The 288,358-nt window shown below is 39.3% G+C and overlaps 3 protein-coding genes across 6 annotated transcripts; all 3 read right to left on the reverse strand.

The window, feature by feature from the left end:
* Positions 1-70,344: 70,344 nt before the first annotated feature.
* Positions 70,345-74,624, reverse strand: Nct (Nicastrin). Of its 2 annotated transcripts, none has more exons than XM_090156158.1 (14): positions 74,473-74,624; positions 73,925-74,023; positions 73,724-73,847; positions 73,524-73,651; positions 73,306-73,466; positions 72,993-73,244; positions 72,764-72,925; positions 72,458-72,685; positions 72,226-72,392; positions 72,006-72,156; positions 71,842-71,935; positions 71,622-71,776; positions 71,455-71,563; positions 70,345-71,398 (listed from the first exon to the last, which is right to left on the reverse strand). In XM_090156158.1, exons 1-14 carry the CDS (start codon positions 74,531-74,533, stop codon positions 71,193-71,195), a joined length of 2,097 nt encoding a protein of 698 aa, XP_090012284.1. In that variant the 5' UTR covers positions 74,534-74,624; the 3' UTR covers positions 70,345-71,192. The 2 variants fall into 2 exon arrangements, with proteins under 2 accessions (XP_090012284.1, XP_090012285.1); XM_090156159.1 differs by lacking the exon at positions 74,473-74,624 and adding an exon at positions 74,133-74,175.
* Positions 74,625-75,619: 995 nt separating this feature from the next.
* Positions 75,620-77,288, reverse strand: LOC149932263 (mite group 2 allergen Gly d 2.02-like). Its single transcript, XM_090155386.1, has 4 exons — positions 77,023-77,288; positions 76,119-76,220; positions 75,874-76,049; positions 75,620-75,810 (listed from the first exon to the last, which is right to left on the reverse strand). The coding sequence occupies exons 1-4, from the start codon at positions 77,117-77,119 to the stop codon at positions 75,730-75,732; spliced, it is 456 nt and encodes a 151-aa protein (XP_090011512.1). The 5' UTR covers positions 77,120-77,288; the 3' UTR covers positions 75,620-75,729.
* Positions 77,289-83,514: 6,226 nt separating this feature from the next.
* On the reverse strand, positions 83,515-240,075 carry LOC149932264 (roundabout homolog 2-like). Of its 3 annotated transcripts, XM_090156894.1 has the most exons (26): positions 239,651-240,075; positions 158,527-158,826; positions 105,767-106,048; positions 101,978-102,116; positions 101,703-101,830; positions 100,204-100,328; positions 99,974-100,133; positions 98,826-99,023; positions 97,118-97,207; positions 93,363-93,524; positions 92,997-93,301; positions 92,064-92,289; positions 91,690-91,805; positions 91,432-91,603; positions 90,667-90,834; positions 90,563-90,593; positions 89,638-89,772; positions 87,977-88,133; positions 87,789-87,879; positions 87,520-87,576; positions 87,226-87,425; positions 86,771-87,149; positions 86,568-86,708; positions 85,975-86,499; positions 85,697-85,905; positions 83,515-84,934 (listed from the first exon to the last, which is right to left on the reverse strand). In XM_090156894.1, exons 1-26 carry the CDS (start codon positions 239,712-239,714, stop codon positions 84,920-84,922), a joined length of 4,575 nt encoding a protein of 1,524 aa, XP_090013020.1. In that variant the 5' UTR covers positions 239,715-240,075; the 3' UTR covers positions 83,515-84,919. The 3 variants fall into 3 exon arrangements, with proteins under 3 accessions (XP_090013020.1, XP_090013021.1, XP_090013022.1); XM_090156895.1 differs by lacking the exon at positions 89,638-89,772; XM_090156896.1 differs by lacking the exons at positions 86,771-87,149; positions 87,226-87,425; positions 87,520-87,576 and having other exon boundaries at positions 86,568-86,735.
* Positions 240,076-288,358: the final 48,283 nt, after the last annotated feature.

Genomic DNA, 288,358 nt, shown 5'->3' on the forward strand with positions numbered 1-288,358 from the left:
TGAATCTTCTTTTCACTTTTTGTTTATTCATTTATTTACACGTGTTTCAAGTATTACGCAATAATACTATGTTGCTGGCAGCATCTAGAGGAAGTTCTTGGTTTCTGTTTAACTCTTTTATAATTTATAAACACCATTAAAAATATAATCTTTAAAAAAATATTATACTATTATTTAAATATTAACCTACTTTCGGTTCAATTAAATGTTTTTTAAAATTCATTTAAAAAAGTAGATTTTTCCTATCTGACTAACGTTAAATTTTGGTCGTAGCTGATCCCTGGCGGGAAAATATATGCACGGTAAATACAGGCGATTGGCGGGTCCGCGATCGAAGTTGGCCGTGCCCGTACCGTAAACCATGGAACTAATCAACGCTGATTAGTACCATGCCGTAAACAGTAGTAAGGGATGAGTTTCCTTTTCGGAAACTTCCTATTTCGCAATCACTCCACGACAGACTATCTTTATCCGAATTCGTTCTGTGCCATACTTACGTTTGTTATGTTACTTATGTTATAACTAACGACGTTACAATGTTTTTGGAAAATAAACCGTCTTCGGCAATTACCTAAATGTTCCCTGACATAGGTAACCGGTGATAGTGTGTTTTTCTCGACGGACCTTGGGTAACCGGTTCCTAGTACGTGATATTAATTAATTTTTATTACGCCTTTTATTAATCTGTCTTATCAATTTGCAATTTCGAAAGATTTCAAAAGTTGGGAGGCTGGCAATTACAACAGGTTTCCCTCCTAGTGTAATTTTGGGAGCCGAAATGCCCCTTACCTCCCCGTATTCCTATGCGTGAGCAGTCCACTGCATTTATAGTGAAATTCTTCACCAATTATTGCATGGCGGTCGTTATCCAACGTTATGATAATTATATCAAAAGTTAAAATTTCAGCGAGAGATTACAACGGTAGACCGGTTAACAAATAGCACAACAGATTTAAAAAAAAACACACACACACACACACACATTTATAATGCCACCTCTAGAACTTTCAAAAACCCCGCGTGTTAGGAATATCAAGATAAATCATAAATCGATTATAAGCCCAACATCTGGCCCCGAGTGCCCGACTTTATATAGCGATTAGGATGGCTCAATATCCCCTATCGACTGATGCATACTTTTCATTTCTATCCCGACCGGTACAAGAGACAGCCAATGCCCAATTACTGGGCCCCATTGTGCCCGAATTTGAGAACCCTACTGCTGACAGTCGCACCGTCTACGCAAGCCATCCAACCCACCGAAAGGTGGCGTAATTAGAAGAGCACACAGCTTGAGAAAAAAGGATGGTGGTTCATGTAGCACCACCAACCAGTGGCGTTTCCGGGTCCAGACCCCCCTTTGGGCCTACCTTTTACTGTACTAAATTTCCACCCCCTTCTCGACCCCCCTCTTAACATTCACATACTTCGACCCCCCCCCCCTTGACGAATTACTTGCTACGCCACTGCCATCGACCGTCATCCAGACCACAAGAGCTAGACGGAAGCTGTGACGAATATATGAGTACACTCATGTATATTACAAATCATTCGCGTTAGGGACTAGGCCAACTTGTTTGAGTGAAAGGAAGTCGAAAACCAGCCTAGTAGGCTCCATGAGGTTTTTACAGTTTTTAATCCCCTTTGTGAAAATATCTCAAGAATAGCTAGAAGATCTCGAGCGTTAGGATATTGTTAAGGTGGATATTTCTGGTCGAGTATTTTCCATAAAAACTTCCACGATTATTGTCAAATGGAAAAACCTGCGTGGCTGTCCATCTAAAAATAAAATACTCGGAGCTAAGCTACGCGACCAGTCGGAAAGGTAAGGACGTGTGTTACGCGACTGCAGCGCGAGTCATGCCGTGAATCAGGACGCCTTTCACCAAGGTATCCCGCCAGCAACGAGATAAGTACTTAACCCAAGCCCACTAGCAGGAGAGCAACGGATTCATTCCAATAGGTTGTGTAAGGTCTCGCTGAGTGCTGTGGGCCGGTCGGTATTTCGTCTACCATAATCAGGATTCGGGCAAGTCGAATAAGAACAATTATAATTAGTACAAACTCTAGCTCGTAACCTTCTGTAAGTCATAAGTCTACAGTAACTTATGGGACATGTGATTACAGACAAAGGCATTAGACCGGATCCCGCCAAAGTAAGAGCGATCATACAGATGCCACTGCCAACGGATAGAAAGGGAGTACAACGTTTCCTTGTAAACGTAAACTACTTGGCCCGTTTTTTACCGGCAATGTCAAGCCTTAGTGAACCACTACGCGTACTACTGGAAAAGGACACTGTCTTCACATGGCAGCAAGCACAGATTACGGCCTTTGAGCACCTGAAGACACTCATTTCACAAGCACATATCCTGGCATATTATGATGTCGCAAAGGAAACCGCGATTCAGTGTGATGCATCTGAATCCGGTCTAGGAGCGGTGTTATATCAGGAGGGTCATCCAATCCCTTTTGCATCAAGAGCACTAACCCCCACCGAACGTAACTACGCACAGATCGAAAATTAATGCCTAGCCATACTCTTTAGCTGTCTCCGGTTCGACCACTACATTGGCGCACGATCGTTGGTAACTGTCCAGACGGATCACAAGCCACTTATCCCAATATTCGCTAAACCAATACGATCCGCTCCGAAGAGGCTTCAGCGAATGATCCTAAAACTGCAAAACTACAATTAAGAGCTCCAATACCAACCTGGATGCACTCTGCTAGTAGCGGATATGCTCAGTCGCGCATATCTACCAGAGATACAAGCAGAAATACCACACCAAGAAGTAGTATATGCAATGGAGTCCATCTTTCAAGAAATAGCTACCACGAAGCTGTACCTTCCCATCAGTACTGAGACCCTAATATTCATTCGAGAATCGACACTCAAAGATGACGTTCTTCAACAGCTGAAGAAGACCGCAGTAACCCGTTGGCTAATAAACAAAGCTCAAGTGCCACCTGTAGAAAGCAGATGTTACTGGGACTGTTGTGGAGAAATAGTGGTACAAGAGGAGATTATACATAAAGGTCAGATAATAATAATAATCAAGCAGGTATGGCATCGGAAATAACTCAGTATGTTAGTCTTTGTAGTGCCTGCAACACCTTTATAGCCAAACAGCGCCGAGAACCATTGAAGCCGTTCGAGATACGACCTTGGCAGATGGTGGGTCAAGACATTTTATCTAGAATGGTCAGAATTAATTAGTAACAGTGGATTACTATAGTTTCTACTGGGAGATGGCTGTTTTGAAGTCCACCACATCCACTGCATTAGTACAGGCATCAAAACAACACTTCGCCCGTCATGGCGTGCCTCAAATTCTGGTCACAGACAACGGAACAAATTTTATAAGTCAAGAGTTTGATTTTTTTTCCCGCCAATGGGGGTTCAACCATATCACCACCTCACCGTATCATAGCCAGTCCAATGGGAAAGCAGAATCAGCGGTGAAGGTTGCTAAACGTCTGAAAAAAAAAGCCATTTACACGAAACAGGACATTAGCCTCGCCATCTTGGAATGGAGGAATACCCCACAGGAGGACGGCATAAGACCTTCCCAAAAAAATTTTTCCAGGTGCACACGGCCTTCTCCCAATGCCAAACTCATTGCTAATACCACAGGTCATACAGGGTATCCCTGAGGCCATTGCACAGAAACAGCTCAAGATGAAACAATCATATGATAGAGGAACGTATGAGCTACCACTTTTGGTATGCGAGCAGCAAGTCAGAGTCGATCCCCACAAAGCACATGCTCCCTGGACAGCGGCAACAGTAATTAAACAAGTGGGTCCCCGATCATATCTGGTAAATACAAGCAAAGGCTCGATGTTCAGAAGGAACAGAATGCCAGTCGCTAGACCAGCACATCAATCTATACCAAATCTCGAAGACAGCATGGGACACGGATGAGAAAACATAGGCACCCCCGTTACATACATTGTACAGCCACAGAGATCAGAGCACACAGCAGGCAACATGCTGGACTCGGATACCAACTGAAAAAGGACGTGCACGGCGGGAAGACATCCAACAACGGAATGATGAAAGGAGCGAGATAGAGATCCAGCAGGAACAACCGTCTACAATCCAAGCAACGAACACACCAGATTCAGGGGATGGAAATATGGAAATAACCCAAATAGAGCAAGCAGAGAACAGCCAGCGAAGGAACCAAAGACTAGACAGTCAAGAGACAGAACTGGATGTGCGGGTACGACTCAAAACGCTCTTCGAAGAACGATTACCAAGGCGGCGACCAAGTAAACACAGAACAACCCCAGCCTGGGTGAAAGACTACAAAATGTAAGAAATAAAGAGATCTATAAAACGTAAGATGTTAAGGGACTCGACAGAGGGCGCGGTATGCGTACTCGCCACTATCTGCTTCTTATATATAGACTGGGTATCAGCCCCTGAGCTCACTCCTCATCTGACGACCGACTATGTAACATAGTGCATGATGTATCTAAATGTGATTATCTTTTTAGAACAAATCTCTTTATTGTATACACTACTAAACAGTATTAAAGGCGGTAAAGACCAGGTTCACAGTGAAGACGACGTCATGGATGGTTCAAAAATGAGACGACGTTTGAAGAAGGAAGATTCGTGGTGAACTTCCTGTGGATCTCGCCAAAAGAGATATTACCAGAAATACATGAACCGAAATTATCAGCGAGCATATTTTTTTCGGACGGCAATTTCCCCGTGCGAAAGGGGAGGCCTTGTTAATTTTCCGCCTCCCGCGACTACAGGGAAAATTTCGAATGCACCACGGGTAACTAGACCGCCATCTAGTGAGGCTAAGATAAATTATTTCATCGAAGAAGATCGTGAGAAACGTGGTCTGTAAACCTAGGCTTAGCCGTGTTTTGTTTTTGATGGAGGTAAGGTCAGTGGAAGGCGGTAGCTGCAGCAGCTGTTAAATATGGAAAAAGTAGATGAATTAAAAACATTTTCAACTAAACTTACCAGACCATTTATGTATGAAAGTACAGAGAAATACTTAGTTTTATTAGAATAAGAAATAAACCAATTACTTAATGGAGATACTTCAGATATATGAAACCCAGAGAAAAATATTTAGGCCTGCAGTAGCAAAGAATATGGGAAGACCAAAGAAACAGAAGGCTACGGAAGAAGAAGAAACTGAAATAAACCACAATAAAAGAACTAGTAGAAATAAGCAATAGAAATGATTTCGTTTACGAGTAAGGCTACCTTTATGTTGCTATTCAGATTTATATTTCAAATAAAACAAGTACAATTATTTTAACAAAATAATACAAATATTTATTGTTTATAATTCTTAACGTAGTCAAATTAGACTAGTTTTTATTAGTCGTTAACTGGGCTTCATTAATTAATAACAATTAACTGATTACGATGATATTTGTTTGAGCTATTCTTTCCTTGGACGTTTCTTCTAATAGTGACAGCCTTTCTTCCACAGACACATGATGAACTTGTAATTTTTCCCCAGCAACATATTTTATTTATTTATTTGTTTTTCGAGAAAGTTTCGCTCGGCCGTCACCAAGTAGCGTATTCAAACCTTCGCCGCGGAGGTGGGGAGGTTCTCTTTTCGAGGAGGGGAAGATGACACGTGGCCACTAAGGTGGGGCAAAACGGGGAACTTGCCTCCCGTGTTAGAGGAATAGGACCCTGATAATTTCGGTTCATGTATTTCTGATATTACCGTATAACAAAATCGTAGCTACCAGATGAAAGAGGAATTTGATGGAAAGGTTTAAGAGATATCCTATTTTCTTTCAAGATTACGAAAAGGTTATCGAGGAACAAATTCAGCTAGGCAGCGTTGAAGAAGCTGAACCACGTGAATGTAACCCAGTCGTTACTTAATACTACATGGTTCATCACGGTGTCAAACGAGAGTCTAGTACGACCACGAAGCTAAGGGTGCACCGTCATTGAATAACCACGAATCCAGACGACCAAATCTAAATCCAAATATATTGAACCTTATAATTCGTTTTCGAAGTCATCGAGTAGCCGTAACAGCAGACATTGAAAAAGCCTTTGACCAGGTCAGCCAGGGCATAGAAGATAGGAGCTCCGTAACCAACAGCAGGAGAATCCAACTGCTGACAGTCGCACCGTCTACGAAAGCCATCCAACCCACGGTAAACTAAAGCAAAAGCTCTTGAGTACTCACGGTCCAGGTACAGTGACTCCGACAACGGCACAACGACCGTCCGTCGCAATACCGTTTGGATTTGAGTTTTTAGGCACATTTTCGCACGATAAGGAAGAGAGAGTTGAAAAACAGTAAAACACGAATATGACGGTAAATTTTCCTGTAATTAAAAACGTATTTATCATTTTCGTAATTTACCAGAGCAAATTGTAAATTACAATTACCCTAGTAATTTACCTCTTAAATTACTGGAGTAAATTACTGATTTTGAACTCTAGGTATAGTGCTCGGAATCGATAATACAATATCCTAAAATATTTATAGTTTTTTGGAGAATTTCTTTAAGGATAGAGTTGTAGAAATGAATACATTGCAATTATTCATAAGACGAACTAAACAAAACATCGACATTTCGTTAAATAGATAAAGATAATTTTTATTTTAAAATATTATTCATTTGGATAAAACTTGAATTCGCTTATCTAAAATATATGCAAGATTTTTTATTCTTATAACTTTTGTTCATGACCAAACATTTTTTCCTAAACATATCCTTTGAAATAGTGAAGTTGGAAACGAGTATTTTTATATATTTATAAACAATGTCTATTTTTTATTCATATAAACAATGGATATATTACGTTGAATGTGTTGTGTAACTAAGGTAATTTTACTGACTTATGTTTTTGGATAAATATTGTTCCAATAAAAAAATTCGCCATTTGGAGCGAGCCGCTAACCTTTTCTGTTTATCCATGTCGACAATGGCTTAAAGTAGTGCTCCGCATGGCTCCGGCTCCAATACGGCTCCGGCTCCGACTTAAACCCTATCGGCTCCAGTCGGCTCCGGCTCCAGTTCCGGTGAACGTCGGAGCCGGATCTGGAGCCGCGGCTCCGGCTCCGGCTCCGGCTCCAAGTGTTTTTAACCGGCTCCAATACTTTTATGGTAATTTTTTATGTCTAAGCTTTGGGAGCGTCCATAAATTACGTGACGCGTTTAGGGGAGGGAGGGGATCGAGCTGAATCTCACCCAATCTCACGTGGAGGAGAGGGGGGTTTCTTCAAATATCACGTAATTTTTTCCGCAAGAAACAGTGTAAAATTGGGATAAAACTAGGTTAAATTAAGTAAATCTACCCTTGCATCTATTGCCGTAGTGTACGTGGTGATCTGAAGAAGAGATGCTGCAGTACATGCGGTATCCACTTTTGATCCATCACAAGGGCTGCAGAGCACCGACGTGCGGTCCATAGAGCACCACCTGCACCAGAGCGCAAAGTGTGACCTTCACGGATTGTCACACGCCGAGCTATTGAGCTTCTGTGTACAAGCGAAAACGGTTTAAAGTGGCTAAGTCAGAGCGAGGTTGAAGGAGCAGATGATTTTACTGAAAATCACATGGACATGTTGGTTCCAGTAGCCACTCTTGAGACCACACATGAGTCCCCGTGGACTGAATTAGAATGAATATTTTTTACGAATTTTAGTAGTTCCTTAATACTTAAAATTTAAGTATTTTATTGTTCGATTTTCTCACTGTAATTCTAGACTACGTTCTGTCTAAAATACTAGTCTTAACTAGTCTTAAATATAAATAATTTTAAAAGCAAATTATGTTTTTTTTAAATAAATCCAACGCAATCAAACAGATTAACGTATTTATACTAAAAATACGCATTTTGAAAATCTCACATGATATTTGGGGTGAGGGGGGGGGGGGTCGAGGCAAATCTCACGACATCTCACCAAGGGGGGAGGGGGGGGGTCGGAAAATCACCAAAATCGCCTCACTTAATTAATGGACACTCCCTTTTTTGTTATGAATTTACGAGTCCTAGCAGTAGCAGTGGTATACTCCACTGATAACTTGGTAAATACTAATTATTTAAGTCCTAGCAGTAGCAGTGGTACACTCCACTGGTAACTTTGTTATCTATTTTGTGTAAAAATAAAATATTTTTATTAGTATTGATCAATGATGATGTTGTGAAGTTTATTTAACGCTTTGATTAGCTTTTGAAACACAATAAAGTATTCTTTCACAGAAACATTAGTGTTATCTTTATATATACATGCGCTTAAAAAATAATTAGTACAATCGGAGCCGGCTCCGGCTTTTTAGGGGAGCTGAGTTTTGGCTCCGGCTCCGACCTCGGTATTTTAGAAGCGCTTGTCTACGCCCTTAACGCGATTTCCATTACTCGCTACGAGTGACATTCCATTTGCTGGGCGATTTGGGGCTCGAGACCTTCGAGGAAGCAGTGGCGTCGCTACGGGTTGCGGGGGTGCGGACCGCCCTGGGTGTTAACCTCAAAGAGCGCCAAGAGGGGTGACACTCTTGGCCCTTGAAGCATCTGACGACAGAATAAAATCATACCTCGCTCAATGTGCAAGAGTGACACTCTAAATTTCCGCATTGGATCTAGCAAAATAGAACGTAGCAATATTTCTCGTCCATAAATTGGGCATTGGCTGCTATCGCACCCAAAAAGATAAATATGAAAGTGGTGCATCAAACGATAGGAGATTTTCTCCGCTTGAACACTTCGTAGTCGCTTTCGCAAGTTGGGCCATTGGAACCCATAAGGTGGACATTCTCTATCCCTCATGCTTTTGACAATAGAAAGGTAAATCGTACATCAATTTCATCAGGAGATTGCTCCTTCGTTGTCGCTGTATGTATTTAGTTCGTGGGTCTTTTTGGGTACTTGGGGCCCTAAAAAGTTTGACCAAAAAAACTAAGACAGTTACCAAGTTTCGGAAGGCACCCTTCAACCGAGCAACGTATCCGTAAAAGGGGCGTCTTTGAATTCTTGTTCAGGGTTCGTACACGACCTGGAAAACCTGGAAAAGTCAGGGAAGTTGAAAATAGGCCCAAAAAGTCAGGGAAATGTCAGGGAATTTTTAATTGAATCCAAAAAGTAAGAGAATTTACTTTCTGAAAATTGTTAACTCATCGATTCCCTGAATCCTCAATGTACTAAAACTAATTCCGTAGGTTTATAGACAAATCCTAGTTTTTGTGTATATAAAATATTCGAGATCCTATAGAGGTCTCCGTGGTGCTCTTAGATGTAATAGGGAATTTTATTTAAAATGGTCAGAGAAAACTATATTATACTACTAAACGACCGCGACCTCAAATTATACCAAAATGGAGATCGGGTCTCTTAAAAAAGTGTTCTCGATTTGGATAAAAGTAAACAAAAGCGATACAGTTTTTTCTTTTGTACATGTAGATAATACATTACCAATAAACAATTTCAAATTGTTTTAAATTTATCCAGTCGTGAATTTTTTTCGTAAATGAATTCGCCTATTGTTTATTTAAGATTTGGATATATTTATACTTAATATACGTTTTTGAAGGTTTGAGTTCGTTAAAAAAAAACAAGTTGGCAAGCCAAAATATACCTCTCCTCGGAAGAATTGCTCCTAGTGGTATTAATTTCTCGAGACGACCCTTAAAGTTATCTCCGCAATTCAGAGTTATTTACTAAAAACGTAATCCCGGTTCAATCCCGCCCGGTATAAAATTTTAATTTTAATTAAAATAATTGATACGAAACAACCGAGTTTAATTTATTCAGAATAATATAAATTAAGTAGTTACAACAGTGAGTTAGACGTACTAAAACAATGCACAATTGAATTTAACGCTATTTACAAAACAAGTTTATCAGTTAAATATAATACGAAGCAAATTTTAATGAAAGAAATATCTACAGAGGGTATTTGTATTTTTCTCAATTACGAAATACTTGCCGCATCTTTAACGCTCATTTTATTTCAACACTCGCCCTTGATGAAGATACCGTAGAATAGCTATATTCGATATCAGGTAGTGGACGACTCGTAGACTTCCTGTTGACGTTGTGACACATACCGCATGAAAAAGACCAATACCGTCCAATTTCCAATATCATATAATGACTCGCACACCCAGGAAATCAATGACTGCATTAGGAATCGTAGATTTCCAAATATCCACACCAATAAAAAATGTATTAACAAGAAGCGAAAAACAATCACAAAGCACAGAAAGCCACTTGACTAAACCACAGCTCGTATATCAATAAATGACCGTAGACGGAATAGTTAGTGCGACACCTTGCCATTAACAAACAGGAATTTTCGACGTTATTATAAAAATTACGACGTACACACTATTAAGTCTCCTCCAAAACTGGACGTTTTCGTGGACAAAAAATATAAGATCAAAGAATAGACAAAAACCACATTATCTCGATCAGTAAAAATAATATATGACCCTTCCTTTGCCTAAAACCCAGATACATATTATATTAAAAAAAGAGTGTCCAAAAAAACTAAACCTACTGACAATTAAAGAGTTTAACAACGTCATTGAATAATATATTACAGATTTATAACACAACGTAAAAGGAATCAATAACACAGCGGCAACGAATCAAAGTCCTAAAACCGCGCTCCCGGTTCAATTCCCGACGAAATAAAAACAAGTTCACAAAATTAAAAAACAAAGTTCAATAAAAAATATCCACAGATATTGTATTCATCCGTTTAGTAACAAAACCCGCCTTATCATAATGGTTCCTTTACTCTAATATGTTCCCTAAGGAAGTCAATGGCTCGGCGGTGAACTATCCGCATGGTAACAATGCGACCCGAGTTCAATTCCTGATCATGATTATATTTTACATTAAAATACTTAGATATTTAATTAAATATAAGATTAATATAATTTATAAATATTTAATTAAATATTTATAAATTATATTAATCGTATATTTAATTAAATATTTATAAATTATATTAATCTTATATTTTATTAAATATTTATAAATAATATTAATCTTATATTTTATTAAATATTTATAAATAATATTAATCTTATATTCAATTAAATATAAGATTATTATAACAGACAGACAGACAGACAGACACGCACACAGACACGGTGATTGTATAACCCCTCCTAGAGGACATAGTCCCCTCGGAGAAGTAAAAAAGCGTATCCGAAAAAAAACCTACTGGCAATTAAATAGTTTAACAACGTCATTGAATAATATATTACAGATTTATAACACAACGTAAAAAGAATCAATAACACAGCGGCAACGAATCAAAGTCCTAAAACCGCGCTCCCGGTTCAATTCCCGACGAAATAAAAACAAGTTCACAAAAATTAAAAAACAAAGTTCAATAAAAAATATCCACAGATATTGTATTCATCCGTTTAGTAAAAAAACCCGCCTTATCATAATGGTTCCTTTACTTAATATGTACCCGAAGGAGGTCAATGGCTCAGCGGTGAACTATCCGCATGGTAACAATGCGACCCGAGTTCAATTCCTTATCACGATCAAATTTTACATTAAAATACTTAAATATTTAATTAAATATAAGATTAATATTATTTATAAATATTTAATTAAATATCAGATTAATATAATTTATAAATATTTAATTAAATATCAGATTAATATAATTTATAAATATTTAATTAAATATCAGATTAATATAATTTATAAATATTTAATTAAATATCAGATTAATATAATTTATAAATATTTAATTATATATAAGATTAATATAATTTATAAATATTTAATTAAATATAAGATTAATATAATTTATAAATATTTAATTAAATATAAGATTAATATAATTTATAAATATTTAATTAAATATAAGATTAATATAATTTATAAATATTTAATTAAATATAAGATTAATATAATTTATAAATATTTAATTAAATATAAGATTAATATAATTTATAAATATTTAATTAAATATAAGATTAATATAATTTATAAATATTTAATTAAATATAAGATTAATATAATTTATATTAAAAGTCAATAAGAAAAAGTTGAAGAGATAACACCCGTACGAAAACAAACTCAACAGACTCAACACCCAGAACCGTCATAACTTAAACTCAACATTCACACCCTACACATAAACATTACAATAACGAAATGTCCAATAAAAATGGGTTAAGACCGTCACGACGGTTGGCGTTAACGAAAAAACACCATCCAAACCCAACCCAACCGCAAATTAATCCGTCGCACGGTGGTTTTGCCCTTCGACAGTCCTAGCAACTGCGAACGCAGAGATTTCACACTTTGCACCGAAAATGCGAACGCGTTCGCAGGACAGACAGACACACAGACTGACAGACACGGTGATTGTATAACCCCTCCTAGAGGACATAGTCCACTCGGAGAAGTAAAAAGCTGCTTTAGACCTTTATTCCGTGAATAACTATTTCTTAAAAAACATAAACCCTAAGACATATAAACAACATTTTCTTTATGAGCAGCGAAATATTATTCAGATAAATAATTGTTTAAAAATATAAATTTTAAAGAAATGCATTTATTCCCTAGTAAACGAAATCTATTTTCTTCAAATAAACAATCGTCATTTGGATATAGTAGGCCTTATCCATTGGATAAAAGTTGTAGGAATTCCGAGCACTATCTAGGTAAAACCGGCTAGACGGTGAGTGTTGGCGCCAAAAATCTACGTTAGGCCCAAAACAATGTTTTTGCGTCGGCGCTCGCTGTCATGGTGTGTTTGCCCTAGGAAAAACCAGCCTTAACGCTTAACGTACGATCACACTAATTTGAACAGTAAAATTGAGAGAAATTCGTAATGAAATCTAGGTCGATTTTCACGTACTAGTGTAAAATAAGCTTTAACCACTCAAATTAAACATGTACAACACAAAGTAAAATACATGGCACGCGCTAGTGGGAACTTAGATTTAGGCCTAAAGCTTGGTTTCCACCAGCGTGCGTCCAAAAGCGACACTCAGCTTTGAAACGTGCAAATGTTCTTACGAGCGACAAAAAATTAACATTATGACGCGCTCTTACGCGCGTTGGTGGAAACCAAGCTTAAAGCTTTTGCGTCGCGTCAACGCAGCGCTTTTCATTAGTGAAAACCTAGGAAAAATAGTATTACACCTAACGGAGATTTAATAAGTTAACGCTCACCGTAAAAACCAGCCGTTAAGCGAAACATTGCGTCTATGACGGTAATAAATATAGAACCCAATTGACTTGGTTTGACTTGAGTATAGATTTCTTCTTAGTTTCTTTGGCAAGCATGTCCAATCTGGTACCCGACCAACCGGAAATATTGTGTCTAGTGATCTTGAATTAATTAAAATTTATTTTCTTTTTGAAATATAACAAATACCATTTAAGCTTTTTGGCCCGTTATTTCACCGTATTTTCTTGTGTCCGTTCGAGAGGTTACTTATCGGCTTGTTTACAAAATATTTGTTCTTGAAGAAACTTCCGAAAGCGTATATGTAATACGAAGAGAATAAGGAACAAACGAATAAACTACCAAATGTGACGTGGCATTTGTGTCCTCGTATGACGACGACGGCGACGTACAGGGTCGTCGTCACGTTGACTACCATCTGTACAATCTGACCACAAGTAATGAATCCCGCTACGAATCGGGGGCACCAAATCTTCATGGCCATCAAGGCGTAGTACGCGTACATGACGCTGTGGATTGTAAAGTTGAGGCAACTGAAGATCCGTATGAACGCCGGAACATCGGCGAAGAAGTACGAGTAGAGAAAGACGGTGCTGGCGTGATGAAAATAATGGAGAAAGGTCACCTTCTTCTTCCGGGCCACCAGGAATGCCGTGTCCAGCGTTTCTACCACTTTGGAAGAACAAAATAGGGTTATCCAAAAGAAGATAACTGGGTCCTCCAGAAGGTACTTCCGGTCGCAAGCGACATGATGGAAACCGTATTCCTTCAGAAGGTGTTTCATGTTTTGCCAGAACCGAATCGCTCCCATCAAACTGAAAACGGAAAGAATGACGTTCCAGGCCGTTAGAAGACCGCGCAATTCCATCGCTGGTCGCGATTTCATGTAGCGTTGGCCGCTCCAAGTGCCGAACGCGTAAGCGAGTACTAAGAAGTACGACATATTAGCGTACTCGGTGTAAAATTGGATTGTCCGAGTGTTATTGTGGTTGATCTCGAAAGGGAAGACCACTAAATAATGGGCAGAGTTGTTCAAAGACACGTTAGACTTCATACCGGACGTTTTTGCGACTGTTTGAAGAAACGAATACAACATGCTTTGATTCTTCGGTGGTTGCTGAGCTAATGCTCTTTGAAAAGAGAAATACGACAGAAATAACTCGGGTTAATGTAATATATAATTTAAAATGCGCTAATTTTTTCTCGCTTTCTCTTTCTCTGTCGGTAATGGACCTATTTCGATAATTATTTCAATTTTTGTATTCCACTATGTAGGATAGATTTAAAACATTTTTCAAGGATACTTAATTTTCACTGTTTTATTTTTAGTAATCAGTACCCAACTTCAAAAATCTGTTTTATAAGAGAGTAGTCCAACAAAATAGCTTAACCGGTTTTTTTATAATTAAATTATAATTTCTTCGCAATCGGACTTAAATATTTATGTGATAGAATATATTAACATATACAAGACCTTAAGCCGAAAAAAAGTGTTAGAGTCGTGAAAAACATTATTAAACAAAATTAATGACTCTACAAATTATAGCGCTTTGGGGTACGAAGAATATTAAGTGTTAAGTTCGATGTAACTATTAACAGGCTGTCAAAGATTTCCCCAAGACGTGACTTCAAATCGAAATGTGGCCGTGCCAGTATTTTTGGGGTTGGTAGGCTAAGTATAGGAGCTGGCCAATAGTGAGAGCACATGGTGATAAATTCTTCAGAATTGGTATACAGCTCTGAAAATTGATACACACGTGCCTTGAACTATACTCTCGACTACCTCAATTTTATTTTTCAAAAACACCTACAGGAAAAAGGTTTATAAGCAAAAAACCCGCTTGTTGCCGAGGGTGCGCGCATATTCGTTTGTTTGTGTTTTTAAAATAAAATAATCTAAGTTGCACCGCATTGTCGCAGCTTTACGAATACAAAATGGTAAATCGCGTGTAGCTCGGGTGGTAAAGGTCTTAAAGTTATGAATTGTTTATGGTGATACGTTTCATAGTATAAGACTAAAAAAGTAATTTTGTCTTATACATGTAAATTTGGGAGGGGCTCAAAATAAGTTTTTTAGTCTTATACGCCTCTTGGTTCAGATTTGAAGGTTAATTTAGCGATATTTGGTAAGAGCACGTTGAGACCAATCGAATGATACCAATATCAGGTTATATAAATTTTCAAGGTCACCGGAAGTGACGTCACGTGGTTCGTATTAACGGAAAAAGCCCGCCCTTTGACCCGTTGGGCAAACAGTTCTTTGTTACAAATCACTAACCTAATTAAAAAATATCTTGACCCATCGTGTACCTTATCACATGCTTATTTTGCCATGGGCTCTTGGACTTTTATAACAAAACAGTTCTTCGAACTGAAAAAACAGTTTAGAGCTCGTTAAATGTGCAGCCTTAAAGGGACATATATAATTTTTATTGTTGATTAATATGTCAAATTAATTTAAAGTATTAAAAATATTCCTGTGAACAACAGAATGACGTCCTTCCGCCTTTCAAATCACAGTCCACTGCTCCTCCAATTTTTAACACAAAATCTTTGATCCAATTTTGCCCACAAAGGTATCCATATTTATATTTATTTTCTTCCCTACACATTTAACATTAAAATTTTAAAATGTATTATTATTATTATGTATTATTTATTTATTGCAGTAATCTGCAACAAAAAATAAAATAATAAAAAGGTATTCTTTTGTTAGGCTATCCTAGAAATACATGTAGGCTTTATTTTTTAAATATTTTGCATAGTCCTCTTTTATTTAAAATCCACCTTCATGTAAAGATATTTCTACATAATATTTATGAAAATGTAGGCAATTTACTAAATGGGCGAAATTGCTTTACTCCCTAATCGCAAAATTATAGGTCTTTAAATAGTAGTGGTAGCAGCGGGGATGATTCTACATGAACGATGCACGCGTCCTCTACTCAAAAGAAGGGTCGCAAGCGACCATTGGCGTCGGGCCCTAGAAAATTGGTCCAACTAGATTTAATGACAGAGAAGTTCGAGAAAGGACCGCACGGAAAGAGAAAGGTTCAACTCCATTACTCGTAACTGGGGAACATTCTCGAGGCCGACGGGTTGACGCCTTCTATCTCGGTTATTGGCAAATGCAATATCTGCAGCCGAGGGATTATCGGTAACACCGGTTGCGCCTCGAACCTGGAACGGAATCTAATTGTTAGTGTTTCATTTTTTTCACCCTTGAATTTTTTATTTTTTTAAGCATTTCCATTTTAATCCATATAACGTTTTCGCTCATTAGACAATACACAAGATGTATTTAGAAGAAACCTCGCCATCCGACCCCATTTCGGAGATTGATCTTTTGGGGGAACCATCGACGAAAAAGGCAAAAATTGATCCGGCAGTGAAGAAGTCGATGCAGGAAGTCTTCAAGAGGCTTCTTGTCCATATGATAGCCATCGACGGGTTGCCATTTTGCGCCGTAGATGGAAAGGGTTTTAAAAAAGTTTTGGAATTCGCGAACCCTAACCTACACGTTTTCAGTATAGTCCAAGAGCCCATGACAAAATAAGCATGTGATAAGGCACACGATGGGTCAAGGTATTTTTTAATTAGGTTAGTGATTAGTAACAAAGAACTGTTTGTCTTACGGGTCAAAATGGGGGCTTTCCGGAAATACGAACCACGTGACGTCACTTCCGGTGACCTTGAAAATTGATATGACCTCATACTGGTATCATTCGATTGGTCTCAACGTGCTCTTACCAAATATCGCTAAATTAACCTTAAAATCTGAACCAAGAGGCGTATAAGATTAAAAAACTAATTTCGAGCCCCTCCCAAATTTACATGTATAACACAAAATTACTTTTTTCGCCTTATACGCAGTTTGGTTTAGATTTGAAGCTTAATTTAGCGATATTTGGTAAGAGCACGTTGATACCAATCGAATGATACCAATATCAGGTCATATAAATTTTCAAGGTCACCGGAAGTGACGTCACGTGGTTCGTATTTCCGGAAAACCCCCATTTTGACCCGTAAGACAAACAGTTCTTTGTTACAAATCACTAACCTAATTCAAAAATACCTTGACCCATCGTGTACCTTATCACGTGCTTATTTTGTCATGGGCTCTTGGACTAGTAGGAGATCCGTCGTCAGCGAGTTGGTCAGAAAGGTTGAGGTGGAATTGAAACCAAAAATTAAGGTAGTTATTTTTTGATATAATACTATTCATATAAATACATTATTATATTCTTCATTAAATAAGTTTTCGATTTCTTTCAGTTTATTTTTCTTTTTTTTTTAGGGAAAGTGAACGATAAAAGTTTACACTTGACCCTGGATATTTGGTCCAGCCGACGCCAGCAATCGGTAATTGGAGTTCGCGTTCAATTTATCGACGCGGACTTCAATTTTCGCAACCTTTTGCTGGCGTTTTCCCATTTTCCCGGGGCGCATACCGGCGCTATGATATTAAGCAAAATAAGGCCATTTTAGCCGAATTCGGCTTATCACCGGCGTAGGAAGAGTTTCTACTTCACGTAATGATATCACGATAATTATAATTACATTTTATTAATTTGCAGGTCTCCTGCGTTTGTGCGGATAACGCATCGAATATTACCAAAGCGGTAACTTTATTGGATGTCGTTGAGGAGCCCTGGGAGTTTGACTGCAGTGCTCCATCCACTTCCTCCAACTCAGACTCTATCGATCTCGCCGATCTCGAATCATCGGATTCTGATAACGACGGAAGTGATAGTTTCGTTCTGGACGACGGCAAGTTTCATTGATCACTCGTTGTCCCAATAGGCGTGGAGAGATTCTTCACTTATATACGTTTGCTATCGTTTACAGGATGGAATTCGTTGAATCAAATTTTGGTTCCAGAAACCGCGACCCAGACTAGGCCCGAGCCGGAGAACCTTCCAATATTACCCATCCTCCATCGCACCTCGATTAGGATGGGGTGTATTTGCCACTCGCTACAACTAGTAGTCAATAATAGCACCTGGATTAGGATGGGGTGTATTTGCCACTCGCTACAACTAGTAGTCAATAATAGCACCAGGATTAGGATGGGGTGTATTTGCCACTCGCTACAACTAGTAGTCAATAATAGCACCTGGATTAGGATGGGGTGTATTTGCCACTCGCTACAACTAGTAGTCAATAATACCACCTGGATTAGGATGGGGTGTATTTGCCACTCGCTACAACTAGTAGTCAATAATAGCACCAGGATTAGGATGGGGTGTATTTGCCACTCGCTACAACTAGTAGTCAATAATAGCACCTGGATTAGGATGGGGTGTATTTGTCACTCGCTACAACTAGTAGTCAATAATAGCACCTGGATTAGGATGGGGTGTATTTGCCACTCGCTACAACGAGTAGTCAATAATAGCACCTGGATTAGGATGGGGTGTATTTGCCACTCGCTACAACTAGTAGTCAATAATAGCACCTGGATTAGGATGGGGTGTATTTGCCACTCGCTACAACTAGTAGTCAATAATAGCACCTGCATTAGGATGGGGTGTATTTGCCACTCGCTACAACTAGTAGTCAATAATAGCACCTGGATTAGGATGGGGTGTATTTGCCACTCGCTACAACTAGTAGTCAATAATAGCACCTGGATTAGGATGGGGTGTATTTGCCACTCGCTACAACTAGTAGTCAATAATAGCACCTGGATTAGGATGGGGTGTATTTGCCACTCGCTACAACTAGTAGTCAATAATAGCACCTGGATTAGGATGGGGTGTATTTGCCACTCGCTACAACTAGTAGTCAATAATAGCACCTGGATTAGGATGGAGTGTATTTGCCACTCGCTACAACTAGTAGTCAATAATAGCACCTGGATTAGGATGGGGTGTATTTGCCACTCGCTACAACTAGTAGTCAATAATAGCACCTGGATTAGGATGGGGTGTATTTGCCACTCGCTACAACTAGTAGTCAATAATAGCACCTGGATTAGGATGGGGTGTATTTGCCACTCGCTACAACTAGTAGTCAATAATACCACCTGGATTAGGATGGGGTGTATTTGCCACTCGCTACAACTAGTAGTCAATAATAGCACCTGGATTAGGATGGGGTGTATTTGCCACTCGCTACAACTAGTAGTCAATAATAGCACCTGGATTAGGATGGGGTGTATTTGCCACTCGCTACAACTAGTAGTCAATAATAGCACCTGGATTAGGATGGGGTGTATTTGCCACTCGCTACAACTAGTAGTCAATAATAGCACCTGGATTAGGATGGGGTGTATTTGCCACTCGCTACAACTAGTAGTCAATAATAGCAGCTGGATTAGGATGGGATGTATTTGCCACTCGCTACAACTAGTAGTCAATAATAGCACCTGGATTAGGATGGGGTGTATTTGCCACTCGCTACAACTAGTAGTCAATAATAGCACCTGGATTAGGATGGGGTGTATTTGCCACTCGCTACAACTAGTAGTCAATAATACCACCTGGATTAGGATGGGGTGTATTTGCCACTCGCTACAACTAGTAGTCAATAATAGCAGCTGGATTAGGATGGGATGTATTTGCCACTCGCTACAACTAGTAGTCAATAATAGCACCTGGATTAGGATGGGGTGCATTTGCCACTCGCTACAACTAGTAGTCAATAATAGCACCTGGATTAGGATGGGGTGTATTTGCCACTCGCTACAACTAGTAGTCAATAATAGCACCTGGATTAGGATGGGGTGTATTTGCCACTCGCTACAACTAGTAGTCAATAATAGCACCTGGATTAGGGTGGGGTGTATTTGCCACTCGCTACAACTAGTAGTCAATAATAGCACCTGGATTAGGATGGGGTGTATTTGCCACTCGCTACAACTAGTAGTCAATAATAGCACCTGGATTAGTATGGGGTGTATTTGCCACTCGCTACAACTAGTAGTCAATAATAGCACCTGGATTAGGATGGGGTGTATTTGCCACTCGCTACAACTAGTAGTCAATAATAGCACCTGGATTAGGATGGGGTGTATTTGCCACTCGCTACAACTAGTAGTCAATAATAGCACCTGGATTAGGATGGGGTGTATTTGCCACTCGCTACAACTAGTAGTCAATAATAGCACCTGGATTAGGATGGGGTGTATTTGCCACTCGCTACAACTAGTAGTCAATAATAGCACCTGGATTAGGATGGGGTGTATTTGCCACTCGCTACAACTAGTAGTCAATAATACCACCTGGATTAGGATGGGGTGTATTTGCCACTCGCTACAACTAGTAGTCAATAATAGCACCTGGATTAGGATGGGGTGTATTTGCCACTCGCTACAACTAGTAGTCAATAATAGCACCTGGATTAGGATGGGGTGTATTTGCCACTCGCTACAACTAGTAGTCAATAATAGCACCTGGATTAGGATGGGGTGTATTTGCCACTCGCTACAACTAGTAGTCAATAATAGCACCTGGATTAGGATGGGGTGTATTTGCCACTCGCTACAACTAGTAGTCAATAATAGCAGCTGGATTAGGATGGGATGTATTTGCCACTCGCTACAACTAGTAGTCAATAATAGCACCTGGATTAGGATGGGGTGTATTTGCCACTCGCTACAACTAGTAGTCAATAATAGCACCTGGATTAGGATGGGGTGTATTTGCCACTCGCTACAACTAGTAGTCAATAATACCACCTGGATTAGGATGGGGTGTATTTGCCACTCGCTACAACTAGTAGTCAATAATAGCAGCTGGATTAGGATGGGATGTATTTGCCACTCGCTACAACTAGTAGTCAATAATAGCACCTGGATTAGGATGGGGTGCATTTGCCACTCGCTACAACTAGTAGTCAATAATAGCACCTGGATTAGGATGGGGTGTATTTGCCACTCGCTACAACTAGTAGTCAATAATAGCACCTGGATTAGGATGGGGTGTATTTGCCACTCGCTACAACTAGTAGTCAATAATAGCACCTGGATTAGGGTGGGGTGTATTTGCCACTCGCTACAACTAGTAGTCAATAATAGCACCTGGATTAGGATGGGGTGTATTTGCCACTCGCTACAACTAGTAGTCAATAATAGCACCTGGATTAGGATGGGGTGTATTTGCCACTCGCTACAACTAGTAGTCAATAATAGCACCTGGATTAGGATGGGGTGTATTTGCCACTCGCTACAACTAGTAGTCAATAATAGCACCTGGATTAGGATGGGGTGTATTTGCCACTCGCTACAACTAGTAGTCAATAATAGCACCTGGATTAGGATGGGGTGTATTTGCCACTCGCTACAACTAGTAGTCAATAATAGCACCTGGATTAGGATGGGGTGTATTTGCCACTCGCTACAACTAGTAGTCAATAATAGCACCTGGATTAGGATGGGGTGTATTTGCCACTCGCTACAACTAGTAGTCAATAATAGCACCTGGATTAGGATGGGGTGTATTTGCCACTCGCTACAACTAGTAGTCAATAATAGCACCTGGATTAGGATGGGGTGTATTTGCCACTCGCTACAACTAGTAGTCAATAATAGCACCTGGATTAGGATGGGGTGTATTTGCCACTCGCTGCAACTAGTAGTCAATAATAGCACCTGGATTAGGATGGGGTGTATTTGCCACTCGCTACAACTAGTAGTCAATAATAGCACCTGGATTAGGATGGGGTGTATTTGCCACTCGCTACAACTAGTAGTCAATAATAGCACCTGGATTAGGATGGGGTGTATTTGCCACTCGCTACAACTAGTAGTCAATAATAGCACCTGGATTAGGATGGGGTGTATTTGCCACTCGCTACAACTAGTAGTCAATAATAGCACCTGGATTAGGATGGGGTGTATTTGCCACTCGCTACAACTAGTAGTCAATAATAGCACCTGGATTAGGATGGGGTGTATTTGCCACTCGCTACAACTAGTAGTCAATAATAGCACCTGGATTAGGATGGGGTGTATTTGCCACTCGCTACAACTAGTAGTCAATAATAGCACCTGGATTAGGATGGGGTGTATTTGCCACTCGCTACAACTAGTAGTCAATAATAGCACCTGGATTAGGATGGGGTGTATTTGCCACTCGCTACAACTAGTAGTCAATAATAGCACCTGGATTAGGATGGGGTGTATTTGCCACTCGCTACAACTAGTAGTCAATAATAGCACCTGGATTAGGATGGGGTGTATTTGCCACTCGCTACAACTAGTAGTCAATAATAGCACCTGGATTAGGATGGGGTGTATTTGCCACTCGCTACAACTAGTAGTCAATAATAGCAGCTGGATTAGGATGGGATGTATTTGCCACTCGCTACAACTAGTAGTCAATAATAGCACCTGGATTAGGATGGGGTGTATTTGCCACTCGCTACAACTAGTAGTCAATAATAGCACCTGGATTAGGATGGGGTGTATTTGCCACTCGCTACAACTAGTAGTCAATAATACCACCTGGATTAGGATGGGGTGTATTTGCCACTCGCTACAACTAGTAGTCAATAATAGCAGCTGGATTAGGATGGGATGTATTTGCCACTCGCTACAACTAGTAGTCAATAATAGCACCTGGATTAGGATGGGGTGCATTTGCCACTCGCTACAACTAGTAGTCAATAATAGCACCTGGATTAGGATGGGGTGTATTTGCCACTCGCTACAACTAGTAGTCAATAATAGCACCTGGATTAGGATGGGGTGTATTTGCCACTCGCTACAACTAGTAGTCAATAATAGCACCTGGATTAGGGTGGGGTGTATTTGCCACTCGCTACAACTAGTAGTCAATAATAGCACCTGGATTAGGATGGGGTGTATTTGCCACTCGCTACAACTAGTAGTCAATAATAGCACCTGGATTAGGATGGGGTGTATTTGCCACTCGCTACAACTAGTAGTCAATAATAGCACCTGGATTAGGATGGGGTGTATTTGCCACTCGCTACAACTAGTAGTCAATAATAGCACCTGGATTAGGATGGGGTGTATTTGCCACTCGCTACAACTAGTAGTCAATAATAGCACCTGGATTAGGATGGGGTGTATTTGCCACTCGCTACAACTAGTAGTCAATAATAGCACCTGGATTAGGATGGGGTGTATTTGCCACTCGCTACAACTAGTAGTCAATAATAGCAGCTGGATTAGGATGGGATGTATTTGCCACTCGCTACAACTAGTAGTCAATAATAGCACCTGGATTAGGATGGGGTGTATTTGCCACTCGCTACAACTAGTAGTCAATAATAGCACCTGGATTAGGATGGGGTGTATTTGCCACTCGCTACAACTAGTAGTCAATAATACCACCTGGATTAGGATGGGGTGTATTTGCCACTCGCTACAACTAGTAGTCAATAATAGCAGCTGGATTAGGATGGGATGTATTTGCCACTCGCTACAACTAGTAGTCAATAATAGCACCTGGATTAGGATGGGGTGCATTTGCCACTCGCTACAACTAGTAGTCAATAATAGCACCTGGATTAGGATGGGGTGTATTTGCCACTCGCTACAACTAGTAGTCAATAATAGCACCTGGATTAGGATGGGGTGTATTTGCCACTAGCTACAACTAGTAGTCAATAATAGCACCTGGATTAGGATGGGGTGTATTTGCCACTCGCTACAACTAGTAGTCAATAATAGCACCTGGATTAGGATGGGGTGTATTTGCCACTCGCTACAACTAGTAGTCAATAATAGCACCTGGATTAGGATGGGGTGTATTTGCCACTCGCTACAACTAGTAGTCAATAATAGCACCTGGATTAGGATGGGGTGTATTTGCCACTCGCTACAACTAGTAGTCAATAATAGCAGCTGGATTAGGATGGGATGTATTTGCCACTCGCTACAACTAGTAGTCAATAATAGCACCTGGATTAGGATGGGGTGTATTTGCCACTCGCTACAACTAGTAGTCAATAATAGCACCTGGATTAGGATGGGGTGTATTTGCCACTCGCTACAACTAGTAGTCAATAATACCACCTGGATTAGGATGGGGTGTATTTGCCACTCGCTACAACTAGTAGTCAATAATAGCAGCTGGATTAGGATGGGATGTATTTGCCACTCGCTACAACTAGTAGTCAATAATAGCACCTGGATTAGGATGGGGTGCATTTGCCACTCGCTACAACTAGTAGTCAATAATAGCACCTGGATTAGGATGGGGTGTATTTGCCACTCGCTACAACTAGTAGTCAATAATAGCACCTGGATTAGGATGGGGTGTATTTGCCACTCGCTACAACTAGTAGTCAATAATAGCACCTGGATTAGGGTGGGGTGTATTTGCCACTCGCTACAACTAGTAGTCAATAATAGCACCTGGATTAGGATGGGGTGTATTTGCCACTCGCTACAACTAGTAGTCAATAATAGCACCTGGATTAGGATGGGGTGTATTTGCCACTCGCTACAACTAGTAGTCAATAATAGCACCTGGATTAGGATGGGGTGTATTTGCCACTCGCTACAACTAGTAGTCAATAATAGCACCTGGATTAGGATGGGGTGTATTTGCCACTCGCTACAACTAGTAGTCAATAATAGCACCTGGATTAGGATGGGGTGTATTTGCCACTCGCTACAACTAGTAGTCAATAATAGCACCTGGATTAGGATGGGGTGTATTTGCCACTCGCTACAACTAGTAGTCAATAATAGCACCTGGATTAGGATGGGGTGTATTTGCCACTCGCTACAACTAGTAGTCAATAATAGCACCTGGATTAGGATGGGGTGTATTTGCCACTCGCTACAACTAGTAGTCAATAATAGCACCTGGATTAGGATGGGGTGTATTTGCCACTCGCTACAACTAGTAGTCAATAATAGCACCTGGATTAGGATGGGGTGTATTTGCCACTCGCTACAACTAGTAGTCAATAATAGCACCTGGATTAGGATGGGGTGTATTTGCCACTCGCTACAACTAGTAGTCAATAATACCACCTGGATTAGGATGGGGTGTATTTGCCACTCGCTACAACTAGTAGTCAATAATAGCAGCTGGATTAGGATGGGATGTATTTGCCACTCGCTACAACTAGTAGTCAATAATAGCACCTGGATTAGGATGGGGTGCATTTGCCACTCGCTACAACTAGTAGTCAATAATAGCACCTGGATTAGGATGGGGTGTATTTGCCACTCGCTACAACTAGTAGTCAATAATAGCACCTGGATTAGGATGGGGTGTATTTGCCACTCGCTACAACTAGTAGTCAATAATAGCACCTGGATTAGGGTGGGGTGTATTTGCCACTCGCTACAACTAGTAGTCAATAATAGCACCTGGATTAGGATGGGGTGTATTTGCCACTCGCTACAACTAGTAGTCAATAATAGCACCTGGATTAGGATGGGGTGTATTTGCCACTCGCTACAACTAGTAGTCAATAATAGCACCTGGATTAGGATGGGGTGTATTTGCCACTCGCTACAACTAGTAGTCAATAATAGCACCTGGATTAGGATGGGGTGTATTTGCCACTCGCTACAACTAGTAGTCAATAATAGCAGCTGGATTAGGATGGGATGTATTTGCCACTCGCTACAACTAGTAGTCAATAATAGCACCTGGATTAGGATGGGGTGTATTTGCCACTCGCTACAACTAGTAGTCAATAATAGCACCTGGATTAGGATGGGGTGTATTTGCCACTCGCTACAACTAGTAGTCAATAATAGCACCTGGATTAGGATGGGGTGTATTTGCCACTCGCTACAACTAGTAGTCAATAATAGCAGCTGGATTAGGATGGGATGTATTTGCCACTCGCTACAACTAGTAGTCAATAATAGCACCTGGATTAGGATGGGGTGCATTTGCCACTCGCTACAACTAGTAGTCAATAATAGCACCTGGATTAGGATGGGGTGTATTTGCCACTCGCTACAACTAGTAGTCAATAATAGCACCTGGATTAGGATGGGGTGTATTTGCCACTCGCTACAACTAGTAGTCAATAATAGCACCTGGATTAGGGTGGGGTGTATTTGCCACTCGCTACAACTAGTAGTCAATAATAGCACCTGGATTAGGATGGGGTGTATTTGCCACTCGCTACAACTAGTAGTCAATAATAGCACCTGGATTAGGATGGGGTGTATTTGCCACTCGCTACAACTAGTAGTCAATAATAGCACCTGGATTAGGATGGGGTGTATTTGCCACTCGCTACAACTAGTAGTCAATAATAGCACCTGGATTAGGATGGGGTGTATTTGCCACTCGCTACAACTAGTAGTCAATAATAGCACCTGGATTAGGATGGGGTGTATTTGCCACTCGCTACAACTAGTAGTCAATAATAGCACCTGGATTAGGATGGGGTGTATTTGCCACTCGCTACAACTAGTAGTCAATAATAGCACCTGGATTAGGGTGGGGTGTATTTGCCACTCGCTACAACTAGTAGTCAATAATAGCACCTGGATTAGGATGGGGTGTATTTGCCACTCGCTACAACTAGTAGTCAATAATAGCACCTGGATTAGGATGGGGTGTATTTGCCACTCGCTACAACTAGTAGTCAATAATAGCACCTGGATTAGGATGGGGTGTATTTGCCACTCGCTACAACTAGTAGTCAATAATAGCACCTGGATTAGGATGGGGTGTATTTGCCACTCGCTACAACTAGTAGTCAATAATAGCACCTGGATTAGGATGGGGTGTATTTGCCACTCGCTACAACTAGTAGTCAATAATAGCACCTGGATTAGGATGGGATGTATTTGCCACTCGCTACAACTAGTAGTCAATAATAGCACCTGGATTAGGATGGGGTGTATTTGCCACTCGCTACAACTAGTAGTCAATAATAGCACCTGGATTAGGATGGGGTGTATTTGCCACTCGCTACAACTAGTAGTCAATAATAGCACCTGGATTAGGATGGGGTGTATTTGCCACTCGCTACAACTAGTAGTCAATAATAGCACCTGGATTAGGATGGGATGTATTTGCCACTCGCTACAACTAGTAGTCAATAATAGCACCTGGATTAGGATGGGGTGTATTTGCCACTCGCTACAACTAGTAGTCAATAATAGCACCTGGATTAGGATGGGGTGTATTTGCCACTCGCTACAACTAGTAGTCAATAATAGCACCTGGATTAGGATGGGGTGTATTTGCCACTCGCTACAACTAGTAGTCAATAATAGCACCTGGATTAGGATGGGGTGTATTTGCCACTCGCTGCAACTAGTAGTCAATAATAGCACCTGGATTAGGATGGGGTGTATTTGCCACTCGCTACAACTAGTAGTCAATAATTCTATTAGGACGATAGTGAGGGCTGAGGTGATGGTCAAGCGAGTCAACGATTGGGTGACTTTCCTCCATCGTTCCACGAAATGGAGCGAAGGGTTTCGGGGAAAGTCGCCCGGGGGGCTTGACGTCATTGGACAAACGAGGTGGAATTCAATATATTCAGCTATGGAACGTCTCCTCGAAGTAAACGGAATTTTAAAAAAATTATCAGGGAGTTTTATACTAATACTAAATATTTTGGTCTTTCCTTATAGGATGGAGTGCTAACGGCGCTCAAGGGAACTTTTGTAGAGGCAGGGACGTTTTTAAATAGCCTTCCAAGTGAAGACCACATATTCCAAATGAAGGAATTGTTGCGGTTACTAAAACCATCAAAGTAGCCACTGACCAATTTCAGAAACGGGAGCCCCTGGCTCATTTAGTAATCGGGACGCTGCTTGATGTGTTTGATCAAATAACTGAAGCTAACGCGCCCTATAGTTGATTTCATAAAATAAAAAGTAGTCATGCCCAACTTATTAAAATGTTGCTCTTACGTCAAAAGACACGGCTTTATTAGAATATGTTAAGTTAGAATATTCTTCGCACGAGCTTTTTGCACGCGCGCTAGAAAAAGCTATATTCCTCGCGACTGTAGCGCGCGCTAGTAGGCTTGTGAAAGTAAGAGACTGTGACGTAAGTGCAACATTTAACCAGAAGGCCACGTTACTTTATAAAAAGAACTATTACAAAGATTTTCAAGATGAACTTCTGTGTAGAATGAAAACCCGTTTTTACGAAGAAGTCGTCGACCCTCAATATATAGTGGCCGCTTTGTTAGATCCTCGAGGAAAGGAAGCGTTATTTCCTAGTAAGATATTGCAAAAGTATTTTTTGTCACTCTTAGAAACTAAATGACTTTTTACAGCATCAAACACCATCTACGAAGGGTTTTCTTCGACGTTGGGAATTTTCCAGTCGCTTGGGGAGACAGAAGCTGCGCGGCCTCTGGCGGAATTCGCCGGTAGCATACCCATCGAAGAACCGGAGCAGCCGACCGGACGCACTGACAAGGAGACTACCCGAGGTGGTTATCACCGATTTTGTTGGAACTCGGGGGTTAGGGAGACCTTATGGTAGTATGGAAATTCGCAAAGGGAAAAGTTGCAATGGGCTTTAGCTTTCCTATGGCAACCCAAAATGTTTTTGACCTCTCCATTTAAAAAAGCATGGGATTTTCTAGGTTACCCAAATTTTGTTAAAATTTAACCAAAATTTATCAGTTTTAGCCAAAATCATTGATCAATTTTACCCAAAATAGGTCAAATTAATCTTTTTGGGTATGTTTTGAAAATAAAATTTTTTAAGTAAGTACCCTGGGAAACTGAGAAAATCCCATGCTTTTTTAAATGGAGATTTTTTGTTTTGAGAGATCAAAAACATTTTCGGTTGCCATGGGAAAACTAAAGCCGAGGGGCTAACCACTCTTAGAAAGTCTGTACACCGGATTACGCTTAGATTAGCACTGCCAAAGGCAGGGACTTAAAGATTACGCGTAATCCCATTAGTACAGTCAAAGGTAAGGCTCTGTACACCGATTACACGGAGTGATCATCCCCTCGACTAAAGCCCATTGCAACTTTTCCCTTTGGCAATTTTCATACTACCATAAGGTCTACCTAACCCCCGAGTTTCAACAAAATCGGTGATAACCACCTCGGGTAGTCTCCTTGTGAGTGGCCGACCACATCAGCGTGACTCTGGTCGATAGTTCGATCAGTCCGGACTACTTTGGAGCCTGGAACCGATGTTACGGTACGACCAGCTTTCCAGAGTGAGTTCCAAAATTATTCGGAGGAGCCGGTCCAGCCAGAAGAGTGTCAGGTGTTACTCTTCTGGAAAACGTACAGGAAAAAATATCCAATTTTATACAATTGGCCAATCGGATCCTTAGTATACCCGTTGCCAGCGCTGACGTCGAGAGAACCTTTTCCGTAGCGGGTTCGATCACAAGGTACCGAAGGAACCGCGTATCCATGCGCAACGTATCCAACCTCCTTATAGTCAAGGAATGGAGTAGAAGGAAAGTGAGGGCGAGACATCGATCCCGGGGACGGGGTCAGGTTCGGGATCGGGGTCCGGGATTTAAGGGGTGAAATGGGGGTAAAATCATCGAAAAGTCAATGTATTTAGGGTATTTCTCGCGACGATTTGTTTTCCCGTATATCAACATATTATGTCCAGGCCAACTTGTTCATTTATCTACGCTTATCTCGAAAGATACTTGAACGTATATCTTATCAAGTTTTATCGTACGGAATAAGTTGAAATGATGTAAAAATTGATAACCTAGGCGACGCGTGCGCAGATTACCCCGGGGGACGCGGTTAATTTGAATTGAAGTGTTTTGACGTCATGGAATATTCGTTGTTAAAGTAGAATGGAAATATTTTTAAACTTCATTTTAATATCATTGTAGTATGCTTGACACTTGAACCAATCTCACGAGTATTTCTTAAAACGAATATCTCGATCGCGTTTTATCGTACGAAATAAGTAGAAATTATGTAAGTTGTATGATTAATAACCTAGGCAGGAAGATAGCGCGCGCGTGCGTGGATTACCTGGGAGGCGTGGATTACCTGGGAGGCGCGGATTGCCCGGGTGCGCGGTTAATTTGAATTTAAAACATGGATTCCCTCTCCGAAATAATTCATGTACCCAAAATTGGACCGCAAGTTTTTTTCTTTTAGGGGAATCTCTATGGGAGTTTAACATTACAATAAAGCTAATAGGTCCAGTTTGGGGTACTTTTGGTCCGAAATGGGGTACATAGGGCCGAAAATGGTGACTTTGGTCGTTTTAAGGGTACTTTTGTTCTATTTTGGTCCATTTTTGGGTACATCAGAAAAGCAGTTGGAAAAACGAAGAGCCTTATTTTTTTTTTCCCACCCATCTCCAAACTCCAAAAATTTATTGCTTTAATTTATTTATCGCTTCCGTAGGTATAAAATAAGATAAAAACCACTTACCTATATTTTAATTACGGTAAATTAAAAATACTTAATTAGTGTACTAAGTTACGTTTAAAAGAACCTTTTGTAACAATTCCAATATGTAAATATAGGTATAAGGATTGAAAAAATACTTAAAGTGGTTTTACTGATAAACTCTAAAGGAATTTAACTTTAAAGGGTATCTTAGATTATTGTTTTTAATTTTATTCAAGTTGAAAACGTATTAAGAGTCCTTCAAAGTACTATAAAAGGATTTTATTTACGAACTTAATTCATATTTTCTTCAAACTTTCAATTCGCTTTTATTACTATTTAAATACGGTAAAATATAATTCTTATACACAAATATAGTCAGAAAGATACTATAAAACACTAAAATTAAAATTAAATTAAATTTGTGTGGATAAGATTTGTAAATATCATTTTGAAACTAATACCTTTCACGCTTTATTTAAGTCAAGCCAATAAAAACAATTACCTATATTTTAAATACGGTAAAATATAAATACATTTCCGATATGTAAATAGGTAGAATAACACTATGAAAAGTTCCTTTTTCTTCTTTTAATACGACAACACACAACTCTGATACGCAAATATATAAAGAAAATATAAAAAAAAATTACTCTACGTTCGATACGTTAAAATACATTTCCGATACACAAATATAGATAAAGAAATACTATAAAATGTAAAAAGGTAGAAAAATACTACACATTAACCATTATGAATTTAAGCTTACAACATCCTTCACGTATAGAGCATAACATATATGTTCAGAGTTAACTTGTTTCCTCGTTATCTTTATCGCATGTGTTTTAAATAGCGTATGGAATAAGTTAAGAATGTACTGAAATGGTGTATGTTTAAACCTCGTAGAATAAAGAGTAAAACATATGTTCAGAGTCGGCTTGATTACTAAAGCGAATAACACAGAGACGTTTCCGGTGTAGTCACGTAGGAAGAAAAATACTACAACACTCTCTATACTTTGCATTCAACACGTTAAAATATACTTCCGAAATGCCAATATAGGTAGTAAAATACTACAAAATCTCTATACTTTACCTTCAATACGTTAAATTACATTCCAATATGTAAATATAGGAGGAAAAATACTACAAAAGCCTCTTTTCTTGGCGTTCAATATGTTAAAATAGATTTCTGAAATGCAAATATAGGTAGTAATTACTACAATTTAAAAAACGTTGGTAAAAAGAATATCATTTTAACTTATTTAATTGTGTTTTTTACCCAACCAAGCATTTATTTGAATAAAAGTGGTATTTATTTAAATAACCAATAGTTAAATAAAAATTGTTAAATGTTTAAATAATCGAAAGTGAACAAGCCTATTTTTTAAATAAAACAAACAGACTTTAGAGTTGATAAGATTTGTAAATATCATTTGAAACTAATAATTTTCACGCTTTATTTAAGTCAAGCAATTACATTTGTAAATATTGTAAATACTTTTAGGTAATAAAGAAATTAAGAAATGTTTTAATTAAAATATCTTTCATTTTCTACTACATTTTTAAAAATGAAAGAAGTTTAACAATATAATTATTCTAATATAATTTCAAAATCAGGTATTATTTAAAGTACAAATGCATAATTTAGTGAAGCAATTCTTATTTAAATACTTTTATTTAATTAATTTGTGTATCTGAAATGTATTTATTGAAAAATAAGTGGGTTTTACTATTTATCACGGTTTTATATATATATATATATATATATTGGAATTGTTACAAAAGGTTCTTTTAAACGTAACTTAGTACATTAATTTATTTTGGAAGTTCAAAACGTATTAAGAGCCCTTCAGAGTACTATAAAAGGATTTCATTTACAAACTAAATTAATATTTTCTTCAAACTTTCAATTCGTTATAATTCGAATTTAAATGAAAACATCATGGATTATAGGTGCGTAATCTACTATTAGACCGAACGGATTAAAAAATACTTAAAGTAAGTGGTTTTACTGATAAACTAAAGGAATTTAACTTTAAAGGGTATCTTAGATTATTGTTTTTAATATTATTCAAATTCAAAACGTATAAAGAGTCCTTCAAAGTAATTTAAAAGAATTTTATTTACGAACTAAATCCATATTTTAGAAGTTAGTTTGTATGAAATACTTACTAATACCTGAAAAATGGACTTTAGAGTTGATAAGATTTGTAAATATCATTTGAAACTAATAATTTTCACGCTTTATTTAAGTCAAGCAATTACATTTTTAAAAATGAAAGAAGTTAAACAATATAAAAATTTGTAAATATTGTAAATATTTTTAGGTAATAAAGAAATTAAGAAATGTTTTAATTTAAATATCTTTCATTTTCTACTACATTTTTAAAAATGAAAGAAGTTTAACAATATAATTATTCTAATATAATTTCAAAATCAGGTATTATTTAAAGTACAAATGCATAATTTAGTGAAGCAATTCTTATTTAAATACTTTTATTTAATTAATTTGTGTATCTGAAATGTATTAATTGAAAAATAAGTGGGTTTTACTATTTATCACGGTTTTTTATATATATACATATATATTGGAATTGTTACAAAAGGTTCTTTTAAACGTAACTTATCACATTAATTTATTTTGGAAGTTCAAAACGTATTAAGAGCCCTTCAGAGTACTATAAAAGGATTTCATTTACAAACTAAATTAATATTTTCTTCAAACTTTCAATTCGTTATAATTTGAATTTAAATGAAAACATCATGGATTATAGGTGCGTAATCTACTATTAGACCGAACTAATTAAAAAAATACTTAAAGTAAGTGGTTTTACTGATAAACTCTAAAGGAATTTTGGAATTTTCTAGAATAGCAAAGTAAAACTAAAACGTAAACCAAGTTTAAAACGAAACTAATAACTGGGAGAAAGGTTGAAGTAAGTAATTTTTTTTGATTTTTCGTTTTTTAATTTTTGAGTTCCCTATATTATTATAAACTAAATTAAATATAATTTATGAAAATTTGTGATAAAAGATCTGCTCCTTCGTGTTTTACATATATTTAAAAACTCGAGATTTTAATGAATTGTTTTCAAAGCATGAAAAAAATAGCAGATCCTTTGATTTTAATTGTAGTTAGTAGTTACTTAAAAAAAGTCGCTAGCTGACTTGGAGCTGGTGTAGTTAAATTTTAAAAATGTGTATTTTAAATTTTGTTTGTAAAAGTTTTTTTTGAAAAAGTTTAGTATTATAGTTTAAATTTATTAAATAAAATAAAATATAAATTATACATTTGGTTTAGTATTTTACTATTGCAAGTAAAATTAATAGTAATTTCAATTACTTTTTTAGTTTTTTTTGACAAATATGCAAACTATTTAGTTATTTCAAAAACAAATACGTCGAATTATTTGGTATTCGAAATACTATTGGTTAGTTTTTATATCTTTAATTTTATTTTTCAGAACAATTTCTCTTTGTCTAGCTTCTTCTAACTTTAATTTAGATGGCCTTAAAGCCAAGTATTTAACATATTTTGTAACCAAGTAGATGGAGCTTTAAACAATTTTTCTGTCATGTAGTCAAGGAAATGTTCAAATATACGTGTATTTGGTCATTTTGATGGTCAAATAGCCCAGTATGGAACTGCGAGATGATAGTCAGACATTGAGACGCGGGTGGCGCCCGTGCCCCAGCGTCCGCGCCAGCCCCGTCGGTGCCCCATTTCACATTTCAGACGTCGACGGAGGCTCGGGGCACCATCAGGGCGAGGGTGCGGACGCTGGGGCACGGGCGCCACCCGCGTCTCAATGTCTGACTATCATCTCGCAGTTCCATACTGGGCTATTTGACCATCAAAATGACCAAATACACGTATATTTGAACATTTCCTTGACTACATGACAGAAAAATTGTTTAAAGCTCCATCTACTTGGTTACAAAATATGTTAAATACTTGGCTTTAAGGCCATCTAAATTAAAGTTAGAAGAAGCTAGACAAAGAGAAATTGTTCTGAAAAATAAAATTAAAGATATAAAAACTAACCAATAGTATTTCGAATACCAAATAATTCGACGTATTTGTTTTTGAAATAACTAAATAGTTTGCATATTTGTCAAAAAAAACTAAAAAAGTAATTGAAATTACTATTAATTTTACTTGCAATAGTAAAATACTAAACCAAATGTATAATTTATATTTTATTTTATTTAATAAATTTAAACCATAATACTAAAGTTTTTCAAAAAAAACTTTTACAAACAAAATTTAAAATACACATTTTTAAAATTTAACTACACCAGCTCCAAGTAAAACACGAAGGAGCAGATCTTTTATCACAAATTTTCATAAATTATATTTAATTTAGTTTATAATAATATAGGGAACTCAAAAATTAAAAAACAAAAAATCAAAAAAAATTACTTACTTCAACCTTTCTCCCAGTTATTAGTTTCGTTTTAAACTTGGTTTACGCTTTAGTTTTACTTTGCTATTCTAGAAAATTCCAAAATTCCTTTAGAGTTTATCAGTAAAACCACTTACTTTAAGTATTTTTTTAATTAGTTCGGTCTAATAGTAGATTACGCACCTATAATCCATGATGTTTTCATTTAAATTCGAATTATAACGAATTGAAAGTTTGAAGAAAATATTAATTTAGTTTGTAAATGAAATCCTTTTATAGTACTCTGAAGGGCTCTTAATACGTTTTGAACTTCCAAAATAAATTAATGTACTAAGTTACGTTTAAAAGAACCTTTTGTAACAATTCCAATATATATGTATATATATAAAAAACCGTGATAAATAGTAAAACCCACTTATTTTTCAATTAATACATTTCAGATACACAAATTAATTAAATAAAAGTATTTAAATAAGAATTGCTTCACTAAATTATGCATTTGTACTTTAAATAATACCTGATTTTGAAATTATATTAGAATAATTATATTGTTAAACTTCTTTCATTTTTAAAAATGTAGTAGAAAATGAAAGATATTTAAATTAAAACATTTCTTAATTTCTTTATTACCTAAAAATATTTACAATATTTACAAATTTTTATATTGTTTAACTTCTTTCATTTTTAAAAATGTAATTGCTTGACTTAAATAAAGCGTGAAAATTATTAGTTTCAAATGATATTTACAAATCTTATCAACTCTAAAGTCCATTTTTCAGGTATTAGTAAGTATTTCATACAAACTAACTTCTAAAATATGGATTTAGTTCGTAAATAAAATTCTTTTAAATTACTTTGAAGGACTCTTTATACGTTTTGAATTTGAATAATATTAAAAACAATAATCTAAGATACCCTTTAAAGTTAAATTCCTTTAGTTTATCAGTAAAACCACTTACTTTAAGTATTTTTTAATCCGTTCGGTCTAATAGTAGATTACGCACCTATAATCCATGATGTTTTCATTTAAATTCGAATTATAACGAATTGAAAGTTTGAAGAAAATATTAATTTAGTTTGTAAATGAAATCCTTTTATAGTACTCTGAAGGGCTCTTAATAAGTTTTGAACTTCCAAAATAAATTAATGTACTAAGTTACGTTTAAAAGAACCTTTTGTAACAATTCCAATATATATATATATATATATATATATAAAACCGTGATAAATAGTAAAACCCACTTATTTTTCAATAAATACATTTCAGATACACAAATTAATTAAATAAAAGTATTTAAATAAGAATTGCTTCACTAAATTATGCATTTGTACTTTAAATAATACCTGATTTTGAAATTATATTAGAATAATTATATTGTTAAACTTCTTTCATTTTTAAAAATGTAGTAGAAAATGAAAGATATTTTAATTAAAACATTTCTTAATTTCTTTATTACCTAAAAGTATTTACAATATTTACAAATGTAATTGCTTGACTTAAATAAAGCGTGAAAATTATTAGTTTCAAATGATATTTACAAATCTTATCAACTCTAAAGTCTGTTTGTTTTATTTAAAAAATAGGCTTGTTCACTTTCGATTATTTAAACATTTAACAATTTTTATTTAACTATTGGTTATTTAAATAAATACCACTTTTATTCAAATAAATGCTTGGTTGGGTAAAAAACACAATTAAATAAGTTAAAATGATATTCTTTTTACCAACGTTTTTTAAATTGTAGTAATTACTACCTATATTTGCATTTCAGAAATCTATTTTAACATATTGAACGCCAAGAAAAGAGGCTTTTGTAGTATTTACTACCTATATTTGCATTTCAGAAATCTATTTTAACATATTGAACGCCAAGAAAAGAGGCTTTTGTAGTATTTACTACCTATATTTACATATTGGTATGTAATTTAACGTATTGAAGGTAGAGTATAGAGATTTTGTAGTATTTACTACCTACATTTGCATTTCAGAAATCTATTTTAACATATTGAACGCCAAGAAAAGAGGCTTTTGTAGTATTTTTCCTCCTATATTTACATATTGGAATGTAATTTAACGTATTGAAGGTAAAGTATAGAGATTTTGTAGTATTTTACTACCTATATTGGCATTTCGGAAGTATATTTTAACGTGTTGAATGCAAAGTATAGAGAGTGTTGTAGTATTTTTCTTCCTACGTGACTACACCGGAAACGTCTCTGTGTTATTCGCTTTAGTAATCAAGCCGACTCTGAACATATGTTTTACTCTTTATTCTACGAGGTTTAAACATACACCATTTCAGTACATTCTTAACTTATTCCATACGCTATTTAAAACACATGCGATAAAGATAACGAGGAAACAAGTTAACTCTGAACATATATGTTATGCTCTATACGTGAAGGATGTTGTAAGCTTAAATTCATAATGGTTAATGTGTAGTATTTTTCTACCTTTTTACATTTTATAGTATTTCTTTATCTATATTTGTGTATCGGAAATGTATTTTAACGTATCGAACGTAGAGTAATTTTTTTTTTTATATTTTCTTTATATATTTGCGTATCAGAGTTGTGTGTTGTCGTATTAAAAGAAGAAAAAGGAACTTTTCATAGTGTTATTCTACCTATTTACATATCGGAAATGTATTTATATTTTACCGTATTTAAAATATAGGTAATTGTTTTTATTGGCTTGACTTAAATAAAGCGTGAAAGGTATTAGTTTCAAAATGATATTTACAAATCTTATCCACACAAATTTAATTTAATTTTAATTTTAGTGTTTTATAGTATCTTTCTGACTATATTTGTGTATAAGAATTATATTTTACCGTATTTAAATAGTAATAAAAGCGAATTGAAAGTTTGAAGAAAATATGAATTAAGTTCGTAAATAAAATCCTTTTATAGTACTTTGAAGGACTCTTAATACGTTTTCAACTTGAATAAAATTAAAAACAATAATCTAAGATACCCTTTAAAGTTAAATTCCTTTAGAGTTTATCAGTAAAACCACTTTAAGTATTTTTTCAATCCTTATACCTATATTTACATATTGGAATTGTTACAAAAGGTTCTTTTAAACGTAACTTAGTACACTAATTAAGTATTTTTAATTTACCGTAATTAAAATATAGGTAAGTGGTTTTTATCTTATTTTATACCTACGGAAGCGATAAATAAATTAAAGCAATAAAATTTTGGAGTTTGGAGATGGGTGGGAAAAAAAAAAATAAGGCTCTTCGTTTTTCCAACTGCTTTTCTGATGTACCCAAAAATGGACCAAAATAGAACAAAAGTACCCTTAAAACGACCAAAGTCACCATTTTCGGCCCTATGTACCCCATTTCGGACCAAAAGTACCCCAAACTGGACCTATTAGCTTTATTGTAATGTTAAACTCCCATAGAGATTCCCCTAAAAGAAAAAAACTTGCGGTCCAATTTTGGGTACATGAATTATTTCGGAGAGGGAATCCATGATTTAAATTCAAATTAACCGCGCACCCGGGCAATCCGCGCCTCCCAGGTAATCCACGCCTCCCAGGTAATCCACGCACGCGCGCGCTATCTTCCTGCCTAGGTTATTAATCATACAACTTACATAATTTCTACTTATTTCGTACGATAAAACGCGATCGAGATATTCGTTTTAAGAAATACTCGTGAGATTGGTTCAAGTGTCAAGCATACTACAATGATATTAAAATGAAGTTTAAAAATATTTCCATTCTACTTTAACAACGAATATTCCATGACGTCAAAACACTTCAATTCAAATTAACCGCGTCCCCCGGGGTAATCTGCGCACGCGTCGCCTAGGTTATCAATTTTTACATCATTTCAACTTATTCCGTACGATAAAACTTGATAAGATATACGTTCAAGTATCTTTCGAGATAAGCGTAGATAAATGAACAAGTTGGCCTGGACATAATATGTTGATATACGGGAAAACAAATCGTCGCGAGAAATACCCTAAATACATTGACTTTTCGATGATTTTACCCCCATTTCACCCCTTAAATCCCGGACCCCGATCCCGAACCTGACCCCGTCCCCGGGATCGATGTCTCGCCCTCACTTTCCTTCTACTGAATGGGTAGATGTAAAATAAATTTACGTAAGTTCTGATAAATGAGTACCTCTGTCATCGACGTATTTGGAGTATCTTACCTTTACAGGTGACGTGCGGCCCTTTTCAGGGCTATTCTCATTTTGAAAAAGGTCACCTTAAAATGTATTGGTCAAAGAGTACTTATAAGTTGAAATAAGCTTATACAATTTTCCATAGTACAAATTTTACCTCTGCAAGTTTTTATGGGAAGGAAAACCCCTATAACCAACGGAGAGAGAACTTGCAAATGCTACGCGGAAGGAGTGGTTAAAATAAGATTTCTAAGTTAGATCACCCCGAGGGGCAGGTCACTTCCATTTTGGGTGCGTCTTAATCATAGTAAAATGATTAAATCAGGGTAATCAAGATTGAAAAATTTCACCAAGATTAGAAAATCTAATCAAGATTAGAAAACCTAATCACGATTTAAACGAGATTAATCATTCTAATCATGATCTAATCTTTTTAATCAGGATTTAATCATTTAAATGAGATTTAATCATTTAAACGAGATTTAATCATTCTAATCATGATCTTATATTTCTAATTAGATTTAATCATTTTAATTAGATTAAATCATTTTAATTAGATTAAATCATTTTAATTAGATTAAATCATTTTAATTAGATTAAATCATTTTAATTAGATTAAATCATTTTAATTAGATTAAATCATTTTAATTAGATTAAATCATTTTAATTAGATTAAATCATTTTAATTAGATTAAATCATTTTAATTAGATTAAATCATTTTAATTAGATTAAATCATTTTAATTAGATTAAATCATTTTAATCACGATTTAATCAATATAATCGGTCGAATAGAGAATTTATCATTAAAATCAAAACTAAAGTACGATTTAATCATACTAATCACGAAATAATATTTTTAATTAGGATTTAATCATTTTAAACAGATTTAATAATTTTAAACATTTAATCATTTAATCATGATTAAATCAGATTTAAACATTCGAATCATGATTAAACGTGATTTAATCAACTTAATCGTGATTAAATTGAATTTAATCAAAATAATCACGATTAAATCAGATTTAATCTTTTGAGGGGTGCGTCCTGACCCTCGGATCACCCATAAAAATTGGTGATCTCACAAAGCCACAACTTTTCATTCATACCACGAATTTTCCATTTCCCTTTTTAGTTCCACATCGAGATATATATATATCGAAGTGGGACTATTGCTATGGATGGATTGTCGTTAAGTGTTGTAGTTTGTTGTGGAAAAGCGACGGCACGGTAGATGGAGCTGCGAAAAATAAATTAAATAAATTATTCAATTGGCGGCGCCGGGACTCGAGCCCAGATAACAGTTGGCCGCGTTAACTCTAATACTGACGATTTTACCAAACAGGCCAAGCCACTCTGAAAGATTTCACTCGGAACTTTTAGTGGTTTTTAGCAACGTGGGGGGATTTGTCTAGTTAAGTTGTCGCAATTCTCGTTCCTTTTTCCGGTTTTTTTTTATATTTACGGCGTTTTAGGGTCAAATTAACCTCAAACTTCACCTCCCCTGCCCCAATTTCGACCCCCCTTATCGAAACCGTGTATGGTCAGAAGTAATAAATAAGTGTGGCACTTTCTTATCGAAACCGTGTATGGTTAGAAGTAATAAATAAGTATGGCACTTTCTTATCGAAACCGTGTATGGTCAGAAGTAATAAGTAAGTGTGACACTTTATTATCGAAACCGTGTATGATCATAAGTAATAAGTAAGTGTGGCACTTTCTTATAGAAACCGTGTATGGTCAGAATATATAAGTGTGGCACTTTCTTATCGAAACCGTGTATGGTCAGAAGTAATAAATAAGTGTGGCACTTTCTTATCGAAACCGTGTATGGTCAGAAGTCATAAATAAAAAGGTGTGGCACTTTCTTATCGAAACCGTGTATGGTCAGAAGTAATAAATAAGTGTGTAATAAGTAAGTGTGACACTTTCTTATCGAAACCGTGAATGGTCAGAAGTAATAAGTAAGTGTGGCACTTTCTTATCGTAACCGTGTATGGTCCGAAGTAATAAATAAGTGTGGCACTTTCTTATCGAAACCGTGTATGGTCAGAAGTAATAAATAAGTGTGTAATAAGTAAGTGTGACACTTTCTTATCGAAACCGTGTATGGTCAGAAGTAATAAATAAGTGTGTAATAAGTAAGTGTGACACTTTCTTATCGAAACCGTGTATGGTCAGAAGTAATAAATAAGTGTGTAATAAGTAAGTGTGACACTTTCTTATCGAAACCGTTTATGGTCAGAAGTAATAAGTAAGTGTGACACTTTCTTATCGAAACCGTTTATGGTCAGAAGTAATAAGTAAGTGTGGCACTTTCTTATCGAAACCGTGTATGGTCAGAAGTAATAAATAAGTGTGGCACTTTCTTATCGAAACCGTGTATGGTCAGAAGAAATAAATAAGTGTGTAATAAGTAAGTGTGACACTTTCTTATCGAAACCGTGTATGGTCAGAAGTAATAAGTAAGTGTGGCACTTTCTTATCGAAACCGTGTATGGTCAGAAGTAATAAATAAGTGTGGCACTTTCTTATCGAAACCGTGTATGGTCAGAAGTAATAAATAAGTGTGTAATAAGTAAGTGTGACACTTTCTTATCGAAACCGTGTATGGTCAGAAGTAATAAGTAAGTGTGGCACTTTCTTATCGTAACCATGTATGGTCCGAAGTAATAAATAAGTGTGGCACTTTCTTATCGAAACCGTGTATGGTCAGAAGTAATAAATAAGTGTGGCACTTTCTTATCGAAACCGTGTATGGTTAGAAGTAATAAATAAGGGTGGCACTTTCTTATCGAAACCGTGTGTGGTCAAAAGTAATAAGTAAGTGTGACACTTTCTTATCGAAACGGTGTATGGTCAGAAGTAATAAGTAAGTGTGGCACTTTATTATCGAAACCGTGTATGGTCAGAAGTAATAAGTAAGTGTGGCACTTTCTTATCGAAACCGTGTATGGTCAGAAGTAATAAATAAGTGTGGCACTTCCTTATCGAAACCGTGTATGGACAGAAGTAATAAATAAGTGTGGCATTTCTTATCGAAGTCGTTTATGTGTGGCACAAAATAATATTATCGCCTTCTGGGCGAACTTGTATAGTTTGTATAGTTGATCCAGAGATTTGGTCTCATTCGATAGAACTCTTTGACGCGCACGCAGTGCCGTTAATTTCCGCCCCCTCCGACCAAAAAAACAATTTGGTCTCATAAAACAATAAAAGTAAAAGATTGGAATCGTCTACGCTCGCGTCTACTTGACCAAAAAATCCGAAGTAGTCGAACTTAGGGCGTGTTGCAAAAGTCTGCTTTGCTAGCATCAAACATGTTAAATTCAATGGGCTAGCACTTTGGCTAGGGCTTTGGCAACAGGCCCTTAAGCTGAAAAGTATGCGACCATGGGGACAGAATCTCCGTCTTGCCATATTCTTAGTACATAAATACGTTCTTGCAATAATATGATTTATGCAGTTGTTAATAATCAATATTAAATATCTGCTCTAAGAAAATACTAATTTAATCACCGAGATAATATAAAATCACATGGCCTGAACAGCTTTTGTATTGGTTTGCCCACCCGGGTATCCTGAGGGTGGGCGGTGGCCACTCTTTAACATAGGATGGTAAATTATATATCAAATGATAGGAAATCACATGGCCTCAACAGCTTTTGTATTGGTTTGCCCACCCGCGTATCCTGAGGGTGGGCGGTGGCCACTCTTTAACATAGGATGGTAAATTATATATCAAAATATAGGAAATCACATGGCCTCAACAGCTTTTGTATTGGTTTGCCCACCCGCGTATCCTGAGGGTGGGCGGTGGCCACTCTTTAACATAGGATGGTAAATTATATATCAAATGATAGGAAATCACATGGCCTCAACAGCTTTTGTATTGGTTTGCCCACCCGCGTATCCTGAGGGTGGGCGGTGGCCACTCTTTAACATAGGATGGTAAATTATATATCAAAATATAGGAAATCACATGGCCTCAACAGCTTTTGTATTGGTTTGCCCACCCGCGTATCCTGAGGGTGGGCGGTGGCCACTCTTTAACATAGGATGGTAAATTATATATCAAAATATAGGAAATCACATGGCCTCAACAGCTTTTGTATTGGTTTGCCCACCCGCGTATCCTGAGGGTGGGCGGTGGCCACTCTTTAACATAGGATGGTAAATTATATATCAAAATATAGGAAATCACATGGCCTCAACAGCTTTTGTATTGGTTTGCCCACCCGCGTATCCTGAGGGTGGGCGGTGGCCACTCTTTAACATAGGATGGTAAATTATATATCAAAATATAGGAAATCACATGGCCTCAACAGCTTTTGTATTGGTTTGCCCACCCGCGTATCCTGAGGGTGGGCGGTGGCCACTCTTTAACATAGGATGGTAAATTATATATCAAAATATAGGAAATCACATGGCCTCAACAGCTTTTGTATTGGGTTGCCCACCCGCGTATCCTGAGGGTGGGCGGTGGCCACTCTTTAACATAGGATGGTAAATTATATATCAAAATATAGGAAATCACATGGCCTCAACAGCTTTTGTATTGGTTTGCCCACCCGCGTATCCTGAGGGTGGGCGGTGGCCACTCTTTAACATAGGATGGTAAATTATATATCAAAATATAGGAATTCACATGGCCTCAACAGCTTTTGTATTGGTTTGCCCACCCGCGTATCCTGAGGGTGGGCGGTGGCCACTCTTTAACATAGGATGGTAAATTATATATCAAAATATAGGAAATCACATGACCTCAACAGCTTTTGTATTGGTTTGCCCACCCGCGTATCCTGAGGGTGGGCGGTGGCCACTCTTTAACATAGGATGGTAAATTATATATCAAAATATAGGAAATCACATGGCCTCAACAGCTTTTGTATTGGTTTGCCCACCCGCGTATCCTGAGGGTGGGCGGTGGCCACTCTTTAACATAGGATGGTAAATTATATATCAAAATATAGGAAATCACATGGCCTCAACAGCTTTTGTATTGGTTTGCCCACCCGCGTATCCTGAGGGTGGGCGGTGGCCACTCTTTAACATAGGATGGTAAATTATATATCAAAATATAGGAAATCACATGGCCTCAACAGCTTTTGTATTGGGTTGCCCACCCGCGTATCCTGAGGGTGGGCGGTGGCCACTCTTTAACATAGGATGGTAAATTATATATCAAACGATAGGAAATCACATGGCCTCAACAGCTTTTAAATTGGTTTGCCCACCCGGGTATCCTGAGGGTGGGCGGCACCCACTCTTTAACTTAGGATGGCAATTTATATACCAAACGATAAGAAATCATGTAGCCTCAACAGTTTTTGTATTAGTTTGCCTACTTGTGTCTACTAAGGGTGTATGAGTTTGCCCACTTGAATACACTGATGTAGAACTAATATTACGGCCTGGGCCGCCTTGTTTATGTTTAAAGGGAGTAAAACCTCAGGTTTTTGGTGTGGAATACCAACACTTCCAACATTTTCCGCTCCCCCTATGGCTTTAAATATTTTTTAGCTAGTGAGTCAATTTTTGATAAAACCAGAAGTAAATAAACTGAAGTTATCATACTGCTATACTCCCCTTGTTGGAGGCGTTTTCCTTCTAGGCTGAAAAAAAAAACATTTGTTTTTATGAAACCATTTTTTTTATACATAGAAATAGCTATACCCAAAATTCCCGAGTGCAATTTATCACGTCAAAAGACGGGGATGGAAATAAGCTTTTATTTGACTCGGATTTTTATAAGAAAAACGCCCTCAGATTCTGAGCTCTATTTCGATAACTTCGGTTCATTTACTTCTGCTTAAACTTCATAATTTTCTATTAGTTTTAGTAAATTTTGAAATCGCTGATTTTAAGCCTCATATAACTTTGCGCCCAGGGCAAGCGATCCGTTTTGCAGGCCCTAGCTACAGTCAAATTCTGCATTTTTTCCTATTCCTAAACCTTCAGCAACAAGTAAAATGTTAAGAGCAATGGTAAGTAATACTGTTCGGTGTAATTTATAGATTTTAGAAAATGCAAATAAAGTATTATTTTTATGTATGTCTCCATTTCTATTAACATAAGCATACTTCTTATAGATTTCTTATATAAATAGCATAAAAAATATAATATTTTACGAGGTTTTTGCCATCGGCCCGAACAACATATACGAACTGAGAATTATGTTAAGGAGGATTCACACTCTACCATAAATTGGGCCACTTAAGTGTATCCAACTAATTGTAAGCAAGAAAATTGCAGTGTAAACAGAAAAATTGTAGTATTGGTTACAATTTTTTTTGTTCACACTATACAAATTTATCGCTTTCAATTAGTTGGATACAATTAAGTGGCATAATTAATGGTATAGTGTGAATCCTCCTTTAATTATTGTCTAATTAAGCACGAATGAGGCAAACCGCAACACCTAACGGACATAGGCGTATCCAGAAATTCGTCAACGTAGTAGGTATATGTTAAGAGGGGCCCGAATGAGGTGGAAATTTAGTACAGTTAAAGGTAGGCACAAAGGAGGGGTTTTTACCTGGAAACCCCCTTGTCTACGCCACTGGTAACGGACAAGTGTCTCGCAAATCCATAAGATCTATATTCCATTGTTCAAAGACAGCCAAGCTATTGTTCCATTGTAATTAGTGTTGTTAATTTTCCGGAAAAATAAAATGCGGAAAAATTTCCAGAAACGTTTCCGGGATTGCGGATAATTTTCCGCAAATCGGAAAAATGAAAAATTCAAACATTGAGTACTTTTTAAGGGTTTTTAATGTTTTTAACTTTTTATCGATTTAAAATGTCTAATATCAGTAAACATACTACAAAACATTAATAGTGTTACATTGTTAATATGTTTAAAGCTAGTCTAGAGGTTTAGTTTTACTTTCAGATTCGAAAAATGAGGCGAAAATGCCGCTTTATTTAAATTTTCAAACAATATATTAGACTAATTTTCCGGAAAAGAGGCCTCGGTCATTTTCCGGAAAATTTTCAGAGCGGGAAATTTTCCACGGAAAATTTTCCAACTTACAACACTAATTGTAATGAAATCCTTTCACGGTCCTACTACCTACTAAGCCCAGCACATTGTTCTATATCAAAAAACTAGAGCAAATTAACGTGGTTCTTTCCACTGGGTCGAAAATGTTTATATAAGCGTTTGTCAATCATATAAGCGTTTGTCAATCATATAAGAAAACCGCAGCGAGTCAGCAGTTATATTTATGAACTAATCTGCTCTAACTATTCCGATAATTAACACATGGCCAGCCAAAAGGCCCCAACAATCAATTATTTTCGTTTTCCATCAATAAATACCGCTGAGTCTGCCAACATATCCAACATTTCATTAAGATTTAAATTAGCTTTATCTCTTATAGGTTTTTTGGATATTTATCTAACCGTGACAATTGTTGTACAACATTTGTCGCGAAGAAACGGTGGTTATCAAAATATAAAACATTTCTCTTACGAGATTTAAATCTTTGATTATAAATAATAAAAATCATAATCATGACAACCGAAACCAAAACACAAGAATTTTTAGTTCAAATACAGAAAAACCTATTGAAATTCGAATTTCCCGCCCATTGAAGAGAGAAAATACCATTGAAATTCGAATTTCCCGCCTTTCTAAGCGCGCTGGAATAACAATAGGAGGGGAATGCCGAGAGTTTCCAGAGGGTCCCTCTTTTGAAAGAGGGAGATTGCAAAGAATGTAGAAAGAGGGGAAAATACCCTCTCACTGGCGAGCGTTAGAAACGAGAAGGACGCTTCATTCCCTCTCTCAATATCCCCTACAAGTAGAGGGCCCCTCTTTCGAAAGAGGGAGATCGCAAAGAGCAGCAAAGAGTGACGAAAGAGGGGAAAATACCCTCTCCTGTTCGGTCCCTCGCTAGAAAGAGGGAGAGGGAAAGAGGGACGCTTCATTCCCTCTCTAAATATTACCTCAGAGTTTTGCCCATCTCTGCCTTCGGGACCTGTATTTGTGCTAGGCCCGGCTAGGCCTCGGTTTTCATGTTAGACTCAGATTCCCGTTGCGCATGCGCGCCAATCTGAAACTTAAGAGGGAAAATGGATGCCTCGAAACCGTAATTTCCTGGCTTCAAAAACTTTCTCGGCGTTATTGATTAAATTATAAATCCTGAAAAGACGGGCCTATGAAGTGAAACACGCTGATTTTAAATCCGTTTACAGAATTAAAATACGACCAGTGGTTGAGGTTACAGCGCGACCCAAAAAAAGGCCGAAAAGTCTCTCAAGCTGAGTTGACGTCTTCCACGACCAAACCGGTAAATTGCCAATATACGCGCAGCAGAGGTGGAAATGGGGGGGGGGGAAAGATGAGCTCTAAATATACTGCGCGGGCGCGGAGTATAATAAGAGCTGGGCTCAAGCTCACCCCACTGAATTAGTATATAAGCTTACGGATGGTCTCAGGCTCACCTTGGTCTCACCAATTATTGGCTGGGTCTTGGGCTCAAGCTCGCGATCTAAATTTCCCAGCCGATGTGAGGTCTCGAGCTCAGTAGATTTAAAACCTATAAACCGTCTCGGGCTCGGACTCACTGTAGATATAAATACACGGGCAGTCTCGGGCTCGCGCTCACCATATTTACAAATAGATGGGTGATCTCTGGCTCGGGCTCACTATAGTTAGTTACAAATAAAATGGTGGCCTCGAGCTTGGTCTCACTATATTTTAAAACTACTAAAGGCTCAAGCTCGAGCTCGATGTTTCAAAGTACTCAGTCAAGCTCAAGCTTGGGATCACTATATTGTAGCTCTGCTCAACATGATTTAATTAAACCCTTTCGACAGCTCTGGACTCTAGAGTTGCTCAAGTTGCTCAACCAGATTTTTCATCGCAAAATTAATTTATCAAATAGCCAAATTAGTGTTTTAGAGCTCTATTCCGGCATCACTGGCACACCTGGAAGACAATCGGAGGCGGTCAGGCAGCCCTGAGCCCGGGAATCCAGACGGCGCACAATGGGGTATTTTTGCGATCTGGCCGGACAAAAGTCGATTTCAAAAATTAGCGCGGGGATAGAAACAATGGTTACTACTTATACTGAAGTGTCTGACGAATATCTTACAATGACCCCCTTCCCCCTCACTGTATCACGCTAGCGCTCGCGCTCGTGCCATTCTGAACTTGCTCGTCAAATGGGGAGCAGGTACAGTTTTTCACGACCTTGACACTTCGTTATTTGTTCGTATAATTTGAAGCGTAAGCTATGGATATTACTCAGGCAGGTAAGTGGGTGTACTATTCATAGGTTTTTGATATGATAAGTGATTTTTTTTAAAAAGAACGCGAACGTTTTAAATAAGTTATTTGAACTGTTTTTATTCATTATTTTTCTCCAAATCTGGGTCAATTAGTTCAAAGAGTATAAAAACTACGTAACCTAGAGATATAATGACGGTCGAAAGCAGTAAAGGAAGTTGTAGCAACCGGGGGGGAAGGCACTCAGTGAATTTGAACTTCAAATTTCGGTACCGCAGCGCCACTACGGCAGTTTTAAGTGGCAATCATTTTGATTTAGTTCAACATTCTTGAAAATTCCTTAAGGACTTGGCTACCTTGAGGACTTGACAAGGTTAGAAAACAAACGCCTTATTCTTCAATTTTTGAAAATAAACACCGAAACAACGAATCCACAAATTCTAACTAAAAAAATCACGAAACAGTATCCAATTACTGTCACTTTTTTGAATTGACAGATATTAGACAATTAAATATCCAAAATGCCAAATTTAGCACCTCCGCAACACCGTAACTGCCATTTTTCTCCGGTATTATTATTTATTGTACTAAAAACTGCCGTAGTGGCGCTGAGGTACCGAAATTTGAAGTGCAAATTCACTGAGTGCCTTCCCCCCCGGTTGCTACAACTTCCTTTACTGCTTTCGACCGTCATTATATCTCTAGGTTACGTAGTTTTTATACTCTTTGATTAGTTGTACTTCCAAGTACTTCCCGGGATATATTTTAAGTTGGTTAGCAAGCTCAGGTCTTATTCTTCAAGACCCATTTAAAATTGGCTGCTACTATTTGCTATTCTTGAAGATACACTTATCTGAAATAAACCGATTACTGTTAAGTTCCGATCCTGTCCTAACCGGAATGAGGCAATGGACGCTTCAATAAAAGATACTCGGTTTCTACTCCCCTCTCCAAATTCATCTGGGAAGGAACAATTTCCGGTCGGTTGGTTAAACGGTTAGAATGGCTAGCCAAAAAGTCATATATAATCCAATTGGAGACGCGTTTTTGCCCTCATGAGAATTTTGCGTCAGGTAAGAAACGCGTCGGCTCACGTGTTTATAGAACATACTAATGTTAATTTTCGATAATATATTTTAAGGTAAAATATAAAATGTTACTAAAATTAAGTATAAGAAGATAATATTATTATTTATATATTAAACTTATTATTTACCATGGTGAATATTAGTAGAAATTATGTTTAATTCAGAGAAAACGGCATGGTATTAGAAGATAAAACTTATTTTATACAAGACGTTTCGAGCCGAGGCTCTTCTTCAGTCGTTCGTTAGTTTTAATTTGATTTAAAATTTTACCACGCGCCATATTCAAGTTCTAATATCACGCGAGCAGAAGGTCAGCGTGTTAAAAAATAAACAAAAGTTTTACTGATTTTAACAATTTACGTGTGTAATAGAATCAATGTAACCGATAAATCCAAAGTATATGTAAGTCAGTGTGAATTATTAAAATATAAATATAAAATAAAATAAAATTTTAAATCACAATATTACCCCAATTAGTTACTTCTTGACATCCTTTATCTAAATTTAAATTACCTAGTTTACGAATATACAATCCTTCATAGAATTTTCTTTTGTACCAATTGGTTTCCCGTTTTAAAATTTTGTAATCATCCCATTTAATAGAGTGGTTTAACGTAGACCAAATATGTTTTGAAATTCCGTTATTCATATCGCCCTTAGCCACGCAGGATTTATGTTCACGTATCCTGTCTAAAATGGAACGTTTTGTTTCACCAATATACGTTTTTCCACATGAGCAAGGGATTTCATAAATAACGCCTCGAATGGCGGAATCTTCTATTTTAGGTTTTAAATGAGAAATTTGATTTTTTAGTATATTAGTGGTTTTTGATACTAAGTTTATTTTATAGATAAAGGATGTCAAGAAGTAACTAATTGGGGTAATATTGTGATTTAAAATTTTATTTTATTTTATATTTATATTTTAATAATTCACACTGACTTACATATACTTTGGATTTATCGGTTACATTGATTCTATTACACACGTAAATTGTTAAAATCAGTAAAACTTTTGTTTATTTTTTAACACGCTGACCTTCTGCTCGCGTGATATTAGAACTTGAATATGGCGCGTGGTAAAATTTTAAATCAAATTAAAACTAACGAACGACTGAAGAAGAGCCTCGGCTCGAAACGTCTTGTATAAAATAAGTTTTATCTTCTAATACCATGCCGTTTTCTCTGAATTAAACATAATTTCTACTAATATTATTATTATTATCATCCTCTTATGGTATAAATAATTAAAATTATACAGAATATTTTTATATTACCGGGCCATTTTAAGGCTTCTCATGGAGGCAGAGTTAATTCATTTCGTATAAAATTATCTTTCGGAAAAAGATGAAAACTAATTCCTTAGAACTAAACGAATTAGTTTTGCAGTACGGTATGAAACAAGTGTTTCCTTTTAACCAGGTAACTTTTTTGGCATGTTAAGGCTTAGCAAATAACCGATGTTATGTTCGAGAAAAGTCTCCAGCTTCTAATATTTCAACAAGCACTATATAAATAGTAACTTATGAGTCCTGGCTGTCGGAAATATTACTTCTTGGCAATTTCTGGGAAGATGTTTTATTTAAGCGCCTATTATACCTAGAATTTTTTTAATTCCAAAACATACTTTTTATCGCTTATAATACTAGAAATTAACCTAAGAACATTTACTAAATCGAATAAAATTAAAAAATAATTTAGTCCGCCCAGATCGCACAAATACCCCACTGTGCGGCGCTAGGCCACGCTAGCTTCTAACGCTTTTTTGCCAAAATAAATTTCGAAGGTGGGCTTAGGGCTAAACAATATCGCGAATTGGAATTAGATAGAGCTCATCCTCAGATATGAAAACAGTATTCAAATCGGTCTCGGTCTCGGGCTCAATCGTAATCGTGAGTTGAGCTCACCTCAGATATGAAATCTACAAATATCAGTCTCGAGCTCGAAGTAATTTGTATTTGAACAGGGGCTCAAGGTCGGGCTTGATCCACAATTTCTCAGCTCGGGCTCGGTTTTAACGTGAAAACTTATCGGTCTCGTCTCAGGCTCACAATATTTATTTTAAAATATCTGAGCTCCGGAAAACAGCGTGAGCCTGAGCCCGTTGACCTATGCTAGTCATATTCGGTATGTGACGGTGGGGACACGACAAAATCTATGTCATCTATACTCGCCGGAACTCTCAGAGTTGGAATGGCGACGCTTTACCATATTTAAATATTTTAACCCTATTGATTATTATTGTATTGATTTAAATAAGATCGATTCACGAACTTGTAATTTCCATTGCAATCTTGTCTGGTTTTTTCTCACAATCCTAAGGGATTTTCGTATACTGGGCCCACGTACAGCGTAGCCGACGTCGCCGTATTCCACATAACTATTCAATAAATAGGCTTAGAAGGGCCAGGGATATCTTAATCGAAAGGAAATATAATGCCCTCGGTAGCCCGTTACAATGTTTTGAAATCGGAGCCCAAAAAGTAATCATTTTTCCATTTAAGTGGTTTTTCGCGATTTTCGACTTTAAGTCTACGTATTTTTTACACACAATCCTTAGGGATTTGTGTGTATTACGATCACTTACTGTGAAGCCGCCGCCGCCGCTGCCACCGCCGCCGCCGTACACACGATTGATCGCGGTACGTTAGTGGAACAAAGGCGATTGATATCTCAATCGGTAGGCACTATTATAGCCTCGACGGGATTTTCATAATTTTTGGGATCGGGGCCCATTTAAGTGATTTTTTTGCGATTTTCGTATTAAAATGTACGTATTTTTTTAAAATTAAGAGTGAATTGTTTGAATATTATATTTTTAGTTGGTACTGATCATTTCTGAACTACGATTTCGGTTGCATTAAGAATTTTTAATTTTAAGTGAGATTTTGGGCCAATTCGCGGGACCCCACAACCCGCGTACGCACTATTGTCATATTTGAATTTCGTGCCAATTGATACAGGCGTAGAGCTCGTCGTTTGGATAATATATCCGTTTTATTTGTTTTTATCCATAGCCGAAGATTATCCGAATAAAAACTTATTTTTGGCATATTCGTTTCATAACCACGAATAATAGTCATAAATTATAACCGAAATTTTTATGTTCCGCCGAGCTCTATACAGGCGCCATCTAACTCGTTCGCGTTTCGCTACTTTATTTCCAAAACCAGGTAACTCGAAAAATTCGATTTGTCTAAAACTTTATTTAAATTAAAGTGTTCACGTTTCGCTACCTTATTTCCGAAACCAGGTAACTCGAAAAATTCGATTTGTCTAAAACTTTATTTAAATTAAAGTGTTCACGTTTCGCTACCTTATTTCCAAAACCAGGTAACTCGAAAAATTCGATTTGTCTAAAAATGTATTTAAATTAGAGTGTTCACGTTTCACTACCTTATTTCCGAAACCAGGTAACTCGAAAAATTCGATTTGTCTAAAACTTTATTTAAATTAAAGTGTTCACGTTTCGCTACCTTATTTCCAAAACCAGGTAACTCGAAAAATTCGATTTGTCTAAAACTTTATTTAAATTAAAGTGTTCACGTTTCGCTACCTTATTTCCGAAACCAGGTAACTCGAAAAATTCGATTTGTCTAAAAATGTATTTAAATTAAAGTGTTCACGTTTCGCTACCTTATTTCCAAAACCAGGTATTTCGAAAAATTCGATTTGTCTAAAAATTAATATAAATTAACTCCAAAACCTGGGGCGCGTCTAAGAATTATTCCCTTCATAGTGAGAATTCTCACTTTCTCAAAATATTGACGGTAATTCTCATGAGTTCTCTTGAGAAGAGTGAGAATGCTCGCAATGGCAGCTAATATTCTAGTCAGTTTAATTGATGCTGAGGAAAATAAACAGTATGATATTTTTGTGGACGAAAATGAATTTCATAGAAAACCGAATGTTTTCTTCCTTCATATATTGTCGTGAAATCGTGTAAAAATATTTATTAGTTTACAACGTTCATGGAATTCTCGTAAGCCACCATCTTTAGAAGAATCTTTTTACATTTGACGCTTTTTAGCGAGCTCTCACGGGGAGATAAATTCTCACGAAGAACTCTTCTCAAGAGAAGGAATTATTTTGACCCGCCCCAGGTAACTCGTAAAATTTGGTTTATCGAAAATTAATTTTAATTACCGTTTTCGCGTTTCGCTACTTCATTTCCAAAACCAGGTAACTCCAAAAAGTCGGTTTGCAAAAAACAAATTAAATTACCGTAATCGCATTTCGTTACGTCATTTCCAAAACCAGGTAACTCCAAAAATTCATTTTCGGTATAATTCCTCTTGGTTTTTTTAAGTTAATGTACAAGATGATTGCAAATTTATTCAAATTAAAATTTAATATTCAAAGTATATTTCAAACGTGGGGGGAGGGGATTATCTGGACTCAAATATCTGGGACACCGTGTTGCTTCGGAAAGTGGTTTCAGTGCGACGATATTATTGGCCGCGTGTTTTGGCCGAGCTAGAAACTTCCGGCAAAGCCAATCAGAGTAACCGGAAACGGTTAACGCAACCCAGTCTCTCTTTAAAAAACGAGAGGCGCAAAAGTTCCTCTAGACGGAGCTACACCTTCCATTCCTGGGGCTTTATATTCTTTGGACGAGCTATTAAAGGGGCATCCCCTGTACACTCTGTTTAAAAAGTCTTCGACAGGTGAAAATTTTGCCCTCTTTTTAATTCTGCTAGAAAACTATAATAGATAGATCGATGAAACCAATTGCAACTATTATTTATTTTCCAATATCTTTCGTTGTTTATCGGTTTCGTCCGCCAAAAATTAATAGTTTTGGCGGGTACCGTCAAAACTCATTTTTGACAACTTTTTAAATATTGGCTCTACGGCACTGACTCGCACGTTTTTTAATTCACAATGGTCGATTCATATTCAGAAAGTGGAAATTTTTTCCCTCTACAACCAACGGTTGAGAAGTTGTCGCGTTTACAAACTTTCGTCGAAATTGGGAAACACCTAAAATGCATCAAGCGATTATTAATAACGCAACTTCGACAGTGATCCAACAACATATTTAATTAAAGGCTGGTTTAAAATTGTGGTAACCATTATTATAAACAATTTCTAACGCAAATAGCTTTTAAAAGCTTTGGCGTATAAAAAAGGATATTCCTAAAACTACTTGCCAAGTTGTTCTTGGGATTTGTTTTTTTTTAAACCGGCCTTTAATTAAATATATTTTCAATGTTATTGAATTGCTGTCGAAGTTGCGTTATTAATAATCGCTTGATGCATTTTAGGTGTTTCCCAATTTCGACGAAAGTTTGTAAACGCGATAACTTCTCAACCGTTGGTTGTAGAGGGAAATTTTTTCCACTTTCTAAATATGAATCGACCATTGTGAATTCAAAAACGCACGAGTCAGTGCCGTAGAACCAATATTTAAAAAGTTGTCAAAAATGAGTTTTGACGGTACCCGCCAAAACTATTAATTTTTGGCGGACGAAACCGATAAATAACGAAAGATATTAGAAAATAAATAATAGTTGCAATTGGTTTCATCGACGTATCTATTATAGTTTTCTAGCAGAATTAAAAAGAGGGCAAAAATTTCACCTGTCGAAGACTTTTTAAACAGAGTGTACTTGTTTACTGGGATTTACAATAACAGCGGTTCCCAATATTTTTGCTATGGAACCCTAAATGATCCACCTAATTCTGGCGGAACCCCAACTAATTTTTTTTACTTATCTTAAAAAACTCTTGACACAAACAAAGATAGCCGTGCTGCGAATTCTCGGAACCCCTGTGACCTTTCCACGGAACCCCAGGGTTCCACGAAACACCTTTTGGGAACCGCTGTACTATAACATGCTAATAAAAAGAAATTTCGCTTTATTTTGAGGCTAAATGAGGCAAAACTAACTTCCTAGTGTTTACAAAATTTTAGAAATTTTTAAATATATCAAATTTTAATTTAAACTAATAAAAGTACAATAATTTTCATTAGCGTAGAAACTTTCTAGAATAAGTAGACTTTGCTATTTCTCGATATCATGAACCTCTTATTAAATTATCTTAATAACAATTTCCCCCTACAGCGTAAAAATATAATTATACGCATTTAATTGTAGCTTCACGCTATCTCGGAAAAGTATTGAAGGTTGCTTAAAAACGACCTGCTTATTAATCTTTTACAAGGACTTAAATTTTTCATTACGAGCATTTTCGTTAAAATCAAAGGCTGCCAAAGAATTTTAAAGATTTTTATTGTACAAGAATTACACATCTACTGATTGCTAGTTTTTACGCACAATCCCTAGGGATTGGTGTATATTGGGTCCGCCGCCGCCGCCACCGGTGTTTCTACGATTTCTCGCGGTACGTTAGAGGTACAAAGACACATGATATACGATAATCGATTTGTAAATATCATGCCCTCGCCGGCATTGTTAACATTTATGAGATTGGGGCCCCGGAAGTGGCGCATTGATCAATTTTAGTGATTTTGGGCGATTTTCGAATTTAAATGTACATATTTTTTTTAAGTTAAGACCGACTTGGTTGAATATTATATTTTTAGTTAGTACTGATCATTTACGAACTACGATGCATTAAAATGTTTAAGTAAGATTTGATACCGGCACCATCTAATTCCAAAAAAGTTTGCGTTTCGCTACTTTATTTTAAAAACTAAGCTACTCGAAAGATTCGTTTTGTCCAAAAATTAATTTAAATTAACGTGTTCGCGTTTCGCTACCTTATTTCCAAAAACAGGTAATTCTAAAAAATGCATTTTCGATAAAATTCCTGTTGGGTTTATTAAGTACAAGATGATTGGAAATTTGTTCAAATTTAATATTTAAAATATATTTCATACATCCGCGCCTTATGTATGGCTGTAAGTATTGTATAACCACAAATATTGGTTTTCGTTCAAAGTAGGGTATAATGTACACCTCCATGTAACTTGAAAAACCTACAAGGGAAAAGTTGCGATGGTCTTTCGTTTTGCCATGGCAACCGATAACGTTTTTGACAACATCATTTGGAATTATTTCCATTGAAAATAACATGGGAATCTGAAGGATTTTAAGGGTCCCCCAATTGACCAAATTGCGTTTAAACTTGATTAAATTTAAATTTTAAAATCAATTTAAATGTATTTTTAAAGTTTTTGAAATTTTCAAAAATTTTCATTTTTTAAAAGATTTCACAGGGGGACCCTTAAAATCCTTCAGATTCCCATGTTATTTCCAATGGAAAAATTCCAAATAATGTGGTCAAAAACGTTTTCGGTTGCCATGGCAAAACGAAAGCCCGTCGCAACTTTTCCCTTGCAGGTTTTTTAAGGTACATGGAGGTGTACACTATACCCGAGTTTGAACAAAATTGGTGATTATCACCTCGGGTCGTCTCCTTGTAAGTGGCATCCGTAAATAACAATAAATAAGTCAGTTCCATATCTGTCGAGCGTTAAATTTTTATGAAACTTATATCTAGAATGACCGCGAATTTGTAAAAATAAGGGTGCCCTAATTATTTATTTTTATTTAATATTTATTCAAATAGTTGATTTTTTAAAATGTCTTTACGCTTGCCCAACTTGTTGAAATGTTGCCCTGGAATAGTTCAGTCAATGCCTAAGAATGAGTTCATAAACTCTTTAGTGGGAGAGAAAACGGATCCACAGCTGAAGCAGGGAGGCAACATTTCAACAAGATGGCCAAGGTTATTTTATAAAAAGAACTATTCTTTTATAACAATAAATGAATACCAACGCGAGATTTTAAGTCTATCTAGTCACCATATAATACGTCTAAGTCTGAGTTACCAGCTATATGTAACGTCCTGCACCCCAATGGAAATTAAAATAGCCCAAAAACCGCCCACTGTCAAAAAGGTTTTTTCAATAAGTAGCCCAAATTCTATCCCATTGTATAGCCAAATTTTCGCGACCGAAAACTATCCCCAACGCCTCCTTTGGTTCGCCATTGAAACCTAGATAGGTAGCGGCTAAAGCAGACGCTATTAGTTTTTAGGTGGCTCTTACACCAAACATTTTACACGGAGCTCGGGTTAGGCTTAGTGACATCGGAGTTCAAACTGATTTTAATTAAAGGAAAAATTATTGCAATACTCATATCAACTCTCTCTCTGTTAAAGTATTGTTAATATTTATTAGCTAGTATTTTATGATTAACAACAATCTACATGTGATAAAAAGTGGGGTGGCGGAGTAGTTAGCACTTTCGCCTCGCAGCAAGAGGAACCGGGTTCGATCCCAGCTTGTGGCACTGGGTGAAAACTTGAGTTTGCAAGGTGTCTCCCCACTGGTTTAAGTGGTTTTCCCCCGAGTTCTTCGGTTTTCCATTCCATAAAAATTGTCGAGGTTGGTAATAGTGAGTGTAGGGAGCTGTTGGCATGAAGAGCATGTTGCAACCCTCCTACGCATTGTAACCCCGCCACCTGAATTAATGGCTTTCAAAAGTCGCTTGATGACTTAGGCCTAAGGTAGTGCCTTCGGTATTAGCCTAGCTGATATATTATTATTATTACTGTGACTTTCAATGAAATTTTTAGCCTTAGTTCACAAGGCTATAAACTGTTAAACGTCATCGAAACCGTACTAAATTTTTCGTTATTTTAAATATTTAAATCCTCTTCTCTTATGACTAGTTAAGTAAACGAAATACTTTTATACTTTAAACATTTGTTATAACAAATGTGTTTGCTGCTCCTAGACTAAACTAAAGCCCAGTTCACACTATACAATTAATTGGGCCACTTAAATGTATCCAACTAATTGAAAACAAGAAAATTGCATAGTTTGAACATAAATAGTTGGAACCATAGTTACAATATTTCTGTTCACACTATACAATTTTCTTCCTCACAATTAATTGGATACAATTAAGTGGCCCAATTAATTGTACAGTGTGAACGAGGCTTAACTTTTACAGGTGTTTGAATAATCATTTCTGTTGTTTATTTATTCATATTTACATAAATTGGTTTCAATTTACCGAACTTTACTCATTTTTACCCAATTTAATTGCATTTGCCGATTTAGTTGCATATATCCAACAGCATGTTACTCATATTTATCTTAATTTATTCGTACTTTCCAAAATTACCCGATTTTATTAACTTTGACTAATTTAGTAGAATTTACTTCAATGAACTTGGATTTCATTAATTTTACCTTAATTTTCCGTAATTTAAAATAATAGACGCTAAAAGAAATTATTCGCTCCAAAATAAAAACCGTCAAAAGGAAGGGTTTTTAAATTAAAAACGCGTGAATCTCGATGATATCGCCCATTTTTTCGTCGCACGTGTAATTATTTATTCTGATAATAAAATAGAATCACGTGCGCTTAGAAATATTTATCCGCATTTGTCTTAGCCAATAAGATTATCCTTTCCGAGCCAGCACGCGCCAATTTACACAATATAACCGTTGAATTTTTTCAAATCAATTTCTTTTAAGATCTATTGGATCGCATCTTCCAAAATTTATACTAATTCACTCAAAAATGGTCCAAGTTACCCAAAAATACCCATTTTTCTCATATTTCTTTTAATAAATTTTAAATCACATAGAGAAAATTCATTTCGTGTTTTAAAAAAAAATTGGTTGCCGTAGTAAAACTTAAGCCCAATGAAACGTTTCGCTTCGGGATAATGAATGTATTAAGGCTTTATCCTGTCAATTACATCTGCAGATATTAAGTTTTAAAGACCTGTTATGTCTTGTGGTGTTTGGTAATTAAGGATAAACATAGCCGTAGCAAGACCTAGGCGGGATTGGAGACCACCAAGGGCGATAGGTGGAAAGTGTATTGCACTCCAAAATCTAAGACTGATTGTCATTCAAACCTTATCTAAGCCCTTAAATATTCATGTTTATTCAAATTGCAAATTGGAATATGATATGCAAATTTCAAAGCGAGCTGTATTTATTAAAGTAATTTAATCAATGAATAGATGAGGCTGACAAGCAACTAGTGGCGTAGATAAAAAAAATGGGCCATAAATAGGATCCCTTTACAATTACGCCACTGACAGTCCACCCGTCTTGGTGAACGGCCGAGCTTGTGGGCCCTTATTATTTACGTATGCCCCAATGCACCGCATTGGGTGAAATTTGCCTATAGTTACTTCACTAGTAGCATGGACTTAATAAAGTCGCGAGAGGGTTGGTACAAGTGACTTTACGCCAGACCAAGATACCAGTGACCAGCCATCTTGCTGATTTCCGTCGTTCCAGGAGCTCAAGGACTGAGGGTACACCCGCAGACTCTAATGCGCTTTCAAGATATCATTCACTGCTATAACAATAAAGTCTACCAGCGCTTTTTCGCAACTAAGCCCATGCGTGTCGCAGTTACAAGTTTGTGGTACACAGATACGAGCGCCCATTCTGAGACCGACAATGCTAAAGGAGTCGTCGCTTAAATGGGTTCACCTTTTCACGATCAGATATAGCTTGATCGGACGATATTGTTGGGTTAATTTAAATAAATAAGTAACATCACCATAATAATGTAAATATTATAATATAGGCCTAAAACATAATTTCCAAAACTATTCGACCAGTCACCAACTACGCTCTGTCGACGGGATCGCCTCCAGCAGCCATAGGATGCCTGAGCCGACGCTCTCATGAGCCCACGCCGAGATAAGTAACATTTGACTTACTGGGTTACCCAGATTGCACGCGTAGGCCAATCGTTGGCATTATCAAGAACTTAGTGTTCGCCGTATTGAGGAGTTCGTCTCCGCTTTCGATAATTAGTTGCGCATTAGGTAATCAGTGGGGTATCTCGTTTTTGTTCGTCAAAAACCTAATTTTAGAAATCTACTACTCGTCACTACCGAACCGAAAAATATCTAAGATTACGGTTTATATCTTCCATTCAATATAAGTGCTGTTTTAATCATTTTATTACCTCTCCGAGGGGACTATGTCCCCTAGAAGGGGTTATACAACCACCGTATCTGTCTGTGGGTCTGTCTGTCAGGCCTGCGAACGCGTTCGCATTTTCGGTGCAGAGTGTAATCACTGCGTACGCAGTTTCTCGAAGGATTGGCAAAACCACCGTGTGACGGTGAGCGTTAACGGATTGATTTGCGGTTGGGTTTGGTTGGTCTTTTTTTATGATTGTTGTGGATGTTGAGTTTGTGTTATGACGGTTGTGAGTGTTGAGTCTGTTGTGTTTGTATGTTTACTCTCCAACCTCTTCTTAATGACTTTGGGACGGACCGAGTGCTGAGTGTAATGCTACCTCTCAACGTCCAACGGCAGGGCTTCCACCAGTTGTACACGGTATTCGTCTTATATCATTTTGCGATTTTTTGGCGCCGGCCGGGAATCGAACCCGGGTCTGCCTCGTGCAAGTTATAACGTTAGGTACTATAATTTATTCTACATCATTTTAAATATTTATAAATTAAATCAATCTTATATTTAATTAAATATTTATAAATTATTTTAATCTTATATTTAATTAAATATTTATAAATTATATTAATCTTATATTTAATTAAATATTTATAAATTATATTAATCTTATATTTAATTAAATATTTATAGATTATATTAATCTTATATTTAATTAAATATTTTAGTATTTTAATGTAAAATTTGATCGCGATCAGGAATTGAACTCGGGTCGCATTGTTACAATGCGAATAGTTCACCGCCGAGCCATTGACTTCCTTAGGGAAAATATTCAAGTAAAGGAACAATTATGATAAGGCGGGTTTTTTTACTAAACGGATTAATACAATCACTGTATATATTGTTTATTGAATGATAATTATTCAAAACTCCCGCGGAAACTATATCAAAGTAATAATATAGCACCACCGTGTGGAGAACTATCAATCAAACCGGGTAAAAAATATAATCTCTTCAATTTTTCGAACTTTAGTCAAATCTTGACGGGTCTAAAAAACGCCAAATAAACGTATATAAAGGCGTTGCCGTCAAAATGGAAGATTTAGTCTTTCTTAGTTCTTGGCTGTCAGACGAACTACTACAGGACGGGGTCCTAGTGTCGGTCAAAAGTTATGAGGTAACTTTGCGGTTTTAATTAGTATATTCGGTCTTCGGTCAAGGAAAGAGTTAAATTGTGTTTCGCGTTTGGAACGTGAGCGAATGGACTTAAGTGTATGAACAGTGCGTGTTTAAGACTGAAAATGTTAAAGTAATTGTGAACTAACTCAAGTCAGCTGTAAGATAAAATTGATTGTTTTTATATTTTTTGAATTGGAATAACCTAATTATACCCTTGAAATTATCAACTCAACCTGTGAGGCTAATTAAGTAGATTGGAAGTAATTAGTAGCGAACAGCTCTCAGCTGTTAATTAAGACAAGAGTTTATAGTAAGGTAGTTTGAATTTAGTTAAAATTACTCAGTATAATTTATGATATTTACTTAAGTGTAAGTATGTTTTGGTTTATTTTTCAATCACGATGAACTAAGACAAATCTAGTCTTAGACACTTGATTACCAGTTCTGTACAATTACGTAGAAGGGATATATATTGTTGGGTTATTGATGAAAGTTAAATCTAGAACGTTCCATAGACTGTTCTGAATAAAAATAAACATTTATAATTTTGCATAATTCTGGTTGCCATTTGATTTTCTAATCACTCGCCCACAACATTAAAGTTCTGGCAATCCCGAATCAACTAAATTGTCGATATAACGGCGACGGGAAATAATTCTCGTAAATTTATCGCGCGGCCTTAGGGAATATTCTTTTAACAAAATTTCGATAAACTATCGTTTAATTAAAATCAGCCCGATTCCGTTAAAATTATAAACCAAAAAGCGAACGGTCGTTATAATACCCTCTGTAGATATATCTTTCATTAAAATTTGCTTTGTATTATATTAAACTGACAAACTTGTACCGTAAATAGGGTTAAATTCAATTGTGCATTGTTATAGTACGTCTAACTCACTGTTGTAACTACTTAACTTATGATATTCTGAATAAATTAAAATTGTCGTTTCATCTCAATTATTCTAATTATAATTAAAATTTTATACCGGGCGGGATAGAACTGGGATAACATTTTTAACAAGTAACTCTAAATTGCGGAGATATATCTTTAAGGGTTATCTCAAGAAATTAATAGCACTAGGGACAATTCTTCCGAGGAGAGGTATATTTTGGCTTGCCAACTTGTTTAATGTATAATCTTAAGAACTTGTAAAAATTTAGGATAGCGTGTAGCGTAGGGACTTTGGCCATTTAGCTTTTATGTTTTAGTAGTGTTTAATTGTTTTGTAAGTATTTAGTGTTAATATTAAACTTGTTTTTAATCATTAAACCTTTGCGTTCTGAATCGCCCTAAATCATAAAACAGTTTTAATTAGATTTATTTGTAGCGTTATGGATTACGCTGGTCAGGATGGGTAAGTTGCTATCATAACCAGAAAAACGTCACAAGACTCAACTTCGGTCCTTGAGGCCCTCTCGCAAAACTGCACTTCAGGCTCTTTCTGATCATGATCACTATTTATTTCGTAATAATTTTGGGATTTTCGGCGGCTCGCCCAAGCCTGCAGGGCTGTTACTTAATTACGCCACAAGTTGATATAATCTGTCTAACGAAGGCCGATCGTTTTCGATGTTGGTGCTATATATATTCTGTAAATGTATCTTTATTTATTTTGTAGTCAAGGGCCCTTCTGACTATAACTTCAAACAACGAAGTTTTGACGAAGAACTGCTCCAGGTGGCACATTTGCCTCTTTGCTCTTCCCGGAATTTCGCTATCGGCGAGTGCTCTTTTATAGATTTACAGGATATATTTATATTAGTTATGCCTTACAATATGAGAGGGCACCAAGTCTTCGCTTCGCCAAGTGCGACGGTCCGTGTCCCTACATAACTGGTTTACATGAGCAATTAAAGAGGTGATTTATTTACGCTATCAAGATACATTATTTGATAGAGATATACGCCACTCGACTAAGATTTTATTTATTTATACTCAGGGAGAATGAATATGTCGAGACTATCGACGGACACGTTGAGCCCCTCACCCCGTCACGCTAAGGGGGGGGGGGGGGGAAGGAGGCGGTTTTATTTTTTGCGTCCTCGCTGCAGCAGCGTTAATCGCGTCGAAAAACGTAATTTTTAAGATTTGAGATTGCAATATTATTTGATTTTATTAAACCGGGGGGCCCAACGGGTGGAATTAGAGAAACGCTAAAAATAATCTCGACATATTCATTCTCCCTGAGTATAAATAAATACATTCTTGACTCGACTATCCGAGAAAAGGTGCCGATAATAGAATAATCGGTCCTTTTAAACCGGAATGGAGGTAATGTAAAATAGTATTTCTCTATACAAAGGTCAATATAAAGTTATATTTTAATATCAGCCTTTGAGGACGTATTTAGATCTACAATCAAGAACCAATGGGATAATGGTCCAATTTGATTGATTTAATACAGGCAGATCGTGAGGTGGATCCGAATGTTAGTAAACGGCCAATCTCCGGGCCTCCAATGTACTAGAGCGACGCGTATTAATCAAAGTATTTAGTAGGCCAAGGAATGCGCGATACTAGTTGGGGCATTGAACAAGGTATGTGCGTAAACTGGCTCCAAAAAGACGAACCAGAGAGCTTACTCATAATCCCGACAGAGTCCGAGAGTCGCTAATATCGTCTGACACTACTTTCCCAAATTCCCACACAAATATAAAACTTTTTGAGAAGTCTTAGAGTGGAGGAAACTGGGGCCTTGCAAACCATTGGCCAAGGGGATCAAGGTTCAAATTAGAGGCATATTATGGTACAAATAGATGTTATGTTTCCTCCTTTGGCCCGATGCGAGTAATCAGGGGTGAGATATGTGTAACGGCCACGCCAACGGGGGGAGACGTGGGGACCGGGGTGGAGTAACAAGCCCCCCTCCCCCATACTCTTGGGATTAAAGAACTAGGCCACAGGTCCGCCTACTATCAGACGTTTTGTTACGGTGGATCATGAATGTATTCATTTCAACCATGGATATCGAACTGCATTAGGTAGTCTACCCTCAGTCGCTAGGAGGGGAGGGGCTTAGTTCTTATGACATTGTATTGAAGGGCAAAGTTTTGAAACTTGACTATCTTTCAGTGCCAAGACTTAGCGCGAAACTTAGTTTCTAAAATTTTAATACACATCTTTTTGATTTAGCGAATATAGGTAAGAATAATAAAAATAAATTGCTTTATTTATGATTATCAAGTAATTTTGTAAAAGTACAGGTATTAGTCTAAGAACCACGTTTTGTGGATCGAGTCAACGACAAACGCCTATCTCCTGATTGGCTCAAGTGATGACGTAAAACGCAGAAATGCACCGCCCATTTTAGCCCCAGATGGTAAAAAGGGTAATGATATTGTTCGTTATTCATTTCTTTAGTTCCGTTTAAGCCCGACCAAAGGTCAAAGACCCATCACGTCAAGACATTTGGGACCTAAACAGTTGCTTCAAGGACAGCCGAAAGTTCCTTTAGGAATTGACCGATTTCAAAATTACCTTTACATCAGAAGGTATAGCAGGCTGATTTACTGGCTTTTTTACCCTAACATATGGTGGCGTATTTTCACGGGCAAAATTAATTTTAAGACCCACCAATTGAGAGCTACGTGGCAACCGAAGAGGGAAGGAAATAATGATTTATCGAAGCTAATCGAAACCCCGGAAGAATGAGGGAGGCCTTGGCACTGTTTATGGACAACGCTATTAACCAGTGTGAGAGGCTTCATGCGTCGACGGGAGGCCAGAGTGTCCCACCGATAATTGGTAAGGACTCGCAAGATACTGGTACTCCAGGAAAATCCGACATTGGTAGCAAATCTCGGCGCTCTACGCTGGACCATTTCTACGGCGTGAATGTCGCTTGTTGTTGTGGGAGATCACACTGCTGGACAGTAGTCCAAAATATGGGGAGGACCTACGTTTTATGCCGAGATTATTTTTGGCAAACGAACAGTGGGAGAGATGACGTTTGACGTACGCCAGCGAACGCGCAGCATAAGAGGTAACCCTGTCAATATAGGTTCTCCAGTTCAAGGTATCTGTGAGCGTTACACCTAGATACCGCAGCGTCTGGACTTCTTTGAGGGGTGAACCGTCGAGATCATAATCCGCTGTATGGGCAGACTGACCGTGTCGATTGTGCACTTTCATGGCTGCAATTAATACATTCATGGATGGGTACATTTCACATGTTCTGGGATTTTGGAGTAGGGTAAGAAGGGTAACCTTATGACGTCATTTTACTCCGATACTAGGTGCTTTCTTTCCACCTGTACTCGGACTAAAAGTGTACTCTTTTTACCCTAAAACATTTTATTCACCTGTTCCGGGGATAATAACTACTCTGCCCCATAATCTATTCGCTTGTTCCGGAGTATTAGCGATACTCTTTTTACACCTTCTGAAAAGGAGGTGTAAAGGAGTAAATCTGATTTTGTCGTCTGCTAGCCAGAATTTATCTGCTAAAAAGGCCACAAGCAGCCATTTTGGAATAACGATTTTACTCCGACTCGAACTATTCGCCCCCACAGGATTGGAGTTAAATGAAGTCATAGCGTTACTCTTCTTACCGTACTCCTAAGTCCCGGAACAAGCGAAAACAACCCATCCTACTGCAGGAGGGAATTGATATTCTCTGTCGAGTTTTGTGTAGAATCTACAGGACTTGTATTGCTCTTGGGCATATACCGGGATCTTGGAAGCTTTCAAAGGTTATCTATATTCCTAAGCCCGGGAAAACTAGTTATCTCCAGGCTAAGACATTTAGACCAATACTTCATTTATCCTAAAACTTCTAAATTAGTTGATAGATATATTAGAGAGGAGGTTCTTAGTGTTACACCGCTCTCTGATGCTCAGTATGCCTATCAAAAGCGTCAATCTACTCAGACAACCCTTCGTGGCATAACAAATTGCGTTGAACGTGCAATTAAGCTCAAAGCAAAAGCGTTAGCTGTTTTTCTGGATATCGAGGGAGTTTTGGCTAAAGTCTCTTATGGCTGCTAAGCGTTTCGGCATCAATTATACGTTAGGTCTATGGATCGATTCTATGTTGGCTGATCGGGTCACGACGGCCTTCTTGCTTGGGGAATCACTGAGGGTCACCACCAGCCTGGGCTGCCCTCAAGGGGTGTTCTTTCACCCCTGCTGTGGTGCCTGGTTGTGGACGAACTCATAGAGATGACTGTCACGGCTTTGGTTACGTCGACGATGTCGCAATGATTATTACTGGGAAATTCCCTGGAACCATTAGGGCTATGATGAGAAAAGCTCTCATCTCTGTGGAATGCTGGTGTAGGGTGGTTGCCCTCACCGGCAATTCTGATAAGACGAGACTGGTTCCCTTCACTCGGAGGTATATAGGACTGGTTTAACGATATTTCTTTCGTTGGGACCATCTTGGACAAGTCAACTGAGGTAAAATACCTCGTTGTCGTTCTCGACAGTAAGCTAACATGAAAGTCTCATCTTGATCTTACAAGGAGAGTACCCGAGGTGTTTATTGCCGTTTTGGTTCCAAGTCCGGCGTAATGTAGACCTATATGAGATATGAAATTTCCAAAAAGGAGGCGTTACACTACCCGTTCGATTTGCCTTGGCAACCAAAAATGTCTGTGTCTGTGGATCAAAGCCATCCTGACGAATCCTCTGGTGGTTTCCGCCCTGCTTGGTGAATCGCTTATGGTCGACACTAGCCGTGGCTGCCCGCAAGGTGGTGTTCTTTCACCATTGCTGTGGTGCCTGGTTGTGGATGAACTATTGGTGAAACTAAACAGAGATGGGTGCCACTGCTTCGGCTATCATCTTCACGGGAAAGTTCCACAATACTATTAGTGATTTAGTAAGAAGGGCTCTTGCATCGGTGGAATGCTGGTGCAGGGAAGTCGATCTTACGGTTAATCCTAATAAGACGGTTTGCAAATTGAAATAAAGCGGCATTTTAGCCTCATTTTTCCAAATCTAAAAGTAAAACTAAACCTCTAGACTAGTTTAAACTAATTAACTATGTAACACTATTAATGTTTTGTAGTATGTTTACTGATATTAGACATTTTATATCGATAAAAAGTTAAAAACATTAAAAACCCTTAAAAAGTAATTTATGTTTCAATTTTTTATTTTATTTTTCCGGAACACTAGATGCAACTCTTTTATTGCTCTCTTTATTTGGGATTATCTTGAGCGAAAGCACCGAGGTGAAGTACCTTGGTGTTATTCTTGACAGCAAACTAACGTGGAAGCCTCATCTTGACTCTACAGTGCAGTTAGCAGGTCATGTGGGCTTAGCCCTAAAGTGGCTTACTGGCTGTACACCACGATCATCAGACCATTGCTCTCTTATGCTGCTGTGGTCTGGTGGCCTAGAGTCCGAATTAAGACTGTACAGAGAGATCTGCTCACCCTTCAAAGGCTGGCTTGTGTCAGCATTACAGGAGCTATGAGAACCGCTCGCAGTGCTTCTCTAGAAATTCTCCTGAATATCCTTCCCCTTCATCTTTTCATAGAGGAAGCTGCTGCTATGGGAGTATATAGTCTCAAACAGAATGGTTGGTGGAGGGCTAATACTTGGGATAACAGCCACACCAAGATTTACCGTGAAATCTCTTAATTGGTTCTGATATTATGGCCACTAATTTACATTTTAGTAAGCCTTTCAATATATATTTTCCAAGCCGCACGGAGTGGTCTAATCACAAAACCCTCGGAGCCAGAGGAGAAATCGTCTGGTTTAACGATGGGTCTAAGACTCACTCTGGTTCAGGTTCGGGAATGTATTATCTTACAAGCAATCTCGGCCTTTTCGAAAGCTAGTGTTTTTCAGGCGGAAATCGCCGCTATTTGCTTCCGCGTTGACTTTTGTCTTAAAAAGAAGCTTCACGGCAAGGTTATCAAAATTTATTCGGATAGTCAAGCGGCCCTTAAGGCTCTCAACGAGGTTAAGATTTCTTCTAAACTGGTTTATAGCTGTTTGAACCTCCTTTTGGAGCTACCAGCAATAAAGTTCAACTCTATTGGGTTCCTGGCCATCGGGGGTTCTATGGTAATGAGAAGGCCGATGTCCTGGCCAAAAAGGGGGCAGAGGCTGGGTTCTTCGGTCCTGAACCTGCCGTTCCTATCAACTCTGGCATAGTGCGCGACCTTATCTCTAATTCTATGACTGACCGTCAACTCAAGCTTTGGCTAGAGATGGATGACTGAAGGCAGGCTAAAGAGTTTACCTCGGGCCCCTCTAGGCAAAGAGCAAAGGAGATACTCTCGCTCTCCAAATCTAATATTAAATTGTTTTTTGGCCTATTAACAGGTCAGTGCCTTCTAAACAGACATCTTCACTTGATTGGAGTCAGTGATGTTCCAATCTGTAGGGCACGTCAGGTCGAGGAGGAAAGCTCATCTCATGTACTTTGTAGGTGCGATTACTACGCGACCCAAAGGTTCGAGCATCTTGGTTTGCATCAGTTGGAACACTCTGATTTCCATAACATGCCGGCCAAAAGGATTCTCCGTTTTGTGTCGGATATCGGACTTTTTAAGTCATAAGGTTTGGGGTTGCACAATGGACCATTGATCGAAGTGCGTTAATGGGCATATTTTGGCCCTTCTCCCCACTCATTAATAATAATAATCCCTGGGCCTTCTAAGAGTAGTATCAGGGTGGTCACGGTCCTACTCTTAGGTCACTGCCAGCTAAATAGACATCTGCAACGGAATGGCATCAGTGAGAGTCCTATGTGCAGGGCGAGAAAACTTCCTCTCATGTTCTTTGTGTCTGTGATTTTTATGCAGCACAAATGTTTGAGCATCTTGGTATTCACAGGTTGGAAGCGAGAGATCTTTCCAATATTTCAGCATAGCAAATCTTGCACTTCGTTTTGGAGTGCTAGGTTGGGCTTGACCCAACTACCCAAACCCTACTAATAATAATAATAATATATTATAAATATTCAGCGGGAGCCTGCAAAGGCACATTTTAAGTGAATAACATTATCAATAAACAAGATAGATATTTATCTAGTAAGAGTTATATTACATATGATTTTCCCAAAAGTTCCAAATACTTATGGAAATAATTATAGACTTTTGGCAATACATCCCATAATAATTCAGTGTATGCCTCTCAACGTTTAGATGTTTAGAGGGAGGTAGTCTCCCATTGAATCTGCCTCAACTGCATTGAGACTAGTGTGCGTACGGGGACCCCGACCCCGAAAGTCGCAAAATAAGTCGGGGTTTTCCAATTTTCGGGTTTATGTTTCCGTAATGTAAATTTAAATTTTCGCGCCGAAGCACCCCGCCAAAATCCTAAAAATATAAAATAGATAGGTTCCTTCACTCCCTTTTTTCGTGGGCGACAATGGAATGATCCGAATGACCTTCGGCTAATGCCGCTGACGTAGCTCTCGTTTGACTCCGACTTGAGTTACTTTTTTAAGTTTTAGTTTCATAATTGCCGTTGTTTAGGGCTCTCTCAGTCTAAGGAGTATGGAATTACAACGTTTCTAAATAACTTGTGACTTTATGAAACCACTTACTTAAACAATTACAATGCTTAAGCTATAGACCTCTATTTTAATATCTACCTATCTTATCTATTGTTACTATTACTAGGCTCAGAGGCTGGCTTACACAAGATACACTATATCTAATCTAAACCAGTAAAATTGGGGTATTTTTATAATTTTTCCAATCATAATAAATACATAGAATTTTCCATCCCCGACCCCGACTTGTTTTTCGCAGGACCCCATATGAACACTATTAGAGACTACAAAGGTACATTTTTTGATTTTAAAGCATATTCTAAGAAACATTAAATTTTAATGCCACTACAAATTATAGAGCCTCATTTCAAATTGCAATTACTTTATTAAAACTGGGACTTTATTACGAATATCATTACTGTTCAGTTTATTTGCAATTATATGGATAATTTTTTAGATTATTAAATACACATGTCTATATTTAAAAAAAAATGAGTACAGTCTTCTAATAAAACTATATCGTACCTTTCATTGACATTACAATTATAAATAATATGTTTATACTTGCGAAGAGATAAGCCATTAATTGCAAATATACAAAACAGCCCAGTATAAAATCATTACAATAAATTACTTTATAATGACGACAAAATATTTGAAGAAATTTGGAACTGGAATGAACATTAGTTGTTCCGTAATCATGTAAAAAACATACTCAAATATAGTACATTATAACTTATGGTAAGGTGAAAAATGAATATTTTACACATTGATTTATAATTAGGCTCGCTTATAGTACAAAAAATCCCATTTCAAATTTACAGATATTTCTGAAAATCCACAAATCACTTTACTCTGGTTGATAAAGGCACTTCAACACCAGAACAGTACGCAAAAAGTTCTTAATTTTTATTAGCATCAGTAAGTTTAAATTGCAGTTATGTAATTTGCAATTCAAATTAACGAGTCAAAATTGCTAGATTAAAAACAGCCACTTTACTGAATTTAAAATTCACCATATAAAAATATATTGATATATTAATTACGCCATATATTTGAAATACGGAATGAAAGTGGCAATTCCTTAACACCCAGACAATTTTTAAAAAAGGAAAAACTGTTACTGGCGTAATACTTAGTACCACTACGGTAGATCTAAAATTACCACAAATACCTTTCACCTCTGCTTTTATAAAATAACTTGGAGAGGAGTTACGGCCAAAAAAAATTCCCCTTTATTCCCAAGTATTCGCTTGACTAGAAACGACTTCATTTTACAAATTGGCAGGAGTGGGTAAGTTGCAGTAAATACCGCGCTGACCTAGATCAGCCAGAGCAATGTGATTTGTGGCGTTTCCCTAGCAGGGCACCAACGTTCTAGGTCCGAAGAGGAGAGTGGAACGCTTATTAATAGAATACACTATGAGAAGTGAGGCTATAAATATACCAAATCCAATCCCCAATGTTAAACCCTCGAAGCTAGGATTAGGACGCACAAATATTCTCAAAGAGACAGATATCCAGACACTTTCGGTCCAAGTTGAGTATTCGAGGGTAGTCCAATCTGATGGAACAAATATTATTTTAGGAAATTTCTGTACAAAACAATTCACCACTTACCATTTAGAACTTTAGCAGGAGATACGGCTTCGGTGTACTTGACAATAGAACGAACGCAAATGCCACTACTATTCAAATCAGGACCAGCCATCCAATCGTAATTAAATATCTAAGGTATAACAAATATGTATATAAACAGTAAACTATGGTTTTAATTGTAAACATACTCTGTCATTGCAACAGGAAGTGCAATTGTTAACGTCGCGGTCATCAAGTTGCTTTCCACTAAAGTAGGCTAATAAATAACGGGTGTACGTTGTGATTAAGGTAGGGTTTCCGTCTCTATCAACTCCGACATAAAGAGATAAAGGCTTGTCACTCTCTATTAAGGCATAAAATAATTTGTAAAGAAAAGAGTTTATGTTAATTATTATGTCACGGGCTTACGGATAAATTTGACATCTCCCGTTCGTGGCCTGTCAATTTCTTGAAATAATTTACAGGAAGAATTTCTAAGGTAACAGTCCATAAGGTCTTCCACCTGATTGGGGATCAAAATTTTAAGAATTTTAAAATTGAAAAAAAAAGAAAAGGAATTATTGTAAACTTGCAATTTCCACTTCCGCTTTTAAGCTCTCCGGGGGTTTATCCGTAGTTAGTAGTTCATAGACAGCCTTTGATACGCTGGTCGCCAAATTTGCAATGTGGGATGCGGAATTATTAGACAAATACTGTTCAGTATCATACTGGCTCATGTAAAACCTAAATATTTAAGAAATAAGTATAGCGTTATAACCGAAATAAAAAAATTAATGTAATAAAGATAATCACTTGTTTGAAAAACTTTTCTCGAAATTTGAAATTACAATTGATGCGATGTTAAGATCTTTACGTAAAAACCTTTGCGTGGAAGCTGGAGGTAAAGGTAAACCACCTTCAACTTCCAAGAATTTAACACCGGAATGAGATTGTTTTAATATTTCCGTTAAGTTTTGTACCTGAAAAAGAAACGTACAATAATATTTAAAAAAAAAACACACAAATTGAAGAGAAAAGAACGTACCAAGAGGTTTATGTGTGGATCTTTCCTAGAAATAGGATCTGTATGAATATACAGATTCAAATCTTGGTCGTCTTCGTGTAATGCTACTTGACCTAGTTCGATGATGTGAGAAATATGTCCGAGGTTAATGGCTGCCAACTGTGACCCATCAGGAATGATCTTTTCAGGGAAAACTCCTCTTTCCATATCAAAAACAACTCTGCTTGAACCAATATAATCAAACGTTTCCTAAAAATTGATTAAAATTTCAAGATTTGAAATTGGTCTTGTCAGAATAATAATCATAAATGCAAAACATTAAAGTACCCCATTAAAAATGGCAAAAAGAACATTTTTATCCGGAGCTTTGTTTTTAATTTCTTCGCTTATATTCGACAAAGTTTTGGCAACTGCTAATAGTGTTACGAGACCAGAAACGGTGGAATCAGCCCCAGGAGATATTTGATCAAACAGGGAAACCGCATCCATCTAAAATTCAAAGTAATCTTTTAAAAAATATTCCATTATAAAATGTTTTAAACTAATTAGTAATTACCCTAGCAGCAATGACTACAATCGATCTATTGCTCACTGCTTCGCTTTTATTAGTTGGCTGCAAGAAAGTAACTACGTTTCTACCACCCATTGGATCGCAATATTTAACTGGAATTAACGATCTGACACTATTGCTTCTTCTAATACAAGTCGGGCTATCTTTAGCAGCCAGCATAAACGTGGATAATTCTGCAGCGCAAAGAGGCCAAGTCCTCTCGGAGTTATTTTTTGGAATGTTGAAAGTTTTGTAACACTGAGGACAAAAACATTATGTTTTAAATGAAACAAAATGGAATGTAATTAATAAATTGTACCTCATCTATAATGAAATTCACGTGAGAATCATTAGTAACGAGTAGTATGGGTATACTGTAATCTTCGTACAGCATTCCAATAGCTGGGTTCTTAGGATTCAAATTCCATTTCGACTTTTTGCAATGAGCATATTCAGGATATTTATTGTTAGAGTAAAGCCCTAATGATAAATATTGCAGTTAGGTTAAAGTAAAAAACACACTTCTACTAAGATTACCAGAATTTTCATTCGGACAACTGTTCTCGGGGGAAAAATTATGGTCCGGAAAGGGAGGGCTCTTGGTGCCTTTCAGTAACAGAATACCAGAGATACGCTTTGAATCTCGTATGATGGATAAATTTCCGCTATAATATTCCAAAGTTAAATTATCTTTACATTAATTTCTGGAAATAATTTAAAATAATGAAAATAAGTACATGTTGAAGAATGTTTCATTCATGACAGCTATATAAGGGTATTCGGGTCCATTTTTGGTAACCCACAAAATGTCTTCATTTGATTCTATAACATGAATAATACCCACATTTCCAGAAGGATTTGCTAGAAAAAAAAACCATGATTTTTTTCCTTTCGCAGAAAGATTTAAGTGATAAATTTAAAAAAAATATTTTTCATACAGGCACATCCAGTCTGATGAGTTGCATTTAAGCGACGAAAACAAAAACTTTCTACTTCTATGTGTTCATATATTTTTTCTGACATACGATCAGAGGACACTGAAATAACATAGATTATGATTGATTATCTTTGAATACTTTTTAATTCCCTTTCCTATAAATAAATTAAATACATAATATATCTCTGGTAGACGAAGGTACAAGCTACCTAGATACTTCTCTCTCTTACGAGACATATTATACGCTTCTGTTATCTTATTATTTGTCTATTTCCCTTAAAAATATGTTTGCTTCTGGCTAATAAAGTAAAAACAGCACAAACTATGTTAGATATTACTATTACTTTATTATTATCTTTTTAATAATAAATAGAATATTCATGCACTACATAATAGTAGTATTGATATCGAGTGAATGAGATGACTCATCGGCAATCCATAATTATTTAAAACTATTATTAAAACAGACGCCAAGGCCCAAATGTCATGTTTTCCAATGAAAATGTTACGATAATTATTTTTAAAAAAAATTAGTAATGAACTACTCACCAAGGATCCATTTTACTAATACTACGATCAAAAGTTTATATAAATTTAAATGTATAAACATTTTCTCACATTAAATTCATATAAATTGAATGAAAGGAACACCAGCTAACGACATCCGCCGATACTCTCCCGTGACAATGCAGGAAAAACCACTTTCGCGTTGCTAGCCCTCTGCTGGGTCTTTCTCTAAATTTCAGAGAGAAACGAAGCTAGGTGGCGTTACGGTACCACGGTCTTCCGAGGTAGCGCTAGTGATCTAGCGTCTGCTATGGTCAAATAAGAGAAAAATGCCTAAATCTGAGCGTAATAAAAACTCATAATTTCTCTGTGTTACAATGGTGGAAATACAAACCAGTGTGAAATTGTAAAATTATATAAATATGAACCTTTTATAGCTTTTATTTCATAAATCATAACTCTCTAATATGCGTAAAAACGTACATTGTAAAAAACCAAACACTGATAGCATCTGCTAATACGCTATCTAGCTTTCGACGGCAACCAAAAGAGGGCGTAGCTATAGCTTTCACTCGCGCATAGTAATGCGTGTTTTAGAGGAAATTTAAAAAGTAGGATTGAAGACTTGTTAAATTTCTTGCAACAAATGTTTTCTTCGTTAGAATTTGATGCACTCCGTTTAGCGCGCCAATTTTAAATCAGAAAATGTGTTCAACGAAAAGGTCAAGCCATCCTTGGACAAGCCTAACTTCCGTTTTGCAACACTCCAAAAAATGTGGACATTGAGATAAATAATTCCATTACCAATTTGTTTATAAAAAAAGAGCAAAATAAAATAAAGTTTAAACTATCGTTTACTTGAAAAACGGTTAAAATTTCTTCGTAAACAAAGAAAAAAACACCATAATGTTTCACGAACCGAATCTTACCCTGGAAACAACTCATTTCCGAAAACGGGCGGTAAACGAATATTTTTTCGAAACAAGGGAAACTAAAAATCGCGGAAGATGACAGCTAAAAAAACGATAATTTGATCGGCTTTCCTTCCGGTAAAAAAAAGAGGGTGACCTCATTCCATTCTCGTTTCAAAAAATTACGTTCGTTAATAGCCCCCCAGGAAATAACTTTCACTTTCCATTTGACTAGACAACTGAATAAAAAGATAATTTTAAGCTAATAAAAATATTGAATACTTTATTTACAATGCGAAAATGTAAAAACCTTTAAAATCGAATACTGGTAAACAGACATTTTTTTAAAAAGTGGACGATTTCGTGATGAAAAATGAGACGGGAGACATCATTTGATTTCCACCGGGGCCGTGAAACAGAAAACGGTTCCTTTGTCACCAATGACTGTGAATGTCGCGTTCGTTTTAATCTTTATTTAAAAATAAAAACAATTAATAATTTGGCCAATTTCGACAACGGAAACGTGACTTACGTCTGGATAAAATGCCAATATTCTCAATCCGTACTTAAAGGTGTAAGGTTTACCCGAGTTCAGGGGACACGTCAGACCCTGACCTCTACATGAGTTGCTCCGTAATCCGGGAAACGGCGCGTTGAAGTCGCGCACTTTGGCGGTAATTTTCAAACGGAGATTGTTAGAGTCCTGATCTGTTGAAACGAAAGTTACTCGAATAATAGCAAAACCACCTTCAGAAAGTTTATTGATATTAAGCTTACTAGACAAAAACGAGGCTTGTACAGTAGCCACTGAGCCTTTTTTAAGAGTACAAGGTTCCGCCGTGCAAGGAGTAACGGTGACATTGATATTTTCGCTTCCTCCTACATTCGCGACGGGTAATTGAAAAGGATAATTAGTAACCTCAATGATTTAATGAGAATAACACTCTTCCCGCTGAGTACGTAATATCACAGAACTCAATATCGAAAATAAACGTTTTAGAAATGATTATAAACTGAAATGTAACCGAGCCTACCGAGGGTCCGACATTTTACAATTTTGCGTACGGGATTTTGAATGTCAATGATTTCCTAAATTATAAACTTATTGAGATTTCAGATCACGATTCAGCTAGGCTAATTAATTTAGTTTTTCACTCTAAGATCTATTTGGTCCGTGTTTCGCGTCTTCATTTTTGCTCGAATACCTATTGGTACGAGCTATTTGTAAGTTTTTAAATTTCTTTAAATTTGTTTAGGCTTTAGCTTTTTTATCCCTTTTCATTATGGACTAATCTACTTATTCGCTAATTTTAATATCCAAGGTACCACCCAAGGCCCAAGTCATCTAACTACTTTCCGAAGAATAATCCGTTGGTCAGTGTCTAGTGGGCCTAGTCCTTAATCCGGCACTTTGTAGAAGGGTTGTGGAAAGCCCTTCATGCCACGCGAGCCAACAGCTTCCTACAATAACTAATTGACTATTCCCGTTAACCTCTGGCTTTTTAGCCTGATTTCGAAATTATGGACCTAATTTTCACCAAGATACAGCGATTTCAAGATTTCTAAAATCATTTTTTTCTAGAGTGTACTGGATTTGTACGAATGTAACTCCTAATTGAACCTTACGAACGCGTTAAATACAACGGATAAATTTCGATTAATAATAAAATTATCAACTTACCGCAATTCGCAACTTTAATACTTAGTTGCGAAGACGCAAAATTTAAAAAAGCAACGACTAAAATACTCCCAAGTGAAACGGAAAACGAGAGTCTCATTTCTTCTATTTACGTAAATTCAAAACCAAGAGACGGGTCTCGCCGACGGCCGATCTTAGTTCAAACTCGGTGTAATTTGAGTCGGAAGGAAACGACTGAAGCCCGCCTCGCCAGCTACTCCGGAATCGTTGCTCTGTGGCGCGCTCCTAAATAGCCTTTTCAAATATTCCTCAGTCACGTGGTCTCACTCTAGGCGGGTTTCATTTTAGTTTCCCAAACGAAACAGGGGGGCCGCAACAAAAATTTTCAACCCCCTTCTTTATGGTAAATTTGTTTGTTAGTGAAACAGATTATGGAAGTAGAATTTGGAAAAAAAAAGGTATGATACACTCTGGTAGCGGACATTTCTCAAGAAATTTGCTCACGAATATAAAAAATGGCATTGAACTGATTTCAAATATATTTAAATCAATTCCGGGTATACATCGTTCAGTCAGCTTCCAATATCATAATTAACTTTCATTAGGCTGGTTAAGAAACGTCTCGAAAACGTATACAGGGTGTCCATTTTTATTCGAAAAAGTGATTTTTCTCAATAACCATTGTAGTTAGAATTTTGAATTTTTTTTTGTGAATTGTCAGTACCGGGGGCCATTGTTGTACATCATGTTTATCGATTTTAAAATATTTTAATATTTTGAAAAAATAAATTTTGATTTATTAAAGCTCGTCAAATTTTTCGAATGAGAAAAATGTAGAGCGACGTCGAAAACATAAGAATAACGTTTGGTCGTTGAAAACACAATCATTTTTCACGAAATTACACGCGTTTGAAAATTGACGTAACGGTTAAACAAAATAATTGGAAAAATCAAAAACTATAATCTTTTGGATGCAGTGGAAGTCGTAAGACAATATTATTCTTAGACTGAACTAAATATACTTTTTATTTATTTAAATTAAATTAAATGAAAAATAACCGAAAGTCCAAAAACAATATCCCCGAAATTAGATTCTAGTTTTGATTTTTCCAATTATTTTGTTTACCCGTTAAGTCAATTTTCAAACGCGTGTAATTTCGTGAAAAATTATTGTGTTTTCAACGACGAAACGTTATTCTTATGTTTTCGACGTCGCTCTACATTTTTCTCATTGGCAAAATTTGACGAGCTCCAATGAATCAAAATTTATTTTTTCAAATTTTTTAAATATTATTTTAAAATCGATAAACATGATGTACAACAATGGCCCCCGGTACTGACAATTAACAAAAAAAAATTAAAAATTCTAATTACAACGGTTATTGAGAAAAGCACTTTTCCGATTAAAAATGGACACCCTGTATTAGTGTAGACTTATTTTTATCGCGTAAAATCTACAATTTCCTCCTACACATTTTCGAGTGGTAGATTAACCCATGTTAGTTATAATGATAGGCTTAAAAAAAATTCTACGAAAATGAAATTCAGTGTCTCCAACACTTAAAAATGTAAATATAATCATCGATAAGAAAAAGCAATTTCCCCTTAAAACTCATTGTTATTAAAAAATTTAATGGGTACGTTCGAAAGGAACTCAACTGGTTGCGTTATCTAAAAGTGCCACTTAGGACGGCTATTGAATAAATATTTGTTTTATAACAAAAGAACACGAATTTTTGCGATGGCCCATTGTAGTGAGAGGTCCCTCATCACCTACAATCGCCTTTTTTGCGAAAACACGGGATTCTGGTCGCTCTAAATTGTAAATGAGGAAAAAGCGAAGATAACGCGTACGATGAAATAACTTTCACTGAATTCCGGAATTGACAAAATAAAATACCAAATTTCGTTTGTTCCAAAGTACATTAATATTTATCCATTCCTAGCGACAAAATTAAAATAGACTTCCTTCCTTATTTCACGCGTTATCAAGCGAATCTATTCCCCAACCGATACCCCATATCGCGGAAAAATTACTCCAAAAGAATAATTAAGTATAAAACAATTGCTTACCGTTAATATCCGCTCATCCAAGCTACTCGTTCCATAATTATTTTAATTTGTTAAATATAAAAATTCGTTGTTTCGAAATATCTCACTTCGTTGACTCACTGAACCTATTAAATAGAACCCGACGGGGGGAATTTCCGAAAAGCTCATTACACTAACAAGCGTATTACCTTAAATATCCACGTTGTTGTCTTATAATTTGAAGGTCATTTGAAAGGCCACTGAATCGTTTGAAAAAATTTGGGACGAATTTCGAGTAACTACTCCCCTCCTTTCCAGCTTCGAAAAACACGTTATTATTTAACTCCACCCTCAAATTTCAAACGACTATGTGGACCTTAAGAAATAGGATTCGTGATAGTATCTTAAGAAGAAAAATAAGATTCGTGATAGTATCTTAAGAAGAAAAATAGGATTCGTGATAGTATCTTAAGAAGAAAAATAGGATTCGCGATAGTATCTTAAGAAGAAAGATAGGATTCGTGATAGTATCTTAAGTAGAAAATAGGATTCGTGATAGTATCTTAAGAAGAAAAATAGGATTCGTGATAGTATTTTAAGAAGAAAATAGGATTCGTGATAGTATTTAAAGAGGAAAAATAGGATTCGTGATAGTATCTTAAGTATAACATAGGATTCGTAATAGTATCTTAAAAAGAAAAATAGGATTCGTGATAGTATCTTAAGAAGAAAAATAGGATTCGTGATAGTATCTTAAGAAGAAAGATAGGATTCGTGATAGTATCTTAAGAAGAAAAATAGGATTCGTGATAGTATCTTAAGAAGAAAATAGAATTCGTGATAGTATTTTAAGAAGAAAATAGGATTCGTGATAGTATCTTAAGTAGAAAATAGGATTCGTGATAGTATCTTAAGAAGAAAAATAGGATTCGTGATAGTATCTTAAGAAGAAAAATAAGATTCGTGATAGTATCTTAAGAAGAAAAATAGGATTCGTGATAGTATCTTAAGAAGAAAAATAGGATTCGTGATAGTATCTTAAGAAGAAAAATAAGATTCGTGATAGTATCTTAAAAAGAAAAATAGGATTCGTGATAGTATCTTAAGAAGAAAAATAGGATTCGTGATAGTATCTTAAGAAGAAAGATAGGATTCGTGATAGTATCTTAAGAAGAAAATAGAATTCGTGATAGTATTTTAAGAAGAAAATAGGATTCGTGATAGTATCTTAAGTAGAAAATAGGATTCGTGATAGTATTTAAAGAGGAAAAATAGGATTCGTGATAGTATCTTAAGTATAACATAGGATTCGTGATAGTATCTTAAGAAGAAAAATAGGATTCGCGATAGTATCTTAAGAAGAAAAATAAGATTCGTGATAGTATCTTAAGAAGAAAAATAGGATTCGTGATAGTATCTTAAGAAGAAAAATAGGATTCGCGATAGTATCTTAAGAAGAAAAATAGGATTCGTGATAGTATCTTAAAAAGAAAAATAGGATTCGTGATAGTATCTTAAAAAGAAAAATAGGATTCGTGATAGTATCTTAAGAAGAAAAATAGGATTCGTGATAGTATCTTAAGTAGAAAATAGGATTCGTGATAGTATCTTAAGAAGAAAAATAGGATTCGTGATAGTATATTAAGAAGAAAAATAGGATTCGCGATAGTATCTTAAGAAGAAAAATAGGATTAGTGATAGTATCTTAAAAAGAAAAATAGGATTCGTGATAGTATCTTAAGAAGAAAAATAGGATTCGTGATAGTATATTAAGAAGAAAAATAGGATTTGTGATAGTATCTTAAGAAGAAAAATAGGATTCGTGATAGTATATTAAGAAGAAAAATAGGATTCGCGATAGTATCTTAAGTATAACATAGGATTCGTAATAGTATCTTAAAAAGAAAAATAGGATTCGTGATAGTATCTTAAGAAGAAAAATAGGATTCGTGATAGTATCTTAAGAAGAAAGATAGGATTCGTGATAGTATCTTAAGTAGAAAATAGGATTCGTGATAGTATCTTAAGAAGAAAAATAGGATTCGTGATAGTATCTTAAGAAGAAAAATAGGATTCGCGATAGTATCTTAAGAAGAAAAATAGGATTCGTGATAGTATCTTAAGAAGAAAAATAGGATTCGTGATAGTATCTTAAGAAGAAAAATAGGATTCGTGATAGTATCTTAAGAAGAAAAATAGGATTCGTGATAGTATCTTAAGAAGAAAAATAGGATTCGTGATAGTATATTAAGAAGAAAAATAGGATTCGCGATAGTATCTTAAGAAGAAAAATAGGATTCGTGATAGTATATTAAGAAGAAAAATAGGATTCGCGATAGTATCTTAAGAAGAAAAATAGGATTAGTGATAGTATCTTAAAAAGAAAAATAGGATTCGTGATAGTATCTTAAGAAGAAAAATAGGATTCGTGATAGTATCTTAAGAAGAAAGATAGGATTTGTGATAGTATCTTAAGTAGAAAATAGGATTCGTGATAGTATCTTAAGAAGAAAAATAGGATTCGTGATAGTATCTTAAGAAGAAAAATAGGATTCGTGATAGTATCTTAAGAAGAAAGATAGGATTCGTGATAGTATCTTAAGTAGAAAATAGGATTCGTGATAGTATCTTAAGAAGAAAAATAGGATTCGTGATAGTATCTTAAGAAGAAAATAGAATTCGTGATAGTATTTTAAGAAGAAAATAGGATTCGTGATAGTATTTAAAGAGGAAAAATAGGATTCGTGATAGTATCTTAAGTATAACATAGGATTCGTAATAGTATCTTAAAAAGAAAAATAGGATTCGTGATAGTATCTTAAGAAGAAAAATAGGATTCGTGATAGTATCTTAAGAAGAAGAAGAAAATTCGTGATAGTATCTTAAGAAGAAGAAGAAAATTCGTGATAGTATCTTAAAAAGAAAATAGGATTCGTGATAATATCTTAAGTAGAAAATAGGATTCGTAATAGTATTTTAAGAAAAATAGGATCCGTGATAGTTTCTTAAAAAGAAAATAGGATTCGTGATAGTATCTTAAGAATAAAATAGGATTCGTGTTAGTATCTTAAGAAAATAGGATTCGTGATAGTATTTTAAGAAGAAAATAGGATTCGTGATAGTATCTTAAGAAGAAAATAGGATTCGTGATAGTATTTTAAGAAGAAAATAGGATTCATGATAGTATTTTAAGAAGAAAAATAGGATTCGTGATAGTATCTTAAGTAGAAAATAGGATTCGTGATAGTATCTTAAGAAGAAAAATAGGATTCGTGATAGTATCTTAAGAAGAAAATAGGATTCGTGATAGTATTTAAAGAGGAAAAATAGGATTCGTGATAGTATCTTAAGAAGAAAAATATGTTTTCTTTAAAACAACGTAATTGGAAAATTTTATACGGAATTTAACGAAAAATAAATTTAAACTGCAATTTGGTATACTAAATTAAAACATTATATTTCTTTCGAAAAGGACTCGGTGTTCAAAACGCAAAGAAAAACATTAACGTATAAAACAATTGCATTTTTAATACACTTTGTAGTATCCGTTGTTTCATATACAGACATCCACTATACCGTACAATTTTACAAAAGGACTGTACATTGACCAAAATGAAGAAAGCAAAAACGAATGGCGTGGACCCCCAGATTCACCTTGGTTTGAGTACAACATCTTCCCGAAGGCAATATAGCCACGCAAAAACCCCTAAGACCGTTCCATTCTTTTGATAAATTAATTTATTTCCAAGTCAATTTAATTCAAAAGGTACGGTTATTTTAAATGGCTTTTTTAGTCTTTAAAACTTAGCGATCTTAGACGCCCTCGAAATTGGTATTTACCCCGGGAAGACTTACACAACGCGAGAGAAACGAATTTCGGCTTTGGCACAGTACGTATTTTCGGGGACGTTTTACTATTCCTTATGACTGATATGAACGCGACTCTTCCCCGATTTCATTTACGTTAAAATAAAATTGTAAAATAACTTAAAAAGGTACAGGGAAGCGTTTCTTTTTAAAATACCTTTTTTACAACTCAAGGTAATGAAACGTCAGACAGTTTGAAAGCAAGGCGTTTTACTAACAAGTGAAAGAAATATTGCTTTCATCACTTCTTATCAGGGTTGTCTGATTTAAATCTTTATTTCAATGGGTTTTTCTTTAAATTATTGATTTAAACAACCTATTATATATAGAAATGTACAAAAAATGGTTGTTGTAGCAATGAAAATAGTTACAAGTACTTTTTTTTAGAACAAACTTATGGTGTCGGCCAAAGGTCTTAGACACCAAAAGATACAAGTACTGATTTAATTTAATTAAGATTCATTTAAATTTTGTCTTACATTGCCGATGTATGCAAATTATCAATAAATTTATCACGGAAAAGAGGTATATTTTTAAATTTAGATTAAAAATAAAAAATTGATAAAAATCAAAATTAAAAAATTTATTTAAATCAAATAAATCACGATTTTTTCGATTTAAAAATCAACAACCCCTCTTTTTTTTTTATGAATTTGAAAATTAAATATTAAGTAATGAGACTAATTTAAAAAAGGACTAGTTATTAAGATGAAAACGGCGCTTATTTTTTATTGAAGGCACTCGGAAGATAACGAAGTTTTAAAACGAATGTTTCTGCATAGTTGAAATCTTCCTCAACGTTATTTTGTACGCTCACCGCGAGTATTTGTCAATGGCGCAACCCTGTACCGTGGTTCATTTTATTGAATCTCAGTTTATTACGAATTCTTAAATCGGGAAAGCCAACCGAAACGACGGTAATCGGGGATACTGGTTTGGATCGTAACCCAAACGGGGTATAGTTTCGAGTGACGTTGATATTATTAGGGGGGTACAGGGGTTAAAAAGGGGTTGAATATTACCTAACTGGGCTTTAGTTTTACTCTACGTATTACGAATAAGTCTCTTTGCATCTTTTTCCATCTTAATAAAAACTTTTAGCTCTTCTTAATTATAAACAACGCTAAAAATTAAAGTTATACCTACTGTACCAGTATTTACACCGTTTTTTTTATGACTGCAAATAAGCCGAATTGACCGACTTATCATTTTTTTTTAGTTTTTTTTCATATTTCTTTATCAGGTTTTTTTTCTTATGTACAAAAATTTCGAGATGGGCAATGTACCATTTGTCTATGGCCTCTTCTCGAAAACGAGCGCGATTAGAATAAATTATAAAAATCACAAAAGGCTTTTTTTTTGTTGTTGCATATTTACAAAACTCGTTAAACCTTTGTTAAATATTTCTTACACGATTTCTCTTCAGTCCACTTTATTGAATATTTTCTTCCAAGATTTCACTCGGAATATTTTCGTTTAAAAAAATGAGAAAAACATAGGCCTAAACGAACGAAAACGAAATTTGGTTCGAGCTTTCTTTTTGAACCGACGCATTTTCACCCATTTCACGCGGCTTTTACAAAAAAGCGAATAGTTTGAAAAAATGAAGTTCCTTTTCCGTTCTCACAAGACCGTACAAATTGTTCATGATTGATATCGCTATTTTACGAATATACGAAAACAATACGTCTTTGTTTCGTCAGTAAGGCAAGTTGAGAAAATCGCTCGGACGCGCGGTGGCGAGATCAGCGTGGAAAACCTTTTATTTGTAATATTTACTTAATTTTTTTTATATATATATAATATATTTTATACATAGTTTTATTGCTGCACGCGAGGGAAAGATAACTCCGTAGATGGCGGCAGCGTCTCCGTGATCCCTCGTTTTCGGAATATAACGATTTTTGAGCTACGATAGCGAAAGGGGTCTACATTACTTGTTGTAGAAATTGAAGGTGATCCTTGGATAGCTGCGGCGTTCCCAAATACTTCCTAGAGTTGAATCCTTCCTCGCTGACTCGTATTACATTTCAGACTTTCTTCAGACTATGGGCGTCTGTTAAGTACACAAAATTCGCTATAATAATTACCGCCAATTACATTGATAAAGAAAATACAATAAAGAATCCGCTAAACCTTGCTAAGACTCGATTTTAAGGTAAATATCGCTAATCACCCCGATCTTATGTCAGTGGCGTAGCCAGGATTTTGGTTCAGAGGGGGGAACGTGCCCCCGAATCGTATGGTCATACGTACAAATCTTTTTATTAGTCCCTGTGCCACTGGCTAATGTTGAACCACAGACCACCTTCAACTCCACGTTACTGCTATCAACATTATTAGGTCTAATCTACCACTTTTTTTAAATACTAATTTTGGTCACCGATAGATGGCACTATTACGTAGCGCATCCAGAAAATATGTGTCTTCTGCTAGCTGTTTTCTTCCTACAGGCCCGTATCTAAGCTTTTTCATAAACATTTCTTCAACACATGTTTTACTATCGCGCGTGCACGTCTTTGTACCTTCGAAACTTCCTCTACTTGCCTTAAGATGGCGCATCACATTCGAGACATAAATTTTTTAAATTACAACCAGCGATACATGTCCCTCTTTGGGGTAGGTGGTCTGTGGTTAAACCAATAATGTATTTATTTCTACTTGAAGAGGATGACGAAGTTGAGACAACCCGCGAGTATTATGATCGAAAAATGTTACCAGCGCGTGCTTCAAGCGCGTCTAAAGACGTCAGTTTTAGCGAACCAAATCATAAATAGGACTATTTTAAAGAATATAACTATAAAAGAATGTCGCTTACGTCTCTAATGTCCATGCGGTAGTTATTCCTTTGTAGCGGTCCTCCGTCCTTCTCAGACAGCGTGCTTTGCGGGGATTTGACCAAACCCGGAAATCCGTTGACCGGGAAATTCCTCCGTCTGCCAGTCGACGAGCTCTGACTCGCTCCCGAACCGGAATTGTTGGAGCACGAAGGGAAAGACGGCTTGTGGTAAGCCGGGATGTCATCCGCTGACGGAAAGAGACGCGAAACGTTGGTTGGAAGAGGATTTGAGAATGAACGGTTAAGCCGGAACTTACCACCGTTCTGCATAGAGTGAGGAACGAAAGAGTTGGAGTCAGCTTGTCCGTCCAACTGATTCCACGCGTAATACGGACTCGATTTGTCCGAATTCGGAAATTGACCAGAGTTGAAGTTGCTAGTGGGCGCGGAGCCCTGCGCTTGCGGTTTCTTCCTCATTTTGTGTTGAGGCCGATTGTTACAGTTGCTTAAGTTACTGTCCGTACTGTAGGGGCTGCTGGGCCGACCAGCCGGTACACGGTACTTATTGGCCAACGGACGTTTCCCCGCGGACATCGATACGTTCTCCGTATTTCGACCCGGAGGCATGTAGAGAGGCGATTCGGAGTAAACCGTACCAGTGACGGGGTCCGTCACGACGGATCCGTCAACCCTCAAACCGGCGTTCTGCGCCGCTCTGGCCACGGCGCTGGCGAAGTCCGTTTCCGTGTAGAAGGAACCGTCCGAAGAACTGGCTCCGCTCGAACGGGCGCTTGTACAAGAACTGTTACTTTGGTCCGTCACCCAAGGAGGGAGCCGCGAACCTGTCACGGAATACGAATGTTAGGCTAATTACATTCACGAACTAGAAAGGCTTTCGCTCGATACTTACCATCGTTCGTGACGGCGTAGTCGGGATCGCCTCCCATACTGGATTCGGGCGAATGGGCGCCATTGCGGTTGCAGATGTCCGTCGTGGCGTAGAGCGGCACTCCCTCCAGATCGGACTCCCCGTCTAACATTTGATATTGACCTATGTTTACGGAACCATGAATATAGGCTGAAAAAAGGAGCGGATGGTCAAGCTTATTTTACCAGGATAAATTGGAAGGTTGGGCGGTAGACTACCGTCGTTCCTCCTGCCAAGCCCGTAAGGGTCACCGAACAGGGAGGGCAGGGAAGACTGGATGGCCCTGTCCATTTGGGGATGGGCCGATGTGGGCGAAGGAGGGCCGTTCAAGGGCAGGGCTGGTTGCCGATTGTTGGCCATCATGGCCGTTAAGCCGGGCATCCGGACACCACCGCGGACGGGCGGCGTAGGAACCCGGTCGCCATTCTCGCAGGCTTGACTGGTCGGGTAATGATTGGGCTGCTGCCTAGTTAACGTCCCTCTCGGGGAGATAAATTTCCCGTTGGCCGGCGACTGACCTCTTAACGTGGTCAAGGGGGATCGGCCATTGGGTACGCCACTCAACTAAAATACATCGCCTAGCATTAGTAGAAATACAGCAGCGCCATCGACGCCGCCAAATGAAAGGACGAGGGTTTACCTGAGGTTTGAGAACCCTATTAACGGGGGATGGCCCCCTTTGATTGTGAGGCGTGTCGGGAGGTGAGCCCGTCTCGCTGGGAGGCTGCTCCGGAGGTGGCGGGATCAAATCCGCCCAGTTGACCACCGGCGCTTTCGGGATGGGCCTCATACAGGACAAGGGCTTTAACCGCTTCTTCTTCATCGGCATACCGTACTCGTCTTTAGAGGGGACAGAGAGAACGCGTCTTCGTTATTTGGCAAACCGCCATTTTATACATTCAACTCAATTGGAATCGTAAGCGCGTGTCCTTACCAGTCGTGTAACTGCCCGAGTCGCTGGTGGGACTAACGGCGTCCAGCTCGTTGCCATCTAAATAAAGCAAGCGCGGGGTCACTGGCGTTTTAATGAGAGAAATTTACAAACTTTTCTAGTTTAGGGAGAATGAGATAGCCAGCTCGTTTAAAAGCGATTAGAAACTTTAAATCCCGAAACACTCACACGCGCGCGGTTAAATGATATTAAAAATATTGAAATTACGAGAAGATAAGAGAGGGCTCTAAGGAAGTCTCAAATGTTCGTACCAGCGTCCAACATTCTTCCGTAGTCCATCGTCATTCCCTTATCTGACTTTCTGTTCGCTTCCTCGGATCCGCTACTCTTATGGTCCTTCACCTAATAATTCGGGAAAAGACGCTACATTTCTTAAAACCGCATTTTTGGCTTTAATTAAGATAGAAGCTCGGGTTTATAATGAGAGAGAGATCCTTACCGAGCCGCCGAATGATTTGGGCGTATTAATGAGCGTGGTGGTGGCGTAAGGAGCGGGCACGGAGGGCGGCTCTTTCTTGTAGAAAGTGCTGAGATTGTGAGTGTCCACTTCGGCGTAGTCGGGCGCGTTCACGTTGCTCAGAATCGGAGAGTACACGCTGCGAGAGGTTGAAGGGAAGAAGAAAAATGAACGTCGTACCCTTTCACTTTAGTTGGAGGTTTCGTAATCGGGATGACTGTATTACGTTATAGTAGAAGCGGGAAACTATATAGGTATACAATTGGAATGTCAAGGAAGATTTTTACTGCCGTGATGAAGCTCGTAGAAACGGGCGTGTCTTAAAGCGGGAAAACTCACGAGAAAAACTCTCGCGCCTCGCTACCCTCATTCGACGAAAACTCGTCATTAAGCCTAGTCATGGTTATTATATTATTAGCTTATCTGATTATCTCTTTTATAACAAAACAAATACCTGAAATTGGGTATCACTACACTTCTTTCGCGAAGAACATTATAATTACTTCAAAGTATTAAGTACGATAACAAATTGAGGTTTTCAAATCCGTCATTTTATAAGCCTTTTTTGCGCGGGAAGATCGCCTATTTGTTACCATGACGACGCATTCTTTTCGCGTCAAACCTCGAGCCAACGACTTTGAAATGTCGTGTTACGTCTTACACTTGACGTAGTTAAGCCCCGCCTTTTTCTCGACGCGCTGTCGTATCACCGTCTCAATGGAACCTTATAGTCCAAGAGCCCATGACAAAATAAGCATGTGATAAGGTACACGATGGGTCAAAGTATTTTTTAATTAGGTTAGTGATTTGTAACAAAGAACTGTTTGTCTTACGGGTCAAAATGGGGGCTTTCCGGAAATACGAACCACGTGACGTCACTTCCGGTAACCTTGAAAATTGATATGACCTGATATTGGTATCATTCGATTGGTCTCAACGTGCTCTTACTAAATATCGCAAAATTAACCTTCAAATCTAAACCAAATGGCGTATAAGACTAAAAAACTAATTTCGAGCCCCTCCCAAATTTACATGTATAAGACAAAATTACTTTTTTAGTCTTATACGCCGTTTGGTTCAGATTTGAAGGTTAATTTTGCGATATTTAGTAAGAGCACGTTGAGACCAATCGAATGATACCAATATCAGGTCATATCAATTTTCAAGGTTACCGGAAGTGACGTCACGTGGTTCGTATTTCCGGAAAGCCCCCATTTTGACCCGTAAGACAAACAGTTCTTTGTTACAAATCACTAACCTAATTAAAAAATACTTTGACCCATCGTGTACCTTATCACATGCTTATTTTGTCATGGGCTCTTGGACTATTAGACATTCCAAGTGTATACCTCTATAGTTTCCTGGTAGAAGCTACTAAAGAACCATATCGTGGTAAAGCCTCGGCTCCATTCGAAGGAAAAAGTAGTTACGACGAGACGGTTCTGAAGGCTCTCGTCTCTCGTTCTTCTTAATGAACGTCCACCGCGAAACTCATTAGTCGAAACGAGAGAGCGCGAGATGGGATCAGACGGGAAAAACCCAAACCACCAAAAACCACCAAAAACCACCTCAAGAGACGAAGGTTAATTTTAAACGGGAGGCAGTTATCAGAGAGTGAGATAGCGAGAGAAAGTGAAATCTACCTGGAGTAATTAAGGTCGTTAGAGGAGTCCAACTTGTTGAGTAATTTGGTCTCGCTCATGCTATTGCCTTTGTCCGAATCGGGAGGGTGCCAAGCTCGATTTAGCCACAAAGCCTCCCGCGCGTTCACGCCAGTCCTGCGCGTCGTCAAAGGCGATTTATAATATCGGTGGCGCATGACGCGTACGGAAGATGGACGACAAACAAGCGCAAGCGGACAAGAACAAGGACCAACCAGAGCGCGATAAATGAAAAATCACAAAAAGATATAACACCCGAGTTAGTATTGTTACGAGGGATATACCAGTACTAAATAAAGAATCAGCCTCGCGCCGAGTTGGGTTGAGATCATAGATATATGAAGTAGTAGAGATACACAATTCTACGAGGGACTTATGCGCTACGTTATAGCGCCATCTTTCCACGAAAAGCAAAAACAAATGACACGTGACTTCAGCTAAACGCTACAACAGGGCTATCAACATTATTAGGCCTAATCTACCGCTTTCTTTTTTCCAAATGCTAATTTTGAACCCCGGTAGATGGCACTATTACGTAGCGCATGCAGAAAATATTTTACAAATACTAATTTTGGTCACCGATTGATGGCACTATTACGTAGCGCATGCAGAAAATATTTTATAAATATTAATTTTGGTCACCGATAGATGGCACTATTACGTAGGGCATCCATAAAATATGCTAGCTGTATCTTTCATGTTCTTCCCACGGACCCGTATGCGACGTAAGGTATCTAGGCTATTTCATATATCTATGGTTGAGATGCCGTGGCCAGCGAGATCATTCAAAGGCCTTCTTAAGCGAGTTCATCTATAATTCTAAAGCGATTAAGCCAAGCTTTTTCTAAAAAGTAACGGTACTCCAACCCAACTTCGTCAAGGACGTATTTCTGAAAGTAACCGTTACCTGATATCCTCAGTCTTGTGGGCGGGAACCGCTGTTGAAATTCCAAGAAAGAAAATGAAAAAATTTCAATTAGGAGCGGTGGGGAGGGATTAAGGTAATCTTACCGCTTAGATGGGCTCCCAGGGCTTTCTTCCAGGCCAGTTTCCGCTTGAGGAAAATGACGAAGAAGAAGATGGAGAGTAAGAGGCAAAGAAGTCCGCCAATCAGCGCGATGAACCAGGGTTGCCGCACCATGTCTTGAATGTTGGGCAAATTGGAAGCCTCGGGAAGATCTGCGTGGAGGTGATGTAGTAAATTTGGATCTGTAAAAGGGGTAAATCTCAATCGCCGGCTGCCGCGTAATTAAGAGGACATTGGAGTCGCGTTTTGTCCGGGATACTCGAGCTCTCGAGGACAATTCGCCATTATAGGGGGAAGGAATTGTTTAAAACGAAAATTAACGACGATGGGTGGAGGAGGGGGGGGGGGGTCGAACGGGGAAAAGCGGTTATTATTATCGGGTATCATCGCGGCGAGGCTTAGCCGTCATGATGTACGACGCGGGAAGAGAAGCGATAGGGCAAATTCGCCACGTCGTCCGCGAGATCAATCGCGCCACCTATTTAAATTAATATCAAGGCAACGCGCGAAGACATTCACTACAGGTGCGTGCGAATGACGTTTCAGCGTCGTTATTATCGCGTTTTGCCCGTAATAAATTAAGTCGGAACAAAAGGGAGGGCGTGCGGAAACTAGCACCCTCTTCGGCCCTATATTCCCTTATCGCCATTGAATAAGGAACGATTAAACATTTCGGAGGTCGCGGCGCCGGTGCGATGAAAGCCGCTCCTAACTATAAAAGCGGCCTGTAGTAGTAATTAGAGACTTACCCATTCTGAGGGCGACTGCGGGGCTGACTGGTCCGGGCCCCATTGTGGTGAAGGCCACAGCCTGAACCTTATAGACGTAGCCCACCGTTAGGTTATTCAAGGTTACCGAAGTAGTGGTGGCGTTGGTACTCAAGTTGGAATGAATGTGCGACAAATTACCAAGGATGTGAACCTGCGAAAAGGGAACGTCGTTGATAATTGAGACGCGTTCCTTCGAAAGACGACGCTTTTAACGATCGAAAGAAAGACTAGGCTTACGTTGTATCCTTTCAACACTCCGTTCCTGTGTTGGGGCGGAGGAGGGGACCACGAAATGGAGGCGCTCGTCACATTTATCACTCGAATGTTCAGATTATCAGGAGGAGCTGACGGAACTATACGAGAAAGACGCGAAAGTTGATTGCGAATATCATCGACGGAACAGTTATCAAAGCCGAGATGGCGTTGAAGGAGTTGGAAGGCTTAGGGCTAGTTTTCACTAGTCCAAAAACGCCACGACGGTTAGCTTCGACGCAAAAAATTCCCGTTAGGCCTAATACAATATTTTTGCGTCCGCCGTCACCGTCGTCCTGTTTCTGTCCTAGTGAAAACCAGCCTTTACTTATTTCTAGTGAAAAGAACGAGATTCTTACCGTCTTCCAGGGTCTGAACGGTGCGAGAATTGCTGGGAGGGCCTTCGACGCTCTTATAGAATGGTACCAAGAAGAATTCGTACTTGGTGAATTTGCGCAGGTCGGCCAGAATGTAGGACTGGGCGGCGCCATTCAACACGGTGACCATGTTGTATTTCTCGGAGCCTCCGCTCAAGTCTCGGAATCGAATGTAAAAACCTTCCACGTACTCGCGATTGCCTTGAATCTGCAAAGAGTCCAGAAGTTGTTCGACCGAGTTTCGCAAATGATTAAAAGGTGGTTTCTTTTCGCCTGAGTACTCTTTTTATCCAAAAACGTTTTATTCGCCTGTTCCGGGGATGATAATTACTCCACCGCATAACTATTAACTTGTTCCGGAGTATTAGGGCTACTCTTTTTACTCCTTCTGTCAAGAGAGTAAATCGGATTTGGTCGTTTATACTCCGACTTAAACTATTCGCCACCACAGAATCGGAGTAAAATGACGTCATATCCTTACTCTTCTTACCTTACTCCGAAATCCCGGAACACAGTGTTCCAAAAGCCCCAATTTTTGTCCAAAATTAAAGAGAGTGCATATAATAAATCTTTGTATATATTTCGTCTATTCAGAATACCTGGATTTTTCAAATTTGTATGTTTTTCACGCGACCACTAGCGGCCAAGTTAGCTGCCTATTGCATTTTGGACAATTTTGACTTTTACATTAGATTGTAATGTAAAAGTCAAAATTGTTCAAAACGCAATAGGAAGCTAACTTGACCGCTAGGGGTCGCGTGAAAAACATATATAGATTTGACAAATCCAGGTATTCTGAATAAACGAAATATATACAAAGATTTATTACATGCACTCTCTGGAATTTTGGTTTTTGGAACACTGTGCGGAACAAGCGAAAAGAAACCAGCTATTAGGGCTCTCGGGGTTACGCACATTCCAGTACAGTTTTACAGCTATAGAGCTCATGGCTTTAACGTCGGTCAGTTCCACGGACGTGGTGGTCAAACGAGCGCGAGCTTCATCCAGGTCGTAATCGGGCAGAATGTGATCGGGCAAGCCCACGGTTCGAATGGACTCGGACACGGGGCTGGGTGGACTCATTCCGTGCGAGTTTTCGGCTCGAACCAGAAAGATGTAACGACTGTCGGGTCGGAGGTTTTGCACGATGTACGTTTCCCCGCTGACCCGATGAGCCGCCCCGACCCAGCCACTCTGAAGGTCGCTACTGTAGTATTCGACTGAAGAAACCGTCCATATTAGCATTTTGGTTTACGATGAATAAACTACCCGCGTCCTTACTCGTATAGCCAATGAGTGCGGAAGACCCTGTTTTCGAGTTGCGTCGCCATGTCAGGGCCAGAGTGGTCTCGGTCACGTTGACGGCGCGTGGACGGCTGGGTGGACCCGGAAAGGTCATAGGATCCGGAGTCCGGTGGAAAATGGCATTCGGATTTCGAGGTGCTACGAACAAAAATACGAAATAAACCATCCATTATTTTGGATTATTATTATGTGTTTTTGATTCAAGTTTACTCCAAAATATTTCGCAATCAGTCGTCATCATTTATTTAAGCTTTTCTTTCTTTATCATTTGAAGAGAGTGAAATCCCGGTACGCCGGTAAGTGGATTAAAACCTTTTTCGCGTTATAGGAAAATTTCCCGCTAAGCTGTCTCGAGCAATTTAAAACAAAAGCATTTTTCATCTGCCATTTTTTTTCGCTCATTCTCTTAAAAATAACTTTTGTAAAAATGAAATATTTCCCAAGAGACGCCCTTTCCCGGAAAACGAAGGCTCTTCTCCACCCGCTTTTTGCCGTTCAGAAAAAAATATATATATTTCGCCATTTTCCCAACGTGTGGCGCTAATATCGACTCTCCATTTTTTTGGGAAGCCTCCCGAAATTTTATTCAAGGAGTCTCCAGAGGCTAAACGGTTCAAAACGAGGGCGGGGGGGGGGGGGGTGACAATGAATGATTTTTGCCGAGAGCCGAAGAACCAGGCCAATTTTTCGGATTAAGCTTCCTAATTTGAATACAGCTGAAAAATCTGCAAAAAATTACCTTGTGAGAAAAAATAATAAAAAGGTGCCTTAGCCCCAATTTTTTCTTTAATAAAATTAGCTTGATCTAGTTTCTACTAAAAGTAATATTATTTTTCTATCTCAAATTTATCTTAAAAGCTTGAGTAATACAAAATTTTCATTGTTGAATATTTGATCACTAAGCCTTTAAATAAATAATTGAATGTTATATGTTTCAAAAAAAGGAATCTTTTTAAATTTATTAATTTAAACGATGGATTAGTGTAGTATAGGATCGACAAACACAGCATTGCCACACAAGGAGAACGCAACACGTTAAAAGTCGTGCATTTTCTTGCGTACAGTTTTCATTGGTTAGACGCTTTAGCGCCTGCTGCCGTCGGAAGGAGAAAATTCAGAAATTGTCTTCACGCCACCTGTAAAACGTTCAGCGAAAAGGTTCGTCCAATGAAATTTGTACACAACACTGCGTTAGCGTGTTTAATAGCTAGCTGTATTCTCCTTGTGTTTGTTGCTCGTAAATGTAGTTAAAACATTGTCGAGATAATTTCAAAAAATATCAATGGTTTACGGGGTAGTTAGTGTAATATTTAACAAGATAATAATTTTAAATAAGTGCAAATAGCGAACACTTTTACGTCTCGGAATAATCGAATAACTTAAATCTCCCTTTCGCGATCTAATTTCGCCCGGTAGTTGACTTCTCCCTGAACCCGGGAAAGCGACGGGTAAAACGCTGCTAGGGGCGTTGGGTTTATTTTTCGCCTATAACACGTCTAAATAAATCGAGGGCAAATACACGATAGGCGATTTTGCATATTCCATCAAAGGCGATCGAGATTGGCTCTGGTTCGATCGGGCGTGAAGCGATATATGGGGACGAAATAAATAAGGCGAGTCTGACTTATTTGGTGGCGCTGTTGGCGTTATATCAACGCGCAGAAGGTTTAAGAGCCCAGAAACGACAGAAAGGGGATTTTTGTCTCATGAAACATTCATATTGTCGCCGCTTTCTCAAACAAGAGCTCCCGAATGTACACCCTTTTTCTCCTAAAGAAGCCAGAGAAAGGCTATAACGGGGGCAAAGTTGAGCCGTCAGCGTGGCGGAAGCGAGCGCCCAAAGTCGCTAGTACCATCCCGTCACAACAGCGACATCGCGCGCCATCTTCTAACCGCGATCGGGACTATAAACACCCGTTGTAGGATTTAAAGAGCGCTTGTTGCGTATGGCTAAGAGATGGAAAAGAAGCCGAAGAATAGAATAGGACGCGAGATAGCCGGAGAATGGGTCGGTCGTGATGAAAAAAATAAGTCAAGATCACGAGGAAGAGGAGGGATGGGACGAGATAAATTTGAAGAGCGCTGACTACTACGCTATTTGTCTGATTCAATTGTGAGGGGATGACTGCGCCAGGGCCAGGCCGGCTCTCCAGATTAGCCTCTTCGTTGATTCTTCCCCTTTAAGAAGCTATTTTCCTCGCTTTTTTATTCGAAGATTCATCCATTACCCCCTTCTATAACGGTATTTTCCGTATAAGCTTTATATAGAAGCCGTTCCTTTTTAACTTTATCCGCTGTGTAAGAACCAATTTCCATTCAAAAAGAACACCATCAGAGGATGCTATTCGGAGCGGCGTTAAGGGCCGTAATAAAATACTATCGCTTCCAATGGCCGCTACTATCAAGGAACGTCATTAAACGTGTAAATCCATTTATATTCGGTCCGTCGGAGATGGAAAAGAAACTTTTAAATCTTTTTTTATGAATTTATATTTGAAATTTTAACGAATTTGAATATATTTATCCTTATCTCCCCTTTTTGAAGGTCCAATAAATTTCCCCAGATGACTTATTTTTTTGTCAAATATGAATTTTAAAAGTTGTAGACTATCGTATCTGTCACATCAACGAAAATAACGATAAGTAATAGCTGAAATATTTAGGGTATCTAGTATTATTATACTACTAATCGTATTTGCTTGAAACCCGTGCCTTCATTTCAGGAGAAAAATTGTGCGTGGCTAAATACATCATATAATGATTTTCTAAAACTATTAAATAGATATTAAATGGCTTAAACATAATAATAATAATCAGCTGGGCTTATACCCAAGGCACCACTTTGGGCCCATATAATCTAGTGAATTTCATTGCCTTTAATTCAGGTGGACGGGTTACAATACGTAAGAGGGTGGTGGGAAGTTCTACATGCCACCCGAGCATCCAACAGCTCCCTACCCTTACTATTACCGTTAACCTCTACAAGTTTTTATGGAAATGGGAAACCGAAGAACTCTGGGGAAACCCCTTTAACCAGTGGGGAGAGAAATTGCAAACTCAACGCGCTAGGAGTTTTCACCCAGTGTCCAAAGCTGGGATTAAACTGGGCTCCTTCTGCTGAAAGGCGAAAGTGCTAATGTTGGTTGCGATGTGTGCAATTCTCTGACTTCTTTCTTTCGCCTAATGACTAAAATAATCGATTTTCCAAATGAAGTTGTCGTATTAAAATTAGCCATTTTCTATATAGGAACTAAACTTACTTGACCCAATTTCTGCGAAAATAGCCGCTACGTTACGTTGAGTCAACGAACTCGTTCGGGGCATTCTTAATTATCGGTAAAAAATTAAAGGACCTCGCAAACAATCCGCAAACTAAAAGCCGCTTCCCCTAATAGTTTTCGGGCAGTTATTTCGAATGAGCGAATGAGGATTGTTTCCCCGCGAGCCTCGCACGCGCGTTTCTAAGATAAGAATGAGCGGCTGCAGTGACCGATTTAATTACTCGCTCTTTTCGAGCGAATGAAACGCGCCAAACCCCGGAGAACTTTTTGAGAAAAGCGTTTTGCCGGGAAGACACCCCCGACGACGGAGGGATTGCGCTTAGCGGAGAAGCTTAAGTAGGACTTGGGAATTAATTCTTGAAAGACAAGTTCCCCTTTTTCTTAAGGCTAAATTAATATTGAGTGACTAAGAGAGAGAAAATGATTGGAAGGCGGAAAAGTATCGCTTACATTCCACGGAAAGTGAAGCGCTCCACGATGTTTCTCCGCTTTCGCTAGTTGCGGTGCAGGTGTACACTCCGCTGTCTGAAGCTTGTAAATCTGACAACGATTAAATATAGAATTAAATAGTTGATTTTTTTGTTGCTAATTTTCCGGAGAAATAAAATGAGGAAAATTGTGCGGAAAATTTTACGAAAAATTTTACGAAAAATTTTCCGCAAATCGGAAAAATGAAAAATTTAAACAAATTACTTTTTAAGGGATTTTAATGTTTTTAACTTTTTATCGATATAAAATGTCTAATAACAGTAAACATACTATAAAACATTAATAGTGTTACAATATTAATCAGCTTAAAGCTAGTCTAGAGGTTTAGTTTTACTTTTAGACTCGAAAAAATGAGGCGAAAATGACGCTTTCTTTAGATTTGCAAAAAATATATTAGACTAATCATGGAATGAAAACTTTTTTTTATTTTTTTCCGGAAAAATACGGAAAATTTTCCGACTTACAACACTAGTTGATTTTATAAAATAAAAAGTGGTCTTGCCCAACTTGTTAAAATGTTGCTCTTACGTCACAAGACCCAGCTTTATTAGTGCATTCTTCGCACGAGCGATTTGCACGCGCGCTAGATAAAAGCTATATTCGCCTGGCGACTATAGCGCGCGCTTGTAGACTTGTAAAAGTAAGATACTGTGACGTAAGAGCAACATTTCAACAAGAAGGCCACTTTACTTGATAAAAATATCTATTAATTTAATATTTAATAAAATAAGTCTATAATATTGTTCCATCTAGGAGCAACAAAACACAAGGAGAACGCAGCTAGCCTTTACACACGCTAACGCCGTGTTGTGTACAAATTTCATTGGACGAGCCTTTACGCTGAACGTTTTACGGGCGGGGGTGAAGACATTTTCCTGATTTTCCCCTTCCGACGGCAGCAGGCGCTAAAGCGTCAAACCAATGAAAACCGTGCGCAAGAAAATGCGCGACTTTTGACGGGTTGCGTTCTCCTTGTGTGGGCAGTGCTGTGTTTGTTGCTCCTAGGTTCCATAAGTTTGTCCGATTTTCGGTATTCTAGGAACCGTCGACATCAAAAAACAGATATGTAAGCCTAAGTTAATTCATATATATTTATTAATATTTCAGTAATAAAATATAAAGTAAAAACATTTAAAAAACTAGTCATTTTGACAAGTCAAACATAATCTGAAACACTAATCCTTGGTTATTTTTAAACGACTTCATTATTTTATTAACTTTTAAGTTAATTTTACTTAAATAAAATTAAATATAAATTAATATTAATATTAATAGAAACGTTTACGAGCAACAATTTTTATTACTTTTAAATCCTAATTTGCAATGTGAATGTTTTGAGGATGCCAAGAAATTTGACAAATCTAGTAAGATTTCTTCAATATTTTACCTACCCCTGGCTAGTAGTTCCATTGCATATTTTACCTACCCCTGGCTAGTAGTTTCCATTGCAACTACTACAAATGACGTACCACGACATATCAACGCGAGGTGTAAGAAATGAGAGAAAGTCGAAAGCTCCTCTTCCTTAACTGCCAATTAGAAGTAGCTGTTTTCGTTTAAGTACAGGACAGTGTCATTATAACAACTGTTTTGAAGAGCCTTACAACGGTGTCAAAGGTCAAGAAGGCTTCGCGAAAGATACGCGACGGTCTCATAGATTGATACGTACCATCAATTTGAAGAGTATTGGAGTCCAAGATGACGAGCCTGGGATTGTTGGAGGTAACGAGGGCTCCGTTGAAGGCCCATCGAATGGAGGGGTTGGGTGTCCCCGACGCCTCGCAGGGAAGCATGGCGACGGTGTTTTGGGGCAACGTCTGATTGGCTGGTCCCATTCTTATGATCGGAGGAGGCAAATCAGCAACAGCTGCGACGAGGAAACGAATCATTAGCCAAACTTCTCCCTCGAAACGCGCTAACAATCAATGTGTCGTTAAGAAGAAGCTATCTGATATTACGTTATTCGCCCCCTCTCGCGAGCTCGACCGGGACTTTTACCAAGCAAATATGAACAAGGTAACAGACACGAAGAAAAAAACACGGCAACGCGTGGTGCGAGGAGAAGACGAGTTAACACACGACCCTAATGAAGCGGCTCCCGCTATTAATCTTCCTTCCCTCCTAGCTCCTCGCGAAGACTATATTCCCTTTACGTCTAATCTTCTCCGATCGGAAAATCCACCCTAAGAAATTCCTCGTTCACCGTTCACTCGGCCAGAACGTAATTAATACAAATAGATCGACTATCGTCTTTTTTAACGACTCAATTTTGGACATAATAATCCCGTAAAAAGCCGTATTAATGAAATTATAAATTACCTTTACTAAATTCTAACGTTTAAACGGGCGTCAGTTTATGTAGATAAATGAGTTAAACATTTGGAAGATTATTCTGGCCCGAAAATCGTCTAAGAATGGAATACGAGTAAAGGATATTTTAATTCTGTTCCCAGGCGAAATCTGCCGAGGTAATTTATCGTTATTTCCGAATTTCTTTATTTTTTTCTTCAGTTTCGAATAGATTCCGCGCTACATAAGTTAAAAGTGATCTATCAGGATCTAAGGAAAGACCTTTAAGCTTTAATATCTGCCAGAGATAATATTCTTATTTATTGAGATAAATGAGACGGAAGGGAGAAATGTGAAAATCCCGTTTGGGATGAAGGGTCGCGAGAGAGGGATCATATCCAGAATATAACACTTTCGATATAGTGGCGTCACGCGTAAAATATAGTTTTTCTCTTAACGTCAGTTCGTAAATGACGTACGATCCCCAAATCACCAATTTGAAGAGGCGAAGGAAGTGACGCTAATTACCTGTTACTTCTAAATGCGCCTTTGCCATAGTCGAACCCACTACGGAAAGAGCCGAACAGACGTAATAGCCTTTGTCCTCTTTGGTCACCCCAGATATGATGAGAGTACCGTGTTGGTTGACCGAAAACTGACCGTAAGATCGGCCCGGAAACATTAACACCTGCGTGGATGGTTCGAAACGGAAAACGGATTAAATCACCCGTTGATGACGTTACTGATAAACGTCCTACCTGATTTCCTTCTTTCGTCCAGAAAACCGATGGCGGAGGGTTTCCGGTAGCGAGACACTCAAATTTGGCGATTCCATTCAGACCCACCTTCTGGTCTTTGGGCGTTTTCAAAAATGTTGGTCTCGCTAAATAAAACAAATTGGAATCGTTGAAAAGCTATAAATACCATCTGCACGCAATAACGACAGTATATATTTTTTAAATATAGTTATATGAACTTCAGATGGTTACATTTTTAATTATTTACTCGAATTCAATAAACCGATACAAATTTGATAAGGGTGAAGATCCTTTCCCGGGTTAATCGCCATTACAGGTCAATTTTTAAGTACCCCATAGTTTTACCAGATGGCGCCAACGCTTTAGTCCCATTCGACCGAAGGCGGTTTTTGAGGTGTCCCATTCGACCGAATTAAACCGAAACGTGCGGTTTTTATGTGTCCCATTCGACCGAACGCTGCTATATAAATTGGCTTTTGCTATGTTTTCAAATTAGTTACTGAAGTCGTTTGCAATGGAGCGGATAGCTAATAAAGGAGGGTATTTCAAGAAAAGTAACTGAACCAAAACTGAAATAGTAAACTTAACCAACTCTAACCTAACCTAACCTAACCTAACCCAACCTAACCTAACCTAAACATGGATCTTCGATAGTACATACCTTATAAATAAAATACCAAATCACCCCGCCAATTGGGCTACATTTTAAAATTCTTTGGGTCGAATGGGATTTCGGTCGAATGGGAATAAACGGGCGCCAACAGTCTGAAACGTGGAAATTTTAAGACCCTAAACCAAATTACTCTTTCGTGTTTCTTTTAACTTCTATTTAAAATTTTTACATAAAATATCCCTTAAAATAGTATTATAATATTTCGTAATAAATTAGTATTTAATTTCTGCTCGCCTAAAAGTTTAAATTGGCGCCATATATTATAAGTAAAAGCAAAAATAAATAATATTACATACGAAATGTTTGGGACTGCGGCTCTGGAGGCTACATGATATTTACAAAGTGATATAATTTCAGGAGCTTCATCCGGAAATATTTCGCGTAGGCAAATATCAAATAAAATTCCAAAACCAAATCACAGGCTAATAGTTCTATTTTTTCATGTTATAAATCTCTTACTATAATATTATTCATATTTGATAAAAGCAATAAATTGGAACCTCTAAGGGCGTCGCTCTAATTGTTAACCAATTTCTGAATTTGATATAGTGTCTAACATTTACAGTTTCAGTCATATTTAATTCCCTCCCACTTCAAAAAAGACAATTTTAATTTACGGACATCTAGTGATTGTTAACCAATTTCTGAATTTGATATAGTATCTAACATTTACAGTTTCAGTCATATTTAATTCCCTCCCACTTCAAAAAAGACAATGCGCAATTACAGACATCTAGTGATACTGAATAATAGATAGTACGATATATAACAATCGTAATTACGATAAATCTAAAAATGGCGAACACACAGAAAAAAGGTTCCTTACAATGAACGGTGAGACTGGCGGAAGCGGACAGAACTCCGACAGGATTCTCGGCTTCGCAAATGTAAACGCCCTCATCGGCCGGCAGCACGTGCTTTATCCGTAGACTTTTATTCTCTTGAATTTGGGCCCTGCGTAGACAGTCAGTTCAAACGTACGTTTAACGTACATACCCCTAATTAAAATCGACCCTCGAGGGAGGTTTCAGTTCGGAAAGAATTTCAATTTCGTCGAGGGTCGGGCGGGGTCTGGGAGGGGTAAAACCCGGGGTAACGTACCTGCCAATGGGCATTTTTCCGTCCTCTCGTCTCCAGGTGATGGTGGGTGCGGGGTCCCCACCCACGCCGCACTCGAACTCCACTTGGTCGCCGGCCAACGTCGTGATATGCTCCGGAGATCGAATGAAAAACGGCTTGACTGTTCAAATTCAAACGGACAAGAATTGTTACCAGAGTTAAACGCCCTCGACCACTGATGGGCGTGCTCCTCTCATTTAGAGCGAAATTGAGCGGTAAAATATCTTATTAAAAGAGAGCAAATCGGAAATTAGAGGAGCAAAATTTTCGCCGCTCAAAAAAGAGCGAAAACTTTACCACTCAAAAAAACCGATAAAAAAGGAGAAAATTTTTAACCTCTCAAAAAAGAGCGGAAAGAGAGGAGCGAAATTTTAACAGGTCAAAGAAGAGCGAAAAGAGAGGAGCGAATCTTCTTCTTCTGCTCAGAAAAGAGCGAGGAGTGATACTTTTTCCGCTCAGAAAAGAGCGAAAAGAGAGGAGCGAAAGGATCAGTGCTCAGAAAAGAGTGAGAAGAAAGGAGCGAAATTTTCACCGCTCAATAAAGAGCGAAAATTTCGTAGCTCAAAATTTCTCGAGCGCGAGCAGATATCACACGAGTGATCGTTTCCTTAACCGAAGTTCCCGTCACTGGCTTCGACTCCTAAAGGCGTACGTCAACGGGGTAAAATAGGCGTTAAGAATTAGCCAGGGACGCGAGGCACTCCTATGCTTTTTGGTGTAATTTGACTAAGTGAACCTTTTATTTATGACTGAGGTTCGTAAGTGAAAGATGAGAGTTAAAAAAATAATAATAGAGCCTGACTGGATATTTTTGGTCCGAAAAATCGTGGACGCCCAAACTACGCGTTTTCCAGAAATCAAGATGAAAAGATAGGCTTTCGTATTATTACGGCATTGGGTCGAGATTAATGAGAGAAGAATCGAAAGAGGCACTTCGGAGTATCGTCGGCTGGGGTTAAGTGAAAACGTGATCTCCCCATTTCGGAACAGGACCACACGTTGCGATTTATTACGAGCTTCTCAATTACTCTCTTCGCCAGTTTCGAGGCGGGATTCTCTTTTTCCCACCAATCAGATTTTATTTTTAGATTTAACCGACTCTCTCGCTCCGCGCACGCGAAGTGGTATTTTTAAACGCGCGGGCCACGGATTTACGAAACCGTTTGATCGACTGATTAATGCGTTTCGAGTAGGCGGAACACGCGCGTGGGAAAAGGCAAAAATGTAACACGTAATAGTTTGGTAATTAAAAGTAATCGACGACTCCGCCGAAGGTATAACGACCTCCTCCCGTTTCAAGCGAAGCCGATGGAAATTCTACCCCAAATACAACGATAGAAATAACGTTGCCTTTTTCGTAATCGGGCACATCCTTATGGATAGTGATTTTTATAATTCCGGAGAGGTGGGGACATTTTTTGATCCCAAGCTGATTATTCAGATTTGTAAATGGAATTTGAGATTTGAGAAGTTGATTGAGATTTTTATATATAACCACGAATGTAATTATAAATAATATTAAGTAAAAACCAGAACGTTTTACCGAACACTATAAGTACTTTAATATTAAAAATAAATTCTTTAGAGTCATGTCACCTGCTAATAATTATTACTACTATCAGTCTACTACTATCATAAGTTGCATAATTACCCTAAGTGTGTCAGTAAGATAAATTTTACAATGATACCTTGTTTAACGGAAATGACGTAAATGACGTCACTTTTTCCAGTGACGAAATTTACTTCACTTTATTCGGGGACGAAATTGGCGGGAACATTACAAAGACCATATACGGTACTAGATCGGAATTCGCGAGTCCTACGTTTCTTTGGTCCGTGTAGAACAAGCTCTCATTGATGAATTTCTATGGGAAAGGCTCTTATTGGCACACTTAGGGTAAATAGTGTGTTATATTAGAAATAAAATGTTTTAAATATCCATGAGATCTTTTCTTTAAAGACTTTATTTTTATTATTCCCATACCATGGATTTAATTATAACTGAAATATTAAAATTTAAAATTAATTTTTTTAATTTAAGTTTTTACAGTGTACGTGAAAACGTTGTTTTTACTTTATTATTTAACCATTTGGTGTATTGTTTATCATAAAACGTATTTATTTTTTGTTAGGGAAATCATGGTCGACGTTTCATTTTGTAACGGGATCGAAAGACGTCAGTTTAAAGAGACAATGCAAAGTGTTAATTTTCTTTTGGAGAATTTCAAGACTTTTTTCACAATTAACCCGATCAAAAGCTTATTTCTATTGATCATTAAGGGCTGGTTTTCACTAGAGCAAAATCGCCACGACGGTGGGCTTCAGCGTAAAAAAATCACCGTTAGGCCTAATGCAATATTTTTGCGTCGACCAGCCTTTAGTCAATAAAGTCAGTCCGCGTTTCATTAGAATATAGTAAAGTGGCAGTTGTTAGGCCTACAAATCCGAGTGTTCCAGGCTCTTCGAGTTTCTGTTAAAGAGGCAAATAAAAGCTGTACTTTTCCGGGCACCAGGCGGACCTCCTTCGGGCGGGGTCGGCTGATTGACGCGCGAAGAGAGAGCAACTTCTTAGCGATAATTAACGTGTTAGGCCGAGCTGACAAGCGCGTTCTTTGAGAATAACCTTCAGCCAAATCATAGGAGTCGCCTCTCTAAAACCCCGAATTTCCGAATCAGTCGATTTGACAGCTAAAGGGTTAGCGCTGTTTTCTTTCGCTCCTCGGTCAGGCGAGACGAAACGGGGGCTTCTTAGCCAGATAACGGCTTTCAAAGAAAGTGACGAACGAGAAAGCTCACCATCACGACTGATGCCAACCGGCAAAAGTTTAATTATAGACGCCGATGCAAAAATCACCTTGATTTTACGCGATTCGAACTGCCTCGAAGGCGAGTGATTCCTCGACGGAAGGCTTGTTTTCGAGGAGTTGGATACACCCGAAGAAGAAGAGTAACCAAGAATAATAATCAGCTAGGCCAATACCCAAGACACCACCTTGGGCCCAAGTCATCTAGCGACTTTTAATGCCTTTAAACAGGTGGCCGGGTTACAACGCGTAGGAGGGTTGTGGCAAGACATTCATGCCACGCTAGTCAACGGCTCCCTACACTGACTATCAGCGTTAACCTTAACATGTTTTTATGGTAAGGAGAAAGTCAAGAACTCAGAGAGGAATGAGTTCAGGGTTGGCAAGAGCCAGCCAGACTGGATTAAACCACCCTGGTTTAAGCCGGATTTAACCACCAAATAAAATCCATGGTTAAAACCACTTTTTTTAATAAAAAAATTGAGAAATTAATTAGAAACATTGACAAAACTTAACCTTCACTTTTTGTCGCGAGTAATGAGAGCTAACATATAAGCAATTAGGGTATCTTAAAATTAATTTTGCGCGTGAAAAAACGCTGCCATGTTAGGGTATAAAAGCGGGTAAATAAGTCTGCTATACCTCACAATGTAAAGGTACTGTCACGCGCAAAAACGTAATTTTTAAATCGGGAAATTTGAGCAATGAGGGCTTGATTTAAGTAATTTGATCATTTTTTAATAATAGTTTTAACCGGTTTAAACCACCGGTTATAGCCGGATTTAACCATACTGGATTTTTCAATTTTTAAAAAAGCCGGTTTTTTGCCAACCCTGAATGAGTTGTTCCGAGATTTCAACCAGTGCCACAAGCTGGGTTCAAACCCAGCTCATCTTGCTGCGACGCGAAAGTGCTAACCACTGCGCCACCCCATTTCAAGGATGGAAGGTAAAAGATTCTTTCTTACCGTGTACGGACAAGCTGGCCGCCGGGGACTCCCTGGAACCCACGAGGTTCTCTGCCACGCAGACGTATCTGCCCTTGTCGCCTTGCCGGACATCGGACACGATCAAATTCCCTTGACTGGAGAGTCGAATTCGACCGGTGCCCACATTGACCGGGTCGCCGTCCTTCATCCACTTGATGGTGGGTTCTGGGTGACCTCTGGGCGGACTACATTCCAACACCGCGGTCTCTCCGGCCGCCACCCTCACAGTCTTCGGGATTGTTCGAAAATCGTCTCTCAAAACTAAAACAAATCAGAGAATAAACAGATTAAATTTACATTTTTTATTATATCTATATGGTAATTTAATTTCGTAAGCTCGACGTGAAGTAGCTCTTTTTTCAACAGATGTCGCTAGCGTCGAAATCAAAACAAGATGCTTACGCTACATTTTGACCCAAATGGCGGGACTTAAAAGTGCCCCTCGCGTTGATTGGCTTGTTTGTAAATTTGACAATAACCTATCCAATATATTTTATATGGAGTATATAATTTAGGTTAAAGTTCACTAAGTAGAGTATAAGTTATCTAATTATAATACTCTACAATGGTTCTCTGACGACGCTATTGTTTCGCTATTTTGAATTTTAGCTTCCTTTACCATTAATAGATGGCACCACGCTCTCCAGTTAAGTCTTTTTTTCGAAGAATCATACAGATTCATTGCCATCTCTAATAAAACAGATTCATTGCCATCTCTAATAACAAGGGCCTTATCATAATACAGATAGCAATAATAGAGACGACTGCTGCTTTAAATATTTGTAAATTAGGTTACCGTAAGAAATATGCAAAAATGCGTCTAAAATTTATATGAACATTATTCATCGAAAAAAGGTAAAAGATAATTTTTCCAGATTGACAGGACAAGCGGTAATTAACGCAGGTGTTCCGAAATCGGTCGTAGGTCTATATAATATTTAACTCCTAAAATATATAAGTATAGTTAGAGGGCGTCTAGAAGGGGCAACGGGGATTATATTTGACGCGAAGGATGATGAAGAGTAGGCTTAAAGGGAACGCGTGTAGGCTTAGGAAGAGGGACGAAAAAACGGGCCAGACATCGAATATCTCTCCAAGAGCGAGCGCAGATAGAAATTAGGGGAATGTTGCGGAGGAAGGCGTGAAATCAGATCCGAATGGCGCGAGGGCGTTTCGCGGGAGCACCATCCACGCTCGACACGAGTCCAATTTCTACCCCAACAGAGAGAAAGTGAAAGCGAAAAATAGATTCTCGACACGTAACCTTGAAAACTAGTAGGGGATAAGGTTAACATCTGTCTCTCAACTTCAACGCCACAAAAAAAGCGCAAAGAATAATGTAAAGGTGAGCCGAAAACGTTTATAGAGTGTTTGGCTTTTCTTAAACCCTATTTAGAAAAAGTTCGGTCTCGGAGGGAGGTATTCCTTCGAAGACGTCACGGATGATGTAAGACATTGACCCTCGAAGCCCTCTCTGGCGTATTACAAACGTTCAGATACGCTTATCACTTTATACTAAAAGACTTTGAGACGGAGGCCCGCAAAACGTGAGCCATTTAAGTAGGTCAGTGTTTTTGGAACCCCCCAAAAATTCAAATCGAAAGTATTTCTAAATAAATTGGAACTTTAATATTGTACGATACGCGTAGTGGGTAGTTGGTAACCGGGCACTTTGGTTCGAGGCGTCGCGTTCCTACGGTCTATTTGACTCTAGGAAGATTATATACTGTAGAAGGCGAAAGGCGGAAGAGAGTGGCCAAGGGCAACAGCTCGCGCGCTCATTCGGCATCGATGGCATCCTGGAAAAGAAGTCGGGGTTCGGAGCACCCGAGTCCATTCATCAAGACGAAGCTCCCCCGCAACGACGGCGGAGGAGACCTACCGTTCCAGACCTAGCGAGAGACAACGCGAGAGCCAAGGAGGACAATTTCTCTAATGTTCGGAACGGGAGAACATTGGAAAAGAACCGGTTTTAGAGTTCACTCCCGTAGGCGCCCTATCAATGGGTCGCGCGGTGAATAAGCCATTATGGCTGACAGGACGAACCCATAGCTATAGCCGGGTCCCAGCTCTCGACGGCGCGAGCTGCCACCGAAGGAAGAGGGATGACGGATGATCCCAAAGCCCGCCGTTTTGAATCCACCATTCATCACGACTCTGACAACGGGGATTAAGGGGGGCCGAGCCACCTTGGCCGCCCCCGCCTGGGCCCCCTGGCTTAGAGTAGGGGTTCCGCAACCCCGACTTTCCAAAACCTTTTCCACGGACTTTTCTCTAATCTTATAGCGGAGCTTATCCCGGGGAAAAGACTTAAAAAGAGACGGCACCTCCTCTTCGTTTTGGCGCGACGTCACTTAGCATTTCTTGGCCCGACATAAGGAATATCCCCTCCTCCCGCCTCTTGTATTATTCAACGTATTACCGTTGATTTTTCAGGATGATAAGGGAGCTGGTAATTCGAGAAAAATGCCCCCGTACGATGGCGCTGCTGATGCAGTCTCGGATTAAGCGGAGGCTGGCGGCAAAAGAATGGAGAGCCATCTTCCGGTAATTGATGAGAGATGGGAGGACATTATCGCGTTAATTTTCATAAACAAGCTCGGGAAAGCAAAAACAAAAGCAAAAAAAAACACACGCTGGAAACAAAGCCCGTAAATTACTTTGCCATTCGCGAAACAATGCCTGTATCGCGTAAAAGGTATGGCCGAGGGAGATAATTATCATACAGGATACGCGTAAAACTTTCAAGGCTTCAAAATAGCCTCAAGTAATATTATAACCTTTACCTACAGATACATTGTTATTTTCGCTTAAAAAAATATTAAAATATACAAAGTTACATCCCGAGGTGTTTCTCCCCGATTTTGTTCAAACTCGGGGTTAAGTAGACCTTCGTGTACCTTGAAAGCTCCTAAAGGGAAAAGTTTCAATGGCCATTCGTTTTGCCATGGCAACCAAAAATGCTTTTCATAACTCAAATTTAAACTTTATCTACATAAAATAGCGTGGGAAAATCAGGGCTTTTCAAAAAATAAAAAAATTAAAATTTAAGCAAACAATTGGGTAAAATCGATAAAATTTTGGTAAAATCGTAAAGGTTTACAAACCGTGATTTTACCATGCTATTTAACGTAGAGAAAGCTTAAACTTCAGTTGTGAAAAACATTTTTGGTTGCTATGGCAAAAGCAATGTCCATTGAAACGTTTCCCTTTAGGAGTTTTCAAGGTACATGAAGGTTTACTTAACCCCCGAGCAGAAACACCTCGCTGTGTCTCTTGGTGAGTGTCCCCATGTTGGCTGGTTAGGTTACGATTAGAGAGATGACTACGAAATTAATAAAATAAGCATTCGTAAGTTCGTAACTTGATAGAGTATGTCGTCTGCTAAATAGTGGTATGGGGGATTGCATCGCGAGACAACGGGCATTTCCATAAGAGATTGAATCCGGAGTCGCGTCCATTTCCTGTCAATAGCAACATTGAAGCGACACACTGGATGCTAGCGGAAAGACAGCCTCCGACGGAAGCGACGACGCGAATTTGAGGAAATAAGAACGAGGAGGAAGGAAAACTGGGAGAGAGAAAGTTAATTCCGTCATTAAAGAGGAGGATAGGGGTCGTTATCCGCTTCAGCGGGGGAGCCACGCCGGCAGACGGAGGGGAGGCCCCCATAAATCGGGACCCCCCGCGACCATCTTCTTTAATAAGAGCGTGCGAACGTGCCAGAAACTTATATCGAGATAAAGCCGAAGAAGAAGGGCGAAATCTGGACGAGAGAGAGAGAGAGAGTGGGCTAACAAGGTTGACTCCCTAATCCCCCTGTCACGATGCCAAAGCGTGCCAACATCGTGACGAGCCTGCGCCTTCTTTTAAAGGCGCCAGCGAAGAAATGACCGCGTCAGACGCGTGTTGTTGTTTCTGGCAAGGACTGACTACTCGTACCACCCATCGATAACCCTAGCTTCTCGTCGAGGGTCTATTCCTAGCTTGATCCGGAGCGGATAAAGGGTGCCGAGGACCACCTACCAACCAACGACCAACTCTTTGCTCCCGCGTCTAGCGGAACAAACACGAATCCGTCTTTACTAGCTGATCCGTCTCCGAGACAATGCGGCTTCCTTCAGTCCGAGGGCGTTCGACCGAGATGTCTGCGGATCAGAGTTATGTCAAACACGTTTTCATTCGAGCCCACACTGGCTAAACCAAAACAAAAGGAGACGTCGTTCGCGTCAATAGTTCACCTATTCGGAAACTAACAGCCTTATATCAGTTTTCCTGTCCGAATTCAGTTGGCCTTTGTCAAAGGTAAAACTGGATACCCACCAAAACTGGCAATTAAAACGGGTTCGTTAAAGCTAGGAGCAACAAACACAAGGAGAACGCGGCTAGTCTTTAAACACGCTACCGCAGTGTTGTGTACAAATTTCATTGGACGAACTTTTACTCTGAACGTTTTACGGGCGGGGGAAGACAATTAAAAACTTGTTGAGGTTAACGGTAATAGTGAGTGTAGGGAGCTGTTGGCTCGCGTGGCTTGCAGGGCTTGCCACCACCTGTTTCGTATGTCAGTGACTACACGAAGTTGTTTAGATAAAATACGATTTATTTACATGATGAAGGCAGGTACAGAAATGGATCTCGTAGAAATAAAAACATGAGTATTTATAAGGCTAGTATTGCGTAATACAGAGGGGATAAATAAACACCGATAACGTTATCTTTAGATAAGACTAACCTATGACCTGACATCACACCACCCTCCTACGCATTGTAACCCGGCCACCTGAATTAAAGGCTTTTAAAGTCGCTCGATGACTTAGGCCTAGAGTGGTGCCTTGGGTATTAGTCTAGCTGATTATTATAAATATTATTATTAATTTCTGAATTTCACCCTTCCGACGGCAGCACACGCTAAAGCGTCTAACCAATGAAAAATGTACGTAAGAAAATGCACGACTTTTGCGTTCTCCTTTTGTTTTTAATTCTTTTACAATTTAATATTTAATTGAACAACCATATCTTTCGGTTGGTTTCGATACTCTCCCACTTCGAGTAATTGTCCGATCGTTCGAAGACTTCGGCGTTGGTTGTTGGTTACTTGCTGACTCGTTGCTTGAGTGCTGTCGTGATTCTGGCTGATTTTGCTGAAGGCATATATCTGGTACAGGATTCTGAATAGGTTCGGCGATTTGTGACTGAACTGGAACCACGCTACCAAGACCTGGCTCAGTGGCGACGTTCTCTGGACCGATGCTTGAAGAGTAGTTTACGGGATCGACTGTACTCTTCTGATTATCGTCTGGCAAAGCGATGAGATGGAGTCGATTTCTTCGGATTGTTCCTGAAGTTGTCCCAACTACGTACGATCGAGGCTCGTCGGCTTTTCTTACTACTGCCCCTTCTCTCCGCAAGTCTGTTATCCATACTCTTTGTCCGTCTTCGAGTTCGGATAACTCTTGGACTGCGTGGCGGCGATCAAAGTTTCTTTTCTGGGTATTTTTCTGGACGATATGTTTCTCCTGTAGCGTCGCTGCGGGCGGAATGGAGGGTACCAACATGGACGGTGTGGTCGGAAGTGTAGTTCGTAGCCGTCTGTTCATAAGCATTTCGGCGGGACTGAATCCATTGGTTGTTGGTGTTGAGCGGTAGACCAGTAGTCCCAAGGAAATGTCGTTTGTTTTCTTTAATAAAGATTTTGAGATTTTGACAGCGGCTTCAGCGAATCCGTTGCTCTGGGGATATCTCGGACTACTTGTAATAGAGAGGAATCCATACATCTTGGCGAAAGAGGCGAATTCGTTGGTTTTTGTCGCTGCCAGGTTACTACCGTTGTCACTTCGGACTACTTCAGGAACACCGTGTCTCGAGAATACTTCTTTGCAGATCTCAACGACAATTTTCGTGGTTTGATTCTTCATCTGGTAAAGTTCAAGAAATTTTGAGTAATAGTCAAAAAGTACAAGGTACCATTTTCCGGCGTGATGCAACATATCCATAGCTATGACTTGCCACGGACGGTCGGGCAGGTCGGATGGTAAAAGTGGTTCTCGATGATTTTGAGATTCTTTTAGACATTTTTCGCAACTTCGGACTTTTTCTTGGATATCCTGTGATATTCCTGGCCACCAGACGGATTGCTTGGCTCTTTCACGACATTTCACGATCCCTAGGTGACCTTCATGGATGCGTGCCATTATGTCCTTTTGCATGGAAATAGGTATAATTAATCGACTTCCCTTCATCAGGATACCATCCTGGATTGTAATTTCGTATCGATGGGCAAAGTACTTGATACAAGTGCTATGAAGGTGCTTCTTATCCGGCCATCCATGGGCTAGGTAACGTCGTAGGATCAGACATGTAGCATCTTCCTGTTGCCCCCGGAGCAATTCGGCGAGTTTAGTATCGGACACGGGTAGGTTCGTCATTACCAATTGAATATGAGCGGAAAGCTCATGCTGCAGTTCGTTATCATTGACATCTTTGAGAGGCGCTCTTGATAGCGCATCAGCTGTGACTAAAAACTTCCCCGGTGTATATATCACTTTATATGAATAACGCATCATGCGAAGTCTCAGACGTTGAAGCCTAGGTGAGAGGTCATCCAATTGCTTCGACTGGAGTACAGTGACGAGGGGTTGATGATCAGTTTCCAATATAAATGTGATTCCAGTAACGAAATCCTCAAAGCGTTTACACGCCCAGGTCAATGCGTATGCCTCCTTCTCAATTTGGGCGTATCTTTGCTCTGTAGGTGAAAAGGTTTTTGAAGCGTAGGCTATTACCTTGTGGGTACCATCGGTCTGTTCTTGCTTCAGAAATGCACCGATTCCATAGCTCGAGGCGTCGGCAGATACGGTAGTAGGTTTCTGTGGGTCAAAGACACCCAAGATTGGCTTGTTTGTTAAGGTAGTTTTCAAGTATTTAAAGGCTTTTTCTTGACCTGGACCCCATACCCAGCTGTTTTTCTTACTAAGTAGGCTGGTTAACGGCTGAAGTTGCTCGGCCATGCACGGAATGAACTTCCCAAGGTAGTTCGCCATTCCCAACAGTCGGCGTAGCTCTGGGACATCGGATGGTGGTTCCATCTCAGTAATCGCACGGACCTTCTCGTCATCGGGTTGAATACCGGAACTATCTATTATATGGCCCAGGAACTTAACTCTGGTCACTCCGAATTCACACTTCTTCTTGTTGAGTGTGATTCCGTTTGCCGCCAGTCTCTCGAGGACCATTTTCAAATTCTTGTCGTGTTCTTCGACGTTTTTACCCCATACAATGATATCATCTTGCATACAGATGGCGTTACTGATTCCTTCGATGCAGGTGGACATTTGACTTTGATAGTGCTCAGAGGCTGACGTTAAACCAAACGGTAAGCAATTGGAACAGTACCTTCCGAATGGGGTGATAAAAGTAGTTAATGGTATGGATTCAGGATGCAATGGTACTTGCCAATATCCGGATTTGCAATCCAGCTTAGAGAAAACCTGCGCCCCGGCCAATCGTCCAAGCATATGATCGACCGCTGGAATCTGATAGATCTCTCTTTGAACATGATTATTGAGTGCCGTGAAATCCACACAGATGCGCAACTCTCCTGAATCTTTCATCACCACCACCATCGGGGCACACCAATCCGTAGCTTCTTCGATTTTGCTGATAACTCCCAGTTCAGTCATGCGCTTTAGTTCCTTTTCTACTCTCGTCAATAGCGGTATCGCAACTCTCCTTGGCGTCGTTATCGCATACGGTGTGGCTCCCGGTTTTAGTTTTATCTTGTATTGGCGCTTAACTCGGCCAAGTCCGGTAAATAGTTTCGGGTACTCTTCCATTGGTCTGACGGTTGACAATTCTGTTAGTTGCACTTCGTCGACGCGTTGAACGATTCGAAGACCTTCACTGGCGTCGAGGCTCAGCAGTGGAATTAGCAATCCAGCTACTACGTAAAGCTGGTCGTGTATTACAATGTTCTTGTTTGATAATCGTGCTTCGACCATGCCTTTGCAATGGAGCATAGTCTTTCCCGGCCCAAATAGACGTCGGTCAGGTTTCTTCAATGGTAAATCTTGAAGAAAATCATTATAAATTTGGTCTGATATAACACATACGTCAGCGCCTGTATCGATCTTGAATCGGATTTCCACTCCATTTACTCCGATGTCTATCATCCAACCTCGTACCGGCTTTGTATTTGTGATTTCACCCAGGAAAACGTCTGACGTCAACGCTCCGACTCTGCTGGACATTGCTTCCGTGGTGACCTCGCGGGCTGCAGATCCCAAACATACTCGCTCATAATGGCCCATCTTCTTGCATTTTCGGCAGACTGCCTTGTGCGCTGGGCAATTTTCTCGATTATGTCTCTCGAGTTTTCCGCATTTCTTGCAAGATGGTAAATAAGAATTACTAGAGCTTTTATTTGGAAGACTTGCCTGTCCGATGTGTCGGAGGTTTTTCGACGGATTCTGGTTTCTTCGTGAGCTGGGTTGTCCCCGTAATCGGTCAATAGAGGCGGTTGGTCCATTACTGAAGTTTGAACCATGTAGAGCTTGTTGCTGTCTTCTAACCTGTTCCGCTTGACGGGCTGTGGATATGGCCTTCTCTAGCGTCAGGGTACCATCTAGCTGCATCTTCTCCGATAGCGCTTTATCTCGTACTCCTACGACTATACGGTCTCTCAGAAGTTCATCTTGTAGCGTGCCATAGTTGCATTTCTCGATCTGAGCTCGGCAAGCTGTTATGAATTCTTCCACTGGCTCTCCGTCTTGCTGGATTCTTGAATTGAAAGTCGCCCTTTCGTAAATCACATTCCTACGTATAACGAAATGATCTTCAAATTTCTGTTCGACCATGGAATAGTTTTCCTTTTCCGCGTCAGTTGCGAAGGTAAACGAAATGAAGATGTCGTCCGCCTTGTCTCCCATCATGTATATCAATGCGTTGACCTGTTCCTCGCCCGACTTGGAGCTTAAACCAGATGCTATGCGAAAACGCTGGAATCTCCGTTTCCATTTCGGCCAGTCGTTAGGACATGAGAAGTCAAATGGCTCCGGTGGAAGGACGTGATAAGAAGTTGGTGCTTGTCCTGGTACTGCAGCAAGTGCGTCGTTCGGCATCGCTGTTGACTGTCTAACGGCGGGTTAAGTTAGAATACTATAATTTTAACTTACGGACTGAAAGCGAAAGTTCGACGATTCTGACACCATGTTTCGTATGTCAGTGACTACACGAAGTTGTTTAGATAAAATACGATTTATTTACATGATGAAGGCAGGTACAGAAATGGATCTCGTAGAAATAAAAACATGAGTATTTATAAGGCTAGTATTGCGTAATACAGAGGGGATAAATAAACACCGATAACGTTATCTTTAGATAAGACTAACCTATGACCTGACATCACACCACCCTCCTACGCATTGTAACCCGGCCACCTGAATTAAAGGCTTTTAAAGTCGCTCGATGACTTAGGCCTAGAGTGGTGCCTTGGGTATTAGTCTAGCTGATTATTATAAATATTATTATTAATTTCTGAATTTCACCCTTCCGACGGCAGCACACGCTAAAGCGTCTAACCAATGAAAAATGTACGTAAGAAAATGCACGACTTTTGCGTTCTCCTTGTGTGGGTTGCCGTGTTTGTTGCTCCTAGGTTTAATAAACATTAGAAGAAGAATATTTATTCATCAGTTCGAAGCCTTAACTAGGGCAAGGCGCGTCGGATTTCCGGGTATAAGGAAGAGGACCCGTAATTCGATAAACAAAGTCAACGGTCCATTCGCGTCCTCATCAGGCAACAATCTCGTAACCCGCGATAAAGAGACGCTCGTTAAAGTTTTATAATGGAGTAAATAAACGAGCCACCGGTGAGCCGTTGGGTCATCGGGGAAGCGGGCCGGTTAACCCTTGGCTTAATCGTCGGGGCCAGCTCGTTAGGAACTCGTTTGCCTCTTCAAAACTGACAAAAGTGAGCCGATATAAACGGACGTAATATAAACGCCGAAGCCGAAGACGATAATAAAAGAGCTTCATTATTTACCCGGACAGCTCGAAAAATATTACGTCGCCATCTCCCTCTATGAACAATAAGTGGATAAATTTAATTAAGACAGACTTAGTCGCTCCAAAAATATAACTCCAATCCCCGCGTGTAGTTGAAAGGGAATTAGCCGTATACGCGACTCCCAAAGTCATATTTGCGCGGAAATCATAATTAATGACCAAAAAGTCGTTTTTAAAGCAAACGCCGGAATTTCGCGAAAAAGAATGGTGAAGCGTGGCGGATGGGAAATGGTCGATTGTTTAAAAGGGTTTCGGTGACGGCTAAGATTGACCTCTACGGGCCGAGCGTCTCCGGCCCCGTCGGGACGAACCGCGCGGAGGGATTTCGGACGGAGAGTGGAGCTGCTTTATGGAATGTGGCGCGTCTAATTTCCCGTTTGGCTCGTATTCCGCAGGCTTCGACTAACGGGTTTACTAGTAAGCCTCATTAAAACGGTTTCGGGGTGCGCGTTTAATTTGGCCGTAATGGGCAAGAGCGGCCTCCGCTATAAGCCGCGCTCGGACCACCTCAACGTCAATGCGCCCTCAAAAACGGGCGTCCTTACAACGGCGGAAGGAGAATGGATTCGAGGAGAACTGGGGGAATTCCGAGGGATGGCTGCCAGTGGAGGAATGATAAGCGCGACTGGGGAGGCCCGAGAGCTACAATCCAATTTGGGAAAGGTGAGGGGGAGAAATTTTAGATTTAAGGGGGGAGACATTTTCGCGATAAAGAAGGAAAGGCGATGGACGCGTTCGCACTCGAAATATTATCATCCATTCAATGGATACCAAATATTAAAGCATTGTACTATAGGTGTATAATATTGTTACATAAGTGTGACACTTCCTATTCTTCACAAAAGTTTTACTGAGAGCTATTCACAAGACAGACTGCGTAAAAATTTGTTGAGGTTAAAGGTAATAGTTAGTGTAGGGAGCTGTTGGCTCGCGTGGCATGAAGGGCTTGCCACCACCCTCCAACGCATTGTAACCCGGCCAATTGAATTAATGGCTTTAAAAGACGCTTGATGACTTAAGCCTAAGGTGGTGGTCGCATGATGACTTGACCCTCTAATGCCATTGTAAAAAAAACAAATTTATGATAAAATATTTGAATATAAGTTTTAATATATTAATAATTAATATTTGAATTTGCCTTGGTATTAGTCTAGGACGTCACTCCGTGACTATCTCTCAGTAAAATATTCCCCAAAGTGACAAACTTTTGGAACAATATTATAGACTTACGATTGTACCTATAGAGTAAGATTTAATTTCTAATATACTATCAGTGTTTTAAATAAGGGTCCATAATTGGATCAACTTCAATCCTAACGTGTTTAGTGGAAAACGGGGACAAGCTATTTGCTGGGCTATTAGAGAGTTAGATTCGAACGAGTCCCTTCAGCGTTTTGCATGATGCTCGTTGCGGGGCCAATCTAGGTAAAACTTTCCTGCGCGGCTCTTTTTCTCCGCCGTTTCCGGCGAAAATAGCGCCGCTTTCGGCAGATACACGAGCCCAGATACGGCACCGTAGAGAGTACGAAGGGGCAATTTCTAACGGCGCCATCTACAATCGGTAGAGAAAACTACTCGGGATGGGCCGAATCGAAATAAAACTGAGAAATGTTAACAACGAAACGTCCAATTTCGATTGGCCCCAAAGTGGAAAATGGCCATTTATCAGCGGAGGGGCGAGGGTTAAAATCCCTCCGCACTAGCCCTCACCTTACACCCTTATCCGCCCCCCCCCGCACCCCACCTTAAAGAGTCCTCTGATTAATGAATATGGAAAGGGATCGATCCGCGGCGGAGACTGCAGCCCGGGTATAAGCTCCCAACTTTTGTATCGGAATGTTGATCGGCGTGGCGCTCTCCAATTTTCCGGAGAGCCACTAGCGTTTCCCGCCGCCGTTACGGGGCGCTTCATTCATCACAGGCCCCTTAACTGCGACAATTGTTTCGCGCCTTTACTCCCCGCTACTCTTCGAATAGAAGTTTAGAACGAATTCCGACGCTTAAAAGACTGGCCTCCAATTCTGCTAAAAGATAAGAGACACAGAGAGAAAGAGGGCTGCGAAACTAGGACCAGCCAGCCCTTAATAACGGCAGTTCCCAGGTCCGCGCTAGATTGAATGCGGAAAAATTCAGGGCAGTTTTATATTGAGGCAGCGAGAAAAAATTTACCGGCCGTTAGCCCGGCACTATATAGGAAGTTGCTGATGAAAAAAAGCTTTAAATTGTATCCGGGATAGAGAGAAAAAGACCAGAAGAGGGTCTATATGAAAGAAAAGATATTACCCCGTTTTTACTTTCTCGGGATTCGGAACTCGGCGGGCAGCCCGGCGGGAAGAGAGGGCTGCCAGAAATAAGAAAGGCATTCAGCCATTACGTTTTTTTCCTCAGTCGCTCGGGCTTAAGACGATAATAAATAGCTGACTCTTAAAGATTGCCCCTATTCGCTTCTTTCCCCGCCATACTCCCGAATTGAAGAAGCTCCCCCCCCACCCACCCTTTATTTTATTTTTTAACAAAAAATCCGTCGACTGAAAAGTGCCATTATTGATGACGCGAAATTTCCAACGATTGCGGCCAACTTCGCTCGAGCGAATAAACCAAAATTAATCAAATTAATCAAATTAAAACGTCTCTTAACAATTATCTAGGCAATTCGTATAATTAGAATCGCTAAATCATTTTATTATTATATACCATATTTACATCTTCAACGAATATCAACTAATTTGTAAGTTATATTATCACATTGAAAGCTATTATTTAAAGATTTAAGGGGGAAGACTACAGTGGCCATTGTCTACTTTCGCGCTATTTCAAAATGAACTCTTTTAATTTTGTTTTTTAACTTATAAAATTAATATGTAAGTGTAGAACAGCCTCTTGTTTAGTGCTTAAAATAATTTTGACAATTTTAAATTTTAAAGTAATTAAGTTATTACGTTTTAATTCGGACCCCCCCGGGCTAAACAAGTTGGGCAAGCGCCCAAACTACCCTTTAGTTAGGACCTTATATCTCGTTAACTAATAATATTAGAATTATCAAAATTATTTTAAGCACTAGAGGAAGGTTCAGCCTAATAAGAAAAATATAATTCAATGATGTAATTGCTAAAACTGAAACGTTCAGCTTTTACTCTATTCTTTCCCCTTAAAGCGAGTGGCGGCTCTAGTAGTACCTCAAAGGCTCAATAGATGTCGTTGTCAGCAGGTGAATCCAACCCAACGGGGTCCGGACCAAGAAGATGTTTGAAAACATTTCTGTACGAGTTAAAATTGATGACGTCCCCCAGATGAGCCTCCGTTGATATTCAATACGATCTCCTCTGGGTGACGTCACGATTTTACCTAGCAACGCAAAAGCCATAATATTTTGATAAAAAACCGTGCGATCGAGACAACCTTATAGTTCCTTTTTTACGAACCTTGAATCCAACCTAGTGTATTAGGTTCGACCGAGGCTTAACTTCAAATTGTATTTGGCAATTATAACCTTATAACAAACCTACTTTCGATTGAACAAAATAATGGTTTTAATAAATATAAATTGTTGTGGATTAACTATTTGTTAAAGTTTGCTGGTTAAAATTGGAAATATCCGGGTGACAAAATTATTATATATCGCGCTGCGGCTACGATAGGGGGCGATACTTTACGGGGAATTTTTGGTGCTGCAGGGGAAAGTATCCAAGGGGTTTTCTTTTGGCAATTTGAAATCCTGGTATCTTTTATAATATATATAGGAACGTTCTAGAAGTTGGAGGGGGCAAAACGAAACCAAAAGGGGTCTGAAGAATGGTTTGGAATTTTTAATCGAGTGTAGCTTATCCGAATGCGTGTGTACTTTTTACCTAGCTTTTTAATACTATGTAAATTGGCGGGAAAAGACTGAAATTTAAACACAGTTGAGGTTCTATAAGCTTTTTATGCTTTTAAAATGAGAATTTGAGACTTCTACTGACCAAAAAGTTGGAGGGGGCAATAACATTAGTTGCCCCTCCCAGCAAAATTCCAGGGAGGGGCATTGCCCCCCTTGCCCCCCTGGTTCCTACGCCCCTGTATATATATATATATATATATATACATACTCCGGGTAATTCATTGAACAGTCTAGACCGAACTTTTTATTTTTAAGGCAACCAGAATCCGGAAAAAACTTGAAACTTTGAAAATTAATCCCAAAGTGACTATTTCCCAGAAAATTTAAATTTATATAGAAGAAATCTCTTTAGCAAAATCAGATGCGTATATTACATCTACATAAATAAATTGTCTCCTTTTGGAGATAAAAAGAAAAAGAACGTATTTCGAGTAAGCTTATTCAAAAGACGTTTTCCTACAAGCAGAAGAATACTCGAAGCGTAACTATTGTCTAGACGTAGTTCCCAGAATCCCAATGGAGTTTTACAGTTTCTTTTCATAAAGACAAAAAACCGATACACCCCTATTCTTTTCGTCTGAAAGCTTTTTAAATTTTGAGGGCCAAATTTCATTTTTTTGGCTCACTTCGTACGCGCTCTGAGGCTATTTAGGCCTATCAATTTCCACGGATGGCTCCGCGCGAAAGAAAGTTACGTCAGTGTGAAACTGATATTTTTCCCCATAGAGGGGGCGGCGAATTATGGATCAAGAGATTCTCGGTGACTTTCGGGCGTCACGGCTGAATCGTTCGGAACAGGATAAAAGAGTTGATGGAGCCTCGCTTACATTTTTTAAGACTGCCACAAAACGAGCGGAATTTTCCCTTCAATCCCGGATACAATTTCACGGGGTGCAGCGAAATTGTCAGCCGTTTTCCCTCTCGCAGTCTACAGCCGAGGAGTACAAATATAGAAGGAAGAACCCGCCCTCTAGCGACCGCCCGCGAAACTAAAGCCAGATAACATTTCGTCCTTAATAGTCTGTACAGAAATAGTGACGGGGTGGGTTAGCGGCGCCCCTCTATTTTAAAAACGGAAGCTACGGCGTTTCCGACTAAAAAATATAATTTAATGATTGGATACTAAAAATTTTAATAAGCTTGATACGCGGTTACGGTCTCGGGTTTGGTTTCATCGACCCTGGTAGTAGGCTTTATGTCGCGCTTCGACGTGATGCACTCGGAACACTTTTACAGGCGGAAATAGGCCAGAAGAAAGACCTGCTATGTCTTAAAGGAAATATAACCTCTAGTTCTAATTAGTTACTCCCTTCTATGGCTTTTGATATTTTCGACTCAGTTTTTAACTGTTAGTATCTTCCTTAAAGGAAGCGATGTTGGTTATATTCCATTTAATTTTCATCAAAAGTAAATGAACCGAAGTTATAAGACTGCTATGCTCCCTATGTTGGAGGCGTTTTCCTTATGAAGTTACATTTTGACCTTGATTTTTAAATTTTGCGCGCTCCTAGGCCGAAATAAAAACAGTTTTTGTTTTTATGAAAGCATTTTTTATACATAGAAATAGCTATACCCACAATTTATCGCGTCAAAAGACGGGGACGGAAATTAGCTTTTATTTGACCAAATTTTATCATAATTTTCATAATGTAAACGCCCTCCGATTCTGAGCGCTATTTCGATAACTTCGGTTCATTTACTTCTGATATTCATGCAATATAAGGTGGTTTTCTTACGCCTGTTCTTGAACTAAAAAATTTATATTTTTAACCTAAAACATTTTATTCGCCTGTTCCGGGTACGATAATTACTCCGGCCCTTAAACTATTCGCTAGTCCCGGAGTATTAGTATTTACTCCTTCTGAAAAGGAGGTGTCAAGAGAGTAAATCGGATTATGTCGTCTACTAGCTAGAATTTATCTGCTAAAAAAGTCACAAGCAGACATTTTGGAAAAAACATTTTACTCCGACTCAAACTATTCGCCACCACAGAATCGGATTAAAATGACGCCATAGCCTTACTCTTCTTATCCTACTCCGAAACCACCTATAGAAAATATTTTCAGTAAACTCATCCTTTACAAAGTTAGCGCACTCTCAATAAGCTTAAAATCGTGTTAAACCAACTAAATTGATTATTTAATCACTATCGATCCCAACGCGAGTCACGAACTATTTCGAGACTTCCCCCCCGCGAGGAAGGCACGTAAATTGGTAATAGCGAGCCGCGAACACTTGGCGAAACTATGTACAACAACCCTAATGAGTATTTTTTGAAGCGGCGCTTTGGCAAGGGGTGGCGAGCAATTAAAGAAACCTCTCTTGGAAAAGGGGCGCAATCTGTTACAAACAGAGCGGACCAGGGAGGAGCATTCTTCTCGTAATTCGGCGCCGACCACGTGTTTCGCTTAAGAAAACAAAAACAGCTTCCCAAAATAATTAACCGGGGGGGGGGGATAAGACGTTAAGTCGAGGGGCGGTAAATAACGCGTCCCTCCCTCAGCGAGGGGCAGATCGTTACCCTCAGAAAATAACCCCCACAGCAGCCCCGAATTCCGCGCGGGGGGAGCGCACCCTTTAAGAGGCCTTTCCTTCCACGCACCGTTAGCTAGCGGCCATTACGGCGCATTAAATTTTTGTTCTAAAAGAGAAATTTTTCCCTCTCTCCGTAGCCAGCCAGCGCGGATTCTATATCTTCTCTACAAAGGCATTTTTGTCGACGTTTTTGGGGATAAAGGAAAAGAAATAAGTCGTGACTCCATTTCAACGAGTCATGGCTCGTGTAAACCGAGATGGCAGTCCCGGCCTAGGCCGACCATCGGGCGCGACCTAAGTACCCCCTCCTATTGTCTTCCCCCTCTTCCCATCACCCGCAAAAATGCGGTTATTACCGAAAATCGTTTCGAAGAAAAGGGGTTTCACTGGTCTCTCTCTCTCCTGGTTCCAACATTTTTCGATAATTTTTGGCAGGCGCGTAAAGATAGCGCATTCCCCTGGATTCCGCGAAAAGCCGAAGCTTTTTCCGTAAGAGGAACGCCACTGATGGAACTGTGGAAAAGGGGGGTGTAGCATCGGGAGCACGTCGGAATCGACGAGCCAGCGAAAAGAATCAACAGAAACTAAAGGGGAAAAAAGAGAGAAAGAAGTTGGGCGAAGAGAGAAAATCTTTAGACTGATGAAGGAGAAAACGACGTGTTATTGGCGAAGAAGCAGTTGCCGCCGGAGAGGACAAACACCACGCCAGACGGAAAACGGGGAATAAGGGCAATTAGCTTTCTCTCCTCTCTCCATCTTTCTCCGTCCCTGTCTCGAGGAATTGGCGTCCATCATTCAATACGGAACTACAAAGGATATCACCGAGATATAGAAATGGATGACGATGTTGAAAAGTTGCTCTGTGGATAAAAATCGATTCAAATTACCAAACATCCCGATGGAGAAAATTAGAAATACACTAGATCAAAGATGTCCAATTGGGTGGTGTTTAGTATATGGTAATCACGATCTTCAAAATAGGGAGTTCTCAACCTTCAAAATAGGGAGTTCTCAACCTTCAAAATAGGGAGTTCTCAACCTTCAAAATAGGGGGTCTTGACCTTCAAAATAGGGGGTCTTGACCTTCAAAATAGGGGGTCTTGACCTTCAAAATAGGGGGTCTCAACCTTCAAAATAGGGGGTCTTGACCTTCAAAATAGGGGGTCTCAACCTTCAAAATAGGGTGGTCCCAACCTTCAAAAAGGGGGGTCCCAACCTTCAAAAAGGGGGGTATCAACCTTCAAAAAGGGGGGTATCAACCTTCAAAAAGGGGGGTATCAACCTTCAAAAAGGGGGGTATCAACCTTCAAAAAGGGGGGTATCAACCTTCAAAAAGGGGGGTATCAACCTTCAAAATAGGGAGGGTCACCATCTTCAAAATAGGGAGGGTCACCATCTTTAAAATAGGGGGGTCTGGGTTTTCGAAATAAAAGGGTCTCGACCTTCAAAATATGGGGGGGTCTCGACCTTCAAAATATGGGGGGGTCTCGACCTTCAAAATATGGGGGGTCTCGACCTTCAAAATATGGGGGGTCTCGACCTTCAAAATATGGGGGTCTCGACCTTCAAAATATGGGGGGTCTCGACCTTCAAAATATGGGGGGTCTCGACCTTCAAAATATGGGGGGTCTCGACCTTCAAAATATGGGGGGTCTCGACCTTCAAAATATGGGGGGTCTCGACCTTCAAAATATGGGGGGGTCTCGACCTTCAAAATATGGGGGGGTCTCGACCTTCAAAATATGGGGGGGTCTCGACCTTCAAAATATGGGGGGTCTCGACCTTCAAAATATGGGGGGTCTCGACCTTCAAAATATGGGAGGGTCTCGACCTTCAAAATATGGGGGGGTCTCGACCTTCAAAATATGGGGGGTCTCGACCTTCAAAATATGGGGGGGTCTCGACCTTCAAAATATGGGGGGTCTCGACCTTCAAAATATGGGGGGTCTCGACCTTCAAAATATGGGGGGGTCTCGACCTTCAAAATATGGGGGGTCTCGACCTTCAAAATATGGGGGGTCTCGACCTTCAAAATATGGGGGGTCTCGACCTTCAAAATATGGGGGGTCTCGACCTTCAAAATATGGGGGGGTCTCGACCTTCAAAATATGGGGGGTCTCGACCTTCAAAATATGGGGGGTCTCGACCTTCAAAATATGGGGGGTCTCGACCTTCAAAATATGGGGGGTCTCGACCTTCAAAATATGGGGGGTCTCGACCTTCAAAATATGGGGGGTCTCGACCTTCAAAATATGGGGGGTCTCGACCTTCAAAATATGGGGGGTCTCGACCTTCAAAATATGGGGGGTCTCGACCTTCAAAATATGGGGGTCTCGACCTTCAAAATATGGGGGGTCTCGACCTTCAAAATATGGGGGGTCTCGACCTTCAAAATATGGGGGGTCTCGACCTTCAAAATATGGGGGGTCTCGACCTTCAAAATATGGGGGGTCTCGACCTTCAAAATATGGGGGGTCTCGACCTTCAAAATATGGGGGGTCTCGACCTTCAAAATATGGGGGTCTCGACCTTCAAAATATGGGGGGTCTCGACCTTCAAAATATGGGGGGTCTCGACCTTCAAAATATGGGGGGTCTCGACCTTCAAAATATGGGGGGTCTCGACCTTCAAAATATGGGGGGTCTCGACCTTCAAAATATGGGGGGTCTCGACCTTCAAAATATGGGGGGTCTCGACCTTCAAAATATGGGGGGTCTCGACCTTCAAAATATGGGGGGGGTCTCGACCTTCAAAATATGGGGGGGGTCTCAACCTTCAAAATATGGGGGGGGTCTCAACCTTCAAAATATGGGGGGGGTCTCAACCTTCAAAATATGGGGGGGTCTCGACCTTCAAAATATGGGGGGGTCTCGACCTTCAAAATATGGGGGGTCTCAACTTTCAAAATTTTATCTCCAAAATATACTGCAATCTTACAATATAAAAACTATTATAAACATAGCGATCACGACTATCAAAATTGTGATATTTTAGTTTGAAAATAAGGCCACCCTGCCCTAGACTAACGGCCCGAATTAACCAAAAATTACAATGAATCACCCGTTTTTGAATCACTAAATATAGAAATAGTAGTGGATCTTTCGAATATTTGAAGTCCATAGGTGGTTTTTATTAACTTTAACTTATCATTTCATTCTCCACCAATATCCCGTATTTGGCTTTCCGTTGCTACGCAACGCGTTTTGAACTTTTTAATGATTTAGGTTAGCGTCTCTTCTCGGTTTAGTCGCGAGCCAGATTCCCGGCAACGTACTGATGAGCTCCAACTAGGGCGAAACCGCTGCAAATTCTGACTACTTTAAAGACATTTTAATTTGATTTTGACCTGAAGATCTATTTGGTCCGAGTTTCACGTTTTAATTTTATCCTCGAAGACTTATTGGCCCGAGTTTTATAATTACTTTAATGGTCCGAGTTTTATCATTACTTTAAATTGGTTAGGGTTTAGCTTTTTTGCCCCCTTTTTATTATGAGCGTAAGTAATTTAAGTAATTTTCAGATATTGAAATGGGTTAATAATTTAAGGATTGAAGCTCATCTAACCACAATATTTAGTCCTTCGCAAACGGTATAAAATAATCACGTTTACACGGAAAATTGCTTAAATCCATAAAATGAATAAAACCCGCAATGTTCCGCACGCTCGCGTTTAATTCGCGCTCGTTTTAATATAAATTTGACGGTAATCATAAAAGTGGAAACCCGGCGCACGCGTCCCTTTCTACTCTCAATATCTTCATCCTTTTTCCTCGCGTGGAAAAGCGGTGGTTTGGGATTTTTATCTATCGCGTCGTAAATCCGGAGCGAGCGGCGAAGGAAAGCTATTTCAACGCCAGAGTCTCTTCGGACGCGCGCGGATTGTTACAGTTTTTAACAACTATAATTTGACCGGATAACGGGGCCTTCCGGCGAAGCTGTATGGTCTTTGGCGTCGGAGTCGGCCCCTTAACTTCCTTCCCGCAGACAACCTCCTCTTCCCAAAGATCTCCCAGCGTTCCAGCCTATTATTATATCGACCAAAAGGGCGAAGGAAGACAAAAACCCGTATTCATCTTAGATAGCATTCCGATAGAGAAGAAGGCGTCTACAATAGGAGGCTCAGGGTACGCGCTAAGAAAGACAGAGAGCTCGAGCGATGGCCAGCCTTTTCGACCCTCCAAATAAGAATATCGAATCAGGATTTCGAGCGAAAGGCCTAAGGAGAAGACTACGCTCTTTTCTAGGGCTCGCGTCTGTCGAAGCAATTTCACCGACTACCGCGCGCGAGTCGGGATCCAAACGGGGAACGAAGGGGGGGTCGCGGCCTCTAGCAATCACGAGGCCGCCAATCACCCCCCCCCCCTCACGATCGACGAATCTAGAAGAAAAAATAGCAGAGGGGGTGTAAGGAAACGATTTCCTCCCCCCGTCGCCCAAATTTTGAGCGAAGGAGGGGCCGGTTAGCTCGCCCAAAGGCCGACACTTTCGTAACCTGTTTCCAAGAAGGGTGGGTGCTGTGAGATATCGGAAATCGATCGGCCAAGTTCGGCAGAAGAGAGGTGGGAAATATTGAATACCGATAGTGACAGAGAGCGAAGGAACTTCTCCCCGGCACACTGCGGAACGGGTGGGAAGCCGGAGGTTCAGGGGGATGGGGTGAGAGACCGGTTTTTGAAATAGATCCCCGGTTTAGGCGGAATATTTAGTTCGCTCAACTATTAAAAGCCACTTCTCATTTTTAAGCCCCCCCTCGCGACTCGGAGTCCTCTCTCTCTCACTTTTGGCGGGGGAGGGTAAGAAATTTAAGACCCCGACGCGATCGTATAAAAGGAAACTTTTCGATATTTTAGAAGATAAATGATAACCTTATGTTCCCAGGGAAAACTTCGGTCGGACGCGCGTTTTAAAAGGCGTGGTTCTGACAGAAAAACGGTCGATTCTTTTCCCCCCACCTTTACTTTTGGAGAATAAATTGGACTATTTTGTAAATGGAAAAATACTATGATTAAATGTTCGCAACGATATCTTGGTATATAATGTAATTGAGATGAAATTTTAGAGGTTATTTACGACTCAAGTTTGTGCTTGAGATTTGTGTGACGTCGTTGATTTAAACTTTGTTATAATATTTTTATAAATACTTTGTTTTGTTAAAAACAACAACTTAGTAGAGATCGTTTGAAAAGTGAAGACATTATGATACCTGGACCAATTGGAAGTTAGATACGCGTATACAGACTATCAAAAATACACTACTGTAGTTGGCACAAAAACTTTATTCTTATTGAAAGAAACGTAAAGGAAAACTGTGAAGTTCTAAGTAAATATTTCAATATTTAAAATTGTGTTATATATGATCATGTAAATAAAAGAATTTACACAATAAAAATATACATTAATTTTTATTATTACGACCTTACTCTAAAACTGGCCTACTGGCGCCTGTAGAAGTATTCCACCCGCAGTGCACTGGTGTTCAGAGAGAAGCCCCCTACCAGAATCGACTGAAATTTATCTTTATATATTTGAGAATTCTTATAAATTATTTCGGTAGATCAAAGAAGACCGCCTTATATATTTACACGCGAAATTCTTATCTCTCGAAAGTAGTCGGTCTAATTCCATTAAAAAACACGAGAGTAGTTTTTTAAAGGAAAAAAGTAAAATATATACGCGAGAAGAAAAAATATAACACGGGATTACCGGTGCGAAAAAAAATGAGAAAATCGTGTTTCGTATCAGGGCGCGTTGGCGACCTGTCCCCCGAAAGATTATTCCGAGAAGGCTTTTTGTGACAGAAAGACGAGATACCCCCCAACGGAATAAATCTATTAGTACACCCGGCGTTCTCTATTTTCCGCTCCTCTCATCCCTGCCAAAATAGAGCACACCTACCGGCTCTCTTCGAAATATATATATATATAGGAGAGGCACCCAAGAAATCGTATTCAATTCTTTCCGATTCCCCGGCGTATTAATAGGGGTCGCCACTGTAGGCCGCGGCGTTACACGTGCAGCGCCTGTAGGTAGAGAATAACAACATAACCACTAGCACCGCACGGATGGTTTTGAAGCTTCAAAAGAAGATTCATTTTAGACGCGCGTCTGTACGAGGGAAAAATAAAAGTAGAGGTAGATAGCTCAGCGGAGGTAGAGATGACTGTGTAGAGGATGAAGAGCTGGAGGACGGAGGATGAGGGGATTGCAGGAAGAGGAGATGAAAAGAGAGATCCGCGAAAAGAGAGAAGCCGCGGACAATCGAAGCACTCGCCCGTTTTATAGGCGAAAATCCTCCTCCGCTATCTCACTCCTAAAACCTTGTCCGATTTTTTCTACTATCTCTTCCTGGCGGATATAAATGGAACTAGAGCTAACGGGGAGGGGGGGGGGGCAGTCAACGGAAGGAGGCATTTGAATATAGAAAAGGGGAAAAAATCCACATTCCATCCGACTTGTTTATAGTATAAAATGGAAAGCAGTTTGAGTATCGAAACGGTCTACGGTGGTGGATCAATATATAGTTCACAGTAGGTTCCACATTTTCTAATGTTTGCCCTAAAAATATCTTTAATTTTTTTATATAAATTTGCACGTAATTTGGTAATGCGACTAAAGAGTCTGGTAGAACCGTAAACAATCATTACTATCGATAGTAATCTACGCCAATGTTGGGGTGGTGGCATGGTTAATACTTTCACCCCGCGGCCGGGTTGGGCCCCAGCTTTGTGAAAACTCGAAACAACTCCTTCCGCGTTAAAGGGATTTCCACCCCAGAGCCTCGGTTTTCGATTTTGATAAAAAATTGTGGAGGTTACCGATAATAGTTAGCGTAGGGAGCTGTTAGCGCCCGTGGCATGAAGAGCTTTCCACCACCCTCCTACGCATTGTAACCCGGTCACCATTAAAGGTCGCTCGATGACTTGGGCCTAAGGTGGTGCCTTGGGTACTACCCTAGCTGATCTTCATTAATCATCTCGATTTCAGGGTGACCAGACTTCCCACATTTCCTATATTTTAATGCCTTCCTATAAATTCTTTTATTTTCCTATTTATTCCTATAGTTTCACGGTCTTTTGAAAATGAAAGAAGTTTTTTTTTGTACGTGTCATAGAACATCTAGTGAAAACACTGCCCCTTTGTAAATCCGCTAAGTGATCCAATAATGCAAGAAATCAGTGTACAAGAAATTATCAATATTCTAGGGGATTCGAGTCAAAGATATTGCATTATTATTGTTTCCTATATTTTCCAATTTAGTGTTTTATATTTTTCTCTAATTTGCCTATTTTATTTCCTATATCTTCCTATAATTCGCCTATTTTATTTCTTATATCTTCCTATAATTCTCCTCTAAAATTTCTATTTTTCCTATAATATTTTTAAAACCTTTCCCTGGTCACCTTGCGATTTAATTATGTATAAGTGAGGATAAAATAATATTAACTTTTTCCTTCGTTAGATGAGCTCCAATTTTAAAGCCACTACCTGTTTAACCATCCGACAAAATAAAACAAACGTTTATAATAGCAAATCATTTTTATTTATTTATTTTGCAAAAACCAAAAACCAAACATGGTAGAATGGAAATTATCCTTGTCTACGACAGATGTCGCTATCTGACTGTAAAAAGCTAACTAAGCGGAAATAAAACATAATACAGAAAGTATATATAAATTGCGTCCCAGATTTGATTGGATTATACTGGAAATTCTAACAACCACGCCACTCCCCCCCGGTCGACTTTGGACGTTTCCAATTGAGCTCATTTTTCTTTATTCCTTTCTTAGGACGAGCTTTGAATGCAAAATTACCTTCCCCGGGAAAAAAATGAGACAAAAATCCTTTTCTTCGGGAAGACCAAGATGAAGGGATGGAGAGAAAGATGCGCGGCCAATCGGGAGGAGAATAGTCGCGCTATAAAGAGGCTTTTCTTAAGTGATGTCACTGCGCGGTTTTTTAGATTTGCATCCCGCTAGCTGCTTGATATTCGAATCGCGATTTCTTCCTCTTCCATCCTCAACCGCTCTGTATATTTTTATTTTCTTTGTCGGCAAAGATAAATTGAGGCCGCAACGTTTTTATCCGATTTTTTCCCCGCTTGAATATACAGGTTTATATAAAGTATACAATCATTTAAATCGTATAGAGAACAATCTATTTATATGGCTCCCTCCCTTTAACCACTCTTTTTTATTATCGGAAAAAGGAAGTGGAATACAATGGAGGATTGAAATTGAAAAAAGAGGTTTTATAATTCAAATAATGGTAAAATTATTTGTCTTTATTGATAAATACCAGGGTTGCCTATTTTTTTGATTGACCTTTAGAGCTAGAGGTGGAGGCGGATTTAAAAATAGTCTCAACACGGTCTTTCATCCTAAGATAATTACATTCTTGTTACAAAAATAAAATTAACCGGATTAAAATATTCTTCAATTTCCACAAAATAAAAAATTCTACTTTGAAATAGGCTTCGATTTAAATCACTATTGTACTTAGCAGTACCTTAAATATATTTTCGTAATGTGATTTAAGGCCGTTTTGGAATCCTTCGAGACCTAGTACAAAATAGCCATAAGTAACATAATAAACATATGTATGACACTTCCTATTCACCCAATGCAAATTTTTTAATGATAGTCTGTTTCACCAATGGCAACGTAAACCATTACGTACCGACGGACGGACAACTTTCCCCGAATTGCTCCTAGTATTTGGAGGATGCGCGGAAAATCGCCGACGGAAAATTGAAACGCGTTCAAAAGTGTAAATAACGCTTACTTTTGGAAAATAATGATGAATTATTGAATCGGAAGATTAAAATAACTAATATAAAATAAGTTAATATTTCGGATTTCAAACCTAAACGCGTGTACGCTCGTATTTTTCGCCATCAAACTAACTAACTTTTTTGCCAACGGAAAGAGTAGGAAGGGATGAGTTTCCTGTTCGAGAACTTCCTATTTCGCTCCTCGAGTCCAGCTTTGCCAGACGTACGATAATTATTGTACACGTCGATAATTTCGAGCTCATTTTTGGGACGTACGATATTTTCAATGGCGTACTTCATAGTACGTATTTTACGATAATTCAGCTTGCGCGTACGATAATGTTCTATAATTTTGAAATTGGCTGAAAAAATGAGAATTTTAAACGTAAGTTTTCAATCCGTCGAACTTTAAAGGGGAACGGCCAAGCTTTTCCAAATATGGCCTTATTTCCGTATCAAAAGATTAACAAGACGTTCAATATACTAACACGTACCTTTTTTTGTCTTGAAAAAATAGCTTTTGGCCCAAAAAGTTGGAATTTTCGCCGCCATTTTAGGGGCTGCCGCCAGCGCCCCTAACCCCGTATGAGCGATTTGCGAACTATCCTAACTTTTAAAATCGCGCAATTTAAGCTTAAGTCACTTATAACTATAACGCGCCGCGCGTGCAAAACAATTTTTTCGCGTCGTCAGCAGCGCGCACTTTTACGTTGTTTTTATGTCTTACCGACTTCTCACCAGGTGTCGCGCTGGACATAATTTTAGGTTTTAATGGGCTATAGGGCTATCTAACTGGTTAAAGCTTGACCATTCCCCTTTAAGTGTGATTAAAAAATTTGATTTAACAAGTTTAACGTCAGTATTTCACAGAAAATTAAAATTTACCGCCAGTTATCAGGCTCTAGTACGATAATTTGAGTTTCAGGAACCGGCAACGCTGTCGAAGACAGACAATGATTCACCGAATTATTTCTGTGCCATACTTATGTCTATTATGTTACTTATGCAATAAATAATAAAAATAAACGTTAGAAGCCCAATAAGTGAGCAGTCAAACTTAAGTTCGAACGGAGCTCAATAAGAGTGTTGTGGCAGTTTGAAAAAACCATCATAGACAGTCTAATACGCTAAGCGATACAGTTGGGATTACTTCAACAAACTGACGAAGTTTGAACCCTTTCTCTTCATTTTTCGTCACCCTTTTTTGAACGATATGAAAACAGAGGAGGCAGCCAACGCGCATTATCCCTTTCTATGCAGATTGTCCTAAGAGGATCCGAAGGGCCCCAGCCTCCCGCTAAACCAAATAGGCTTAACTCTTAAGCACCCAACCCTACAACCTTTCTCCTTCCGCGAGAAGAAAAAAACGCGCCCAAGAAGGGGGAAAAAATCGAAACTTCAGCCCTCTTTCTTTTTAGTATATGAAGTTGACAACTTTAAAACGTAACTCAGGTCATTTGAGCTCTAAGGAGGAGCGGGGATCTAGGGGGAAAGCCAAATATATTGGCTGCTGCGGCGGAAATTTTTTCTCGCTTTTTAAAAGAAAGGGATCGAGGGGAGGGTGTTTTTTTAAGTTGGTCGATTTGAAGAAGGAGTAGTTCGTGCCGTTAGTACATCGATCGGTCCAAAGGGGGCGCTCGGGGGAGAGTTCGGAGGTATTTTATCGGGCGAGGGTTAAAGCGAGAAATCCTTCAGCGCTCTGCTGGATCAACTTTTCTGGTCGCGTGTTCCACTACGGAATTTTTTACGCCGAAAAGTTCTCTAAGAACGCTTAAAGAAATAGAACCCGCCGTCTATACTATTAAGCACGCTGACTGGACCATTCCTTGTCATTGGTCCGAGCGCTGTCAGGTAGAAACGAAGATTTCTTGGCCCCAATCTAAACTGAAATGTGAATTTCAACAGCTCGACAATTGTCGGTACGTGAACCAAATCGCTACGCGGGAAAGCTAGGCATGTCCAGATTCAACTCACTTCTTTCAAATTGCGAATTCGTTCAGTGGTATCACGGGTTGCAAAAAAACGCGCGTGACCGAACGCAATGGTGCTATAAATTATAGTTTATAGCTTCAACAAATTTATAGAAACACGAAGGCTATAAATATTCAAAATCTCTACCTGCAAGTCGAGATTTTAAAACCGTGGAATTTCTAGAAAATTAAATTAATAATATTGGATATTTTTGAAACCCGAATAAATATATTTTGTTCTTTAAATCGTTACCAAGACGCATTTATAGATATAAATAAACTGTTACTCAAATTATCCTATAGTGACGATTTTCCTTTGTTATAAAAGTCATAAAAAATGTTCTACCAAGAAATGCATTTCCATTTCCATAAAATGAGGTTCGTTTGGAAAAATAACTATATTGGTAAAAACTAGGATTATCCTCAACGGTACAGTTCCAAATTTGATTAATTTTCGTCAAAATCTCGGCGTAGACTGTTATTTAAAAAGAGCAATATCGTTAGGATTCTTTTTATTCAAACCGGAAAGTAGATAAGTCCATAGAACGTAAAACAGTATATTTCGGGGCCGGGGAGGGTAATGGGGTGAAGATAGGGCCCCAATTTATCGGGTACGCCAGCAGTCAAAGGACAGGAATATGTAGGACGTCTCAAACCGGGCCCATTGAGTTTTTTTGGCCCGTTTCGGATAAAATACGCGTTGGGCCCCTTTTTCCCCGGTACTAAAAGGGCGTCTGCAGCGTAATATTTTTTTCCCATTCGCGATAGTTCAGAGCCTGAGAGCGCGCTATACAATGTAAACACGGCGAAGAAACGACGTCAAGTATCGCCGCTGCAAAGTCCTTTCTCCGGCAGTAGTCTCTGACAGGGCCATTTTTTATCGCGCGCTTTTACAGGCAACAGATATCGAAGAGCGGCTTACGAGGAGAGAACGACACCCTCCTTTTCATATTCACCCTGGTATCCTCCCCCCCCCCCCCCCCGAGCGTCCCCCTATCACCGCTGACCTTAAAGGAACCGTGACCCGTACAGTGCCTCCCATACTCATTCCCTCCCTGTTCCCGATAGATTCCGTTGACAGACGCTAACACTGAGCATACTGGACGATTAGAAATCGCTTTTCCATATATAGAACCAATCGCCTTCTCGTATTTTATACGACCGAGGAAAAATGCTTCTGACTATCATCTTCATATATATATATATATATATATAGAAAATACGTGACAATTTCTCACGAGATTACCACCAATGGATAAAAAAGGCAGATGGTAGGATTGATATTCAACCATCGAGACAGTGAAAATAAATTACAATTTATCTCCCCGTATTCGGCTTTCCGTTGCCAGGCAACGCGTTTTGAAATTTTTAGGGTTTAGGCTTAGTTTGTCTTTTCGGGGTAATTGGTGGACCCATAAGAATATAATATTCATACATAAGTGTGACACTTCCTATTCTACAAACGCAAAAGTTTTACTAAGAGCTATTCACAAGACAAACTACATTAGGTACTTCATCGCAGTTTTGGGTCCGTTTGCTAACGCGTCACGTGTAGCCTTTGACAGCGCCTCGCTAGGGGGAGATTTTCCTCTTGTGATGACGTAACTCTGCACTACTATTCCCCAAAGTGACAAACTTATGGAACCATATTATAGACTTATGGTGGATCTTAAAATTGATTTTGCGCGTGAAAATACGCCGCCATGTTAGGGTATAAAAGCAGGTAAATATGCCTGATATACATCACAATGTAAAGGTATTGTCACGCGCAAAAACGTAATTTTGAAATAGGTCTATAGTCGCCAACCAGATTTCTGGTACGGTACTGATGAGTACCAAATAGGACGAAACCGGTCTACCGTTGGAATTTCTGGCTATTTCATTTTATGTAATTAAGTTTTTCACTCGAAGATCTATTTGGTCCGAGATTCGCGTCTTTATGTTTGCTCGAAGACCTATTAAAACTGAACCTAAATTAATTTAATCAAGTTTACATTCGGATTAAAATATGAAGCTGCAATTATAGCCTACACGGATAGAGAAAGAGAGTCGACGATGGCATCAAGATTAGACGAGGTGATAATAATTAATAATACTTAGCTAGGCTGATACCCAAGGCACCACCTTGGGCCCAAGTTATCTAGCGGCTTTTAATGACATTAATTCAGTTGGACGGGTTACAATGCGTAGGAGGGTGGTAGCAGGCCCTTCATACCACACGAACCAACAGCTCCCTGCATTTACTATTACCGTTAACTTCAACAAGTTTTATGGAAGGGGAAACGAAGAACTCGGGGAAAAACTCCACCAACCAGTGCCACAAGCTAGGATCGAACCCGACTACTCTTGCTGCGAAGTGAAAGTGCTATAAATCACGAAAATCTCTGTTCACCTTAATGCATTCTTGAAATAATTTAAGGACGTCCCATTGGTAAGGATAATAATGCTCAGTTGGTAAAATGAGGTGAAGCTAGTGTAATTAAAATTTTAACGAGTTTATTAAAAAAAAATTATTGTTTTTTTGGAATCAGTGAACAGCTAATCACTATCCGTAACCGGTGTACAAACCCGTAGCTTTGACTGTACTAAAGTGATTACGTAATCGATTACAGATTAGCACTACTAAAGACTGTACTCGCTGTGATCGGTGTACAGAAATTAAGGAAGTGGTTAGCCTCTCAGAAAATTTGGATTTGAGACGATAGAGTTGGGAAAAAAGTCAGGTTTGCCGCCACCAAATAATTCAATTCGAAATGAATGATTTTCTATTGTTATTTTATATAAATTTTCCTACAAGACTAAAATAAGATATACAAGACTAAACTAACAGAAGTCTTATCATAAAGTACTCGATCCCCCTCCGACAGTGTATACGCGAAGACCCAAATACCGCGCATACGGTGAAAAAACTCCAAAGCTGTAAACAAGGCCAGAGAATGTTTGTCTAAAATTCCGCGCTTTTCCGAAAAGTGTAACACGCGTGACGTAACGTTATTCAACAGGGGGGGGGGGGCAGCATCTCACACTCGACGTATTCTTCAAGCGACAAAAAAAGCATAATCCCTCGAACGAGGAGAACACATGGCCAGGGGTGTCAAGAGGCCCGAGATGTGTAGTTCAAAGGGCACCCAATCCTACCACGAAATAGCAGCGCCCCTCCGCGAACGGAGAGAAAATGTACATCGAGACGTTTGTCCTCGATTACAATACGTAAGACTCTGTCGTACGCATTAGCGTATCATTATTGGTCGACGATAGCGCGCGACGCCGAGCGGGAAGACCGGGAACCATTGTTTCCCACATTTCCCGGACGGAACCCGGAGGAAAGAACGCTAATATAGTCTAGGCCTTACTAAAACAGAGCCATCTATTGTATTTAAGTCGAGCAAGAGGAGGACAGAGGCCGGAGACAAATAGGTTTTATCGCGCTTTAGACTGCTAATCTTCGAATCAACACTTGGGAGGACAAAAAATAAAAGTCAAGATTTTAAAAAACTAAGACTTAGAAAATAAGAAAGCAAGATGGGGTGGGGGTTGAATTAAGTGAAATTTCCATCCCCCCTTTGTTCCTTTTATGGAGGCCCCCCTCCCGGATAAAACGGACGCGGCCTCAAAATGCATTAGAGGGTTTTTATTTTAATTAGAACGCAAACTAACTACCGCAAACGTTGCTCGAAGCGAGGATCAACAATTTCAACCATCATTTGATACTTTAATTCGCATCGCCGTAACGCAAACTTCGCTCAATCCCCGCCTTTATCCCAGCTATACGGTGTTTGCTTACGCTCAAACTCGGTGCTAGCGGCGTAAATTAGTTCGAAATGACACCAGCGAGCTTTTCTTGTGAAATACCCATTTTTAAAGGAAAAAGGCTTAAGAAGATTCCAAATCCGGAGGAAAACGAAATTTTAAAAATTCCGCGACGCAAATTGAATTAAAGCAAACAAAAGTGGGATTACTCGCGAAATAAAGAGGAGTTTTTCGTTTATCGCCTCGACAAATGAAACTCGTTTACGGTCGACCACCGAGTTGTCAACTCTAATTCGACAAATGAAACTCGTTTACGGTCGACCACCGAGTTGTCAACTCTAATTCGAATAATGGACAACGGCGTTAACGATATTAAAGAAAACCGTCAACCAATTACGATTTGACCAATTTTCAAAACGACTATTTCGATATGAAGAAAAGAACCGGGTGAAGATTTTCTCTAAAATCGAAAGAAAGTGGATCTTGGAATACATTTTTTTTTGGGTCCGTTGACAAGTTTACAAGATTATCGCCGTGGGCCTTTCAAAGATAAATGCTTGGATAATGGAAAGCGGGCATACGAGCTATAGAGAGTTGCCTTCCGAGTGTCAAACTGAAGCGGGTAAGATAGCGGAGTGACGTATTAAGATACAGGGCGATGCTGAGAAAAAGCCGACTTCTATTCCCCTCGCCAAAAGGGAGAGAGGAAAATTAAAGCGAGATTGGTTTAGACGAGGAGCTCGCCTCTTGATAAAGATCAAAAAACATTTTACCCGTCGGAAGGAAACCAGGGAGAAGGACGGTGATCATTCTTAGTCATCTTCGCCACGTTCAAGAGGACAATTTTTCTCTCATCCTCCGTCTCTTAGGGTGCCCTTTACACGAGCGTGAAACCCGGAGTGGTTCCGTGATTAATTCGCGAACGGCCCAAAGAGGGGAATTTCTCAACGGAAATATTTTGGGGAAATCTTTTAAAACTAGGGAAATAGGGTTTCTAACAAAAGCTATCGGGAGAAGTCAGCCGGGAGGAAGGAGATGAAGGGGTTTTTTATTCCGGAGGACGCCTACTAGATGGCGTTAATGGTACGCGTCAAAAATACTCGGATTTAATCGCTCAATTTTTTAGGGTACCTGTCAAAATAAGAATTTCCAGAGGGCTTACGAAAGGACCTCCCTTTTTTCAGGTTTTTAAAAATGATTTTTTCGTGAACGGTGAAAGGGTATTTGGGAACTAGGCCCAAAATGGAGCGATCTAAAAATTTTACCGTCAATCAGTTTTTTCAGGAATATTTGAAAGCAATTTTTCACGATCTAATGAGACGTCTTTCAATCAATGGAGCTTAGGATTTGATGGAAAAGTTGACCTAATTTCCAGATAAAAATAGCCGTAAAGCTATTCTATGGGTCGTCTTCGCTTCTACCAATTGGCGTATTTAACGTGGTGACGGTGCCAAGTGGTAGGCCAGGTATGTCATGGCCAGCATTGAAATTTTAAAGGGATCCCAAGATTCTACCAGATCTTGCAGGATAACTGTAAAATTTCTTAGAATTGTACTAAAATTTATTACAGGGTTTTATGTTTGGTCAAAAAAATAATAATAAAAAAAATAATTTAAAAAGGGTAAAAAAATGGATAATGAGTAGCCAAAATAAACCCAAACTTGCGTTAATTTGGTAGGCCCCAAACAGTTTTAGTCCAGGGACCCTAAGGTTAGCAATCCGCCCCTGCAGGGAGCATAGAAATATTAATTTTGAGGATGAAACTTCATACTTTTCCAGTTTTTAGAAATGCAAAAGGGCCCCCCCAAAAATAAGGCACCACTGATTCAACGAGACCGAGTGACGACTGACGAGAATGAAAATCCGCACGAACCCCTCAGTTTCTTCGAGTTGGGGCCATTGTCCCCTAACCTAATATCGGCGCCAGTCCCTCGTCAATCGCGGCTTGCGCGTATACGGCGGTACATAGAGAGAACGAAAGAGTCAGTTTCAATTTGAGACGGGCAATAATAGTAGAAAACCGTAGAGAGTTGTCCTTCGAACGAGCCCGCTGTACCATTATTGAAGTCGGTGGCCCAAATGCCCGGAACTCCCGCCAACTGAAAACTATTACACGTAAAGTAGTCTTTGTATATCTCCAACGCTATATACGGCAGAGACAAAAAGGCCTATTTCCCCGGATGGTGTTCGTGTCAAAATCATTTCAACTTTGCACGTTCCGACTCCCCCCAATTCTTCTTCAGCCTCGTCTCCAAGAAATGTCCACCCTCCGCCGACAGAATTCTTATTCCAGCTGCGCCTTCGAAGAAGATGGCACCGCGAGAAGGAAGGGAGCAGAAGTGTCCCTCAAAGTCCCCGTGACAAATTGACCTCCACCGAGACAGCGAAATCATCGCCGGCGCTCGAAAGGGGGCGCGAGCCAACTGGAGCGACCACCGCCCGGACACTCTTCTTATTTTTCTTCTCTAGGCCTACAGATATATCTAGTCTACTATGCCGAGATGAAATACCGTTATCCGCCGCTGGCGAGAAGAGGCGTCCATTTGCTATACGTTTAGTTCGTCCATCGTCGTCCGCCACCCCGCGCGCCCCTCCTCGATACAACCGCCCAACGGCGTTTTCAACTTTTGCCCTTTGACAAACGTCGAGGTCTTATTCGCGCTAAAGCGATTTGGAGACTGAGACTGATTTCCTCATATATCTAGGATTTCTCACTGGTATTTGCCTGATTTTTCCAAGTGCGAGATAACCTCAATTAAAATTAAGAGGTAATAATAAGGTAATAATAATCAGCTAGGCCTAAGTCATCAAGATACTTTAAAAGCCATTAATTCAGGTGACCGGGTTACAATGCGTAGGAGGGTGGTGGCAAGCCCTGCATGCCACTCGAGCCAACAGCTCCCTACACTCACTATAAGTAACATTGCGTACATACTAATCTCCACAACTCTTCCCCTAATCGGCTTTCCGTTGCTACGCAACTCATTTTGAAATTTTTAATATTTAGGCTGTTTTTCTATTCGGTGTTATAGTCGCGAGCCAGATTTCCCGCACGGTAGTGACGAGTCCCAAATAGGACGAAACCGGTCTACCGTTGGAATTTCTGGCTATTTTATTTAATTTAGTTTTTCACTCGAAGACCTATTTGGTCCAAGTTTCGCGTCTTTTTGTTTGCTCGAAGACCTATCGGTACGAGCTATTAGGAAGTTTTTAAATTTCTTCAAATTTGTTTAGGGTTTAGCTTTATTATCCCTTTTTATAATGGACTAATCTACTTATTCGCTAATTTTATCATCCTTTACAATGCCGTCCATAGGTGGTTCCTTTTAACTTAACATTTAAACTTAATTGGTTCCATATTATAATAAAAGAAGTAATAAAGTAAAATTTTTCTTATGAAAAACATACTTGATAGTTTCTTTTCGCCTGACTAAAAGTGTACTCTTTTTAACTTAAAACGTTTTATTCGCCTGTTCCGGTTTGATAATTACTCCACCCCATAAACTATTCGCTTGTTCCGGAGAATTAGGGCTACTCTTTTTACTCCTTCTGAAAAGGAGGTTGTCTGCCAGCCAGAATTTATCTGCTGATAAGGCCACAGGCAGCCATTTTTTTGCTCCGACTCAAACTATTCGCCACCACAGAATCGGAGTAAAATGATATCATAGCCCTACTCCGAAATCCCGGACCAAGCGAATAGAAACCACCTAATGAAGAAAGTACTTTAAAAGACAGACTTTCTGAAACCTCGTCAATTTCCCTGATTTTTAATAAACAAAATGAGAATTTCCCTGATATATCACTGAATTTTCTGAAACAATCTAATTTCCTAATATTTCCAAGTTTTACAGGTCTGCGTGAAACATGACTACATCATTGATTTATAATTGTTATTTTTTATCGTTGTTTAAAGGGAACATAGCCCTTTTATTTCGGTTGCCAGCCAAAGGGTTCCAATATTGGCCACTTCCCACTATGGCTTTTGACATTTGGTTGACTTTCGCCTCTAACCAAGAGGAGCCGGGTTCGATCCCAGCTTGTGGCACTGGGTGAAAGCTCATAACAATTGCATGTTCTCTCCTCACTAGTTAAAGAGGTTTTTCCTTGAGTTCTTGGGTTTCCCCTTACCATAAAAACGTGTTGAAGTTAACGGTGATAGTGAGTGTAGGGAGCTGTTGGCTAGCGTGGCATGCAGGGTTTGTCACCACCCTCCTACGCATTGTAACCCGACTACCTGCATTAATGGCATTGAAAGTCGCTAGATGACTTGGGCCCCAGGTGGTGTCTTGGGTATTATTATTATTGTTTAACACTCACAGTGGCCTGATTAAAGCTACTTGAGAAACAAATTGTGGAGTAATCAGGTTCAGAGTGTTTTAGTAAGAATTTGAACAATTCCGTAAGATAAGTTTGGAATTTCTTGTTCTATTTTAGTATCCTCTAATTCTTCATTTCCTACCGAACACTGATAAATGTTTTTTTAAAGATATCACACGGTAATCAATCAATCTAATAAAGCCATTGTTGTTTTAACCCAATATACACTAGGAAAACAATTACGCGTAGAAAAAAATATAGGATAAAATAAAAGAATTGCGGAAACTGGAAAGAACAAAGTCGAAAAACCAATAAAGAGTTTTTCTTGACGTAAAACTTTGAAAGGCAAGAAACTGCACGATTCCACGAAGAACAAATAAAAAAAAATATGGGCACCCGAAATTCGCCGGTGCTACTTCCGAGAAAAAGAATAACTTACCATAGATTTATTGGGAAAAAGGGAAAATGAAAGTTTCATTTTGGGAGGTGCAGCGGCGCACAAACCCGAACTCACTTCCTCAACCGGAAAAAAAGTAAATGCTAAAAGAACTGAATTCATCGGAATCAGCAAAAAAAATAGCAAGTTTTCTATTAAAATTCTGAGAGAAAAAGTCGATAGAACAAGGCGCCATTTACAGAAGAAAAAAAATTACTCGAGGTCAAAAGGTATCGGAACAAGAATCTATTCGCGAGCGAAAACTATCGCTACGCCCCCTTTGGTTCGCCATTGAAACCTAAATAGGTAGCGGCTCATCGTTATTCTTAAATTTGACTTTATAAATAATGATACTTGCATTTAAATATAATTTTTGTATCGTTTGCTTATATTTGGATAAGTTTATTTAAGAAAGAACGCTCTTATGACTTTTAAATTTGTCTGTAGCAGACGCTAGATCATAGGCGCTACCTCGGAGAAGCTTGCGCCGTTACGCCACCTAGACTCGTTTCGGTCGCGAATTATTATTTTTTTTTTACAGATACCCGTAAAGTTTCGTGTCCAACTGGAATTTTTCTCATTGAAACTCTGTCAACTGAAGCGAAAAAATTTTGTTTATCGTATTTGCGAGATATCGCCGAATTATAAGGGCCGCGTAGAGATATTCCGGGCCCCAGGGCAAATTAGGTCATCGTGGGCCATTCTAACTGGAATTTTCAAGGGGAGAGTTGCTGTTGAAGGGCAAGGTGACGGGCCCTGATAGTACAAGGGCCCTAAATAGTATGCTTCTTCGCACTTTTTCCCAAGGCCCCTAAATACCACTCTTCTGGGCCCGGGGTAGTTGCTGGTGTAGGACAAGGCAACGGGCCCTGATAGTACAGGGGCCCTAAATAGCACGCTTCTGGGCCGGGGGACTTGCTGGTGAAGGGCAGGGTGACGAGCCCTGATAGTACAGGGGCCCTAAATATTAAACTTCTGTGCACTTTTTTCATAGGGCCCCTTAATAGCAAACTTCTAAGCCAGGGGTAGTTGCTGGTCTAGGGTAAGGCGACGGGCCCTGATAGTACAAGGGCCCTAAATAGTACGCTTCTGTTCACTTTTTTAATAAGTCCCCTAAATAGCACACGTCTGAGCCCGGGGTAGTTGCTAGTGAAGTGCAAGGTGACGGGCCTTGATAGTACAGGGGCCCTAAATAGCACACTTCTGGGCCCTTTATCGCCATTCACTGGGGATTTAGCCCGCTGGTTCCCCCTCTGCACGCCCTGCGTATGATAAACTAACTTTCTTATCCTCTAAACCTTGAAAAGTTGTAAGTAAATAAGAAGTGCCAGATATTTGCAATCGAGGGTGTTTCTCGGGCCTGAAAAAAAGGCAGCGAAGCCGTCATCCTATTTGTTTTCTTAAAAACTTTCCGAGCATCGTAGTTGCCTCGCTGTCTCTTCAATGCCAGCTCTAGGCAGCCGAAGTGTTGATTGATTCAATAGAGGCCTCCCAGATTTTAACTGATACACGCGAGGAATGCGACGTCTATTTGCTGAGACACTATCGCCAGCCCGAAAAGTAAGAAGATACTTTGGACAGATTGAAACCCCCCCCCCCCCGGGCTTATACGTCCAAGCCAATGTAAACAAATAAAGCAAATCTGTCCGGAGATGGAGGATAGATAACAACCGCCCACTTACGAAAATAGTCAAAAAAATAAATGGATACTTTCTTTAAACGCATTCTTTCTGTTTTTCAATTTAAAAGTACTTTCGAATTATTTCGGATTTAGGTATAGAAAAATACCCTAAGGAAACTCTTTAATGTTTTAAGAATAGTTTGAATAATACTCTTATACAAATAATAATAATAACATTCCTTTGGCGAACCAAAAAAACATTAAAGTTAAAATGGAAAACAGTGGGAAGAGTGGCAAAAAAAAAGCTTTCCTCTTTCTCATAAATTGAAAGGGCAACATTTACGGGAATTTTTTTTCTCTTTCGCCACCCGAAGCGTTTTTTTTATGGTAGCGAAAGCCGTTATAGAATCTGAACGTTAGGAGAACCAAGAACGATTTTGAGGATTAAAGAAATATACGAGAGCCTCCTTCCCCATCTTTTTAAATCTATCTATTCCCCTTGAAAAAAAAATAGGAGAGGGATTTCAAGTTGGACGCCTGCTTTACCAATAGCCAACATGGTTGCCAATTATTATTAAATTGTAGAAATACCGCCCAAATACTCTTGTTATTCTATTATTAAAAATACCGGATTTTAATATTGAAGTAATGATAATAATAATAATAATCCGCAAATAAAGCTTAGAAATGAGTAAACAATGAGGAAGGTTTTTAAACCGACTGAAGATGGCGCCGCACAACACTATTTAGTAATGATGCGCTACGGGCGCTAGGTGTCGCTCGCCTCGAACGTACCAACGAGAGTGCGTCGCGCGCTGATATAAATATGTATATATTTACGGTACGGGGGTTTATAAATCGTTAGTAAATAGAAGCTAGAAAGTTACCCTAATGTTGTGTAGGTTTAAAAATCTTTACTTTACTGCAAATTAGGAACGTAATTATTTAATTTAAATTTGATTAATATAAATACATTAAAAATAGTATAACGCGATACATTTTACAAAGTTGGTAAAAACACTCCAAATTGAAATTAAATTTCCACTTATTTAAATATTCGTGATAAACTTAAGATTTTAATTTCTAAAAATGCCACAAAAGGCGTAATTACACTTAATTTCTTTTGAAACTTAGGAAGTACATTCTAAAAGAAAATAGGCTTAATAAAAACCCATTAAGGAAACTGAGCCAGAACATTTCAAAAAATTCTTACACATCACATACCCTACAGATTAATTTCGAATACGGTTCCTCAAACCGATATAACAGAAGCAAATCGCACTTGAACCCCAAAAAACCAGCCCGATTGGGCGGTTTCCTATCCCGAATGACAACCATGAAATTTCAAGAGCCCCTGTCGGCTAGAAAGTATAAATACACACGTCGGTGGCTGCCCGGGGCTAAAAACAATCGATTTCGTCTCCCCCCTCCTCCGTCTTTGGGATTACTGATGGAATGGGAGGGAGGGATGAAGAACCTAAAGCAGATCCCGAATATTCGGAGAAGCTAAAACTCTGCTTCGGGAGGATGAAGAGGCGAAGGATGGCAACGGGAGAGAAGTGGCAAAAAAGGAATCGGCTTGAAACGAACTTACGAACCTCGGTTAACGCGCTCTTCGATAAAGAAAGGCAATGCCAAGAGAACACCGAGTGAACCTATTGATTTTGTTTTCGACGTGGGGGGGGGCGAACATCCCCCCGGGGATTTGCACTCCTCTCTCCCTTTTTATTTCCGTTTTTCTCTCTTTTCCAGCTTCTTTCCATCCGCGAGAAAGAAAAATAAAGTTTGAATGTCGGTGAGGCGAAGAAGACACTCCTTCAATTGACTTCTAAGGGAAGCCCAGACGACGCGCAGAAACCGTTCGACTTTCAAACGAGTTTGAATTCGTTACATTGCATAAGCGCCGGCGACCAAAACAAAATGTCACGGACATTAAGGAAAACACAATCCACGCGAAGGTATAAACTATATTTTAAATACATTAACTTAATAAACCCAAGAATTTTACTGAAAATGAATTTTTCTAGTTTTGGAAAAAAAAAGTAGCGAAACGAGAACACGTTAATTTACATAAATTTTTAGAAAAACCGAATATTTAGAGTTACCTGGTTTCGGAAATAGGGTAGCGAAACGCGAACACGTTAATTTAAATAAATTTTTAAACCAATTATCATTTATTAAACACAATTAAGACTGAATTTTATTTTATTAAACGTAATTTAATTTTCATTATCATTTGTTAAACCCAATTAAATCTTCATTCCCAATTATGAAACGCAATTAAATATTAATAATCATTTAATAAACGTAATTAAATCTTAATTATCATTTAATAAACGCAATGAAATATTAATTATCATTTAATAACCACGACTAAATCTTCATTCTCATTTATTAAATACCATTAAATCTTGATTAAATAACACGTGTCTTTCTCAATTATTAAACTATTTACTAGCCACTAAACAATTTACTAGCCACTAAACAAGATAACGCGATCCAAAATAGCTCTCTAAATGTCGACTCGCCCCTGAGCATCGATGTTCGGCGGTTGGTGCACTTGTACAGGGGTAACTAGCCTATATCATAAAAAGAACTGAAAACATTTCGAAAATTTGTTATTCGCAATTTTTATACATCGTTTCATTTAAAATGAACGGAGAAAATGTACACCAATTAATCTTAACCTTTTTAATAAACAATTTAAAGGGAATAATTTTACGGGGCATCCCCCGAAGTATGAAACCGCGCGTTTAAGAATAAATTAACGCGAGCGAGATTTTTTCCGACACCGCTCTGGTTCTCTCTTTTACACGGTCGTTTTCGCTTCTAGGCCGGCTCTTCATTAGAAGCAGCGGCTCCCTTCTTCCCCCGTTTTCTCTTATTAGATTAAAACCAGAGGCCGGGATCACACTCAATCGCTCCCGCAAACCGGGAAATTTCCGTGTATAAATACGACGCGTTCCAAGGTAAATCTAGAATCGGCATCTAGCGGAAGCGACGTATACGTAACGCCTAATTAGGCCAAGATCCCGGTAGACGTAATAAGAGCGAGAACCCGAAAGAACCGTCTTCATTTAGGCGCTCCGTCGAGCTCCGTAACGTCAACCCGTCTAAGCCACGAACTACCGATACGCGTTACGGAGTTTCTCGGATCGACTGAAGCTTAAGACGATTAAAACGGTCCACGCTTGCTCGGGGAATTGGCGTCGCGCTTGGCTAACTGTAAAATCTATAGCGAGTCCGTCTATTCAAATTGGCCGCAATTGGTTAGTCGCTCGCCGTCCGCCTTGATCCCGCTCCTAATGAAGTGTACACCCCCCAGGTGGCGCTCTCTTTCCAAAGCGACTACCTTCGTCAGGCTCCAAGATTATCCGGAGTGTATACGCTCTTCGCTACTTGGTAAAATATACCACGAGCTAGAAGACGCGAACCCGACACAGCCTCGTCTTTGTACCAAAACATTTCGGATTGGAAAAATCGCTCAAGACGAATTTCGGAACGAAATTACAAGGCGCGTAATTTCGGTGGCCGCTACCAGAGGTCGCCAGTGGTGGCTCGTCGAGAGCAGACGTATTATCTAGGAAACCCGTCTCTTCTCTTCCCGATTTCCATGGGAACGTAATTAACTTGATAATTAAAATCTACGCGGCGAACTTCTAAGACGTTCAAAAGCTGAGAGGTCGAGAAGAGTAGGGAGGCGTAAGACAGCGAATACCGCCCCCTTACCCTCGGTACTTCCGTTTCGGTGGTGGTATGCAACGTCGAGGTAAATTACGACTGGTAAAGGAACAATTTGAGTCCAAATAAAGGAATATGAATTCGGCCCTTCGCGCTGTCTTTTCCTAATTCACCGGTTCGCGTCAAAGGAGAAATACATTCTCCGGAATATCTCGAAGACTGCGAGAAGCTATTAATGTCAGTCGAGCGATAAATGGAATTTAACTTTATACGGTACAATTAGATTAAAGGCGAATACAATCGGAGAATTCCGACAGCGCTTTCGATAATTATACTCGACTCGCGTCACTTAAGATTACGACGGAAGAGGATATTCGACGAATTAATTCATTTGAACCATCGCCCGATTTATAAAACTTTCATTTTCCGATCGCGTTTGACTTAAACAAGGTGGATATATGGTAGTGGCAAGGCTTGATATAAGTTTACCTTACACGAAAACGGGGAAACTTTGAAGGGAAGATGGCTCAATTTCCGGAACGACGATCTCTCTATTTGGAGGGATGGTGAGAGAGTTTTTCTCTGTTTTATATTACCTCGATACTTTGGGATGCCCATAAAAGGAAGAGCATTGTCGAGGATGGGGTGAATGTGCCCAGAAAGAGCCAATCTTGGGCCGGGTAGAGAGAGAGAGAGGGACTGAGAATCCGGCCTTAAATTGGACTGGGCTTCGGTTGCGATCCCGGCGGACCCCCAAAAGTGGCCGACAGAACAGGCCATAGTCCCTCCACCACACCGAGATGGATTCCCTCGTGTATTGAGCCAGAGCTTACCACTATCCTTCCTTTTATTTTTCGCCGTTCATAAAAATAAGAATGCAAGATCGAAACCTATGATCATCAAAGTGGACGCGTTCGCGCACGCGAAACAATCTTCGTGGCGAACCAACAATTATGTATCTCTTAAAAACTAGGTTGATGTACCCTCTCATCGCGTATTTATTGGAATTGGATTAGAATTTTGTCGGAAAGTGCAAGCCATATTTTCTATCACTCAATTGGTTATTTTTCTCCGAATTTTCGGTGTAATTATAGCCAAGACTTCACTTTTATTTGGATTTAAATTCTGTTAGAAATACCGTAAGTAGCTAGCCAAATGTTTGTTATGTATGTCGATAATAGTCAAGATTTATAGTTTAAATACGTTAAAAATGTCAAACATTTTTTAAAACGGTGAAATCAGCGTTTAAAAAAACGCCATTTGCGTCAATGACACACGTCTGTAGGCGAATACATTTAACCTACACTTCTTCTGGGATTGAAAGAAAGGTAAGTAATGGTGAAGCTCTCGATAGCTTAGACCCTTTTCAAAAACACCGAGGAATAATTTCAGTGTAGGTATTTTAGCGCCACATTTATTCACTTCATTGGTTCATTTTCGTGCAAAACTAGTTGACAGTGTAGTAATAGTGCAGTCGATAGTTTCCACTAATTACAGCACACGAACAGCTACACATTTCAAATAAATCTATGAAAGGAAGGCGAACTGACAGGCGAAACCCGATCCCCAAACCCAACTAGTTATCCCCGTACTTTATAAATTGGGATGTAAACATTGGTTCCAAAATATAGTCGAGGGGGAAAACGTGTAAGTTCCCTCAGCCGGGTTCGCTACCGAAGGGACCCCATTGCCAAAATAAAGGAAAAATAGGCATAAAAACAGTACGGGGAGAGCGGGGTTCGTTTAAAGGGTCACCAGAGACGGATACTTGGCCCTTTCTTGGCCAAAAAGAAAAGTAGACCCCGGCAGGGGCCAAAAAAGAGGGAATACGTTCGGGAGGAAATTGGCTTCCTCGAAATAGGAGCATTCTTTACCGCGACTTACAGGGAGGGAAGAGAGTGGGCAATCGCCCACCGGTTCCCGCCCTACACGTAGTCCGAGACACGCTGGTATACTGGGGAGTCGGTATTACGCGGGAGGAGCAGTCGACAATAAGCTGGCGCCTCCCATCTGGTAGCTTCCTTCTTTCGCCACGCAATTGTATAATATTCCGAATCGGGAAGGGGCGCTGTTCCCCGATAAGAATTATACGGGCCAGAATAAACCCCTCCCGTCGACCCCTCTTTCTTGATAGCTTAAGAGCACCGGCGGAAGAAAATCAAAATGGTCACGCGAGGAAAAGACTCGCACAATGGGAGGCGGGAGGTAATTGCCTGTTTTTGGGAGGAAACGAGCGGTAAATAAGATCCGCGGGTCAGCCCACCCGACGATGTCACTCTCCGCGACTGCACAGCCCATCTGACACTTCAGTAGCTACTAATGTCGCAACGTCCAGACTTCGAGACAAACTATCAGACACTGGGGTCGCAATCGTCGCTAGCCCGATCGCGTACCGTCCGAAATTTAATCCGACGCAATCGATAAATAGTTATACGTAGTGTTGTAAGTCGGAACATTTTCCGTATTTTTCCGAAAAAATAAAAAAAAGTTTTCATTCCATGATTAGTCTAATATATTATTTGTAATTTTAAATAAAGCGGCATTTTCGCCTCATTTTTTCGTATCTAAAAGTAGTACTAATATAATCAGCAACTAGGCTAATACCCAAGGCAACACCTTAGGCCTAAGTCATCAAGCGACTTTTGAAGCCTTTAATTCAGGTGGCCGGGTTACAATGCGTAGGAGGGTGGTGGCAAGCCCTGCATGCCACGCGATCGAACCAACAGCTCCCTACACTAATTATTACCGTTAACCTCAACAACCTCTAGACTAGTTTAAACTGATTAATAATGTAACTAGTGTTGTTAATTTTCCGCTAATCGGAAAAATAAAAAATTGGAACGTAAATTACTTTTTAAGGGTTTTTAATGTTTTTAATTTTTTACCGATATAAAATGTCTAATATCAGTAAACATACTACAAAACATTAATAGTGTTACATTGTTAATATGTTTAAAGCTAGTCTAGAGGTTTAGTTTTACTTTTAGATTCGAGAAAATGAGGCGAAAATTCCACTTTATTTAAATTTGCAAACAATATTAGACTAATCATGGAATTAAACCTTTTTTTATTTTTTTTTCGGAAAAACACGGAAAATTTTCCGGAAAAAAGGCCTCGGTCATTTTCCGCGGAAAATTTTCCGACTTACTAAATGTAACACTATTAATAATTTGTAGTATGTTTACTAATATTAGACATTTTATATCGATAAAAAATTAAAAACATTAAAAACCCTTAAAAAGTAATTTATGTTTCAATTTTTAATTTTTCCGGAAAATTTTCCGCATTTTATTTTCCGGAAAATTAACAACACTAGTTATACGCGTAGTTCTAGTTTGCGTCGTTAATGGCTCAACCCGGAATGGCTTTATACCAAACGTCGCTTTATCCACACATTAATGTTTTCTTAGCGAAAGCCTTTAACGATTTTCGGAGATAGGCTTGATATTGACATTGAGTTAAGCGAATATCCCCCTCTTGGAAGCCGCAGAACTTGAAAATGTTTCGAGATTACAACCCGCTACGTTCAAAGTAATCTCTCACTTGTCCGGATGTTTACTCAAGCAGGGCGGCCAGTCTTTTGAAGAACTCCCCTCAACTATACACCGTTTTAATTTTCACCCTCCGACGAAATTACGGGTTAACTTACCTCTTTCCTACAAGCTTCGAGAATTTTGGAAAAACGCTGGTCGAAGATGAAGTTGTTAAAGTGAATACGTAGCCATTCGTGGTAGGATAAAAAAATAACATTTGCTTTTAATAATAAAATCGTACTAAGAGATTTACTTCACTGAACACATTTTTGATTATTTTAAAAAGCGGGGAAAAATTGTAAAATACAGGGTATTTCAAAAGGTTATGCAAATATATTAAGGAGTTGTAGGGGGTGAGTTGAGAAATATGCCTGTTTTTTCCCATTTTCCTACGATGAGTTAAAAGAGCGCCAGAGAGCTTCAAAGTGTGGCCTACTAGCCCCTGGAAGTAGACTGCAACAAGCGCAAACCCATGCAGCAGGGAAACGCGAACATTAAGGTTTGGGTTCGTGTGATAGGTGAAAAAGGACTTTGTAAACAAATCGAGGTAACCAGCGTACAAAAATAAACTTAAACATAATTTAAAGTCGCGATGGACCGCAATTTCTCATCACTTTCAAACTGCAACAATGGAGTTCACTTCGAAAGAACTGGCGGATATTCATTTCGTGTATGGACTAGCGGATGGCAATGGTTTGGTGGCTCAACGTCTCTACCAGGAAAGGTAGAGTAGGCCACACTTTGAAGCTCTCTGGCGCTTTAACTCATCGTAGGAAAATGGGGAAAAAACAGGAATACTTCTTAACTATATCCTTACAATTTTTGCATAACTTTTGAAACACCCTGTATAGTGTTTTAATTATCTACTAACTAAAACCTCGACCATAGCTATCTTACCTGGTAGGATAAACAGATAGCGCAATTTTAGAAGAGCAGCTAGTTCGTAGAAAATATAGCCCGACTAACGACCTCGCAGTGAAATAAAGGTTTAATTTAACGTAGAACATCCATCGCGTAGTTTCACGTACCGTCCGCGCATTGACAAATAGTACCTGGTGAGGTCCGTGGTAAATTGTAGGAAAAAGTGACAGATCCGAGACAGCTGGCCGCATCCAAGTGCTCTTATTTTTCCCGTCTACGATTCCGCAAAGCGAGTAACTCTTTTTGCACCCCAACCGTAGTAGGTATAACGAGAAAGGCCTCAGAGGCACGCGGTAAATACATTTCAGCTTTTCCCTTTCCCCGCTGACTGATATAAGTTACCGGCATTGCCACCAAAAATAGAAAACTTCTTTACCCTACAGAGCTAGCGCCGCCTGTATCCCAGCATCAGCCTGTCCAAGCATCCGTTCTAGGCCGTCGACCGCCTGAAGGGCTCCGCGCGCGGGTAATTTTCGACAATTCCCAACCATTCCTAGGACGTCTAGATATATATTCCCGGATACTTTTTTTACCAGACCCAAGTTACATTCCTTGACATAAGCGCTCGCGTCTCCCTCGTAAAAAGCAACCACCACCAAGGTACGCTATTATCCCTTCGGGGCATTCGCGACATCGCCCGAGAAAACTTATTCTCGAGTTAGATATATATAGGCATCGTTCGATACGTTCCTATAAATCCGCATTGTAGCGGATCACGCCTAGTGTCAAAGGAATGTACGGATTCCAACGCGTACGATACTAGCCGCCAAAGATCTTGGAAGACTGCGTAACCTTCCAGCCTTTGGTTAGGCTACGCGTTAAGCCTCGCCTTATACTATAGGCAAAGTGAGGGGGGAAATAAGTAGGTTAGGCGATCCCGCAGGAAAACGTGTGAAAACGGAATAATATTGAAAAGAACGACGGGGTATATTCACGGCCGAAGAATGTGTGACTATACGTTACGAAAGAGTTATACGAGATAGTTGTGTTTACATAAGAAGAGCGGGGGAGATAAGTTCAGCTAGACGGCTTTCTTAAAGCGCTATTCGCCGGAACAACTGCGAGAACGATAAGAAACGTTGTAGAATCTCTCGTTTTGTTAGACGATGAATGAACGAATACTATTATACAAAAGGTTGTTTGGTAGGCTTGAAATGCTATAAAACGTTTATAAAGAAATTTAAAATCTTAAGATGTATTATTATAGTGTTGTAAGTCGGAAACTTTTCCGGAAAATGACCGAGGCCTTTTTCCGGAATATTCTCCGGATGAAATTAAAAAAAGTTTTCATTCGATGATAATACCTGAAAACTATTCGTGAGTTCTTCTGAACCGTTAAGAGAACGGCCTAGGACTGAGCTGTAACGTCACGCAAAAGTTCTGGATAGTTCAGAACTTTTGTACGAATAGTTGTGATTCGTACGATTTGACGTACGCAGCCCGATGTGCAGACGAATTTTAGAGATTTCAACCTTGAGTTCCGACCAGTACTTGCTCTTGAGCAGGTACCATTTAGAACGGTTCCGAACGGTTCAACAAGAGGTTCTTGTCTGCGAATAGTTTGCATTTGGGTAGTTCTAGAATTTTTTTGCCGAATAGTGCGCATGGGGACTGGTTGAACGGTTCAGAACTCACGAATAGTTTTCAGCTATTGTTTGCAAATTTAAATAAAGCGGAATTTTCGCCTCATTTTTTTGAATCTGAAAGTAAAACTAAACCATTTTATATCGATAAAAAAATAAAAAAATTAAAAACCGCTTAAAAAGTAATTTATGTTTAAATTTTTTATTTTTCCAATGAGCGGAAAATTTTCCGCATTTTATTTTTCCGGAAAATTAACAACACTATATTATTACGTTGAACTTACATTTTTTGACAAACGGAGATCAATATTGCTTTCTTTTTCCCGAATGGTGGGTTTAGTTTGGGTCTGAATTTAGCGCTTATCCGTAAAGCTTCCGCAAAAAAAAGATTAACGAGAAAGAAAAAGCTTTCGAAGCTATAATAAACACGAAAGCCTTAAGAGCGCAGGAAAGATGTATTTAATTTATGGGTTCCCATTCCGGCCACCTTTCCATACATAAGCTTTCTTTATACGGAAAAATCCGTCGCTACATTTTGAGAAATAGCCGCGCTAAGAAATATTACAGCAGGCTTTTCGAGGAACAAATTCCGACTACACTAACGTAAACACGGCGCCGTTTTAAAGTTCAAACGGATGGAAACGTAACGTAATTTATTAGCTTCAACAAAGCGACCGAGTGTGTTATGGTTAAGCGCTCTTTATATTTAACAAGTAACGAATCGTTGCGATTTCGCAAAGTTGATTCGTACGTAAATTATATTCATAAACTCCATTCAACAACTAAGCCGAATGTTTAAATCATCCTCTAAACATACTTTAGAGGTAACCCGAAAGACTTTGACCCGTTGAAGTTTACCTTATAGCCATTAACTCGTAAGAAGCGCGAATATAAAATATAAGCTACGCCTAGACTTAAAAATCTTCCAGGAAAACGCTACGCCCTAAATTAAATTAATAAAAGAATTTCCTTCTATACCATCCATTACGGTGACCGTCTTTAACATTCAAGGTTACCCGTACCCAAACACCATCCCTAAGTTTGTTCAACTGATGATTTTTAGGTAATCAAATTGCACCCTATACTACGAAGACCATAAAAAAATATCGCCAATCTTTTGAAAGCTAAAACTAACGAATTTCGTAGCGACCCCCTGTCGAGAGAAAACGTTGCCTATCACTAACGATTTTCCATTAGATAAGCGACCGTGTCCACTTTTAAGCCGATACATTTAAGCTCCCTCCACCCCGATTCCCGCTTTCAAATATATTCTAAATTAAAAAAAAATAGAGAAAAAAAGTGTATAAGAAAATTTTAAAGATCCTTCAACGCCTTTTAATATCAGCCGCTAGAGGCGCTAGGGTCAATCTATATCGGCAAAACTTGACTCGCGGGAGAAAATTGGCGCGAATTTTTAGTAGGCGTATCCCTGCTGGGAGAAAACCGAAGCTTAAGGAGGACTCGAAGGAGAGAGGCAATTTTTGACCGGGAAATGTTTTAAAGCTTTTACCGATCCAGGATGATGTATGGGCGAAAAACACGCCGCCTGCAACTTAAGCGAAGACTTAAGTAAAAAAGTCGATTTCTTCAAAACGGGAGAAAAGCATGAGAAAGTGTCCAAACCCCTCGGGCCTTGCCTCTATTATCCCGTACTTAATTTTGTTTTCATCCTTGCCCTCTTTAAGACAAACCCACTTGACCCGTATAAACGTAGCCGATGTCTTCGAGAAGTGTTTAAATAGGAAAACATTCGCGGCGAAAACCGCCTACCATTTCACTTCTTTTGGCCACTCATTATAACACTCTTTTGTATAAATACACAGTCTGGAGATTTCGGGATAAGAATAATAAGAAGAGAAAGGCCCGGGATTTTATCTGATTCAGCGAGATCTCCGTCGAAAAGTCTTTAGAGACCAAGAATAATTAGTCTCTTACCTTGTCTAGACCGAAAGATTTACATATTCGATTTAAGATGCCTTTGAAAATTGACTTATTCCAAGTTGTTTAAAATTAATCTATAGATTAATTACTTTTAATAACTTGTCCACGCGACTTGTGACTTGGTTCGAAGTAATTAAAATACACTTGTTTTGAACCCGAATATATTTAGTAATCCTTAGGGAGAGTACCGGAATAGTTAGCAGCAAGAGGAGCTATGTTCGATCCAAATTTGTGGCACTGGGTAAAAACTCGGAACAACTCCTTCCACGTTGAGTTTACAAATTATCTCCCACTTGTTTAAGGGGTTTTCCCTCGAGCTCTTCGGTGTCCCCTTCAATAAAAACTTGTTAAGGTTAACGGTAATAGTTAGTGGCTCGCGTGGCATGAACGGCTTACCACCATCCTCCTACGCAATGTAACCCGGCCACCTGAATTAATGGCTTCAAAAGTCACTTGATGACTTGGTGCCTTGGGTATTAGCCTAGCTTAGTGCTCGGCATTCGATTAATTTTTATCCATGAATAAAATAAGCTCGGCGATGTTTAAATAATATTTATTTAAATAACCAATTGTTGAATAAAAATTGTAAAATGTTTAAATAATCGAAAGTGAATAAGCCTATTATTTAAATAAAACAAACAATTATTTAAATAAATGCCACTTTTATTCAAATAAATGCTTGGTTGCGTAAAAAACATAATTAAATAAGTTAAAATGATATTCTTTTTACCAACGTTTTTTAAATAAATCGGAAAATTTGTGGATAATGAATAAACAATTCCGAGCACTAGCCTAGCTTATTATTGCCATCACCATCCTACGCATTGTAACCCGTCCACTTGATTTAAAGGCATTGAAAGTCGCTAGCTAACCCAGCAGATAGAAAGTTGCTAGCTAACGATTTTCAGAATCTCTCCCAATGCACCTTAAAGTCTGCCAAAATATTCCTGCCATTAAAGTGCGGTATCTCATTAGTTCCTCCCTCCTCCTTGTGATGGGGAAAACCACGGACCAATAATTTCAGGAGAATCACTGTTCAGGCTTTAAAAAGCACGCGTTTATACTGGGAATAGGAATATAACGGTTCATTTTAGTTCAATGTGGATAAACTTGGCGTCGCTGAAGTCGATTTCTGACGTAGTTTCGTATAGAAGCTGGAGAGTTCGCCGTTGTTGTCTGTTAAATGATGAGGCTTAGTAAGTTTTAGACCTTTTATTTTTTAAATTTATTTCTTTAATGTTTAAGTAATGGTAATTAACGATTGTGTTAGGTAAAAATAACCAATAAGCCGCGTATGGCTGAGGTTTATTTTTATCAAATTCCCTGGAATCCATTTTATTTCGAAACTTAAAAAATTTGAAGAACTAAGCCTAACCTAACTTTCTCGCACGTACTGTCGCCTAAGCCCCGACTAAGACTCTCGTTGTGATAGTTGAACCGAATTCTTGAGGCGCTTCAAAGCGGCTGATGTACCTCAGTAAGCCTTCCGATTTAGGCCACGCCTACCGTGTCAAATTATAGGGAACAGTAAGTTAGATTCTAGGTCCATGGGAAAACTAAACCAAGTATATAAAATTACATTCTTGTTTAAAATTAATTTCAGTAATTAAATGTTGATTATCTTTCTAGAGTTATATTGAATAAATAAAGGTTGCTTTATATTTTCTAAATATCCACTAACCCTAATAAAATTCGTCAAAAAATATTCCCTAAAAAGTCTATCGCAATTTCATTTTAAACCGGCAAAGTAAATACAGTTTCTTGAAATATCGCATTTGGCGTCAATAGCCGATTATTAATTCTTGGTTGAAAAAGTCAAATAGGAACTTTCCGCTCTGAGAGCAAACAAAGAGTGTGAAAACTCGATTTATTCATAACGTCACCCTTCGTTGGAAACGCCACGCGTTAATAAAAGAGAAATCCACGCGAAAAGATCTAGCTTAAAAGAAAAAGAGCAAATTGACGAAGTCACTGGCCCCAAAAACTTTCATTTCCTTTTATGAAAATATTCATCAAACAGGGAATCAGTTAATCAAAATTCTAAAGTCTCCCCAGAAACTCTGAGAAAGCACTTTCCCATTTTCCGTTAAGTCGCGAAAAGAGTGCAAACATAACGCGAGTCGAGATTTTTCGGCTGGCCAGTTCAATCGATCCAGTTTGCAGATATCGCGTGCCAAGTTAACCGAGTGTAACTAGTTTTAAGTTAAACCAATTTAGTAATAGCGTCTCCGTTGGGAGTCGAGAATGCCTGACAATACGTATCTAACATTTTCGACCGCGAACTTCGATCGGAAGTTGTAGCGATCTCAAAAAACACGCCTCGGATTCCGCCTTGACGTAATTATTAAACTTAACACGTCTCTATTTTTCGCGGAGTACGTTAAGATCGATGGCAAACTTTTCTCAATCGTTAAGATAGAAAGAAAGTGTAAATTTAAGGGCCAAAAGGAATTGGTAGGGAGGCCGGAGGGGGCTAGAATTCGCTTAATGGCACGCCAGCCTTTCATTAGTCCTAATGTATACCGAAAGCAAACACACCTTAGAAAATTGTGTGTCAATGTTTACACCGTCGACGCGAAAGCGCCCGTAACGCCGGCTGCCCCTCACTCGTTCCCAACCGATATTTATATCGCGTATCAGTCCTCCTCGATAGTTCCGGAGAGGTTGGTGGCCCGGCTAAAGCAAATTGCGCGGCGTCAAGGCGCCCGCGGCCTTCCGACGACGCTGAAGAGTTAAGCTGAGCGTAAACAACGGCGGAGAACGCGTTTAACATCGCGCTTAAACTTTCATTAAGTTTAACTGGGAAGCGGACACGTGTTAAAATCCCATAGTCGAACGGATTAATTCCTCGTTGGCTGCGAAAATAACGACCCGATTGACCGGTTCGCACCCCGCTACTTTGGACGGAGTTAGTCATCCGGGGGGCGGTTAGAGACTGAGTGGCGCCACCTCGCGGGGGTTGGCAAAAACAAAGGAGTCGCGACTTTTGACAATTTGGCGAAAGCTATCGCGTTAAGGGGTTCCCGGGCCGCTTAATGAGCGACGTTCGTCCGGCCTTGCGCGAAGATAGCGACGGGATAAAAACAATAAAGGGTATGAGCGGCCAGGAAAGGGGCAGAAATTAGGAGCTCGTCACGTCCGCCGGTAGCGCCCTATCTAATTCCCCCAATGAGACCGCCATTAGGTTTTGCCGTTGTTATGCAAAGTAGGTCAACGTGTTGTGTACTAGGGGGCTACCCTTCCCGCGGGCATTACCCCCTTTTGATATCAGCGCGAAGAGGCGGCGAGGGAGAGGCGAAATGGCCGCAATTTGGACACGCGAGCACGTAAGCGTCCAGGGCCGTCTCTGTCCTACCCCATTCTCCGTAGTTTTCGAACATCCCTCTTACCTGCACAGCCATCTTTCACCTTTTTCCAAACCAATCCCTCCCCGCGCTGTTGCGGCTCTCGATGACGGATGACTCGGATCGGACAGGTTTTCCCCGGAATAATGGCCAAGGCGCCTGGTCACAGAAAGGCCTCGGAACGACGCCCGAAACTTTCCAAGACACGAGCCATCAACCCGCGAAGACGGATTAGCCGAGTCTAATCCGCGAGCAGTTCACCGAAATTACGAATAGTTTCTAAAATTTCCCCATAAATTCACCTTAATTTTCGTAGAGATTAACAAAGTGGCAAACCCGAGACGTACAATCGATCGCGCAAAATGAACGACAGTGAAGAAAGATAATTCGCTTACTGGCAACTTCGAGAGAGGCGTTTCGGCTCTTGGCTTTGCCGGCTTCGTTGCGAGCGACGCACCAGTAGACTCCCGTGTCCTGTTCCCTCTTGGTGTGGATGACGTGCAGGAAGAAGAGCGATCCGCTGGGGAGGACCATCCGGTTGGGCGTGTCGTGGACCTTCTCCGCGTGCTCGCCGTGGTACCATTCGATGGTCGGATTCGGTTTCCCGTCGGCCTTGCAGTTCAGAGTGGCCGGTTCGTGCTTCCGAACTACCAGATCGGTCGGGTGCTCCAAAATCCGAGGCTGCTTCAATTGAGCTGAAACGGGAAAAAAGAACCATCGTTCAAGCGCCACGCTCGTAATAGATCAATTTGCTTATGTAGGGATAAAATATAAAAGTTAGCCAGCATCGGAACCATAAAATATTATAGAATAAGCGCGGAAGACACGAGGAAGAAACGTCGGAATAGGGGCGACTTAGTCATAGACGAAAGGAGGTCTCAGTTTTCCGTCGTTCTTTTGACAATATAAAGAGATTTTTTTGTCGCGTTGTCCATCGATTTATCTCGGAAGAAAAGCCGAAAAAAGAAAGAATAACAGTAGGAAGCTTCGGAGCGGATAGAAAAGGACCAAGTCGACAAAAAAATAGGGCGCGAGGCAACGATGGGTGACAGAAGGGCACGATAAAGGTCAAAGAAGAATGACCCTAATTCCGAAAAACAACCTGTCGGCGTTCCAGCTCGAAGAAAGAGTCGTTGCTTTATATAGAGGCACCCGTTTTAAGCCTCCAACGAAAAACAACCGGTCTCGGGAAACTAAGTTTACTCGACGAGGTTCAAAAACACTAGCTGGATAGGGGTCGTTGGAAGCGGTAGCCAGATTTTATCCGTAGTTGCGGTATTCGAGACAGATTTACGCGAGAAACATCAAAGTGACAAGTATATCTAAAAAAATCATCCGATACGAGGGGTGTGTTTCAAATCGGAGGCAATTTTTCTCACTCGTATAATAAACGCGCCACGATATCGGGTCGCGTCAAGTTCCTCGAATTAAATCTATCGAGATATCAACTTACGCGAGAGGAACCCGGAGGAGCCAGCGTGTAAAAAAAATGCTTCGTGTTTGGATTCGCCCACTATAGTCGCTTTTCGAGCAGAACGGTTCTCGCTTTCTTTTTATCGCGATAAAGATCGACAAAATTAATCTTCGGCGTAAGAAAAACCTTAGTAGGCCTATTTGTACTAGTAGCTCTTACGTTCCCCTTTTTAGGCTGATAACTCCCGGAGAAATGGAAAAGGGAGAAAAAAGTAAGCGCCTCCCTGTCGGAGAAGCGCGGATACGAAATTCGGTGATTCCTAAATACGTAGCGACACACAAGTAGGAACGGATAAATCGCGAGACTGCTTCGGGTGGAGGCGTTCGGGCCCCTGCTTACGGCGTTAGGAAACGAATGGCAACGATTTTTCGAAAAGATTCCGAGGATAGGGCTGAGCGCGAGCAAAACGCTAGGCTATAATTCTTTCTTTTCCCGGCAGAGACCTTTATTTTTTTCTTTTTCATCTCGGCGCTTTAACTTGTCACTTCGATTGAAAACTAAACAGAAAACGGGAGAGGGAGGCGTCTCGAGGATGGGTGAAGGAATGACGCGGATACTAAGTGCTTCGACCCTGTTCTTTCAAAAATAAACGCGTCGTACATATTTCACAAACCTGCAAAAGCAAATAACGTGCCTCTAATGTAAATGGCCCACGAAGCTGCCTCTAATGTACATGATCTACGAGCCCCAAAATGCGAAACTAACAACAGCTTCGTAACGCAAATTCCGCCATCTACGGCGTAGAAAGCTAATCAAGCCTAAAGGCTGATTTTTAATGGGGAAAGCCACCGCAACGTCGAGTGTTGACGCAAGAAAATCCCTGTTAGGCCTAATACATTTTTGGACTTGACGCAAAGAAATATTCGTTAGGCCTAATACATTTTTGGACTTGACGCGAAAAGAATTATCCGTTAGGCCTAATACATTTTTTTGACTTGACGCAAAGAAATATTCGTTAGGCCTAATACATTTTTTGACTTGACGCAAAATAAAATTCCGTTAGACCAAGGATAATATAAACCATAGATTCGAAGTAGCTGCTTCGCGCGTAGTCAATAGCGTTTACCCACTTATAGTCGGAACTCCGAAAAAATTAGCTCAATAGTTACCATGGTAACCAAATATAGACTGTGGCCAACTTTGATGACGGGTTGCTCGCGCAGCAGCGCGTCATCAATGTTGCCCGGGATAAGACAATACTGCAACCGATGGAGGCAGATTTTTCGGAGGTCACTTTCCGGAAATAGGTAAACGCTTCGTTAGAAAACCGTTAATCAGAAAGCTCTACTTATTTTTTACTTGACGCAAAAATCTCCGTTAGGCCTAATACTTATTTTTTTACTTGACGCAAAAATCTCCGTTAGGCCTAATACTTATTTTTTTTACTTGACGCAAAAATCTCCGTTAGGCCTAATATATTTTTTGCGTCGACACTCACCGTTGCGGCTTTTTGGCAATTATACGATGGCCAACATCAACCGTAAGCGGGTCTAGGTAATCAAGGCACTCGATTATGTAAATAGGGACTAGGCAAATATTCCCAGTTCGTCTTTAGGCCTACCAAAAACGTCTTATGAATACGGATTATGGCAATTGAGAGAGCCTGTGATAAATTGAGACCCGTATGTCGAGTTAGAGAAATACGCGACATAAGTTAATAGCGCGTCGGTATTTCTGTCACAAAACAAGGAAAAACCATTTCGATATCCGCGTGCTTTGGATCATCAAGGCGTTCTCCCCATTCCATCGAAACCTAAGGCCTACGTCTACCCCATACTAATAGTCACGACTCTTCTTAAAAAAAATGTAGTCAGCTTTAACGCTTCCCAGCTTGTTAGTCAATGTTATAAATATCAGACCACCCTTTTCATCGATTCCCATGAGTAATTGTTTACCTTCAACCCCTAAAAATGAAACAGAAAATATAAAATGCATATATCAATACCGGGTTTTACCCAATGCGAACTAGGCCTTGGTTCTTTGTATTTCACCATAAGGAATAATGGTAGACAAAGACACGAAATATAAATATGGGTTTTACCATATTAATACACCTGGAGAAATGGGCGGCGCTTAAGCTACGTTACATGTAATTGAAGTTGTCAGATAATTTAAAATGTTCTTCACGAAACTAGTCTTTTAGGCGTAAAATCACTTATTTAGAGCAAATTAAGTCCCTGATTAAGTATTGTGAATTTTGAAGTCACGACCACATTTGGTTAAAATCAGTTTTCATGGCTAGTTTCTCTGAATTGCATGGGTCAAAACTGGAAACAAAACAAACTTAAACTGGGTTTTAAGGTTTAGTGCAAATGTATCCTTATACAAGACAAGGTTTAGTATCTATTTAACCACAGATATACGGACCCGTGGGAAGAACACGGAAGAGACAGCAAGCAGAATATCGGTGATCAAAATTAGTATTTAGAAAATATTTTTTGGATGCGCTACGTAATAATGCTATCTATTGGTGTTCAAAATTAGTATTTGGAAAATATTTTTTGGATGCGCTACGTAATAATGCTATCTATTGGTGTTCAAAATTAGTATTTAGAAAATATTTTTTGGATGCGCTACGTAATAATGCTATCTATTGGTGTTCAAAATTAGTATTTAGAAAATAATTTTTGGATGCGCTACGTAATAATGCTATCTATTGGTGTTCAAAATTAGTATTTAGAAAATATTTTTTGGATGCGCTACGTAATAATGCTATCTATTGGTGTTCAAAATTAGTATTTAGAAAATAATTTTTGGATGCGCTACGTAATAATGCTATCTATTGGTGTTCAAAATTAGTATTTAGAAAATATTTTTTGGATGCGCTACGTAATAATGCTACCTATTGGTGTTCAAAATTAGTATTTGGAAAATGAACGCGGTGGAGTTGAAGTCCAGTGATTTTTTTTGCCTTTAGTAGAAAAATGGCGCTATAACGTAGCGCATCCAGAAAATACGCTAGCTGTCACTTCCGTATCAGTCCCTCTTAGAATTGCGGATCTATAATATTTCATATATCTATGAATTTAACATAACACGGCGCAAGCTAAAAATCTCGTCAGTAAACTACGCCCTTTATATGAAAATTCATCAAGGCCACCATAGTCTTCCTTATACATTCCAAGTGTATAAGTATATAATTCCCTGATTTTACCCAATGCGAACTAGGCCTTTGTTCTCTATATTTCGTCTAAAATTATCTCCATAGACAATGAATCCCCCAAAACGAAATATCTATAGAAAGAACATAACAATAGGGGATATTACCATCTCTAAAGTCTTTTGGTACTATTTTGGCGGGGGCGGAATCCGAATCTGGTCCGGCGGTAATTCCACTCCGGGTATCATCATTATGGGTGTAGTCCTTTTTTGTCCATTTGTAATTTGATTATAGTCCAATACACCGCCTACTACGTATACATTCCATAACAGCAGAGCGGACTAAATAATAGTATTGAGAAGAGCGTAGCTTTGTTACAATAAAACTTAAGGGGGGTAGCTAGTGGGCAGGGTGATCTTTAACGTGAATAATTAAAAAAATTAAGCTCAGCCCCTACTTTCGCAGTCATTAAGTCGAATTTGCGGGAAGAGCAGCTCCAGGCTTTGATGAATAGACCACGAAGCAAACTAATGAGCTTTCCTATTTTCCCACCAGAGGGAGGAACGCTAGGAAATGGTAGCGCCAAAAAGGAGGGATTTTTTGGCGATACAAAAGCGGCGAGGGAGAGAGTGTCGTGAAAGACCTTCCTTTTATTCGGAGGCTCTCTTCGCTCGAATGCCAAACGTCTAATAACATGACGTAATTTACATTGCTCATTCAACGTTCTCTTTCCTTTGTTAAGACACAAGCTCCCTTTCTTCGCCCGAAAACTTAAAAAAAAAAATAAAGTAGTAAGTATATATTCGTTTCACGCCAAGAATGGATGCTAGACGCGCGTTTTAAGCTCCCTTTAAAATTCGCTATTAACCTTTATAGCGACATCTATGGAGAATTCGAAGAATTACGTAACGGGGAACGGTGATACGGCGTTTTCACGCGCAATTTCCGTTCCGAACAAAGCGTTCCCCCGTCGCTAACGCCGGTTGATTCCTCGTTAAACGGGGTACCCAAGTATCTCCCTTAAATTCTAAATATATTTAGGCCTTGGCTATAGGCTTTTTCCGCCCTTTCGCGACGATAAACATTACATCCCGCACTTCCGCTTCTTATAACGAATATATGATGAAAATATATGGGTTCGTCTCGTTCCTTTGAGGAGAGCTTTCCTCCGCAGCTCCGACGTCAGCGCCCTCTTTGGGGAACTCGGAACAGCTCATTACTCACAATGGAGCCAACCAAGCGGAGGAGAGCTGGCATCCTTAGAACGATAATCGGCGATCGTATTCATTACGCGAATTATCCGCTACTAGAGAAAGATCAATGTTATTTTGGACTTTAACGGGGCAAAGGTCAAAGGCTAGAGCGCTCGAATAAGAATCTGTCTGAAGGGCTCGAGATCAAGTGACCAAATTGTACAGGAAAAATTTACAAGGTCAAATGTTTTTACAAGAATTTATTTCTAAGCGATTAGTTTTTTTTAAATTATAGGAACTTAACTCAGAAAATATAATAATTTATAGGTAAAAATCTCTTGAAAAATATGATTATATAGGAACATCTTCCCCATAAAAACCCTTATAACAAGAGTAAAATACTTTAAAACTTCAATTTTATTCTATCACATTTAATATTGGTTCAATATTTACTAAAAACGTGTTTCAAAATTAAAATAGTAAAACATTTTGGTATATGGTTGTTTTTTGAAAAATAAGAATGGCATAACACTGTTTACAAGAGCCAGGCAAATAAGTGCTAACCCCAGGCCTAGAGGTAATATTTACATAATTATTATCAAGTAAGAGCCACGCTACGTGTTTTTTTAAAAGATTTCCTATAAGTTAAGGTGTTTAGTACATTTCCTATAAGCGTTTCAGCAGCTATCTAATGACAATTTTTGAAAATTATAGGGATTTATAGATACAATTTCTGACCGATTTGAATTTGTTGAGGGAATTCAAGGAGCTTAATCTCCGAGCGTGAGGAGAATTGGTAACCACATAGTCATTATCGCAAAATATAAATAAATACATTTTTAGTTTTTCTATAAAATGAAATGTTTCTACCCGTACTTAACCCTAGGCACCTCAAATTCTTAGCCAAACGAGGAGGGGTTCGACCCCGGGCGAAACTCCGAATAGCATTTTCTCTTTCTCTCGGGTGCAATAACAGCAATTACCAAACAAAGCCTCTTTTTCTGGGCGGTGTGTAATAGACGCGTACAAAACACTGCAGGGCCGTTCTCGAAAGAGACACGAGCTTTGTTTACGATTTGTGTACAAGCTGGTGCGGCGCGGGTATTGGGGATGCGCTGATATTAGACGAGTCGGGAATAAAAACAGAGTTTTCACGAAAATTACTAGGTGGCGCGCCAGTTACAAGCGCTTCACCCCGAAATCTTCGTGTGTCCAGGACGAAAAAGCCAAAAGAAAGTGGCACCCTAAATATCCCACAGAGGGAGACACCATCGCGGAAGTTAGCTTTCGGAACCTATAACCCCGAAGACGCGAAAGACAAAAATCTTTTTTCCCGATTGAAAGTGGGGTGGTTTCTCGTAGTAAAACGAAAATCAACGATTCAAAAAGGTGGTTACTCGGAAATTACCGCAATCGTGGCAAATTATTCACGCTTTTCGCCGCTTCACGGTATTAAAAAGGGCGACGCAAAAACAAAGTAGTTTCGACTGGCGTCGAAAGCATTAACATTCCAGAGCGTACTGCGCGCGCGAACGGCCAACGAAATTCCCAATGTTGAATAATGGGAAACGGGCCAGCGGGGAAAAAAGGGAAAAGATACGCTTGTCAGTCGTCAATTTCACACTTTCGCGGCGGCGGAGCGTTATTTTCATGGAAGACCATATAGGGATCGACGTGGTACCTCCGAAATTCGTTAAGTCAGAGATTACTAGGCGATAGCGGGGGAAATCGAACGGGACGAAAAACTTCGGAAAACGATTGAGGCCGCAACCGAAGAAGATCGGAAGCCTCGGATTCATAATGAGTTCGCCGCTCGTTACATTGATCGCGAACCATCTCCTTCGTAGACAAACGCAATCGCTTCAAAGGCACGAAGGGGTTTACTACCTAAGCCTTCGTCTACGCTAGCGGGTAATGTCGTGGATTACGGGGATAGTACGATCGCAAATTCTTCCGTTGGCGCGCGTCGGTTAGCTTAATCCATTCGGTTATTTGGAGAAAGGTTATCGGGAGGAACGCGGTGTAGCTTACGTGTTGGATAGATCTAGGGCGTTGGTTAGTTTGAACGGAGAGCGATGGGACCCTTGGGTGTGGTCCCGGGGTCCCCTTTCTCCCGAATAACGCCCCCCTCCCGCTCGGGATACTTTCCATACCCGTCTCGCTAATTCCGCCCCCTGGAGGAATTTTTTGGCCCCACCCCGAGGTATTCTTTACCATCGATGGATCAAAAAACTCTACCGGTTTCCATTAGGTGCAAAGCGTGGGCCCAACCGTAGAGACGCGATTTTTAAAAGATTACACGGGTATTACGAAGCCTATTAAAGGACCGACTATCAACACGTAAGACGCCAATCTCGAGAATGGCCGGAGTTAATGGTTCGAGCGTAGGTCGACCTATCACGCCTCGGACGGGAAGAGAAACATTTTTAAAGAGGCATATTCGAAGATAGTCCGAAGGCTGTCTTTATCGTATAAAAGGGATAATCGATTACGCACCGCCTGGATTACTCCCGAGAATTTCCAATTCACGACCTCGATCACCGGAGTCCTATATACGTCTTTATTAAAAATTTATAAGCGCCGCCGAGGATCAGACTTCCGACATTACCTATAACTGGTACGCGATATAAATGCGTATACGTCGAAATTGAAATACGCATAATTAAGGCGAAATAAAAATTTTATCATTTTAACGCGTTATTTCGTTTTAAATTAACATTAAATAATAAAATTTTATCTAGGAAATTGTCACTAATTTTTAGTGGTTCTAAATTAATAATTAATTCAATAAAAGTTCGTTATGATTATAATAATAATGATATAATTAAAGGGCCACAGAGCCGATTAATTTTTATTATTTTCCCACGAGAGTTGCGGAAGTATAGAGCTGGAAAATTTCCACAATGTGATTGAACGAAACTGCTATCGTGAGGTACGGTAAAGTAAGAGTAACTACATTTTTCCTTCAAATAACGCCTTACTGCCTAAAAGACTATTTTCCGTTTCATTCATACCTTAGAAAACTCCTAATTTTAACATTCAAATTAAAAGTTAAAATCTACGTGAAAGAAAATAAGTTTCAAAAACGTCTATTCAGTGATTTCAGTCTTTTCGCATAGAGAAAAAACCTGCCAAAGCTACGAAGTGAAATTACTCTATAGGTCAAAATGTTAATTAAAGAAGAAGTTGCAAAAATGCTATCGATTAAGACGCCAAAGTTTGGTATAAAATACCATTATTTCCTACACGATTTATGGGTTTCGCAGACCGCTTCTTCCAAGACGACATTGTGGCAAATTGAAGCGATTCCGGAGGCAAAATAAAATTGATCGAGGAGACTTATTTACTTATTTAATGCCAGTTAATTATGCATCCCCTCTCCGCCCTAATCAAGAGTCTCGGACGTTAGCTCGGGCCCAAAACTTTCCGATTCCTTGGAATAAATTAACGATGAACGCGAGGGGGGGGGGGGGCAAAAATCGACGGAGCGAAGGTTTACAAATCAATTACTAAACTTCGTTTCGAGAATATACGAACAAGGAGAATATAATTCCGCCTTTCTCGAATGAACGGAGCATCTTCTCATTTGCACAAATGAATAATAACAATCGTTTAACTAATCTTTGGGGCGCCCGGGCGGATGCCCCAGCGCCACTTTCACCCCTCTCAGCCGCTCTGGGCCGATCGATACGCCATCTCGCGGGCTCATAATTATGAAAGGGCTGAACGTGCGCCTTCCCGATTTGGCGGAAGACAATTGGGAGGCGCCAAAGAGGCAACGCTCAGCCCGATAAATAATGTCTTCATTATAAGTATACCCGGTCGGATGCAGAAGGAGAAACGAATAGAAAACGGGTCTCCTTTGTGTGATACGGTAGAGAGGCGATTGTCTTTTATAACTTCATTAGAGAACGCTTCCAAATGAGGGTGCTTCGCCGTCACCGTTCGCTCCCCCGACTGACAAAATGCACCCATTTTTAACCGATGCCAAGGATTTCAATCATAGTAGGGTTCCAGTTTCCCCCCCCCCCCCCACGATCTTTTATGACGTAACGGCGCTTTGGGAAAATGCCCCTTACCGTAATTAAGGCTATAAATTTGGGAGATCCCGGTCATTGAGCACCACCTCCCTTCGACTCCACGGTGACTATATGTATAATGGTTGGGGAAACCGCCCGTTTTATAAAACGCGTTAGTTTCGGAGACATTTTGTATAAGCGGCTTCCATCCCCTTTTATCAATACTACAATTAATATAGATCGGTTCTGGTATAGCCCCCAAAGAACAGCTTCTGGAGATAATCGGTAGTAAAAATCAATTTTTCTGTGATTATAGTAAGCCGATTAGTTTACTATTTATTCCTACCATTAGCTTCTGACTTGCAGGTCTATGACAAGCTCGGAGGTCTATGGCCAGCTCGGAGGTCTATGGCCAGCTCGGAGGTCTATGGCCAGCTCGGAGGTCTATGGCCAGCTCGGAGGTCTATGGCCAGCTCGGAGGTCTATGGCCAGCTCGGAGGTCTATGGCCAGCTCGGAGGTCTATGGCCAGCTCGGAGGTCTATGGCCAGCTCGGAGGTCTATGGCCAGCTCGGAGGTCTATGGCCAGCTCGGAGGTCTATGGCCAGCTCGGAGGTCTATGGCCAGCTCGGAGGTCTATGGCCAGCTCGGAGGTCTATGGCCAGCTCGGAGGTCTATGGCCAGCTCGGAGGTCTATGGCCAGCTCGGAGGTCTATGGCCAGCTCGGAGGTCTATGGCCAGCTCGGAGGTCTATGGCAAGCTCGAGGGTCTATGGCAAGCTCGGAGTTCTATGGCAAGCTCGGAGGTCTATGGCCAGCTCGGAGGTCTATGGCAAGCTCGAGGGTCTATGGCAAGCTCGGAGTTCTATGGCAAGCTCGGAGTTCTATGGCAAGCTCGGAGGTCTATGGCAAGCTCCGAGGTCTATTGCCAGCTCGAAAGTCGATGACCAGTTCGAAAGTCTATGACCAGCTTGAAAGTCTATGACCAGCTCGAATGTCTATGACCAGCTCGAAGGTCTATCATTAGGGAAATTTTTTCATCTCTAGTAGCTTTGAGCATTGCTAGAATTTATAACCAGAAATTAGGGAGTAAAATTATTTTTTTGAATGTAGCGAAACAACTACTCATCCTAAACAAATTCTGAAAACACGAGTTGATTCTTGACATCTCAGACAACTATGCTACGTTGCTGATAAATTAAATACTACTCTACAGTATAACCATATTATTGTCATTTCAGTAATTTAATTCAGGATGATTGCGACCTCAAAAAGCGAAAACTCCATATTTCATTTTTATATCTGTGACTTCTTAGACTTACTACTTAAAATACAATTTTTATATATCCGCTTTTTGTGATAATAATCAGCTAGGCACCATCTAAGGCCCAAGTCATCCAGCGACTTTTAATGCCTTAATCAGGTGGCCGGGTTACAATGCGTAGGAGGGCAGTTGGCAAGCCCTTCTTGCCACTCGATCCAACAGTTCCCTACACTAACTATTACCGTTAACCTCTTTTTATAAAAAGGGGAAACCGAAGAACTCAGGAGAAAAGTCCTTCAACCAGTGGGGAGATAACTAACTGGCAAACTCTACGCAGAAGGAGTGGTTCCGAGTTTTCACCCAGTGCCACAAGCAGTACGCAGAACCAGTTTTTGTATAATGAGACAACGGGGGCTCGTCTTCAATATGAGCGGGCTTAATTAAACACTGTCGTGTAACATAAAGTGTACGACTAAGATGCGAGATATGTTAATGCGATTTAACAATGCAACGGGCGACGAGCCTCGGCACAACTTTGACATCCGTGTCTCGAATAAACGGCCATTTCTGTAAAAGGGTAACTCGGCGTTAAACATACATTTTACGGGCCTTAAGCTGGATTAGGTCTAAGGGTTCAACATCCGGGTTTAACTTCTTGTTTTAAGCCGGAATATAAATATCTCGAAAAGTCGAGACGAGGATGACAAATAATCGGATTGAAAATGTTTTCCCACGTTACGTACGGAACATTTCTGGAGTTTTTTTCTCTATTTCTTATACGGATGACATCGAAATTTGTTACGCGTAGTCATCCCATCTGCCTACACCGTACGCGCCCCCCTCGGGTCGGATCCCGAGAGTCTGAGAATCACTTTCGGGCCGCTCCATTCAGCGGGTGTTCGCTCGGAGAGGAATTACTAATGATGACGGATGATCGGGTTTGGATCAGCGCAGTCTACCCGAGTTAACGTAGCAGAAGGGAGACACGGATCTTAAGACGAATGGCGACCTTAGCCGACCTTAGAGGTCAAATCCGGAGCGACCTTTTCACGCGCCATAGACGACGGTATCGAGTGATTGAGCTATCTTCTAAACGACACTGATGCGATTAGAAAGAAGAAATAATTTCACCGCCAATTCTGACATCCAGCCTGGAAATTTATCTTCCTAAGCTGACGATATTCTCGAGAAGAATCGCGGAAAATTCGCAGCCATCCCGTCTAGACCTTAAGGCTGTAGGCTATACGCTATATACCGTAATTAAAATCGCATTTCTTAAGCAACGCGTAATTACCAGCGTGTACAGCTTATATAAAATTCCACTGTAAAAATGCGCATATTTAGGAACGGTACTACAAAAGATCTCTTTATCCCTCTTTAATGGTGTGTCTGTGTGTGTGTGGGTATGTGTGTGTGTGTGCCTCGGAATTTCGAACTCGAAGGAAGCTCTCCTTTTATTTATATAATCAAGCGCTCTCTCTTGGCGCGAGCTGTATTTGCTGAAGATTGAGAGAGAATGAGGCGAACCACGACCGTCGCCAGTGAAAGACACACAGTCCCTAAAATCGAATAAAGAATCGAGTCGCGGCGAATGAGACCCGAGTCAACCGCAAAACGGAATGACATCTCATTCAGCGGCATCGGCCAGAAAGAGAGACACGTAATTAAGGTGTCAAATCGAGATAAAAATATGGCCCAGCTTTTAATATATCAAACGCATTTGAAATATAGAAAAGATATAAACGAGGCCTCTTCTTCTCTCAATATTCCAGTGACGAGTTGTAATCCCCGGGAATAGAGATTCTTCAAACAAGATGGCCGAGGGTTCATTAAGTTTCACAGACTTAAATTTTTCCACGTCTGCAACTAGTACAAATTCACTGTTGACCATAAGTTTAATAGGGTCCTTTACGTTATCATTCCGGTCTGCAACGTCGTCTGCTTGCCCAAAAATAACTATGAGTATATTCATAAGTCTATAATATTGTTCCATAAGTTTCTAACTTTGGGGAATATTTTACTGAGAGCTAGTAACGCAGTGACGTCATCACAAGAAGAAAATCTCCCCCTAGCGAGGCGCGGTCAAAGGCCACGTGTGATGCGAGAGCAAGCGGGCGCAAAACTGTGACGAAGCCCGTAATGCAGTGAAGAATTGGAAGTGTCACACTTATGTAACAATATTATACACTTATGGTATAATCATAAGTAACATAATAACGATAAGGATGACAATTAGAAAAAGCTATAGCTAAACTGATTTTTAAAGTTATTACGTAATCAAGGTAAAATCAGCACAGAGCCCCCTGGTCCCTAAATATGGCCAATTGGAATATACTATTACCAAAGATGATAATATACAACTCAGTCCGGTTGAAAGTCATAGTCGTAGCTGGGAAACAGGTTCAGTGAGGAAAAAAAGTCCACTAACAAAATTAGTATTAAAACAATAGAAATTGTCATATACTTTTAGTGTTATTATGTTACTTAAGGTTTAAGCGAACAGAAAAATAATTTTATCATCTCACGGGTCTATTTTGATGTAATATTTTCCGTAATAACGTTGCACTATGTCTAATATAACGGCGTATATTGTCAAATTCGGAAGTACTCGCCTTAAGGCTTTTACGTAGCAAAATCGTATATATTAGAGAATTGAAAATATCACAAGTTCTGGAAACGAAACTTTTAAGGACTTTCGAGTTTATATTCCAAGATACGCTTCGATTTGGGTGAAAAGGCACCTTTATGACGAACGATGGAAGGAAGAGGCTCCCGTAACATTTGGATATTTATCAGAGGCGCCCGGGGTGCTGGCGAACTTAAAATAGATCGTACTCAACCCGTCCCGACCCGAGGCGTTTCGATTGGAAATTTCGCCAGCGCGCCATATTCTAAGAGCTGGCCCTCTGTAGAGTTACTTTTGCCTAACGAAGGATTGAATCGCTTGTCCTCTGATGAGTAATAACGAAGGAACACTCCGCGAAAATCAAGAGGCCATCTCTCTCTCCATCCTCTCGCGCAGTTTTAGCCTCGGGCTCAAATTCCCAAATTTTCGGAAACGTCAGCTCGAATTGGCGCTTTTGCTCGAAGACGATCTCGCGTTTCATCTACAGGTACCAAAGACGCCAAAAATATCACCGCGAATGAAGCTCCAAAACTATTTTCCCACAAGAAACAAGAGACAGTAGCCGTTCTCTTTTCAGAAGACACTATATTTAGAAACGAGTTCGTTATTGAAATTGGTAATACTGGAACAAGTTGTTGCTAATCAGGACTGATTTCATTCAATTCAATTTAAATTTAATGATTTTTAAAAAAAGTTTTTAAAAACTTATGTATTTTAATCGAAGAATAAAAATTGACCAAATAATTGGTGCTAAAATAATTCCATTGCAAAGCAAATAAGAGCAAAAAAATTAAAGGGAATATAACCTGCAAAGCAATCTTTATGGAAGATCTCTTCAATTTTTAACATTTCCTTGTACAGTGGCGTCAAACATTTTTAAGTCAAAGCCAAGAGCGGCCAGAGCTGCAAACGTTGGCGTTCCACACCAAATACCTGAGGTTATATTCCCTTTAAATTGTAATTAAATTTAATTAACATTAGGTTTAATTTAGATTACATAACGGATAATCCATCAAATGCAGTGAAAAGTTCAAAAATCAATAAACTCAATGAAATAAAAACTGATTTGATTCTTTTTAAGGGTAATTTGAGTCAATATCAAAAGCTATTTTTATCAGGTATAAGCTGATTGGACTTATAAAACAGTTCATTATCGCATTTTAACTATAATCGAATATCTAAATCTAACCGGTTAAAGAGAAATGGGCAAATGACCTTGAAAACTTGGTTCAAGGTTATCGTAATTTCCATCGCGAGTTTGTTAGCTCATCCGTTAGCCCCTGATCATCTTTTCACGGGACACCCTGTACGGCGTAATGGAGAAGCACCCGAGAAGGTATCAAAGTTAGAAAAGGCGCAAATTCCATTCTTATCTCGGGATAAAATCATTTCACTTTAAAAGACCTTTAGAGGAATCTTGAGAGACAGGTAGACTGGAATTCAGCCTTATACGGTATAGAGCCCGCTGACGGTAACGCGGATTCGTCTCAACAGACGTCAAAGGAAATCTTTAAAAGCTTCCCATCGCCGCTTCTTGAAGGAAAATCTCTCAGGGCGCAGCGACTGGCAAATCCCCGAACATATCCTCACCAAGGTGTATAGCGAAAAAAGCCCGTCTTCAACTTTAGAAAAGCGACGCTAGCTCCGAAATTCGCCACTTTCTTCGCCGAGACAACCGAGACAAAGTGACAGTTACCTACGCGCGCCAACCAACCAAAGAGAAATTCCCAAAGCCAAGTCACCTTACATTTCTCAGAGTCTTGTTTCAAACCATTTCTATCCATTTCTTCCTTCTTTGATAGATTTTTTTATTCTTTTCCGCCAAAAAAATCTGGCGTAAAAGCGGAGGCAATTGGATTTTGGCGCGCAAAAAAATAACCTTACAAGAATTCCTGTTCTGGCCAAGTTCAGGTGGATTTTGGATTTCCACGAGTAAAAAATAAAGACAACTGGCAACTTGTCATCCCGCGTCCTCGCTTACTGGAAGGTGAAAAAACTTCGACCAGTCCGTGCCAAATAAACGTCCAATTAGTCTGACAACCAATCACCTCCTTAAGTTACCTTTACGGAATTTATATCACCGGCCTATAGAAATCCTTGTAAATATCCGTCATTCAGTCTTACGGCCAATAAGGAATGACATTAATAAAAAAAAATGTAGATAAATTTACGGCAGTTGGAAATATACAAGCTGGCGGATGTAGTGAAGAATTGGTGGCGATAAATAAAACCCTTTTCACCTTATCACTTTTTTTCTCTTTTACGTCCAGCCAGATTGCTACGACACTACGCGGACGGGTATAGTCTTAACGCGGGTTTGGAAAAGAACATTTGTTATACTTTTTCCAGGATACACGTGTTCAGGATGCCTATTAATTTTGGGGAGTGCAAGATGCCGCGACGTTATCTCGGTATAAACGAGCTAAGTAATATTAAAGTTGGGAAAAGGCGCGCGCTAACGTCACCGTTGAATATATTACCACAGTGACGTTACGCGGTAAATCATTTTTCCCGTTCCAGAAATTCTTAACGCACTTTGCCGAAATAGGTAAGTGAAATTTTCCCTTTCGAGCTAAGGATTAGAAGAAAGGTTGAAATTGGGTGAATATGTGCTGATTTCTGTCCAGGATGTATTCGAACCGTGGTAAATTATACAACAAGGTGTATAATTAAAATGGGTAAAAATTATAGAGTATTAAGAAAAATATGATACAAAATTAATATTGATAATTAGCTAAAATATATTACATAATAACCATAGCTTGTAGCTTTGTCCATTAGTTTTTCTTCTACTAAACCTTTCTTCGAAAATGACAAATTACTACAAGGATTAGTAATTCTATTTAAAGGTTGAAATTGGGTGAACATGTGCAGATTTCTGTCCAGGATGTATTAGAACCGTGGTAAATTATACAACAAGGTGTTTACAAGTAACGAATGACACCGTGAAATAAGATACGTCGGTCTATAGATGATAACGACTAGTGTCATTGACAAATCAAGAGATGTCAAAATTATATCTTAAGAAATAAAATTTTATTAATAAGAAAAATATGGTACAATATTAATATTGATAATTAGCTAAAAGTTATATTATACATAATAACCATAGCTTGTATTAATTTTTCTTCTACTAAACCCTTCTTCGAAAATGACAAATTAGTAGAAGAATAAGTTATTATATTTTTTCAAATTGAAATTCAACAAACAAAAATATAGAGTGTCGGAATTTCAATATTTTACGACATGATAGTGAAGAAAAGATTTAGTAAAACCTTTACTCAAGTGTCATACTTATAGTTATTACGTTACTTATCGATGGATTAGAAGCGAGGTTAAGTTTCCCCAGCACTTTGCAGACATTTCTTAGATCCAGCTTAGCAATTTCAACAACGTATTTCGAGTTATCAATCAATTATAGTTTTTCCGCTTAAAGGATCGAAACTGAACGCTGATATTAATTAAATTATTGAACTATAATAACTGACGATTTTGAGAGGTTTTAGGCGTAACGATTATCTTCGAAGCATTGATGTACCAGTGCTCAAACATTTATCAAGGTCGCGCGTGCGGCACACAATGCACCCCCCGAATAAGACAAATCTGATCTGGCAACTTGACGTCGGCTGGCGGGCGAAAGGACGTCGACGGATACGGGTTATTAAGAAAGGGGAGAAATCATTACCAGCAGTATATCATCCGACTGAGTGATATCTCTTCGGCAAATAAAGCTAACGCGAACCAAAGATAAAAGCTTGTCGCGAACTTCGGAAAACACAAACGGTATACGACAGAAGCTTAGCGACGGCGCGGTGACAAATTGACCAGTCTCTTGACGAATATCCAGATGTAGCGGCACGGACTTAGATTAAACGATTCGCATTAATGCGCTAAGTATACAAAGAGGAGAGAGATAGAGTTTGCCAATAGCGCCGCGAGAGGGCGTACCTCGCCTCATCCGTCATAGAACGAACACGGCACTAGCGGAAAACAATCGGATAGTAAAAACACACGCCCTCCCACCCTAGCCTGCCCCCATAAATATCAAGGGGCGCCCAGAATAAATAAGAGATTTCTTATAATAGAAAAAGTAGAAAACAAGACCTTCCCCGATGTCGCCATTTCTTTTATCTGGCGACATCGAGAGACAACTAGGACTCGGAACAATGTTTTCCTCTTTAGGATTCTCTCTTTTTCGCGTCGTCGGAGGGACACGCTCTGATGAGTAGGCCTAAAAGAAGGTTACGAACCATATGCCGCAATCATTTTCCAAGTCGAACAAAAATTCGAGAATCTCCCCCCAAAAGGCGATGGGTGGGGTCGTTTTTCGCGCGTGCAAAAAAGATTTTCCTCCTTCTTCTTAGTCTGGGGTTCCAAATGTTCGTCAAAGGCACCACCCGCCACCATTGGGTGTTATTTTTTAAGATCTCCCTTTTCAATTTTCGTCCGCAGAGGGCGCTCGATGTTCAAGTGGCTGAAACCGACCGGAAAAACATTTTATTTTACCATTTTGACACAGCCACAAAAAGACCTCTATTGACAAAATGTTTACGTTTCAAAAAAATTCAGTTTTTTTTTGGCGTGTTAAAATATCTTGCTTTCAATTTCTACCCTCTAATACCGCGGTTCGCAAAAGGTGTTCCTTGGAAGGGTCACAGGGGTTCCGAAAATTCGCAGCGCGGCCACCTTTGTTTGTGTCAAGAGTCTTTTAAGATAAGTAAAAAAAATAAGTTGGGGTTCCGCCAGAATTAGGTGGATAATTTAGGGTTCCACAGCAAAAAAATTGGGAACCCCTTCTCTAATACACCGAAAACCTCAATTAAATAAAAAGGTACCGTGCTAACATTTTAAAGAGATACAAATTAAATTATATTAAACCAAGTACTTTAATTAAAAGCAATCCAATTAAAGCGAGCGATTTTTTTTAAATTAACATTGTTCCGTTACAAAGACAGCCAGCGAGGAGATTTTCATGAACCATTTATCCGACATTCTGGCTTTTCTTTTATTCAAACACGTCTTCCTTAGTTGGCTTTCTCAGTTCTACACGAAGCGAATCGATTAACCCACTGCCAAACGTTTCGATTGCCAAGTAAAAAATCCCCTTCTTATTCCAGGGATTGTCTGGTGTCACTGGAGGTATCTGCCACTCTCCCCATCTTATCTTTAGTCCGCGAGTCTCCCTTCCCCGCGCCATTTTAATTAGATGTGTTTGCCTCGGCATTATTCCGATAGATGGAGTGGGTGTAGGAGATTCACCCGTTCCCGCAGCGGCGTCCAAGCGCTGATTTGATTAGCGATAAGACTCTTCCGTCTCCACGCAATATACCAGAGAGTGTAATTCATTCGGAAAAAAGAGGGAAAAACACATTTTATCAATTTGGATTCTTTTGAAACCACGTCATAATTTTCGGAAAGGAATCGTCTCCCTGATTGTGGACATGCGGCGGCTGGAATTAAGACTTGAAAAGGGGGTTTGGACTATTTTTGACCAACTTCCATCTGATCCAAAAACTAAATATTTAGAAATATCCGTTATATTTCATTAGAAAGGATTAAATATTTGAAGATAGAGAGAACTAAAACTATAAAGGCATTTGGGACTATTTTTGACCAACTGCCAAATGGTCCAACAACTAAATATTTAGAAATATCCGTTATATTTAATTTGAAATAAATAAATATTTGAAGATAGAAAGAACTAAAACTAAAATGACGTTTGGACTATTTTTGACCAACCGTAAAATTGACCCAAAAAAATAAACAATTTGAAATATCCGATAAATTTAACGTGAAAAAAAATTTAACATTCGGAGATCGAGATAAGAAACACTACAAATACGTTTTGGACTATTTTGGATCAACTGCCAAAACCGATCCAATAGTTCAAATATCATACGATAACCGTATAAATATAAAATATCTATGCACATTTATTAAGAGCAATTTTCAGTGTAACACGGGATAAATTGACTACTGTATGAAAGCGGTTTGCTACAGCAAAAAGATAAAGCCAGGATAAATGGCAAGCTACATATATACTCGCGTGTGATATATAAGAAACCGTTTATAGTTGATAGCAATAAAAAAATTCTATACCGTATCTTTCACTATATATATATATATATATATATATATATATATATATATATATATATTTCCGTTACATTCAGTCTTAGAAGGCTCCATAAAAGAAAAACTGAAAGCAGCTCCCATTCACTAAGAAAAACGACTGTATATAAAAAAACCTCCATTTCATCGGGCCATAGACAAGCGCTGGCTACGCCATTTAGCAGAAGATTTAGTTAGAGCCGAAGAAAGCGGAACAGACTTTACCCAGCCAATAGGTTAAGCCTCGTTCGGCAGCATCCGCCGAGAAATAGAGAGGAGCTAATGAAGGAAAAACCGCTATTTTCTTTCAAGCTTCATTTCGCGTTTAGGATTTTCTTCGCCGCTACCGAAAGGAAAAAAAATATATTAAATGCTTAACAAGACAACCGCTTCTTTCAAATTGGATTTAGTTACGAAAGAAAAATAAAAGAGTAAAATGAGATAAAATAAATCCCCGGGAACTTTTCAAAATACAATCTCCTAAAATAGCTTAATTCGTCAAGACCGTTAAATTTACGTCATATTTATTGATGGCCCAAAAAAAAGTTTTTTTTCATTTTAAAGACAAATTAGCTCGTTTCAAAATAAATGTTCCTTTAAAGTGAAGGGATTTGCTGAAAATGTAACCTTGGTTTTGGGGGTTATAAGAAACTGGAAATAGAAAAAAAGAGAGGTTTTTGGAGAGAAAAATTATGCAATCCGAAGGAAGCCAATCGTTGCGAGTCCATGTATTATTAATATTATGAGGCCCGGGCTGGGTGGGAACGTAAACTTGAATTGAAAATGTTTTTTTTTCTCGGGATATTTTTTCGATTTTTTTTCCCTCAGTTTCTTTTTGCGTACACACTGACGTGAAAGAAAATGTTTTATTCAACTCCTTCCGATGGATCGACTCTTTTCTTACCAAAATAAGTGTAAAAGTTGGGGTTCTGCCCTTTCAATTTTTGCGGTTTTTATTGATACGTTTAAAAACGGAAAATTCTTTTAAATTTCAATTTGCGTTTGGGTCCAAAGAATGGAGAGGAAAAAACTTATTTTTTTACGGTTTAATTTAACGTATCCGTAATGGGATGTTTAAATTTACCTGGCACGAATAAAATGTATCGGGTGATATATAAGAACAGAGTAAGGGTGTTTCCCCTCGAGAGACAAGACGACGAAACGAGAGTTTATCAGATACATCAATTTTGCCCCCTCTCCTCAACTCGCGCGCCGGTAGCTAGCACGCTACCCCGTAGATGGAGACTCTTTAGCGGAACCTCGCGGTATGATGGCCTCCGACTTCTTCCCCGTCACGTGACTTACGACCCGTGGGCGATACGCTCACCGCCATCTGTCGTCATAAATTGTCGCGAGATTCAAAAAAAAAGAGAAGGGAAACCTTCAACGGACAGTTCAATCAACGCGGACCGATACAGACTATACCCCCATCGCCACCATCGTCAAAACCGTCCGGTAATTTACGACACTAGGGGAACTTACAAGGATGGGGGAAGTGTCGTTCGGAACCATTTTATGGCGGTTCGTATTTTACCCATATAGTCCTCGCGGAAGGTAAAAGGCAGTAAACCCACCCTTATATAAGAAATAAGCAGGTGCCGCCACCGGGAATGAAAAAAATAAAGCCGCTGTAGTCGGAGCTACCAAGCGAGCCTTGTCCAATGACAATCTACTCGTAAATTATAAACTATATAATGTTCGAGAGCATTTTTCTTCTCCTCGGGGCTCTGGCGAAGATACCACCACCCACGACTTAGACCCATCGTACTATACGATGATACGTTATGGATATAACTTGACAATTTCCCAGAGTATCTCTCTCTCATCTTATTGGAAACGTTATATCAATGGTATAAGAGGTGGAGAGGCGGTAGCAAAGAGCCCACCCAGTATCTTGAAATTGAGTCGTAAGCGAAATGGGTGGTAGAAAAGAGAAAAAGGCTAAAATTACAAACATAAATAAGACACGAGTGCCGTCCCGTTATCCCCGTAAGCGATATTAGGATGTCCCCTCGCTCGGAAACACCGAAACCGACGTGAAAATATATTCAGACATGACCAGGAATAAATTTCTTCAATTTTTGCAGGAAGTAGAGGTATACATTATTATTCGTACCTATACCGGTATATTTGTATTTCTCGGAAAGAGCCGTATAGGGTCCTACGGAGCTCGAAATAAAAACCGGTAAAAGGCGAGAGGAAAAAAGCCCTCGTATATTCTGATACACCATTAATAAAATAACGTGTACGAACTCTAAACACTTTATTACGTACTCCTAAGGTGTAATTACATTGCAATTAACGAATATTTCCCCCCTACCCGCGCCTACGTATAATTAAGAAATTCGTGTTTGCTTAATTACGGCGGGCTTATATGTTTTTCAAATATAGATTTAACCCCTGTTATTTCGGATTTTAATTTTCTCTTAAACACTACTCGCTATATACCCTTGAAAGGAAAAAATGTGACTATGAGAGATTAAATAATTTAGAGGTTAAAATCGTCTTATCTTTGATGAATATCTTTTATCAAGTATGTATTCGTATCAAAAGATAATGTACACGCCACTAGTGCCTTTGGTTTTCATCAGCCCCCGAAGGTATTCTCCGCCCACACTGAGACAGAGCCTGCAATAGTACCGGAATGCCTTCCCCCATTACCAGGAGATGTGGGGGGGGGGGGAATAAAAGCATTAAATGCGAAGAGGCGTGGTTTATCTTCAGGGAATCACCAGTCGAACAGGGTAATGCCAATATACTCTCCGTTCACATTAATATATTCCTGCTTGTACTAATAATGATGCTCTTTATTTTAATCACCACTTCAGTATATAACCGAAACTTTTGTGAATGGTATATAGTTAAGAGAGACAAACCAAGTCCGCGCGGATTTCGCTAATAAGCCAGGCGTTCGACATCGCCTTAGTAACTAGATACAGAAATGAAAACCAAAAAAAAAGACTTTTAATTAAAGATAATTAAAAAGAATAATAACTTTTCATGGTCGGCCATAGGAATAGGAGGAAAAGCGATTCCCCTTATTTCCGAGTCTTTCGCAACTACATCGGCGACACAAATTATTCCCATAAAAGGAATTACAGCCAGGAACGGTTTCTTGGGAAATGTTCCAGAGCGAGTGCGAGAGAGAGAAAGTGGAAGGGGAAACGGCCTTTTCCTCATTTAAGAATTAAAAGCCTAGCAGCCTTTAAGAACCCGACGAAGTAGGATTTTAAGAACGGCGAAACCCGGACCGCGTATAAAAGTAAAGAGGGCTCTTATTAAGCGGGATTTTTACGAGCTTAGCGGGATTTTACGCCAGCAGGACGTACTTGGAGATACTCTACCGAGGGTGGGGATTTCATTAATACGCCAGCGACTCTGCAAAGGGCGGCCTGTTAAATTGGAGGAATCGGGTCCGTCAGATCAATTACATTTACGAATAACAGACGCGAAGTAAAGGGCGTCTAAGCCCTTACAATTTCCCTAATAAGCGTATAAGGCCACGGCCCTGGTTCGCCTCAAAAAGTCACCAGACCTTAACCAAAACGGTTAGGCCAACATACCGCAAACGTTGGGACATAGGGACGAGTTGGCCAATCAATAGGCGCCGGAAGGAAGGGATATTTACCAACCCTAACATCCGCGATATTAAATAACAGTCTACGAACGTCGCGGACGGATAAAAACTCCAATCCGGACTTTAAGGAATTCCTTTAAAAAGTGGTGACGCGAAAAAAAGAAGGGGCGATGTTGAACGTTGAAGAATGGGAAGATGAGTCGGTAGCGGACGACGGAAGTACGTGACCCCGGCCTACATATACATCCTCGAACATTTTCAGATACGCTCGTAATCCAGGACTCCCCCGCGGAGTGCCGCTACATCCGTTGCCTCACACGACGACGAAGACTTCATTTCTTTCAATCTTCGATAACCTTCTAGAAAACGAAAGAGCGTCTTCCTCTTGACAGCCGCGGAGATATTCAAAACATTCTTCCGCCCGCCGAGAACGGGCCGAAAAGAGAAACACCCCAACGCAAACTTCCCATCCCTCGACTATTTTCCACTTCATTTCGCCGAAATACGCTAAACGCGGTGAAGAATGTCAACTTTAATTCTCAAAGCGTTGAGAAGCGACGGAACTCATTGTTGTCCTCGACGACGAGTCTTTCCGCAACGGATACGTTACAAAGTTGCATTCGACGCCTTTTTTTTGACACCCAACTTCCGAAGAACGCGCGAGACGAGTGTCGGCCATTCGAGAGAGACGCGGTCACGCGGGACTCGTTGATCTTGTCGAGCTCGAGCCTTCGGAGATGAATAATAGTTGGACAGATGTCAACAAAGAGAGGGTGCGTGTCCTGGCGCGGGAGGCGAGATAGAGACCAGAAAGATGACGATACGAATCGCCCCGAGAATTGTTCATTAGGGCCTCGTACTCGCTCGACTCTGACACTGTTTAGCTAATAACGTTTTCTTCAACGAAGATGAAACGTCTTAAGACGCTCTCCCAGGGACGAGCGAACTCGCTCGAAATTGCTTCTAATTAACTCTAGCCAAAGAGGTAAGACGAAGAGTGGAGGGGCCGCGTTATAAATTGTACGAGAGATTGCGTTTGACCTTTTCCAACGGCAACTAGCTCTATTTCGCAAAGCGACGATAAGTCTTTCTGTTTCGTGGTAATTTTTTAAGGTGCCACATCATTTAATATATAACGGTCGGGGGGACCAGAAAAAGGCTCGGAAAGAGGGGGGGACGAGACACGCTAGTACAACATGAGTAATAATGGTAAGGTATCGGGTTAACTCTTATCTTAGCCTTACCAATATATAAAGGCTGACATCCGTATCTATATTTTTTTATTATTAATTTTGCACGCAACTCATTAAGAAGGGAAACCACTAAAGCCGAGACAGGAGGCTGTAATAAGTGTCGCTCTCGCCGGGTGACAGCCCAAATTCGATCGCGCAGAAGGAAGGGGCATTAGCCGTCCCCCCCTCCCAAATAACGCCGAGGGATGTCGGCAGACTGCGAATGTTCAGTTTTATCATCGGCTTCTTTGCCTATCCGCCCCCCCCCGCCCCCCTTATCTCTCTACTGGCTTCCTCTTTCTCCTCGCGCCCCCAGCACGCGCGGTTCCTACTCGCCCCTTCAAACCCCCCCACGAAATCCAGGCGCGTGCTGGAATCCTAATATTCGATATAATAATTTCCCGGACGAGGAAATATTTGGAGGTGGGCCCCTCTTAACCAGCGCACGCTGATGTGATGGCATCGTCTGCTCAAAGAGAGACCATACCAGCCGCCTCCTCCGTTAGGGTTCGCTGACTGAGGAATTGCTTATGCCACCAGCGTCACCACCATCGCGGTGGAAACCGGAAGGCCCTATAGACGTTTGCGACGATATTAACGGTATTCATTACGTTTTAAAAAAATTCTAAATTACTTACATTCTTAAATTTAAAAGCTATCGATCGAGTCGATTTTGTATCTTTAAAGGGAATAGGAACTAAATGGAAAATTCGTTCTTTAAAACGCGATACGGCTTGCTTTTAACGTAACTAGCGCCAATATCCTCTGACTTCTGTTCAACCTGGTGGCAGAAAGTTGAAATTTAATTCGGTTGATCCTATAAAAATATAGAAGTTAATACCCTCTTTAAAGGCCTAGTTTTTTTTCTGCCTGTCCCCCTTTAAATTAACTTAGTTGAGCACAAATACCCTGGTGGTAGTCCAACCGCTGAACATGTTGGCCTAATTTAAAGGGGGACAGGCAGAAGAAAACCTAGGCCTTTAACTGAAAGAGGCTAAAAATAGATCACAATGCTTGTCGGAATGTTCCATCGGCAATGTCTCGGAGTAGGTTCCGGAAGTAAACTCCCGGGGGAAACGATCCTGACAATCTTTAAGCGAGGGATGTGATCCTTAGTTTTATAAATGCATTACAGCATCGAGACATTTCCCTGTCGCAAAATCGCCCGAAATCAATCTGAACAGAAATTGAATAATATAGTAAAACGTCAAACCATCTTATTTGAAATCCGACTTCTTATTAATATAAATAAGAAATAATACGAAGAAGTAAAAGATAACCCAAAATCAATATTTCTTTTGTTCGTTTTCCCTAATTTTTTAGATGGTCGGGGAGTCATTCGTAGGGGGAGGGGGAGGGGGTACTCTTCTGATAACTCTCCGAAATTCCATAAATATTATATCCGAAAGCTATCGTATACGGCACTGACATCCTCAATACTTTTTCTCTTTCGCAGCCACCCCGCCACGAAAAATACCATCATAAATGTCTGAAGAAGATAATTACACACGATGTTCTCTTTTTAGGTGGATCCCCCTCGCCAAACGACTTTCTGGGGTGTAATATACCCGCAGTGCCATCTAGGAAAAGGGGGAGAAAATGAGACATATTTCATTCTCCGTACTCTGGATCACGCTACCGGTCTATACAGATCTATTGGCCTAGGCTTAATTCGCTTCGGTAGAGCGGGCATACATTAGTAAGTTATTGTACGCGCGCTGGCGGTGGCTGCGGGCTGATGCCCATTAATACGTAATAAGAAGAAACCGAGAAAGTTGCTTCGATCACGGAAGTTAATGAAACTCGCTAACCAACGATACAGGCTGCCACCAGAAAAAAAAACTAATATACGTGACTAACTCGTGTATGAAAGTGTATAAATTATTGTTAATGTACTCAAGTAGGCTAATTACGTTACGCAAATAAAAGCCCATTTTCACGAGAACTTAATTAGTAGACTATAGTGCCATTTTTTTGATTGGTTAATTTAACAAGTCCAGAATACGTCAGAACGTTTCGAAAGTTCCAACCCTTATGTACTAAACAAATTCAAATAATTTCAGTTGTTTATGTTAGCAGTTAATCGAATTCGTATTTTCATTTGCAAATGTTTTTCTTTGGATGTTTGTGCCGTAAATTAACAATCAATATAGAGGTTAAGCAACGTCCTGTATATATAACTTCATTAGACTTCGACAGCAATTTCAAGAGATTGCCTAGAAGTTGTCGGTTAGAACTTCGGGGATTTAAGCTCTCTATTTTCATCGCATAAACAAAACGACAATAGACTGAGTAAACAGATCGTATTATTTCCACGCTAATTGTTTCGGGACATTTTATTTTCAAATAAAGCTCCTCAACCTTTGAGACCTCTATTTCCGGCCATATTTCGCTCAAGAATATAGTTCTTCCCCCAAAGGGCGCTGTACTCTACTGACTTACAAAAATAACAAATAAATCAAACAGAGCTCCACACTTTATCAACAAGTAAACACCGCGCGGACCATATAGTATCGGAAATAAATCGTCGCTGGGAAAACGAGTCAGTGTCTGATAGATAGAGCGGATCAGTTTCCCGCGAGGCGACTAGAGAATTATCAGACTGAGCGCTGTTTTGTCGCCGACTGTCGAAGATAAACAAAATAACGAGTCTTATTTCAGCCAAAACAAACACATCCGTTTCGGTTTAACTAGGGTCGAGACACTTAACGCGCTGTTCTCCGGCGAACCGAGACATCGAGCAACGCGTATCAGCGCGCTCCGAGTATTGATGTCCGTACGTCTCGCTTCGGTTGAGAATTTATCGGTTATCGGGGACGAGTCGCGGGAACCAACGTCAATAAATCTAGTTGGCCGCGTTTCAATCACGCCGATTAGTTAGAGCGACGCGAAGAGACGAGGACAACGAGGGCTGGAAAACAAGAATAGTGACGCTGACATCACGCGCGCTCTATCTACTAGCAACCAGCCAACCTCAGCGTACAACAATCCGTCTACGAAGCATTACGTATTCACGCGAGGCGCTGCTACGTCGCTAAGATGTTGGAGTAGGACGAACCGAAAACGCTGACGCTGGCGAAAGAGAGCCTTAATCCCTCTTTGTCCGTTTGGAACAACGACACTCGACCACGGATGGAAGGCGAGATGAGTCCCGACCATCCCGAAAACGTAATTGATCGAATCTCGATCCATCAAAAGGCGAAAGCGCCACAGTTACAAAATTAAGATTTCTTTCCCATCGGATGGAATCTATACTCGTCGTCACGAACCAACAGCGTGCCAAATCCGAAAGAACAAAGGGATTATTTTGTTTTTATCCATTACTGAACCATTAATCCTATACGCACTCTATAGCCACGGTCACACCGAGGCTCTCCGCAAATCGATTCAAGATGATTTTGACTGTCAGATTTATACCCGGGGAAATTGATGGTAATTGGTGTACGCAACAGAGGTAGAAATTCCCGAGGAACCTTCTATCTAGAAGGACGAGTAGGACGTTTTTCTGACTTGGTACTTCCAATACGCGGCCAATTCAATAAGTTACCCCTAATGTTCGCTTAGGAGACTGTAAACATTTAAAATTAACTTTAACCGAACATTTTTCCAACGTGGTTAGAGTACATAGACTTTCTCGTCCCTCTAGGTAGAAGGTTCAACCACCCTCCTACGCATTGTAACCCAGCCACCTGAATTAATGGCTTCAAAAGTCGGATGATGACTTAGGCCTAAGGTGGTGCCTTGGGTATTAGCCTAGCTGATTATTATTATTAATATTATTAGTATTATTATTATACCTGAGAGTAATTAAATTCGCAATCAAACCAATTATAAAACCTAGCCTCTATAAATACGCATGAAATAACAATTAACCTAATGCCACAAATATATTCCCTGGCCATACGCGCTCTGAATTTCAATACACAGTACATTTAACCGCAATTAAATATATAAGAGAGATTCCATTCTTTAGCTTCCCAAATTGATCTGAGAAAGCGAGGCTGCGAAGATCGATGATCCGGATCGATTCGGGACAATCGATAACTGCCCCCCCCCCCTCCCCCCTCAGAAGTTGCCAAGGCACAAAAGAATCGTCAAGGCGTATTTGATGAATGCGGTCAAAAGAGAACACGACCTTTGCCGCACGCGCTACAACTAAGACTCAACTCGAGAGAGAGAGGGAGATAATTTGCTTAATAATGCAAAGCGTTTATTGTTTTGCCAGGATAAACCGCTAGAGGCCGCTCGCCTTCTGCCGCAACAGGTGAAGCCGCGTCAAAACGATTATCAGCGAAATTCTTCATTATATAATAACGATATTTTCAGCGAGAGAGGGGCCCGAGAGAGCCCCGGGGGGCCATTCCACCTCACCTACACAGTGACGTTGAAATTAAACGAAAATAGCATTTTGCGGAAAAGTAGCGAGGGTGAGGCAAATATAGGTATCCCAGACTAACTTCGTTTTCGACAGTCAAGAGCGAGTATCAAATTTCGGTTATATAAAAGTTTTTTTTTCAAACGGTAGCTCTCCATCGTGTTTTCATAGTTTTTTTTTCGGTAGAAAAAGAAGATTAGCCAGGTGGAATTTTGTCGAAAGAGAAACTGACTATTGCTCATTCTATTTTCTCTCCGTGTCAAGAGAGAAAACTCGCGTGGCTCTGGCACGAAAACCGAAAAAGGTCGTGAACTTGCCGTTTATGCAAAATGAACGAGAATATAAAACCTGTTTCTTTTTCGTTAAGGCTTCCGTTTTAACGAAATCCAATATCTGGCTGAAAAATCTTTCGCCGGCGAGTTCTTTACGAGGAAAGAGGGTACAAATTTTTCATAACTAACGCTCGGCGGTATTGCGTGGGAATAGCTTTCTTCGGAAACTAAAATGTAGCGGCTTTCATATACAATCGAAACGTTTTATGAAAGGCATATTTTTGAAATAATGTCTTACGCAACCCGATTTTCTACTGGAAATTAAATTTCGCTAGCCTAATTGACTCGTTTCGTGTAGTTAAACTGGGTTCGTACAAAATTTCCGGAATTAAATTCGCTGACATTTCCAGGTTTTCCCTGACCAAATTGTCAAATTTTCCCTGACCATTTTTGTAGAAGAAATGAATGGCTTGAGATAAAAATCTTATTTGCCTGATTCTTTTGGGGTCATTTTAAAGTTCCCTTACTTTTTGGGACCATTTTCAAATTCCTTGACTTTTCCCTGACATTTTGGGAACATTTTCAAATTCCCTGAATTTTCCATGACATTTTGTAAACATTTTCAAATTCCCTGAATTTTCCCTGACATTTTGTAAACATTTTCAAATTCCCTGAATTTTCCCTGACATTTTGTAAACATTTTCAAATTCCCTGAATTGTCCCTGACATTTTGGAAACATTTTCAAATTCCCTGAATTGTCCCTGACATTTTGGAAACATTTTCAAATTCCCTGACTTTTCCAGGTTTTCCAGGTAGTGTACAAAGCCTGTTAAAATAATGCAGCCTGATTTAGTACACGTTTGAACCAGGACCGTGCAGAGGGCCCGGTAGAAAAATGCCCACGAGCGTGATTTTTAGGGGCCCGTCGCCTAACTCTTACTTGGAAGGCCCACAATGACATAATTTGCCTCGGAGCACGAAATGTCCACGCTTGGCACCTGATTTGAACCAAAAGATGGCACTATCAAAGTGGGAGGAGTTAAATTTGTATAACGTCGGCCAACTAACTAAGTTCCTTATTTAAATTGGCAACACATCCTGCTTTGGCGCTTGATTGTATAGCGTGCTTAATAACGGCTTTATGTTTTTGAAAGTGTCTAAACACTATTATTAGCTGATGGCAGATGTTTGGCTTTTAAAGTAGATCTGATCTATCAAAGTATTTCAAGCGAAATATTTAAAATTTAAGATAATTTGAGTCATTTTAAATAAAAGTCAAATACGCGTGGAAGTAATTTTAATTAAAATTGTATTTGGTGTTTCCAAAATTTGAAAGGACGTCGCAATCACGACTTGTTGTTGACTTTTAAAGTAAAACGTCGACTAATCTAAACATTTCCTCAAAATTTAACGGCGTGAGTAGACGCGTATGTTTATCAAACGGGCGCGTATAAGTCGTTAAAAATTATTGACGAGCTCGTCGTGGTTGTCGAATTTATTTTGCTCGAAATATTTCAATCTTAGATGAATAATTTAGACTTGGCGCGTAACTAGACCGGTTTCGTCTTAAGAGATAAAATATTGAACACGATTAACATCCCGGGACGGACTCGAACGAGATTAATCTAACATGAAATTCACGTGGAACCAATTTTATTAATTAATACTGGTATAATTAAAATTTATAGAGTTTGAATTCGTAAAACGCCCGTTAAAAGTTATAAGGTTAATGAACTGGATGGAAATCATTGACGTTAATGTAAATATTACGCCGCGAACATTTAAACACGATTAGATAATTTAGTAGTACCTCTTAATAGAGAGGTTGAGCACCGGAAGTTTCAAACTGGAAAGTCTAGGCTTCCACCGTGCTTCGTACGCGTTTCGTCCAGGTAACTTAACAATATTGTCAAAGTATTCTGATTGTATCTTTTAACACGTCTACAAGGCTTCGCTTAAAATCTCAATTAACCTTTCAAAACGTCGTTGAACTTCTATAACCATTAGAAGGAATCAATTTTTTTACTAAGCTTTATACGTTTACGCTACCGGAAAAATGAAGACACCATAAACAGGTATTGGTAAACCTTCCTCAGAGAGGAAACTATTACAATCATTAAAATCCCCAGTAATTCATTCCACTTCCGTATACAATCGTTAAAATAGAAATACAAGTCCCGAGGTTACGCATCGGATTCGAACTCGGAGAGATCGTCTCCGGGTTTTATCGGACACGAAAAAATAAGGAACACGCGTATAATGATATACATATTCAGTTCACGTAATGGTCTCACACAAACTCAACGACACCTCGATGGTAGGACTATATATAAAACGCGATTTAAAAGTTAAAAAAAAAATTCGCCACAAGTCGCTTTCTGCAAAACGCCATCCGTGCCATTTCTGAGGTTTCCGATTGACGCCTCGAGGCTCTTCGAAGAGACGCTTCAAATTATAATATTCCTAAATTAATTCTTTCGCAAATTTCGACCGGTTTTTTTTTGTCGTTTGAGTCCGAAGAGAGACCAGGGGGAAGGGAGGGGGCTTCGAGGACATCTCTTGCCTTTTTTGTCTTCTGGCAGCGATTCATCTCGAAGCCTATCCATTCCCCAGTAATTATTTTTCTCTCCGTCTTTAGCTCGGTAATTAAGCGGGGCGAGCGCGTGCTTCTCCAAAAGCTAACGACTTCGAGTCCAGCCCCGCCAGCCAGAACTATAGTCGATGACGCCTCCCCACGCAACGCTTCTCGACAAGCCAAGAAAGGGGTGCAGTTTACGAAGATATCCCTATACTATAATAGGTACAGGTCGCTCGCAGTCAATAGCAGTATACGTCTCTTCAGATTCCGAAGTAGCAGGAACGGGTGGAGGACTCGCAAATAAAAAACAATGCTATTGAAAATGGCGTCATCTCCAGAAGCGAAATTTTAAAAGGAGGGGAGAAGGGTTGATGGTTTTTGGAGAACAAAAACTGGTAATTAAAATCGAAGGCCGTATCTTCGGGTCGATACTTGGGTAATACGAAACGATTTTAAAAGCTGAAACGGGAGATATCTTTTGTCTTTTACCTATAAAATAAAACGTTAGCGTATTATATATATATTTTTTTAAAATTGCGACCTTAATCTGTCGCGTAACTGACAAAAGAAGACCCCCGTGTCCTCGTTTTCTTTAGGATAAAATACTAGATCGTCAGCGCTATTGCAAAAAGCGATTTTTAAAGGTGTAAAATAGACGAAAATAGAAACTGCGATAACCCCAATTAAAATCTATTGTGTCGATATCGTTATATAGAGCGGGCAATTATATTCTTACAAAAGAATGATTGTATTCCGAGACCCGAGCGCCAAAATAAACACACGTCTGGGGCGACTTATTTCGTAGCAACAATGGTCGTTTAAATACGAGAACAATGAATTTGGGTTCCCTTTGGGGAAAAAAACTCGACCGGGATGGTGTTCGACAGCGCTAACGTTTAGTGTTCCAACAAATGATCCATTAGAAATTCTCTGACGTGTTGCTCGGGCCATTAGAAGAAACACCTGACGTACACCAAATGGCCTCCAACCGCATTTCCATCCCTTCGTTAAAGTCCCCCTTTCTGATACGAAACACGATTTCTTTCGACGTTTAATAACAACCCCGCCAGTCACCGGGCGTCGCGATCAGGCTCTCGAATCGGGTTTTAGTTTGTAGTCGCTTTTCGCCGTATTTTACCGAAGGTAGTATCGGCTTACGAAATTTAAATCTAATATGGAAAAGAAACAAATTTTTGGCAGCAACAGCGCCACGAACGGCGATTGAACCAATTAACCCGGAGAAGCCAACGCTCAGCGTGGGTATAGTTATTGATGAAGACGTGGCTGACACGCCCTCGGGTATTTCTCTCCCCTTAACTTACGTAATATTACTCTTTTTGCACTCGGACATTTCCTACCATCCAGTAATGGCTTCAACGTTGAAAATTACGACCGAATGAAAATAGAGAAAAATTAACATTAAATTCGGCATCGTGTTAGCCGTTGCGGTTTGAATTATCCCGAGGCGCGTTCGGAAAAAGAAGTGATTAGAAAGGTCGCTTTTCCGAAATTATTCTACAGGGTGTTTCGAAAGGTTATTCCAAAATTTTAAGGAGTTGTAGGGGGTGTGTTGAAAAGTATGCCTGTTTTTTCCCCATTTTCTTATGATGAGTTAAAAGAGCGCCAGAGAGCTTCAAAGTGTGGCCTACTAGCTCCTGAAAGTTGGCTGCAACAAGCGCATAACCAAGCAGCAGGGACTTTAAATTTTTTTTACGCTGGTTACCTCGATTTGTTTAAAAGGTCCTTTTTTTACCTATCAATAATAATAATAATAATCAGCTAGGCTAATACCCAAGGCACCACCCTAGGCCTAAGTCATCGAGCGACTTTTAAAGCCATTTATTTATTTATTTAGGAGGGTGGTGGCAAGCCCTGCAGGCCACGCGAGCCAACCTCACCCTACACTAACTATAATTACCGTTAACCTCAACAAGTTTTTATGGAAGGGGAAACCGAAGATCTCGGGGGAAGCCCCTTAAACCAGAGGGGAGAGAACTTGCAAACTCAACGCGGAAGGAGTTGTTCCGAGTTTTCACCCCGTGCCACAAGTTGGGATCGAACCCGGCTCCTCTTGCTGCGAGGCGAAAGTGCTAACCACTCCGCCACACGAACCCAAACCTTAATGTTCGCATTTCCCCGCTGCTTGGTTTTGGGCTTGTTGCAACCTACTTCCAGCGGCTAGTAGGCCACACTTTGAAGCTCTCGGGTGCTCTTTTAACTCATCGTAGGAAAATGGGGAAAAAACAGGCATACTTCTCAACTCCTTAAAATTTTGGCGTAACCTTTTGAAACACCCTGTACAGCGCGGTATCCCTCCCCAGTTGGCAATTACCAGCCCTTCCTTTGGAGGACAGGGTGCTTGCAGGGGAGCTTCGAAGAAGAGGCCCACGCGTACTCCTTTATGATCGCCAAATGAGCAACGAGGCTCGGCGTTATTTTCCTCGACTTGGACTTCGAAGAGTGAAAGGTTGCGGAGGCCTCCCTCCCGCTTAATACCAAAAGACACAAACGCTCTCGACTACAATCATCGTTCTTTCGGCGCCATTCAAGTAGAGCCTCGAATTAAGCGCGCCGAGACGTTATTACGTACTTTTCGAGTTATATTTTATAAAGGAGGGTGTCCTCTTAGCCTTGGAATTCTTACAAAATATTGACTACGACGCTATCAAAGAACTACCCCGGATAAGTCAAATTAATCAACGACCTTTTAAGTTGTCCGAGCCCTTTCAACCCGCTCGACTGTCAAAATTCCCCGTTAAACAGTGTAAATCGGACGCAAAAATTGAGAGCGAATTAATGGACATAAGCTTTATTTTTATAAGGGACCTTCGAAGGTGAAAAAATTATAATGGTAACAATAGCGGTATTACGTTTCACGATAAACTAGTCAAGATGGCGCCTAAGGGTTGCCACCAAAATTTAAGTTTCAAATTCCCACAAGGAGTTTTACCCATGGAGACCACTTTTATAAATTTTCCCTAACATTTTTTTAAGGCCAATTTATATTTTACTTTTATCAGATTTCAATATCTGTATTAGTGTAGGTGACTCTTCCGGTTATAGTTTAAAGTCCCTGACTTTTCCCTAATTCTTAAAATTACTTGATATTTCCCCGACTTTCATTAATTCTTAAAATTACCTAATATTTCCCCGACTTTTCCCTAATTCTTAAAATTACCTAATATTTCCCCGACTTTTCCCTAATTCTTAAAATTACCTAATATATCCCCGACGTTTCCCTAATTCTTAAAATTACCTAATATTTCCCCGACTTTTCCCTAATTCTTAAAATTACCTAATATTTCCCCGACTTTTCCCTAATTCTTAAAATTACCTAATATTTCCCCGACTTTTCCCTAATTTCTTAAAATTACCTAATATTTCCCCGACTTTTCCCTAATTCTTAAAATCACCTAATATTTCCCCGACTTTTCCCTAATTCTTAAAATTACCTAATATTTCCCCGACTTTTCCCTAATTCTTAAAATCACCTAATATTTCCCCGACTTTTCCCTAATTCTTAAAATCACCTAATATTTCCCCGACTTTTCCCTAATTCTTAAAATTACCTAATATTTCCCCGACTTTTCCCTAATTCTTAAAATTACCTAATATTTCCCCGACTTTTCCCTAATTTCTTAAAATTACCTAATATTTCCCCGACTTTTCCCTAATTCTTAAAATCACCTAATATTTCCCCGACTTTTCCCTAATTCTTAAAATTACCTAATATTTCCGTGACTTTTCTCTAATTCTTAAAATTACCTAATATTTCCCTGACTTTTCCCTAATTCTTAAAATTACCTGATATTTCCCCGACTTTGCAGGCCTACTTTCCAATTCCCAACTTTTCCTTGTTTTCCCTTATCTGTGGCAACACTGCGGGTGGAAAAGGTGGCGACCCTAGCCTTTTCTTTATAAAGCTGACGTCACGTGAAATCTACCTATAGCGGTGATATTTACGAATGTTAGTTTTTCAAGGGAAGCTATAGTCATTATATTATTTGGATTAGCGGAGTCAGCTGGTTCTTACTTAGATTACGTAAAACAATGATTACGGGTGAGACGACGTATAATAAAAGGTAGTAGCGCGTAACACGAGTCGGAAAAGCTTATTACGGCGGCAGTCTGCCGCTTATAATTTCTGGGGATCACGCGAACAGTCTCCGAAAGGGCCTCCTGGAAGCACCACCACTCGCGGAAAGTGACTTAGGTTCGGTGTCGCCGCAATTAGGGAGGTACGCGCTCGAAGCCAGCCTCACCGGATACCTCGACGAAGACCGCCAAAGAGTTCCACCCGCCTGGCCGTGAATTGACAAGTGACTGCCAAAATCCCAGAGTGGGACTCTAGCGAAAGTATCGGAGATGGCGCGTTGAGAGGTACGCGTGGACCGCTATCACAGACATTACAGGGGTGTATACCGCGGAACGGAAAGAAAATGTTTGGCCGCGAATCGTTAAAACGTGGACCCCCCGCGTTTCGTTTAGGAAAAGAAAATGATACGTTTGAGTCGACGCCAAATGATTATGATTCGCGGATATTATTGATATTGTTCTTCGTGACGGGGTGGCCACCGACTTGGCCCCGCGATAGAGAAAGCGATACTAGCCAGGAACGAATACCAACGCAAATAGAAAAGAATTATCAGCCTCTATTAATAGATATCTGGGAGGAAGGGTAGTTGAAAAATCATTAATGGCTTTTAATCGCTCAATAAATGGAAAAGGGTCGAAGACTCGAAGTATTCGCCGTAGAGGTACTCCCAGGGAACCGCGACTTGAATAAACAAGCGTTGGAAATTTACGAGGCGAATTCGGTGGCTTGCCTTAATTGACTGGGATGAGTGCGTATACTCTATCGGAGGGCGGAAAAGGGGATCGATTCTCCGATAGTACTTAGTTGCCCTTTTAATAAATCAACTCGAAACGGTTGCGAAGCTTCTCCGTTGCGAGATTGGAAACCGACAATTCGCCTAACCGCTTGTTATATCTAAACCAGTAATTTCGTTATCACTAATTCACCAACAGATGAAATTGACGGGCATTCCAGAATAAACGCTATCTACATTCGTAGTGCCTGGAACAATAACCCGAGGGGCGTGAAGCGAGAAGAATATCACCTAATTATATAGATATTGTCGCGGTTCGCGTGGATTTATCATTTATATCGCAGATAAAATCCACTAAGCTACAAACGCTATATATTAATGCCCAAAGCGTGTTTAATAATTTACAATCTTCAAAATTATCATTGAATATAAATTTTAATTATTATTGTTGCTAATTATGTTTAATTGGTAGTTATTAATATACTACTCAATTTTGAATGATTGAATAAAATACCTTGATTCCAAGACTTTATTGAATTATTAGATTTTAATTTATACGAATATAACTAAATACAGAAGTAAATGAACCAAAGTTATCGAAGTAGCGCTCAGAATAGGAGGGCGTTTTACTTATGAAAATGATGAGAAAATCGATTCAAATAAAAGCTAATTTCCATCCCCGTCTTTTGACGTGATAAATTAAACTTGGGAATTGTTGGTATAGTTTTTTTATGTATAAAAATTGGTTTCGTAAAAACAAAAACGTTTTTTTCGGCCTATAGGAGCGCACAAAATTTCAAATTCGAGGTAAAAAAACGCCTCCAACATGGGGAGTATAGCAGGCTGATAACTTCGGTTCATTTACTTCTGATAGATATTGCTGCTACATTAATGATGATAATAATAATAATGGTAAAATTATATTCAAAAATTTTAATTTAGTTGTAATTTCCTTATCGCCGACTCAAACGTGAAATTATTCAATATTCCGTATAGAAGTTGTAAATATGAAACGATTGGAATGTCATTTAAAAACACTAAAACAAATATTCAATAAACCATCCAAAATCGCACAACCTCCTTAAATTGAAATAACTTTAAAAGCCACAGAGCTATAGTGTATTTCCACAGAAGCTTCGCGACGGGAGGATTGGACATTCCCCTCGAATTAAATATTAACTGCAAGAATCGAATTTTGGGGTTATAGAGAACGAGGTGGCCGGGAATGATAATAATAATAATAGGCAAGCTGGTCACGCAGGCCGGAATAAAATGCGGTATAGGAAGGCAGATCCCACGAGGTCTCTCCCTCGAAACCACCACGCAATTAGCCCTTGGACCATCCGTACCCAACGGCCCCGCAACCACCCCATCAACACACCACCAATACAGAGGCACTCTTTCTCGGATTTCTCTAGCACAGAGAGAGTGGCCTAATGGAATATTGATACGGATAATCCGCGCTTTTAGAATAAACAGGCGGTCGCTAAGATGCCCATATAGACGCCCGAGGTTGATATCTACTATCCTTAACCGAATTAAGGAGCATAGGGGAGGCCGACTTTACGGCGTACTATACCCCGTTTCTAATCATCCCTCGGGTTTGGCTTGCCGGGCTCGTCTAATTGAATCTCTAATCTATACTGGGAAATTAAGACATACAACTTATCCCGCCAAAACGTGGTTTTTAGTGATATTTTAACCAAACCACGGGAAAGAGTGTATTTGGTTTATTTCAATTTTAAAAGATTTATCCGTATAAGAATTATCAAATTCCGGCTTCGTAATATTTCTCTCTTTCTCCAGGGTTTTTTATATATTTTTTCACGAAGGCTATCATTACGGAAACACCATAAATCTTATTTTGGTAAGACAAGTGATATTCGAAGACGATTAAGAAATGCCTCGAGTGTTTCTACTTATTAGCGGAGGTTTTAACTGGGACACTTTTGTTCCGAACTGTCTAATTAGATTAATCACGGCACCAGGAATATCTGTATCGCGGGCGTTTCTACGTCTTTACGAAACGCCACGAAATCTTGTTAATAGCCAAAAGCAACGTCGGTTTAAAACCCAAACAAGAAATACCCAAAAAATTATGTCATTAAAAGCCCACATTTTAAAAACACGCCAAAGATCGAATCGTTTAATATGATAAAATTATCAAAAGTGGTTAAAAACAAGGCTGTTCGGAACGGGATAAAAACGTTGTTACATTCTATACTCAAAGTCACTGTATACCTTCGGGGATTGTTCCGCTAAATAAAGTGATCTGTAATAAATATTATTAGATTTGAGTTAGGTGAAATTTATTGTCTGCCACTAATACGAAGTAAGAGCTTGAAAGGGCTTGTAAAAAAATTAGTATTTTCTTACAAATATTTTACCACTTAAAAATTGAATTTAAAGTAAGTAACTCAACCACCGTCATTCGTAATAACATCCACTTATACATTAAAAAGATCATGGTAACCAAGTTTTAAAAGATTTTACAAATAGAGACTTACGATTAGACTAAATTTTTTATGTAAATTTACACTATGCTTTTTCCGCATAAGGTCATGTGCAAAGTCCGTAAGTGGAGGGACAATTTTTTATCTGTGGGTGCTCTTATATGAAAATTGCGCCTTTAAGAAACGGAAGAGGACTAAGGCCATCTATTGATCAGATAATTAAGTTATTCGGAATTTCGGATGTTTATTATTGTTAAATTCCGATCGCTTGATTTCGATGAAATATAAATATAAGTTTATCTGTTAAATCATTGTAGTAATAATGATACGGAATTAAATAGCTCAGATAACGTCTGACATTCTGCATACGCTACTCTTAGAAACAGTGTTTCAGAGTATTTCAATAATCTTTGAACATCTTCGAATAGATAACAGAGAAAATCGACAAGGTTTATCGATGAAAGTGACTGGCGAATCTAATCGGTTTAAATTTCCTCCATATTCACTAACTATGCAAGATAACTTTACCAAAACCATTATAATTCTTTGTCCTATGGAAACTGACCCTTGATAAGGTGAATTTACTCGCTGCTCTTATAACGAAAAAAGTCCATAGTTTACTGGTTAGAGCAAAGTACGCTAGTTAAAAGACCGGAACTTAAGACAAAGATCCAAATAAAGTACAAGCCCTACAGCGTTTGTTACACAATTTGAACACAAAACCAGAACACGAATAGACAAATTTAACGGAACACGCTCGCATCATCCAAAATAATTTGGAAAATGCGAGTGCGGAAACAATGCTTGCGGAAAGACAGGAAATTCAATTATTGGTGCAAAATAAAACGCGGCGCGCAACAAAAAGAAATCCCGCAGATGGAACAGAATGAATGTCCTCCTAGAAAGAGAGAAAAGGGCTGGAATTCCTGATAATGATTCAGTCAGTGTGCCATTATTTCGCCGGCCTCTTTCCTGTAACTCTCCGCGCCCCCCGTCCCCCCACCGTTTCGTTTCTTACATAAATATGCTAATCCATCCAACAGCGGCGGAGAGATACAGAGTGGGTGAGTGGAAAGCGCCTGGAGCCCCAATCACGCCTTTTGCCACGAATCTGTTTCATACCTACCACGTCGTTGTTCGATCAGTCGCGCGGATAAGGACGCTTTGCCGGGACAAGAATAACACTTCTCGATAATAACCGACAGCGAAACATTGGCGACGGAGAAAATCACCCAAGATGTTCCTTTCCATTTCGAATTTTTACCACGCGACACTTTTACGCGGTGACAAATGACGCTTTGTCGGACGAGCGAAAGAGGGACACCTAGACACTCGAGTTCGGGCGCGGACAAAAACTACCATTATTTAATTTAATGAGATTCTTTAAATTAATGCGCGCGGGAGGAGACGCGAGCGGCGAGTTGAGTGAATTAGAAATAGGCGTGGGACGCCACATTAACCAAAATTTATTATTTTTGGCGCTACACCTTTATAAAACATTAAAGAGACAATCCTTTCATTCTATTTTTTTCCACTCGTGTATATTTAACCATAACGAACAAAAACTGAAAACAAAAGCCGTACAAGTTTTAACTAGAACTTTGAAAGGCTTTAATAGTACTACCAAGTTGACTTGGATAAAACGTGGAGAAAGCGCCGTGAAAGGCTAGACTTTTCCGTTCCGAACGTCGGGATACTTAGCCGTTCATATCGAGTCAGACAGACAACCAAAAGGGCTTTTAATCAGTTAAAACGTCAAGTTATTCTCTCGTCGCGTTTTATAAAGTTTGAGAAACATCATTAATTAACGCGATGCAATATATACAAGAGCGCCTTTTCATTATTTTTTGCTCCCCCTGGTGGTCGACAACGAGATCATAGTCGCTTTGGTGTTTACAACTTTCGTTAAAAGAGTGGTCGGACATTCATTCGCGGTCCGATATTAACCGAGCCCCGCGTTACTCCCGAGACAATTACTCCAAAGGATTTGCCGCCGTCCGCCGCGACTCCACGACTGAAATAAACTCCAACGTCAACGAGGGACGAAAAGTTACGACACGGAGTTTTATAAGCCGTCTTCCGAAGGATAAAGAATGCGTATTTTTATTGCATTCGTAATCTGGTCGTCGGGCGAGCGGCGTCTGCTGAGTTATTGTTTATGCAAATAAGACACTAATAAACTACGCGGTAAAGCGCTTAAAATAAACGGCTTTAATAATAAAGCGTATTAATATTCCGAAAGGATTTCCGAGCCACGCCGCGAGCGCGGACCAACTTTCATCATAAAAATATATCTTCGAAGAGGCCTTAAAGGTCGTACGCGAGTTTCATTTCCAAAATATACATTTTATTATACGTATAGAACGAAATATTACAGTTAATAAAATTATAGCATTTTCATCAACACAAATAGAAAAATATAATTCTCACTAATGACTGTCTTGGAAGAAGAAAATTTAATATATTTTATTTCACATTACAACGAAACTTCGATACATTAGGCGTAGCTTTCGCGTTTTACCTACACGTTCCATTATCGGGTCTAAATCTCTCTATTAGCAATCCGTAAAAATATATATAACATCATAAGTAACGTAATAACCCTTAAGTATGACATTCGGAATTATTTTTGTTACTATCAGTATTTAGTTGTTTGTGTTTTTTTTTTCAATCCTAAAAACCTCAGAAAATGTATGGAAAGTCATCTTAAAGGGAATGTAAGCAATTTTGGTGGGAAGTCACTAAACAGCGCCAAAAATATCTAAAGTCATAGGAGGGAGCGGGAAATATTCGAAGTTTGGTGTTCCATACCTAAAACCTGTGGTTATATTCCCTTTAAATAAGCGTTTTTAGGCTTCAATTCAATAATTCCACATTACTTCTTTTAACTAATTAGTTTTCGTTATGTAAGCGTTTGAAATTTGCCTTGACCTCAAATTGTTAGTCACTACCGGCTGTCACTAGTTTTATATTTTTTGACGTCACTATGAAGAAATAAATATATCCAAGAGTCATACTTATGTTTATTATGTTACTTTTGACAGTATATAGTATATCTGTCTTCGCTAAATGAGGGTTTGGGAGCGAGAAAAACACTAAAAAAGATATTAGGAAGATGGTATAGAGTGTTATACCTTCATTTTGTAAATTTGTTCGTAACTTTTTTCGTTGCAAACTGGGTGTGCCGGGGTTCGGTCAGGTTGAAGTTAATGAAAAAAGATTGTACTACAAGTACTCGCTCATTTTGTAGCGCACGCGGCCAAAGATAGTAACTCGGTGCTTTTGAAAAATGAGCCTAAAACTACGAGATGGACGCCGTCCAGAGGATTTCAACCCGCAACGCTATACCGCCACCGGATAATCCATTACCAAATCCACCCGTACAAACTTAACCCTTACACCGGCGTATAACGCCTAATACCGGGTGGTTTTATCACTCCGAACCTTAAGTACATCCTTTATGCCCTTATAAGTAACATCGCGGGCCATTTTTTTTCTCTTATTTTACGCGCGCGGCTAACTTCATTTTTACTTTTTTCGTGTTACTAACTCTTTTAGTTCTGTTCGTGGTGTTTTTTTTTTGGTCAACTGGTAATGGCCGAAATAAATGACTACGCCCTGCGAGGATATTTATAAAGTGGCGAAATTCGGCGAGGCAGAAGTCAGCGGAAAAGTGGCGCTGGCACCAGAAACCATCGCGGTAGAAAGATGAAGATGGCAAAGAACCTTTTTTTTAACTCCGTATAAAAGATCCAAAAGGACAGATTAATCTCTCTCCCCTCCCGTCCCTTCGACATTTATTTTTTCTATCAAAGAAGATAATTTCTTCGGCATGAAGGGGTCGTCGAACTCCCTTCGTCGGACACTCAAATGGGCACGTGTCCACTTTCCGAGGTATGAAAGAGAAAATAACATGGCGCGTCAGACATCACACTAATCATTTCTCATTATCGACGTTTCTGGCCTCTCACTCCGCTTGTAAATATTACCAGAACCTCGAGAGGTTGGGAGCCGTTAATATTATTACAACCCCGGGGGCCAAAGGGCAAGGCGGTCTACCGTGCATGTGCAGAAATTAATATCGGAACAAGCGCGCCCCCTGGAAGACTAATTGGGAAAATTGAAGAGGAAGGACGATTGTGATTTCGGGAAGTAAACAATGCGCGCGCCCAAAACCGACGACATCGAATTCGCGTTCATTATGACTGTTTAAGGTATTAGGGTCGGTTGCATTCAGTGAGCTTAATTAAACGTTAATATCGAATTGTATTGGATATACTGCGTCGGGTTTTCAGGTGGACAAGTTGTAAACTAATATTAATTTATTAATAATTATTTAATTTTAATTTATTAATAATTATTTAATTTTAATTTATTAATAATTATTTAATTTTAATTTATTAATAATTATTTAATATTAATTTATTAATAATTATTTAATATTAATTTATTAATAATTATTTAATATTAATTTATTAATAATTATTTAATATTAATTTATTAATAATTATTTAATATTAATTTATTAATCATTATTTAATATTAATTTATTAATCATTATTTAATATTAATTTATTAATCATTATTTAATATTAATTTATTAATCATTATTTAATATTAATTTATTAATCATTATTTAATATTAATTTATTAATCATTATTTAATATTAATTTATTAATCATTATTTAATATTAATTTATTAATCATTATTTAATATTAATTTATTAATCATTATTTAATATTAATTTATTAATCATTATTTAATATTAATTTATTAATCATTATTTAATATTAATTTATTAATCATTATTTAATATTAATTTATTAATCATTATTTAATATTATTTTTTTAACAATTATTTAATATTATTTTTTTAACAATTATTTAATATTATTATTTAACAATTATTTAATATTATTATTTAACAATTATTTAATATCAATTTTTTAACAATTATTTAATATTAATTTTTAAACAATTATTTAATACTATTTTTTTTAGAATTATTTAAAATTAATTTTTTTAACAATAATTTAATATTAATTTTTTAACAATTATTTAATATTAACTTTTTAACAATTATTTAATATGAATATTAACTTTTTAACAATTATTTAATATTAATATTAACTTTTAAACAATTATTTAATATGAATATTAACTTTTAAATAATTATTTATATGAATATTAACTTTTAAATAATTATTTATATGAATATTAACTTTTAAATAATTATTTATATGAATATTAGCTTTAAAATAATTATTTAATATTAATATTAACTTTTTAACAATTATTTAATACTAATATAAATTTTTTTATTATTATTTAATATATTAAATTTTTTAATAACTATTTAATATTAATATTATTTTCGAGATAACTATTTAATTTAATATTATTTTCGTAATAACTATTTAATATTAATATTATTTTCGTAATAACTATTTAATATTAATATTATTTTCGTAATAACTATTTAATATTAATATTATTTTCGTAATAACTATTTAATATTAATATTTTTTCGTAATAACTATTTAATATTAATATTTTTTCGTAATAACTATTTAATATTAATATTTTTTTCGTAATAACTATTTAATATTAATATTTTTTCGTAATAACTATTTAATATTAATATTTTTTTCGTAATAACTATTTAATATTAATATTTTTTTCGTAATAACTATTTAATATTAATATTTTCGTAATAATTTTTAATTTTAAATTAATTCAGTTCAATGGTGTTTATTACATGCATTATGTATAACATGCGAGTTTTGCACCTTTAATATTCTACAGATTTTTAATAATAATACTAGTAATAATAATTTTTACTAAAAGGCTTGACTGATTTAAATCACCTTTTATGAAAATCTACAAAAGTAGTCTCTCTAGCAAAGTCAATTCACAATAAAATAACTTAAATTTTGTTTTAATTAGTAATAAATACATTGGTTTTATTAAAAAAAAAGTTGTATTTATTAATAAAGCACAAGAAGCCATAATAATTTTCTAAATTTAGTTTACGTCACGGCCTGAGTTCATTATTAATTTTTCAAGAGAAAAGGCATAAGTTCAAAAGTCAATTAAATAAAATAATAATAATAATAATAATAATAATCAGCTAGGCTAATACCCAAGGCACCACCTTAGGCCTAAGTCATCAAGCGACTTTTGAAGCTATTGATTCAGGTGACCGGGTTACAATGCGTAGGAGGGTGGTGGCAAGCCCTGCAGGCCACGCGAGCCAACAGCTCCCTACACTAACTATTACCTTTAACCTCAACAAGTTTTTACGGAAAGGGGAAACCGAAGAACTCGGGGTAAAACCCCTTAAACCATTGGGGAGATACCTTGCAAACTCAACGTAAAAGGAGTTGTTACGAGTTTTCACCCATTGCCACAAGCTGGGATCGAACCCGCCTCCCCTTGCTGCGAGGCGAAAGTGCTAACCACTAAAAAAATCAATAAAAATCAGATTTAAATCAAATAAATGTATTTTTTTGAAAATCAAAATATCAACAGCCTGATTATTATATTATTAATGATATTATAAATCTAAATTATCTTTATGCTCTTATCAAAACTGCTCGATTTACCGGTGAAATAAAATAAACCTAAAAACTAAAACAACGTGAGGCTGGGGTCAGATATAACCTTCGAAACAATGGAAAATGGAAAAAACCCCCTTAAAACAAAAACAAAAAGTGGACTACGCCCCGCGACCGCAAAAAAAAAACTTATCAGAAGAATAAAAATATATTAAATCGGGCACACTTAGAAGAGTGAGGGATCCTCGTGGGAGTTTTCAAATAAAAAAACCACGTTTTCCATTAAAGAATAAACCATTAAAAGCGGCTGATCTGCCGAAACGATCGAATGTGGAGAGTGAGAGAGAAATAAATTTAAAATATCCAGAGGAACGTAAAGAACCAAAAACAGCAATGAGTTTATCAGTTTTGGAACGCGAGGAATTCTGGGAACCATTAAAACAGGCGACTTTTCGCGATGGGGCGGATTAACTATCAGAGTGTTGGTTATACAGGGTGTTTTTCAAAAGGTTAAGCAAAGATTTTAAGGAGTTGTAGGGGGTGAGTTGAGAAGTATGCCTGTTTTTCCCCATTTTCCTACGATGAGTTCCAAGAGCGCCAAAGAGCTTCAAAGTGTGGCCTACTAGTCCCTGGAAGTAGGCTGCAACAAGCACGGGGATGCGCCGGTTCGGGTACCTTTCCTGGTAGAGACGTTGAGCCGCCAAAGTATTGCCATCCGCAAGTCCATACACGAAATTAATATCCGCCAGTTCTTCCGAAGTGAACTCCATTGTTTCCTTTTGAAAGTGCTGAGAAATCGCGGTCCATCGCGACTTTAAATACTGTTTAAAAGTTTACTTTTGTACGCTGGTTACCTCGATTGTTTACAAAGTCCTTTTTTACCTATCACACGAACCCAAACCTTAATTTCCCCGCTGCTTGGTTTGGCGCTTGTTGCAGCCTACTTCCAGTGGCTAGTAGGCCACACTTTGAAGCTCTCTGGCGCTCTTTTAACTCAGCGTAGGAAAATGGGGGAAAAACAGGCATACTTCTCAACTCACCCCCTACAACTCCTTATAATTTTTGAATAACCTTTTGAAACACCCTGTATACTTGTAAGAAATAGTTCGGTAAATAAAAATACAAGCAGGGCCAACGAACTAAGATCCCTTACGGTAAGTTGGGAGATTATCCTGACTTGGTATACGCGTATCTGGAATGAGATGACCGCCGTATCGTGGACGGCATCGGAACTGGGGAAGGTGGTGAAAAAACGACCACGAGCTCGAGTGAAGAGACGCCGAAAAAGCTGTCTAGTTGAGGCCCGTCTTCTTTCTGCACCCATCTTCGCCAACTTAAGAGGCACGTTAACCATAGATCGAGTCTCGCGTCATCGGATAGTTAACCAACGAAGCGAAAAAAGGTAAAGTCGGCGCTATTTCATTAAGACGGGTAGCAACCGGTTAGTCAGCCACGAAATTTCAAACTGATACAAACTGCTCTTTGGCATTGAAGCCACGATGGCTTTGCCTGATTTATCGTTCCCTGGACGATTTATAAGTTTTCTCTCGTTAATAGATTTAAAAAAAACCCTCGAAAAATGGCTTGTTTTTAATGGCGAAGCTATTTGCTTTTTTTCTATCTTTTCACTTCCAACCGGCGAGTCCGACTCGATGCATCACCGCAATATCTGACAGCTTTCGTCTTAAATTGCCCCCGCTATTATTAACCAGATATTAAATAGGTCAGTGGTGGACGGTTCTATATTGTACGTCTATTATTTATATTCCGCTGAGATAACGACGATGAGATTGGGGGCCCTGGAAGCTAAGCCGCTTAAGCAGTACCTCCTTACTGTAAAGGTTACCCACAAATATTTAGAGGTCAAAGACGAACTTTGAAAGAGAAATTAAAATTGAAACGTCTTCGCGATGCATCAAAAATAAAACGTTTTTAGTGTCAATTTAAGACTCTTACCGCGTTTTGTCTCGACGTACGAATCCGTAAATAAATTAAATCAAATCACCCCATGAATAAGATGGAATGGCCATTTCGCCTCACCTTTGAACTCGGGGAAATTTCGAAACCAGCTTATACTCCCCACGTATCCAATTACAGCGGGTACTACACCCCAGCACGGCGCGCTGGTCGGGACTCGTCGAAATACGCCCCTGGTTCACTAACATAAAAACATGGGTAACAAAATTCCAACCAATTTAATCAGGCAGGGTCAAAGGTGAATACGCGTATTTATTCGTAATATTCAGGAAGAACCCAATTGGGGTCCCACGCATCCGCACTTACTAAGATAAAGAGAGAGAAAAACCGCTCTAACAAGTGGGTGTTTAAAGAAGAAAATCTTATTAGATACAACGTTAATTATTTTAAATGAAATAGCTTCGAGGAGGCCGCCGTTAACCCCGGCGCCCGTCCATTCAAAGATAAATCGACGGGAAAGGCGTCACTCGTGGCCCACTAGACCGATTTCTCGCAGTCGTCTGCGGGAGCCGACATTTTCCAAAAGGACGCGCTTCTGGTTCACTGCCGATCGTTCGAAATGGCAGACGATAAGAAAAGTCGCGGAAAAGGGTCCGCAAAAGCGTGGGTTGATAGTGAACGCGTGCTATCGATAAGAATCTATTAAGTATTTGCCGTGGTTCGTGTCACCCAATAATTCTGTTTTAGAAGTTGTTTGCACGTAATACTTTTTTATATAGGGGTTCCAGTCAATAGTGTCCGGAAATATATAGGAGTGATAGGATAAAAATATAGAAATTATTGGATAATTATATGATAAAAATATGGAAATTATTGGATAATTATATGATAAAAATATATAAATTATTGGATAATTATAATAAAAATATAGAAATTATTGGATAATTATATAATAAAAATATATAAATTATTGGACAATTATATAATAAAAATATATAAATTATTGGACAATTATATGATAAAAATATATAAATTATTGGACAATTATGTGATAAAAATATATAAATTATTGGACAATTATATGATAAAAATATAGAAATTATTGGATAAAAAAAATATTGGATAAAAAAAATTATTGGATAAAAAAAATTATTGGATAAAAAAAAACAATTATTGGATAAAAAAAATTATTGGATAATTATAGGATAAAAATTATTGGATAATTATAGGATAAAAATTATTGGATAATTATAGGATGAAAGTTGTTGGATAATTATAGGATAAAAATTATTGGATAATTATAGGATAAAAATTATTGGATAATTATAGGATAAAAATTATTGGATAATTATAGGATAAAAATTATTGGATAATTATAGGATAAAAATTATTGGATAATTATAGGATAAAAATTATTGGATAATTATAGGATAAAAATTATTGGATAATTATAGGATAAAAATTATTGGATAATTATAGGATAAAAATTATTGGATAATTATAGGATAAAAATTATTGGATAATTATAGGATAAAAATTATTGGATAATTATAGGATGAAAGTTGTTGGATAATTATAGGATAAAAATTATTGGATAATTATAGGATAAAAATGAAAAATATATAGGATAATTGAAGATCAAAAATTCCAAAATTCTAGAATATTTATAAGATGAAAAATTCCAAAATTCTAGAATATTTATAAGATGAAAAATTCCAAAATTCTAGAATATTTATAAGATGAAAAATACCAAAATTCTAGAATATTTATAAGATGAAAAATACCAAAATTCTAGAATATTTATAAGATGAAAGATTCCAAAATTCTAGAATATTTATAAGATGAAAAATTCCAAAATTCTAGAATATTTATAAGATGAAAAATACCAAAATTCTAGAATATTTATAAGATGAAAAATTCCAAAATTCTAGAATATTTATAAGATGAAAAATTCCAAAATTCTAGAATATTTATAAGATGAAAAATTCCAAAATTCTAGAATATTTATAAGATGAAAAATACCAAAATTCAAGAATATTTATAAGATAAACATCTCGAAATTATTGGAAAGTTATAGGATAAAAATTAAAAAATAGGATAACTAAAATCTTAAATTTTTTAGGAGACTTAAAGGACAATCTAAAAAATTTGGGATAATTATAAGACAAAAATCTCAAATTTGTAGGACAATTATCTAAATTCTGGGACAAATTATAAGACAAATCTCGAAATTAATGGATAATTATATCAAAAAAAATTAAAAATAAATATAGGTAAAAAATCTCAAAATTGTAGGATAAATCGAGCTTGGGATAACTATAGAATTAAATAACCGATTTATATGCATTTCATAGGGATACCAAGATATTTAAGTTTTACATAAAATATATTTAAAAAAATTCATAACACCGTAAGAGGCTTTAAAATATTTCCGTTAACGGAAAGGAAATATAGGATACAAAAATTGAATAGTAGGATTTTACGGGATCATTTCAGAATTACATACAGGATTTGTAAGAACATCAGTAGACGATATGAAATCGCGATAAAAGACTGTCGCTTTTGACGAGGAGTTTCTCGAAAAAATGCAGCGCTACCAGCGGTATAATTTCGTATTTCTCACTAAGGCAAACAGGCAGTGCTGCCAGACGCCTTATTTTAGTCAAAGTCGCGGGAATAGCAACGTCAACGAGAGAACCCCCGCGTTAACGCTAAGTTGGGTCGGAATAAATATATAAAAATGTATCTTTCGTCCAACATCTGGTTGCCATCTTCGATAAATCCCTACTAAAAAGAGTGACTTGTTTAACGCTACGAGGCGCAATTTTTTCAAGACGCCCGCGCCACTACGGCGAAACGCGTGGATAGATTCTAATACGGAAACGCTAGTTTTCGGCACGTACAAAGAGAATGACGCCTATCATTTAGCCAACCGTTAACTGAGAGTCTAGTTAAAGGCGGCGATGGTGAGGCCACTTCCATCTTAGAACTCTCAGGCGACTTCGTGATTTCGAAGCGTAGTAAAAATGGCAGCTGCTCGCTTTGCTACGGGTAGCTGGCGTCGGAACGAGTTGGGAGAGATTAGTAAGGCAAGTATAACTCTTTTTCCGGTGATAAAACCGCACGAAATAATTGATATCTTATTCCGGAGGCTCGTTTTCGCTCTTCTTCTTTCATACACTACGCGCGCTTTCTTCGGCCCAAAAAGCGATCTTCGTAATGACGAAGGAGGGATTCGAGCTACCGGATATCGAAGATGCAAATAGCATCCGCTGACAGATATTTTTACATTCACCAAATATCCACAAAGAGAGAAAAAAGTATCGACTATTAATGGGAAAAGGAAATGGAAACAAAAATATTTTTCTTTTATTTTAGGGAACGAGAAAGAAATTAGAATCGATTCATTAAAAACCTTAATAGTCTGGATTCTCTCTTCTTTTATATTATTCCGATCTTTTTGTTTTTTTCCCGTACATAACGACTTGGCACGCGGGCATTTTACTAAAGGGAAAAGTGCCTTGACCGATACTAGCGCGTGTGGGGAGTGAAAGAGCTTTAATGGAAGATTTCATTCCGTATGGAACATTTCGCTATTTCGTAGCCGCCGGCTCCACCGTAACAAATGACGTAATTTATAAAGGTGAAGAACAGCTCGGCTATGAAACAAGCTGTGCCGATAGTCATTGCGGATTTCATTAAAGAAAAGCATTGTAAGGTATTTTTATATTTTGTGTTGAAATGGATATATTTTGACATTTTTAAAGGATCGGTAAAAATAATAAAATTACATTATATTATTTATTAATTAATTTTTATAATTATTAAAACCTAGCATTAGTTTTAAGAAACTTTTTTAAAACGTAAATTTAACGAAGTTATTTTCATTTCAATAATTAAATTATTAAATTATTTTAAAGGATTATTTTTGAAGATTTTACTATTTTTCAATTTTAATATCTTCGTTCAATATTTTTAGAGATTTTGCTATCAATTTTAAATCAAATTTTACTTCAAAATTTTAGTTTTAGAAGACTCTACTTCAAGCGATAGTCGGCATCTTAAATTAAATTTTTCAATTTAAAAAATTTGTTCAATATTTTTGTAACTGACTTTAAGATTTAGCTACCATTTAAAAATACAACAACAACAATCTGCTAGGCTAATACCCAAGGCACCACCTTAGGCTTAAGTCATCAAGCGACTTTTAAAGCCATTAATTCAGGTGGCCGTGTTTCAATGCGTAGGAGGATGGTAGCAAGCCCATCATGCCACGCGAGCCAACAGCTCCCTATACTAACTATTACATCGTATTTCCGTATTTACAAGTTAATTTAAGATTTCCAAAATATAATTTTCTGGAACACTTTAACGAATTTCAATATGAAAATTTACACTTAAACACTTCACTGAAAACTAATCATTTGAAAAGTAACAAAGTTACATTTCGACAGCAGAAGCAATTTCATCAGCTACCCCTAAGAATTTCTCACATATATATATTGCAGGGCGGTGTAAAAATAAAGGACTAAAAAAAATGGTAAAAATCCGTAGCCAAACCCAGATATTAAAGAAACCCCCCCCCCCCCCCAAGTCGGCGCTATCCTCACGTTATTAGCCTTTCTCAACTGCGATACATAAATTTCGGATATGTATCTATTGTATAAGAAATTGGAGTTCGAGAGAAGGAAGAACAGAGTATCGGAGGGTGGCTCCAAATGGGATGAGTGAGAAAAAGCCGAAGAAAAAAGGCTGGCTACTATCAAGCCTTTTACGGCTCATCTCGGCCGTATAGACGAAATAACGGCGCGAAGGGCAGGGTAGGGAAACCTATTACGTAGCGCTCCCGACGCGCCACCCCGCGAGAGAAAAGAGCGGAAGAAAAGTGCCGAGAAATTTATGGAGAACGTTCTATAGGAGCGCGCTCCCGATTTGCATAACAACCCTGGAAAAAATGGGCACCCAAATATTACGGGGGGGGGGGGGTGGAAGGTAGAAGGTGGAGTCGGGGTGGAGGGGCGGAGGGGGGCTAAACACTTGGCCTCTAACGCGTTTAATACAAGAGGGCGCTATTTCTTGGCTTGGCAACCGTCTTCTATTGAATATAAGAAGCGGGGCAGAGAGTAATGGGGAAAGATTGCCGCTCGACGTAAATAGGCAAAAATAGCGCCAGGTAAGGGAGGGACTACCCCTTCCGCGAAGAGAGCAATGGCCACCAGGGAATTATGGGTATAGAAAATATTCATTGAGTTATACGTTTCCCCGAGAATAAGGCGATATACACGCCTTTATCGAATCGACGATTGCTAGCGCGATCAAACTAAGGGCGGGAATATAACCTTCTCTTCGCCAACAATCACGTTCGAGTATGGCTATAAAAGTAGATCATAGGTGAGATACGAGGGTACAGTTTAATAAATAATATAGGTATAAGTTGTGGTTCGTTTATAATTTTGAATGTTTAGGAGTACTGTAGAAATACCCGAAAAGATCTAAATAATAGCGAATATACTTATTGACATTATTATTAGCGGGATGTATACCACAAGTCAAATTTTCATTTCTAAAAGGGGGTGGTTACTTAAGTAGTCAGGTGTGCAAATTATAGGAAATTACCAGGGTCGCATTATCAGTTTTACGGGCCCTATTCTAGCCGGCTTCCATTGTTACATTTTATTTTTTCCTAAAAATACGGTAAGGAAAACTACCTTTAGAATACGTGTGGACCCAAGGGAATTGTCTATATTTCCTAGTCAGTAATTAACGTGGCCCTGGTAATTACGTAAGTTAACTTTAAAAGCCCTGGAAAATATATTTTTTAAATCAGTAATCAGGTGAATACAAAAAATTTACGAGTGACTATACCCTCTCGATTTTAACTGAGACTGGTTCGAAATTTTGGGGCTCATCAATACCGTGAACGGGGGCTCATCAGTACTGTTAACTAATGCTCAGCTATCAGTATAACTAATATCCAATATAGTTGTATATTACAAGATGAGCTTACAATATATAACATTTTGAGCTAAGAGCTTAGGTACTTAAAAAGCAGCTAACTCGGAACAGTCTTAGGAAGATTTCTTACGGCTAAAATTATACCAACCTCCCTAAAATCTCGGCAATTCGGCATGGCAATTTCTAATAGGGGAAAACCGTGAAAATGGAAGCTAGGGAGGGTGATAGAAGCGCTCTGTAGACTCTTGATATTTATAATTTATCGCGTTTAATAAACGTATGACAAATTTCCCCGGCGCAGGTGTACGTGTTGCACCACGGAGGACAGGAAATGGGACCTTTTGCAAAATGTTTAAATCGGTGGCTCCATGGAATTAGTTACGCGCGCGCTGTAATTCACCCAATTATAAACGTTCGTTTATCATTTAAACTTCATACTCTCAACCCGTTGAACCATAAATATGCAAAATACGATTTATTTAACAAATATACGGACAGCAACCAAATGTCGTTAGAATTTATTATAATTAAAACAGAAAACGTCGAAAAAAGAAATCATGAATTTTAAATATGATGACAAGGGGAGGGAAAAATTCGCCGGAATTGCGAAATAATTTTAAATCAGAAAGCGGAAAAGGTTACTTTTCCAACCGAGAAAGTAAACATTTCTAAGAAAAAGAAATATTTTTATGATGTCAAAAAATAACAGTATAAGCGTAAGAGAAAATACGAAAATAAAGAAACACGCGAAGAGAAGGGAAAATGTTTCGAGTCAGTTGGAAAGAGAATAAAATGTTTCTTTTCCCGAGGATAAATAAAATAGCAAGAACTAGCGGAACGGAAGCGGGTATATATCGCTCTCTTCGTAAAGAAAATGTATAAAATAAATTTTGCAAAATTTATAGGACGAGTTACCGTCGGTGGTCACCGTGCAAGCATTCAAATGCCCTCCGGAGATAAAAACATTTCCTTCCTCCCGCTACGAATCCATTTTAAGATTTTTATTGCCGAAGACTAACACGGAAAACCATTCCACCGTTGCCAGCAGCGGCAATGGAAAGAGGTATCGGCGAGCCGGAGCACTGACTTAACGTTATTTCTAGGGTCATACAGGGGGCGTACCTCCGGGCTACGGCTTTCCTCGGGGTCACCAAACTGCTGTTTATGCTGGAAAATGCCGTAATTGGGCACCGGGGAGGCATTTGCCCCAGCGAAGGCCAGCCGACCAAGAAAGCCAATTCGGCATTCCGAGGAAGAGCCAAATCTTTTTACCTCCCACCCACGCCACCCCAGCGATTCCATCTCGCCTATACGGGTAGAGGAGTTGAAACGGAATCGAATTTTTCAACCTAAAAGGGGACCTAGGGTATTGTTTCTTGTCTAACCGGATAAGAAACGGGCCGATTTCAGTCATTTATCCTATCTTATCTTAAGAAATACACCGCTTCTTAAAGAAATATAATCCGCTCACTATGTACCGTTAAATTTTAACAATAATAGAAAAATCTTATATTTTTGATGAGCAATTACTATCAGCATAAGTGTATAATATTTTATCATAAGTGTGACGCTTCCTATTCTTCAAATGCAAAAGTTTTACTGAGAGTTATTCACAAGACAGACTGCATTATGGGCTTCGTCCGTTCGCTAACGCGTCACACTTAGCCTTTGACAACGCCTCGCTAGGGGGAGATTTTCTTCTTGTGATGACGTCACTTCTTTACTAGCTCTCAGTAAAATATTCTCTAAAGTGACAAACTTATGGAACAATATTCTCGACTTATGCTATCAATTATTCAATGATAAAATAATTAATTAAGAATATATAGGAGCCAGAATGTATTCAGTATAAAAGATAATATAATATCAGAAGTAAATGAACCAAAGTTATAAGACTGCTATACTCCCCATGTTGGAGTCGTTTTCTTTATGAAGTTACATTTTAACCTCGAATTGGAAATTTTGCACTCTCCTAGACCAAAAAAAAACATTTTTTATACATAGAAATATCTATACCCACAATTCCCAAGTGCAATTAACACGTCAAAAGACGGGGAAGGAAATAAGCTTTTATTTGACTCGATTTTCTCATCATTTTCATAAGGAAAACGCCCTCCGCTTCTGAGCGCTATTTCGATAACTTTGGTACATTTACTTCTGATAATATATTAAAAAAAAACCACGCGCCTCTGCTTTTAGTGGTGTAAAAAGGTGGAAGAAAATCCGGTACCATCACAAGACTCTCCAGGCCCGACAAGAGAGAGGGAAGCTGGTTTATATTACTTGGGCCCGGGCCCATGTAGCTACGGGGCCCCGATTTGGAACAAACTATAGGTATACTTCCCCCCCCCCCTATAATGAATAGTTATATACAATAGTCTTACTGCTCTATAGGGCCCGAAATTGTTAATTTTAACGGCCGGGGCCCGCTCTCGCCAGCTCTGGCTCTGGCTTTCTCTATCCATGCAGGCGTGGAATATTTTCCGGAAATCATTATTCAATAAACAAGCATTATTTATGAAAGAATTAACCGGTAGGTTAGAAAGGAATAGTAAAATATCGTTCCAGAGTCCAACATCAAAAAACAAATTACAAATCGCTATCAACTCTTCCCAGGAACAGCGACCATTATAAAACGAGTCAAACACCGACTACTTAACTAATTATCGAATTACAAACGTACAAACGAAATTTCACCGCTGAGCAGTCGGCAGTCCCGTTCAATGCCAACGGATATTAGCGACCGAATAAGTTGCGTCACGTTCGTTTCTGGGAAGAGCTATTTTGATTCGCGTTATATAGTAGCTAAGGAATGAAGCCGGGGTGAATCTGAGGTTATCGTCATATTATGAGAAAATGTAGTGACGTTGCAAAGTTTTCCTTAGCTTTTATTTTTTTGCCTGAATAAAACCTTAGCAATGTTATTCTTACCACCTCACCCCGACCGCCGCCTCGTTGGTTGGTCGGGGTCCCTCCACCGGCGCTCTTTAATTTTAACAGGCTCGCGATGATGACGGCGGATTATACATAAGCACCACCACCGGTGGCGCCCCCTCGTAATAGTTCGCGCGCTATTTAAGACAATCGCGCTGTTCATACAGCGAGGTATTCCCTCCAACCCTCCCGTCAGCTTACGAGATTTTAGTTTGAGCGCTTACCCGAGGGGAAGGGGGCGCGCGCGATACGCTTGCCCGAAAGCGCCTCGAATTTCGTTTGAAATCCCGTAACTCCGCAGCCTATAAAGGAATTTAGGAATTCGACAAATTCAGTCGCCGCTATCTTTCGGCAACCAGTTATGGAAAGAGTCACAAAAGAGAGTCGACTGAAACGAGTACCGCGCGCTCCAATTCGATCCGAAATGGTGGGCTCTTAATATAGAACGCGCGGTGGGAAAAGAAATATCCTTTCGACTAGGAAGTTACTCAACTCGGGTCAATTTTGAACGCCGCCTCCCACGACCGTTTTTATCCATCCGTCAATAACAAAGGGGTTCTTTGTGTCGAAAGAAAAAAAAACGGTTCCCGCAATTTACTTTCGCTCCCGCGAGGCCCTACCAACTATTCCACACTGATATACGCGCAAAAACGCCGGACGATTTCGCCGTTTAAAAGTTTGGCAGCTGACACAACCGATCCAAAAGTCGGGATATTTTTCTAAAGGCCACCGAGTTTCAACTTTTCTCCGCTTCCACTCGGGAAGGGGTGTCCGCGAATACTCCGGAACAACCGCTTCCATCAGCCACCGTTGGATCGAATCTCGACCGAGAATCCGCGAATCAATCATTTCCTTTTCGCATCGAAGTATAAATGGCGTCGTTATACCGAAATGCATTTGGGAAAGATTAAGAACGCATTTATTACTATAGTATATTCCACCGCGAAACAAAAAAATGAGGGATTTTAAAACGTCGTTCTTTTTGTAAAAAGCCACTTAAATGACGCGATGGATGAAAAACGAGAGAATAAAGGAGAGAAACCCTTACGGAAACTTTATTCGCCGTCGTAAAGAAAAGAATGAAAAAGGGTCGCTATATTACAACGTAAAGCGCCAAGAAACGCCGTTCTTAAGACTCCCAACGACACCGCTATAAAAAGCTACAAAAAATATGAAAGTCGCCTCGGTTAAGACCAAGGATACGTATACCCTACACCGAATAAGAAAGAGTGGGTCCCCTTTAATGACGGCCGATCATTTTTAGAGACTCCAGCTCGGGTAGGTGAGACGGTACCAGTGCCAATGCCAGAGCCAGGGTGTCGCTGCCATTGACAAAACGCTGGTACCCAATCCCGGTCGTTTCTGGCACGTGCTGGCGTGACTATAGTGACTAGACAACCGGAGATTTTTTTCGTTAACAGGGGTACGGAGACTCTGCCCGAGCGCCCTCGTTGTCGGTGCTTTCAGGTTAGGGGGCGCTGTGGGTAGGGAGAGACTCCGCCATCTGCGACGGGCGCTCTCTCTCGCGTCGGTGGAAGGCGACTCCCTCGGATGAACGTGGAAGCGTCCCCAGCATCATCTTCCATCCGCGCGAATCATCCCAGTAGGCCTTCCGTCCCCCCACCATCCCTCGCCCCATCTTTTAGAGAGGACCCTTCTTTCGGCCCCGTTTACTGTATGGCGCTGCGTGGAGTTTGACGAGCCAGCTATTAGGAAAGCCGAAGATTGCTCGCGGATTTAGAGATATGAAGTTTCCTTATAGAGCGAGGTGTCAAATAGCCGCGCTCCCCCGTCCAACACTCCACTACTCTTCCTCCTCCTCCTCAACCTCCTGGCGGCATCTCGCTCGCTCGCTAAGTGCGCCAGCCATCCCTGTAGGGAAGCGAAGAACGACGAGGACTTAAGACCTTATTGCCGATCAAAAACTACCAAACGAGTTTGCTAGCTACGGACATCTCCTATAAATTTGTAACACGTGTTCCCTTCGCTCTCTATGTCGCGAAGCCGGAGAGATTTTTAAATAGGACCGAAGCGAAGAGTGGATAATTTGTACGCGGAAAACAGCTTAAATTTAATAGTTAGATGACCTTCGGGTGAAATTTCTATCCGTATAAATAGGGTTTTTCATTAAAATATTTTCTATAGATAGTTAAAGGTTGTGAAATAACGTTGCGAGGCTTGAAAACTAATTTTGCACCCGTTGAGGGCCATATTACTTCAGGCCCGTATATGGGGGGGGGGTTGCAAGGGGATGCTCAGCTCCCTCAAATGAATACTTGACCATCCCCAACCTCACCAACCTATCACAATTTAATTTCAGTTAATATTTAAAACGTTTTACTGTAGTTTTGAAAAAAAAATGTTTTTGCGCGTTTCACTGCACCAAAAGTTTTAATATTTGAATTTAAAAAAACAACAAAATAAAGCCAATTTCGGTATATTTACCAATTTCAAGAGTGGGAATTAAAAATTACGATTTTTAAATGATTCTGGGGCTCTTTAAGATGGATAAAGTTAAGAAAAGGTAAGCTGTAAAGCTAAATTACACAGAAAAAAAGAAATTCGTATAAAATATGGTTGCAAAGAATTCGAAAAATGGTGATACATTAAATTATTAATATTAATTTCGGCTTTCGATTCCTGTCCCGACTAAAAAATGGGTAACTCACTCTGCGCATGCATCAAAAGGAGCAGCCATGTTTAAAAATTTGAATTAGCGTCTACTGTTTTTTAAACATGGCTGCTCTTCGTGATATCTTCCACACTTGCGCCGATTTTTCTCGGAAGAGGGATTAAAGATGAAGAAATTCAGTGGCACCGATTTTACTAAAGTTAGCCAAGGCTTAGGAAACGACAAAGGAATTTACGAAAAAAGGTGCTTAGGACTAACACTCTCTAGATGATAGATCTCCGATAGACACAACAAAGGTCGACCATCCAACAATCTCTAATAAATACGTTTTCTTAAAAAAAAACGACGGTTATCTGAAAATCGCGATTTTGTGGGGGTTACCAAAACTAGTTTCCCCCTACCTACGCAGTGTCCTGCAGGGTTGGACATAAGGATATTTTTTTAGTAGTCAGCCTGACTAGTGAGCCTCCTATCTTAATTTTAGAATTCACTGACTAATGGGGATATAAAACAGCTAGTAGGGGTAAAAATGGGGGTATAAAACCAGAAGGACAGCCAGCATTTTGCTTCACCCATCAGAAATAAAATGGGATAATGGGATTAATGAATTTATGATACGCCATACTCGCCATTATTTATGAATATTAGGTAAATTTTTCACTATTCAAATTGATTAGTGAGCCTCCAAATTTCGAATAATTTTAGTAGTCAGAGCATTTATTTTAGTAGTCAATTACCGTGACTAGTGGCTTATGTCCAACCCTGTTATCCTCGTCTATTCGAGGCCATCAACAGGGCAGCCAGAAATGCAATGGGATTAATGAATTTATGCTACGCCATACTCGCCATTATTTATGAATATTTAGGTAAATTTTTCACTATTCAAATTGACCAGTGAGCCCCAGATTTCGAATAATTTTAGTAGTCAGAGCATTTATTTTAGTAGTCAAATGCCGTGACTAGTGCCTTATGTCCAGCCCTGTTATCCTCGTCTATTCGAGTCTATCAACAGGGCTGCCAGAAATGCTAGTTGAGGCTGTAAGGAAAAAGCCAAAAGGGCCAGAGGTGAAGACGAGGGCATCCCAGATATTTTTCGGAGCATCTAATTTTGCGTCGAAAAATTATTACGTCGCCCCTTTCTACCAACTGTCTTTGGTCGCCTTCATTCGCTAACCCCCCACAGCCTGGCATGCGCGCCATAAACTCCCTAAAAGGGGCTCCTCTCTAAGAAGCAGGGTGGAAGAAAATCTTCGGCGAGGGGTCGTCCGTCGAGGAAAATCACTTTGGGATTTATGATGGTAGCGGAATGGTAAAGCTCTAATAGAATGAACCATTGAATTGACCGTGGGAGGTAACGCAATCCATAAATAATATTTGATACCTTCAAAGTTGTTCCGAGAGATGGCGTGGGTGTCGCAATTTACTTTTTTCTCGGCGGCGTATGGGAGGGGGGGGATTACGTCTGAAAGAAAAATATTTATATCGAAATCGAGTCTCGGGGCGCGGAAGTAGCCAGCGTACTTGTCTTATCGCGCGGGCCATCTCGTACAAAAAGACATTTACACCGTTAAATCGGCCCATTTAAAACTAAATATAAAAGCCCCCTGGTGGCGGGGATTCGCGAAAGAGAGAAAATATCTAATAATTCAAGACGCCGGTGTCGTATTTGCGCACCATCCCCGAAGACGTGGGAGCGGTCAGCGGGCGCTCCGCCGAGGGAGGCAGGCAGGACATCGGGGCGTCTGCAAGATGGATGGAGACATTCCAACAGGATGGTGCCCACGGAGAAGAGAGCCCCTCTCCACACGATCGCACTCCGCGAAAAGAAATTTATAAAAAAAACAACCCCTGTCTCGCACGTGGTGCTGTTTCGGGTCAACTAAGGATGGCTGATGGTCTTCGACCCAAATACACTGTCGACTCGAATTAGACTCGGCGTTTCCATCCGGACTTGACTGAATCGCGGGTTTCGGCGGCGGCTCAAGATAGGGGGAAAACCAGGCCGTAAACATGGGCGGTTGACTAGTACTTCTGTGCCGAATTTACGTTCGACCCCAGCCAGCCGGGTCACGCGGAAGAGAGTTAAAATAGGCAGACCCAATCCCCCCCCCCCCCAGGGCTCGTGCACCTACTCGTCGTGTAAATGCCTACCTTCTTCATTTTTTACGGCAATTGGGGACTGTTACGTATCAAAGGTGGGGGGGGGGGGGACCATAATCCTGGCTCGTTATTCGTAAAGCTGTTCGGACCCCGGTGAGGTGAGACTGAGAGGGAATGCATTTTTTACGGGAAGAAAATGAAACTTTTCTAAACGGATCGTGAATTTCACCAGTCTTCACCCCCCTCGCACGACCCCCCGAATATCCCTGTTTACCCGCGGAAGATATTTTTACGAGGGCTTGTCACCTGGAAACGTCTCGTAACTTGTTAAGCGTAACTAATGCTAACAACTAGAAGCGGGTGATCCCTGAATGTTTACGAGATGACTGCAACCTATTCTATACGCTTAGATAAATCGCATTTGGTCAATATATTGTTATAAAAAGCTATATCAAGAATGATTTTATTTATACGTAGGCAGAATGACCTTGTTGAGATGATCCGTGAGCGTTATGATCTAATTTCCCCTGACAGGAAAAGGAAGGCGAAATAGCGGTACCGGCATGCGTTGCGAGACGTCAATATAGTCATTACCCCTATCAGAAGTAAATGAACCGAAGTTATCGAAATAGCACTCAGAATCGTAGCGCGTTTTCTGCATGAAAATTATGAGAAAATAACAATTTCGGGCCCTATAGAGCAGTAAGACTATTGGATATAACTATTCATTTTAGGGGGGAAGTTTACCTAGTTTGTTCCAAATCGGGGCCCCGTAGCTACACGGGCCCGGGCCCAAGTAATTTGAACCAGCTTCCCTCTCTCTTGTCGGGCCTGGAGAGTCTTGTGATGGTACCGGATTTTCTTCCACCTTTTTACACCACTAAAAGCAGAGGCGCGTGGTTTTTATGTATTATCAGAAGTAAATTAAGTTATCGAAATAGCGCTCAGAATCGGAGGACGTTTTCCGCATGAAAATTATGAGAAAATCGAGTCAAATAAAAGCTAATTTCCATCTCCGTCTTTTGACGCGATATATTGCACTTGGGAATTGTGGGTATAGCTATTTTTATGTATAAAAAATGGTTTTATAAAAACAAAAACTTTTTTTCGGCCTAGGAGGGCCCAAAATTTCAAACTCGAGGTCAAAATGTAACTTCATAAGGAAAACGCCTCCAACACGGAGAATATAGCAGTCTGATAACTTCGGTTCATATCCTTTTGCCCCTATGTATAAATAAATTAATTGTAACCCGGCCACCTGATTAAGGCATTAAACGTCGCTAGATGGCATGAGGTGGTACCTTGGGTATTAGCCTATCTGACTATTATTTTTATAAGGTTAAGTAAATTATTCTTATTATTTTTGGCATCGCTTTGAAAGAAAATATCGATTCCGAAAGTCAGTGGGTGAAACTTTCGTTCCCCCTTTCTTGTGAAGATTCAATTCCCCTACGTCATAGCATCGTCTGTTTCGTGGTCTTTTCTTAGTCTTGGATATATGGCAAAAAAGATGACGAAACATACAGCCTTATGAGCCGACGTAATGACGTAGGGGAAGTGAATCTTCACAAGAAAGGGGGAACTAAATTTATACCCACTAATTTCTGAAATCGACCTATTACAGAGCCCGTCCCTCAAACATTTTTAGGAAAAATACGATTATATTGGACCTTAAAGGATATTTTTTTCAAAATTATCGGATTTTAATGGACTATATATGATATAATTCCTTTACTAACTTTATGCATTTAAAAACAAAATCTATGCTTAGTGAAATAAATCTTTGATTTTCATTTAAAAAATATAAACTATTTAACCTTTTAATCACAAAAATATCTTAGTAGCTCACCATGTTAACAATAACTAAAGTATAGACTAGAATGACTTTGTATAGCCTAGGAATTTGTCCTAAAGCTAAATCTAGTAATTTAACTCACCAGTCAGTGACGGGATTTGAAATGAGCAAAATATCAAAGTTATACGATTTTATAGGACCTTTTGGGGATTTTGCAAAAAATATAGGATGTTATAGGTCATTTTTGAAAATATAGGATTTTATAGGAATTATAGGACCTCTGGAGGCCCTGCTTATTAACTATTATCAGGACTGGGTAATGCACCAAAGATAATAAGATTATAATACGTGAACTGAATTATCTGAATAATATGTATCCGTATAAATTTAAAAGCAAAAAAGCTATTTTCATTAATGGAATATATTATTTCCAATAAAAATGATGAATATAAAAAATAGGCTTCACAATTATAATCATTACGATGGGGCCAATACTCGAATTCGGGAGGCGGGCAACCACAGGTAAGGGAAATAATTGCGAGGCCCGAAACAGCCATTCAATAACCGGAACTATATATTTTTTTTCGAGATCCATTTTTTGCCCCCCTTTTTCCATAGCGCCGGGACAATAAATTATTGAAAAAATAAAATCAAACGGTGGGAGTACGTCTAAAAAAGTGATTGCCAAAGAGGGGACTTCAGAATGTACCACCGAGAGCGGGAGAGGTATTTTTTATTTTATGAATCGAGTGGATGACGGCTGTCGTCACGCGCCCGTGCCAGCACCAGTAATTGCGCGCCACCTGCAGAGAGGGCGACCAATTACGAAAAACCCAGTTAGACTCCCTTTAAATAAAAAAGAACTCTTTACATTCACCCTTTTGTTCAGTCCTGGCTTCACCCACCACAGAAACGAACAAGATGTCCCCCTCAACAGGCAGCAAAACCGCGCGTCGATCAGTTTTAGTAAAAGGGGTTATCTACGGATGGGTGCAGTTTTCGGACACTTTGTTTTGGGGCGACTTAGAAGGCGGCTAAATTAATCCATCGACCATCGGCCGCGTTTGGGCCAGCGCGGAACGACCCCTGGCGAGAAACATCATAACTAAAAAGAGATATTAGGCGGTAAACGTCCCAGAGCGTTATACGGAAAAAGTCGCGTCCATAACTATATAGGGCGAAGGCTAAAATTCTTTTTAAGGTTGCTCGCGGGGCCCTTTATAAGATCGTAAATATGAGCGGCGGTGCCGGCAGCGAGATTAAAACTCGTATAAGACGTAATATACGAGCGGCGTGTTGCGAATGCCAAAGCGAAAACGGGCTTGAAAGGGATAACAGGGTCCGTTCTTTGGTGACTCTATATTGGCTTTCCTCGGCGTGGAAGGCCCGGCTCGAAAGAGGTGCTTAGTGAATGAGATGAGGGAAAAAATAAGGGAGAGCCCTGGCATTATATGATGGCTACTATATTTGATTGCCTCGTTCCTTTTTTTATACATTGCCGAGTAAGTCTCTTTGACCCCGGGGGCGCCACTTGCGCGCGATGGAACGGAGAGAGAGAGAGAGATGGCAATTTGGGCCATCTTCGCGAATGGTGGGTGCGCGTCCGGAATCTTAAGTAAGGAAGAAACTCAAAGTCAAAATGAACAATTTAACTTTCTCTCGAATCATGCCTCTTCGTAGATTCCAGGCAGCGTTTAACCTAATTTCTTAAACGTTGTAACAAACGGTACTGATTTATTGAAGCTGGTAACTTAAATTTGTAATTCCTTCCCTTTAGAAGACAAAATATGTGTACTAGAATTGCGAGTTACCCAAGACTTAAGTTGACCAACTATTGGCCAGTGTTCATGAGGAATCAAAGCTTCCCTTTAGAACACAAAAGATAAGTGTACCATAATAGCCAGTTACCCAAGACGTACGTTGACTAACCATTGGCAAAATGTTAATGAGGAATCAAAGCTTCAATTTAGAACACAAAAAAGATAAGTGTACTAGAATAGCCAGTTACCCCAGACGTACGTTGACTAACCATTGGCAAAATGTTAATGAGGAATCAAAGCTTCAATTTAGAACACAAAAAAGATTAGTGTACTAGAATAGCCAGTTACCCCAGACGTACGTTGACTAACTATTGGCCAATGTTAATGAGGAATCAAAACTTCCCTTTAGAACACAAAAGATAAGTGTACTAGAATAGCCAGTTACCCCAGACGTATGTTGACTAACCATTGGCCAAATGTTAATGAGGAATCAAAGCTTCCCTTTAGAACACAAAAGATAAGTGTACCAGAATAAATAGTTACCCAAGACGTACGTTGACTAACCATTGTCAAAATGTTAATGAAGAAATTACCAATGGACGTCAACAGGTTCCATAGTGTTGCCATCCAGTATACCTTATAGTCGCCACTTCGCTGTCGTGAACCTAAAGTACAGTATAACACGCGATACCACCATGCTCTATTCCCTGGAACTACAATACTACATCACGCTTGTATCTAGTAAAAAGTGGAATAAACTTCGATTTGCTACATTCGTGGACTTTATTCCTCAAGTGGAGCTTCGATATGGCGGACCACCCCGTTAATGCAGGCTACAACTATCAGGCACTTAAAACCCGACAAGCCGTACACTGAGCCACGCGCGTATAGTCTAAATACACGGTTCAGAGCGAAATAATCTCGGTACAAACTAATATTTACGCCCGCGAAGCTGGAGTGATACTTCAAGAAACATTTCTCGTCCACTTACGACGTTGCGAAAATGACGTTCCCATTGCGCGGAGATAGAACACCCACCTCGATTTTCCGCTTTTCCGCCTCAAAGTATTTATTTTCTTGCCTACTACTAAAAACAACACGTTTTTCGACTTTTTTGATACGGCCACGAAGTCTTCTCCATCGGGGAAACTTCGGGAGGGGCGTCATGAACCGTTTTATACACCCAGGACCTTTTTCCCCAGCCAAAAAAAATGTTCGGGGTCAAATGTTCCCTCGATTTTCTTCTCGCCACCAGCGCGGGTCCCTCCCTCGCCTGGATATTAAATCTAGGGTCCTCTTCCATTTTATAAAATTAGGGAGCGAGTGAATTTGACGGTGGAGCGGCGGTTTGATCGGTTATCAGTCTCTGGTCCATAATCTCTCGCGGATCCGACTCGAAGCGAAGAGTGAACGAAGAAAAATCACCGGCAAACGCCATGTCGGATTCTGGGACGCAAAACGTATTCGTCTCTCGCACTCTCGCGCCAGCCCAATCGATGGAGGGAACGTGGTCTTCGTCAGTAGGAGGGTGCCAGGGACATTAATTTCCCGCCACTTTCGGATTAACGATTATATTTTTAGGCCCGGTCCCGCGCCGAAAACAATGATTAATTGCCCAGTCAGTATATAGGGAGAGGATCTCCCCTTCGAGAACCCACCTACTAATACATACTACCCTGGGCCTAAGTCCCCCTTATCGCTTATACGGGGGGAAATCGCCTCTTAAAATTACCATCTAGGCCCGGGCTTTGCCGTTCTGGTGGCAGACTGCTCGGAAGGGAGAAGACGCCAGCGCCAGTTGCGGAAATACGGAAAGAAAGCGAATGTACCGGCCCCCAATCTAGTTTCTCTCTTCTCGCTTTTTATGATCTTAGACGTATTTAAATCACGGAACCGTTGGCAATTATTCCTATAAATATCGCTATTTTCGGAGATTCTTAGCATTATATACGGTGACGTGGTTGGGTGAAGCCGAAATCAACCGCCGCAAATGATATCTAAATGGCCGCCCTGATATGCATTTATAATTTAATGAAAAATGGATGGATCACCATTCCGCAAAAAAGCCCTTGAATTTCGATGGTTCAATGAGAATTGGAGATTAATTTATCCACTGGGAATCGATTGGGGAAATTCAAAGTATGGTTTTCGTTATTTGCGGGACTACTCGGAGACTTTTCGACGGGTGTATACCCGTAATTATCCACGCTAATAATATTTTGGTCTACTTCGAAGACAAAAGGATGTAATTTTTTCGGGGAGTGGTTCGGAATAAAGAGATACGATTTCGAGTATAAGGAAATTAGCATAAAATCCATAAAAATGTTAATGGATCTGTTTATCGAAATCATCCGTAATTCTATTGTTCGCGGCGGGTAGACCTCGAATGTAGAGCAACCACAGCAAGCCGCGCCACGCCCCGAGGAATAGATCAAAAGAAAACAAGGCGATAAATTATAATGAAAATGGGCGCCAGGGAGCGGAGGAGGGTGTGTATTACCGGACCGAGGGGTGCGAGCCCGTCTAATGGCCGCTGATGGAGTAAGAAGGGAGAACCGACTTTCCAGGGGAGCCGGGTGTCGCGGTAAGACCTACCCTATACCGCACCACGCGTGGTACCAGTGGGGTATAGACAAAGCAATCGATCGAGAACGTTTTCGATCCACTTTTCATTACCGACTGCGAGCTTCCATAATGTCGGTTAGCAAAGAAGGGGATTTAGGGACTCCATTTCTCCCCGAGAAAAAATATATCGCCTAAAAGAGACGCGGGAGTGGGACCGGGGGTTTTGGCCACGGTACACGCACCAAGCAGCGTCGCTTGAATTTTTACCCCCGACATCAGAGAAGCGAGCCCCGGGATTAAGGGTCCCCTCCCCCCAGTGGTCCCTCCGTTTCTTCTTCGGGGCGACTCGAGACTTAGCACGTCTTGCTAGCTTTTTCGGGGCTTCGTGATACGCAAGTTGATAGGCGACAAATAAATTGCCTTCGCTTTCGCGCGTGTCTTCGCTTTCGGATTGATCAGACGCCGCCGACGACGCTTGTTTTTGTCTAGACGATCACTAAGACCACCAGTTTCCTACTCGGAGACCCGAAACGGAAACGAACCCGGAATGGTCTCCCCAGAGTCGTCTCCGATTTAGACCTACCGGTTTTCGGTTTAGTTTCGATTCGACGCTATCAGATACTTCGCAAACCGTCTACGGACTAACTATCGAAACTCAAAAGCACGGCGTGTTCTTCAACAAAGATTTGGATCATTCGTTGATTTCTACTGATTTCAGTGATTTCTCACAATTTCTCAGGGATTAACAGTGATTTTCTTAAGCGATTTCAAGTAATTACTAACGATTTGTACACCTGGTTACGCAAAGTGACTACCCCATCGCAACCATCAAGTCAGACAAACAACCGACAATATACGTAAAACATTAATGGAATATAAGAAAGCGACTTTTTTTGAGTGATTGCCAACACGGCGATTACAATTTTACAAACGTGTGTTGTTGAACACAAACCGTCCAGTTAAACCGCATCAGTCAGTTTCGCTGAATGACACGCGGTGTTTGGGACTAAATTAGCGGAGCTATCTCGTCGAGTCATCTCTCGAAGCCGCTATCCTAAAAACAAAACCCACATAGTGAAACATCAAAAGGGGGAACGCCGTGAAATTAATTTTAAACGACCGCGAAATGAAAGCCCGCATAAACTGAAACAATGCTTCCCAAACGGGTTGTAATCAAAGGCGAAGAAACCTTGAAACCAGCGTGTCGTTTAGCGAGAATGAACGTAGTCTGGTGGTCAAAAAAACACACACGCGGAAGTGAACTAAAGCCGCGTCAAAAAGGGAGGGGTACAATATAAGGAAACGATATATAATCTTAATGTTACGAGTATAGTCATCATTTAGATTTCCATTTATGGTGTTTATGGGTTTATTTTTTTTTCAAACGAGGCGACCTCGTAAACGCGAAAGTTTTCCATGTCCGACTGTTCTCTTCCCCATAGTGATATTTCTCTCCAAAGAAGACCGGTTTTCTCAAAAAGGGTCCTATGTAATACCTTTCATAATCTCTGCTCTATACGTAAAAATAAAAAATCCTTTCACACCTACGCGAAAGGTGGAAGATTCGACGACGGTTTTCGCGTGTTTATAGTCCGGGTTCTTCCCCTCAACCCCTCTACAACAACAACAAACCTTCAGAGAGACTATATGGGGGGGGGCGTAATTACGGGCGCACGTTCCTAGGACTACGCCAGTCGTTACGCGCTCCCCAATTGGAGCGAACCAGACACGGTACCCCTCACCGGACACTAGGCCTCAAACTAGAAAAGCGAGGTATTGTTTTTCACTAAACTGTACGATAAGCGGCTACCAGTAACCAGAGGTCGGATACTTTACTTTCCCCCTGAACGTAATACTAAAGGAGGGGGTCGAAAAAACCGCCGAAAAACGCTCGTTTTGTCCTCGAGACGGCGCCAGTGTCGCGAGCGGAAACGCCCCCTTACTAACAACAAAGGCGTTGTGCCGGAGTTTTTTGTACTTATTTTTTTGATATTTAGCGCCACCAAAAACTCGTTTGACCCATCTCTCCAGAGTCGAGAGGAGGAGAGGTTTCGCGACGCAGAAAACCTGGCAGTAATAACACGCGCGCGCTGGAAAACAGTGTTTTTCAATGGATCAAAGAAATATATGGAAACGTAGAGAGGGGAGAGACATTTCCAGCAAACCAGGCCGAACCCGAAGTGTCCTTATACGGTACTCGTCGGGGGTGCATTTTTATTCAACGCAGATTTGAATAAAAAACCTCCCCCTTTTTCCCCCCCACGGGAGTCTCTGGTTTTTTTTTCGAAAATCGGGAGGTGTGTCGTCCGGTGTGGCCCGGAGGAACTACTTGACAGCGAGCGGGAAAGCGCCAAGCCATTATTCTTTAATCTTGATCGACTTCTACTCGCCGTTTCCCCGGTATCAACTTAAAAAGAACTCCGGGATGACACGGTGCGCTTGGACACCGCTATTATCCAACGACGTTTTTCTCGATGTTCAAAAGTAAAAAAATTATATATATTTTTTCGTTTTTCCACCCATTTATATCTTTCTGGACACGTAGGAAATGGGGTTTTGTTCCGGTAACTCCACCAGGGGGTCCCATTCCCCGCAATCCGACGAAACCCAAGGACCATATAGCGCTTATTCCATTTCTTCTTCGGGGTAAAAGAGATTTCTCGAATGCCTAAGCCCGACGGGGGTTCCCTAGCATCTGCCGTTCAGTCACCTTCCGAATTTTCCAAAGAGAGCCACAGAGAGAGAGAGAGAGAGAGAGAGAGAGAGGAATAATGCGGACGTCCTCGACGCCACCACCACCAGCGACGAGCGGGTCTCCAATGTCGTCCTCAGACCCCGAACCGCATCAGACCATGGCGATCGCGTTTATTAGGTATTTAGGAGTTGTTAAACTAATTTGCGCTTTAAATACGCGGGGCGTTTGGAAGTCCCATTCGGCGTCCGCGGGGGCTCTGGGCTCCGGAAATTCAATATCCATCCACACACACACGATGGGAGATTTCCAAGAAGATATTCGTCAGGCTGGAAAAAAATGGAACATCTGTTCCGATTTTTGGAGAGAAGTAATTGCCGCAGACACGGAACGTGACGTCAACGTGACGCCGTCCACGCACGGGCCCCAGAATGGCCAACAACCGACGGCCGAGCTTCCGTTTACCGATACGTCACGGAAAGAGAGATACTCTAATTGAGAGTCTGTCGACTAGAGCCGAGTAACGGTTGTCTGGAACTCTCGATCCGGACCTCTCGTTATTTCGAAGTGTCCCCGGCCACCTAGCCACGCGTTTACAAACGGCGCGATACCGACTTTACCCGCCTAGTTGATACGGGAGAAAGCGCTAGGTGACGTCTATCACGTAGTCTAATGACGAAAGGCAGTGACCCGCCATCAGCGGACGGGATCTGCTCCGCCACTCTCGAGTCCAATAAAGAAACTCGAGCTAAAGAGCTCCCGTTCTTCTATTCTTGTATCGCGTAAGCCCGGCCCGAATGCGCTCGATGCCTGCCAAATACCCAAATTTAGACAAGATTTTCACCCATGCTGGAAAAGCTACAAAAACATAATCTTATCGTTCGCCATCTTTTATAACGTCTAACGTAACATTCCATCACATCCCTCCCATCCCCTGCATCGCAAACAAACAGGGCCAAGGAATTAAATCTCCACCGTCATCCGAATGCAGGGCCACTGTCGTTCTCGGCCATACCAGGCGCGCTGGGAGATTATCAGCCTGTAAAAAAATGCGCTTTCGAAATTAGTCGAAAACGCGAATCTGACTGAGCGATCTTCGCACGCTTGGCGAGGTCGCGTTAAAATCATCGCGTTATCTCCAAATTACATCGTTAAAAATACCGTGATATGACAGACCGAATGTAGAATAACTTTCGAAGCGTACCAACCAACAGCGGAGGACAAACATTTAGATTATTTTATTATTTTAAGATAAAAAAATTTGTCTACGAAAATAAATCTTCCCTGTCACGTTATAGTATCCATTTTTTCATCAATTTGAACTCGGAAAAACATTCGTATGGTTAACTTATCACGCTATACTTCCAAAATAATAAATTTCCAACGACACAAACCGGATGTTAAGGCTTAACTTTTTAAGTTCCTTAACAACCAACAGATGGGGACACCGTCCGTCGCTACGACTATATTTTTCAAGCTCATCCCGACTTTAAACGGGGTTTAGTCACGAACGTATCGCTGATAAATTTGTCATTTTTTCACTATAGCAGTTTTTTTTTTAACAAAAAAAGTTATAAAACTATCTTTCGACGGTAAAACTAAACCCCTTTTATGGCCGATAAAAGTCTGTTTTATTTTTCAAAAAGGGACGCGAAAAGAAGGTTACGTATAAAAAATAACGTTTTTTTTGGGAGACTCATTTCTCGAATAGCTGAAAAATTTCACGTGCGACCGCAATGTTTTTCCAAAAGAAGCCACGAGAGAAAGGACAGGACACTTTCCGCCGTCAGCTCCGTTGAATTACGGAATAAACAAGAGGAGGCAATGAATTTTAACGGGCGATGTTTATCCAACGAAGAAGACCTTTCTCTTTTTTAGGCCCTTCTTTGGCTACACTAAGAGAGCGCGGTTTATACGTCGGCATCCTTTGAAACTGGTTTTGATCGGCGGGGTTTGAGTGAAAGAAGCGGGTTCCGCCGAATAATTACGGAATAGCTGTTGTATCATGCCCTTCTTTCATTGCCACTCCGTCCCAGCTGACACTTGGTTCGAAGACGACTACGACGTACTACTTCGAACGGTGAAACTCCCAGCTGAGTGGGTATAGGGAGCTCGAGGAATGGCGACACCCATTATAGGAAGAAGTTGGAAAAGTCGGCGCGGTGATGGCAATTAACCCATCGTAAGAACGGCACCCCCAAAAAAAATCGCCGTAAGTCGAGACGTTTAATTTTGAGCTGGGATCTATATAGTGATAGAGTATAGGGGATATCGACGTGTCTGATTACGCCTTCGAGGTATAAAGTAATAAAAACGTACACGGGTAATTACCGACGGCGTACAAAAATCCCGAGGATGAGGCCAGAAGAAGAAATCATTATTTTTCAAACTCATTACGAAATTTCGGCGCCTCAGACGGGGGCTGCTTTATTTGCATAATAAAAGCAATTTTCAGAGTGCCAAAACACGAATCCATACGACACCTTCCTATACACTTCTTCGACGTAACAGTTATCTTTGGAAATTGCTAATCTCGTCGAGAGAGCCTGCCAGCTATAAAGTCGTATACGTGAAATGATTATCTATAGAAAACAGGGAGTAGACAATTTTCAAAACTTTGCAAACTCGATCGACTTTTCAATTTTTATCGGGACAGACAAAGCAAACACCGTCCTTAGAGCTACATACGGTAAAACCAAGAATGCATAAGGATTAACGGAGAATATGAAGCTTTAGTCTTTTCGTGATTCCCATAAGATACGCTCCGCCTATAGGATAGAGTATGCCTGGGATCGTACCCTTACCGGGAAAACGAGGGGAAAGATACCAAAGGAAAAGGCAAAGAGGCGTGGCTTTTCTTCCAGAAATCAAGAAACGCGGACAGACAGCAACTTCCGTATTCTCCATTCACCCGGATACATTCGTGGTAAAACAGTATTGACTCCCGCATAGAGTCAGGACGATAGAATCAATATTTTTACACGGAAAAGATCAAGTTTATAACCAAATTTCCGATGGCGTCGAAGTTATTAGATTAACCGAATCAGCCCGAGCTCCTTTGACGCGCGATGTATAAAAGCCTGATAAGGAAAGAAACGGGATTATATATTGGTGGAGTCAGAAGTTATAGAGTGACTGAGGCGATAGTGGGCTCGCGCGAATCCATGCCAAATAGAAAGGGGATAAATATTCTGGGAGTATGAAGATGGCTAAGAAAAGGGGAGGCAAAAAGGCGGAGGGCGGAATTGGCAATACAAACAAGGGAACGCGGGGACTCCTTTCATCCGCTCTGTTGACTAAACCAATCAAAACCTTTTAAAGGGAAAATCCCGCGCGCGCCCGAGTCGGAAGAATATCCCTCCGCTGGCCTTTTTTTCCTCCTTTAGCGCCTCATCATCAATGGTATACGCGCCCCAATGCGAAGTTCGAGATACCCTTTAACTAAACAACCCCCGCCTTCAAGAGCGCTGCCAATTGACCCCGCGGGGCCTTTGACTTTTAGCAGTTACGTAAAGCTCACCAAGGCGTAAAGAAGAAAGCTATACTCCGTATATATTGGAGGTTCGCTTATTTTAGGCGCCCGAGCCATAGATCCACACATATTGTGTACCTTCAATCGCAGGTGTGAAACTGCGAAAGATTCTGTACCCCCCCCCCCTTGCGACCCCCCTCTATGTATATAGTACAACTGGTATTAAACCTCTGTGACCTTTCTTGTACTGGGTAAGTGAGATATATACCCCCAAGAATTACCTAACAGAGCAGAAAGTGAAAAAGAAACTTTGGGAAGGTTTTTGTTAGTTTTATACGTTTCCGATAATGTTACGAATCGGGTAAATTGTAGCATCGATTTAATTAATAAAGCGACATTGTTACCGTTACGTATATCACCCCATCGATACACCTAATAATAAAATATCGCCACTAAAATTAAGTTACTAAGCAAATAAAAGAGCTGGCAAAGATAGTTAGTAAAATAAAAATATAGTTCAAGTACTAACAATCGTTGTCTGCTCTTCAATTTGCTTAATAACTTTTACACTAGTTAGGAGTAGTATACTCAGTTTTTCAATTAAGTTATTATAAAAGTCATTATAGCTGTAAGTCGGAAAATTTTCCAAAAAATGACCGAGGCCTTTTTTTAGGATAATTTTCCGTATTCTCCGGGCAAAAAAGGTTTTTCATTCCATGATTGGCCTAATATCGCTCGGAAATTTAAATTTCGCGTTATTTTTGCCTTTTTTTTCGAATCCAAAAGTAAAACTAAACCTCTAGACTAGTCTAAAATCAAAAAAACCCTTCAAAAGTTATGTTTCAATTTTTTATTTTTCCAATTTGCGGAAAATTTTCCGGAAATTTTCACGCTTTTAATTTTTTCTGAAAACTAACAACTTTAAAATTAATAAACTTTTACAGAACAAATAATATATACATATATATATATATATCAGTGGCATCATTTAAGAATCCTATTTTTCATGTGTTTGAAAATTATTCAAGAATATGCCTAAAAAATGTCCCATAGACTCCCGTGATATAAAATTCAGCCTCGAATATCACAGACCATAGAGATAAATTAAAAATTTCGCCTTTTGAATCGATCATAAGTATATGTTACCTTTCAATAATTTTTATTTTCGGAAAATAATATCAATCTTAGGATAATAATATTCTAAAAACAATTTACAACATTATCATATTTTTAAATAACGCCAAATCTATTTTTAACACAGCGTCTTTTTTTTTTGAGATACACAAACATCGGTGTCGACCCGAGGCCTTAGACACCAGCACACACACACAATAACTGATTAATCAGGGTGAGATATGTGTAACGGCCACGCCAACGGGGGGATACGTGGGGACAGGGGTGGGGACACCCGTGGCGGAAGTATTCCGACCACCCGTTGGGGAATTGGTAGTCGTCCTCACACGGCCTTCCACGAACTCTGCCTCCCGGACGCCTGGGATTACAGGAGTGAGCCACTACTCCCGGCTTAACACAGCGTCTATTATCGGATTAAATATAAACATTTAAAGCCTAGTTCCCACTTAGCGAAAAAAACAATTTTCGCGCTGAAAATTGACGCTCGCGAATAAAATTTGCGATTTTTTCAAATTCGCCGCTAAAGTCGCGTCTCCGCGGTATCTAGCGAATGTTCTATTTTTTGGCGTCCACACATTGGCGTTAAAAAGCTTCAGCCAATCAGAAAACGCGTTCCCTCGATCTATTCCGCTCACGTCCGTCACTTATTAAGCCTAGGTCTTTAGAAAAGCAACTCAGCCAACTTGACCAAGATACTGAAGTAAAGGTAATTATCTCACGAATAGAATCGTGTATTTATTGAAATTATCAACAGGAACATCCATTTGGTTCATTTTGAACTGATGTTTTATGTTAGGCCTAAAACATTACTAAAAACCCGCACGAGTTGTTTTCAGCGTTTTTAAATTTTCGCGCTAAAGTGAGAACCGCTTCCCCAGCGACCAAAAAAAACGCGTCTTTTTTCATTGCGCGAAAATTTCATTCGTCTCGAAAATTCGTCAAGTGGGAACTAGCCTTTAATGTAACAACATTTTCAAATCAAAACAGAGCGATGATTATATTCGAGTTACGAGGTTTGTACTTTCAGGTTACGTCAAACAACGGATATAAATTATAAATACTCGGATTTCAGCGTATATGACAAAACGACTGGAAAGTTGACACTAGTTTTAATATAAACTTCAATAAGTATCCGCAATCCCTAACAAGGAGCCAGTTCCAATGAGAACCGCGCGTTGGCCATGCCCTTGAACGGGCGATTAATTAATTTCCTTACGCCAGCGTACACGGACCGTTAGCCACCAATGCCACGGATCTATCTCGGACCCTAGTTAAGGTGTCCCCAATGAGAGTCTGGTCTAAGCTAAATGATATTGGAGGAGGACGTGGATTTGGTCATTTCCCGAGCGAACTTCCGCGCGGTTGATTTGTCGGCTAATTGGTCATCGGTCAAAGTGGACAGCCGAGAGACCGAGACGTCTAAACGCGGCCAGATATTCGCCAGAAAGAGGAATGAAAACGAATCGTCTTACAAATTAGGCTCGAGGGTCAGCCGAGTGGAAAAGAAAACCGGACGCTACGACTCACCCCCTCGAAAAGAAACGGAGAAAAATCGCCCTTCAGCTGACCACTAAGTTACTTAAAAGTTGCCGCCAACTTTGCCCCCTCAATGGAAGAAAACTGTAAACACGCGACTACTACGTGACCAGCCAATACAAGCGAAAAAATAGATTTTTCTGACAACGTATAAACTAGTTAACTTTTAGTAAGTAAACAACGTGGTTAATTTATTCCCTTCAAATTCGATTGTTACTAAAATTACGTTAAACTTAAATAAAGAACACTAAAGTTCGTAACACGGCGAAAAAACCAAAAGACACGCGGTCGTAACTTTTTAAGCACCCCCTTTCGGTTCGCAACCCTAGTAAAAAATGGGGGAAGGGAAAAAGGGGGGATCGGAGGTAGCGTCATAAGGGGCGTAGACAAAATGGCGCCCTGCTAAAGCGCAACCCCGTGTTTACACTGTTCCGAAAATTTAGGGGAAAAATAGCGAGGTTAAGTCTCCGACGTAACCAAACTCCAAGGTTCAAACTTCCATCGTGTTTTTGAGGACGTTCGTCAAAATAACTTGATAGCGCGGTGGAAAGTAGCCGTTAAATCGTCCATTGGGATTCGCGCTTAGGCTCAGAATGCGTTATAGGGTGTACGGATATTACACACGTACCGTATATACGTGTATATACGCGTTCGCCGAAATGTCATCGTATATTTTCCCCCAAGTTTACGTAACGTTTTTCTTTTTAAGTTCTTTTATCCCCGCCGACATTTTCGTTATCGCGGCAAAGAGATATAGCGCGGAAATTCTCAGATATTATTACGTACCTGACCCCGCTTCGGATCAACCTCACCTCGCACTTACGACTAGGCCGGCTAAAGGGGTAATCCCAGCTTGAAACCTACCATCCGGTGATTAAGTGCGTCCGCGAATGAGTAACCCTTTCTAGCGGCGAGTCACAACGCGGGCGGCCTGCCGAGTTTCCATCAGCATATTTTTCCCAGGAATTTACTACATATTAACAACTACCGTAATAGCTTTAAAGCCCTCTTTTTCAATTCCCCTTACGCGCCCGCCTATAAAAGGTAAAATTATAAGAGACTATTCGAAGGGAGATTTGTATCTAGAAACGAATGGGTGCACTGCTAACTATAAATCAAACTGCAAAACCAACATATAAGCGTGTACCGACACTGACACGATAGCGTATCAAATTCATACTCGACTTGCACGAGATAAATACGAACGTTATAAATTTAATACGGTTATACCAGAAGTAAATGAACCAAGGTTATTGGAATTGACCTGAAAACTGGGAGGCATTTTCCTTGTGGAAATCTAGTTAAAACTAAGCTGATGTACATTTACAGCCCCATTGAACTAGAGAATTGTGGGTACTATACTGCCGTGCAAAGCACAAAAGCATTAACGACCAAATTTTCGATTTACAGATTTTGATTTTATTTCACCTTATTTTGTACGTTAAATTCAATTTTGAACTAATTTTCGAATTTAAAGTTTTTGTTCTTAGAGAAATGACTTGTTGCAAAACGCATTATTTTAGGTTTTTGCATTATTTTCAAACCAAAAACGCATTAATGTGTTTATTTTCTTTAAAAGTCAAATCAAAACGCATTTTTTTCGCGTTTTAAGACATAAATAATCCAACATATACGTGGTAAAAAGCATTTTTTGAATGATATTTCTGAAATATCGTTTGGCCTGTAAATTGTTTAGTACCAGAATATAATTTGAGTTGAAAAATCCAAGTCCCTAATATAATAAGGGGTATCTTAAGGCAAAGAAAGTTTGAATTTCGCGGGTTTGCTCGTTAATGCTTAAATAATTCTGTGATTTAAGCGCGCGCTCTAAAAATGACGTGTAAAATCGTGAGCGCGTGTTTGGAAATGATGTAAAGACAGGCATCATTTCAATATCACGTGTTATTTTATCCATTGAAATGTAACTTAAGCCTAACAATGGGTAAAATTAGTACGGTGCTTAGCTGTTTTCTACGAAAGACGGTAGGTGGCGATAGTAAAACTTAGGCTCTATAGCCACTTAGCACGTTAAATGTTAAAGGATGCTTTAAACTATGGTTCCATAAGGAAAACGTCTCAAACATGGCCAATATAGTGGTCTGATAACTTTGGTTCATTTACTTCTGGTTATACGCAATACTAAGCTAGCGTGGAGGGAAAATGTAATACGTGTATAGTAGGCTTCGACGTATGCGTTTTCCCTACACGTTCCTTGGGTAAGGGCTTAATCACTAATTAAATCTATAACGCGTGGAACCCCTTTTCACTCGTACTAGGCTTTATGAAAAAATAAACAGCGGAGCGTATCATTTCATTTAGATCAACTGGCGAAGTAACTCGATCTCGAGGCGTATTTTTTTGGTCGTCTGTGACAACATTGAATAGGAGACAGGAGAAGTCTCAACAGAGATCGTCTCAGTAGTCGGTAATTACTGGCAGTTATACAAGACGCGAGAAGGGTGTGATGGCCATTTGCAATTGCGCGGAAGAAAATTGCATGTTTTTCTTCTCTCCTTTTTTAGGAAAAGCTGCTCAGGCCGGGAGCGATTAGAATCGCTTTTTAGCGCTGGAAATCACGCGAACTCAGATCCGAAATCGAGCCGGACTTTCAAGTATTCCGCGCCGCGACAAGCCCAGAAATCACTTAAACAGTTTTTTTAATCCATTCTATTCCTTTATAATTATAAGGATTTCTTAGTCATTGGAGGCAGGGGTAGAGGTTAATATCATTAAGGAGCCTATCAGAGTTGATTTCTCTGTGTTTTAAAATACATCTATTATGAAGTGGCTGGCCCTGCGGCGATAAGAAAGGCGACTGGCAAAAAAATCTATTAGCCTGGCGTATACGCTATTCTTTCTTAAGGAACTGAAAATTCGAATACATCTAACACCTGCTCGCATTTATTAAGGGGAAAACTAATTGAGCTCTACAATGAAGTTGGGTTCGTGTCAGGGTTGAAAGTAGACTAATCTACTGCTATGGTCACATACGGTTTTATTGATTGCTTGGTAAAACTCGAGTAAAACTGGGAATCATTGATCCTGGGGAAAATTTTTATCGAACTGGTCCTTGAGACCAGTGTGTTATTAATCAGTCGTCCAGAGGACCAGTTTTACTTTGTACAGTAGTTCCGAGTTAGAGTTTTACATTGATCAGTGGTCCCGATGACGAGTTTTACATTGTTCCGTGATCACGGGGACCAGTTTTACATTATTCAGTTTTCACGGGGACCAGTTTTACATTGTTCGGTGGTCATAGGGACCAGTTTACATTATTCCGTGGTCACAGGGTCATTTTACATTGTTCAGTGGTCACGGAGACCAGTTTGAAAATGTTCAGTGGTCACTTGGACCAGTTTGATAATGTTACGGGATCACGGAGACCAGTTCAAACCTTGTGCGTGCTTCAAGGGCAAAAAACAATTCGGATAAATTCTAGTTCCCGGAAACGACGCGAAGGTTTACACGGAGCTGCGATCGCCAAAAAATCGGGTTAAGCCCCTATTCCTTTAGCAAATATGAAGTAGTGGAAAATACGAAGCGCTTATTTGAAATTGAACTTTTTTTTTATTATTTCCAAAGTTGCCATTTACCGATAATAGCGGAGCACAGACAATTTCGCGAAACAAGTTTTTACGCGTAGAAATGGCGTCTAGAAGTTTAAATCGTATGGAAACTTTGACGTAATGATAGGTTACGAAAGCAAATATTATAGAGCCCCCAGTATTCTTTGGTAGGCGAAGTTCGAAGAGTTGTACGTGCTTGGAAGCCCTCGATGTGGTTATCGTTTTAAGTGGGTGTTAGAAACAAAAGAAACCCGGTCGGTGTACGCCGTTAATTCGGGACAGATTAGTTAAGCCCGAAAACACACTTTCCCCTCACGCGTGTTTCGATATTTTTTTGCAACGATTGTGTTCAAGAGGTTGCAGCCGTTCGGATGACGTTATGTACAAACCATTTTTAAGTCACGCGGTATAATAAACGTTGTACGTCTAAAAATATATATAAAAAGTAAAAAATTGTCTATTTTACCTACAGTTACAATATACTCTATTAAAAATTAAATTCAATACGGACAAAAAATATCGCGATTAAATTTCAAGGTTAAATGAAAGGCCGTTGCTATTTTGGATTATTTCTTCGGGTGAAAATAGCATTGCTCTAGGCGTCCACTATTTTCGCCCGAAAAACCGACATATATGGCCTTAAGTTAATTTTGCCCGCAAAACAGACCAAATTAGTCTTAAGTTTATTTCACACGGAAAACAGAACAGTCTAAAGTTAATTTGGCCCGCAAAACAGACCAAATTAGTCGAAAGCTAATTTAGTCCACATAACAGACCAGAATAGTGTAAAACTAGTTTTGACCGAAAAGAGTCAAAAATAGGCTAAAACTTATTTAGTCCGCAAAACCATGGACTAATTAACAACATTACTAAAAACCCGCACGAGTTGTTTTCAGCGTTTTTAAATTATTAATTAGTCCATGGCAAAACAGACCAAATTATTCGAAAACTAATTTAGTCCACAAAACAGAACAAATTAGTCGAAAACTAATTTAGTCCACAAAACAGACCGGAATAGTGTAAAAACTTTAGTTTTGACCGAAAATAGTAAAATATAGTCTAAAAATAATTTAGTCCGCAAAATAGTTTAAAACTAGTCTAACCGAAAACAGTAAAAAAATAGTTTAAAGTAAATTTTTGTCGAAAAACAGACCAAAATAGCCTTCGGTTAATTTCGCCCGCAAAACCGGCCAAAAAGACACTTCTTAAAATAAACTTGAAACCTCTCTTGAAACAACGAATTAGCATTTTTGCGCTTCAAAACAGGGTAAAATACAAGCAGCCACAAAAGTAGAAAAATTTAGGCCTAAAACCAAAGCAAAGATTAAAATGAATTAAAAAAAAACGTATTTTAACACTCACATATGCTACTACAAAGTTAAATATAGACTACCCGTAATCTCCTCCACTTAACGAAATTAAGCGTAAACACTAAGTTTAAAAGTAGTATATTCTGCGTATAAAAATCGTCTACTATGGTCGTAACTAACAGTTACCCTAGCTTCAAATAAATCTGGTGACAATAAAGTGAGAAACACCGGAGTAGATTTATTAGTGAATAAACCGCGTACGAATGGAAAGAAATGTTGTAATCATGAACACAAAAGAGAACGCCTCAAAACAGATTTCGGATTACCCCCCATCATCCGGCGTTTAAACGAAACACCTTTCCGTACTCGCGCTCCGTGCACAACAATGCCGAATTAATCCTCGTCAGGCGAACAATGTAGGCATAACAGCGCACTCCGGATAAAAATCATTCAACGGGACAAGTGAACAAAAACAAGATGGTAAGACTTACACGGACTAATCCTTACGGTGAGGCAGGCCCATAGAATCAAGGTAATCACAGCTCGGACACACATTTTCTCCTTTTCGGGGAGAAGGATTTCCCGCAACAAGAATTATTTCGTCGTGGGAAGACGAGTATAGAACGCGCCACGCGTCTTCAAACTTCAGCGAACATTGTCAACAGTCTTTTGTAAATAGTGGAAGTATACGCGCTTCGGAGGCGACGAAATGACAGTCATCTTTTCCATAGGAAACCCGCGGGATAATCGCCCGTTTTCCAAGGTTCCAACGAGCGGAATATCGTGGCTAAAAAGATAAGACGCGAAAAACAAGGGTCAAGGGGAGAGAGCTACGAACGAGCGAATGCTTTCGAACGCGAACTACCCGCGCGACTGTATTTTGATCGAAGTAAGCAGCGCCTCTAGAGATCCGACTCGGAGGGTACACCGGCTAAACTGGAAGTGACTCGCCGTCTCCCCAGCGAGTTTGCGATTTTCGCCGCCAGGAGCGCCGCGATTCGAAAGAGGGCCGATCTCATTCGGAACCCGGGGAGCACACTTTTGGTACCCAGTGAGTGGAGTGCAGCCAGCAGTCACGTTGCCTTCCTCCGCGAGATGATGGCTAATATTATCGACCCGGCCGCACCGACAAAAATCATGCGGTGCTGATGCTGGAGTGGCTGCAGTTTAAATAATCCCTACACCTAGCTATTATTATCATCCGAATTAAATTACGAAGATCACTAATTTACCGAAAAATATTTAAAATTTTCTTCACTTTGGTTTTGAAATCCTTCCGCGTTGAGTTTGCAAGTTCTCTCCTCACCGGTTAAAAGGATTTTCAACCTAGTTCTTCGGTTTTCCCTTTCCATAAAAACTTGTGGATGATAACGATAATAGTGAGTGTAGGAAGCTGTTGGCTCGCGTGGCATGAAGGGCTTTCCACCCGCCCTCCTACGCCTTGTGATTTAAAGGCATTAAAAGTCGTTGGATGACCTGGGCCTAAGTTGGTGCTTTAGGTATTAGCTTAGCTAGGTATTAGCCTAGCTGATTTTTATTATTATTATTAACTGATAATGGTTATTACAATCATTGTTTAAGCAATAATTACTTCACAAATATAGTGATATAGATCGAAAAAAAATTATAAAATGGATAGAGTATCTGTAGCTTTGTTAGTGAGTTTAAAAAAAAAATAAACATAAATGCATAGCATGTTTATCGTAGATTTTTTCATAACAATTTAATTATCTTTGACCAAAGTATAAAATTAATTGAAATTTCACCAACTCTTCGCCAATTTTCGGCGAAAAATTGGATAAACACGCAATAATAATAATGAGAAAAAAGTCCAGAATTCGTGAAAAACATTTTGACACTTTGACAGAAAGTTTAGAAAATATTGTTTGGACACGAGCGTTCTTACGGTCTGTCATCGAGGGCATTGGGATAACTACATTGCGAAAGTGGAGACAGATAGGATTGACCCTGCGTGCCGTCCGATCATTCTCCGGTATATAAAGTAAAGAAATAAAAAGTGTTTCCCTATAATAATTATCCCACGAACGACATTTCGTGGGAGGAATGTCTACTTCAAATAATAAAAATGAAACTATAAAATGACAACCTAATGTATTATCTATGTTAATGAAATTATTATTCTCCATAATGATATATAATACGAACTATAATTTTTATAAATCGAATTAATTTAATACATCGCCTAATCGTCCCTGGCGTTTTTCCGGCCGACGGTGCTCGGCCATCAGAATCGAGAGTTGGGAAGGCAGACGCGAGAGATAGAATGCTATTAAGTGTAATGATTTAATTTTGCACGCTTCGAGTGAGTTTTAATTGCGACGCCCGCGGATAGAACAGGTTTCTCACGAATATTGGACGCGCGTTCTTGTAAACAAGTTCTCTCTTTGATAGCTCCGCCGTATTCTTTTAAAGGTTAGTTTCTAAAGAAACCGAGAAGGACCGGGCTATCATTTTCGAGTAAAGTTTTATTTTTAGTAAGTTTGTCGACGCCGTCTTGAAAGAGAAAAAGACGTAATTTTCCCAAAGGACCAAAGAGAATCCGAAAAATAAAACGCAAGGCGCGGCACCCTTCAAAGAAGCACACAGCGACACTCTAGTTTTACGCCACCATTATGCGGATATAAAAGACCTTTTCATGCCCGTTATTTGCATTTGACTTAACAAAACACGCGTCTTGTACGCCGCGGTTAGGCTCGCTAACCAATACGAACTCTCCTTTTGTCCTTAAAAGTCGGACACGACCACGATTGTCATATACTTCTAGGGGAGGAGTTTTCACCGAGTTCTTCGTTTTCTCTTTCCATAAAAACTTGAGGAGCTTAACGGTAATTGTAAAAGTAGGGAGCTTGGCACCACCCACTTACGCGCTGTAACTCGGTCACCTAGTATTATGTTAACAGGCGGATAGTTTGCGTATTAGTTAGGCTGATTATTATTATTAGTTAAGATCTATTTTTGTTATAGGTAGAATTACGTTTAAATAAAATACTAATTAATATTTTGGTATTTAGTCTTAATCAGGGTGGGTTGATAACGAGGGGTCGGACATTCATTAAAAAACGTACGGGATTTGCAAATCCAGTGGAATTTTTGAATTTTTCACTGGATTTGTGGATTTTTGAAAAATCCAACGGTATTTGTATTTTTTTGCTGGATTTGTGGATTTTTCTCTTGGATTTTGTGGATTTGCGGATTTAGCTCTTGGATTTTGTGGATTTGTTGATTTTCTACTGGATTTGTGGATTTTGGAAAATACAACTGTATTTTTAAAAATCCTCGAATTGGTATTTTTTGCTGGATTTGTGGATTTGTTCTTGGATTTTGTGGATTTATGGATTTTTCTCTTGGAATTTGGGGATTTTTGGGATTTCCCGTTGATTTTGTGGCAGGATTTTTAAAAAATCCAAAATTATTTGAGGAATTTTTCGTGGATTTTATAATTTTTCTGTGGATTTGTGGAATTTTCTCCTGGATTTTGTGGAATTGTAGATTTATTCTATGGAATTTGGGGATGTGTGGATTTTTCCAAGTATTTGGTGGATTTGTTAACAAATACAATATCTTTGCCGAATTTTTCACGAATTTTTGATTTTTCTGTGGATTTTTCGCGGAGCGTACGGGATTTTTCTGAATGTCCAACCCCTCGGTTGATAATTATCGATAGTTATCCGTCGGAAAAATCATTATAATTATCAAATTTAAAAAATTTAAAATTAAAAGAAGTTGACCATACATGTTGAGCTGGATTTTGCAGTACTAGTTTAATTTCAAATACTTACAGGTTGTAAGCAGTATATATAGCAGTATTTAAATTTACAACTATCCAAGTTCAATTTTATCAAATTTTAAGTTGTTTTCTATGTAATTAGTCCCATTTCAGAGTGAAGGATCCGAGTTTAAATAAATTTTTACGACTCATATCAATTTCGTACATAAATGCGTTTAAACAGGCGCCGATTTGTTATTTTTGATAATAAATTTGATAATTATCAAAAAATCGGATAATTATCGTATAAATCCGATTTTTTGCCAACCCTGGTTTACATTAAAAGTGGAATCCTAAACCCATAAGCCTTGAAATGTTAGTTTTAATGTTTATTTTTAAGCAATATAAAATAATAGCGAGAATTAAATAAATAAATTGCGTTATCAGTTTATTAAATTATCTGTGCATTTCTCGTTCCAAAAACTTTGGTCTTTACTTATTTTATATTTAAATTTAAACGAATAATTATTAAATTGAATTACTATTCGTCATTTAGTTTTTCTAGCTTGAAATAGACAATGGCTACAAAAACGGTTTCGTGCATTTCATAAATTCTTACAAGAATACAGACACGTTGTTCTTATTCTGGTTCGAGCGCCGTTTTGAAGACTTATTCATCCGCCTTCTCGAAGAAAAGGAACAAGAAAGTTGATCCGAAACACGCCTAATAAAAAAAAATATATCTCCAAAAAAAGCCGTCTTATTGCGTAATGGCTAACACATGCGCTACACGACTAGGTTTCTATAACATTTCTTTCTTTTATTCGTAGGAGGACTCCAACGACACATTTTTTAACGACCGGGCCATAGTGTCTAAAAATATTACGCGCGTTGGAACAGGGAAGTCACGCGCGCGCGCGCGCTGCCATTTTATAGATTTTTACCCACATTTTCCGGAAAGAGCCAAAAGGAGAGAGAGAGAGAGAGAGGGATGATATAGTGCGAGCCGCCATCTACCGGACACCTAAATCATAGTCGGAAAAGAGGGTAAAGTCTGCTCGCGGAATCAGCGCGACGCGCTTCGGATCAAATTGAGTAAAGCGAGGGTAATAAAGGAAGAAAGAACCAACAAAAAATAGCGTCCCGAAACTGCGAGAGAGAAAAAGGGACTTCCTAAATAACAGGCGACAAAAATGTCAAAGGACAATAAATTATAACAAGGGCGCCGCGGCCATTCTCAGTGAAAATCCCAGCGGAATATACGAACGGCCGACTTACGATTTCTGCTTTACGGAGATCCCGCGGTTTTTCGAGAAATATTTCAGAAGAATATCAGGCTCTGTTGTAATAAAATATATCGGGCCATTTCAAACAAGAACCCGTTCTCCGTAATTAGTCCTAGCTCGAAAATGTTCGGGTTATCGGCGTCGTAAAGAACGAACTCTAAAATGTACAGATCTGCCTTCACCGAATGACTGCTATTTTCACGGACCTCCAACGGAGGATGTGAAATATGACTTGTAAAAGTTCAAGAATCATATATAAACGTTATCTGGTATTAAAAAAGTCAAATAGCCGATGCATTTGAGCTTTTGATGGTGGTGTTAGGTTGGAGTTGGGAAAGGGTTTTGGTGCTAACGAATCCGGAGATAGTGACAGAAGCGGTGTCGTATCAAACTTTACAACTTCGCGAAGAGTTATCTTTTGTACCGGAACAAAATTTAAAAATACACAGGGTTGAACCAACATCTGAGATTGTTTATTATGGTAGTTTCTAAGAAACTTCGGCTCATAAATTTTAGTTCAAAAAGCTCTCGCAGTATGTTCATTCCTGATTTGGATAGTACAAGCACATAAGTATCATAACAAATAAAGTATAACACGAAGCAAAAATTATCCCCGAACTGATTTTTAGAGCTATTGCGGAATCAAGGTTTAGTTCAGCACAGAGCCTCCTAGTGTCTAAATATGTCAACGGCGAAATCCACCAAGAGCGATAATGTACTACTCAGTTCGGTTGCAGATCCAAGTTCGGACTGGCCAAGAGTGTCAGTCCCGAAAATAGCTAAATTAAAACAATACGTAGTGTCGTACTTATGGAAATTCATTTCTTATGGTAAGACAAAGAGGATTCACTATCATTTGTTCGAATTTCAGTTGTACGAATAGGCCTTTCCATAAAATAAGCATACGCTTGCTGAACTAGAAGTTCAGTTCAGTTTATACGCAGTGATTACCCTTTGCCCCGAAAATGCGAACGCGTTCGCAGGCCTGACAGACAGAGCCACAGACAGACCCACAGACAGACAGACAGACACGGTGGTTGTATAACCAATCCTAGGGTACAAAGTCTCCTAGGGTACAAAGTCCCCTCGGAGAGGTAAAAAGAAGGCTTGTTTAAGATTAAATTTAAGCGTATACTGCTACGGTTATTCTACACATATCATTAGCTGCAAATATATTATTAATTTTAGTCTCAATTTAAACTGCAAAAATATTGAATATCTTAGCCTCAATTTAAATTGCAAAAATATTAAAAATCTTAGTCTAAATTTCAACTGCAAAAATATTGAATATTTTAGTCTCAATTTAAGCTGCAATAATAATAGCAATTCTGTTTCTAATTTAAACTTGAATTTAATTTAAATCTGTTTTTAGATTGTAACTTTAAACCTATAAATGTGTGTTGACAGTACTATTATATCCTTGAACAAAATTACATTCATCAAGCCGTTGATCGTTTTTGGCGAGAAACCTAAATGAAACAATACTATTATTATGTTTTCGAATTCCTAAGTATAAAATGAAAATATAATTGTATTTTATGAATAAACATTAAAAAATATTTATTTGAAATTAATTGGATTTCTAGGAAGAAAGTAAGTTATACGATTTAGACCTAACTTGGCCACTAAAACATTTCTAATTTGATTAAAGTTTTATCGTGGTGTAATAAAAAAACAACCTTAAAAATAATCATATTATTGAAATGAAACGGATTAAATAAATTCCGTATAAGAAATTGCTAAGTCCATAATGAAACCGTTTATGGGTTATTTAAAAACCGTTTCAGGTTTACAATTTTAGCGTTCAATTTAGAAATAATAAATGGTTTGATTTTACCCACAAAACGGTTTACTTACGTATTATTATTATATGACAGCCATCCAGGGAGGGGGGGTTGCACTATGTAAAGGTTCAGAGGGGTTGAGAAGGTGGCGAACGTTTAGTACAGTCAAAGGTACGCCCAAGGGGGGTTTGACAGCGCTCGTTCTCTACGCGACTGGAGCAAAACGGAAATTTTAAGGCACAAATTGAAGCACAGTTGTGTAACTCAGAAATTTGGCTCTAAGTGCTCAGAGAAAAATTTTGAATAGTTAAATTAATTAATTGAGCGTCAAAGTTTTTCTTATAAACACTGTACTTCCAATCTTATTTAAAATATATTTTAAGGTTTAAATAAGGATATTTTACACGGTTTTCTTTTATTTAATTTGTGTTATTAAGACTGTAGTTTAAAACCTAAACTTTTACAATTTATATTTACTTAAAATACTCATTTTAATGATTCAGTTTATTTAACACTTGATCTAAACGGGAATGTAGCTGGGGAAAGAAAGGTATTTTAGAATTAATTTAAAAAAAGCTGTTATGCCAATCTTATTTTAGGACTTTTTTAAAATAATATTATTTTACACGACATATTTTTCTTCCATCGGGGTTACTAAGGCTGTATTTATAAACCGAATTCAATAGACCATTCTATAAAATACTACTTATGTGATTATTTACTTTTGTGCATAGAGAGGCCGAAGTTTCGGCCCGATTTTTCATGAACCAGGGAGGCTCAAAAAAGGATAATCTGGCAAACCTGCCAATCTAGTTGTCTGGATAAATATAGATTTGTGATCAAAATTATCATTTAACGGTTATAGTTTCACACAAACCATTATAAATAGTGAATTAACTATATCTGATGTATTTTGTAAGTTTCAGTTACGGACTTACTATATTTTGAAATATACCATCTTCACGTAAGAAAATCGACTTTATGGGTGACGCTCCAGATTATATGAATCAAATAAAAATGAGTATAAGCAGAATTTTTAAAACCAAAGAATAAAAAAATTTGCAATTCCTACTTAAGTAGCACTATGTAGTCTTTTTAAAAGTGTTTGGCCTGTTTAGCTAGGTCTATTCTCGTTTTAGTCTTCATTTTGAAGATTTGTGTTCTCCTAAAATGTTCATTTTACAGTCTTATACAAGTCTTCTTTTACACTTGATTTAATCGAAATTTAAGCTGAAAACAACAGTCGTATTAAAAAGCTAATTAAGTCTTTTCTGAGTGTCAAAGCTGATCTTTAAAAATATGACTTGATTAAGACTTAAATAAACCTAATATATTTTGTGTTGAAATTTTACTTTCAGACTACATTCTGTCTTAATTAAGACATTATCTATTTTGATCCTTATTACAGCCTAAAATAAGTCTCCGGTTTTGGTAAGAAGTTGATTAAAATGTTACTAAGTTCTGATAGATCAAATTATGAAAAAGAAAAAGTTATAAAATAACTTAAAAAATGCTTGAAAGCAGTTGTTTCGGAAATCAACATATTCTTAGAGAACGGAATTTTTAATATTCCCTCTGCGCCGGTTTAAAGACTGTATTGAGTTCATGCAAGGAAAAGACCCAATAGTTTTAACACTTTGTGCCAACTAGGAGCAACAAATACAAGGAGTACGCAACTAGCCTTAAAACACGCTAACGCGGTGTTGCGTACAAATTTTATTGGACGAGCTTTTACGCTGAGTGTTTTACGGAAAGGGGGAAGACAATTTCCCAATTTCCCCCTTCCGACGGCAGCAGGCGCTAAAGCGTCTAGCCAATGAAAAATGTACGCGAGAAAATCCACGACTTTTGACGGGTTGCGTTCTCCTTGTGTGGGGTGTTGCGTTTGTTGCTCCTAGGTGCCAAGCATTATGTTTGAAATCCTATAATGATAAGATTGCCTTTAATTTGTTGGATGTTACGATAACTCTCACAGGATTTTGATAGCAATTTGCTTCACTATATGCTTCTAAATCTGAGCTTTTGGGCCTTTGTTCAGGATTTGGAGGAAAATAGTCTTTATCTTTACGGACCATTATTATCGCTCTTTTCTTTGAAGCTTGGTTACAAACTACGGTTTTTTCTAAATCATGAATTGGTTTGAATTGTAATACCGGAAAAACATCTAAATCAACTATGCCGATAGGTTCTGCCCTTTTTTCCCGATGATAAAAACTAGCAGACGACTAACAAAGCCCTGTATATTTTTAATAACGAATCTAACGGGAGAGCTTTCACGTCACCGAACTTTACGTTATTTAAGGCGGTATAAGCGTTTTTGGTCCAACCCAGAATGTTTCGCCACAAAATAGCACAGGGGATATGGGGAGATATTCATTCCAAGTAGCGTTATCAGAAGTAAATGAACCGAAGTTATTGGAATTGACCTGAAAACTGGGAGGCATTTTCCTTACGGAAATCTAGTTAAAACGAAGCTGATGTACAGCCCCATCTACTCCCACGATAAATTGAACTAGAGAATTGTGGGTACTATCAAGAACCGATCGCCGCGACTGAGAACGACCAAACGGGTATTTTACGTTTCCAAGACGTATACTCTTTCTCAAATTTTGTAGGCGGAGCTAATTTTACAGAGAAGTCTTAGTCGCCATCTGTGGGTCATTATCGTAACGATTTTTAAAAAAAGTCATAGGTCGTTTCGTCTGCTGCCTTTCTATAAGCCGGGAAAATGTCGCCTGGGCATAAAACTACTAAATCACCAGATAAAATAAAGTTAAATGTGAAATATTTGAACGGAATTAGTAAAGATGTCGTAATTAGTCGTGTGACTGAAATTTTAGACGATAAAATATATTTAATGAACGGATTTAATAGTGTTTTACTGAAATCCTGAAAAGAGACGATAAGGCTTAATGACTCATCCGCTAAAACCGGTAGTTGTTCCTATTTTGAAAACCTTACATTATTCCTATGGAAAACGTGCATTGAGAATTTGTTATGGGCGCAATAGAATAACGCGTATTTTAGAATTATTTACCTGCAGAATCAGTTGACAACTTCTTAGGTGATGAGACAATTGGAAAATAATACTCATCTGCCCTTGTAATTATTGATGAATAACATCCAGTTTTTCTCGCGTTATACACTAACTTTACACTCAGATCTGCATTAATAATTAAGCTCCTAATAATCATTTCTACTAAATTTGGAGCCAAGCTGAAGTTAGAAAAAACTGTACTTCCTTCTACACCCGCCATTTTGATGAAAAAACCACGTGATAAATAGTCGCGATATCAGTCAATAGAGGTCGACACAAAAGTTGAAGTAGGCGAGGTTTTCAAAATAAGTAGTCGATCTCGACACTAAGGCCCAAAGCTATGGTTGGTCGTTCTCAGTCGCGTCGATCGGTTCTTGGTACTATAATTATTCCCTATGTAAACGCTGTATATAATTCTGTGATTTAAGCGCGAGCTCTAAAAATTACGTGAAAAATCGTGAGCGCGCGTTTTGATATTATGTAAAGACAGGCATCATTTCAATATCAGGTGTTATTTTATCCATAGAAATGTAACTTAAGCCTAACAATGGGTAAAATTAGTACGGTGCTTAGCTGTTTTCTCCGAAAGACGGTAGGTGGAAAACTTAGGCTCGATAGTCACTTAGCGCGTGAAATGTTAAAGGATGCTTTAAACTATGGTTCCATAAGGAAAACGTCTCCAACATGGCCAATATAGCGGTCTGATAACTTCGGTTCATTTACTTCTGGCGTTATGGATTCCTGACATAAATTGTACCATGTTTCACCATTCGCTGAAAAACATTCGATAATTTGACACAAAAATTTAATGTTACAACGGATATGAACAACTAATTTACTACCAATAAAATGGCAATCTGAACGGTACCTTGATGTTGAATAAAATAACGTGGACGTTGATTAAACCTTACTTTAGATAAATTTAACAATTTTCACCATTCACGAAAAAAAATTATAGTTTGACACCCCAATTTAATATTACAACTAATTTGCTTCCAATAAAATGGCAGAGTATGAACAGTTCTTTAGAAGTTCCCAAAAAATAACGTAGATGCTGATTGAACTTTACTTTATATAAATTGTATATAACGTGTTTCACCATTTGCTGAAAAACATTCGATAATTGGACACCACAGTATAATGTTACAACGGATATGAACAACTAATATTCTACCAATAAAATTGCAGAGTCTGAACGGTACTTTAGAAGTTGCAAAAAAAACGTGGACGCTGATTAAACCTTACGTTATATAAATTGTAACATGTTTCACTATTCGCTGTAAAACATCCGATAAATTGACACCACAATATAATGTTACATCGGATATGAACAACTAATATTCTACCAATAAAATTGCAGAGTCTGAACGGTACTTTAGAAGTTGCAAAAAAATAACGTGGACGCTGATTAAACCTTACTTTAGAGAAATTCAACAAGTTCTACCATTCGCTGAAAAAAATTCGATCATTTGACACCAATTTCGATTTTAAATGTAATTCGAACATTTGCAACAGGATTCGGACGAGAGGGAGGTTTGGTTGATGGTGAAAGGATTCGGGAAATAATAGGAGATCTGCCGGTGACACGACGGCGAGAGGATCAAATTGGTTTCGGAGCGGCCACTACTCCTTCTTCCGAGCGTCGGTTAGATCAAATAGATTCGAATGTGGCCCACCAGCCAGCGCGCCATCGGGAAGAGAAGTGTGATTGAAATCCAAAAGCACGCCAGAAAACCCCCCTTCCAGGAACCACCTCTTTTTCTCACTGTTAAACCGCCCAAAATGGAGAGCTGGCGACGGTGCGACACACTATACTACGGCGATTTTACCATCTTAAAATGACAACTTGGTAGGGGACCCCCTGAAAATCTATTTTCGTTATAAGTGCCCTTGAGATAGTTCTAGACCGACCGAAAGTGGTTTAGCAATTCAATAGCCTACTTAAAAAAGTTGGATTGATCTAAATGTTCGAAAAAGTATGTAGGAGCCCCACTTTATACCCCGTATAAAGCTTACACCAGTATCTCTACTTTTTTTCCAGGCTCAAATTGGGGAGAAGAACGGGTGACGTTATCGCGGAGGATTTCATAAATTTCATTATCTTTCGGTAGAGGATGAAAGAAGTCCTTTACGTAAAAACGCCTTTTACATTAAAACCAGTATACGTCTCAGAAATTGGTTTAAACAACTTGTTCAAGTCTGCGCTACTCAAAATCAAAGGGGTCAGCGAAGTTAACGACGGGAAAGAGGTGAAATCTGCACTATCTCCCTATTAATCCGTGGATTAGAGAGAGAGAGAACGAAATAAAGATAAACGTGTCGTATTCACCCGATTTTTACAGGTGATTGAGACGTATAAACTTATCTAAGGAATTTTCTAGTTTCTTAGGTTGAGGAATGTTATACATCGCCTCAGGAGGAATTTACGCGCCGATTTATTAGCGGTAATTACCCTAAAATGGAGTTTTCTAAATCCTAACGTATATATAAAGGAGCGTCGACATATTATTTAAAGATGACGAAAAACAAGCATTTAAATCACCATGGAAGCTACTTAACCATTGAAAGCGTTAAAAAGTTAATCGCCAGCTAATTAGAGAATGCAAATGAGAGTTTAATTAATAGCGAAGCGGTCTAACTCTTCATACCTTGGAGAAATCAACGTAAAACTAACGGACCGTTTACCTTCGCCTCGGGGCTTAAGAAGTTTCAAATTGAATTTTGAAGTGGTGACCAGAAAAAAAGAGCGTACACAATACAGTAGTTCTTTTCAAATGTTTTAAAAGAGCTGCCAAAAACAGAGACAAGCAATTGCCCTTTTTTTAAAAAAAAAAAACCTTCGAAATAATCGATGAAGAAAAGTCTCTATATACGCAACTTTTTCTGGTTTTCTTTTGCGACAATACAAAAAAAATTGAATATGGAATTTGAACAACTTTTGATGAAGGTTTTTTATGAACAGCCACGAAATGTTAATTCTTATTAGTCGATGACAGAAGTAAATGAACCGAAGTTATCCAAATAGCACTCAGAATCGGAGGGCGTTTTCCTTATGAAAATGATGAGAAAATCGAGTCAAATAAAAGCTAATTTCCATCCCCGTCTTTTGACGCGATAAATTGGACTTGGCAATTGTGGGTATAGCTATTTCTATGTATAAAAAATGGTTTCATAAAAACCAAAACTTTTTTTTTCGTCCTAAAACCGCACAAAATTTCAAATTCGAGGTCAAAGGAAAACGCCTCCAGCACGGGGAGTATAGCAGTCTGATAACTTCGGTTCATTTACTTCTGTCGATGTAAAATGTTCAAAACAAATAATAAATATTGATTTTTTGTATCATCTTCTGTTATTTATTTACGGTCGTATTCTCAATATTTGTGACATAAGCAAACATTAGGGGCATTATGTTTAACGATAAATACCTATTGGAAACTGGAAAGGGTTCGTTATCGGGCAGAAGGAGGAGAAGGTGGACTATCAATTAAGAAAGCGGCCATTACAAATAGCTCCAATGGGACCCTCTTTTTTATAGCCTCAAGTGGTACGAGCACTGTATAGCGCCGTAGCCCGAGAAAAACTCAAGTAGAAAGAACCGAGAGAAAAGTTCAGGAGTAGTTCGGGTCGCTGCCAAGAGCAGGCCGCCTCTTCATTCGTCATTTCGGACACGACCATCCATAGCACTTTTATTTCAACCCTCCTCCTACAAGATCTCTCTACAAAAACTAAGACTATAGGACCGTAAGGACCTAACAAGTTGGATGGTACGCGAAGCCTTCACAGTTTCACAACCGCCGTACCGCGAGAGCGGCTTACTCAGTGGCGTACCGAGGGTATAAAAAAAATTCAAAATGGTGCTCCCCTATATATCGAAAATTTTAAAATACCTTTTTTTATTAAAAGAAAATTAATTTAATGATATGCACTAGCGTTTTCGTAATGGAGCCCTGAGTGAAAAGCCTGCCTCTCCCCCGACGACAGACCGTGATTTTAGTCTAGGCTATGCTACCTTTCACCTTTAGTTTAGTATCGTCGTTGGTACGGTTTTACTTCAAATATTATATAACCTACCGATTAATTTACCAACCACAACATTAGTCCGTCCTTCGTAAGTTCGATTTAGTTTTGTCAGGAATCCATATATAAACTCGGAATGCTTATGGCGGCAGATTTTCGTCTCAATGTGGTTGACGGTTTTTTTGACGTCACTATGTTAACTTAACAATCAACAACGTGAGAGGGAAGTGCGCGCAAAGGAGATTTTTTCCCTCGTAGGCTGGGCCAAAGCCGTCAGAGTGATCTTAGCATAGGCGATACGGCAGGATAAGCATTCCAAGTAGAGGTATGGATTCCTGGTTCTGTATATGTCATAGATGTGATATATTGTGATAAATTTTGGGAAAACTAGAAATTGTTTTAAAAATTATTATTATTATTATTTTAAAAATTAGCTTGGCTACCCCCTACATGATAGCCAGCTTGGTGCCCCCTTGCATAATAGCCAGCTTGGCACCCCCTTAAATGAGAGCCAGCTTGGCACCCCCTATATGATAGCCAGCTTGGCACCTCCCGTTACATGATAGTTAGTTTGGCACCCCCTACATGATAGCCAGCTTGGCGCCCCCCGTTACATGATAGTTAGCTTGGCACCCCTTACATGATAGCCAACTTGGTGCCCCCGTTACATGATAGTTAGCTTGGCACCCCCTACATGATAGCCAGCTTGGCACCCCCTACATTATAGCCAGCTTGGCGCCCCCCGTTACATGATAGCCAGCTTGGCGCCCCCTACATGATAGCAAGCTTGGCGCCCCCCATTACATGATAGTTAGCTTGGCACCCCCTACATGATAGCCAGTTTGCCCCCCCCTACATGATAGCCAGCTTGGCGCGCCCCGTTACATGATAGTTAGCTTGGCACCCCCTACATGATACCCAGCTTGGCGCCCCCCTACATGATAGCCAGTTTGGCACCCCCTACATGATAGTTAGCTTGGCGCCCCCTACATGATAGCCAGCTTGGCGTGCCCCGTTACATGATAGTTAGCTTGGCACCCCCTACATGATAGCCAGCTTGGCGCCTCCCGTTACATGATAGTTAGCTTGGCACCCCCTACATGATAGCCAGTTTGGCACCCCCTACATGATAGTTAGCTTGGCGCCCCCCGTTACATGATAGCCAGCTTGGCGCGCCCCGTTACATGATAGTTAGCTTGGCACCCCCTACATGATAGCCAGCTTGGCGCCTCCCGTTACATGATAGCCAGCTTGGCACCCCCTACATGATAACCAGCTTGGCGCCTCCCGTTACATGATAGTTAGCTTGGCACCCCCTAACATGATAGCCAGCTTGGCGCCTCCCGTTACATGATAGTTAGCTTGGCACCCCCTACATGATAGCCAGTTTGGCACCCCCTACATGATCGTTAGCTTGGCGCCCCCCGTTACATGATAGCCAGCTTGGCGCGCCCCGTTACATGATAGTTAGCTTGGCACCCCCTACATGATAGCCAGCTTGGCGCCTCCCGTTACATGATAGCCAGCTTGGCACCCCCTACATGATAACCAGCTTGGCGCCTCCCGTTACATGATAGTTAGCTTGGCACCCCCTAACATGATAGCCAGCTTGGCGCCTCCCGTTACATGATAGTTAGCTTGGCACCCCCTACATGATAGCCAGTTTGGCACCCCCTACATGATCGTTAGCTTGGCGCCCCCCGTTACATGATAGCCAGCTTGGCGCGCCCCGTTACATGATAGTTAGCTTGGCACCCCCTACATGATAGCCAGCTTGGCACCCCTACATGATAGCCAGCTTGGTGCCCCCGTTATATGATAGTTAGCTTGGCGCCCCCCGTTACATGATAGCCAGCTTGGCACCCCCTACATGATAGCCAGCTTGGCGTCCCCCGTTACATGATAGTCAGCTTGGCGCCCTCTACATGATAGTCAGGTGGGCACCCCCCACATGATAGCCAGCTTGGTTCCTGGTTAAATTTTAACCCCCTTAACCCGGGTAGGTACGCCTCTGGGCATACCATTACAACGTTTACAGGGTGACATTTCTTTAACGACTACACTCTTAGAAAAATTGGTGTTATGTAACCGGAAAAAGGGTTTTTTACCGATTTCCCTTATTTTCAACCCGTAAAGGTGTTATGTATGGCCCTTGTTTTGAGGTTTCATATGGCACGGCCAAGGGTTTGATTATCTTCCATTTAAGGCATTTATCTTGTACCGTCAGGAGTTTTTCATACATCTTCTTTCGGTTTTATTAACAACCCTTTTAGGTGATATTGGAACTATAGAAAGTTCTATGTAACTCCAACCTAGGTGCTTAGTTAATCCTCCGTAGCACCTTTAAGGTTTTACCTAGCCCCGTCATGGGTTCTATTTCAATCCATCCACAAATTTAACTACCTCCTTCAAGGTTCCATCTAGTAGCCTCTAAGGTTGGTCTCATATCTTTCCTAGGTTTTATCTACCACCCATTGAAGCGGCAAAAAACTTGAGAAAGTGCGGCGTGTAAGGCATTTTAAAAACACGATAAACTACAATCTACGAATATAACTCGGTTAAATAGCCAAGGAGAATGTCGTAGCAGACGACAGTTCCGACCGAAAAACGATAAAACCGGGGAAATTAATATTTCGTTCACAAGATGGCCCGGCGGGTAGGTTCAACCAAGCGGTAGTCGGGGGAGGGGGGGGGGGATAAAACACGAAATTTGGTTGTTAATAATAAATCAAATACTGGAAATATTAACATGAAATTTTTGTATAACCATTTTCGGAAGTCCTCTATCCATTTAAATGATTTTTAGTCAATTTTAGGGTGGTGTTAATTCGACTTTAAGGGTCAAATGGAAACTTGATTAAGATCTAGATTAAACTTCAACAATAAATAGCATTAAGTTGTTGAGATACCCAAAGGTTCAAATATTAAATATTTGAAGATCTAGAATAAACCCATTATTGGTCAACAAACACCCCCTTCCGCGGTCAACAAACACCCTACGTGGTCAACAAACACCCTACGCGGTCAAACGAAAACCCTACATGGTCAAACAAAAACCCTACGTGTTATAAAAAACCCTACCTGGTCCAAATAAAACCCTTTGTAGCCAAGATAAAACCCGAAGGTTATATGCTAAACCCAAAGGATAAAAATAAAACCCTAAGGTTGTATAAGCCACCTCTTCGATGACTAAAAACTCATTAAAGTTCTACAAAGAACCCGGGAGTTCTAGGAAAAACCCTCCCAAAACCCTTTTTTCTAAGAGTGTACGGCTACAATAACGTACAAATCGAATATATTACGTTTCTAGAAATACAAGGTAGGAAATGAAATAAATGGCATACTGAGAATGGGGGGAAACGTATGGATTTGTCGAAGTCGCTGGCGTTTGTCTCTCGCTCGCTCGAATGAATTCGGGATGGGCTCAAGCGCGGAGGACCACGCGGCGAGGAAGGCCGGCCGCTGAAGGGGTAATGGGGATGACGACTTTTCCAACCATCAGAAATGTTTTATCGTCCGGTTACTCGGGCTTCTGGGCGGTCTCCTTCTTTCTTCGAGACGGGGGGAGGCAAAAATTTATAGCCAATTCCCCTTTTTCCCCCCTTACCCCCTTCAAGTTCATCGGCTGCGCTGTCCGACGAGTAAACAAGAAAAAGACGTTCCAACGACCTAAATTAGCCGCAGCTTCTTCTTTCTCCGGATCAAAGCAACGAGACCAGTTATACCGGCGAGACCGTCTATAACTCCATTTTTCTTTCCCAACGTCTTTTCTCATATCACCGAGATAAGCGTGAAATATAATATAACTGCGGCGAATGGCTGGGGGTCGAGGGACTTCGCGCTAAAGGTTATGCCCTCACCAAATTAAATAACGACGTTTCAAACATCTTTTACACCATAAGCCTATCATAAGGTCCCTATAAGTAAAGGTCTACCATACGGGCCCGTGTTAGCGGCGTTGTTCTGGAGAGAATAAAATGAACGTACGACGATAGGGCAGTAGCGACATGTTCTTTTTCAAAATGTCTCCATCTAAAATATTATCCTTCTTGGTAGAGCAGCCACGATCGGGTTGATAAATGACACACAAAACGCGCCTAAATCTCAAATTTGAAAAATAAATACCTTCAGAAACACAGCTCTTATTTCTAATAGCTAGTTTTAGGTTATGAAGAATCATTATGCAAAGATAAGTGTCAATTTTAAGTTTTAAAGTGATAAAATTGCGGATAAGCCTTGGCTACGGTGATAAAGGCTCGCGGCGTAGATTTCTCCCGCGTAGTTCTAAGTTTAAAAACGTTCGCGCATTCATAATGCATTTCGCGAAATTTATTTCTGAAATGAATAGTTGAGGACGTAGCCACTAGGAGGTGCAGATTTTGAATACCTACCTCTTAATAACGGGTATGTGATAGTCAAACTCAGACCTTATGCTAGGCTTATGTTTACACCTATATAATCCCAGATTAACAGCGTTTTATTTCAAATAATGAAAAGAATTGTCTTGAAAACAAATATATCAAACTATATTTAAAGTCGTCAGTACAACTTAAGTAACGGAGCAAAAGTAAACGTCTCTTTGTTTACTTAGACGTCATGTTTCGTTCGATCGAATGTAAAATAAATTGAAATAAACGTCCCTATTGCGAAGGGGGAAAAACCTAAAAAAGGCAATTCAATAAACGAGATGTTTGACACTTCTAAAACAAGTTTCTCTCGCGGCACACTATGTGAAAATGTCACGTTACAGAGGAGTAACATTTACAAGAATAGGCGACCAAGAATTCGATTTTTTTTTGCATTACGAGTCAAAGTGGAACTTGGGACGATGGAAAGGAGAAAACGTCACCTCAGCGTGATATCTTTACGGCTTCCCCAAACGTGCCAAAGGAATTCGATCCGATACGTACAATCGGTCGAACAGATAACCGGACGATCGAAACTAAGCGAGTAAGAGGGTTCAGTCTACGTACCCCCGACATCTTTCGGCTGCGCGGGATTAAAGGGGAAAGAAAAAGGGGTTTTAGTTCCGTTACATCTGGCGAGAAATATTGTGTTAGGCGAGGAAACGGGGTTGAATGAAAGAGGAAGCGCGGGAAAACCCTTCTCCGCGTGCTTTCAATCTTCGGCGAAAAAACATTTCCCTCTAAGAATGTAGTCGGCCAGAAAAGAACTGGCATTAGAGAGAGGGCCCGACGTGTTCGCCGTGGCCTCTTCGTCCGTTTAGCCGCTATTTTACGAGCCTTTATTCTTAAGTTGGGTTTTGCCGATTGATTTATTCGACCTCTTTATAAATGGCCGATTCGCCGCGGAACTCCAAATATATACCCAGAAAGATGCTAAATGGAGCTTTTTAGGTTCGACTGAGTTCTTCCGTTGAAAGCGTACCCCTTTCATTTCTGATCCGTGCCGCTTTAAAAGCTAATCACACGCGGCTTCTCAAGGTCTGGAAGTATCGGGTTAGCCATCAATTACCTCCCAGTCTTCGTACCCTTCGGCCCAGAAACAAAGAAAAGACAGCCAAGTGCCTTAATATTTTAAAACGACCTAAAGCTTTTTCTTGCCCTTGCCTCGTAATCAGATATTTCTCCAATTCACCAGCATTGCATTCTCCATTCAAAATTTTAAGCTTTAACGTTAAAATGAATATCTACTCTTATCATAAGTAACATAATAACTATAAGTATGACAAACAACTTAGATTATCACCGAACTGATTTTCACAGTTATTGCGCAATCCAGGTTTCTTTCAGCACAGAACCCCTTAGCGTCTAAAATATGCTAATGCCAAGGACGATAGGGAAAGTACCCGGGGTGTTTATTTCCGATTTTGTTCAAACTCGGGCGTAATGTAGACTAAATGTGATATGAAATTTCCCAAAAGGAGACGTTGCACTACCCATTCGATTTTCCATGGCAACCGAAAATGTTTTTGACCACTTAAGGGGGAAGACTACTGTGGCCATTGTCTACTTTCGCGCTATTTTAAGCTGAACTCTTTTAATTTTGTATTTCAACTTATAAAATTAATATTTAAGTGTAGAACAGCCTCTTGTTTAGTGCTTAAAATAATTTCGACAATTTTAAATTTAAAAGTAATTAAGTTATTACGTTTTAATTCGGACCCCCGGAGCTAAACAAGTTGGGCAAGCGCCCTATCTAACCTTTAGTTAGAACCTTATATCTCGTTAACTATTAATATTAGAATTATCAAAACTATTTTAAGCACTAGAGGAAAGTTCAGCCTAACAAGAAAAATATACACACAGAAAAATATTATTGTAAATTTTACAGTAAGCTGCGGTCAGCATAGATGCCAGCAGAATGCTGTTAAATTCACAATCAACTCTGACTGTTTTTTTTTATTGTCATGCTTCCTGTTAAATTTACTGGACACTCTGCTGTTTAAAAATACAGCAAGATAAAGTTATATTTACAGAGCATTGCTGTTTATTTAACCTTCATTCCAGACGTATTTAATACGGTAAATGCATGCAGTTTTTACAGTAAAATCCAATGTTTGTAAAATTCCAGTGTTTGCCGTAGTTTTAGTTATATAACGTATTTAGTACAGAACCTATTCACAACCTTAATTGCATCAAAAATTTTACGGATCAAATCGTTATCATATTGGTTTCATTAAACTTTTTCAAATATTTTATCAATCAATTCATGATAGAAATATACATAATTTTTTATTAATTATTAAAATTATTATAACAAAAACTTTGACAAAATATTTTCATAATCCAATAGAAAATTTTACCGAAAATACCCAAAATGACTACAACTCTAGTTGAACATGTTGAGCTTGAGCCTTTGTGGTTTAGAGTTATAGGGAAAACCAAAGGAAAGTAAACTATTAACTTGGGTTCAAATTATTAAGCACACGATGAACAAGGGTTGTAATTAATAAAGGGAATTTGGGTGGGGTGCTACTTATTCAAAAGAGTATATACAAATATTTTTATCGGATATTATAATATTTAAAACTAAAATGAAACTTGTGCGATTTAAAAAAATGTTTTGACAACTAAATAATAATTAGTGGTTTTATATACTAGCGCTTGCCGTTTATAACAGAAAAAACAGCAACGTGTGGTAAATTTTACGCATTTTGGAAGTAAAACGTCAACCACGGTTTCATATTGTTAATTTTAATATAACTCTCATTTTAAAAACAGTACGAATATGAATTTTTACAGTCGCTACTGTTTTCTTCAAAATACAGCAGAAAGCTGTAAATTTTACGACAAACTGCTGTTAACTCACTTCAACTGCACCTTGCTGTAAATTATAAACCGTATTTGCTGTTCTTTCAACAGTAAGTTTTGAGTGTGTAATTAAATTATGTAATTGTTAAAACAGAAACGTTCAACTTTAACGAAAAAGAGGCTTTTACTGTATTCTTCCCCCTTAAAACAAAAATAAGATTTTTTTCCTATTACCCAAAAATTGTTACAATTTTACCTAAAAAATGTTTCAATTTACCGAATCTTGATGAAATTTACCAAAATGCGGTCAAAATTACCCATTTCGTGATTTTAAAATTTCTTAACCGAGAAAATCGCATGCTTTTTTAAATAGCATTTTTTTTTTGTTTTAAAGTGGTCAAAAACAATTTCGATTGCCATGGCAAATAGAATGGGTAGTGCAACGTCTTCTTTTGGGAAATTTCATGCCTCATATAGGTCTACATTACGCTCGACTTTGAACAAAATCGGCAATAAACAGCTCGGGTACCTTCCTGTCAGTTCAGTTGCGAGTCCAATTTGGAAAATGTTACGCTTTTACCGTTTATGAGCTTTTCAAAATTTATACTTTTACGGAATCACCCAACGAGAGTACACTGGTCCAATCAGCGAAACCATTCCCCTTCACTATGTCAGCAACTCTCCATCACCCAGCAATGATTGTAGGTGGTGATTTTGAGTCCTTTTCCCCTTTAAGACATCAATATGTAAATATATGAGCACGAAAACTCATTTACCGGTTACATTTTTAAACAAACCATTGTATGCGATGTAATCACTATATCGTATTCATTATATAAAAATTGCATTTATAATATTCCTATATTTTGAAATATATTATTTTAACGTACGCTACCTCAGCTATGTACGAATAATCTATATTATGGCGGGCCATTTAGAAAATATAAAGTAAAATAAGGAATTAACATTTTTATTCTACAATTAGGTGCACAGAAAAAATGATGTCTACTAACAAACAGCCATGAGAACAGTGTTGCCAATAATTGTTTGTTCGGGAGGGCAGCGCCCACATACTGATGCGAAACAAAGCCTTTTCATACCGGGGGTTTCTAATCGTGTAATTTGACTGCTTTGACAGATAAACTTCCGTGACTGAAAACGAAAAGAGAACGGAAATATCGAGTTACACGCGCGCTCGCGTATCCCATCTATCATCCATTTTCTTGTTTTAAAGAAGGCTTATGATGATTTAATATACTTGAATACCAATATTCATAAACTGCGAGATGGAATACTGACTAAAAGCTTATATTAGTCAGCTTCGTACCGCGGTAAAATAGTTGTATTTATCACAATCTTCTTATTTCCAGCAGGACTTAATGCTCTTCTCGAGCAGGATGACGAAGTTAGTGGTAAGGAAGTTACTGGACAGAATATCGTTCGGTCGTTGGTCAAGAAAGCCTCCGGTCAATACTTTTTTCGGTTTTTCTCTCTCCCTCTCTCTTTGGCTGTCCGTAATAAAACGAACGTGGCCTCACAACCCAATCAGGAATCGGACATCCCCGAGGAACCAAACTTGCCTCGTTCTTTTTTTCAGCGGCGAAGGGGAAGAGATAACTAATAACTGGACGAAACTTTTACCCATAATGGGATCCGAGTGAAGGAAGGATGCGGCGGAAGGAACGCCAATGTTTTTGTCGCCTAAACATTTATGACGGTTGCCGTGACTCGAGTACCTTGGCTCCGGCAATGTCACGAGCCAGAGAGGGAAAATATTCCCGGGGGAAAACGCGGGAAGCGGGCACTGGTCACTTTCGTATCGTAAATTTCCTAGTAACGCGGATCATGAATTATCAATTTAGTTTGCCACGATGCCGTTATCCACCAAACCCGCTCGTTGTATCAACTAACCGTCAACTCCCGCGTTTGACGTATTTTTTATAGCAAATAGTCGTTGACGTTTCCTTAGCGAGATACGTTTTGCTTTGATCGGGGCAAAACATTACCAAATGAAGGACAAATATCATTCCTTTTAATTGCATTGATACGTGTTAATAATAACAATTATGGAGATGATAATAATGACCACCAGGGGCGTATACGTCCAGCGTAAATACCGGAAGTACAAACGTTTTATCTTGGCGTATTGATTTGATTGGCATAAATCCATAAAGTATATTAAACATAAATAATTGATTATTCTTTATCATTAATAATAACAACTTTACGAAAATGATTGACATGTGGGGTAATATCTCGGTTGGGTGGTAAATCCATTAGGTATATTAAATCATAAATAATTTAAGATTCTTTATCATTTATAATAACATAGCACCCAGTTCGGATTGAGCAGAAAAAAACTTTGAAAAACTTACAACTCTTCAAAATAGTTTTACGAAAATTCTATTAATAAATGAAGTTAACAAAAGCTCAAGGCTGATTTTATAAATTTCAGGATGACCACAAAAATAGTTATAATTTTATTGTGGAAGTGGCACTAGAAATTACGCAAGAAAAATAAAAACATTAAATTATAGCTTATTTGAAAATTTGAAGGTCGAACCAAAAAGTCTATAAAATGAAAAGGTAAATAAAAGTGACACGGGCATCACCTTTCCCAGATAACGTACAACGGTAACGAGTGTAAGGTTTAAATCTACTAGCGTTTATCCTCGTAATAAAATAATGAAACAGCTTTTCGTTTCGAGATCAAAATACAATTATAGGTTTTTGCGAAAAATCCCCCTCGAAACATCCAAAACGTCGTAAATTTGAGAGAAACTTTATACGGCCTCCTCGTCACACATCTTAAAGGCGGAATATAAAAAGAAACAGCAGCGCCTCTTTGATATCTATAGGACGGCATTATAGCGGGGATCACGAGCGAGCAAAGTGGTTCCCTCCGTGGGCCGAGGGGAGGGGATGCTTTTGATACAAATACCAAAATCCCGATCATAAATTAGCGGAGGGTCACTTTTAAAATAAGCCAACGTAACCCAAGATTGTCGCGGGGAAAACAGCCGAGGCCCTCGACGCCGTATAATACGCGAGAAACACACGCATTCAGGGAGAGAGAATGTCGACTGATAAGAAAGCTTCGAGAGAACACGCGAATCGTTTTAAGGAATCGACTTTTCGCTCACTCCGCGCCGCTAGGCTAAGATTATCAACTCACCGAGTGAGACGGAAACAGACGGGAATCGGAGAGGATATATATTTACATATAAGGAAGTAGATCGTCGCCTCGAAGGCCGATAAGAAATTGACACCATCTCGGACTTTCGCGGCGAAGTCGTTCTCGGCCTGACATCCCTCGACCCCACCTTCAAATTCACCTTCTCGACATCGTCGAGGCTTCATTCACACGTCGTCTGTCCGTATAACTAACTTCCTATAGCGGTATAATTCCCAGACACGGAAGACCTCGCGGATGGGAAGAGTGGAAAATTACCCTCTTCATTTGCATTTTAAAGGAGAGACGGGGAAATATTTGCATTCGAATTCGAAGGATAGAGACAAGGAGAAAAATAAGAGTTTTACCATATACATCCGAACCTCGGAGGTGGGAAAGGTAGGACATGACCTGCCCTGATTTTTGAAAAGGCCCCCACAATCCTACCAAGGGACCGAAAAATTAACTTTCAGCTCACTTTTCACTTCTTGAAAATTCAATTAAGTATTTATAGAGTCAGCAAAAAATTAAAGTTTTACGATGGACTACCTAATTTCCCTATCATTAAAATAAAGGATAACTAAAATACTTCTAATGGGCCCCAAATATTAAGGGCCCCACTTACTTGACCTACCTTCTAAAAATAATCCTAGCACCACCACTGACCAAACTCTAACCGAAAATGTTCTTAGAAATGATACTAGTAGGTGTATTTCAACGAATAAATCACCCTATTAAGATCATAAGTAAGGTTGTATGTATTCCATTATACCAAAAGTAAATGAACCGAAGTTATCAGGCTGCTATACTCCCCATGTTGGAGGCGTTTTCTATATGAAGTTAAATTTTTACCTCGAATTTTAAAATAAAGTTTTGGTTTTTATGAAACTATTTTTTATACATCTAAATAACTATAACCACAATACCCAAGTGCAATTTATCGCGTCAAAAGAAGGAGATGGAAATTAGCTTTTATTTGACTCGATTTTCTCATCATTTTAATTAGGAAAACGCCCTCCGATTCGGAGCGCTATTTCGATAACTTCGGTTAATTTACTTCTGATAAAACAGCAAGTGAAATTTCAAATAAAACTGGAGAACGTTGTACTCGATCACCCGATAACAAAATCTCTGGATATCGTTTTATTTTTCATTGTTTCCGCATCGTTTTAAATACCCGATTTATTTCGTTGCGGATATGAGAAATGAAGTTTTTCATTGTTACACGAGAGAGAGAGAGAGAGATACGATATAAGAAAGATATCTTGTACACAAAAGGAAGGCAGGTTGCGAGGAAAACATTAAGTTGCAGGGTGTTCCTTCGCCTTGGGAAAACGCATGCATCATTCCATCGGGGAGAGAATGCCCCGAGCCAACGAAACTGGAGTTATTACCCCACCAAAGTAAAAAAAAAACTAGAGCGTCGCTCGGATAAGTTTTGGTAACGGCCATTAATAGCTGGGCGCTTTTTGTCCAAGAAGCTGTAGGTCTACTACGAGGGGGAGAGTTCTAAAAGGCAGGGCGAGTGGCACGGGCTTGATGGATGAAAGCGTAGATAAGAAAGGCAGCAACTCGCGGCTCACCTGATACGCTTATTAGCGAGCTGACACTCAGCCAAAGCCAACGCGTGTGCCGCGTATAAGAAAGAACTTTAATCTCTTCTGGCTTTGGCTGACACTTTAACGTACCTGGCCGAGAATGCCTCGCCACATGCGATAGTGAAACTAACGCAGCCCAGCCGCCTTTTCTCTTAGCGACAACCTCAGCGGGGTATCTCGTAAATAACATTGTTATACGTACTCCGAGATCATGGGCGAATAAATATACCATTAATCTAATTTTTGACGTTATTCTACGTTATTCTCTTATCGGTAAACGAAAAAAACCTCCCCGAAGGTATATATATATTTCCCGAATAACTTAGGACAAAAACCCAAAACGATCTACGTGTTGTATAATCGAAATAAGGGCAATAGATCCTTCTTTATAATACGCTATTCTCGGAAGTGAATCGTACGCTGTTCCAAAAGAAAGGTGACTACGGTCTTTTCTATCACTTTCAAAAAAAGGTCTTTCCTAAAGAAAATATTCGGCGCCAGCAAATATTTTGATTTTGAGGCTCATGACCTACGAACCAACAAAATGGAACAAAAAGTGCGTGGAGTATTTTGGTTATTATTGCGCTTCTTACTATAATACAACCATTAATTCCGCGGGTACAAGGAAATCCCTCATAACAAATTTACTATACGTTTCATATCGCTTTGGTATAAAAGAAAAATTCCAATTTTAAATTTGAACCCAGAGCGGATCTATGACGAATTGGAGAAACAGGTTCGCAAACTTTCCAAGTTACGCGAAACACCTGGAGACGAGGCAATATCTCAGTCTCGATCCGAAGATAGCGCGAAAGGCGAGTGTAACTTTTCGAAACAGAAAGGAATGATAGGATGAACTTTTTCTTACTCGGCGCGCGGTGACAATGTCTCGCATTTGTCACGGACTTACGCACGGTTCCATTCGCGACGTCGCTAGCCGCGAGAGATGGCAACAGCGCGAGGAATCTTAGTCCCTTTAACCGTGCCTAAGTCGCCAGGTTGAGATTTCTGGCGTCACGAACAATGACGATGGAAGAAAGAGAGGAGACGCGTTTCGCGCCCGCCAGAAGCCGGAAAAAGATGGAGAACCGCCTCGAGATACAATTCGACGAGATCTCGTACAGGCGTGACAAAAAGGTGAAAGAATACTTGGAAACTCGAGAAATCCGCACCGTTCCACGGATATTCGCCAAGCTGTGGCGCTTAATCCGAGATAGAAGCCACTGAAGCTATTAACCTCTCGACGCCAGAAACGATATTGAGATAAGCGTCGCAGTTTTGTTTCGCGTAAACCGTACCCCTCACCCGAAACTTTGGTTTTTTTTATACGGTAAGAAAATTTAAAGGTTTCTATTCTACTTGGCGCGTTTGCGAGTGACTATATATCTTTTGATGGGTGACAGTGATATAGAGGGCTCGGATGCTAGAGGTGAGGATGTAAAGTGTCGCCAGTCTGGATACCAAAAGAGCCCATGGAGACAAGCGTAAAAAATACACGGAACTGACGATCAGAGGGGAGGGAGAGGTGAGGGGAAAGGGCGATTTCCGACGTGACCTGGCCCGGGTGAAGAAAAACTTCAAACTGCGGAATATGCAAAGTACGCCGCGTCGGAGTCACTTCTCTTCTTTTTATGAGGATCGTGGAAAGTTGACAATATTAATGTATTCGAGGCCGGGACTCCAAATATATTCAAAACGGGCCTTTTGACGCCACCCCGCGGGAGAAAGGACAAACAGCTCCTGGGCTATATATACCTTGCGGGACAAACCTTGTCTTCCCCCTTTTATTATTATTAAAAAGCGCGTCCGACGGATCCTGTCAAACTATAATAGAACAAAGGGCGCGAGGAAAAAAACGTTAAGAAACCTGTCTGATACGCGCTCAATTCTACGAAAATGTTTATAATTATATCCGAAGTTTTAATAACGGACCAATGGCAGTTTTACGGAGTTTATATAAATTATAATTTGCGATAAAAATTAATAATTAAAATTTTGATGAAATCGTTCTTTTTACGATTTATCTTAAAGGAAGTATGAACTTATGGCGCTAGTGACGTCAAGAACTAGTTGTAGGGCGTGTTAGTAGACGATTTTAGATTTAGTTCATACTCTTCTTAAAATAAATCATTGTTTTCCGGATTGTGTTAAAATTTCGTTAATTATTCTAAATTGTTACTCTGGACTAACTTGTAGATAAAATACTACAATTTTGGAGATAATTATGACAAAGATTGCAAAGGAAATAACTTATTTTCACATTATTTTGACTATAAGTTTAGTATACCATATTTTGAATTCTTAATTTCTCCAATAATTTTGTTAAATAATGGCTCAATATAAAGAGATAGTGTTAACGAGTTTTAAATCACAAGGTAGATCTAAATGTCCAGAATCTGAAAATATATATGTTGTGTTTAAATAAGTATTTAATTTTGAAAATAATTTTTAAAACATTGATATAAAAATGCGGGAAAGCCAACCCTTCCATTTAAATTTGACAGTGAATAGTTATTTTCTTTTACTAAAATTATTATTATTATTATTATTATCGTTAATTTGGTGGGGAAAATTAAATGTGGAAAATTTTCAGTAAATCGGAAAAATAGAAAATTTAACATTTTACTTTTAAATGGTTTTTATTCTTGACTAGTTTAGTCGAAAAAAATTGTACACCAGATTTCTGATTTCCAATATTTCTTGGGAATTCTCGATTTCCAGAAATATCGAAAATATTTCCGTTTTTTTCTAGAGCTAGATTTACAATATTTCTTTCAATTTTTCGAGATTTCCAATATTTTTTGGATTTCTAAAGATTTCTAATATTTCTTTGGATTTCTCGATTTCCATTAATATCGGAAATATTTCCGTTTATATCTCTATATTTGAAAAATATCGAAAATATTTCCGTATCTTTCTCTAGATTTCCCGAAATATCGAAAATATTTCCGTTAATTTCTCTAGATATTTAAAAATACCAAAAATATTTCCGTTTATTTCTCTAGATTTCCAAAATTATCGAAAATAGTTCCGTTTATTTATCTAGATTTCCAAAAATATCGAAAATATTTACGTTAATTTCTCTAGATTTCCAAAAATATCGAAAACAGTTCCGTTTATTTCTCTAGATATTTAAAATACCAAAAATATTTCCGTTTATTTCTCTAGATTTCCAAAAATATCGAAAATAGTTCCGTTTATTTATCTAGATTTCCAAAAATATCGAAAATATTTACGTTAATTTCTCTAGATTTCCAAAAATATCGAAAATATTTCCGTTAATTTCTCTAGATTTCCAAAAATATCGAAAATAGTTCCGTTTATTTCTCTAGATTTCCAGAAATATCGAAAATATTTCCGTTAATTTCTCTAGATATTTAAAAATATCACAAGTATTTCCGTTTATTTCTCTAGATTTCCAAAAATATCGAAAATAGTTCCGTTTATTTATCTAGATTTCCAATAATATCGAAAATATTTCCGTTAATTTCTCTAGATTTCCAAAAATATCGAAAATAGTTCCGTTTATTTCTCTAGATTTCCAGAAATATCGAAAATATTTCCGTTAATTTCTCTAGATATTTAAAAATATCAAAACTATTTCCGTTTATTTCTCTAGATTTCCAAAAATATCGAAAATAGTTCCGTTTATTTCTCTAGATTTCCAGAAATATCGAAAATATTTCCGTTAATTTCTCTAGATATTTAAAAATATCAAAAATATTTCCGTTTATTTCTCTAGATTTCCAAAAATATCGAAAATATTTCCGTTTATTTCTCTAGATTTCCAAAAATATCGAAAATACTTCTGTTTATTTCTCTAGATTTCCAAAAATATCGAAAATATTTCTGTTTATTTCTCTAGATTTCCAAAAATATCGAAATTTTTTCTGTTTATTTCTCTAGATTTCCAATATTTATCCTGGGTTTCCAATAATTATCCTAGGTTTCCAATATTTCCTTTATTTCTAGATTTCCAGAAATAATTGTATCGTTTTCTCCCTGTTTGAAAAACCCTATTACTAAAACGGCTAGTTTTTCTTTTGGATTCGAAAAATGAGTCGAAAATGAAACGAAATTTAATTTTGGAAACAATATTAGGCTAATCATGGAAGGAAAACCTTTTTTTTTCTTCTTTTCGGAAAAAAACTGAAAATTTGTTGTAATGATTTATAATAAAAAGTACTGCTACTTCATGGAATTTAAAAAATGATTTTATTAAAATAAAATCATTTTTTAAATTCCATGAAGTAGCAGTACTTTTTATTATAAATCATTACAACAAATTGAATAGAACCATGGAACAATATTTTAAAATTCAAGAAAACTGAAAATGTTTCGGAAAAAGGCCCCTGTATTTTACCGGAAACTTTTCCGACTTACAACTCTATTATTATCATAATCTATTTATATATTTTATGTAAAAATCTCATATATGAAGAAAATTCTGGAACTATATATTTAACATACTCTGACAGTTTGTCATAGTGTTGTTAAATTTTCGAGAAATTAAAAAGCGGAAAAATAAAAATTGAAACATAAAGTACTTTTTAAGGGCTTTTAACGTTTCTAACTTTTTATCGATATAAAATGTCTAATATCAATAAACATACTACAAAACCTTAATAGTGTTACATTGTTATTCAGTTTAAACTAGGTTTAGGTTTACTTTTATATTCGAAATAATTAGGCGAAAAATGCAGCTATATTTAAAATTTTCCGCGGAAACTTTTCCAACTTACAACACTAGTACTTTATCATCATTTTACTTTGGTAATAGCATCTGTCAATGATGAGCTGTACATCTGTCATTATATAATTTGAATGATGCTCCAACCAATCGATTTAAATAACGGTATAATCAATAATTCCCTTCACGTCAAATTTCATATTGGTGGCTACCAATTTTGACCAGACTAAAAAAATAAAATCTAATAAATTAATCACTGGGTCAAGTAGTGGTATAGAAAATAAGACGGGTACTATATAATATGGAAACCCAAATTTCCCTCTCGATTTTAATATGGAAAAGCCAAACTCCCATCAATCTAGATTTATGAAGTGTCAATTTAGGCGAGCTTTCGCGTTCGCTCTCCCATCTGCCATCCAACCGAAGCTCAACAGCCATGCATTCTCAGCAGCTTCGTTTTGTCGCGGGTTCAGCACATGTTTCATCTCCGTAATTCGAGTTATTACACGGAGAAACTAAAACAAAATAGTCCCGGGAGGCCTCTTTTCTCTGTACACTATACTTAAACCGCCTTCGCAACGCTACGCGTCCAAAGGCGAAAGCAAAGTACAGTCTATCTTCCTCAATTCGAGGATACCTAAACCACGCTCGCCGACTAAACTTGCCCGTAGAATCGTAACAACGCGTTATTATTTTTCCCCGAAAAACGTAAGTTAGTCCAAAGAAAAAAAAAGATAATAACAAGGGGAACTAGCGAGGGGGGGTCTCATTTTAGTGTGGCTATATCCCTCCCTCTAGCGGCCAATGACGGTACTTAAAACAATCACTCGACCATACTTTGAAGGAAACAATTTTTATCCGAAAATATATTAAAGCGGACAATTATAATATTGGTCCGAGGTTCGCGGGTATGGCCGAGTGAAACCGCACGAGACTGCGAAACATGCCAGCGAGAAGGGCCGTTGTTGAGGGCTATCGAAAGGCAACGGATCATTGTCACTAATGATAGGAGGCGAATACACGAGTCGGGCGAGGGGAGCGAAAGGAAGGGGATTATTAGAGCAGGATTCCGAGTATATTTGTGGGAGTCGCGGTAAAGAGTAGAGCGGGGATGGATTCAGCGGGCCGCTTATAATAGTCGACCTAATAGGACCAATAACCCTCCAAATTAAGCTTCTCGCCATTTAGGATAACTGAGCCGAGGGGGAGTCAAAGCTCGATGTATTATAGGCTGGACTGGGCGAGCCGAAAATTCTAGCAAGACAGAATAGGTTTAGATTAAGGAACGCCACTGTTATTAAACCAGTTTCAGAAAACGCGTTTAGAGAAACGAAAAATTTGCGGAGTGGTTATAACACTTTCGCCTAGAAGCCGCTAGGATGAGTCGTGTTCGATCCCAATTTGTGGTACTAGGTGAAACTCGGAACAACTCCCTCCGCTTTTGTTCAAACTCGGGGGTTTGGTAGACCTTCATGTTACTTGAAACACCCTAAAGGGAAATGTCTCCATAAGCAACCGTTTTGGCATGGCAACCAAAAATGTTTTTGACAACACAAAATGGAAATTTTCCCATTGAATATAACATGGGAATCTGACCAATTTTAAGGGTACCCTCTGTAAAAATTTTAATCAATTTCGAACTTTTGCATTATTTTTTTATTTATATTTTCTATTTTTACACGGGGTACCCTTAAAATTGGTCAGATTCCCATGTTATATTCAATGGGAAAATTTCCATTCTGTGTTGTCAAAAACATTTTTGGTTGCCATGGCAAAACGGTTGACTATGGCGACATTTCCCTTTAGGGTTTTTCAAGTTACATGAAGGTCTACCAAACCCCCGAGTTTGAACCAAATCGGTGTGTTACACCTCGGGTCGTCTCCTGTTAGTGAGGTTAAAGGTGTAGGGAGCTGTTGACTCTCCTGGCATGACGGTCTTGCCACCCCCCTCCATTGTAACCCCGCCACCTGAATTACTGGCATTAAACGTCGCTAGATAACTTAGACCATAAGTAACATAATAACAATAAGGATGACAATGATCTAGATTTACAACCAAACTGATTTTCATAGTTATTGCATAATCAAGATGTTTTATCAGCACAGAGCCCTCTAGTGCCTAAAATATGCGAGAGTTCCACTAAGCCAAAATATCTGGTTTCCGATAGATAGGCGGAATATTTAAAAAAGTTTTTTTTTTATCACGCGTGATTCGCACGCCGTCTTCAAAACAAAGCCAAAGCCCCTCGCGACCCCAGAACTCGCTCTCCGATATAAGGCTTAAATTTTTATCAAAAAGTAGTCATCGTCGCCGTTAAAACAAAACCACGTATCTTTTCGGTGTCCTTTTTGAGAAAAATGGATTTTTAATTTTGCAAGGACTTGTGAAATCGCGTGTTAGGTTTTTACATGTGAGTTAATTTTATAGTTAAATAATTCCGTTTCAATATTGAATTTATGAGGATTTTAATTTAAAAATATTTAGCTAAAGGGGAATTTTTAGAGATACGTGGTTTCGCGTCATGAAGTGAAATAGGAGCTGAAAATAAGCAAGATACGTGCTTTTGCGCGAAATGCGTTGTGAATATGAAAGATACGTTTAAATGTTTTCTCGATTTAAAAAAAGAAATTCAATTGCAACCTATTAATGTTTTTAATGTTATATACGTAAATTGGGGTGTAGAATCTAAATATGTCAATTTTTACAAAACCACGTATCTCGAGTTACGTGGTTTTGCTTTAACGGCGACGTCATCCAAAACGGTAAGTCGCGAGTCCAAGTCACACCTTGAAGATATCAGTGCCGAAAAAAGGTTCATACGAAAGTGTCATACTTATTGTTATTATGTTACTTCAGCTTAGACTAAGGTGGTGCCTTGGTTGTTAGATTAGCTGATTATTATTACATTTCTCAAGACTAATTGTGAAAAATAATCTTATCCAATATCGCAACCATTTCGTTTATATTGGTTTAATTCGGTGAAAATGGACATGGTATATTTATAAGAGTAAAATGTGACACCCGCGGGCATCACGTCTAACGGAATATTTCGGAAATTTCCGTCACGTCAATTATTACGAGCGCGTTAGTCAAAGAAGAAGGAATAACTCACGAGGGAATAAACGGGCGCGTGTTTCGCGCGAAATATAGTTTTATTGGATCGGGCGTGAGAGCGCGGACGTCACTTCATTGGCCTATTATTCCTGGCGAAAACGGATTTGACGGCTTATCAACTGCGTCCCCACGAACTAGGAATTAAAGCGGCTATCCCGCGAAGCCCCGGATTAAGGAGACTGGGGCCCCCGGAGAAGTTATGTAAAATGGCATGCCTAGCTTAACTCGATCTAGACTCTGGCTACTTGAAGAGAAACAAGGGGGGACCCACGAGGGGGGGAATAGTTTCCCTCGCCTCCGAGTTTGAAGTCGGAGCCATTGTTGGGAAACTTCTTAGGGCGTCTGGAGATGATGCGCTGCGGGGGAATAGGCGCGTTTTATCTATCGTAGAGATGGCTGCCCCGGGAAGCGCGCTTTCCCCGCGGGTTCCCTCTGTTTTCGGCGTGCACGCTCCTAATGCATAATTAATCGGGCCGCTCAAATGAGCTGTCATTTGGGCCTGGGCATAAAGATGATGGGCCACTTGTTTCCGCGTTTTGGCCGGTCACTTCCTCTCGCAGAAGGACTAAAAAGTGATGGGTTCCTCTCCTCTCTCTCTCGCTCCATTTTTGATACGGAACAAACGCCAAAGTGTTTCGGCTTCCTCCGTGTCCCGGGGGAAATTCACGACGAAGCATTTTTAAACCACTTTCCCACTTTCACGAATTTGGCAGAATTTTGATATTTCCTTTTTTGAGAGGCGATTTTCACATCCAACCCATCGTACGGGGAGCATCCTCGTTTACGTTTGTCGTTTCCATAATTTTCAAATTTAAATCATTTTGTAAAATGTATTATCGGAAAAAGGTCAGGTACGTTGAGGTTTCCACTTTCCATAAAAACTTGCGGAGGGGAGCATCATCGTTGATGTTTGTCGTTTCCATAACTTTCAAATTTAAATCATTTTGTAAAATATATTATTATGAGACTTTCCAGTTGGTCGCTAGGTGGCTCGGCGTAAACTGAAACAGCTAATTAAAGAATAACGGTTTGGTTCAGAAAACAATTTTATTACGGTAATTATATTAATTAAAATCAATTCATTTGTGGCCACTGCAAGTTTTGAAACATTAACTTGCATTAAACGTTACTCTAATATGGCAAGAACTTACATTACGTTCTTATTGAAGGGTTACTAAATTAAAATTGTTGGTTTGTTTACAATTTCGATTTTTTTTTAAACTTTCCGCGACCAAAAAACATTTCTATTTTTAGTACTCTGCGTGAATTAATTTTACCCTAAAAAGTAATTTTTGGTATCAAATTAATATGAAATTTTCTACCCAACTAAGTCAGTGAAATCGACTAAAATCGATTTGAAAAAAAAGCTACTGATATCGATATTAATTTAATCCATTAAAACCAATTTAACTAAAATTAATATAACCCACAGAAATCAGCATCCATAGTAAATTAAACTAAATCGAGCGAAAATTGCGATAAACAATGTGAATCAATAAATGTTTCAATAAAATAAAATGAAAATAAATGAATAAAAAGTAAAAAACACGGCTTTATTAGTATATCCTTCGTACGCGCGATTTGCACGCGCTCTAGCAATCCTATAGTCCTCGCGACTGTAGCGCGCGCTCGTATAGACTTGTAAAAGCACGGTTAAATTTGATAACACGATGTTCGCGCTATAGCGGCCAACCAAATCGCCTTATTTTCACGAACAAAGATTTTCCCGCTAGGTGAATTGTGGTGCTCCAGCCCCACAGATTTTTTATATTGGCTTCAATGCAAAACGGGTGTTTTTAACGAGTCTTACACGCTTAATATAAAATATCACATATATGGGAAACTTTTGCATTTAAATGACAATAATACACGCTACTTTATTAATATTTACTAGTTTTGTCCAAGGTAATTATTACGTAAAAATGACAATAATACAATTTTAATAAGAATAAGTTTGAATTCCCCGCCTTTGGTCTGTATAAAAAAAATATTATAAACAAAATATTCCGCTAGGGGTGCCCAACTCGATATCTTTTAGAAACTTCAACGAATGAGTTGGCCGTTAGAACGCGAACAGCGCGTGATCAAAATTGGCCGTGGTAAAAAGTAAGAGGCTGTGACGTATAAGAGGAAACATTTTTTTTTTTTTACTTTTTATTCATTTTATTTTATAGAAACCTCTATTTTCCCAATTCGACCCAAGATATTTTCTAAAGCCGGCTTAAACAAAACTTCTCAAATCACATATACTCCTTAGCCCATTTCATAGCAAAATAGGCCTCCCAGTACTAGACAAAGTTGGTTTCGAATCAACCGCTAAAACCCTAATTACGAGTAACGAATCCTCCAAGAGCGGCTAACAAGTCTCAAAAGTTAAGCCACAAGCAGCAGCTGCGTAAACTCTCCGGACAATATTAAACGTAATAAAAGTAAAGCAAATTCTCAGCTCGTTTGGCGGCGGTCGACGAAAACGCCAGGATAATTTAGAGAGAAAATCTGTCCTGGGACTAGAAAAGAAGAAACTTAATTTATCCGAAGCGGCGGCGGCGAGAAAAAGGAGTAAAGAGAGCTCGAGTCCATTCGACGGCGCCATTATCTCTTCTCCATCCTCGCTTTATACAAAGTCAACTGGCGAGCGTCTTTTCTGCTGGCTCTTTGTTCTTGCTTTTATACGTCAACATCTCCGTCCTGTCCTCTTTCTCTCTCTCTCTGGCGGGTCCCGATGAAGTCTTTGGGTGAAATATCAGCTCCTTAGATTGCTCGACAAACACGGGTTTCTGGGCGAGGAGCCCTCTTATAAAGGCTCGCATCCATCAATGCCCCGCTATAGCCACGCCATGCTCGAGAGGCATCGGGGGCTCAGTCTCTCTTAACGCTCGCGTGTACCGAGCGGAGAACAAGGTGAAACCTCCAATTCGATCTCACTCGTTTACGTTCATGAATTATGTAAGGCCGTTCTTAATCATTCAAGTAGAGAGCGAACGGCTTATTATCGCGCGTGGAAAGACGCCACTGTCTTCTCCGTTTATAACTAATAACCACTCGCGGCTAGCTAGAATTTTTAAGGGAAGTACCAATAATTGATTGCCCTCTGGTATGTACCCGAGTAATCGAGCCGATTCTTTTTCATAAATAACGCCCTCAAAAAGTATTTTTACTCGTAGCCGGATGCGTTCCTCTTAAAGTAAAATATCTCAATTTTAATCGACTATACGGCGCTACCAAATCGCAAAATTCAATATTAACCTTAAACTTATGGGCGTAATGTTACCAGAAATACCAGACGACCAAATTTTCCCCATCAATTCGTCAGTCAAATTCGTGTAAGGACGACCACCAGAAAACTCCAGTTGTTTCTAATCAGTTTCTCACAAACTCAGAGGCGGGTTTTTTGGTACAAAATGAAACGCATAATTTAGGTCCTAAAGCACTTTTAAACTAGTCCCAAAAACCACATCTGTACTAACCGAACTATTTTAGAACCACTGTTTCTAAAGCTTGTTTTCCACGCGTCATAATGTTATTTTCTTTACGCGCGTAAAAACGTTTGAACGTTTCAAATCTGAGAAACGCGTCGTTGCGCGCGCCAGTGGAAAACAAGCTTTATTCTTCATTGGCTCATTTTGACACAAAAAAGACGTCCATCCAATAATTCAGATTTATTCGAAACACCCTGTATGCTTAAGCGTAAAACATTTGTTCACTTCCAATTACCAATAATTGATGACACTGGGGATATTCAAATTCGCAATTTACCAATATAATATTCAACGAAAAGTAATTCCAGGATTTCAAAAATTTGAATCTTGTAAAACCAGAAGTAAATGAACCGAAGTTATCAGATTGCTATACTCCCCATGTTGGAGGCATTTTCCTTATGAAGTTACATTTTGACCTCGAATTTGAAATTTTGCGCGCTCCTAGGCCGTAAAAAAACGTTATTGTTTTTATGAAACCATTTTTTATACATTGAAACAGTTATACCCACAATTCCCAAGTGCAATTTATCGCGTCAAAATACAGGTATGGAAATTAGCTTTTATTTGACTCGATTTTCTCATCATTTTCATAAGGAAAACGCCTTCCGATTCTTAGCGTTATTTCGATAACTTCGGTTCATTTACTTCTGATAAAAGCTAATTCGATAAACGCATTTTAGAAGCGCGTAAGAATACGTTGCGGAGTTTCAGTGGACGGTCAAGCTAAAAGGGAGGAGGTAAAAGGTCAATGTTTGCCATCCGTCTCGCGGGAAAGAAACGATATAAACAGGGTTTTCCAAGAAGAAGGATATTTTCACTTTAGGCATTCGGTAGCTGTCCCCGTCGCGGAGCCAAGGTTTAACCTCATACGCGGAGCTTAACGACGTTATACGGAGGGCAAACATTTAAAACCAGCGACGAATTCCAATCGCGTGTCCGGATTGTTTCTGAATCCCCCGCATCCAGCAAACGCGTACTGGCGCTCCCGATATAACTAGTCATAACAGGGAGCATTCGCTCCTTTTTTTCTCTCCAGACGTGTTCGGGGTTCCGATAACCCGGCGTGGGAGGGGATACGGCCAACTTCGGCGTTACTTTAGTGGAATAAAGCCTTAACGATTTCTTACCCTATATAATATGTCCAGCGTCGACAAAACACCCCGAAGGAAGGGTATAGAGGACCGGCGTATAAGTTCGTTTATCCAAACGCGTTTAGCGAGAGGAGAAAGCCCGACCATGATAAAAGCCGTACCTTTAACTCCCCGCAAAAACGTAAAACAGATCTGCCGTTCCGAATCAAACCGCTCCTCTTTCCCGGGATCGAAGTGGAGCGCGGGGTTAAAGATCGCCAGAAGCTGGAAAGGGCGGGGATGCCACGGAGAGAGAGGAATCAAATAAGCCCTTCGCGTACTTTGCATTCCGCCCCAAACTCTCGGGCAAAATTAAACCCCCGGACCCGGCACGCGCGTCTAAGATAGCTATTGCCGCTGCTGGTCCCACTGACGCTTATAGCCCGGTTTTCTTCGTCGCCTTAAACAGCGCCTCGCGTATATCGATTGGTGGCGCGAAAAGAGCAAGGCTTCCGGTTTTAGCATTCGTAAAACGAAGGCAGATTTGGTGGACGAGCGATGGCGTTGTATCGAGGTGAAACCTTCGCTCTGCCGTTATCGGAAAACACCAACGACGGAATCTGACAACCCAGCGCCGACATCCTCCCAATCTCACACCGCGTGATACGCTTGATTGTGAATCCCCCGATCAATTTTCCGATTCGTTTTTAACGCGACCACTATACGAAAGGAATGTATGGAAAAACAAAATATATCAAAGTGGCGGGTTGGAAATTTTATCTCCTCCTTTAGTTCGCGTAACGCGTCCGGCCTAGTTTTTTCCGTCTCACGGGGGTGTTATTCACCCTCTTTTTAGGGCGAGCGACGTGTTAGAGGGATATCCAGCACGTGGTCGATCATCCGCGGGAAGCGAAGCCGCGGGAGGCTCCTCGAATGGACGGCTCGTGACACGGACGATTCCGAAAGCTAATCGCTCGTGAAAACGGCCATAGACCCCTTAACGTATGTCCGTTCTATAGGGCCCGAACCGCCAACCCCATTTTTTATACCCCACTACGGCCCGAGACCCCGCGGGTCTCTCTATTCGAGCGAGCCAAAAAATAACCGATTTATAAAAACGTTCTTTCCGTCTTCCACTTTAAAGAAAACTTCGGAACGAGTGTAGAGTTCATCGCCAGAATCTCCGCCAGCGCGGATAAATAAGTTCTGAACCGCAAATTTGACTCTTTGTTCGCGCTGGGAAACCAATAATTCGGTTTACGAGTAAAGGACATTCCGTGGCTAACCAGTAAAAGGACTCCCCAGGGAGTATTTGGCTCGTTTGTCTCTGCCATCAAAAATCCCTTCTATTGAATTTTAATTGCTCTATTCCGGGGAGGGGGAGCAAGTCACGCTATGTAATGAAAAAGCGTATGAGAGGATCTTAATTTTATTAATAAGGCGGCGGGGGGGGGGGGCGAGTCAAACCGCGTTGTTAACCCTCGGTTAAAAGGCAAAATGAGCCTGTGACGAGGCATTAATATATCAATCTCTGTCAGTACGGAAAGGGGGGGGGGGTGAGATTCCAAACAAAGGCGGCTGTATTATCAGTGTGAGGCGAGCCTCGGCAAATTTCGTATAGACGAGTAGAGGCGAGTCCAGATTTTTGTCAAAGGAGTAGCGTGGACGATAAAGCGAAGGCGACATTCTCATAACAAACAGAAAAGATCCATTAGACGGAAACGGCGCTGGATCAGCGAGAGAGATGACAGTGAGGGATTAGATTCTCAATTAGCTAAGCCAGCCGCCCTTAAAAGAAGCTTCGGCGTTAGGCGACATTAGAGTTGGCTTAGAGCGATTTCGCTTCGTACTTTCGCTATTCTATGCGGATATCAGCCGAGGATAAGAAAACCCTTCTCCGCCATCATTTACCAAAAACTGAAAGCTCTTAAGAAAAGCAGACCGCGTTATTCCAATCAATTATTTATTATTTCGTTCTATCACGCCATTACGATCTAACATGCCGATAGATCACGAGCCTAAACAATGTTTCCAAAAACAGGGAGCTAGTGACGTATACGTAAACGGAATCAACCAATGGTACGCTTCGAAAACTTTCCCTTTTGGCGTACGTTTTTACACAGCGATACCAAAATCTCCTAAACAGAAGAAAGTGTAGTTATCATCAGAGAACAGGAATCAGAATCTTCCTACGATTGTTTCGATCAGTGGCGTCTCTAGGATTTTAATTTTGGGGGGAGGCATAATCCTTGAAGACCTATTGAAGAATGTTTTATATTTTTTGCCATAAAAAAATTGCTCTTTTAGCTAGACATGTTTAGAAAAGAATCTTGTTATTAAGAAAGTGTGGTACAATAATTACTACTTGTTGGTGAAAGCGTTTTGGAAAGGTATTTTTTAAATATTGGAAGCGGGGACGTCATTTGGGTGGGGCAAGGGGGGTATTTATAAGCAAAAAAGTTCACGAATAAATTGGCATTTAAATACATTAGAAACGTTCTGTTTTTTTTTTGTCTATCATCCTGAAAGAACTAGCAATTATGCAATAAATAATTCGATTAAAAATCCAAAAATTATTAAATTTGACACCTTTCTGCCCTTTATAAAACCTGTTTTCCTAAACTCCCAACACTCAAGTTTTGTCCCTCCTGAAAATCCTGAAATGACGTCCCTGATAGGTGTATATCCATAAAATAACACATTAAAAAAATTAAAAGTATAAAATGTTTTTATCCGCGTCACGAGCTTAGCTTTTTAGTACTTTATTGGCACGCGCGTGTCGCACGTGAACTTCAAATTCCGAAACTTTTATCGACTCGAGCGCGCGCTCTCTATCTTCAATAACCATAGCTGGTGACGTAGAAAAACCATTTACACGTGACCTCCCGTATTTTATAAAAACACCTATTGAAAGTGTAGGTTAGGCTAACTTACCCAAATACATAATTTTATACATGTTTATAGTGCAATCTAAACCACCAGATTTTGTAATTATTCTTTTTCAAAATTGAAGATGTTACTACTGGTTGCAGTCTACATTTATTAGGAGTAACAATACACTCTTTTACGAAGTCGGCCATTTCATTACAGGCCTAATTTAAAATAGTACAGGCAAGGGCGCCTGCACGTGCTCATCAGCTCGAAACGTCGCGTGCATGCGCTATTTGAAATCAGACCTGTAATAAAATGGCAGTTCTCACAAATAAGGAAATAAAAGAGTGTATATTTTTTTGAGAAAGCTTGGGGATAATTTTTGCGGGTTAATTTTGTAGAGGTTATAGTCCCCAAGTGCCTGGAAACATGACTGTCTTAGGTCAATCAACGAGATTACTAGAGGTCGGCGTTTGGATAAGAATTAATCACTTTATCTTTTTTTATCCACAACCGACGATTATCCGAAAAATGAAATTATTTTTTGCATGTTAAATCCCTTTCTATCCGTGGATAATATCTATAAATAAACAGTTAATCGCATTATATAGGGTTAATCGATATTTTGGCAGTTAATTTGTCTGTTTTGCCGACCTCTAGATATTACACATCATTAAACGAAAACCCGATACCATTTATAACATCATCAACCCGATTTTCAAAATAGTACTATTAAATTAAAAATATTTACGGTTTTTTAAAATAATTAATATCTTATTTTAACATTTAATAGTGAAAATACAGAAGCTTTTCGACATTCAGTATTAAAATTTAGCCACGGATGAAAAAATAAAAATGTAAAAGTTTTGGAAACCAAAATATTTCGAGTTTTAAAAACATTCTATATCAGAAAACGCGTAAAGAGCTCTATCGTAAAGGAATTAAATGAAACCAACGAATGCAGCCTGTAGGTCTGAGTGCTTTTTCTGGAAAAAAACTAGTAAAATTTGGAGAGGGCAACAGCTAGAGCGTGGGACGAATGTGGATACAAAAATAGAACATAAAAAACCCGCCAACAACAAGTGAAAAAAATAAATAAAACGTAATGGAAATTCGAAATTCAAAGTTATATAAAAAGCGGTCCAAAAATAACAGATTCGAGATAGGATAAAACGGCGCAAAACGGGCTAAAATCGTCCGAATTGTATTCCGAGATGCGAAGGGTATCATCATAATGGCGCGTGGCGATGAATTCTTTTACCTTCTCAGACACAACAACGCCTAGTTTCTGAGTACGCCGCGAAGGGAATAAAAATAAGCAGGCGCTAGAATGGGTATAAAAGCCGAAATGATATTGCATTTCGAGGAAAAAGTTCAAAAAAAAAGGTCAAGATAGAAATAATAATTCCCCAGACGGTGAACAATTTCTGGGTCTCCGCGTGTTTTGTAGTCTCGTGGTATGCTTATAGACGTCTGCCCCCGTACGATGGCGGCACCCCTCCGGTATACATTACGGAGAAATATTTCATACGGTTTTCGCCAAAAAACGCATTCCGTGAAGCGAACATTAGGGGGCACTGTGGCGCTCTGACTTGGCTCTATCACGGCTCCCATTTCTGGCGAGTACACCTCCCAGATGATGTAAGACCTCATCCCGCAACCAAAAGATGATTCCTATTTGGAAAAGACTTTTCTTTGACTGTGGCTGCGTGGAGAAATAGATGACGAAGTTACGTGCATGCGCTGCTCTAGAACGATACCATTACGCTCAGAAGGAATTCCCGCCGATTGAGCTAACGCGGTAAGAAATCCGGCAGATGGAATGTACGCTGCCCTGGATACCGACAGATGTCAACAAGCTTCAATTAACTGTTGAACTGAATAGCGGTTTGTGGCTCGTTATTATAGCGATGCCATTTTATTACGAAAATATCTTAAAGTTACCACATTACAGAATTTCACACGTAGTGTCGTGACTGTTTTAAGAAAATTGAATTTTACAGTAAGTAAATGACATACTTTAAATAAATAAATTTATCACTTGCTTAATTAATTAATATGATGAATTATAAATTATTTTTAGGCCATCTAACTAGTGCTACTGCTGAAAAAATATGACAAGCAAAACAGGACTATGTTTTTCTGTAAAATAAGTTTATTCCCTTTAAAAAATTACATTCTGATATACAAGGTGTTAACTAAAAATGGACCAGGGCGAATATCTCAAAATGTGTTTTAGCTACGATTTTGAAATTTTAGGTTGTTATAGAGTGCTCAGGGGGTCAACCAACTATGAAAATGTCAATGACCTTGAACCATGTCTTCAAGGTCGTTCAAAAATTAACTTGAGAATCGTAAGAGTTACGAAGTTGGTTCCAATTAGAAAAGTGTTCCCCGTCACATTTTATGGCTCACTAGCTTTGGCTCGATCTGATTTGCAAAATAGGAAGTTGAGCAATGTTAGGCCAAAATCAAGAAGGTCGACCTTGAAGACATGGTTCAAGGTCATTGACATTTTCATAGCTGGTTGACTCCCTGAGCGCTCTATAACACCCTAAAATCTCGAAATCGTAGCTAAAACACATTGTGAGACATTCGCCCTGGTCCATTTTATAGTTAACACCCTTTATACTGGCATACCTATTAATGTAACATATTCCATTAGATTCTCAAAATTCTCAATTTTTATCTCTTTTATGTTCAATATAATAATTTTTTATTTTTATTTTATTGATTTAAAAAAAATTTGTTGCGCTTTCAAATATTTAATCTAATTTGTTTGTACTGTCCTGGTAACCACCACGTATAGGCTTTGCCTCTGCGGTTGCCTGGAAAGTTTTTTTTGCGAAATAAATAAATAATAAATAAATTTATTACGTATTATTATTATTATTATTAGATCCGCAAATTACACTGAAGGTAATATTACCTGATGTGGAAATTTCTTACAACCCTACTATAGATTCGGAGGTTCTCGAGGGTGAGCGAGAAAGACAGGCCAAGCTTTAATCGTCGTAAAAGCCATCTTTAAAGAGAGAGTAGACGACGGACAGCTAACAATCGAGTCAGTGTTGTGTGATCGTTGGCGAATGGGCCAAAACGCTTAGCAATAGGATATAGCGCCATCATTGGCGGGGGTGGATCCGCGAGACAGAAGAGAAAGAGAGAGAGGGGTCGCGGCTAGAGGTCAACGCAACCGTCGAAGAGCATCCATCACTGTCTTTCCGTGTCTATGGCCGACGGCCGTGTTTCCTGTCCTTTCCTTCTTCCGCGGCGTCACGGCGCTGCACCCTCGCCACCTCACTCTCAGCCTCGAAACTCCTTACCCTACCCCTCGCGATAGTAAAATCCCTTCCTAGTCTGTCTGTTAGGCGAAACGCGTTTATACCTAAATATTGCCGGGACTTACAACGGTACACTTTAGTGGTCGCCGCGCGGCCTAGACACACGCGATCTTTCGCATCGAGTCGCGTTTTACACTCGATTCCAGTCGCTCGCTCTCCGCCAAAAGACAGACGAATCATTTGTTCGCGGGCGAGCGCGTGGACGCATTTAGCTTCGGACTGTCTCTTCGGCAGACTTGTTTTTCGACCAAAAAGACGTAAAAGAACGGAGGAAGGAACGGAGTTATATATACGAGTCGGGGGGATTTTTTTGGTGGCATTTTGTGTGGCGGAGAGAATCTTCCGAGCCAGTCACGCGGAGAGGAAGAGCCAGTGCCGCACGCGTCTGCCATCAACTAATATAAAAAGAGAGAGACGAACGCGGTCCACGCGTCACTTGAATCGACGGAACTCGCGCTCTCCGAAAACAGACGAACGCGTCAAAATGAAAGAGCCTTTAGTTCAAATATTGATTTCCACCTATATTCGTTCGGGGAAGAATTTGAGGACGAAGACATTCTGAAATCTCCAAAGAAATAGGTTTGTATTTAGGCACGAACCTAGGAACAGTTGGATAAACCGTCGCGTCGGAAACCAGATATCTTCGCGGATACTTCAAATGAAACCGACAAATCTTATTTTTCTTCTTTACGTAAATACTTAAACGATGATACGAGTTCTTATCCCAGAAATGTCGTAATTGTTAGAAGCTAAATTTAATGGCATTCCTGTTACGGTTGTTGACTCGGTACTCTCGACTAAACAATGAAGCCTTCAAAGTTACAATTTTGTTCGGAGGGACATTTATTAAGAAAAAAAACCGCAGCACGATGGAAAGAAGCGGTTAAGACCCGACATCCTTTCTTCCTAAGTCGTAAAATTTCCGGATGAAGAGACGCTAGGCGCCAAATTCTGCTCGTTTAGCGGCTCACTCCGGGATCACCCAAAAACGTCACCCGAACAACGAGGTCAAAACTGTACCCGCCACCTCAGCTTCCGTTACGGTATCAACTAATAGCGAGACGAAATAGATGGTTGTCAAAGACAAGCGAGGGGTCGGAATGGCCAAAATAGGTCTTATCAATGTAGAACTGGCTCAGCCGACAGACTCCAGCAAAGCGAGGAAATATTCTCGCCGGACGCTTGCGGGATCAGTGTTTCCGGAGCTCCCGTTGCCCCCTCCCTCTGCACCCTTCTTCCTAGGCCCTTAATTCTTCTCTAAGACCGCGTCCTTTTTAGAGACCGCAGTCCACCCCCCTCCACCGGAAGATAACAAAGAACGGTCCCTCTGTCCCCTCTTCGTATATCGTATAGATAAACTTAAAACACCAATAAAAGAAAATGTTACCATCCCCTTCTCCATTCTAGCATCAAAGCCAACTAAACCGACTTCGTTCCGTGTTCCGTTCAGGAAGGAAACTTAAAGGAAACAATGAAAAGTCCGCCTCCCCCACCGCCCCTTTGTCTTCTAATTAACGCTAGGTCTAAAATATTCAAATATATTCTTTTCCACCTCCCCACGCGGGACTATCTCTCTCTCTCATTTTAAGACGAAATAAAAAGAAAATAATAATGGGAAGAAAATTTTCCGCTAGAACGAGTTTTTCTCAGGGAGGAAATTGTTAAAAAGGGCAATAAAAATTTATTCCCTAACTTCGTCGTGATTTTACCAATTCTCTCGTAAAAACGGGTAAAAATGGGGGGAGAACTCGGCGGAGTAAAAAAAAAGTTTGTGGAATATTTTCTTTCCTCCAGAGAAGAAACCACCGATTCAGCGAAATCGTAAAAATAGTCGGGACTCCAAACACTTTTGGCGAGAGGTAGAAGCGAAAAACTCTCCTCTCTTTCCATCTCGGAAGTGGAATAGGAGGACATTTTCCTTTAAAAGTTGGTCGGATCATAAGTTTCTTGATGTCGAGGGTGGAAGCCCCCCCCCTCCCGCCGTGCCTCCCCCCCCCCTTTAGTCGTATTTGCGCTGGGTCGCGGGGGTTCTAACCCCAAAAAGCTTTTTGGTCGAAGCTTATATTTTTTCCAACTTCTTTCCCTCTCCGAAAAAGGTTTTTTCCGTCTCGCGAAATCGAAAGTAGAGAGTCGGGTTTCTATAGCTGTCTTTGAGAGCCGTCAAATCCTGGGTTCCCCTTGTTTTAGACGCCCTGACTATAAGGACTATTATAAAAGATAGCCCTAGTACGAAAAAGAAGCTAAGAGAATACCCATTTCGCGTATATATCCTTTATTCCGAAAGGGCTGTTCTCCTCCCATTGCCGACTGAAGAAGAATATTTCAAGATGGGACAATAACCGTATAGCGAATGGAATCAACTCCATCTCGGTTCTTGAGCGTTGGAAATTACGGCCGCTATTGCGAGTTCCAGTCGTAAACAGCGCCTATCAAACTTTCCAAACTTTCTGCGGTTGCAAGAAACAAAAAAAGACCAGACTTAGGATATATCAAAAGTATATTTTTTTTCCCAACGTCGTCTGGGTTTGAAGTAAAATAGGTCAATAATAGGCTAAATTATATAAAAACTCCTGTAGAAGTATTCCAACCGTCTCACATCGAAGCCCTCCTCGACAGTAGACTACCAGGCGTCTGGTCTATTTTTGTTGCGCTTGCTAGCGTAGACTACGAAAAGTCTGTTGATAGTATCAAATGAAAAAAGTTATATTTTATTTTGTTACCGGTTTCGTTTTGAATTATCCCTTGGTCTTGTCATAAATATTTTGAAGTACCAAAGAGGTTTTTAAAAAACAAAGAATTTTTTCTTTGTATAGTTCAAAATTGGATAAAGGCCTTCTAATAAAAAACATTATCCACCACGAAAGTCAAAAATCAAAATACATGAAATATGTCAAATACCGTCGAAAGACTATAATATTTAAATTGACCAGAGAAATGATAAGACTAATATAGGCAAGGTTAAGTGATTAAAATTCAAAAGATTTGTTTAAAAAATATTGATTTAAATCACATATTGTATTTCGAAGGACGTAAAAAATGTTATCTTACAACTTCAATGCAAAGAAAATCTGACCAAACTAAAATATTGAATAGTAATTAAATTTAAAAGATAATAGTCATTAATATTTTTACAAAAAAACGTATTGAGCGATCTGCATTTTTTGTGTAAAATTAATGAACTCAAAAGCAGGAAAAATATGAACGCTTTAAAAAAGTAAATTTTTTACTTTCAAAATGGGCACAAACCAAAACAGTGACAATTTGAAAGTGACGACTTTGTTACCACGACCAACAAATATCATACAATGATAACTTTGTTATAACCAATTATTAACACCGTAAACTAGCGGGAACTTGTCTTTAACAACTTACGACAGTCTAGCAGACTACTCTCCGATTGTAAATCAGGGCCATATATAAGATTTTTATTGTAAACAAGACGTACGACGGTCAGAATACACACAATCCTTCTAATGTGTTAAGTTTGTTTGAGCTATTGACAGCAACCTGCAACGCCGGTATCACAACCATATATCCACGGTCACACATAAATACAAATTTACGCTTATTTGTTACTTCTAGTCATACTTTGAAAGCATCGAAGATTCCTTCGATCAGTGTCACTCTTATTTTTTACTTCTAATAACACTTATTTGTTACTTCGGATCACACTTTTTTGTTACTTCTGATCACACTTATTTGTTACTTCTGATCACACTTATTTTTTACGTTGAGTGTCACACTTATTACTTCTGGTCATACGCCGAAGACGAGGTAGATTGGTGTCATACTTAATTGTTACTTCTGGTCATACGTTGAAAGCGCGGCCCACTCTGAACGGCCTTGAAAAACGCCAGAGGGAAACGGGCGCGTAGACCTCTATAAACACGCGGATTTACAATGTTGGAAATGGCGGGGTCCGTATACGCTGCCCAAAAAACCTTACTTAGAATTAAATTTAAGGAACGTTTTTGCAATCCTAGGTTATATGTAAACCACAGATATTCAAAAATATAAGTTTCACGAAAATCGGACTTAAATTAAGGAACTGTATGTAGATTTTTAGGTGAAAATTTAAAAACACGAAAATTGGGGTCCCGTAAATTACCCTGAAAACTATACTTAAATTTAATATTTACTGATATAACCGAAGTTGTAGGTTCACTGAATCCTAACCTATCCAATAAATGTTTTTTAAACGTTATCGGACTTAATTTTAATGAAAATATCTACAACATAAAGCGAAATCACCGAAAATAGTAAATTGGGCAAATTCCCAACTTCTTGGGCTCCGATTTGAAAACTTTATGAAAGGCTATCAATGGCAATGCATGTACATTCGAACGAGATATCATTGACTCTTCTAGTTATAACCGTTGAAGAGGTATGCGTGACACGGCATCGGCGGCATCGGCGGCAACGGCTACACTGTACGTGAGACTAATACACACAAATCCTTAGGATTGTATGTAAAAACTGGTTTCTATTAGTTCATCAATAAAATTTAAATGTTACCAAATTAAATGTGTTTAATTTGTATGACATAGCCATCTACACACAAGAATACTTATGCGGATGGTTATAATATGTGCTAAATCTGTGTAAAACAATGTTATAAATTATATAAATAAAAAAAAGTTAAAAATATATTCAGTTTGTAAACAAAAAAAATTAAATTATTTTTTAACGGAATTTTGCGCGAAATATTTGTATTTTATATTCATTTTCTGCCAAAATATATTTTAACAGCAGTATAAACTAATCTGCTCCATTGCGCCGAATCCCATGCGACCGA

Source organism: Leiobunum rupestre, chromosome 8, assembly GCF_980474605.1.
Source record: "Leiobunum rupestre chromosome 8, qqLeiRupe1.1.hap1, whole genome shotgun sequence".
Lineage (NCBI taxonomy): Eukaryota > Metazoa > Arthropoda > Arachnida > Opiliones > Sclerosomatidae > Leiobunum > Leiobunum rupestre.

Bases quoted from the DNA above. Each gene is read 5' to 3' on its own strand.
- Nct (XM_090156158.1), bottom strand. From the start codon at position 74,533: ATGTTTATACATTTAAATTTATATAAACTTTTGATCGTAGTATTAGTA. The intron at 74,024-74,472 runs GTGAGTAGTTCA...ATGTTATTTCAG, and splicing joins ATTAGTAAAATGGATCCTTG to TGTCCTCTGATCGTATGTCA. The intron at 73,245-73,305 runs GTACAATTTATT...TTTTGTCCTCAG, and splicing joins TGAATTTCATTATAGATGAG to TGTTACAAAACTTTCAACAT.
- LOC149932263 (XM_090155386.1), bottom strand. From the start codon at position 77,119: ATGAGACTCTCGTTTTCCGTTTCACTTGGGAGTATTTTAGTCGTTGCT. The intron at 76,050-76,118 runs GTAAGCTTAATA...TCGTTTCAACAG, and splicing joins ACAAGCCTCGTTTTTGTCTA to ATCAGGACTCTAACAATCTC. The intron at 75,811-75,873 runs GTAAGTCACGTT...TTTTAAATAAAG, and splicing joins TATTGGCATTTTATCCAGAC to ATTAAAACGAACGCGACATT.
- LOC149932264 (XM_090156894.1), bottom strand. From the start codon at position 239,714: ATGTGTGTCCGAGCTGTGATTACCTTGATTCTATGGGCCTGCCTCACC. The intron at 92,290-92,996 runs GTGCGTAACCCC...GACTCTTTGCAG, and splicing joins CTGTAAAACTGTACTGGAAT to ATTCAAGGCAATCGCGAGTA. The intron at 86,709-86,770 runs GTAAAATAAGCT...CCGTAAACATAG, and splicing joins CAACCTTCCAATTTATCCTG to GTCAATATCAAATGTTAGAC.